The 288358-nt window shown below is 36.0% G+C and overlaps 8 protein-coding genes, 1 long non-coding RNA gene and 1 pseudogene across 10 annotated transcripts; 6 read left to right on the top strand and 4 right to left on the bottom strand.

Moving 5' to 3' along the window:
- The first annotated feature begins 10556 nt into the window (after positions 1-10556).
- On the top strand, positions 10557-141811 carry LOC106142675 (guanylate cyclase 32E). Its single transcript, XM_060946919.1, has 23 exons — positions 10557-11030; positions 34300-34445; positions 41251-41362; positions 48901-49092; positions 50022-50139; positions 65353-65499; positions 66782-66872; positions 73518-73602; positions 86471-86623; positions 91152-91289; positions 98517-98777; positions 104551-104688; positions 108599-108776; positions 110031-110150; positions 115227-115418; positions 117206-117383; positions 118859-118999; positions 124776-124899; positions 133483-133551; positions 136299-136458; positions 137480-137682; positions 141182-141257; positions 141594-141811. The coding sequence occupies exons 1-23, from the start codon at positions 10557-10559 to the stop codon at positions 141809-141811; spliced, it is 3714 nt and encodes a 1237-aa protein (XP_060802902.1).
- LOC132902357 (uncharacterized) lies at positions 130334-131771 on the bottom strand. Its single transcript, XM_060947055.1, has one exon. The coding sequence runs from the start codon at positions 131728-131730 to the stop codon at positions 130555-130557; it is 1176 nt and encodes a 391-aa protein (XP_060803038.1). The 5' UTR covers positions 131731-131771; the 3' UTR covers positions 130334-130554.
- Positions 141812-145542: 3731 nt separating the features above from the next.
- LOC106142535 (oxidoreductase-like domain-containing protein 1) lies at positions 145543-147032 on the bottom strand. The gene is made up of 3 exons (XM_013344328.2): positions 146878-147032; positions 146674-146796; positions 145543-146314 (listed from the first exon to the last, which is right to left on the bottom strand). Exons 1-3 carry the CDS (start codon positions 146881-146883, stop codon positions 146114-146116), a joined length of 330 nt encoding a protein of 109 aa, XP_013199782.1. The 5' UTR covers positions 146884-147032; the 3' UTR covers positions 145543-146113.
- An 891-nt stretch (positions 147033-147923) lies between these two features.
- On the top strand, positions 147924-164916 carry LOC106142534 (rho GDP-dissociation inhibitor 1). The gene is made up of 5 exons (XM_013344326.2): positions 147924-148080; positions 149223-149420; positions 151755-151864; positions 156277-156391; positions 159535-164916. Exons 2-5 carry the CDS (start codon positions 149231-149233, stop codon positions 159732-159734), a joined length of 615 nt encoding a protein of 204 aa, XP_013199780.1. The 5' UTR covers positions 147924-148080; positions 149223-149230; the 3' UTR covers positions 159735-164916.
- A 1808-nt stretch (positions 164917-166724) lies between these two features.
- On the bottom strand, positions 166725-174783 carry LOC106141800 (uncharacterized). Its single transcript, XM_013343440.2, has 7 exons — positions 174682-174783; positions 174073-174184; positions 173215-173336; positions 171965-172144; positions 171429-171540; positions 170549-170622; positions 166725-167041 (listed from the first exon to the last, which is right to left on the bottom strand). Exons 2-7 carry the CDS (start codon positions 174150-174152, stop codon positions 166839-166841), a joined length of 771 nt encoding a protein of 256 aa, XP_013198894.2. The 5' UTR covers positions 174153-174184; positions 174682-174783; the 3' UTR covers positions 166725-166838.
- Positions 174784-176306: 1523 nt separating this feature from the next.
- Positions 176307-180356, top strand: LOC106142040 (lipase 1). The gene is made up of 5 exons (XM_013343672.2): positions 176307-176510; positions 176623-176827; positions 177471-177844; positions 179312-179458; positions 179907-180356. The coding sequence occupies exons 1-5, from the start codon at positions 176364-176366 to the stop codon at positions 180285-180287; spliced, it is 1254 nt and encodes a 417-aa protein (XP_013199126.1). The 5' UTR covers positions 176307-176363; the 3' UTR covers positions 180288-180356.
- Positions 180357-181109: 753 nt separating this feature from the next.
- On the top strand, positions 181110-183719 carry LOC106142686 (lipase 3). The gene is made up of 5 exons (XM_013344554.2): positions 181110-181299; positions 181741-181945; positions 182334-182704; positions 182892-183041; positions 183275-183719. Exons 1-5 carry the CDS (start codon positions 181153-181155, stop codon positions 183662-183664), a joined length of 1263 nt encoding a protein of 420 aa, XP_013200008.1. The 5' UTR covers positions 181110-181152; the 3' UTR covers positions 183665-183719.
- A 411-nt stretch (positions 183720-184130) lies between these two features.
- LOC106142577 (uncharacterized) lies at positions 184131-271367 on the bottom strand. Of its 2 annotated transcripts, XM_013344383.2 has the most exons (11): positions 271242-271367; positions 200975-201038; positions 194493-194647; positions 193581-193685; positions 190093-190242; positions 188898-189030; positions 188060-188326; positions 187432-187596; positions 186702-186867; positions 185960-186580; positions 184131-185848 (listed from the first exon to the last, which is right to left on the bottom strand). In XM_013344383.2, the coding sequence occupies exons 2-11, from the start codon at positions 201014-201016 to the stop codon at positions 185070-185072; spliced, it is 2583 nt and encodes an 860-aa protein (XP_013199837.1). In that variant the 5' UTR covers positions 201017-201038; positions 271242-271367; the 3' UTR covers positions 184131-185069. The 2 variants fall into 2 exon arrangements, with proteins under 2 accessions (XP_013199837.1, XP_013199836.1); XM_013344382.2 differs by having other exon boundaries at positions 184131-186580.
- On the top strand, positions 205044-206496 carry LOC132902349 (uncharacterized). Its single transcript, XR_009657096.1, has 2 exons — positions 205044-205094; positions 205552-206496. It is a non-coding gene; the product is annotated as an uncharacterized LOC132902349 (long non-coding RNA).
- LOC132902360 (uncharacterized) lies at positions 265006-266098 on the top strand (annotated as a pseudogene).
- Positions 271368-288358: the final 16991 nt, after the last annotated feature.

Raw genomic sequence — 288358 nt, forward strand, 5'->3', positions numbered from 1 at the left:
AAAAGAACCAAGCCGAATCTTATATTCTACAGGGCCAAGCGGCCCACCTTAGTAACGTTATTGCATAGTATCTTTGCGTTTCGGCCAGTAAATTGCGTTTGAAGTGAAGCTCTCCGATGGCACACCGGTGACCACCAAAGCCTGAACGGAACAACACCCTTTGGCTCACCGGTAACCCCCGTGGCCTAAACGGAACAACATGCTTTTTCCTTCGGCGTTCAACGTGTTAAACGATAATAAGATAAGTACTGAGTGCCACCTATCAATATGTAAATCTATTTACCAGACACCCTGTATATAATGAAATTAAGTACATCTAAACCTTTACTACAGAGAGCGACAAACTAATGACAAACTCCTTTACAAGTTGCTCAACTTAAGTCAAATGTTTTGCTCCAAGTGCAACATAATGTTTGCAATACGAAGTCATTGCATGCACATTTGCAAATCAGCGATTCAATTTGCATTCCCTGTTCCTGCAACACGAATTGCATTCCCTATTACTGCACTTCAAATGCTATTCTGAAAGGGCCTTGCCCCAAATACCTTAGTTTCCGCGTTACGTGGACAAAGGGTATGTTCAAATGAGTCCATTAAGGATAAAGTGTGGCTACAAATGAATGACTATTTCTGTCCACTATTTCGTCCTAGATTCAGATCTGCGGTAGTTAGTTGATTTGTACATACATACATACATATAATCACGTCTATATAGAAGGGATATCCCTTGCGGGGTAGACAGAGCCAACAGTCTTTTCAAAACTGAATGGCCACGTTCAGCTATTTGGCTTAATGATACAATTGAGATTCAAATAGTGACAGGTTGCTAACCCATTGCCTAAAAAAGAATCCCAAGTTTGTAAGCCTATCCCTTTGTCGGCTTTTACGACATCCATGGGAAAGAGATGGAGTGGTCCTATTCTTTTTTGTATTGGTGCCGGGAACCACACGGCACAAACATTGCAATAAAATACAAATTATCTTTGGAGAGCCAGAGCTTCGGTGGTCGAATAAATATATAAAAAAAATATATACCGGACAAATTACACTGATTGAGTTAGCCTCGAAGTAAATTCGAGACTTGTGTTACGAGATACTAACTCAACGATACTATATTTTATAATAAAATCTTATATAAATAAACATCCAAGACCCAGGCCAATCAAAAAAAGTTCTTTTCTCAGCAGGGCATAAGCCCTGGCCGGGATTCGAACCTGGGACCTCCGGTGTCAAAGTCAAGCGTACTACCGCTGCGCCATAGACGCCTCAAATCGGTAAGGTGCCCGGTTAAAATGCGTGTGGTGCAAAAAGGTACAGGTTCGAATCCCACCTCGGCCATGTACCAATCACTATTTTTACGGTGAGGGAAAACATGGTAAGGAATTCTGTACATTCAGGCAACTGGATTTGTAACCATGGATCCAATGCGGGTTAGGTTTACCAGCAAAGGTTGCGGAGGTCAGATGGGAGTCGCTTCGTGTAAAAACCTGAATCACATCTAGGATCCATGATCAAAGGGGGAATTGAAGAGAGGTGAGGCTGCGACCGGGACTTAAGCCAGGAGGAGGGAGGTGTTTTTACCCAAATAACTAAGCTTCCTTATCAAATAAACTAAGGGTTTGGTCAACTAAAAACCTTAATTAAGCCTTCAGTTTTTTCAGTCTTTGGAAACCTTAAAACTTTTTATTTCAAAGCTCATTTTTTAGAAGATATTATTTATTATTCATGAAAACTCATCATCTCGTTTAGATATTAGTTATACAGACTTTATGTACCTTGAAACTCTAACTAACCGCTATTCAGCGGAACACTTTCAAGGTTAGATGAATCCTGTGTCGGAGAAATGGGAAGTTTATCAGTTAATAAATCTTGTTCATATAATGAACTAGCTTATACCGGCAGCTTCTCCCGCGTGAGTTTAGCGCCACTTACAAATTAAACGTACGTCTACAACTAATGAATGATATAAGCACTACCTACAAAAAGTGACGAAGGGAACTATAGTTTTTACCGTGATAAAAGGGTCTACCTATGTCTTTCTCGACATCGGATTTTCCAAAAAAATAATACTGAAAAGCTAAAAGATTTGTGATCATATGATTTGTGAAAATAATTGAATTAAATACACTTAAATTTCCTACTCCAATTGCGCCATAAAATGTTGACCTTAAATATATAGATTGTTATAATCTGAATATTTATACATACATATAATCACGTATCGCATCGTATATATATCCTTTGCGGGGCAGACAGAGACAACAGTCTTGAAAAGACTGATAGGCCACGTTTAGCTGTTTGGCTAAATGATAGAATTGAGATTCAAACAGTGACAGGTTGCTAGCCCATCGCCTATAAGAAGAATCCCAAGTTTAAAAGCCCTTAATCGCCTTAGTAATCTGAATATATAAGGGGAGTATACTGGAAAACAAATGAGAATTCAATTTTTTTTTTAAAGACAAATGTGCGCGACTGTACAGCCTATTATTGTCACAATGTATGAGTCCCGTTGAATGACGGGATCAATAAATTTTGGAGGGTAAAAGAAATCTTGAACGGAATTACATTCAGGATCGTATTTCGAAATCGAGGTTATGGGTATTCAGGAAAACAATGAAGAAAACCCTGTTATATTTATAGGAAGCATAGTTATAAAGTTATTAATTCCTACAGAAGATAGAAGGAGAAAAGATGAGAAAATAATCAGTTAAAATTACTATATTAATGAACAAAAAAAAAAAATAAGTTAGCAAGCAAAGGTTGCGGAGGTCAGTCGTCAAAGGCGTAACTCGGGCTCCTCTCCAGAGTGCTGAGATTGCCACCAGGACTAAAGCCAGGAGGAAGAAGATTCATCTAGTAAATAACATACATACATACATACGTCACGTCTATATCCCTTGCGGGGTAGACAGAGCCAACAGTCTTGAAAAGACTGATAGGCCACGTTCAACTTTTTGGCTTGATGATAGAATTGAGATTCGAATAGTGACAGGTTGCTAGCCCATTGCCTAAAAATGAATCTCAAGTTTGTAAGCCTATCCCTAAGTCCATCCATGAGAAAGAGATGGAGTGGTCCTATTCTTTTTTGTATTGGTGCCGGGAACCACACGGCACTAACTTTACTGTTTTCTGTTACTCTTAAGAGTATTGCCTTAACTCTTATATTTACTACTTATTTATATTTGTACTTTAAAATAACAGCATAACGTGGCCTGTCGGTCTTTCGAGACTGCTGGCTTTGTCTACCCCGCAAGCGACATAGACGTCATTATATGAATAAATGAATGAACTAGTAAAAATACAAGCATATAATACAACCGAAGAAACCAAATTTTTAGAAGTCCACGAAATACTCGTCTAACCGTACTTGAGAAAACATTATTACATTTCTAAACAAATGGTTGCCAATATTTTTGCCAGCAAATTGTTATACAGTTTGGCGATGAAATGAAATGTATAAATAATAAGTTTAAAAAAGCTGTCTTGTAAAAGGTGAGAGAGATTTTTTTGGCACGAGTTAATTGATTTTAACAATTGGATGAGAAAGAGATGGAGTGGTCCTATTCTTTCTTGTCTTGGTGCCGGGAACCACACGGCATCTCTTTCCCATGGATGTCGTAAAAGGCGACTAAGGGATAGGCTTACAAACTTGGGATTCTTTTTTAGGCGATGGGCTAGCAACCTGTCACTATTTGAATCTCAATTCTATCATTAAGCCAAATAACTGAACATGGCCATTCAGTCTTTTCAAGACTGTTGGCTCTGTCTACCCCGCAAGGGATATAGACGTGACCATATGTATGTGTATGTATGTACAATTGGATTACAAACTTGGGATTCTTTTTTTTGGCGATGGGCTAGCGACCTGTCACTATTTGAATCTCAATTTTATCATTAAGCCAAATAGCTGAACGTGGCCATTCAGTCTTCAAGACTGTTGGCTCTGTCTACCCCGCAAGGGATATAGACGTGACCATACGTATGTATGTAGGTACTTTGTGTGGAAAAAATCAGTGTTGCAATAAATTTTCGTCTAGGTAAGCTTAGGGGCATGGGCGTCACACCTGCGGCCTACCCGCTACCCATGCAATTTCTTTTCGTAAATGTTTTGTTCATTAAATTTAATGAAAACCATTTCCTACAATAATTTAGGCCGAATCGGAAAGGTGTAAGGGCACAGGTTCAAATCCCAACTCGGCCATGCAATGACTATTTTCGAAGTTAAGTAAATTAGTTTGAATGCTATACGACGCTCTTACTGTCAGGGAAAACATCGCGAGGAAACCTGCACATTCAGGCAACTGGATGTGTTACCATGATCTTTCTCTGTTTCGCAGGGAATCGCGACAATTGTGTAGGTAAGATGGAAGTCGTTTCGTGTAAAAACCTGACTCACCCAAGCCAGGATCCATGTTCAAAAGGTATAACCTGGTTTCTTACCAGAGTGGCTAAAGGTAGGAAGACGATAGAAATTTACCAATAATCTTACTTCAATCACTACCTACATAAATAAAATCTCCCTATTTTCTCTGTGTGTTCTCGCTAATCTCGGAAAGTTGTGGACGGATTTAGTTCCTGTTTGAAATGTAAGAAAGAAGGGTCTCTGAGGAAGGTTTATTATCTACTAGCTGTGCCCGCGACTTCGTCCGCGTGGAATAGTTATTTTCGGCATCATTGAAGCCCTCAAGGATGAATAATTTTCCCCGTTTTTTTACATTTTCTTTGCTCCTTATAGTTGCAGCGTGATGTTATATAGCCTTAAATCTTCCTTGATAAATGGTCTATTTAACGCACTTTTTTATTTATTTATTTTAATTCGAACCAGTAGTTTCTGAGATTAGCGCGTTCAAACAAACACTACAGCTTTATAATATTAGCATAGAAGAGCTGTTGCCCGCGACTTCGTCCGCGTAAAGTTCGAGTTGAATCTTAATCATACAGTCAGATACAGACAGATAGACAAAAAATGTAAAAAAAAAATATCTATCCGTTTCAGTCAAAATATTAAATGTACAGACAAAATATTTTTACTGTTTTATTCTATGTAGCATTTTGATTTTCAGTTTTTTTAAATAAAATACTCAAACAGCCCAAAAAAATATATTTTTAATAAAAAATAATGAGTACCTTGTTTTTGTTGGCACTCGAACTTGGATCGCCCACTTCACAGTCTCACGCGCTAACCACTGGACCATCGAGGCCATTGCGGTGGTGTCGAAATTAAAGTAGACTATATACATATGGTCACGTCTATATCCCTTGCGGGGTAGACAGAGCCAGCAGACTTAAAAAGACTGAATGGCCACGTTCAGCTTTTTGGCTTAATGATAGAATTGAGATACAAATAGTAATAGGTTGCTCGCCCATCGCCTAAAAAGCATCTCAAGTTTGTAAGCCTATCCCTTAGTCACCTTTCACTTATTTTTATATGTTATAGGTATAATGCTGTCGTATAATGATAAATGACTTTGGATTTTAAATTTTAGTAACTTATTTGCAGGCAAACTCATACCTTGAGTTCATTCAAATGTCGATAACGTTTTTTTAGTGAACCGATTTTGATGAAACATACTTTAAATGTTTTTCTGAGTTAAAACAAAGCAACTGGTGAAAGTTTCAAGTAAATCGGTTCAGTACTTTCGGAGATAATCGTGATCATACATACAGAGAGACAAGAGATTCCAAAAAAATATTTTTGCTTTCTATAATTCATTCTAAGTGTCCCTCTATCCATTTCAGTCAAAAATACTAAATGTACAGACAAAATATTTAACATACATACATACATACATAAAATCACGCCTCTTTCCCGGAGGGGTAGGCAGAGACTACCTCTTTCCACTTGCCACGATCTCTGCATACTTCTTTCGCTTCGTCCACATTCATAACTCTCTTCATACAAGCTCGGCGGTTTCGGGTACTTTTGACCTGACCCTTTACCAGGACGTCCTTAATTTGATCAAGATACGTTCGTCTAGGTCTTCCCACTCCGACCTTTCCCTCCACACTCTCCTTGTATATCTGCTTAGTCAACCTGCTTTCATTCATCCTCTCCACATGACCGAACCATCTTAACATACCCTTTTCTATTCCTGTAACTACATCTTCTTTCACATCACAACATTCCCTTATCACGCTGTTCCTTATCCTGTCACTCAATTTCACACCCATCATACTCCTTAACGCTCTCATTTCCACTGCATTTATTCTGCTTTCATGCTTCTTTTGCCATACCCAACTTTCACTCCCATACATTAATGTCGGGACCAACACGCCCCTGTGCACAGCCAGTCGAGCCTTTTTGGATAGTTTCTGACTGCTCATAAAGGCATGCAAAGCTCCATTCACCATGTTCCCCGCGTTCACTCTCCTTTCAATATCACTATCATACTTGCCATCTGATGTAAACTTTGATCCTAGATATACAAACTCTTTCACTTGCTCCACTTTTTCTCCTCCAATCAAAATATTACATGCTGTCATTTCTTTCTCCATTTCAAAAACCAGTGTTTTAGTTTTACTTACGTTCACTTTCATTCCTTTCTCTTTTAAAGCTTCATGCATACAGTTTACCATCTCCTGTAACTCCTCCGCTGATGACGCCAGTATAACCTGATCGTCGGCATAGAGCAGACATTTGACGAGTAACTCATTCATCCTTAATCCACTTTTAGACTCTTTCAAATCTGTCAAACAGCTATCCGTAAATAGGTTGAACAGCCACGGTGACGCAACACATCCTTGCCTAACGCCTTTCTCAATCTTAAACCACTCAGTGTGCGCTCCGTTTATCCTGACACAAGCACTCGAATCCTCATATAAGGATTTCAGTGCTCGTATTAAGAGACTGCTCACCCCATGCATAGAAAGTGCTGACCACAATTCATTCCTCTCAACTCTGTCATAGGCCTTTTCCAGATCTACGAATGTGCAATAGACTTTTTGACTCTTGGCCAAAAACTTTTCGGCTATGCACCGCAAGGAAAAGACCTGATCAGTACATCCCATTCCCTTTCGAAATCCCGCTTGAGCATCCCATATTTTGTCATCAGTTTCATTCCTGACTCTATTAATCAATACCTTAGCATACAATTTGCCGACGACGCTAAGCAGGCTTATACCACGATAATTTTTGCAGTCCAGCTGTGACCCTTTTCCTTTGTAAAGTGGCACGATAACAGCCTTACACCAATCTTTTGGTACTCGGCCGCTTCTCCAACACAAATTGAAAAGGCAGTACAACTGACTAGCTACTACGCCTTTTCCTGCTTTAAGCATCTCGACCGACACTCTATCACACCCAGCAGCCTTTCCCGCTTTCATACTCTTAAGTGCTTCCACAATTTCGAACATTTCAATTTCGCCTTCCATCTCATTCTCTTTTTCTTCGCTATAGCAGAAATCTTTCTTATTTCCTTCCTTTTTTTCAAATAAACTTTCAAAATAGTCCTTCCATATCTTTAGTACACATTCTTCTCCTTTCACAACGCTACCATCCTGGCATCTGATCCTAGTCAGCTCTCTGGTTATAGTATTTCCTCGGGCTGACCTTACGGATTTCCAGAATACTTTCAGATTTGACTGAAAGTCTTCTGATAGCCTTTTATCAAAATCCTCTTTATACTCTTCTTTCTTTCTAATCACAGCTTTCTTAACCAAATCTTTCATTTTCTTATATTCCTTACGTGCTTCATTCACATCTTCATCTATAACCTCTTGCATTCTTAAGTTAGCTTTTGCTGCTAACAAATCCAGCCATGCTTTCTTCTTTAATCGCACAAGTTCTTGCACATCTTTACTCATCCACGCATTTTTGTGATTTTTTCCTTTCCTTCTTCTACTTACACCACACACTTCAACAGCTACTTTCACAATTCTTTCTTTAAATTCCTTCCATCCATCTTCAATATCGCTCATTTCCTCTAAATCTTCAAATTTATTATATTTATTTAACTATTTTATTATATAGTATAGTATAGATATAGATATAGAATAGATAAATGCTACCCTACTGCGTTACTATGTCGATAGTGTAAATAAAAAAAATACAAGTTATTTTGGATGATACTAAGACTGATTACAAATACACCCACGCCTAGTTTATGAGATTCCACGTAAGATAACACGATTAAGTGATCTTTTCGTAGAAAGCTCTAGTTTCGAATCCCGTCACGAAAAACCGTTTACCCAGGATCACCATATTTGACAAATAAGCCGTCACGACATACATATATTACGGTCGTAATGTGATGAATTTGAACGATTTTTAATGGAGGAAAATACACACGTGTATATCTTAAGAGTCTCTGCAGTGACGAAAGATTGAGAAAGGTATATTCTTTGAGATTTTGGTAATGACAAGTTGCTAGAAGACCATCGTCTAAAAGAAGACTGTATTTATTTAAAAAATATATAAAAATAAATTAATGTTGGAAAATTGAGTAAATTATAAGATTATTTTATATACTAGCTTTCGACCACGGGCTTTACTCGTATACATGAATGCATGAATAAAGTTATTGGCTACAAGCTGTTGCCCGCGACTTCGTCCGCGTAAATTTCGAGTTGAATCTTGATCATACAGTCAGATACAGAAAGACAGACAATAAATTAAAAAAAAAATCTCTATCCTTTTCAGTCAAAATACTAAATGTACAAACAAAATATTTTTACCGTTTTATTATATGTAGTATTTTGATTTTCAGTTTTATTTTTAATAAAATACTCAAAGAACACAAAAAAAAATATTTTTAGTAAAAAAAAAATCTTGTTTTTGTTGGGGCTCGAACTTGGACCGCCAACTTCACAGTCTCACGCGTCAACCACTGGACCATCGAGGCCGTTGCGGTGGTGTCGAAATTAAAGTAGACTACATACATAAATATGGTCACGTCTATATCCTTTGCAGGGTAGACAGAGCCACGTTCAGCTATTTGGCTTAATGATAGGATTGAGATTCAAATATTGATAGGTTGCTCGCCCATCGCCTAAAAAAGAATTCCAAGTTTGTAAGTCTATCCCTTAGTCGCCTTTTACGACATCCATGGGAAAGAGATGGAGTGGTCCTATTCTTTTTTGTATTGGTGCCGGGAACCACACGGTACTAAAGCAGACTAACAAACCAAAAATCTTTTTACGTGAGAATTACGCATGTTATGTGCGGTAAAACCAGAAGTTATCTAACTGATTTTCACTTATATTTATATGTTATAGTATGTTGTCGTACAATGTAAAATGACTTTGTATTTTAAATTTCGTAACTTATTTGCAGGCAAACTCATGCCTTGATTGAGTTCATTCAAATGTCGATAACTTTTTTTTTTAGTGAACCGATTTTATGAAACAAACTTTAAATGTTATTCTGAGTTAAAACGAAGCAATTGGTGAAAGTTTTAACTAGTAGTAAATCGGTTCAGTACTTTTGGAGATAATCGTGATCATACTTACAGACAGATAGAAAAGAAATAAAAAAAAATGTTTGCTTTCTATTTATTATTCATTTTAAGTGTCCCTCTATCCATTTCAGTCAAAAATACTTAATGTTCAGACAAAATATTTTTACTGTTTTATTATATGTATAGATTTAGCGCATACATAAACAAACCTTATGAGTGAATTATTTTTTTATAAAATAAGTTATTAAGTTGTTAAGGCAATGAAAAAGAAGAGTTAAGGCACCTGAGTATTTTAGCCCGGTGACTTAAGTAGAATAATTCTTTTTTACTAGTACTTTATATGAAAACAAAGCCCCGCGCTATAGCTTGTTTGTTTATAAAAGAAAGTGTCTAATTACCAATGTCTGGACCATATCAAAGCATTTTAAATTAAAGGATTTTTGATTCAAAATTTGTACGAATTTGACGTACACATTAGTTAAAATTTTGGTAAAATAATATCATTATGAATACTTTCAGAATTATAATTGAATAATATTGCTCCAAATCTGTTTGATAAAATCACAAGCAAAAGAACATGAATTTAGTAACCCTATTTATATTAAATTGGGTATTATTAATGCTGAATTACGAATGCTGAAGTGTGGTTACCGGCACAAATACAAAAAAGAATAGGACCCGTTATCTCTTTCCCATGAATGTCGTAAAAGGCGACTAAGGGATAGACTTACAAACTTGGGATTCTTTTTTAGGCGATGGGCTAGCAACCTGTCACTATTTGAATCTCAATTCTATCATTAAGCCAAATAGCTGAACGTGGCCATTCAGTCTTTTCAAGACTGTTGGCTCTGTTTACCCCGCAACGTATATAGACGTGATCATATGTATGTACGAATGCTGAATTGCATCTATAAATGGAATTTTCGAATGTTATGTAAATGGATTAAATAAAGCGACTGCTGAAATCATTTCCCTATATTTATTTTGTAAAGTTGTTTAGTACTGAATTCGCTCTTAAAATATGCTTAATTAGAACAGACCTTGAACAAATAGAAATAAATATAGGTAACATTTAGAGCGATCAAAATAACTTAATTATGTTTGTTTACAGTTCAACTTCGGAGTCCTATCTTCACACCGAGCAAGCATGAATTGATCAAGATGGCTCTTCTAATTGCGAGCATCATGATATTATTTATGAGTAACGTAGGCGTCGGAGCTAAATCGACTCACAACGATTCCTACGTAGAAAAACATGACAATAATAATAATGAAACAATCGATTTACAATCGAATGAAATTGAAATCGATAATCCATATGAAGCTAAAGACAAAGAAAACAAAACTGCAACAGTTCATAAAAAATCATGCGATGTAACTAATACAACAGAAGATAATGCTGTTACAAGTAACATACTTGGATCTATATATCTTAATAATATCCATTCAAGAGTTACGACTAATCTTGTTGATGAAAAGGTTTCTGTAGACAAAATTGAGTCGAACGGTGTGGATTTATATGATATAGTGGGAAGTGACTGTGGCAGTGCAAAAGTGTGTCCTAGTGTGACGGTCAATTGGACAGATGATAAAACTATTACTATTGGATTTTTGGGCGCTTATGGAGGAAGCCAGGTAAGGTTATAGTTTCTTTTATTTTAACAATAAAGGACTAGATAATTAAGGTAAAAACCTTAATTATTTAGTTCCTTTATTGTTTACCGTTTGACTATAAGAGATCTCTTCATGGGATAAGTCCACCATTGCAAGTGATTTATTGTTTTATAACTATGTACTACTCCTTGTAATTGTAATTTTCTGTGCAATAAAGATATTTCTAACATACAAACAAACAAACGAAGTAAATGACCTTACTCCTAAATGCGAAAGCCGATGAAGTCGCGAGCTGTAACTAGTAGGCAGTCTTATCAATTGAAATAATATAGTTCTGATCTCATTGATATAATAACTCAAGTTTTAATTTGTTCTGCAATTAAAGAACAACTAGCTTTAACAAAAAGCGACATAACGATCAATACCTACAAGAAGCAAAGAATTAAACGCCACATACAAAAGACACGAACTTAGCGCCACTTACCCAAGAATACAGTTCAGCATAAACTTACTTTCGAATTCGTAATATTAGCTGGGACATTTGTATGGAGCCGTATAGTTCCCGGTACCAAATAAAAAAAAGAATAGGACCACTCCATCACTCTCCCATGGATGTCGTAAAAGGCGACTAAGAGGTAGGCTTATAAATTTGAAATTCTCCTTTTAGGCGATGGGCTTGCTAGCCCGGGTTGCTACCCGTCACTATTAAAATCTCAATTCTATCTTAAAGCCAAATAGCTGAACGTGGCCATTCAGTCTTTACAAGACTGTTAGCTCTGTCTACCCCGCAAGGGATATAGACGTGATTATATGTATGTATGTATGTACATTTATACAGACGCCATCTCTAGTTGACGTTTATAATATTTCCAGGAAGGCAGTTGAATCAAATTCAATTTAATGATTACAGTGTAATCAATTTAGCAAGTCTTCAAATAATCCTTCATCAGGCAAGAATTGTGTATTTAGGATTTGTTTAAATCCAATTAATCTAGAATTGAATTTAGCGATTGGTACAATTGTAATTATAAAATAACTAGATTTTACCTGTAGCTTCCTACGCGAAAATTTAGTGCTATCTACACGCGCGAATTTAGATGATTTATGAGCGCCACCTTCATTATTCATTTATAATTAAGTAAATACTGCAATACCTACACTCGTGAATTTAGCGCCACCTACAAAAGATTTTCCGCAATTCCCATAACTTTATAGTTTTTTCCGGGATGAATAGTATTCCTATGTTCTGCAAAAAAACTATATTTTTTTTGTAGGTGGTGCTAAATTCGTGTCTTTTAGTAGCCTGCGTTAAATTCGTTGCTTCTTTTAGACGGTGCTGATTCGGTTGCTTTTTTTATAAATGGCGTTTAATTTGTCGCTTTTTGTAGTTGGCGGTAAATTCACGGAGAAGCCGCGGGCAAAGGTTAGTAGAAGATAGGGTCAAAAACCTCTATCTGATCACTTTATTTATATTCATGATTAACTTAGATAATTTTTCACTAGGAAGATAACAAATAAATAATTTATTCCGGTTTCCAGGCCAATGCTTTCACGCCAACAATTTTTTTTTTCGACCAGACGTATTTGCGAGCCGCGATCACAATGCTCGATCAAAATTAATGCAAATGGAGCGAGCTGTCTTAACAAATTCGGCAGAATAATATTGAAGGCCAAAGTTAGGTATCAGATTACAAGGTATCCGCTTTTGATCCGTCTTCTATTCATGATTATATATCAATCCATCCAAAAGAATTGTACGAATGTGTTTATGTATACGAATGTATAGAGATATTTATTTAATTATTTTAAACTTTAATGCAAAAAAAAATTTACAAAGGGCGGACTTAATGCCGTTTGGTATTCTCTACCAGTCTACCAGCTGACCAAACAGAAAAACTTTAAGTCGGTGGTGCGATAAAGTGTTTGCTGCAAAATACATACGTTACAAAAAAATTTATAAATACATAATAGATATATAACAATCAAGATATGCGTCTTGTTATATACTTATGTCCCCTAAAAAAATACATGGTTTTTTTTAATCCCATGGGAAGTATACTCTTTAGACTCGAATTATATATACGTAAAATTTCAAGAACATTGGTTCAGTAGATAATGCGTGAAGGGGCAACAAGTAAATGTACTTACTTTAAATATTTTACTGTCTGTAACTAACTGTTGTAACTATCTGTCAAAAAGTAATCTATACCAATATTATAAAGCTGAAGAGTTTGTTTGTTTAAACGCGCTAATCTCAGAAACTACTGGTTCGAATTGAATAATTCATTTTGCGTTGAAAAGACCATTTATCGAGGAAGGCTTTGGGCTATATATCATCACGCTGCAACTATAAGGAGCGAAAAAATAATGGAAAATGTAAAAAATAAAACGGGGAAAATTATTTCATCCTTCAGGGCTTAAGATGCCCAAAATAACTATTCCACGCGGACGAAGTCGGGGGCACAGCTAGTAATAAAAAAGTATCTAGACTCTATACACATAAATTATAATTTTCAATGGAGAAATTTAATTAAAATAAATATGTGCGACATAAAAACGAAACTACGTTTTAAATGAAAATGCGGCCATTCAAGCGAGTCTTAACATTTCGTAACGATAATGGCTGTACCGAACTTGAAGAAACTTTGCTCATTAATAACAGCAAAACAATGTAAAGATGGCGTAATAGTAGAGCGTTCACCGTTTAATGACTTGTTAATTTAAGCTGTTAATGTAATTTTGTACTTACTTAGGTACCCGTTTATGTGTAGGTATACATATATTGTTTTTTTTTATGTGTGCAGTGTGCAGTGATCGTGGCATGTGGAAAGATGTAGTCTCTGCCTACCCCTCAAGGAAAGAGGCATGATTTTTTTATATATATAAAAATCGTGTGATTTTATTGTAGCGTATAGATGTTGCAACAACCTCAAAACAAATAATTTTTATCATTTGATAAATCTATTTCTATAGAAAAGTTCATACGGTCTTTGCTTTATTGACGGGCAGACATCGTACAGTCGAAACTAGGTACTTGGCGTAAAATATTAAAAATGAAATTTGTTTTGTGCGAAGTTATGTTAACTTATAACTCCTCTTTTATTTAACGTTCAATATTGTCTCATTATTCAGGTTTCTTCAGTCAGTGTATTTTACGACTTTAATTTGGACAAATTCACATCTAAGTGACTATTCTGGAAGCAATTTGATCAAGCCATCTCGTAAACAAACAATACGTAACAACAGTCTTTGTAAATTACATACATACATACACATACATACATAAATTTCACCTCTTTTTAAATTACACCTCTTTTATCAATTGGCTACGTATAAAAGTTACTATATTTGCGCGCGAATGTGTCTATTTATCAAACTTATCACCTATTTAGAATGCGCAATGTCTTGGAGTACATCCTTTTAATATTATAAATACGAAAGTTTGTGAGTATGTCAGTATGGATGTTTGTCACTCTATCACGCAAAAACTACTGAACCGATTACGATGAAATTTGGTATGGAGGTAGCTGAAAACCCAGAATAACATATATAGGCTACTTTTTATCCCAAAGTTCCCGCGGGATTGGTTGTTAAGTTATGATAGGGTTTCCACGCGGACGAAGTCGCGGGCGGTCCCTAGTATTCATTAAAATTAATTTTTTTTTCCAACTTACTGAAGGTACTTACATCTTCTTCTTCATGGCTTTAGCCCCGGTTGCATCCTCGCCAGTCTGAAGAGGAGCTCAGGGTATGCCTTTGACCATGGATCCTGGATTGGGTGAGTCAGGTTTCTACACGAAGCGACTCCCGTCTGACCTCCGCAACCGTTGCGGGGGGAACCCAACCGTGTTGGATCTATTATGGTAACAAATCCAGTTGCCTGAATGTGCAAGTTTCCTCACGATGTTCTCTCAAGAGCATCGGTTAGTATTCAAACTAAAGTAAATAACATCGAAAATAGTAATTGATACATGGCCGGGGTGGGTAAGTGTAGGTAGGTCTTAAAATTAGGAATGGGACTTATAAATCCTTCTAATATATTATACATAAATGCGAAAGTTTGCGAGTATGTCAGTATGGATGATTGTTACTCTTTCACACAAAAACTACTGAATCGATTACGATGAAATTTGGTATGTAGGTAGCTGAAGATACTTTTTATCTCGGAGTTTCCGCGGGATTGATTCCACGCGAAAGAAGTTGCGGGCGGCCTCTAGTTAGCAATATTTTATAGTTTATACCGGGATGAAAGTAACATCCTTCTCTTATAAACTCTTATAAACGAGTATACGTGGTGTTTCAAGAAGATTAATTCGTAACTCATGAAGAGGGTAACAAATAAACTCACTTTCGCAGTTACACAATTTTAATTTGGATGCATACAACTGGACTTTTGTGGCTCTGTGGCGCAGCGGCAGTACGCTTGTCTGCGACACCGGAGGTCCCGGGTTCGAATCCCGGAGAAAAGAACTTTTTCTGAATGGCCTGGGTCTTGGATATTTATCTATATAAGTATTATTATAAAATATAGTATTGTTGAGTTAGTATCACGTAACACAAGTCTTGAACTTACTTCGAGGCTAACTCAATCTGTGTAGTTGTCCCATTTATATTTATTTATTTATTTTATCCGTGTGCCGTGTGGTTCCCGGCACCAATACAAAAAAGAATAGGACCACTCCATCTCTTTCCCATGGATGTCGTAAAAGGCGACTAAGGGGTAGGCTTATAAACTTGGGATTCTTCTTTTAGGCGATGGGCTAGCAACCTGTCACTATTTGAATCTCAATCCTATCTTAAAGCCAAATAGCTGAACGTGGCCTATCAGTCTTTACAAGACTGTAGGCTCTGTCTACCCCGAAAGGGATATAGATGTGATTATATGTATGTATGAATGTATGTTATTTTAACCCGTGTCAACTGGAGTAGCATAAAAGTTATATTTATTACTTTGCGTAGGCATCTCAATCTACTTCAGAGACGCAGTAAGGTGGGAAATAACAACATTCTGGTTTTAATGCCGTGGGGATTTTAAACACGTTAAACAAGATGTCAAGAAGATGTTACAGTGTTATTATTGGGTTCGATATCTGACCTAAATCAAGTACTACGTAGATAATGTAAACTGATCGATATTAAATGGTTTATAACTCCGTGTTGAATTAAAAGTTTCATACGATAAGGGGATTTAATATACGGGAATTTTTAAAAACATATATACATACATATGGTCACGTCTATATCCCTTGTGGGGTAGACAAAGCCACCCTTGTGTCTTGTAAAAATTAATAGGCTATGTTCAGCTGTTTGCTAGGTCTAGCGCCTAAAAGAATAATCCCAAGTTTAGAAGCCTATCCCTTAGTCGTCTTTTACGATTTCCATGGGGAAGAGATGGATTGGTCCTATTCATTTTTGTATTGTGGCCGGAAACCACACGGCAAAAACCTCTTTATGTTTTATTTGTTTTGGCAAACAATAAAGGAACTAAGATAATAAAGTAAAAAAGCGGCAAGTCGCTGTAGATTTATTTACATTTGAGCCGTCCTTTCTCGGATCTCTTTGCGTAGAGTCTCATCAGTCGAACTATCCCAACTCTCTTTGGAATCTAAGTACCGCCGAAGGCGCGAAGCAGACTTCACTCGTGATCTCTTAATTCCCCATCGCCTTTTACGACATCCATGGGATAGAAATGGAGCGATCCTATTCTTTTTTCTATTGGTGCCGGGACCCACACGGCACCCAAATGTATGTAATAATGTACCACGAAAAGGGTTTACCGATATGGCTGTAAGTAGTTCCTCTATAACTTGTTCAACAAACAAGCACCCCCCCAAAATAGCGAACTAACTTTAACCATTCACTTGACCTTGATTCGCCGACCCAAACAAACATTATGTAATGGTGTTTTGAGGTAACAGACGAGGTGTGAAACTGGGTGAAAACTTCTATGTACCTACATCTATACTAATATTATAAAGCTGAAGAGTTTGTTTGTTTGAACGCGCTAATCTCAGGAACTACTGGTTCGAATTTAAAAATTATTTTTGCGTCGAATAGACCATTTATCGAGGAAGGTTTTAGGCTATATAACATCGCGCTGCAACTATAAGGAGCGAAGAAATAAAAGAGAATGTGAAAAAATCGGGGAAAATTATTCATCCTTGAGGGTTTCAATGATGCCCAAAATAACAATTCCACGCGGACGATGTCGCTGGCACAGCTAGTGTTATTAAATCACGTTTTCATTATGACGGAAGTTCTACGCTGGGATGTACCTACATATTATTAGGTATTTCACGTTTTTATTACGACGGGGTAGACAGAGTCAAGTTTATAGCTAGCTTTTGCGTAAAGGAGTATCCATCAATGTTTTTAAGCCTTTCCCTTGATAGATTTTTACTGTACTTTTGAATGATAGGCTTATATTTGTTAAGCTATCTGTAACCATCTCTGACTTATAATTCTGTCAAGTGAAATGTGGAAATTTTTTGCAAAAAATGATTGGAACTGCTTATATTGCGCAACCCTTTTCGTTAAACATACATATAAAAACGTCTATATCCCTTGTGGGGTAGACAGAGCCAGCAGTCTTGAAAAGACTGAAAGGCCACGTTCAGTTGTTTGGCTTAATGATAAAAGTGGAATTCAAATAATGACAGGTTACTAGCCCATCGCCTAAAAGAAGAATCCCAAGTTTAGAAGCCTATCCCTCAGTCGCTTTTACTGTCATCCATGGGAAAGAGATGGAGTGGTCCTATTGTTTTTTTTTCTTTTGACGTTCAGTGTATGTCTTTATGATAGAATTGAGAGAATGTTATTAGGCGTCAAATCCACATTTTGTACTAAAATTCTGCAATGAAGTTGTTAACAATATCACGTGTCGCAAGAATGTCAGAGCTTCACACAGTGCAACCTATTGTAAATAATAAATATGTATATACGGGACAAATTATACAGATTGAGTTAGCCTCGAAGTAAGTTCGAGACTTGTGTTACGAGATACTAACTCAACGGTACTATATTTTATAATTAATACTTATATAGACGAACATCCAAGACCCACCCCAATCAGAAAAAGTTATTTTCTCATCACGCCCTGACCGGGATTCGAATCCGGGACCTCCTGTGTCACAGACAAGCGCACTACCGCTGCGCCACAGAGGCCGTCAAATTGTGTGTTGATACTAGTAAAGAGTTTGTAATCTATATTACAGTTTAAATATAAAACTCGTTCTAGTATGTCACTGAGTGTTTTGTCACATCAATATCCTACTACTATTATAAAGGCGAAAGTTTGTATGGATGTATGGATGTTTGTTACTATTTCACGCAAAAACTACTGAACCGATTACCATGAACTTTGGTATGCAGGTAGCTGAAGACCCAGAATAACACATAGGCTACATTTTATCCCAGAGTTCCCGCGGGATTGATAGGGTTTCCATGCGGACGAAGTCGCGGGCGGCCTCTAGTCTTGAATAAAAAGATGTACACTGCATAAATATGTGTTTATATTAAGGGTAAATAATAGGGAAGAAGTTATTTCAGTTAGAAAAGGGTATGTTGAGATGGTTCGGTCATGTGGAGAGGATGAATGAAAGCAGGTTGACTAAGCAGATATACAAGGAGAGTGTGGAGGGAAAGGTCGGAAGACCTAGACGGACGTATCTTGATCAAATTAAGGACGTCCTGGTTAAGGGTCAGGTCAAAAGTACCCGAAACCGCCGAGCTTGCATGAAGAGAGTTATGAATGTGGATGAAGCGAAGAAAGTATGCAGAGATAGTGGCAAGTGGAAAGAGGTAGTCTCTGCCTACCCCTCCGGGAAAGAGGTGTGATTTTATGTATGTATGTATGTATGTATGTATGAAGTTATTTCAACCAACAAACTTCACAACCCACTATTATTGTGTGGGTGTAAGTTATTTCTTCCTGAATATTTGGAGCGTTGGTGGCTTATTAGGTAAAGCCTTTGTAAATTCATTCATTCATTCATTCATATAATCACGTCTATTGTATCCCTTGCGGGGTAGACCGCGGGCTACACTAGTTTTTTATATAAACATACAAATTACATATAGTCACGTATATATCCCTTGCGGGGTAGACAGAGCCAGCAGTCATTAAAAGATTGATAGGCCACGTTCAGCTGTTAGGCTCAATGATAGAATTGAAATTCAAATAGTGACAGGTTGCTAGCCCGTCGCCTAAAAGAAGAATCCCAAGTTTGTAAGCCTATCCATTAGTTGCCTTTTACGACATCCATGGGAAAGAAATGGAGTGGTCCTATTCATTTTTGTATTGGTGCCGGGAACCACACTGCACATTTTTATATACACATGCAAATTACATACATATAGTCACGTCTAAATCCCTCGCGGGGTAGACAGAGGTAGCACTCTTGAAAGGCCACGTTCAGCTGTTAGGCTTAATGATAAATATTGACTAGTTTCATAGTGTCAACCCACTCTCATCGCGTAGGTTTAAGTTAATTTTTCCGAATATTCGGAGCGTTGGTGGCTTGTTATTTAAAGCCTTCGGATGTGTAACATAATCAAATTGATTAAAATAATACTAATAGTGACTTTAATTAGTATATTTCAGGCTGTTCGGTTTGGAAAAACATTGCAAGGAAACTCGCCCGATTTTTGCAAGTTAATTGATAGAAATGAGATTGAAATAGACAGGTATTGGATGTCGTAAAAGGCGACTAAGGGATATGCTTGCTAACTTGGGCTTTTTGTTAGGCGATGGGCTAGCAACCTGTCACTGTTTGAATCTCAATTCTATCTAAAAGCCAAATAGCTGAAAGTGGCCATTCAGTCTTTTTAAGACTGTTGGCTCTGTCTACCCGGCAAAGGGATATAGACGTGACTATATGTATGTCTGTAAAGACAAGTTGGTTGCTAGCCCATCGCTTAAAAGGAGAATCCCAGATTTATTGGCCTTTCCCTCGATACACTTTTACAATCTACAAGGTAAAATAAGTAGCTGCTACACAATAAATATATCGCACGAATAACTATCGCTGTCCCGTTTTATGTCATAACTAGCTGTGCCCGCGACTTCGTCCGCGTGGAATAATTATATATATCTTCCATTATTTCTTTGCTCCTTATAGTTGCAGCGTGATGTTATATACATATATAGCCTAAAGCCTTCCTCGATAAATTCATTCAACACAAAAATAATTTTTCACTTCGAACCAGTAGTTCATGAGATTAGCGCGTTCAAACAAACAAACTCTTCAGCTTTATTATATTAGGTAGCATAGAAAAAAAGCGAAACAGCAATATTTTTTCGCGCGGTAGAAACGGCGTCGCCCGAGTTACGAGGCTGGTATTTTATATCTCTTTATAGTGTAGTCCCAATTAAAACTCTGCTAACAAAACCAATATAGACACCACAAAACACCCATATGTTTCAAATTTTCAGAGACCGCTTTATTATATGTGCCGTGTGGTTTCCGGCACCAACAGAAAAAAGAATAGGACCACTCCATCACTTTTCCATGGTTGTCGTAAAAGGCGACTAAGGGATAAGCTTATAAACTTGGGATTCTTCTTTTAGGCGACAGGCAACCTGTGACTATTTGAATCTCAATTCTAAGATTAAGCCGAATAGGTGAACGTGGCCAATCAGTCTTTTTAAGACTGTTGGCTCTGTCTACCTCGCAATGGATATAGACGTGGTTATATGTATGTATGTACTGTTTTATTAAATACTATATTTAATTATATTTCAAGTTCCACAAAACGAGGCGGAACAATCCTTCACTAACTAACGCTTAATAGAATTAGCTGAAACTATTGACAAGGGTTGAAATACGCTGTTTTGAAGATGATTTAGTTTGAAATATTCATCTCTTGAGTATAATAGTTAGAAATGAATATTTCTACTACTCTTTGGAATACCTACTCTATTATTCAATAATTTTATTCAAAAATTATTCAATAATACGAGTATTCTAAAGGGTAGTAGAAATATTAATTTCTAACTATTATACTCAAGAGATCACGCAGACGAAGTCAAGGGCACAGCTAGTATTATATATAGCAACATACATACATACGTATGGTCACGTCTATATCCCTAGCGGGGTAGACAGAGCCAACAGTCTTAAAAGACTGAATGGCCACGTTCAGCTATTTGGCTTAATGATAGAATTGAGATTCAAATAGTGACAGGTTGCAAACTCATCGCCTAAAAGAGGAATCCCAAGTTTATAAGCCTATCCCTTAGTCGCCTTTTACGACATCCATGGGAAAGAGATGGAGTGGTCCTATTCTTTTTTGTAATGGTGCCGGGAACCACGCGGCAACTATAAATAAATATAGTATAACTAGAGGCCGCCCGCGACTTCGTCCGCATGGAAACCCTATCAATCCCGCGGGAACTCTGGGATAAAAAGTAGCCTATGTGTTATTCTGGGTCTTCAGCTACCTACATACCAAATTTCATGGTAATCGGTTCAGTAGTTTTTGCGTGAAAGAGTAACAAACATCCATACATCCTTACAAACTTTCGCCTTTATAATAGTAGTAGGATAAAATATAGCAATGTTGCCACTATAATGTTAGGAATACTAACAGTCAGTTGGTGTCTTTTGCGAAAACAAAATTTGCTAACTTTCAACCAAGTTATGTAAGGTTCAATAAAAGTTACAATATGTGTTATTCAACTTTATATAACAAAAGCTCATTAATTAATAAGAAAAGTTCTTACCATATACTTTTAGCAGCAACATCAGTTCGTCTAGTCATAGGGGATTCGTTTTAGAGTAACTACATGAATATAGAGCGCTCATAATATTTATTTTTGAGAAACGTTTTAGGAAAGCGTATTTGTATATTGGCAAAAACAAAAATAAAAGAAAATAATGTAAAGGATCTCTCCATATCTTTTTCAATGGATGTCGTAAAAGCGACTTAGGGAAAGGCTATAATAAATCTGCTTAGTCAACCTGCTTTCATTCATCCTCTCCACATGACCGTACCATCTTAACATACCCTTTTCTATTCCCGTAACTACATCTTTCACATCACAACATTCCCTTATCACGCTGTTCCTTATCCGTTCACTCATAGTTCTACTACATAGCTATACTATAGTATTGTAGGATCTGTGAATGGTCGCAAAAACAGGCGGAGTGATTTGGTCGGAACTTTTCTTGTTTTTGGCAGCTGCGGCGCAAGATTGCTTCGTGAGTTATACCTACTGTTTACTGCGTTATAAGGTCGAGATTCGCATGAGAGATGAGAAAATGATTTATTCATTAATGTACTATATAATGGATTATCTCTCGCAAAGTTTATTTGTTTGCCATTTAGCTTAGAGCGGTGGAAAACAAAAATAATTTTGTTAGAACGTATTTTATGGGAATGAAAAACACGTTAAAACAACTCCTGACAGTAGTTATAATTTTAACTAGCTGTGCCTGCGACTTTGTCCGCGTGGAATAGTTGAAACCCTCAAGGACGAATAATTAACCCCGTTTTTTTAACATTTTCCATTATTTCTTCGCTCCTAATAGTTGCAGCGTGATGTTATAGGTATAGCCTAAAGCCTTCCTCGATAAATGCTCTATTTAACACGAATTTTTCAATGCGAACCAGTAGTTCCTGAGATAAGCGCGTTCAAACAAACAAACTCTTCAGCTTTATAATAGTATTTATATATATGTAATATATATATATATATCTTCGTAGAGTTGAACTTAGAGCCCGGGGTGCGGCTTTGACTTTGCATCAGCCTCCGTACTATGGTTCATGCGACGCCGGTTATATCGCGCGAAAAACTATTGCCGTCCCGTTTCACGTCATAATAAAAAGCGAAACAGTAATAGTTTTACGGAGCTGGTAGAGATATGCTGTGGTAAGAAGTCGCTACCCTATATTATCCTACAGAGTTGAGAATGTTATCGGGTTAACGCCAGGTCTAAATACTGAACTCCACACCATTATGATCAACATTGTGTGTTGATGTTAAAAACAGAAATGAAAGACCTACATTTTGAATTTCCCATGGATGTCGTAAAAGGCGACTAAGGGATATGCTTACAAACTTGGGATTCTCTTTTTAGGCGATGGGCTAGCAACCTGTCACTATTTGATTCTCAATTCTATCATTAAGCCAAATAGCTGAGCGTGGCTTATCAGTCTTTTCAAGACTGTTAGCTCTGTCTACCCCATAAGGGATATAGACGTGATCATATGTATGTATGTAGATTTTGAATAATGGATCCATCTGTGATGTATTGAAGAAAAACAATGATATCGACTTTGTTTCGGACAATTAATTTCGCGTCGTCAGGAACAATTAACGAATAACGACCAGAGGGATGAGTGGGTGTATGTTTACATTCTTTATACTTTGTTTATATGTTTATGTCTGTTTATTTTGATTAAGGTGGCTTTTTGATATCAAGAATGGTAATATTAGCCATTGGACTGTAAAATTTGTATTCGGATAAGGTGTAGAAAGAAATTTTAGGAAGAAGAAAGATACCTAATTGATTTTTCTATTCCCTTCTTCTTAGGAAAATGGTTCCCAGTACTTAAGATTAGGACCACTATATATCTAACAAGAGGCCGCCCGCGACTTCGTCCGCGTGGAATCAATCCCGCGGGAACTCCGGGATAAAAAGTAGCCTATATGTTATTCTGGTCATCAGCTACCTACATACCAAATTTCATCGTAATCAGGTTCAGTAGTTTTTGCGTGAAAGAGTAACAAACATCCATACTGACATCCTGACATACTCGCAAACTTTCGCATTTATAATATTAGTAGGATAATGAGATTACCGACATCTAACACCAATTTTTACTCCCACTCTTTCGCAGTACAAGCTGTCCGTTTATGGAATGATCTTCCTGTCGATATCGGGAAAGCTCAGAATATTAAGACTATATATATTCAACGCCAATCTCCTGTTTGGTTTCCTTCCACCCAAAGGTTGACTGGAAGAGATTGCATTAGCGGTAAGTCTGCCTTTGTACCATTTCTGTCTCTTTTAAACTGTGTTGTGTGTTTTACTTTTGTGGTGCAATAAAAAGTTTATCTGTCTATCTATCTTTACCATAAGTCGTAAGAGGCCACTATGGCATAGGCTTCTTGTAGACAATGGGCAAGCAACCTGTCGTTTAATTATTTGAATCTCAATTCCATCATTAAGCTATTAAGCTAAACATACATACTCACGTCTATATATGTACCTTGCGGGTAGACAGAGCAAACAGTCTTTAAAGACTGATAGGCCACATTCAGCTATTTAGCTTTAAGAAAGAATTGAGATTCAAATAGTGACAGGTTGCTAGCCCATCGCCTAAAAGAAGAATCCCAAGTGTATAAGCGTATCCCTTAGTCGCCTTTTACGACGTCCATGGGAAAGAGATGGAGTGGTCCTATTCTTTTTTTCTGTTGGAGCCGGGAACCACACGGCATTACGCTAAACGTGGCCTTTAATTCTTTTCAAGACTGTTAGCAGTGCAGGTACATATATAGACATAGGTTTAGAATAACTTTATTCTCATAAGATTTACATAAAATAAATCACTTACTGAGAAAACAATATTTATATAAAGTATGGGCATGCATTTTATACAAAATAAATATTAATATAAAAACCAATAGCCTCGACACAGAGGGTATAGAATAATAAATATGAAAAAAAAAAAATAGTAGGGTAGATCTACGGAGCTACGGAGTGACGTCGTCTTCGTCATCGACTGCATGCGATCGCGCCCGGCAACACAAGGATTACTTTATTCTAGATGTGTCAGCAATGAATTTAGTTTTTTTTTTTTTTTTGTAATATTATATTTGTTTGTTTTCCGCAAGGTGATGTAAGTTTGTTAATTATAAAAATCGTGTATATATGTTTTTAGTTTTCTTTTAAAAATAGCTATTGATTTTACTCCTTTCATCTCTTTTGGTAGGTTATTATACATTTTCGCTCCTTCATATTGTATGTTAAATCTTCCATAGTTTGTTCTTGGAGTGCGTAGTATTAAATGGTTTGCGCTGCGTAGTTTGATTTTTTGTATTTCACTTTTTCTACGGAAAGATATTAGTGTGTGGACATGGTTATTTATAATTTTATATATTAACAGGCATGTGTAGTATAAGTATGTTTGCCTTATTGTCATTATTTTTGTATTTTTGTATATATTAACAGTAGGTGTTTTGAAGTCATAATTAAAAAGACATTTTATAAGTTTATTTTGAGCTACTTGTATTGTTTTTAAATTAGTTTGGTTTGCTGTACCCCAGATCTCAATCAAATAGTCTATATGCGGTTTTACTAGGGAGTTATAAATTAGATGTTTTATTTTATGTGGAAGGCAATTTGTTACTCCACGCAAAGTACCGGTTAATGAGGTTAGTTTAGCTTTGATTAAATTTATATGTTTATTCCAGTTAAGGTAGTGATCCAAATTGAGTCCAAGATATTTTTCACTAGTTTTTTGTTTAAGTTCTATGTCATTTATCTTAAGTTGTATTGGTTCACTTAATTTCTTGTTTTTTGCAGTGAATACGACATAATTTGTTTTATCGGCATTTACTGTAAGTAAATTTGACAAGAACCATTTATTTAATTTATTCAAGTCTTTTTGGGCTTTTGATATCATATTGGTAATTGAATTACCGTAATAGAATAAACTTGTGTCGTCTGCGTAGAGAGAGATATCTGCATTTAGGCCTATGTGTTGGATGTTATTGACATATATGAGGAACAGAAGTGGACCCAATATTGAACCTTGTGGGATACCGAAATCAATTTGACTGGTAGAACTTTGATGTATACCTATTTTGACTATTTGTCTACGATTTTCAAAATATGATCTGAACATATCGTGTGCCTTTCCAGATATACCAATGTCAGACAGTTTTTTGAGTAGTAATTTGTGGCTGATGGTATCAAACGCCTTTTTTAAGTCGATGAATATACCGATAACTATTTGTTTTTCATCAATTTTGTTTTTGATTTTGGTTACGAGGTCCACGGTCGCCGAGAGCGTATTCGATTTGGGTCTAAAACCATATTGTTTTTTGTACAGAAAGTCTATCGAGGTCAGATATTTTTCTAGGCGAAAATAAATTATTCTTTCAAATATTTTAGAAATAACAGGCAGAACCGAAATTGGGCGATAGTTACATGGGTCAGATTTACTACCGGACTTGTAGATAGGCGTAACTTTGGCAAGTTTTAGGGAATCCGGGAAAACTCCTCGTTCCAGACAATAATTTATACAGTCCGTGAGGGGAATGAGGATTACGTTCTTCAGACACTTAATTGTTTTTGGGCTGATTCCGTCAATACCGGAACTCGTATTGGGGTCCAGATCATCAATTATCTGACTGATTTCGTCTGCGGTTGCAGGTGCGAAGTTCGTGAGTTCAGTAGATCTCGTTGCAGATGCACGTGAAGTACGAGTGCCGGCTAATCGATTTTTCGGGATTTGGGAAGCAAGAGTTGAGCCAATGGTGGAAAAGAAGCGATTGAAACATTCGCAAATTTCTTGTTCATCCGTTACTGTCGCTGAGTCCATGACAAGTTTGTTCAGCTTCACAGGATCTCTTCCTTTGTTGTTAGCCAATTCTTGAATAGCCCTCCACATCTTCTTCGGTTTGCTTGTGTGTTCTTTGAAGTACTTAAAGTAATACGATTTTTTAGTTTTCTGTATGTTGTTGAATGCTTTAGATCTAGCAACTTTAAATTCTTTTTCCAAAAATATATTTTGTGGGTTCGTTTTGTAATTTTGCCATATTTCATTTCTGTTATTTATGTCTTTCATTATGTCTTTATTAATCCAGTCCTGTCGCGGGGGATTAAGTAATTTTGATTTAGTAGTTTTACATTCAGAGAGGCAATTCAGCATTTTTTGTTCCAGTATATCGTATTCATAGATTTTATCACTTGCCCTTAGATCGTTTTCCATAGTTTCACATAGTTTATCATAGTTAACAGCAGCGTATTTCGTTTTTTGTAATGGTGTTGGTTTGCAGTTTTCAATTTCTAGATAAATCTGCCTGTGGTCAGACATTGATGATTCCAACAAATAAAAGCTAAAGTTGTTTGTTTTCAGATTAGTGCAAACGTGATCAATAATAGTGTTGGTGGTAGGTGTCACACGAGTGCAGTACTTTCTATTTATTTTGTTCAAAACTCTGTAATCATTTTCCTTTAAGGCATCCTTGTATTTACGAGTTTCTTTATCTGGGACTAATAAATCAAGATTGAAGTCGCCAAAGATAATGGCCCTCTTGCTACGTTTTAGTTGTTGTGGAAATGAGTCAAAAAAATCATCAGATTTTTTCCCATTAGGGTTGTATATTGCAGCAATATCCAAGGATTGTTTTTCTAGATGAACCCAAAGGTAATGGCTGTCATTTGCTATACAGTGCTCTTCGAGCAAACTGTGCTGTAGGTCATTTTGAACATAGATTGAAACACCTCCTCCTTTCCTGTCCTTTCGAAAGTTATTGTAGTGGGTGTAGCTCGCAATCTGGAGTTTCTGGACATCACTTTCGTTTTTTATCCAGGTTTCTGTTACTATTATAATATGAGGCTGAGTGTAAGCAACTATACACTTTAATTCATCGAATTTTCCCCGTTTAACGAGACTGCGTGAATTAATGTAGAAACATTTTAAGGTCTTTTTAGTGCATTTTATCTCGGAGTAGTTTTTGGCAAGTTTGTGAGACACCTTACCTGTCGAACTACTTAGTTTTTTGAAGGTAATGTCTTTTCACCTTGTTTTCCTGCTGTGGTGCATACAATTTTTGGAGTTCCCTTAAAAAACTTTATGGTCAAATTTTTCTCTCCTGCAACACTACGTCTTTCTAATTCTTCTTTTAGTTTCTGCATTTGCTTTGTTTGGAATGGTGTTCGGTCAGAGAAAATTTTTATTTTATCAAACTGTGCTTTATTTTTATTTCGTAGTAAGTTCATTACAGTTTCTTCAGAATTGAAGCAGATCTTGACAGGGCGAGTATGTTCAGGTTTGTATTTACCAAGTCGGATAATTTTAAATGGTTCTGGGCAGTCGTTCGAGATAGTTTTTATTATTTTAGACACTTCCATTTGGTTGTAGGTCTGACGTTCCATAGTAGTCCCCGCAGTAGTTGGCTCAGGGATACCAACAATCACAATATTCTTGGATCTTATATTTCGCTCATAGACTTCATTAATAATTTCTTCATAGTTTATTGCAGGTGATGGAATCGTAGCTTGTGTTGAGGAACTATCAGTTATCGTGCTCATGTCAGATTCTAAGGTTTCTATTTTTTTCTCTATGTTTTCTGTTAATGTTTCTCAATTACTTAATCTTAATTTTGTATTGTTTTGGTCTAAGATAATATTATCAATAGTTTCGCCAATGCTATTTACCTGGGTTTTTATAGTTGCGACGTCTTCACGGATTTTGTTAATGCTTTCTGCTTGAGAAACGGTGCTGGTCTTAAGCACTGACATCATTTCTGACATTTGTTTTTTTAAGTCCGAGAGCTCTGATCTTATCCACGCTTCATCGTCCAATTGTTTTCGTTTAACTCGGTGGGTTATATGACTTGAAGTAGGGTCATGACCAGGATTCATATCTGAGAGATTCGGTTGCGAACCACCGAGTCTTTCATTTTTGCCACTTCCAGTAGGTGATCGTTGTACACTCATTTTATATCCGTGTTGTAGGTTGATCACGATCGTTGCGCGCGCGTAGTTCTGTGTAAGCAGTACAGATAATAATAGGTCCGTCTTCTTTACCCGAAGTGGAGAGGGGCGTCACTGCACAGTCACTTACATAGAAGTCATTAGTATTAACTTGCGCAAAAAAAGCTTCCCAAAAGGATATCGTAATGTGCTAATAAAAGAGTTCAGAATTGAATGTAAGCTATTAGTTGATAAATAAAATAAATCTGCGACACGTCTGTCTTGCACGCCCGTCGGTAGGGTACCGTGACCGTGACATGATTAAATGTACATATAAGCTAGCTTCGAAGTTAGTTCGAGACTTCTGTAATGGGATACTCATTCTACGAAATAACTGGTAGGGATTTAAGGTCTAATGAAAACAAATCCAGACCTCATTTGTTAAAATAGACGTCACAACATACACACACAACTGAGTACATATTATTATTAGAGGCACCAACAAAAACAAATCCATTAGTTTGAATAGTCACAAGGGTCAAAGATTTTTATAGGCCGTGTGTCATGGAACTCTACTTACTTATGTAAAATGGTAGTTTTGAAGTTCTTTATCTTTTATTTTTTAAATGCTTTATATATTACTTTGTGTTATTTATTAGATAATTTCAAATTGTATCAACAGTGTGGGAAGTCTGAAGTCTGTAGCACAGTTTTAAGTAACACAGACTTCAGAGTTCATGTTATCTGTACGTGTAATTTTATCAAATAAAGATTTATTTATTATTATTATTATTATCTACCAAAGATAGTTAAGGGATTTAAGGGTTAACAGACTGCTATGCCGTGTGGTTCCCACGCACATAAGAATATGGGAAAGTATGGAAATGGGAATATGGAAAGGTATGGATTGGTATTAACCAATCCATATCTTTCCATGCATGTCGTAAAAGGCGAGCAAGAGAAAGTCTAATAAACTTAGGGTTATTCTTGTAGCCGATGGGTTAGCGTTTAGTAGGATATTCAAATAGTGACAGGTTGTCATACATCTGTACGTGTACGGCTCTGTCTACCCCGCAAGGGATATAGACGTCTTGATCCCGTACAGGGTAGGCAGAGATTTTTTTTAGTGAACCGATTTTGAAGAAACACACTTTAAATGTTCTTCTCAGTTAAAACAAAGCAATTGGTGAAAGTTTCAAGTAAATCGGTTCAGTACTTTCGGAGATAATCGTGATCATACATACAGACAGACAGACAAAAAATTAAAAAAAATATATTTTTGCTTTCTATTATTAATTTTAAGTGTCCCTCTATTCATTTCAGTCAAAAATACTAAATGTACAGACAAAATATTTTTACTGTTTTATTATTATGTTTAGATAGATAAATGATGGTACTGAAATTAAAATAGTGACGGGTTGCCAGCCCATACCCGCCTTACGTAATAATGACGCATACTTTTCGAGCCAGAGGGCGCCAAAGGTGACTAGATGTCTCAGCAAAAACGACGGAGTACCAAATTAAACTGCTTTCTTGTATATTTTTATTTATTTATTTATTTGTTTATTTATTTATTTACTAATTTATGTACACAGAAAACATCGAGACTGATAAACACAAGAAACAAAATTACAAAGGTTTTATAATCTGTTTCGAAATTAACTTAAATCACTCTGTTGCGTTTAGGTAAAACGTCGTAGGTAGGAGAGAGGGAGATGATTTGGAGATCCATAAAATAACTACAACCTTTTTTAGTGGACTAGTTGAAAAATATTCGCCTATAAGAAGAATCCCAAGTTTATAAGCCTATCCCTTGATCGCCTTTTACGATATTAATGGGAAAGAGATGGAGAAAGAAAGAACATACATACATACATATGGTAACGTCTATATCCCTTGCGGGGTAGACAGAGCCAACAGTCTGGAAAAGACTGAATGGCCACGTTCAGCTATTTGGCTTAATGATAGAACTGAGATTCAAATAGTGACAGGTTGCTAGCCCATCGCCTAAAAGAGGAATCCTAAGTTTATAAACCTATCCCTTAGTCGCCTTTTACGACATCCATGGGAAAGAGATGGAGTGGTCCTATTCTTTTTGTAATGGTGCCGGGAACCACACGGCACAAAGAAAGGTGAAAGTGGTAAAAGGTGAAAGAAAGAAACAAAAACATTTTTTATTTGTAACAAAATACAAATTAATTATATGACAATTCACATCCAAAAGCGTGACCCGCGACGCTGATCTTCCACTGACAAAAAGTGAGTGGTCCTATTCTTATTTTTTTATTGGCGCCAGGAACCGCACGGCACATATACCTACATCTAATATCCATTTTATTTACACTTCAACGCGTGCCTCTAACTAACTACTTAGGTTGCTTTGAAGGGCGATACTTTGAAGGCTCGTTAGTATTTTTAACCCAGTCACATGCCACGGTCAGAAAGCCAATTTGTTTCTTTTATTGATGGCCGCATCCTCGCCCTGGTCCAAGCATCAGGTTCCTCGTAATTGGCAATAGAGAAAGCTATTTTGATCATGGTCAACTTTTATGTCACACACCTTGTTGTATGTTTTTTTTTAATGTAGACATACATACATACACATACATATAATCACGTCTATATCCCTTGCGGGGTAGACAGAGCCAACAGTCTTGTAAAGACTGATAGGACACGTTCAGCTATTTGGCTTTAAAATAGAATTGAGATTTAAATAGTGACAGGTTGCTAGCCCATCGCCTAAAGAAGAATCTCAAGTATGTAAGCCTATCCCTTAGTCGCCTTTTACGACATCCATGGGAAAGAGATGGAGTGGTCCCATTCTTTTTTGTATTGGTGCCGGGAACCACACGGCACAATTATATATATTAATGTAGACAATGTGAATTTAACCACGATTTTGATTTAGGAGATCTTCTATAATATTTGTTGATTGACGTTCGTTGAAAATGCTACAGTGTAGTTTGTTCCATCGCTTCTTCTACACTTGCGTTTTGGGAGCGGTAGTAGTTATATCTGAATCTTTTAGCTATACCAATTAATGTTATAAACATACATTTATTCACGTCTATATCCCATGCGGGGTAGACAGAGCCAACAATCATCAAAATACTTATTGGCCATATTCACCTGTTGGGCTTAATGATTGAATTTAGATTCAAATAGTGACAGGTTGCTAGCCCATCACCCACAAATCCGAAGTTTATAGACCTATCCCTTAGTCGCACTTTACGACATGGAGTGGTCCTATTCTTTTTTCACCGGGAACCACACGGCACTAATAGAAAGAACGGCACGTTTAATGTTTAAATTAATGAAAATAACACATATTACTGTAACATATCTTGGAATCAGACCATGGTCCTAGTGGATATAAATAAACCATGTGATGCTAAGCGGGCGCCAAGCTTCGGCAATTCATTGGTATGCGTTTCGCGCATCAAATAATACGAAAAATGGCGGCGGGTTTACGCTTGTTGAATATGTGAACTAGATCTTGGGAATTCATACTGATATGCTTCGACTTCCTCGTGTCTTCAGTCCCGGTTGCATCCTTACCACTCTGGAGAGGAGCCCGGGGTATGCCTTTGACCATGGATCCTGGATTGAGCGAGTCAGGTTTTTACCCGAAGCGACTCCCATCTGAGCTTCGCAACCTTTGCAGGTAAACCTAACCTATTGTATCGATCATGGTTAAAACTGAACTGCCACGTTCAGCTTTACGGCTTCATGATGGAATTGAGATACAGACAGTGACAGATTGCTAGCCCATCACTTACAAGAGGTAACGAAAGTTCCTTAGTCGTCTCTTACGACATCTATCGAAAAGATATGGAATGGTTCTATTCAAAATGGGCGGATACCACACGGCATGTAATAAGTCAATTACTAGTATCAATATGATTTAATTTCGAATACTTACTTGTAGTTATTTGGGTTTTAGTTATAAGTTCAAGTAATTATAACTGTTAATTGAAGGTCTAATCACTGTCTGAATAGTTCTCAAATTTGACTAGCTTTGTGATCTGGTTTCTGTTATGTTAACTATATATAGTGCTTAAATCAAGCGATAAAATTTGTGTAAATTATCAATATGTGTGATATTTTCACAAGTACATCTATATCCACTGCGGGGTAGACAGAGCTAGCAGTCTGGAAAAGTCTGAAAGGTCACATTCAGCTGCATGGCTTCATGATGGAATTGAGATTGAAATGGTGACTGTTTGCCAGCCTATAAAAAGAATCCCAAGTTTATAAACCTATTTCTTAGTCACCTATTACGACATCCACGCGGAAAGAGATGGAGTGGTCCTATTCTTTTTTCTATTGGTGCCGGGAACCACACGGCATAAAATTGAACGATTTTTTTTTCATAAACTTGTTATATAAAAGGAATCCCAAGTTTAAAACCAAATTCTTTAGCCACCTTTTACGAAATCTGTGGGTAAGATACGGAGTGGTTCTATTGTAAATTGCCTAAAACCACACGGCACTATTTTCATTAGAAACTTTATGAAACTCGACTTCATCAGATTTCTACCCGACTACCTTTAGCATCCACGTGTAAAATGTTGCAAAGTTTCTGCATTTAATGAACACCTTGTTGTTCTAATTATGTTAGTGAGTTTGTATAATATGAATCTACTAGCTGTGCCTGCGACTTCGTCCGCGTGAAATAGCTATTATAAATATACGTGGAAGAGTTTGTATAACATTTCAAACTTCTTTGAACATACATATATATCAATAGTGCCTACAATTAAAAAGCAGTTTAGCAAATACAATTTCTCTAGACATAAGTAGTGCCTTTGTACTAAATTTCTCTTTAGTTTAAGTTATTTTCTTATTTTAAATGTATTTATGTAATAAATATTTTTTTTTTATGTGCCGTACCCAATAACTTTTACTTTTAAAGGTTAGTTAGGTTAGTTTATGGTCATAAGGGAATTAACGCCAGTAATTAAAATATGTATGTGTAGGTAGGTATATAATGAATAACAAACATTAAAATAAAACGTTTCTCGACGTTAAGATGAATATACTTAAATTATTCCTTCCTTTAATTCACATGTGACCATTAAATTAGTGTGTAAACAAGACTCTTTAACCCACTGCGTCGATTGTGATGATATTTGCTACAGACACAGATAAAATCTTTAAGAGTAATACAGACTAAGTGCTTAGACCACTTTTTTCTAGAAATTTGATTCGTGGCAAATAGAAAGATATGTGATTTTATTTATGATCATATCATACATATATATAACATCTATAGGGAGCTAAAATGCCCGAGAGACGACGTCAATCAAGAAGATTTAAAATTAAACATGCATACATACTAATAATCACGTGTATATCCCCTGCGGGGTAGACAGAGCCAACAGTCTTAAAAAGACTGAAAGGCCACGTTCAGCTGTTTGGCTTAATGATAGAATTGAGATTCAAATAGTAACATTTTGCTAGCCCGCCGCTTAAAAGAAAAATCCCAAGTTTATAAGCATATCCCTTAGTCGCCATTTACGATATCCACGGGGAAAGAGATGTAGTGGCCCTATCCTTTTCTCTATTGGTGCCGGAACCACATTGCATAAAATAAAAATAAAAAATTATATTCCTAAAATTGTATTCTTTTTTTGCAGACGGTACTTGGCGCCATGCCCTTGGCAGTGGCGGCTGTGAACAGGGAACCCAGCCTGCTCCCGGGGCTGAAACTTCGATTTGTGGCCGCCAACATTGGACATTCCCGGGTTTACATGCCCAAGGATAAAGACAGCCTTACGTTGAGGTAGGATTTCATACCTAAATTATAAATAAACCAGCTGTGCCCGCGACTTCGTCCCCGTGGAATAGTATATAGTCAATAATATTTTGGGCATCATTGAAGCCCTCAAGGATGAATAATTTTCCTCCTTTTGTTTCACATTTTCCATTATTTCTTTGCTCCTTATAGTAGCAGCGTGTTATATAGCCTCAAGACTTCCTCGATAAATGGTCTATTCAACGCAAAAATAATTTTTCAATTCGAACCAGTAGTTCCTGAGATTAGTTTGTTCAAACAAACAAACAAACTCCATTCAACTCCACGTATAACTTTTTGAGTTCATACTTAATTGAATTTAAAATGTATGTAGGATCTGACAATAATCCTTTTTTATTTTGGTCATAGAGGTCATAATCGGGTTAAATTTTTTTGAGATATTAATAAATTTCAAAAACTTTAAAGTTAGTTGTATTAGGTATAATTTACAATCATAAAGTGTTTTTTAATATTTAACTTTTAACTTAAGGCAAAAGGTGAAAAGTTCTCGGCCGGACAGAAAATTTAAAATAATGAATTCTTTTGAGAAAAATTTCATTATTTTAAAATTTCTTTTGGATTCCTTCTTTATTGCCTTCGGGGAATTATTCCCAGAGGTGAAACAACTAATAAAAAGTATTTAAATTCATATAAAAGTCGAAGAGATATCCTTGAGAATGAGTACTCTTAGAATCTTAACAAAGGTGTTGATTAAACATTTGAAATTAATTGAATTTGCACGAATTAGAGCTGAGTTCCCTTCTTATCAGGGTTCCGTAGTCTTTTACGACATCCATGGGGTTTTATTCTTTTTTATTAGTGCCAGTAACCACACGGTAAGGTTATTCATTTTCATAATTAAACCTTTGGGTTAGTCTATGTAATCACCATTCTACATATATATATATATAGTCACGGCCATATTCCTTGCGGAGTAGACAGAGCCAACAGTCTTGGAAAGTCTGAAAGACTACGTTCAGCTGTATGGATTTATGATGGAATGAGATTCAAATAAAGTGATAAGGTGCTAGCCTACAAGAGGAATCTCAAGTTTATAAGCCTTTCCTTAAATCACCTTTTACGACATTCTCTTTCATCTTAAATTAACAAATTAAGTATATTCATGAAAGACATATTCTTGGGAGCTTATTAATTTAAAGTGAAAACATAACAAAAATTTCGCTTAGCTAATGAAGATAATATACCAGGGAGGAATATTAAGTTGGTTCTTAAGGAAAAATTACCTCTGAATTAAGTAAACGGTAATTCTTAAAGGGAAAATCGAAAAAGAAAGAATAATGTTATATATTCTCGTTTCTTTCCCAATGAAAATTATTAGAAAATGTTCTCCTGTGTTTTTGTTAGTCGACTAGTTTCGCCTTGTGGTTTTCGGCTCTTTAGAATAGAACCACTCCATCTCTTTTACATGGATATCGTAAAAAGCGGCTAAGGATTAGGCTAATTTCCTTGCCATAGGCATTGTTTGAGCTTCCGTGCGTCACCTTAGGCCTTATCTTCCTTACCCCCAGGCAGATTGAGGTAAAATGCACTGAAATTAAAAAAAAAAATTATTTATGACGAGTGAGCATGAATAGTGATGTGCTGATAAGTTAAATGAAAAACTAATAAACGCTTAACCATAGTCCATTAGTGTTCCATACATATAGTCACGTCTATATCCCTTGCGGGATAGACAGAGCCAGCAGTCTTGGAAAGACTGAATGGCCACGTTCAGCTATTTGGCTAAATAATAGAATGGAGATTCAAAAAGTGACAGGTTGCTAGCCCATCGCCTAAAAAAGAATCCCAAGTTTTAAGCCTATCCCTTAGTCGCCTTTTACGACATCCATGGGAAAGATATGGAGTGGTCCTATTCTTTTTTGTATTGGTGCCGTGAACCACACGGCCGTTAGTGTTCCTCTGTCGTTATTATCGACGAATAGATAAAAGCATTTAATGATCCCTTAAAATTTTTCAGGAAGGGATAATGTCGTGACCGTAAAAATTCCCAACCTGCCAAATTGTCTCATTCAATATATTTCGTTCGTTCGTTCAGCTGGTAGACTGGTCGATTTATTTACACGATACATTGCTTTAGAAGATTTAATCTAAATCCTACTACTATTATAAAGGCGAAAGTTTGTATGGATGTTTGTTACTCTTTCACGCAAAAACTACTGAACCGATTACCATGAAATTTGGTATGTAGGTAGCTGAAGACCCAGAATAACACATAGGCTACTTTTTATTCCAGAGTTCCCGCGGGATTGATAGGGTTTCCATGCGGACGAAGTCGCGGGCCTCCTCTAGTTATATTATATACCTAATAGATATTATTATGTGCCGTGTGGTTCCAGGCACCAATAGAAAAAGGAATACGACCATTCCATATCTTTTCCATTAATGTCGTAAAAGGCGACTAAAGAATAGGTTTATATAATTGGGATTCCTCTTTTAGGCGATGGGCTAGCAACCTGTCAACCCAAACAGCTGAACGTGGCCTTTCAGTCTTTTGATGACTGTTGGCTCTGTCTACCCCGCAAGGGATATACACGAGATTGCCGTAAAAACTACATTCAAGCTTTTAAGTAAGATTGTTTCCATGTTGGCAGACTAACATATTATTATTGAAATAGTTTTTGTCTGGACTAGATTATATTATTGTCTGAATAGCTTCTGTCTAGGGTTTCGATCCTACAAAAATGTATAATCCTTCCTTTAGGGATAGGTTGTTTTAGTTCTACAGCGGTAGGTTTGTATTCGTTGCCGTTATTTGTCGTCTTTGTGGTGAAGATGTATTGTTACAAAAATACTTTTTGGATTAAAAAATTTTGATCTAATTAGATATAAAAATATTTATCGATCGTATTTATAAAGTTCAAGTTTTTGCCTGCCAAATATCTGTAGGATTACCAAAAAGTAGTTTATGTTTTTTTTTTCCAAGGTCTGACAGTTTGTACCTCTTTTTGTTGTTTCGTTTTGTCGTAATCATTATTGTTGTGACGGCCTCAGTGGCGCAACGGTAGTACGCTTGTCTGTGACACTGGAGGTCCCGGGTTCGAATCCCGGCCAGGGCATGATGAGAAACGAACTTTTTCTGATTGGCCTGGGTCTTGGATGTTTATCTATATAAGTATTTATTATAAAATATAGAATCGTTGAGTTAGTATCTCGTAACACAAGACTCGTACTTACTTCGAGGCTTTCTCAATCTGTGTAATTTGTCCCGTATATATTTATTTTATTTATTCTATTGTGGAGAGGTAACATAAACAAACAAAGTTACTTTCGCAAATAATATAAAATTTTATGATATCTCATTACAACCAGTAATGAGATACAAAAAACACATTACATATGGTCACGTCCTTATCCTGAAGGGTAGACAGAGCTAACAGTCTTGAAAAGACTGAATGGCCACGTTCAGCTATTTGGCTTAATGATAGAATTGAGATTCAAAAAGTGACAGGTTGCTAGCCCATCCCCTAGAAAAGAATACCAAGTTTGTAAGTCTGTCCCTTAGTCGCCTTTTACGATATCCATGGGAAAGATAAGGAGTAGTCCTATTCTTTTTTGTATTGGTGCAGGGAACCACACGGCACTCACAAAAACACATTACAATACAATACAAATTATCTTTATTGCCCGTAAAAAATTACATATGTAGTAGAAACATACATTAAGAATATGTTGAGCAAAGGCGGAGTTATCCATTTTTACATTATGTGGGTACAATTTTTATACAAAAGGTCGAAGAATGCTTTTAATTTAATTTATAGACTGCATGTTGTATGTATATGTATTTATAATATATTTTGTATGTATTTTATGTATCTTGTATGTATTTATGTAGGTATTTTGTTTTTAATGTTTGTATTTTGCAATATGCATGTGAACTTCATCGCACCACCAACTTAAAGTTTTTCTGTTTGGTCAGCTGGTTGACTGGTAGAGAATGCCAAATGGCATTAAGTCCGCCCTTTGTACATTTTTTCTGTGCAATAAAGTTTAAAATAAAAAAATAGTAGTATGATAGGAAAAGAGTTACATACGCTGGACATTAAACAGTGGAACTGCGTCCTGCAACCGATTAAATAACTATAACGAATAACACAACACCCTCTATAAAATTGACTAAAAATCGATTGTCTGTAAAGTCGATTTACTGACGATAGTTGAACGTGTCAACGTCTTAAGAAAATACTGATGGAATGGTAGCATTTTCCAAATAAAATTTTAATTTCATATGTTTAATAGATTTGTAACACATATAGAGAAGGAGGTAATTGGAAATCATAATGAAAGTATGTATGTAAATGTACTATAGTACTTATAGCAGCTGTCCACGCAGACGCATCGCTCACTCAAGTAGGAGAGAGACGGATGTCGAACGCTGCCGAACGCGAAGGCCGATTGTGCCTCTTTGTCGCTCGTTCCGCGCTCTCGCTTGCACTTCAAGCCTTACATGGAACGGCTCAGAGCGAGGTAACGCCGCATGAGTCATGTTTTTTCGTGCGTGCAGCCGGCTCAATCGAATTATAAGACGTTGTCACGTCAAAAAGAAAATAAGCCTTCTTACCCTTTCCAGGTCATTTTCCCGCAAACTTTTGGCAACTTCCTCTGTTCTCGCGATCTCCCCAATTACATGCTGCGCCCTTTTCAACACCAATTCATCACATTTCATCTGTCTTAATCCTGAAAGCAATTATTAGAATTCAGCCACATAGTAATCTTTGTTAATTCTTTTACTGAGTGTGTGTAAAAATACCCTACCTACTTTAAATTTAGGTCAAACGTCACAATTCAAGCAAATCACTTCTATTGTTGTAGTGTCGCGTTGTTGCAGAGTTATGCACAGAACAATTTTATGAAACGCATTTTAAAATAGACAAAGACACTTTAATGAGTTCCTGAGAACTTGCAATAAATACTGATTTAACGTTGTATTAGTTATTTTTTTATTGAAAATGTTACTGTGGCTATGACCTTATAAAGTAACTATGTCAGATAGATAGATAGATAAAACTATTGCACCATAAGAGTAAAATATACAAAACAGTTGAAAACTGACAGAGATGGTACAAAGGCGGACTTATCGCTAATGCAATGTCTTCCAGTCAACCTATGGATTGTAATCATTGGGAAACCACTTTTTTATATTAATAATGAAATTCAAATTTTCGAAAATATCGCTATCAGATATTTATTTAAGTCTACATATGTCTCCCTGTGTCCGTTAGAAGGTTAAAATCAATTGGTTTATTTAGTATTTCATCTTTTGCTACTCGTATTGTTGTTGATTTTGTAAATGCCAAAATTATAACAGGTTATCTACTGAATTAATTTTCTTGGAATATCAAATATATGATCAAGAGTTTGAAGAAACACATAGGGTACCTTTCATCCCGATAAAAACTATAGGTCACGTGGCATTAAAAAAACCTCTATTCTTTAGTAGGTGGCGCTAAATTTGTGTTGCTTTTTGTACGTATATACCTACATGCATATAATCACGTCTAATTCATTTGCGGGGTAGATAGAGCTAACAGTCTTGAAAAGATTGAATATCACGTTCAGCTGTTAGGCTTTCATGTAGATGGCATTAAATTCTCGTCGCCTTTTGCAGATGGCGTTTAATTCGCGCGAGCGAAGCTGCTTGCTGAAGCTAGTTGTTCTATAGAACAATATAGTCTTGCGAGGTGTCAAATGTCTGTTAACCTCAGTGTAGATATCGAAATAACAATGGCGACCCAATTCTATTGATTAGTCAAGGGATTTCAGCATTGGGATTATTAATTTTGGGAGACGTTCAACAAAGGACTCCATTTTGGAATTGATGATGTTATAACGGAACAGGTCAAAAGACAAACATAGTCTGGGTACTTAATTAAATATTTTTTTTGTACATACATATAGTCACGTCTTTATCCGTTACGGGGTAGACAGAGCCCACAATCACGAAAAGACTGGAACGGCCGCGATCAGCTGTATAGCTTATATATGAGTAGAGGCCGCCCGCGACTTCGTCCGCGTGGAATCATTACTGCGGTGACTCCGGGATAAAAAGTAGCCTATATGTTATTCTGGGTCTTTAGCTACCTACATACCAAATTTCATCGTAATCGGTTCAGTAGTTTTTGCTTGAAAGAGTAACAAACATCCATACTGACATCCTGACATACTCACAAACTTTGGCATTTATAATATTAGTAGGATTTTGTTCCTATTTGAATATTGGTGCAAGGGTTTCCTGAGGAAGTGTGAAGCCGGGAGAGGTTGCTAGTGTTTATATAAAACTAGCTGTCCCGGCAAACTTTGTTTTTCCATATTAATAATTTTTAAGTAATTTCTATTTAAAAAAAATGTTAAGTATGGACAACCCTTATCACTAAGGGGTATGAAAAATACATGTTGGCCGATTCTAAGACCTACACAATCTGCTCGCAAAATTTCATGAGAATCGGTCAAGCCGTTTCGGGGGAGTACGGGAACGAACATTGTGACATGAGAATTTGATATACATACATATAGGTATGAAGAAGTGGAAATTAAAATTTTTGTGTACATGAATCCTACCAATATTATAAATGCGAAAGTTCGTTAGTATGTCAGGATGTCAGTATGGATGTTTGTTACCCTTTCACGCAAAAACTAGTGAACCGATAACGATGAAATTTGGTATGTAGGTAGCTGAAGGCCCAGAATTACACACAGGCTAACTATTTTTTTGTCCTGCAGTTCCCTATATATTAATATATGATATTAAGAAGTGAGATGGTTATTTTATTTGCAGGGTGATGACACAAATGCGCGACCTGGGTGTGGTCGCGTTTTTCGGCCCTGACAGCACCTGTCACACGGAAGCGAAGTTGGCGGCAGCCTGGAATCTCCCTCTTTTATCTCATGTAAGTAACTGTTTTACATAAACATACATACATACATGTAATCACGTCTATATTCCTTGCGGGGTGGACAGAGCCAACAGTCTTAATAATACTGATAGGCCACGTTCAGCTGTTTGGCTTAATGATAGAATTGAGATTCAAATAGTGACAGGTTGCTAGCCTGTCGCCTAAAAAAAGAATCCCAAGTTTATAAGCCTATCCCTAAGTCGCCTTTTACAACATCCATGGGAAAGAGATGGAGTGGTCCTATTGTTTTTCTATTAGTGCCGGGAACAGCTAAATCCGCTTTACTTAAATCCCATTAATAAACCTTAGAGTCACTTGGACCAAAGCAAAAAGATGTTTGTGGTGGGGTAATAATTTAATTACGTGCAACAAAATTATCATTTACTAGCTGTGCCCGCGACTTCGTTCGCGTGGAATAGTTATTTTGGGCATCATTGAAGCCCTCAGAATGAATCATTTTCCCCGTGTTTATTTTTCACATTTTCCATTATTCCTTTGCTCCTTATAGTTGCAGCGTGATGTTATATAGCCCTAAGCCTTCCTCGATAAATGGTCTATTCAACGCAAAAAGAATTTTTCAATGCAAACTAGTAGTTCCTGAGATTAGCGCGTTCAAACAAACAAACAAACAAACAAACTCTTCAGCTTTATAATATTAGTATAGATATAGATTGACGCATAAAAAAAGGGGAACCTATGAAGTATTGTCATGACTGTTTGTCTGTATGTTCGTATCTCACAGCAAATTTATTTGGAGTTAACGTATTTAGTTAATGTTGAAAGTTATAAGTGTATTTCATTAACCGTTTAAATGCTTTTATTTACAAACACTGATTTACTACGCAATTCTATCATCAAGCCAAAAAGCTGAACGTGGCCTATTAGTATTTTCAAGACTGTTGGCTCTGTCTACCCGACAAGGGATATAGACGTGACTATATGTATGTATGTACATGTATGATTTACTACATTCAAAACGATGAGAAAATAACTTTTTCTGATTGGCTTGGATTTAGATTTAGATAAGTGTCGAACTTACGCCGAGGCATACTTAATCTGTGTAATTTGTACCGTATTTATTTATTTTTATTGATGAAAAAATGAAAACACGTGTAACATATCATTTGAATATGCTAAAAAGACCCTTATTTCGAAAGCAAAACTCATGCGAATAGAATTATTTTAACGTACAAAGAATGTTTTTAAATTTTTGCGAGTTCTTTGTCACAACTGCGGAAATCTAAATTAAACAACAATTTTGAATGCCTTTGTAGAATGCTCGCTGTATGATTTTTCGCCAAAATCTAGCGTCATTTTTTGATTTTAAGTTAAGCATATAGATATAAACTACTTGCAACTCAAGAAATGAGAAATACATATCAATGTAGTTTATCTTAATATATTTTAATGACTTGAATACAAACATAAATCTTTAATATAAAATTCTCGTGTCACAATGTTTGTTTCCGTACTCGTTCGAAACGGTTTTACCGATTTTAACCAAATTTTGCATGCATATTCAGTAGGTCTGAGAATCGGCTAACATCTATTTTTCATACCCCTAAGTGACAAGGGCTGTCCACACTTCACATTTTTTTTTAACTAGAAATTATTTAAAAAATATTTATATGGCAAAACAACGTTTGCCAGGACAGCTAGTATAGTATATATCCCTTGCGGGGTAGACAGAGCTAAAAGTCTTTTGAAAAGACAGAAAGGCCACGTTCAGCTGTATGGCTTTTTGATGGAGTTGAGGTTCAAATCGTGACAGGTAGCCTAGGTAGGTAGCTAGCCTACAATAGAAATCTCATGCCTATCCCTTAGTTACTTTTAACGACATCCATGGAAAAGTTATGCAGTAGTTCCATTCTAAAGTGCCGAAAACCACACGGTACTATGACTTAAACTTAGATAGTATCTCTTATTCTTTAAGCCAGATATGACCAAATTTCAACAAAATACGTTTCACATACATTAGTTTCTGTGCTGCGCGAAAAAAGGCAATAAATAATTTATACTTAGTTATAATATTATTTTTTGGTAATATTTCTTCAGAACTTGACAGCCATTAAAAATGTCAATCTCATTTTTCCCTTTCATAAAATAAAACTAGCAACTTGTCACTATTTGAATCTCAATTCTATCATTAAGCCAAACAGCTGAACGTGGCCTATCAGTCTTTTCCGGTCTGTTGGCTCTGTCTACCCCGCAAGGGATGTAGACGTGATTGTATGTATGTATGTATAAAATAAGGCTAGTATCATTTTTAACATAATCACGTACACATCGTGTTAACATTCAAAGACGCTAGGATTTAGATAAGGAAATCTCTAAGCAATCCGAGATTCATCGCCTACCCCACATGATACGTCGGTGATTTATTTATATATACATATTATGTATTTATATACATAAATAAAAAATAATACATATTATATATTATGATTATATGGTGACTTATATATTATGTATTAAGGTATATATCTAAATATAAAATAAAACATACATAAGTACTATTTAGTGCCGTGTGGTTCCCGGCACCAATTTAAAAAAGAATTAGACCACTTTAACTCTTTCCCATGGATGTCGTAAAAGGCGATTAAGGGATAGACATATAAACCTGGGATTTTTTAGGCGATGGGCTAGCAAGCCAAATAGCTGAACGTGGCCTATCAGTCTTTTCAAGACTGTTGACTCTGTCTACCCCACAAGGGATATAGACGTGACCATATGTATGTATGTATTTAATAATTCTACAACGGCTATTAACCACATTATCCTTTGATATAATCAAATCACAAATTATAATGAAACTCTATTGTATAAAATAAATAAAATGTCTGCATTGACATACATTTCAATAACAAGTGAAAATTCTAAACTACGAGTTTACTCACTTAAGCCGCCCATTAGACAGGCCATATAATTTGTTTGCCTCAGTGACAACCAAAATGAAAATAAAACTTGTACCCAGACAGGCCTGATAACAAAATTGTTATTTACTATTTATTATTCTGAGCACGAAACGTTGAAAAGGCTTCGCAGACGAAACCACTTCATAGACTATAATATACAGGTATTTCTTTATTATATACTAGCTGTGCCCGCGACTTCGGCCGCGTGACATGGTTGCTTTGGGCATCATTGAAGCCCTCAAGGATGAATAATTTTCCCCGTTTTTTTCACATATTCCATTGCTTCTTTGCTCTTTATAGTTGTAGCGTGATGTTATATAGTCTAAAGCCTCCTCGATAAATGGTCTATTCAACGCAAAAATAATTTTTCAATTCGAACCAGTAGTACTTGAGATTAGCGCTTTCAAACAAACAAACTCTTCAGATTTTTAATATTAAGTGTATTACTCGTATATATATTGTGAAGAATGTGATTATTGAATTTGAAAGGAAAAGGTGATTGACATTTCTATACAGGCTCATTTGGAAACAGTTGAAAATACTTTTTGGTATACATACTCGTAATAGGTTTTATTCTAAATTTCTGAGAACCACACGGCAAACATATGAAAACATGTATAAGTAGAAGATATAAGTAAACTTGACGTACAAAATAAACTTTTAACAATTGAGTTCTGTTAAACGAAATTTGATGTAAAAGGGGTTGTAATTCAATTTGGTTGTGACAATGAAACCCTTAAACAATCGCCCCAGTGGGTCAGCAATGTGAAATGCCGAAAGAGGATTATTATGTTCGTACATAATGCTGATAATTTTATTTTTATAATTTTTTTTGTAACTTTTATTTCCTTTTTTTCCGTATGTAAATAATCACGTTATATATTTTTACTAAAGCAACTTTCACTTTAGTCATAGGACCGGTGCTCGGTTATTTTTAACTACTGAACCGATTACAATGAAATTTAGTATGTAGGTAGCTGAATACTTTGTATCTCGGGGTTCCCGCGGGATTCATATCGAGCGGCCTCTAGTATAATATGAAAATGTCGGTATAAGAAGTCGTCGTAGCAAAAGTGAGAGAAATTAATATTATGTATGTTTCAAGAGTAAAAGAAAACTTTTTGGTTCACTGTGTCATAATAGTGACACTATTATTGCAGTCTACGAAGCTACGAACCGCTACGAGTTCGTAGAACGCTGCTACGGTAGTGCTACGACTGCTAAAATTTAGATGTTGATTTTTGATTGAGCGATTTTTTTATCATTCACAAGCTCCAGCCTGCGGCTTTGCTTATTAAAGTACATAAAATGACGCCTCTTTCCCGGAGGCGTAGGTGGAGACTACGTATTTCCGCTTACCACGATCCCTGCATCCTTTTTTTACTTCATCCACATTTATTTACTCTATTCATGTAAGCCCGCCTTTTAAGACTTGTTCGCAATATTGTTAATCGATAAGAGAACAAATCTTATTTTTTGTTGTATCCTTCGTCTTTATGGTATTGATAACTCTTTCAATAAGCCAATTAGATGTAAGTGGCCTATTAGTCTTTTCAAGACCGATTTTAGTAGTTAGTTTTTTCTTTATAATTTAAGCTCACACGTCGTTGGAATTTTTTTTTTCTTTTTTGGTTTTTTATTCAAAACCTTATTGGGCATTGAATGTACAATAGGTGAACTAAATGCTAATTGCATTCTCTGCCAGTCGACCATTAGAAAAAAACAATTAGATAAATAATGAGGTGTACATTCGGGAGGAAAACTAATAAAACTATCTGCGTAATTTAAAAATCATGTTATTTCGGTTCCCGCGGGAATAGGGAAATCTTGCTTTAGAACATACAGAGAAAGTACATGCCAAATTTTTAATCATTAGATCCAGGGATTTGAGCTTTCTGTTAACACGTCTGTCAGTCAATACATCAAAGATTTATATGATTAAATGATTCTACTTCTATGTGCCGTGTGGTTCCCGGCACCAAATTAGAAAAAAGAATAGGACCATTCCATCTCTTTCCCATGCATGACGTAAAGAGCAACTCAGGGATAGGCTTATAAACTTGGGATTCTTCTTTTAGGTGAAAGGCTTGTAACCTGTCACCATTTGAATCTCAATTCTATGAATAAGCCAAACAGCTGAACGTGGCCTATCAGTCATTTTAAGATTGTTGACTCTGTCTGCCCCGCACAGGATATAGATGTGACTATATGTATGCATGTATGTATGTATTCTACTTCTTAGTATTGACTACCTACCATCAGATTTGTAGGTATAAATAAAAAAAATGTGTCTGAACATAACGAAATCTTATTATTTCCTTAATCTTTATTGTACAAAAACAAAGTTTAATAATATAAGTAATGGGCGGGCTTAGCACTAAAAATATAAGCTAACAGTTAATCTTTGAGTTAAGCCGAAAAAGTAAGTGGGTGTGGAATAACATCAATATTTTGTACATACTATTTTTCTTTCTACTCATAACATACATACGTACATACAAATGGTCACGTCTATATCCCTTGCGGACTAGACAGAGCCAATAGTCTTGAAAAGACTGTATGGCTACGTTCAGCTATAAATGGCTTAATGATAGAATTGAGATTCAAATAGTGACAAGTTGCTGGCCCATCGCCTAAAAAAGAATCCCAAGTTTGTAAGCCTATCCCTTAGTCGCCTTTAAAGACATCCATGGGAAAGAGATGGAGTGGTCCTATTCTTTTTTGTATTGGTGCCGGGAACCACACGGCACATTCTACTCATAACATATACATATAACCAACATTACCTACCTATAGTTGGAGCGACGGTGGTCTAATCGCTAAGGTAAAGTTAAAATCTGTTATGCATAAAAAAGCGCAGGTTCGAATCCCGCCTCGGCCATGTACCAATGACTATTTTCGAAGTTATGTACATTAGTTTAAATACAAACCGATGCTCTTACAGTGAGGAAAAACATCGTGAGGAAACCTGCACATTCAGGTAACTGGATGTGTAATCATGATCGATCCAATACGGGTTAGGTTCCCCTGCAAAGGGGGATGTCAGATGGGAGTCGCTTCGTGTAATAACCTGACTCGCCCAATCCAGGATCCATGGTCAAAGGCATACACCGGGCTCCTCTCTAGTGATGAGGATGCAACCGGGACTCAGGAGGAAGAAGATAAGGATAGAAGTTTCATACTTCCTCTTCCTCAAATCATATCAAATCTGTACTAATATAATAAAGCTGAAAAATTTGTTTGTTTGTTTAAACACGCTAATCTCAGGAATTACTGGTTCGAATTGAAAAATTCTTTTTGCGTTGAATAGACCATTTATCGAGGAAGGCTTTAGGCTAAATAACATCACGCTGCAACTATAAGGAGCAAAGAAATAATGGAATATGTGAAAAAAACGGGGAAAATTATTCATCCTTGAGGGCTTCAATGATGCCCAAAATAACTATACCACGCGGACGAATTCGCGGGCACAGCTAGTCGAATATATTTATTGTGCAACGCAGGTTAAAGGCTGATGTTAGTTTATGTAACATCTGGTTACTATGGCCTGGATTAGGTGGCTCAGGTTTTTACACGATACGACTCCTAACTAACCCAACTCACATGGGAACAGGGTACAAGGTGCACTAAATGAATGTACCTACTCCCTTAGTCGCCTTTAACGAAGTTACCAACATAAATACATACAGAGTTGAAGTGTTGAGTGCGACGGGTCCAATTCCGGAATGTTGGAATTCACATGACCCAATTTTTCTTCTAAGACAAATATATAAAATTTCCGTTTACACGTAGAAAAATAAAAAATTCGCCTCCCTTTAATCGGACGAAACATGTAAGTCCAAAGAAAATTGTTTTTCACACAATTTATTTTGATGGTCTTTCCCAGAAAATGTACGGCGGTTTATTAATGTTACGAGTTAAAAAGCGAACCTTTTAATATACCTTGATATTTTCTATTTCAACGAATTAATATTCATTTTATTTCCTAGAACATGTTTACTGTACAAAACGCTCTTACAACGTATGAGATATAATTTATAGGACTTAAAATATACTCGTATGTAAGGCTCTTTCTACCCCACAAGGAATATACATACATATGGTCACGTTTATATCCCTTGTGGGGTATACAGAGCCAACAGTCGTGAAAAGACTGATAGGCCACGCTCAGCTATTTGGCTTACTGATAGAATTGAGATTCAAATAGTGACAGGTTGCTAGCCCATCGCCTAAAAAAAGCATCACAAGGAATATAAACGTGATTATATGTATGTATGTAAGTTAATGGCGAACGAATAGTTCATTCATTTAATTAATTACATACATACATATCATCACGTCTATATCCCTTACGGGTAGACAGAGCCAACAGTCTTGAAAAGACTGAAAGGCCACGTTCAGCTATTTGGCTTACTGATAGAATTGAGATTCAAATAGTGACAGGTTGCTAGCCTGTCGCCTAAAAAAGAATCCGCCGTTTATAAGCCTATCCCTTAGTCGCCTTTTACGACATCCATGGGAAAGAGATGGAGTGGTCCTATTCTTCTTTTAATTGGTGTCGGGAACCACACGGCACTTAATTAATTAAATAAAAAAATGCGTTTTTTTTCCTCGTAGAAATGCACGGGCGCACGCGGCTCTCACGAGTCGGGCAGCGGTCTCGGCACGACGTTTGCGCGCACGCTGCCGCCCGCGTACAAAGTCAGCAAGTCTGTTGTCTCCTTACTAAAGGCATTCGGTTGGAGCAAGTTCGCTATAGTCGTTGGGGACGCTGTGACTGCGGCTGCGCAACAGATGGATGCTATAAAGGTGAGAAAAGATATTGAGAACCTCTTCTACCTTCATTGGAGTCGGTTGAAAAATATTATTATATTCATACTGGTACCTACATACTTTGCAAAAGTCTGTCTCTTATGTACATACATACTTATAATCACGTCTATATCCCTTGCGGGGTAGACAGAGCCAACAGCCTTGACAAGACTGATAGGCCACATTCTGCTGTTCGGATTGAGATTGAGATTCAAATATTGACAGGTTGCTAGCCTATCGCTTAAAAGAAGAATCTCAAGTTTATAAGCCGATCCCTTAGTCGCCTTTAACGACATCCATAGGAAAGAGATTGAGTGGCCCTATTCTTTTTTCTATTGGTGCCGGGAACTACACGGCACGTGTCTTATGTTTCACCGCTAAACCGCTAGACCGATTTCATGAACTCTCTTCCTCCTGGCGCTACTCCCGGTTTTGGATAGGAGTACGGGGTGGTTGACATAACCCTGGATTGGGAAAGCCAGTTTTTACACGAAGCGACCGTCTGACCTTCGTAAAGTTTGCAGGGTAACCTAACCCATGATGGTAACAGCTGCAAGACCAATGTGCTCTTAGAGCGGTCCAGGACTCCAGAGAGGTCAGGATTAACGCCAAATAAAGGAGAAAAAAAAAACCATATTTATTCAGTAATTACAGATCTTTACATAGGTTTGTTGTTGGAGCCTACTTTTAAGCATATGAATGCCTGTGCCAGCAGGCTCTGCTCTTTTATGTCGCTAGGTCATGAATGTACTGAAAATTTGTGCGAAATTTGTAAGAAAGCAGTACTATATTATCATCACGCCTCTTTCTCGGAGGGATAGGCGAAAACTACATCCTTTCACTTGCCACGATCCCTTCTTTTGATTCTTCTACATTCACACTTTAGACAGAAGCAGGACATGATAATTTTGTCTGAACATGCGCAGGAGTTGGCCCGTGCTAACGGGATGACGGTGACGGCTGAGCACAGCTTCCCGGATTACATCCCCAAGCACATCTGCGAGATGGAGAAGATTGTGGACCAGACACACGACAAGACAAGAAGTAAGTTCTTTATTTATATGTTGTTGGTTGGAACTACCCCTAAACGATAGAACACGTTATTGTCGTGTGGTTCCCGCCGATCTATCTTATTCCTATGTATATATACTAATATTTTAAAGCTGAAGGGTTTGTTTGTTTGTTTGAACGCGCTAATCTCAGGAAATACAGGTTCCAATCAAAGAAATATTTTTGTGTTGAATAGACCATTTATCGAGGAAGGCTTTAGGCTTTACTCGTATAACATCACGCTGCAACTATAAGGAGTGAAAAAATAATAGAAAATGTGAAAAAAAGACGGGGAAAATTATTCATCCTTGAGGGCCTCAATGATGCCCAAAATAACTATTCCACGCGGACGAAGTCGTGGGCACAGCTAGTGAAATATAAAAGTGACTTTTCAAAGTTATGTTCATTAGTTTAAATACTAACCGATGCTCTTACGGTGAGGGAAAACAGCGTTAAGAAACCTGCATATTTAAGCAACTGGATGTGTAACCATGGATCCAATACGGTTAGGTTTACCTGCAAAGGTTGCGGAGGTCAGATGGGAGTCGCTTCGTGTAAAAGCCTGACTCACTCAATCCAGGATCTATGGTCAAAAGCATACCCCCAGCTCCTCTCCAGAGAGGTGAGAATGCAACCGGGACTAAATCAAGAAAGAAGAAGAAGTAAAAAGTGACTAAAGGAATAGTCACATTCATCTAGCAGCTTTTGCCATGATCCAATATGGGTTAGGTGCCCTGCAAAGGTTGTTGAGGCCAGATGAGATAAGATGAGGTGTTCATGATCAATACACGTACCCCGAGCTCCTCTCCAGATAATTAGAGAGAGAGTGGAGAGTGTAATCATTCTTAATGGAGAGTGTAACTAATCATTCTTGCATATCTTTAAACAAGCTGACCAGCCCTCGAATGCCATTTTAATCGAGCGAAAAACTATCACTGTTTACATACATACATACACAAAATCACGCCTCTTTCCCGGAGGGGTAGGCAGAGACTACCTCTTTCCACTTGCTACGATCTCTGCATATTTCCTTCGCTTCATCCACATTCATAACTCTCTTCATACATACATACATACATATAATCACGTCTATATCCTTTGCGGGGTAGACAGAGCCAAGTCTTAAAAAGACTGATAGGTCACGTTCAGCTGTTTGGCTTAATGATAGAATTGAGATTCACAAAGTGACAGGTTTCTAACCTGTCGCCTAAGGGAAGAATCCCAAGCCTATCCCTTAGTCGCCTTTTACGACATCCATGGTAAAGAGATGGAGTGGTCCTTTTCGTTTTTCTAATGGTGCCGGGAACCACACGGCACACTGTTACACTTTTTATTATGACGTAAAACGGGACAGCGATAGTTAGTTTAAAAATACTTTGCATTGAAATGTTTGAAAAAACCCTGATTCCAAACATATATAAAACAGTGACGCAATTAGTATTATACATACATAAAATCCCGCCTCTTTCCCGGAGGGGTAGACAGAGACTACCTCTTTCCACTTGCCACGATCTCTGCATACTTCCTTCGCTTCATCTACATTCATAACTGTCTTCATGCATGCAAGCGGTTTCGGGTACTTTTGACCTACAGTGACGCAATTAGTATTATAATTAAGTGGTAATATTAATTTATTATTAAGTCTGCGTCACATGACAAAATAATTATACAGTCTCATGGTAACATATGTACTGTACATGTTTCGCACGTTTCTAGGTCAAATAGGTGATCTTTGGCGTCTGATTACCTATAACTCCAGGCGTGATGTGGAATAAAGGTTGTTTATTATATAATCATAAACTTCTTAGGATATACCTTGAAATCTGTGCTAAGCGAGTGCTCTGGTACTTGTATAATGAATGATTGAATTTCGTTGATAAGATTATATAATAGAAAAGTCGTAAAAGGCGTTTAATAGAAAATTGAGTCGTGTGGTTCCCGGAACTAATAGAAAAAAGAATTGGGGCACTATGGGGCTAACACTTTCCTGTGGATGTCGTAAAAGGCGACTAAGGGATAGGCTTATTAACTTGGGATTCCTCTTTTAGGCGGTGCGCTAGCAATCTGTCACTATTTGATTCTCAATTTTATCACTAAGCCGAACAGCTGAACGTGGCCTGTCAGTCTTTTCAAGACTGCTGGCTCTATCTACCCCGGAAGAGATATAGACGTGATTATATTTATGTATGTTTTTCACTCACTCCATTAACGAATCGGGAATTTGTGGTAAATTCCAATGGAGTCAGCCAAATATAAATTGCTATTGTTTTATCAATTCAATAATTTTTTAAATATCACAATTGGCCACCAATGTGTACGGAAAATTCCAGTGGATTCGCTAAGTTCACTAATTTCTGAGCTATGATGTTTCTTTTTCATATTGTTGGCAAAAAAAACTTTACTTCATTATTTTTAAATTATAATTAATTTAAATCTACACTAATAATAAAGAGGAAAGATTTGTATTTTTTGTTATGTTTGTGTGGAATAAACTCAAAAACTACTGGTCCGATTTTGATAAAATTTGACACAGATATAGAATAGACCTTCAAAAGTGACATAGGCATAAATTTGTTTTGAAATAAATTTATTTCAAAATATAAAACACAAAAATATGTCCACCCGTGCGAAGCCGGGGCGGGCCGCTAGTATAAAATACTTTCGTTACTGTCTGATTGACTGAATATTACACTCTCACGCGTTTGTTTGTTTTAACGTGCTTATCTCAGGAACTACTGGTTTGAATTGAAAAATTATTTTTGTGTTGAATAGACGAGGAAAGTTTTAAGCTATATAACACCACGCTGCTAGTGGAAAGAGGTAGTCTCTGCCTACCCCTCCGGGAAAGAGGCGTGAGTTTATGTATGTATGCAACTATTAGGAACCAAGAAATAATGCAAAATGTGAAAAAAAAAAACTGTAAAAATTATTAATTCTTGAGGGCTTCAATGATGCCCAAAATAACTATTCTATAATAGCACAGCTAAACATATAAGGAAACTTTTTGATTATACATACATACATATATCTAGACGATGGGCTAGTAAGCAATCTTTCTGAATCTTAAAAAAGTTAACTTAGTCAATGGTATAATTTCTCTTTGTCAATACCAATCTATTTTTAATTGTATAAACCTTATTAATTAAAACCCCAAAAAAATTATTACTTATGTCAATGGAAAAAACACAACCAGAGAATAAAAGTTTTCGTCGGATTGAAAAAGCTGTTCAAAGGCTAAACTACAAAAGGATAAAATTTGTTTCCTGCTTTTCAGAGATTATGATGGTGTTTTTTGCCTTGAATTAAATTAAAAATTCTTAGTTCATAATACACATAACACACAGTCAGAAACACATGAACCATGAAAATGGGAATTTGATCCCAGATTTTGTACAGGAACTTACTTTGATTTTTTTTACGTTGGCGTACCAAAGTAATAAAATTCATATACAATTGTATTTGCGTTTGACTCGTCTTTGTACAAGGAAAACGAGATTTCATTAAAAAAAAATATATATATATAATATCAAAGACTTATATTGCGTAGGTACCTATATTCTTATTCTCAATTCTGGTTTTAGTCCCGGTTGTATCCTTGCTAATCTGAAGAGGAACCCGGGGAATACCTTTGTCCAGTCAGTTCTACATTCATTCATGTTTTTTTAATGTAGACAATGTGCATTCGTCCACGACTTAGATTTAAGAGATCTATATTTGTAAATTGACGTCCGATGAAAATGCTGCAGTGTAGTTTGTTCCGCCGCTTCTTCTACACATGCGCTTTGGAAGCGGTAGTAGTTATAATTAGATTTAAGTTATGTGACGTCAATAAGTGATACCTTGTATCTATCCAATTTTGAAAATAAATCTATTCTATTCTATTCTATTCCATGTTTCCTGGACAGGGTAGGTCAGATTTTTACACGAACCGACACCCATCTGGCCTCCGCAACCTTTGCAGGAGACCCAACCCGAATTGGATTCGTGGTTACACATCCAGTCGCCCGAATGTGCAGGTTTCCTCATGATGTTTTCCCTCTCTGTAAGGGCAATGGTTGATATTCAAACTAATGTACATAACTTCGAAAATAGTCATTGGTACATTGGTATTGGTACAATGCCGTGTGGTTCACGGCACCAATAGAAAAAAGAATAGGACCACTCCATCTCTCTCCCATGTATGTCGTAAAAGGCGACAAAGGGATAGGCTTATAAACTTGGGATTCTTCTTTTAGGCGATGGGCTAGCAACCTGTCATTATTGGAATCTCAATTCTATCTTCAAGCCAAAAAGCTGAGCGTGGCCCATCAGTCTTTTTAAGACTGTTGGCTCTGTCTACCCCGCAAGGGATATAGACGTGACTATATGTATGTATGGTACATGGCTGAGGTGGAATTCGAACCTGAGCTTTTCTGTGCATCAACCAGTCAACCTAATTCTCTACCTTTAGACATAATCTCTAGAACCCAGTTCCACTTAGTTATCTTGTGATAACGTCACAAAGATAATTAAAACTTTCTTGCTCGTTTTAGTATTTTTAGAACACTCTATCACGGAAATAGCAGTCGCATCGATCAAAATGTTCACACGAGAAGTGTAACCAAAGAAACATACAACAACTCCACATATCTGTTCGATTTTATATTGCTTTAATGCAGTGAATTTCGTATATTTATTTTGTAATAAGAGACAGCTACGAAATATGTATTAAGTATAACAAAAAACTAGTGCCTAACTTATAGGTATTTTATAGTGGCAACTGATTGTTTAGAATGTATTTGTAAAACCTGGAAATAACGTGGTTAGTTACGAAATAGCGTTCATGATTCTATTTATATATATACATACAGTCACGTCCCCACCCCTCGCGGAGCAGACAGAGCCAACAATCCCGAAAAGACTGACAGGCCACGTTCAGCTGTTTGGCTTATGATAGAGATTCAAATAGTGACAGGTTGCTAACCCATCGCCTCAAAAAGGAATCCCAAGTATATAAGCATATCCCTTAGTCGCCTTTCACGACATCCATGGGAATGAGACGGAGTGGTCTTAATATGCACTTTTATACGTACGAGCTTATATTGAGTAGGTACAATATGAACCCATTGCAAATTAAAAATAATAAGAACAAGGGTTATTTGTTTTTAAGTTTGATTAAGCCAATAATATCTGACAAAACCGCATTTAAAAAGAAGCAATAGTTTTCGCGTGATGCAAGTACGAATAGACACACAAACAGTAATTTTTAAAATATTTCCTATTATAATATAATCGTAATATATATTTTGCAAAATATTTTAATTACGTTCCTGGTCTTTATGGTCTCTGCCTACCCCTCTGTGAAAGAGGTGTGATTTATGTTTGTTTAATTTAAGCATGTACTTATACAAAAGAGAAGTCCGTGGTACGCTAAATAGCATGATCCTGGATTGAGTAAGTCAGGTCTTACACGAAGCGACTCCCGTCTGACCTCCGCCACCTTTGCAGGGGAAACTTATAAATAAATATATACGGGACCAATTACACTGATTGAGTTAGCCTCGAAGTAAGTTCGAGACTTGTGTTACGAGATACTAACTCAATGATACTATATTTTATAATAAATACTTATATAGATAAACATCCAAGATCCGTGCGGTGTGGTTCCTGGCATCAATACAAAAAAGTATAGGACCACTCCATCTCTTTCCCATGGATATCGTAAAAGGCGACTAAGGGATATGTTTACAAAGTTGGGATTCTTTTTTAGGCGATGGGCTAGCAACCTGTCACTATTTGAATCCCAATTCTATCATTAAGCCAAATAGCTGAACGTGGCCATTCAGTCTTTTCAAGACTATTGGCTCTGTCTACCCCGCAAGGGATATAGACGTGACCGTATGTATGTATCCAAGAACCAGGCCAATCAGAAAAAGTTCCTTTCTCATCATGCTCTGGCCTGGATTCGAACCCGGGACCTCCGGTGTCACAGACAAGCGTACTACCGCTGAGCCACAGAGGCCGCCGATTATGGGTACACATATACATGCATGTAGGTCAACGTAAATGTCATCTTTGGGATAGGGGATGAGAAGTTAGACTATTATCATATATTTTGACAATAGTGCGGCTTTCCATCTTCATAACAGAAAGATTATTTATCTATGTAGAAGTGCTTTATAACATAATCTTTTTCTAACCGTGAAATAACAAAATTAGGACACGCCTACATATAGCTTAAGAGGTATATTTATAGTAATAGTATTATTTTATCTTTTGCACGTCCGTGGGTGTGACTTAATATTTAGTTTAGTAGACATTCTTACAAAAGCAATAACGATAGACCTTTTATTTTTTTTAGTTTGAAATAACTTCTTATGGTAAAATTGAAGTACAGTCACACACAATCAGGACTTTAGAATTAAATCGAATTAAAGAGAAATCGATCAAAGAATTGATAATTGAATTTCTAAGTCAGTGAATTGAAAAATCTGATTTTAAGATGCAAGCCACTCACAATTTACCGAGAATATTCTTTAATATGATTTAATAAATTATTGAGTTCATAAATCCAAGTCGTACAGCTGAACGTGACTTTTAAAATTTTATTATTTAAATTTTATACATACAAACATACGGTCGAGTCTATATCCCTTGCGGGGTAGACAGAGCCAACAGTTTTGAAAAGACTGAATGGCCACGTTCAGCTCTTTGGCTTAATGATAGAATTGAGATTCAAATAGTGATAGGTTGCTAACCCATCGCCTCAAAAGAATTCTAAGTTAAGCCTATCCCTTGGTCGCCTTTTACAATATCCATGGTAAATAGATAAAGTAAATAATAAATAAATAATAAATATATACGGGACAAATTACACTGATTGAGTTAGCCTCGAAGTAAGTTCGAAACTTGTGTTACGAGATACTAACTCAACGATACTATATTTTATAATAAATACTTATATAGATAAACATCCAAGACCCAGGTCAATCAGAAAAAGTTCTTTTCTCATCATGCCCTGGCCGGGATTCGAACTCGGGACCTCCGGTCTCACAGACAAGCGTACTGCCGCTGCGCCACAGAGGCCGTCAAATAAAGTGGTCCTTTACATTTTTTTTTACTGGTGCCGGAACCACATGGCCGTCTGATTCATTTGTATTTACGAGTATTTATAGTACACGTCTTCAAATAATATTTCAATCTGGGTCATTCACCCGTATATATTTGTCTGTCATCCCTAGATTTTTGCGATGCAGTTTACATGCATAAGCCATCCAATTAAAGTACAGCTTTTGGACCTGTCGTACACGCTGCCTGTAATCCTGACCTGGATTTGACCTAGTTGACCTGACCTAGTTGAATTTAATCTTTTAAAAGCGAAACACGTTCACCTATCCATTTGGATATGTTCACATGAAAATAAATTGGGAAATAGTGTAAAACATTACAATAATAACGAATCCAAAATGAAATTATTTTCGTCAAACTTAATCCCGCGATTTCTGCCGCGTGAAATTAAAATTCACGTGCCTTTGTAAGACTCGGGTCAATTGAAATTGCAAAAAAAAAAAGTTGAGTGAATGTCTTATTAGTATTACAATTTACTTTATTGTAAAATATATTTGAGTGATGCTTATAAACTTTTATTCATTCATTTATTCGTTCAAAAGACAGATAGATAAAGACTTAAGATTTTGTGTTAACAATATTGTTAAAATTTAGAAGTAACTTATAAAATGTTCAATATATTTCCAATTATGAATTGTATGTGGCGAGGCGTGAATACAAAATCAAATTTAAGTTGTTCAATGAATGAATGAAATTCCCTTTATTGCATATAAGGGCTACAGTGGATGTAAATTAGTAAAGTTAAATTAGTTATTTCGCAAAAGGCGGCTTTATCGGCATGCCTTGCAATATTTTGAAGATAGCTTTAGAGAAGATAGAAGGAGATAAAATATTGGTTTTGTATGGTTGTACATATAACCACATCTATATCTCATATTATATTTACGGCCTCTGTGGCGCAGCGGAAGTACGCTTGTCTGTGACACCGGAGGTCCCGGGTTCGAATTTTTCTGTTTGGCCTGGGTCTTGATGGGTCGGGATGTTTATCTATATAAGTATTTCTTATAAAATATAGTATCGTTGAGTTAGTATCTCGTAACACAACTCTCGAATTTACTTCGAGGCTAAATCAATCTATGTAATTTATTACGGGGTAGGCAGACCCAACAGTCTTGAAAAGACTGAAAGGCCACTTTTAGATGTATGGTTTACTAAAGTAAATATAATTAATGTTAGATAGTAATAAATGTCAGTTAAAGTTGATTTTGAATTTTAAATAAAAACAGGTGATTAAAAATTTTTACAGGATTTTAATATCTAGGGAAAGAAAAGTCTTTTTCAAAATTAATTATTTATAATTTTTTAGTACCGTGTGGTTCCCAGCACCAATAGAAAAAAAGAATACGACACACTCCATCTCTCTCCCATGGATGTTGTAAAAGGCGACTAAGTGGTAGGCTTATAAACTTGGGATTCTTCTTTTAAGCGCATTCCACACAACACCACGCCAGTCAAGAATCATTATTTTATACATAATAATAAAATCATGACCGTGAAATTGGTAACAAGAGTACCAAAACATTTTTACGTAAAACAGCCTTATCCTAACCTTATTTTTATATCGGTATAACGTGTGTAACCCTTATTTGAACCGCTCGACTTTACCCGGGACGTTTTTGTCCCAACTGTTATCTTTATACGTCAAACACCATTGATAGCTCCTAAACTAAGATAAACTTCCACACTAACTTTATAGAGAGAAAAGATTTGTATTTTTTATGTTTAACGATTCATAATAATCACGTCTCTATCCTTTGCGAGGAAGACAGATCTTACAGTTTTGAAAAAAGTGAAAAGCCACGTTCAGCTTTATAGCTCAATGATAGAATTGAAATTTAAATAGCGACAGGTCGCTAGCCCATCGCCTAAAAGAAGAATCCCATGTTTATTAACCCACCCATTAGTCGCCTTTTACGACCTCTATGGAAAAGAGATGGAGTTGTCCTATTCTTAAGTACCGAGCACCACCCAGCAGTTTATAGTAAACCCTGGTATATGCAATCAGAAAGATTTTACGAATGAAATAATTTTTGAAATAGCAGGTAAGTGATAATGTTGTATTAGCAAAATATCATTACTCAATTACACGATTCAAATAGACAGATTTCTACACACAAAATTTTTTAGCCTTACCCTTGGTAGGCTTTTATAATCTACGGGAATTCCATTACATCATTAAGCCAAACATCACGTGGTCTTACAGTATTTTCAAAACTGTGAGCGTCATCTGCAATAAGAGATGAAGATTTGATTAATCAATGCCATCAAAAACATCCTGTAAAAAAAACCTGTCTCGCAGCTAAGCCTTTCTGCTGTAAAAAGTTGTGAGATCCATGTAATACCAAGTCGGTTAATCTATTAAGTCTCTACTTAAAGGACCTTCTGTCTTAAGTTATAAGTTAATATCATGCCAATATTAAAAATATTTTACGTTTTTAACAAATAGATCGACTTGGACATCGCATGAAAACACAATGAATATCGCGCCTCGTGCGATTGAAACTCTCGTCTCCAAAACAAGCTATAAATTTCATTCATTTAATAAATTTTAAACAAGCTGAAAATTCAGGCTTCTTGTTTTATCCACAACGAAATTATAGCGGGGTCGAAGATAGCCTGAATTGCTTCGAGAAAAGGATGGTACGGTCGTGCTGATTTTTTTTGCTCGACTTGGCGGGGCACTGCCGTGCCCCCAGATACAAAAATGTTTCCTTTTTTCCAAGTGAGTTAATGTAACAGCTTGTTGCATTTCCACATAAGTATTTTATCTGACTGTTGCGAGCTTTATTACAAAGTTTCAGTTATATTGCAGTTTTAACGCGTGAGGGGGTCACCTAGAAAGGAAATGGGGTCAAGCAAGAATACGTAAGGAAGTGAAGAAAATAGAGTAACAATTAATGAATAGACAGAAAATGCCTTCACATAGAAATACAAACGTCTATATCGCTTGCGGGGTAGGCAGAGCCAACAGGCTTGAAAAGACTGGAAGGCCACGTACAGCTGTAGGACTTAATGATGGTATTTAGATTCAAATAATGACAGGTTGCCGTTGCAGTGACCCTTCGGCTAAATGAGGAATCCAAAAAGTCAATCTCTCGATTGACTATTATAACCTGTGTGGGTGGAGAAGCAGCAAGCATGTTTTTCGCCGCTGGTAGACCTGCATGGAGTCTTATACAAACTTTCATACAAATATCTATTTCTGTTTATATTGTGAGGATACACACTGCGCTATACTCGTACCTACGCATAATATTTTAAAAACTTAGGTTTATTTTCAAATCAAACCGAAATGGGATATGAAAACATTAAGCTTATACAAAAAACTTACACCTTGTTTCTACATACATACATACATAATGGTCACGTCTATATCCCTTGTGGGGTAGGCAGAGCCAACAGTCTTGAAATGGCCACGTTCAGCTATGTATTTGGCTTAATGATAGAATTTAAAGTGACAGATTGCTAGCTAAAAAAATCTAAGGCTTAGCCCATCGGCTAAAAAAAAGAATCACAAGTTTGTAAGCCTATCCCTTAGTCGCCTTTTACGATGTCCATGGAATATTATTTTTAGTATTTTCAAATCAAACCGAAATGGGATATGTAAACATTTAGTTTACAGAAAAACACATACCTACCTTGGTACCAACGTTATTTTAAGCCATCAGACTGAGTTACTTTAATATTCTTTCAGGCTAGAATGTAAAGTATAAATTAATGCATAAACGTCTGATGTTCAACTATTTTCTTTGAACGAGTGAAAATATTATTTTGAATAGTGTAATTTTAATCTAAAAAAAAGAATAGAACAACTTCATCTTTTTCCTATAGATGTCGTAAAATTCGACTAAGGGATAGGCTTATAAACTTGGGATTCTTCTTTTAGGCGACAGGCTAGCAACTTGTCACTAAATGAATCTCAATTCTATCATTAAGCCAAATAGCCGCACGTGGCCTATCAGTATTTTCAAGACTGTTAGCTCTGTCTACCCTGCAAAGGATATAGACGTGATCAATTGATCATATGTAGGTATGTATGTAATAATCTACATTATTGAAATTTATCATGTAGGTTCCTATCCTATCCTTCTAATACCACATATTTTGGAGTGAGAAAAAGAAAGGTATATATATATGAGTATACCTAAATATAACATAGCTTCAGTAATATTTTCCAAGTTAACCTCTGAGAAACTTATCAGGAAGATTAACAAAAGCCGACCTTTCCGATATATGTGGGTTTTAAACATTAAAAACTGACCTAAATTTACATTCAGACTACTTTGGCAACGCAATCAATCATTATTTGAAAGGCTTTACAGAATTTTAGCGCGTAATTCCTTGCTTTTAAACTATGAATGAGACCGTAAATAGATTTGTCGACATATTAGAGGCAGTGCGCGTAAGCCGCCCTAATTTGAGACCCCGAAAATGCACTGGTGTAATTTTAGAATCAAACTCTCAGTGAATCATACTACATATATACTGCAGTGTAGTTTGCTCCGCCGCTTCTTCTACACATGCGCTTTGGAAGCGGTAGCAGTTATACCTAATTAAATTCAATATTCTATATATTCCCCTATATATATTTAATAATTCGCATGTAATGCCGTGCCGTATGGTTCCCGGCACCAATACAAAAAAGAATAGAACCACTCCATTTCTTTCCCATGGATGTCGTAAAAGGCGACTAAGGGATAGGCTCACAAACTTGGGATTCTTTCTTAGGTAAATAAAGCCAAATAGCTGAACGTGGCCATTCAGTCTTTTCCAGGCTGTTGGCTCTGTTTACCCCGCAAGGGATATAGACGTGACCATATGTATGTATGTATGTATTCGCATGTAACTCAGACAAATTAGAACTTTCTTTTTGAGTTGGGATTGAACCAGGAACATTAAATCCAAAGGCAAGCATTACCACCTCACCGCAGAGGCCCACATCATATCCTGCGATGGATGATAAAGATATTTTCATTCCTTTGATCATTTCTGTCTGGTACAAGTGCTTTTTTGTTTGATGTCTTAAATGCTTTACAAAAGGTATCTACGATTAGTTGAATAACCTTTGAAACAAAACCAAGAAATGGTAGTAAATTAAGAAAATTAATTATGAAAGCAGCAGGAAATTTGTCTGCCTATAATTCGTATTAAATATATGAAGGAAGGCACTTAGTAATTGGTTTTTGTCTCAATAGAGTTTACATACCTACTTATTATCACGTCTACATCCCTTGCGGGGTAGACAGAGCCAACAGTCTTAAAAAGACTGAAAGGTCACGTTCAGCTGTCCAAATTGAGTTTACATACTTACATTTTATCACGTCAACATCACTTGCGGGGTAGACAGAGCCAATTGTCTTGAAAAGACTGAAAGGCCACGTTCAGCTGTATGGCTTTTATAATGGAATTGTAACACGCTCGCTCTTTTGCGTGAATCGAAAAAAAAAAAACTTTCCGTGGGAATTGTATGAAAATCCTCTTAGTGAACGCCTCACTTAGATCTCACCTCAATTAGATATTTCATAGCTCTAGGTCAAGGAGTTTGGGCTGTGCGTATCAGTCAGTCAGTCAGTGTCCTCTTGTAAAAGATGTAGGTAAGGAGATTATAGTTTCTATTGTAATAAAGGCTTTACAGAATTTTAGCGCGTAGGTAATTCCTTGCTTTTAAACGATGAATGAATAGATGGGGCGTAAATAGATTTGTCGACATATTAGAGGGCAGTGCGCGTAAGCTGCCCTAATTTGAGACCCCGAAAATGCACTGGTGTAATTTAAGAATCAAACTCTCAGTGAATCATATTACATATATGCTGCAGTGTAGTTTGTTCCGCCGCTTCTTCTACATATGCGCTGTGCCGTGTGGTTCCCGGCACCAATACAAAAAGAATAGGACCACTCCATCTCTTTCCCATGGATGTCGTAAAAGGCGACTAAGGGATAGGCTTACAAACTTGGAATTCTTTTTAGGCGTTAGGTTAGCAACCTGTCACTGTTTGAATCTCAATTCTATCATTAAGCCAAATAGCAGAATGTGACTATTCAGTCTTTTCAAGACTGTTGGCTCTGTCTACCCCGCAAGGGATATAGACGTGACCATATGTATGTATTATAATAAATGACGTCGATAACATCGGTGTTGTTATGTTCACCTGGATGCACAATGCTCCTTGTGAATTTGAATGTTCTTTTTATTGCGCATAAGCAGTAAAACTGCATTTAAATCCAACGACTAAAGCTAATAAAATTTAAGTAGAGAGAGAATCAAATTCACCTTAAAAATAGATAATGTCGGTAGATACGATCATCTATCTGTCCCATATTCGTAGCAATACATATAATCACATCTATATCCCTTGTAGGGTAGACAGAGCCGTACAGAGCATTGTTTAAGACTGATAGGCCACGATCAGCTGTTTGGCTTAATGATAGATTTGAGATTCAAATAATGACAGGTTGCTAGCCCATCGTCTAAATAAGAATCAGAAGTTTATAAACATATCTCTCAGTCGCCTTTTACAACATCCATGGGAAAGAGATGGATTGGTCCGCTTCTTTTATTTCCAACTAGCTTCCCCCGCGACTCCGTCCGCGCGGATGTCGGTCTTTGCGTGGATGTTTTATTTCTCCATTTTGAGTAACTCTGACAGCGACATTTTATAAATATCTGTTGGACCCAATTACGGTTAGGCCTATAATAATTAAGGAGATCCCTCTATTGAGCTACTGCTGTTGATCTCGCGTTCTGTAGTATGTATTTTTTTCATAGTAATTAGTAATAGCCCGCGTGACCGCGTGTGCCGCAAACGGTTCAAGCCAAATCCGACTTTCGGCGCTAAATTTACGGCTACAATTTACGGCGCTGAATCCACTGAGGGTAACGTAACGTGAGTTCGCGGTTCTACAGAACAACGTCTATGGAAAACTAAACTGAAAAATTAAGTTTTTTTTTTATTATTATATTTCGTATTTTTCCAGGATAAAAAGTATCCTATTTTATGCCCAGGATAATAAGGTATAATTATACCAAGTTTTTCGAAATCGAACCGTTAGTTTTCACGTGATGCCTGAACATACAGACAGACAGACAAAAATTTTTTTATTCACATATTTGGGTTTGGTATCGATCCAGTAACATATATTTTTTCAATATTTTCAATGTACAGAATTGACCATTCTACAGGTTTATTATATGTATATAGTATAGATGATGCCGGGAACCACACCTAAACATTACAAGTGTTCCAGAATTTACAGAAATAAAAGTAGCTTACTTATCTTTTTATTGTATCACAGACCGTTAAATTTTCTTATGCATACATACATACATACATATGATCACGTCTATATCCCTTGCGGGGTAGACAGAGCCAACAGTCTTGAAAAGACTGAATGGCCACGTTCAGCTATTTGGCTTAATGATAGAACCGAGATTCAAATAGTGACAGGTTGCTAGCCCATCGCCTAAAAGAGGAATCCTAAGTTAATAAGCCTATCCCTTAGTCGCCTTTTACGACATCCATGGGAAAGAGATGGAGTGGTCCTATTCTTTTTTGTAATAGTGCCGGGAACCACACGGCACAAATTTTCTTATGTTACATACAAAACTAAGTTTATAAATATATCTAAACAGTAAGTTACAATAAAACAGCGATTTTGTTTTATGATTGATACGTGATAACTCCTTGTGTGACTTATGATTTTTAATGGATTTTGATGATTACTTTTATCTTTGAAAAGGTTATAGAACTACAATGGTGGTGTTGTTGAGCCGAAAACCCTTTTAAAAATCATATTAAGGTCCAAGGCATATTTGTCTACAAATATGCCTTGTATTTGTCTATAAATATAGATATCTCCTAGATTTTTATATTTATACTTACTTGGAGTGGGAAGTCCTAGAGCAAAAGGTATAGTCAAGAGTACCCGAAACCGACGAGCTTGCATGAAGAGATTTATGAATGTTAATGAAGCGAAAGACGTGTGCAGGGATTGTGGCAAATGGAAAGATGTGGTCTCTGCCTTACCCACCGGGAAAGAGGCGTGATTTATGTATGTTAGTATGTTTGTATGTAGTACTAACTTGAATATCTTTCTTCGCAGTATACGTATTCCTCGGGGAGCACATAGCTCTCGTGGACTTTGTCAACGTTCTGCAGCGGCGGGAGCTGCTGAAGAAGGGGGAGTACGCTGTGGTGGCTGTGGATGACGAGATCTTCGACCCCAGCACCGCTGAAATGACGCAAGCTGGTAAGATTTATTAGTGTAACTCAGCAAACTATTATCTATACTAATATTATAAATGTGAAGAGTTTGTTTGCTTGTTTGGACGCGCTAATCTCAGGAACTACCGGTTCGAATTGAAAAATTCTTTTTGCGTTGAATAGACCATTTATCGAGGAAGGCTTAAGGCTATGTAACATCACGCTGCGACTATTAGGAGCGAAGAAATAATGGAAAATGTGAAAAATACCGGGAAAATTATTCATTCTGGAGGGCACGAAATTGCGATACATTTTCGCGCGATGAAAACGGCATCGCGCGTGCGTAGCAACGGGGCCTGACTACACAAGATAACAAACCTATGTGTTCGCTAAAGTAGACATCACTTTATGAAGGGCAATTTCCTTAGTCAATGTCTGCAGCGACCGTACTGAAGAAGCAAAGTCTTAATAAGGTTGCCTGTAATTATGTACAAGTATCTAGAATGAGTATTCGTTATTACAGGCTTTCTATAATAACTAGTTATTATCCTTGTAGAGTTATAACCAACATTTTCTGGTAGAGAATGCCGAACGGCTTTTCCGCCCTTTGTATATTTTTTTTCTGCAATAACATTTTAAATAAGTAAATAAATAAATTAATTTTGTGAGATGGCCTCGTGGTATTTTACATTGTTATAGCCACAATGTTTTCAACAAAAGTAAACAATAAAATAAAAGTAATAAAGAATAACTGATAATAAAAAAGAAAATATAAAAAATTTCGCGTAATAAATTAAACATGAACAAAGTTTCTTTCGGGAGTAGAAAAAAATATGTTTGGAAACAAAAAAGTCAAGTCGGATAAAAATATTGACGAAAACAAATTTTCTTGATCATCGTAACTTCTAAGTTTTAAGTTTTTTTTTTTAAGACAGGTACTCACGATCATGGTGTATAAATTAGTGGATAATGAACAGTGGTTGGGAACTGTTGTGAACAAAAATAAGTAAAAGATAAATAAAAGATATTGGTAAAGGAATAGAAAAATGTAAATTGATGTCCGGCGAAAATGCTGCAGTGTAGTTTGTTCCGCCGCTTCTTCTACACGTGCGCTTTGGAAGCGGTGGTAGTTATAGTTAGATTTAAGTGATGTGACGTCAATAAGTGATACCTTGTATCCTGTTTTAACCAAATCTTTCTATTCTACTTATTATAAAAAAGGGAATGCTTAGATGTCCTAGACATGTTGAAGGGATGAATGAACTTATATGTATATAAATAATACCCGACTGTGTATTTCTGTCAATGATATATTATTATTTTTTCAGATCACCTTGGGCAAAACAACAGTAATGACATATTGGCGTTTCGAGCAGTTCTCAAGCTTACTCCGTCCTTTCCCACCAACCCACATTACGCGTAAGTACCTATCCCTTAAATTATATATATATATAATATATACTTTTATAAATTAATATATATTATAAACTTATATGATACAGCTCAAGAGTTTGTTTGTTTGAACGCGCTAATCTCAGGAACTACGATTTTTTTTTTTTTGTGTTGAATAGACCATTTATCGAGGAAGGCTTTAGGCTATATAACATTACGCTGCAATGGAAAATGTGATAAAAAATCTGGTAAATTATTAATCCTTGAGGGCTTCAATGATGCCCAAAATAACTATTCCACGCGGACGAAGTCGCGGGCACAGCTAGTATAATATATTATTTAATAATACTCTTTCGTTAGTCCCGGTTAGTTAGTTAAAGAGGAGGTCAGTGCGCCTTTTTCAACGATGAGTCCTTCATCTGATCTCAGCAATCTAAGGTAAGCTAGCTTAGAACGGGTCATGGTTACAACCAGTTGTCTACATGAGCAGGTTTCCTCACGACGTTTCCCATCAGCGTAAGTCCTTCAAGAGCACTTATGTACATAACTCAGTGAAGAGTTATTGGTACATGGTCGAGGTAGAATTTAAACCTGTGCCTTCATGGTCATTCCGACACTCAACACGTCACATATTACATCCCTTACGGAGTAGACAGAGTCGAAGAGACTCCTAATTCACATTCAGCGGGACTGGATGCTATTAAGAATCAGATACTATTAATAAGAGAACATATTCTTAAGGAATAAACTCAATATCTTGTTCAATATTAGTGAAATTTGATGTACAAAGGCACTCTTTGAGCTAGTAGAACCTTCAACATTACTCCATCGGACTACGAGACGCAGACGGGAATTTCGTCCTTTTGTTGTTGAAATATCAAAAAAGAAATTAAACGCTTCGATAGTTCCTTTTTGATTCGACTAGCCAAGGTGTGAAAGGACTGCCTGTGTATACATTTCCAGACAAGTACTGTCCGCGAACATTCAAAAATAGAATAAATTGGTATCTTTTGGATAGACATGTAACATTTTGGTCTTCATCATCACTTAGCATCTGGTGAGATGGAAGAGAAATACCTAATCTAATCTATATTTAATATTATGATGCTGAAGAGTTTGTTTGTTTGTGTGTTTGTTTGTTTGAAAGCGCTAATCTCAGGAACTACTAGTTCGAATTGAAAAATTATTTTTGTGTTGAATAGAACATTTATCGAGGAAGGCTGTAGGCTTTATAACATCACGCTGCAACTTTTAGGAGGGAAGAAATAATGGAAAATGTGAAAAAAAACGGGGAAAATTATTCATCCTTGAAGGCTTCAATGATGCCCAACATAACTATTCCACGCGGACAAAGTCGCGGGCACAGCTAGTAAAGGATCAAAAAAACAAGACTTATACCATCAAAAATAACATCCGTTACTTTGATTTCGGCTAATTCCCCCTGAAGCCTCAGGAACAGGAAATAAAGAAAGAAATATTTATTTTCAGTAACTTGGTACACAATGAATTAAGTTCGTGTAAAACTTGTGTAAATACATACTTATATATAATCTTTCCATTTATAACAATTCAGTACGGTAAAGTGAAAGGAAAGAACGTACCTAAGACTTCAAAAATAAATATTCTCGTTTATTTATTCAGATGTTATTACTATCTAAACACGTAACAAAAGTATGATCGTAAAATATATAAACGTAGGAAAATTTTGTTCTCTTTCTATAAACGTAATAAAAACATCGTAACAAATTCCAGTAGGAACCATTTTGTGTCATAATATTTTTAGAATGTGGTCACACTTGCAGGTCTTCATGTCATTCATGACAGAATAGGACTACTCCATATCATTCCCGTAGGTGTCGTAAAAGGCGACTAAGGGATAGGCTTATAATCTTAGGATTCTCCTTTTACCCGATGGGCTAGCAACCTGTCACTATTTGAATCTCAATTCTATCATTAAGCCAAACATCTGAACGTGGCCTAACAGTCTTTTCTAGACAGTCGGCTCTGTCTATCCCGCAAGCCGATATTATTAGTATGTGTGTGTTTTAGTAACAAGAGTATAAGACCGTAACGAAGTCTTACTGCTATTTGTGTACATTATGTATCCCTATCCTTTGTCTGAAAATTGAAACAAGATAAAACGAGGAAAATATATTTCCAACTAGAGGCCGCCCGCGACTTCGTCCGCGTGAAATCAATCCCGCGAGAACTCCGGAATAAAAATATAGCCCATATGTTATTCTGGGTCTTAAGCTACGTACATAGCAAATTTTATCGTAATCGGTTCAGTATTTTTTGCGTGAAAGAGTAACAAACATCCATACTGACATCCTGACATACTCACAAACTTTCGCATTTATAATATTAGTAGGATAACATGGTAACAACGCTTACAATTTCTATTTTCCCGTAAAACAATCACCTCGTAAAGATTGTTGCTAATGGCAACTAACTATGATATTTACACGTATCCGTTTTCAGTAATAAGCTCATTTAATATTGTCATAGGGTTCTCTGATATAATTCGGAGAGTGCGCATTGTATTCATCTGGCTATTAATTTTTATTACATGAAAAACATCACACCCTTTAATTAATTTCTCAGTCTCTGTATACATACATTACCCTTCCTACTGGAAGAGATATCTATTGATATAAGTAGCACCTTTGTACTACAATTACTGTATTAAATGCTCCTCCATATAATTTTGTGTACATAAATAAATAAAATCCGGTAATCCCGCGCAACAGCCAGTCGCTACATAGTAACAAAGTCGTTTCACGCCGTTTGTCACTATGTATGCTTAAATCTCTAAAACTATTCAACGTATTTCATTGCGGGTTCTTTTAGTACATACATACATAAAATCACGCCTCTTTCCCGGAGGGGTAGGCAGAGACCACCTCTTTCCACTTGCCACCGCTTCATCCACATTCATAACTCTTTTCATGCAAGCTCGGCGGTTTCGGGTACTCCTGACCTGACCCTTTACCAGGACGTCCTTGATATGATCAAGATACGTTCGTCTAGGTCTTCCCACTCCGACCTTTCCCTCCACACTCTCCTTGTATATCTGCTTAGTCAATCTGCTTTCATTCATCCTCTCCACATGACCAAACCATCTTAACATACCCTTTTCTAGTGGGTTCTTTCAGTGAGTAGAGTAATTCAAAAGAGAGGTTTAAATGGTCGTGCAAAGCCAAGGCGAGGCGCTAGTATACATACATACATAAAATCACGCCCCTTTCCCGGAGGGGCAGGCGGAGACTACCTCAGAGTCGCTAGTATGCAAGTAATAAAAAGAAATCGCAGGCGTCTGTCGGGCTGGGCTTGCTCTTAGTAATCGTATTTGCTATAATCTTCATTCATGACATCATACTCGTATGCATGTAAAAAATCTATTTGGCAGTCTTCCAAAGGAATCAATACTTATCTGTCATAAATCTATGAAGGATGAAATAGGCGATGGAAAAAATGCCAAGCAAGTTGATATGTTCACATTTGACTGTCGCTTCATAAATGTTATAATCACGTCTATATTCCTTGCGGGCTAGGCGGAGCTAACGGTCTTAATAAGACTGATAGGCAACGTTCAACTGTTTGGCTTATTAATAGAATTGAGATTAAAATAGTGACAGGTTACTAGCTCATCGCCTAAAAAGAAGAACCCCAAGTTTATAAGGGATATGCCCTTTGTCGCCTTTTACGACATCTATTGGAAAGAGATGGAGTGGTCCTATCCTTTTTTTCTATTGATGCCAGGAACCGCACATAACAAATAATGTAACAATTTATCTCATCATGGTACTCAAAGAAGATCCAAGTGCAATCAATACATAACTCTCTTCATGCAAGCTCAGCGGTTTCGGGTACTCTTGATCTGACCCTTTGCCAGGACGTCATTAATTTGATCAAGATACGTTCGTCTAGGACTTCCCACTCCGACCATTCCCTCCATACTCTCCTTGTACATACATATATCTGCTTAGTCAACCTTCTTTCAACATGACCAAACCATCTTAACATACCCTTTTCTATTCCTGTAACTACATCTTCTTTCACATCACAACATTCCCTTATCCATCATACTCCTTAACGCTCTCAATCAATTCAAGCAAAAATCTACTGAACGGATTGAGGTGAAACTTTTTCTGGCGGTAAGCCTTATTAACACACGACACGCTAAAACAAATCGAGTGCGGGCGCTAGTTTTTTATTCATAAAATAGTTTAGATTATAAAAAAAGTATAAATTACCTTGGTCCGCTTCGGGAGGTCATAAGTACCCGAAACCGAAGTTATGAAAGTGGATGAAGCGAAGGAAGTATGGCAGGGATCGTGGCAAGTGGAAAGAGGTAGTCTCTGCCTACCCCTCCGGGAAAGAGGCGTGATCTTATGTATGTATGTCCGCTTCGGCGTCCTTAATAAACTTAACAACTCACCTAATTTACGCGCCCAATGTGACTTCTGTCCAAAATGAATAAACAGTTCATCTGAATTGATGGAGGTATTGTCACTGCTCGTCATTTTTAGGGTACCGTACCTGAAAGGCAAAAACGGAACTCTACAGGGTGATATTTAAAACAACTACATCCTTTTAAACATAGACTATACCCATGCTTCTGAGCCGTTTGAGCCTATTTTTATTTAAATTAAACGTCATCATTTTCACATTTAAAAAACCCTCAAAAACTACGTCACCCGTTTTATTAAAAACCAATACTACAAAAAGAAATTAAAACTAAACAAGTAAATAAATGTCTGAAAAAAATATATTTTTTTATTAAGACTGTCTGCCTGTCGGTCTATCTGTTCGTCTCTATGCTTATAAATCTTGATAGAACTGAATGATTTTCACCAAATACTAAAAAAAACATACATAAATACAAATAATCACGTCTATATCCCTTACGGGGTAGGACAGAGCCAACAATCTTGAAAAGACTGATAGGCCACGTTCAGATATTTTAGTTACTAAAAAAATATATGTATATATATTAAGGCAAGTCTCCATGCAAGTCTTGTTAATTTTTTGTATTTTTTTTTACTCAATGTTAATTACCACAACAGGTCAATAGATTTTCACAGAATATTAAGCTATTTTTTACCTTTAAAATAATTAATTTTATAAAAATAAAGTAATTATTAAAGGGGGCCTAATAATTGACTGGTCTAGTAGAACCCTTCCGACTCGCACTTAGCCGGTTTTTGGTACTTGGTGATTGAAACTTTTGGGGTTTTATTTATTGAAATATATTTTTCGTGTGTGTGCCGTGTGGTTCCCGGCACCAATACAAAAAAGAATAGGACCACTCCATCTCTTTCTTAATAGGATAGGCTTAAAAACTTGGGTCTCTTATTTTAGGCGATGGGCTAGCAACCTGTCACTATTTGACTCTCAATTCTATCATTAAGCCAAATAGCTGAACTTGGCCATTCAGTCTTTCAAGACTATAAAGAAATATAGCTTTAACTGTCGGAGTAGACAGAGCCAAGATTCACAATAGGTAAATTAAGAGATACTGTTACTCAAAAAAGAAATAAGCAAATCCACACAGCAAAACACAAAATAGAAATTTGTAGGTATATTTTTTTATATATAGGTAAATACTTAGTAAAAAATGTATCCCTTAATTGATACTGACGAAATTCTTAAAATATCCTTATTTTTTATCCCTAATAGTGACAGCTCTCAGTTTTATCCCAAATTTCTTCTTGGATTCCAAGAAAAGCCTATTTTAGACGACGAAAAATAAAATAAAGTTAAGCATATTTTTTTTTAAATACGTGAATGTCTGTTAGCGACCTACTCTGAGAAGAGTTTTTGTCCATTAGTTGCCTCCTACGACATCTAAAAGAAGAAATGGGGTGGTAAAAAATTCAATCGAATGATTTGTTTGTAGTCGCCTTGTAATAATTACTGCTTGATAACTGTAGAATAACTAACCATTTCTCAGTAAATATGGCTTTATTCAATAAAATTATACAGTATGACTTTGAAATGTGACAGAACTGAAATGTTCGTTTTATGATAAAAGGTGTCAAAGCTAATGTGGAGATTGCAAATCACCACAATAACCTTATAAATGTTTACGTATTTAAACCGTGCCATGCCTTGTGGTTCCCGGCACCATTATTAAAAAAGAATAGGATCACTCCATTTCGTTCCCATGGATATCGTAAAAGGCGACTAAGGGATAGACTTGTAAACTTGGGACACTTCTTTAAGGCGATGGGCTAGCAACCTGTTACTATTTGAATCTCAATTCTATCATCAAGCCAAAATGCTGAACGTGGCCTATCAGTCTTTTCACGCTGTTGGCTCTGTCTACCCCGCAAGGGATATAGACGTGACTATATGTGAGTACGTATTTAAACCTTAGTTTCAAAAGCTACGTTACAAGTAGTAGCTCGCGTGTGTGCGTGCTATTGTGTGTGTGTGGTGGTCCTATAGTGGTCCTATTCTTTTTTTGTATTGGTGCCGGGAACCACACAGGCTAAATATGTTTCTTTCTTCTAAATATGTTTCTTTCTTCTAAATATGTTTCTTTCTTCTAAATATGTTTATTTCTTCTAAATATGTTTCTTTCTTCTAAATATGTTTATTTCTTCTAAATATGTTTCTTTCTTCTAAATATGTTTCTTTCTTCTAAATATGTTCCTTTCATTCCAGGTTATTATGTCAAATGATCAGAGAACTCTCCGCCGCTTCCCCATTTTGCGTGCCGAACTACCACAAACTGTTTGAAGATACTTCGGTGAGTTTTCACTACATTCTTCTTCTTCTTCTTCTCTTTGGATTTAAGTCCCGGTTGCATCCTCACCGTGTGGTTCCCGGCACCAATACAAAATATAATAGGACCACTCCATCTCTTTCCCATGGATGTCGTAAAAGGCAGTCGCCAACAGTCTTAAAAAGACTGAATGGCCACTTTCAGCTTTTTGGCTTAATGATAGAATTGAGAATCAAATAGTGACAGGTTGCTAGCCCATCGCCTAAAAAAAAAGGAATCCCATGTTTATTAGCCTATCCTTTAGTCGCATTTACGACATCCATGGGAAACAGATGGAGTATTCCTATTCTTTTTTGTACTAGTGACGGGAACCACACGGCACCGGTTGACATTAAAACTAATGTATGTAACTTTAGAAAATATTCATTTGGTACATGGCCGAGGTGGTACATAAATTTTCACACTACATTATTATAAAGTCTCTTTTTGTAATTTTAATGACAGATAGATAATTCATTTATTTGATTTGCTACACATAATTTTCAATTTCATATGAAATACAAATTAATTAGGGTGTGAGTTGCAGCAATACAAAAAGGTCACAACTCGACGAATTTATTGCTATAGAGCAATACGCTGATTTTCAGTTATGACCTAGGTGCTAGTGCAGGTCAATCTGCGCACGTAATAAAAAAATAAACATAAACAAACAAAGACTCGTGTCGTGACTTAAAAGTTTCATTTTTAGAAGTGTGAGGGTATACTAACCTAACCTTACCTAACTCTATATATCTGATGCCAGTAATATGACCCTTGAGACCTTGAGTGTTTTTATTCCTCAGTCTGGCCTCGTTACATTTCCAGAGAAAATTAAGTTTTATGTAATTACTAGCTGTGCCCGCAACTTCGTCCGCGTGGAATAGTAATTTTAGGCATTATTGAAGCCTTCAAGGATGAAGAATTTCCCCCGTTTTTTTTCCTTGCTTCTTATTATTGCAGCGTGATGTTATATAGCCTAAAGCCTTTCTCGATAAATGGTCTATTTAACGCAAAAATATTTTTTTTATTCGTACCAGTAGTTGCTGAGATTAGCGCGTTCAAACAAACAAACTCTTCAGCTTTATAATATTAGTATAGATTAAATTTCTCTACTAGTTCAATCGAAGGAAATTTCTGTACCTACATAAATTTCCATTTACTATTTAGAAATTGTATATTAGGTTATAAGGAAGACAAACTGTCTATTGTCTATGTCTATTTTATAAGGCAATTAATTACTAGAAGCATGTTTTCTTGTCATTACGAAAGCAAACACGAGAGAAACGCAACCCTTTCCATGATTCAATTCGCCGTTTCATACATAGGTACATACATACATACGTACGTACATACTCACGTCTATATCCCTTGCGGGGTAGACAGAGCGAACAATCTCGAAAAGACTGAAATCCACGTTTTCCAGATTTTAGAAATCATTATTTGTAAATTGACGTCCAGTGAAAATGCTGCAGTGTAGTTTGTTCCGCCGCTTCTTCTACACATGCGCTTTGGAAGCGGTAGTAGTTATAATTAGATTTAAGTGAGGTGACGCCAATAAGTGATACCTTGTGTCAAATTTTGAAAATAAATCTACATACATACATTTGGTCATGTCTTTATCCCTTGTGGGGTAGATAGAGCCAACAGCCTTGAAAAGACTGATAGGCCACGTTCAGCTATTTGGCTTAATGATAGAATTAAGATTCAAATAGTGACAGGTTACTAGCCCATCGCCTAAAAAAAGAATCCCAAGTTTGCAAGCGTGTACCTTAGTCGCCTTTTACGACATCCATGGGAAAGAGATGGAGTGGTCCAATTCTTTTTTGTATTAGTGCCGGGAACACACACCAGCATCACTACATAGTATAAATCAAAGTCGCTATTTTAGTCTGTTTGTCTGTATGCTTAAATCTTTAAAATTACGCAACGGATTTTGATGCGGTTTTTTGTAACAGGTAGAGTGATTCAAGAGGAAGGTTTTTATGTATAATTTTTCCCGAATTTTGCATCCGTGCGAAGCCGGGGCGGGTCGCTAGTTATACATATATTATTTTTATGACAAAACAACTTTTGTCGTATCAGCTAGTAATTGAATAAAAATATATCTCCTGAGCTGTGTGTACCTACCACTTTGACGTCATCTTAAACAAACGTTCATCAATGAATCGACAAACGTGGAAACTTTTGTTTCCTAAAAGCCTAACAACGCCTTCTAAATCTGTACAAGGTCTAACCCGCCGATTTTGGATAACGTCCCACGAGATTTGATTCCCGACCCGAACTTCCAAACGACCTACAATCACTTAGACCGCTATCGGAAACAATCACCTAAAAATGCGTCCGCTCACCGTATAATAAGGAACAGTCAAGGTCGATTAAGGGATTAAGGTGAACCGGGGCTCTTCCCCAGGGAGAAGGAAACTGGAACAAACACAAGGAGGATGATAATGTTACATAATAGAAATTACACCTTAAGATCCATTCATCATCACGTCAATATCCCTTGCGGGGAAGACAGATCAAACAGTCTTGAAAATATTAATAGACTGGGATAATAAGTGCAACTAAGTGCCGTGTGGTTCCCGCCACCAATAAAAAAAGAATAGGACCACTCCATCTCGTTCCCATGGATGTCGTAAAAGGCGACTAAGGGATAGGCTTATAAACTAGGAAGTCTTCTTTTTAGCCGATGGGCTAGCAACCTGTCACTATTTGAATCTCAATTCTATCAATAAGCCAAATAGCTGAACGTGGCCATTCCGTCTACCCCGCAAGGGATATAGACGTGACCATATGTATGTATGTATTTATATAAATAGTTTATTTGTGGGCATACCAAGAAAAGATTTCCCAAAATTCCCGCGGGAATGAAAAATAAGGGGAATTTTTTACAATTACTTTACACTTACAAAATTTACGTACGTACGACTCCGTTACCTCTACTCTGTTATTTCTACATACATGTAATCAGCCCGATTGTAGGTTTCATAACATTTTCTCGCAAATTGGCAGAATGCCAACGTTAGATACCTACTAGTTCAGTGAATGTCTTTCTTCGACCTTCAGGATTGTGGTGAATCGCAAGGGAATGTTTTTGTTTTTCAAACTCTCTTAGCAATGTCGCATACTTTTGCAATTTCTATACACGCAATATTTCCGACAATACCATAATTTGAAAACCACATGTATTCGAATAAAAGTAGAGGGCCCGAGAGTTCAAGTTCATGTATTTTTTACGACGAACTGTGTCTTATTTATTTTGGCTACAGTACAAAATACCTATTTAATGCCACAAACAGTGGACTGTCAATACCTATACCTCCAATAAGTGGTTACAAACAATATTTACTTTCATTTTTACACTTAAAACATGTAAATCCGAATAAATGTCTAATTGTATTGTAACTATAGGAATTATGGATGTGGTTCCCGGCACCAATACTAAAAAGAATAGGACCACTCCATCTCTTTCCCATGGATGTCGTAAAAGGCGACTAAGGGATAGGCTTACAAACTTGGGATTCTCTTTTAGGCGATGGGCTAGCAATCTGTCACTATTTTAATCTCAATTCTATCATAAAGCTGAACGTGGCCATTCAGTCTTTTCAAGACTGTTGGCTCTGTCTACCCCGCAAGGCATATAGACGTGACCATATGTATGTATGTACTATAGAAATTATATGAGTCGCAAGCAGTCTGCGTAAGTTGTAAAGCTGTCAAATAAGATTACAACGATATGTATGGTTTGAGAATGAGACGACGCGTTCATTAGAAAAGTGACACGGTCTTTACAATATAAATTGACATAATAGAATCTACATAATCAAATGTTATCTATACATATAATAAAATAGTAAAAATATTTTGTCTGTACATTTAATATTTTGACTGAAACGGATAGAGATTTTTTTTTACATTTTTTGTCTGTCTGCCTTTATCTGACTGTATGATTAAGATTAAACTCGAAATTTACGCGGACGAAGTCGCGGGCAACAGCTAGTGTTTTTTATATTTATACGTCTCTTGTCTGGGAGAGGGGAGATAAAGGCGGGGGAGGGGAGAAACATGATCACTACCACTAGTAACAAATTATCGTTGGTAAACCCGGTTGTTAAGTTAATAATTTTATTATAGAAAACATTTTAGAAATTATTCATCTGTAGGTAATTCATTGATATTTATCAAATTAGGAACAGTAAACGTAATTTACGAAAAAGCCTATAAAAAGCGCTTATTGGTGTTCTGGTCGTCATAAATCTGATGTTCTGGCTTTTTTCATTTCTCAAGGCTTCGTAATTGTGCGTAGGTAATTTTCTTTAATTAAATGTTCATAACTCTGTTTCGTTTATATCAAAAATTCTGCCCAGTTATCTTTTTGAATTCCATTCCATTAGGAAAACGATTCGCTAAGTGTTTTTTTTTTTCAGCAATGCCAATTTATTCTGTACTTGTCCTGTATTTTCAGTTAATTATTTAACGAACATTTTAATTGAGCTTAATTGCAAATTTTGCGAAAATCTAAGCGTTATTTTCTCAAGTTTTCTAAAACGTACTGTGCGTTTTAGAAAACTCCAACACTGCCCTCTGTAACAAGGCACGCGCGATGCCGTTTCCTTCGCGCGAAAATCTATCGCTATTTCGCTTTTCATCATAACGTGAAATGAGACAGCGATAGTAGATAGTCGAAAGTAGAATAACACTAATATTGCCACAACCTTTGCAATTAAGGTGAATTGAAATTAAAATGTGCCGTGTGGTTCCCGGCAGCAATACAAAAAAGAACAGGACCACTCCATCTCTTTCCCATGAATGTCATAAAAGGCGACTAAGGGATAGGCTTACAAACTTGGGATTCTTTTTTAGGCTACCTGTCACTATTTGAATCTCAATTCTATCATTAAGCCAAATAGCTGAACGTGGCCATTCAGTCTTTTCAAGACTGTTGGCTCTGTCTACCCCGCAAGGGATATAGACGTGACCATATGTATGTATGTATGTAAAATGTTTGTGAAAAAAAACACGGCTTCGCGCATGCCATGTTATAGAGGTGAGACTCCAAGTTATCAAAGTTCACTATTATGTCCAAATTTTATTAGTAACTGATTTTACCACTAGGACAGAGAGCGAACTGAACGTGTTTAAGTGTTTTCAAGACTGTCGGCTCTGACTACCCCGCACGGGATGAAGACGTGATTATATGTCTGTACAGATAGAGAGTGATCTCTAAGTACTAAAAGTGTATCGTTTTAATTTCTTGAAAACTATAAACGTGAAAGTTTCAGATGATAGATGAATCTGTTTACTCTAAGCGTAAAAATTGCTCAACGTATTTTGATATAGTATCTATCATAACAATTTATCTTCCCTATCATTTATCATCATTATAAGATAAAGGACAATATATTTTATTATCATACAAATAACATATAGTATGCATGTTCAATATTGACAAAAGTAACTGACTTCGTTATAACATACAAACTTGTTTATGCCCAAGTTGATTTTAGTAAGTAGTAAAATTAGAATTAGCAACGACTCACTATCCGAATCTTAATTCCATTAAAGATGGCTTCAAACGTAGCTCGAGACTATTGGCTGTGTCTACCCCGTAAGGTATACAGACGTGATTGTACGTATGTTTGTATATGGGAACAAAGTACTACCTATCTTCTTACCAATTTGATACATTCTTCTTTTAGGGATATGCTATCAAGCTGTCACTATGTCAATCTTAATTCTATCTTAAAGCCAAATAGCTGAACGTGGCCTATCAATCTTTTCAAGACTGTTGGCTCTGTCAACCCCGCAGGGGATATAGACGTGAAAACGTGTATGTGTTATTGATACAAATTAAAAATGTTTGATTTATTGCTATGGTACATCTCGAACATCACTTTATAATTATAAATGTCTTTGTTTCATAATTTACTTATTGAAAATTAGCAAAAGCCGCTTCCAAAGCGTCACTGCATAATTTTTTTCAATAACGTCGAACGCGCTTATCTCAGAAACTACGGGTTCGAATTGAAAAATTCTTTTTGTGTTGTATAGACCATTTATCGAGGAAGGCTTTAGGCTATGTAACATCACGCTGAAACTATAAGGAGCGTAGAAATAATGGAAAATATGAAAAAAAAACTGGGTAAATTATTCATCCTTGAGTTGAAGCCCTCAAGGATGTATAATTTTCCCCGTTTTTTTGATGATTTTTGATGCCCAAAATAACTATTCCACGCGAACGAAGTCGCGGGCACAGCTAGTCGAATATACACAGTAAATATTATCTTTTGATACTTCAATGTTTTTGGTATTCAAATCCCACGAGAAAATGGGATTATACATACGAACTGAATACTAATATAAATGGGAAAACGACGTGTTTGCTTGTTTGTTTTGAAAGACAAGATGTATCGTTTAATCCCCAGTGAGATAATTTATCACAAAATGTTGTTAAGTATATAACGGACACGTATGTTTTTTGAGGTTAAACATTAATATTATTACATACATACATACATATAGTCACGTTTATATGCAGTAAACAGATTGCGGGGTAGACAGAGCGAACGGTCTTGAAAAGACTGAAAGGCCACGTCTATGGCTTTATGTTGGAATTGGGATTCAAATAGTGACAGGTTACAAGGCCATCAAGATGCAGGCCTACAAGAGGTGAAAAAAAAAAGTTACATACATACATACATACATAAAATCACGCCTCTTTCCCGGAGGGGTAGGCAGAGACTACCTCTTTCCACTTGCCACGATCTCTGCATACTTCTTTCGCTTCGTCCACATTCATAACTCTCTTCATACAAGCTCGGCGGTTTCGGGTACTTTTGACCTGACCCTTTACCAGGACGTCCTTAATTAAATGAATATTAATTAATGCAATGATTATTTATAAAAAAAAGTTTTTTATAAATAATCATTGCATACGTATTTATAAACGATCTGGAGGAAAAACAATTATTAATATTATAAACTGAATAAATGTGAACAGTAAAATTTGGTATTGCGTAATATATCAATTTTTGTGAATGCGATGTTAGATGTTTTCCTCGTACGAGTAACATTTTTCAAATAATAACCTAACCTCAAAGGTAGTCTCAGAATTCGTGTCATCCCATCAGTTTTATCGAGTCAAAGCTATCAGGATCAGAAACATATTTTCCTGTACGAATTCTATTATACCTACTGTGAATATTTTTATATATGATGTGTTTCGTTAACAGTTTAAAAGTAGGTTGGGCTGTGTGTTCTATATTATAAATTAACTACGCTATAGCGGTCACAATATAAATAATTGTAAAATATAAATACTATTGTTGTTTCGCTTTTTATTATGACGTGAAACGCGAAAAGTTCGCGCGATGAAAACGGCGTCGCGCGTGCTATGATAAGGGGTTAATTGCATTCACGTATAGTGAAAAAATCCCGGTAATATCCATTATTTTTTTTCAAAATTCAAAATTTTTATTCATTATTATAGGATACTATTATATCGCTTAATAATTGTCGTATGGTTTAACAACATTGGTTGACGTCAAATAAATTACTTAAAAACTAAGTTTTTAAGTAATTTATTTTCGCTTCCAAGGCGTCAGTGCAGAAGAAGCGGTAACAAACTGCACTGCAGCATTTTCTTCAACAACGTCAACTTCACAATATTAAATTATACTTAGAATACTTAGAATAGAATGTGGACGAGAGAATACATTGTTTAATTTTATATATTTACTAGCTGTGCCTGCGACTTCGTCCGCGTGGAATAGTTATTTTGGGCATCATTGAAGCCCTCAAAAATGCTCCTTCCCCGATTTTTTTCACATTTTCCATTATTTCTTCGCTCCTAATAGTTGCAGCTAGACGTTATCCAATCCAAACATATAATAAAACTGTAACTGAACTTTGTCTGTACATTGAAGATATTTAAGAAAAAAAAAATATAAGGGGTCTTTTTAGGGTCAATAGAAGCAAAAACAATTTTTTTTAGAATTTTTGTCTGTCTGTCCGTCTGTCTGTCTGTATGTTTGTACGCGCATCACGCAAAATCTACCGAACGGATCTGAACGAAATTTGGCACAGATATAGTTAGTAACCTGGATTAGAATATAGGCTACTTTTTATCCTGAAATTCTATCCCAAGGGGATGAAATAGGGGGTGCAAGTTTGTATGGAACTTCGTTATTTTTAAATCGATACAAAAAGCTATTAATAATTATAATACATAGACTGATAGACAAAACTGTAGTCAAAATCTATACTAATATTATAAAGCTGAAGAGTTTGTTTGTTTGAACGCGCTAATCTCAGGAAGTGCTGGTTCGAATTGAAATAATCTTTTTGTGTTGAATAGACCAATTATCGAGGAAGGCTTTAGGCTATATAACGTATCACGCTGCAACTGTAAGGAGCGAAGAAATAATGGAAAATGTGAAAAAAACACGGCGAAAATTATTCACCCTTGAGGGCCGGAATGATGCCCAAAATAACTATTCCACGCGGACGGAGTCGCGGGCACAGCTAGTATAGCCTAAAGCCTTCCTCGATAAATGGTCTATTCAACACAAAAATAATCTTTCAAATCGAACCAGTAGTTCTTGAGATTAGCACATGCAAACAAACAAACAAACTCTTCTGTTTTATAATATTAGTATAGATAAATCTTAGTGCCTATTTAAATTAAAAAATATATTGTAATAGAATTATAACCAGAAATATGTACCTACAACTTACAAAAGAAAAAGAAATGAAAATAAAGTTGAAACGCCTGTGCAATACTATCTTGCCGTCGTCGGGTCTTCCCATACTTCCTTAGGGGAAGTCGGAGCAGATTGGTCAGGGCTTTTGGCCCTCTTCAATGGCATCATCGCTGCCTACGACTGTAGGCAGGTCGATGGGGCGGCCGTGACGGCCTGGGTCTTCACGACTTCATTCACTGGGAGTTCCCATCGGCGGCGGCGTTGTCACTGGTCGACGACGTCTGCCGCAAGGCAGCGTGGGGAGAGTTCCACCCGACGGCCCGGAGGGCGGGCGTGGAGCGGCGAGATGCTGCGCAGGTGGCTGTGTGATGACGCGTCCGCCCTCTCGAATATCTAGGTTCTCCCACTTCAGGTCCCTGAGGATCGTCGAGTTCCTCACGTAGCGCGGGGCTCCGACGACTGCTCCAAAACTTTGGTTTTCTTGGGCTCTGAGTCTTCTCCTGTTGGTCTCAGAGCAGAATGCGTACCACGCCGGGGCCGCGTACGCGAGGCGGGATCTGACGTACGTTTGGTAGATCCCGAGCTTCGTCCTCAGGGGGAGGCTGGAAGAGAGAACTGCGTGAAGTCTCCCCCTGGCTGCCTTGGTCATGAAGCTTGCGCTCGCCTCCCGCCCCTTTTCTTCCCTGCCGCCGCTAGCCGCGTCGAGCGCGGTAACCGTTACGCAAAAATAATACTTATAGCATGATTCAGTATTTACGCGCGATGGCTTGCTAGCGTATTTCATTTCATGTATAAGTTTGGTGTTTCTATACCGATTTCGATGATTCTTTTTTTATTGAGTAAGTACTTATATTAACTTTTAAGAATTACGAATGAGTGTGAGTGTTATTGGTATTATAAACATCAGAGTAAAGAAATATAATCAGAAATATCCGAACTGCTAAGCTATTAGGAATTACACGTGTTATTGTGAGTCAACCATAAAAGATAGACTTATGCTGTCTTGGGATATTTTTTTAATAATTTTATGTAGAATATTTCCGTTATACACGGTTTCGCTGTATCTTTAACCATTAAGGCTGCACACGCGACGGAAGCTTAAAAAATCAAGTAACTTCTCCCGTTTTCCCAACATTTCCTTTCACTGCTCTGCTCCTAGAGATTGTAGCGTAATGAAAAGTATACTATAACCTGCTCAGGAGTATGAAGAATAACTGTACCAAGTTTCGTTAAAATCCGTCAAGTAGTTTTTGTTTCTATAAAGAACATACAGACAGACAGACAGACAGACAGACAGACAGACAAAAATTTTACTGATTGCATTTTTGGCATCAGTATCGATCACTAATCACCCCCTGATAGTTATTTTGAAAATATATTCCATGTACAGAATTGACCTCTCTACAGATTTATTATAAGTATAGATAGATGAGATTTAATATTGAAAAAAGAAATATATATACATATATATATATTTCATGGATTGCCAATTTTAAAAAGATTTATGTACAGAGTGTACTGAAATTTTGATTTAAGTTCAAATTAAACTACAAATAATTACGAGGTTCACGTACGAGGTTCATTCACGCGGAATTTCAGAAAATATTAAAGCATACAAGGACCCTAAATGACCTTTTGACTTTCCCATAAAGGACCATAATTTCAAATCCATTGAGATTTAAAATTTGACCCAGCGTTTGATATGCCAGTCAATCAGTTAAAATTCAAAACTTTTATTCATTATTATGACATTTCAATATCACTTAATAATTGTCATGGCTTTTGGTTAACAACATTGGTTAACGTCAAATATATAACCTACTTAAAACTAAGTTTACAGCCGCTTCCAAAGCGTCATTGCCGAAAAAGCGGTAACAAACTGCACTGCGGCATTTTCTTCGGTGATTAGTCGGTTAGATTATGCCCGCAATCACAATAATATAAAAATCTATACAATATCAGATTATCTATACATATAATAAAATTGTAGAAAAGTGCTGTCTGTACATTGAAAATAAAAATTAAAAAAATAGCAGGGGTTATTGTTATGTCGATGTCGAACCCAAAAATGTAATTAACTTTTTTTTTGTCTGTTTGTCGGTTTGTCTGTTTGTCGGTTTGTCTGTTTGTCTGTTCACGCTAATCTCAGAAACGGCTGAACCGAGTTGGATGCGGTTTTCACGAATATATTGTGGTATGCTTCAGTTATGCTTTAGTGTTTGTTTCATGTCAATCGGTTCATAAATAAAAAAGTTATTTCAAATTAAAGAATCACGTCGAACACTATTCTATGCTTATACATAGGCACCATTAATCTCCGCAACTATTTGACGGATTTGGTTGAAATTTTGTACCGATATATTTTAGAGCCTGGCGCAACATAAAGACTACTTTTTACCGCGGGAAAACATCCGTTTCCCGTGGGAATCGGTAGTATATTGTTTTTTTTAACGCCTGTTCCGGTCAGCGAACGACGTCGATCATTGTTACTAGATAGGTAAATTACAATCATTAATAGAATATGTTATAGGTACTTATTACCTTGGAATTGACTGGATTACTATGGGAAAAAATTAAAAGGGCTCATCTAAATTCTTTCTACTTAAGTTAGTTTAGGCTGATATCATAAACTATAAAATAATTTTCCGAGGGAAATCATAGTACTCCCATGGGAATTAAAAAACATTGTTCTTTTACGGCTGAAGGTAGTTTGTAAGCTGTTGAATTTTAAGAATAATGTCGAACAGATTCCTTTCAGTTTCCCGTGGGTCTGAGATGTTATCCCGCGGTAAAAAGTAACATAAGTGTTGTTATTTCCAAGCCTAAACTAACTGTTTGCCAAATTTCATCCATATCTGTTCAGTAGTATTTGCGAGAAAGACTAACAAATATGCGTCTATACAAAGTTTCGCGTTTATATTATTAGTAAGAGTTAATTCTATTATGAATAACTACTTTTTTTCTCTGTTAGTAGAATTTACTGAAAATAATTTTTATTTTATAATAAATATCTTTATAGAGAAGTTAAATAAAAATTATCGGTTTAGGAATCGCGGTTCAGCTTAGGATGGACGTTTGTCGGTTGCATACGACGACTGCGCGCGCGGGTAGGTATATAAAGCGCGCCGAGAACCGCGCCGCGCCATTAAAGTAGGTTTTTTAGCTACCCAAAATGACTGTGATTATGATCCAAAATAAAAATAAGTATATATTTTAAAAAAAACGCTGCTCATAGTCACTATTCCACGCGAACGAAGTCGCGGGCACAGCTAGTCGAACATAAAATCCGCTCTGTTTTCATATTATTATCTAACTTATTAGTATTAATAAAGATAAGTTTTACATACATACATACATATGGTCACGTCTATATCCCATGCGGGGTAGACAGAGCCAACAGTTTTGGAAACACTAAATGGCCACGTTCAGCTATTTGGCTTAATGATTGAATTGAGATTCAAATAGTGACAGGTTGCTAGCCCATCGCCTAAAAGAAGAATCCCAAGTTTATAAGCTTATCCCTTAGTCGCCTTTTACGACATCCATGGGAAAGAGATGGAGTGGTCCTATTCTTTTTTGTATTGGTGCCGGGAACCACACGGCACGGCAAAGATAAGTTTTTCTTTTTCTTTTTGTACATTGAATATTGGGAGAGACCTGGTGACCCGTAACACAGGATCCTCAGGAGCCTAGCATGGGCACCAGTTCTCCACAATTATTTGTTTACTATCTACTGGACTTGTGTACTGTATATTTTGTCAACTGTATTTTGTAAGCCTATCCCTTAGTCCCCTTTTACGACATCCATGGGAAAGAGTTGGAGTAGTCCTATTCTTTTTTGTATTGATGCCGGGAACCACATGGCACCTGCCGGGAACCACACGGCACCAGGGATAGGCTTACAAACTTGGGATTCCTTTCTAGGCGATGGGCTAGCAACCTGTCACTATTTGAATCTCAATTCTATCATTGAGCCAAATAGCTGAACGTGGCCATTCAGTCTTTTCAAGACTGTTGGCTCTGTCTACCCCGCAAGGGATATAGACGTGACCATATGTATGTATGTACATATTTTGTATAGATTATTGTGGATTAAATAAATAAACTATTATTAAACTTATTGCCTATCTTAACGCTACTCCTTCCTGCAGGTGCCCATAGAGGCGGCTCATCTCTACGACGCTGTCACTCTTTGGGCTAGAGCAGCTACCGCCGTGATGAGGACCGGCCTACCAGCCACCGATGGAGCCACCCTGATGAAGCTACTAAGACCTACAACTTACAGATCTGTTCAGGGGTTTGACGTGAGTTGATTATGTCAATTTATATTAATCTTCTTCGTCGTTACTTTTATCCCACTTTCTACGCGGGGTCGGCACGGTATGTTAGTTTTTTCCAATCACTTCTGTCAATTGCCATCTCACTGGTCACTCGCTTTCTCCTCATACTATCCCTAACGCCGTCCATCCATCTCTTTTTCGGTCTTCCCCTATTTCTTAAACCTTTCACTTGTCAATTTATATTAATACTAGCTGTGCCCGCGACTTTGTCCGCGTGGAATAGTTAGTAGTTATTTTGGGCATCATTGAAGCCCTCAAGGATGAATAATTTTCCCCGTTTTTTTCACATATTCCATTATTTCTTTGCTCCTTATAGTTGCAGCGTAAACTTTTATAGCCTAAAACCTTTCTCGATAAATGGTCTATTCAACGCAAAAAGAATTTTTCAATTCGAACCAGTAGTTCCTGAGATTAGCGATTAACGTTCAATCAAAACAAACAAACAATCTCTTCAGCTATATAATATTAGTATAGATAGAAAACTTAATTTAAATGAACTCAAATTAAAACTAAAGCTAAAACTATGTACTTATAAGAAGAAAGAAAAAAAGATATGTAGTTACAAATTAAAATTTAATTTACAAATTGTACAGTCCCTGCATCGCATCAACATTTATATAATTATGTATATTTACTGTTACGTAGTTTCGAATCACTTCATCTATTTTCCATGGATGTCGTAAAAGATGACTAAGGAAATAGGTGTAGATTCGGATCTAGAGCCTGCTTCTAAAACTGTAGTGACGTAAAAGTTTAACAGGGCCGACCTCGACGAACTTTCAAAGACCAAATTGCGGATGTTTTAAAAAAAAGAGTGATGTTAAGAGTACCTGTTATCATCGAGAATGTATAAAAAGTAATGAATGTGGAGGTAACAGGAGAGGTTTGTAAGAATCGTAACAAATGGAAATACATAGTTTCTGCCTACCCCTGTGGGACACAGGCATGATAGTATGTATGTATGATGGTATGTATGTATGATGATATGTATGTATGACGGTATGTATGTATGATGATATGTATGTATAATCTGAAATTTCCACGCCCTTAGGCGTCCATGTTTAATTTATATTAATGTTTGTCTTATAAATGAGTTGTTTAGCATACGACTTATTCAACCTTTTCCCCGACCTTGAAGATTCTATAACACTGATAGATATTATTCAGTAGGCATATAAATTTATATCGAAGTGGAAAACATTGCTCCGTAGTGTAAATTGTTAACATGTCCCTAAGAATTCTTACGCGTTCGGTGTTAGAAATACATATATTTTCATTTGTGTTATGTGTCCATCCATACATATAATAAAACTGTAACTAAACTTTGTCTGTACATTGAAGATATTTAAGAAAAAAAATATAAGGGGTCTTTTTAGGGTCAATAGAAGTCAAAACAATTTTTTTTAGAATTTTTGTCTGTCTGTCCGTCTGTCTGTCTGTATGTTTGTACGCGCATCACGCATAATATACCGAACGGATCTGAACGAAATTCGGCACAGATATAGTTAGTAACCTGGATAAGAATATATGCTACTTTTTATCCTAAAATTCTATCCCAAAGGGATGAAATAGGGGGTGCAAGTTTGTATGGAACTTCGTCATTTTTGAATCGATATAATGGAATATGTGAAAAAAACGGGGAAAATTATTCATCGTTGAGGGCTCAAATGATGCCCAAATTAACTATTCCACGCGGACGAAGTCGCGGGCACAGATATGCAAAGATAACATTGGGTTACAGACTGCTCCCATTTAGTTTACATTTTGAAGAGTAACTTAGTAATTTTCCATGGCACTAGTACTCAATTTCTAAGTCAGTGAATCGAAAAATCTAACTTAAAGATGCTAGAGACTTGAACTATTAATACCAAGACTAGTATCATAAATAGAATTCTATAAAAGTAAACATTTGTGATTTGCAAGGTTTATCATTTTATTTATTTATTTAAATATTTATTAGTACAAAATACAAAATGTATAGCACAATTTGCGGACTTAATGCTCGAAGCATTATCTATCAGTCAACCATATAGACAATAGATACTTAATAGATTTAACTCACTCTTTTTTTAATTCAAAGCGAAGGATATTTTACGGAAGTCTTTTTTCATGGTATTATTTCATTTCATTCATCATCGATAAGTATATATATTTTTTATTTATAATAGAGCTACCTGCGACTATTTCAATCTCACGTCTTATCGATATCGTTGGCTCTGTCTACCCCGCAAGGAATAAAAAACGTCATAGGAATAAGGGATGGGCTTACAAACTTGCCGTTCTTCTTTTAGGCGATGTGCTAGCAATCTGGCAATACTTGAATCTCAATGCTATCATATGGCCAAACAGCAGAACTCAGTCTCTTCAAGACTGTTGGCTCTGTCTACCCCGCAAGGGATATTGATACGGCAATATTTATACTAATATTATAAAGCTGAAGAGTTTGTTTGTTTGTTTGAACGCGCTAATCTCAGGAACTACTGGTTCGAATTGAAAAAATCTTTTTGTGTTGAATTGACCATTTATCGAGGAAGGCTTTAGGCTTTATAACATCATGTTGCAACTATAAGGAGCGCAAAAATAATGGAAAATGTGAAAAAAGAACGGGGAAAATTATTCATCCTTGAGGGCTTCAATGATGTCAAAAATAACTATTCCACGCGGACGAAGTCGCGGGCACAGCTAGTGTATGTATAAAAAGGCAATAGCAGAGCAGTTATTGTAATCTGTATTGCGTGTAACCATAGTTGTACATTCGTATCTAATGATTTCCGAGAAAATTGGGGAATTCTATTTCCAGAGACGGGACGAGGGAATTGTTATAATAATAATTGAACAGGCCGAGGCACAGTGGGAACTTAGACTACTTTTCCTCTCATAAATCCATAATTTTTTTATTAATGATTATATCAAAATGATTTTTTTTCCTGATAATGTTCGATATATGTATGTAAAATTAAATAACATACACTTTATAATTGAAAGTTTATTAATAGTAGTAATAAATAATGTAGAACAAAAATAAGTACAGAATTTGTAGACTTACAACTATGTTACAAGAAATATGAATAGAAATAAAATAAAATAACTTCGTCAAATATCAAGACAATATAAAAATATAGCTTAACAGTCACTCAAGAGCTCTGTAGCTTCATCAAAAACTTCCAAATATTTTTTATTGCAAGGTTTTCTCAAACATGAAGTATATGGATCAGAGATTTACGGATGTTCAAGGCGTCGTGTCTTGTCATCGTTTTCGTCAAAATTCATACATACATATGGTCACGTCAATATCCCTTATGCGGTAGACAAAGCCAACAGTCTTGAAAAGACTGATAGGCCACGCTCAGCTATTTGGCTTAATGATAGAATTGTGATTCAAATAGTGACAGGTTGCTAGCCCATCGCCTAAAAAAAGAATCCCAAGTTTGTAAGCCTATCCTTTAGTCGCCTTTTACGACATCCATAGGATAGAGATGGAGTGGTCCTATTCTTTTTTGTACTGGTGCCGGGAACCACACGGCACTTCGTCGTCAAAAATTCGATTGTCTTTTTTTTTCTCAATATGTCAATCATTTTTGTTCATCTAAAATGTCGCTACAATAATATATGTAACAATAATGAGATTGTGTATGTATCCTAATGAAGCCGATATTTTTAGCTCATTTCGCATAAATATATTTCCGTTATTTATGGAAATGTATCATTTATGTACATATTATAAATGTATTATTTTTGGAAATGTATCATTTCGGAGTTTCTGGAAATCTCTGGACTTAGGGAAAACCGTACGTGTCAAATATCTAGATTTTGGGCTATACCTTGATATTTCTTATTAAAATGAAGATATAAATTTATTAATATTTTTGTACATAAAATGCTTGTAGTAAAAAGTTGCCAACTAATTTTATAGTCGTTACAAAAAGGGTCAAAATCTTGAAGGTTCCTCGAATGACCGTTAGAATCACGGGCAATATGTCTTTTTATCTCAAGTTTTTGTGTAATCTGACCTTAAGGTCAAGATCACGAAAAAATTGCTTCTAGACCCTTTTCGGTATAATTTGGGTGGGTTTTTTAAATATAGATTCTTATGTCATACTTCTGAAAAATTATTATTATTTTGATTTAGGACAAAAAAGAATAGAACCACTCCATCTCTTTCCCATGGATGTCGTAAAAGGCGACTAAGGGATAGGCTTACGAACTTGGGATTCTATTTTAGGCGATGGGCTAGCAACCTGTCACTAGTTGAATCTCAATTCTATCGTTAAGCCAGATAGCTGAACGTGGTCATTCAAGACTGTTGGCTCTGTCTACCCCGCAAGGGATATAGACGTGACCATATGTATGTATGTATGTATTTAGGACAAATGTACTTTTAACCGACTTTTAAAGGAGGTTCTCAATTCGGCTTAAGTATGTTAATTTCAGCAATATCTGTCGAATCAGTGAGTCAGTGTCATCTTTTATATATTTATATCACGTTTCGCAGGTGAATATGGACAGCGCTGGTGATGCTGAAGGCAACTTCACAGTGATAGGGCTGGTAGCTGATCCATCATCACCCAGCGGTTGGAGCGCTCAGCCCGTAGCCACCTTCCGGTATACCAACTCCTCGGATCTTCTGCCGGTAAGATTTTGTACTTGGCATACATACGTATAATCTCGTCTATGTCCCTTGCGGGGTAGAAAGAGTCAACAAACAGTCTTACATACATACATATTATCACGTCTATAACCCTTGCGGGGTAGACAGAGCCAACAGTCTTGCAAAGACTGATAGGCCACGTTCAGCTGTTTGACTTAATGATAGAATTGAGATTCAAATAGCGACAGGTTGCCAGCCCATCGCCCAAAAGGAGAATCCCAAGTTTATAAGCCTAGCCCTTAGTCGCCTTTTACCACATCCATGGGAAAGAGATGGAGTGGTCCTATTCTTTTTTTCTATTGGTGCCGGGAACCACACGGCACTGCCGGGTCTTAAAGTCTTAAAGATTGTAAATGTACTTATACTTAACAACAAATGCAATATCAGATCTAAGTGGAAACGTTTCTAAGCATCAAAACAGTAATTACTGGTACTAAGGAATTGATTAAATGAATATTCTGACCTCGTAGCCTGGCTTGACCCTTTTTTACCGCGCGAAGAAATCGCATGGTTTTCGGCATCATTACAAAAAGCATAGGACCACTCGATCTCTTTCGCATGGATGTCGTAAAAAAAAAGACTAAGGAATAGACTTATGGGATTCATCTTTTAGGTGACAGGCTTACAACCTGTCACTATTTGAATCTCAATTCTATCATTAAGCCGAACAGCTGAACGTCAGTTTTTACAAGACTATTGGCTCTGTCTAACCCGCAAGGGATACAGACGTGATTGTATGTATTCAATAATTACTTCGTCTATTCTTCATTAATTAAGTTATTAATGACCCGCCACCGCTTTGCACTGATAACATTTATAGATATGTATAAAACTTCTTCAGAAAATCCTATTTCCAATATTATTTCAAACAGGATCAAAATTCGTCCGCAACTTTTCGAGATTTACCCAAACATACAGACACAGAAAATATGAGAACTTTACTTTGTAATAAATAGTAACGATTATCTAATGTAGTCTAACTTTTATTGAGATAAAGTATTCAAGAAAAGTAACTGTTTTTCTCATTACGTAACAAAATGTTTTTTTTTTGGTCGGGTTGTCACTTAAGCAACATTGTATTTCTTAGCTCCGTCAATAAAAATAGATATCAAGAAATTAAGTGTTCGACAACTGCTGATTTTATTGTTTTTCGGAGATAAACATTGCTGAGACATACTGAACATATAATTCTGTGAATTCGTGGTGCTTTATGTGTGGAACAGTGAATCGAAAATCTCAATTAACATTCTCAATTAAGATTATTGTGAACTTTTGTTCGATCTACCCTCATGAAATTTAACATTTTGTGCCGTCACTTGCTGTCAATTGACAACCGGAAGTGTAGTTAAAGACAACCAGTGTTGCCCTTATTAGAAAAAAAAAAAAAACTACATCGACCAAGGGGGCGGCACCTACATCCCGCGTGCTATTGGCTGCATCGTGACGTCGTCGAGTCCTGCCCCCAACTTAACACGAGAAGAAGCCGAGGGCGGTGATACTTGACCGGAGTGGTGGTTGAGTGAACGCTTTAGCTCTTTGTATGTTCTAATAGCCTGGTACATTGGCTCGCTCAATCCAGCAATTTGTGTTGCATTTTCTCGATATTTTATTTAATATAATGCTTTGCCACGGCTGTAATTCAACGCTAAGGGACAATAATTATTTGAAATGTAATGGCTGCAAATCCGAATATTGCTTCGCTTGCCTTAATTTAACTTATGATGCAAGCCAGTTACTTACCCCAGAACAAACAAATTCATTGAGTTGCCCCTACTGTCGGAATGTAACGCGGCGTATGAACAGTGACGATACGCCCTGCCGCCCGAGATGCCAAAAAGGACAGGCGCAATTGATAAATGAATCAATGAATGTTTCTTTTGCCGACCTGAGTCATGACATTACTGCCGACACTAGTGTTGGTATCTCCACGGATACTGCCCTTGCAAAGTGCCCCGTTACGATGGAAAGTATTAGCAAACTTTTTGACTTAAAGATGGCGCCGGACTCCACAATTATGAAGAATTTGAGATCTGCTCTTAATAAAGACATCGAAAAAATGGTGGCTGTGCATGTCAACCGAGCAATTGAAAATTTGAAGACTGATTTCTCTTCTACCACGGACTATTTGGCTGCTGAGCAGGCTGATTTGAGATCTGAGATTAGAGAAAAGGACAATCTAGTTAAACAGTTACAATCTGACTTATCAATATGTCAAAACTCACTTGCTAAATTTCAGACACGAATTCAAACTATTGAGAAAATCTCACGCGACATGAATCTTGAGATACACGAGGTGCCTGAGAGCAAAAACGAAAACTTACCTGGCATATTGAAAAAACTTTGCGAGTGTTTACAGGTTGATATTCCTGAAATCGATGTAAAAGCATGTCGCCGAGTTTCAAAAATGAATACTTCATCTGGGCGACCACGCAATATTCTTGTCACCCTTTCATCTCAGAGACAACGTGACTTGGTCTTGTCGTCAGTCACTCGTTTCAATAAAGCTCATCCTAGAGATAAACTCGCCTCTACTCACATTGGCTTTGCGGGAGAAACCCGCAGGATTTATGTGGCTGAACACCTTTCTCCAGAAACAAAAGAAGTGCACAGTGTAGCGAGGAAATTTTGCAGAGACAATAACTTTAAGTTTGTGTGGGTTCGTTTCGGCCAAGTGTATATACGTAAAGATGAACAAAGTCCAGCTCGGCACATCAAAACCATTGACTGTCTCAACAAACTATTGTAAAAATTATTAGGTACTTTTTCTTTCTATGTAAGTAAATATTATTTTTATAATCTAGTTCCTAAAACCTTTCATTATGATAAGTATGTATTATCAAAATATTAATGGAATGCGAACTAAGTTAAAACAATTTTATGAAAATCTACTGAATTCTAACTATGACGTCATATGCCTGACGGAAACTAACTTAAATAAAAATATTTTTGATGGAGAGTTTGTTGACTCTCGCTATAACATCTTTAGAAGAGACCGCGATGATAATAATTCTTTAAAAGAGGACGGCGGTGGCGTCCTCATTGCAGTAAAAAAATCATTCCAGGTGCTCCGACAGGCATATTGGGACAGCAATCTAGAAGATCTTTGGATAACAATCATACCAAATAATTGTAATGCCTCTAAAATCAATATATGTGTTTGTTACCTTCCTCCTGAATTAAATTGTTCTAAGAGGGATGAATTTTACTCGAATTGTCAAAAGATATTGCTGAATCACTGCATAGATGACAGAAACTTAATCATTGGAGATTTTAATACACCTGAATATTCTATTGCTCTTGACACTGACGGGCCATCATGCACCTCACAAAGTAAAAAATTACTACTCTTACAGGAATTCATCTCAATTTGCAACCTTTATCAAAGTAACAACATTCCTAATGACAATGGTCGGTATCTAGACCTAGTACTATCATCAGTCAATTCATTGACAGTTACCGAAGCTGATACGCTAAGTTTAAAGGATAAGCATCATCCTGCTTTGGAATTTGAATTTCCCTCCCTATGTAATACTCCAAAAAATTTAAAACATAATAACAATAAACGCTTGAACTTCGCAAGGTGTGATTATGACAGCGTAAAGCATGAGTTGGAGTTATTGGACTGGCATAATCTTTTATTGAGCTCTGACGTAGATGAATGTGTAAATATTTTTTATGAAAAACTTTTTGAAATTATTAATAAATATACACCATTAACAACTATGAAGTCCAATAATTATCCAGTCTGGTATAGTAAGTCCTTAATAAAATGTTTCGAAGAAAAGAATAAATTCCATAAACTTTTTAAGAAATTTAATAACCCACGAGATTATGATGTGTTTACTTTATTACGCGCTAGAGCCAAAAAAATGATAGATTATTGTTATAAAAATTATGTGGCCTCAATTGAAGAAACAATGACTGATAATATAAAATCGTTTTGGTCTTTTGTAAATAATAGAAAGGGCAAAGTCTCGATTCCTAATGTCATGCGGTTTGGCAACTCTTTTTCTTCGACCGGTCAGGGAGTATGTGAGCTTTTTTCAAACTATTTTGCCTCGGTGTTTGAATCGGATCAGCAATGTAACTCCTCTGCTACGAGCAACAACAATCTCAAGACACCTGAGTGTAGACCTGTTGACTATATGTCTCATATTTATATATCTGACAAAGACATAATGGCGAAAATCAAGCTTCTTGACTCAAGTAGAGGAGCTGGTCCGGACCAAATACCCCCTTCATTCGTTAAAAGTTGTGGTATAGAGCTATGCACACCTTTAAGCATCATATTTAATAAATCCTTAACAAATGGAATTTTTCCCAAACGTTGGAAAGTAGCTCATATCGTTCCAATTTTCAAAAACGGAGACAAGTCGAGGTGCGAAAATTACAGACCCATAAGTATTTTGTCATGTTTCGCAAAACTTTTCGAATCCCTAGTATACACTCAATTATACAGACATTTCAAGCCTCTGATTTCCGAAAAACAACATGGATTCATTAAAGGTAGATCCACCATTACTAATCTTCTGGTATATAAAAACTACTTGTGCAAAAGTTTTGCCGCAGGGGGTCAGGTTGACTCTATTTACACTGACTTCTCGAAGGCCTTTGACAAAGTGAATCATAGACTACTTTGTAACAAGCTTTCCTCCTATGGTATTCATGGTAGTCTCCTTCGCTGGTTGGCCTCCTATTTGAATAAAAGAAGTCAGTTGGTGGCTTTGAGAGGTTACACCTCATCTCCCGCTGACATAGCATCAGGTGTGCCTCAGGGGTCTCATCTGGGACCGCTATTATTTGTTGTATTCATTAACGACCTCATAAAGGATATATCATGTGAATGTCTTTTATACGCTGATGACTTGAAAATATTTAAAACAATAAACTCTTTAGATGACTGCAATCTTTTACAGAAAGACCTAACGGCTGTTTCTAATTGGTGCAGAATTAATCAAATGTACCTTAATATTGACAAGTGTTTCGTCATTACGTTCACTAACAAGCGTCATGGGATCGTTAATGATTACAACATTGACGGCCAGTCCCTAAAGAGGACACATGTTGTTAAAGATCTCGGGATTCTTTTTGACAACAAACTAACATTTCGCGAACATTACCACCACATAGTGCAAAAAGCAAATCAACTTCTTGGGTTTATTTTTAGATCTACCAAAGACTTCAAAGGCACTCGTTCTTTTCTTTATCTTTTTTATACGTTGGTCAGAAGTGTTTTAGAATACGGTAGCCCAATATGGTCTCCGCACTATAAGGTTCATATTGATAATATAGAGAGAGTGCAGCGTAAGTGCCTGCGGATTTTATGCTACCGCCAACAGTCAAAGCGAAACACCCCTGATTATGAAGCTCGTCTCATTAAATTTAATGTACAGAAATTAGATACACGTCGAAAATATTTTGATTTCGTTTATTTTTATAAAATAATTCACTCCTTATTAGACGTCCCTAACTTGCTGGCTGAATTATCATTTAATACGAGATTTAGTGCTCGTAGAGCTAATCAAATAGGACTTTTTGTTCTACAAGTGTATCGCAATAATACCTCATTTTACAATCCCCTGGTTAGGATGGCTCGTCAATGCAATGAAATCGCCAAAGGCAACCAGACCTTTGACGTTTTTCTACCTAAATTGGCTTTGTATAGTAATACAATCAAAAATATTTTATACCACAAGACGACAGTCTAATCCCTGTCGCGTGGAACATTGGTCTCCTCCTATTATTGTTTAGTATACTCATTCTTTTATTTTTATTTATATTATTTTAGACATAGTTTAAGTTAACTCTTCTTTTAGCTTTTATAAAAACACATTTTTTGGAATACAACCTAGATTATAAGTTTTGTTTTATATAATTTGTTTAGATATAGTTGTAATCTGTTTTGTGTAATTAAAAATAAAAAAAAAAAAAAAAAAAAAAAAAAATGTTCCACTCCTTGTAAAAGTTTTTCGCGAATTTAACCCTAAGCAAGATTTATATGTCTCTCCAGATTTGGGATCGGGAGAGATAAGCAAGGGTTTTCATTCAAACCCTTGTATACATAATGCATGTGAAGCTAACATTTCAGAGCACAAGATTCATTGGTTTGATAACGGTTTGAAATTAAAAAATTTAGTACACATTTAATATGCAGGTGTTTTTGTGACATTTTCCCTCATCTAAGCATTATGTAGGTACGTGACTTGGAAAAAGGTTATTAGTAAATTGTATAAGTAGCTTGGTGACTACGGATCATCATTACATGATTCGAAACATCCAAGATAAAATAAAGGTACGTTACGTGCGCGTTTAATACCCGTTATATTTATTATAGTAAAATGCAACGAAAAATATTTAAAAACAGTTATTAGGATACATTAGCAACTTACATATATGAATCTCAATTCTATTATTAAGTCATACAGCTGAACGTGGCCTATTAGTCCTGTCAAAACTATTGGCTCTGTCTACCCCGCAAGGGATATAGTAGTGCTTATATATATTTTATGTCAAGCCTTAAGCTTTGGGTGGCACAAGTTTAACATCTAACACAAATTTTATTCGTAATCTACACATTATTTTGATTACGAATATCTACCCGTAGGTTCTCTTACGATGAGGGAAAACATCGTGAAGCGCTGTCAGGCAGTCAGTCACATATATAGACAGGATAGACATTATATGTATGTATGTATGTATGTATGTTTGTGGCAGTGTACAGTCGCAGTGGTATTACAAACTGAGTTCCTCTCGCTGACTGCTCACCTACACTTTGTAACGAACAAATTTACTAATAAAACTTAGTACAATTTCGATTGATTTTTTATTGTAATACGTAAAAACACAATTTCACAAGAATTAGAGGGAGACATTATTAGATAGTTTTGTTTACAATGAAAAACAATTAAGTATTAGTGGCAAGTGGAAAGATGTGGTCTCTGCCTACCCATCCGGGAAAGAGGCGTGAGTTTAAAAGGTCAGATTTGTAGCCATTAAAAACATTCACCCAAAAATTGTATTAACCAAAATATTGAAGTGACTAATCGTAATACCTCATTCTATATTTATTTACTTTCTTACATCTACCATTACAGAGTTAATCTAATGCGATAGTGTATAATCAATTATAACATATTATCCTCAATGCTGCCCTTGTAAAATCACTCAAACAGCAATTGAACAAATCATTCTCATGTCATAATTCCACAGGAACTGGTGGGGGGCAGTGACATCTCCTGGATCGGGCGGAAGCCGCCGGTCGCGGAGCCGCCTTGCGGGTTCAACGGCGCCAAGTGCTCCATACCTCGTGACCCTGGGGTGCTGTCAGCGGCCGCGGCGGTGGCTGCTGCGGCCATCCTAGCCGCCACCTTACTCGTCAGGCATTATAGATACGAACAGAAACTCGCTTCCGTGCTGTGGAAGATCGAGGCTAAGGATCTCACTTTTATATCAGCTTGTACTAATGATAAGGTGAGTATTTAATTATTACATACATATATAGATATGGTCACGTCACGGGGTAGACAGGGCCAACAGTCTCGCAAAGACTGAATGGCCACGTTCAGCTATTTGGTTTAATGATAGAATTGAGATTCAAATAGTGACAGGTTGCTAACCCATCGCCTAAAAAAGAATCCCTAGTTTGTAAGCCTGTCCCTTAGTCGCCTTTTACGACATCCATGGGAAAGAGATAGAGTGGTTCTATTCTTTTTTTCGAATGGTGCCGTAAACCACACGACACTTGTACATACCCTTGTACTTTAATTATTTAACATCATTATAGTACAAGGGTCAGGTCAAGAGTATTGGAAACCGCCGAGCTTGCATGAAGAGAGTTATAAATGTGGATGAAGCGAAGGAAGTATGCAGAGATCGTGGCAAGTGGAAAGATGTAGTCTCTGCCTACCCCTCCGGGAAAGAAGCATTATTTATGTATGCATGTATTAAAAAAAATCAATTTCAAAAAAGTCAGATTTGTGACCAATAAGAATATTCACTCAAAAATTGTATTGACCAAAAAAATTAAGTGACTAATCGTAATCCCTCATGTCATAACTTTGTGACGAAGAATTTATTTGCGTCGCAGGATGAAATGACTGAACTGAGTTTACAAGAAAAATATATCTCGAGGGAAATTAAAATGGTTTTAAGTTGATACAAATGACTTGATCAGTCAAAATGATATATATATATATTTAAATATTCAATATTTCTACTAATGCGACTGAACACAATTTGACCCGTTGATTAAGTCACTGAATAGCTCTGAATAAATTAATTTTAGTATATTTATTCAGAGAATTAGTGAATTAAAGAATCGATCCGCCGAGAATAATGCTAGACTATTATAATGTCAAATTCGGTTTATCATTGAAATGAGATTGATACGCCAAGAAAAATAAATATTTATTTTCTTTACTCGAGCAAGCCTTGGCTATACGAAAGGCTCGGTTGGATAAATAGTAATCCAACCATAGTTCAATAAATAACGTTTCTCAAATAAGTTCTTCGAAAAAGCGTAAAAGTCAGTGAACCAAGAGTGACGCTATCCGGAACTATGATACGTTACATCCGTCATTTCATCAGTATTTTCGTATTAAAACTTATCAAAAATAATGTGTAAAATTACATTTTAAATGACGTCTTTCTCTTGAGGGGAAAGCAAAAAAAGTCGTGAAAGGTGTAGACTTATGAACTTGGGATTCTTCGTTTAGGCAATGGGCTAGCAACTTGTCACTATTTGTTTTTTATTTTATTTTTTATTTTATTTTATTAAAGAAACCAACAGCGTATACATTAAATAATTATACAGTATTAATCTTATGCTATTATAAGGCCAATGACAGGTTTCTCTTACTATTACTGTAATAAAGTCAATAGTTACTGATGAATAAAGTACTTATCGCTTAATCAAGACGCAAGTATGTTTTAAGTCTCTAATTTTAGGTGTGAATAAAAAAGTTAAATTTAACCGAATTAGAATGGCAATGGCAATCTGTGGAATGAGTGGTTTGAAGTGCTTAGATTAACAAATACTCATAAAAATTTAATGGAGTGGAATCGAGTAGATAATCCATATATACTTATATTATAAAGAGATATTAAAAATAAAAAAAATAAAAATACAGGTATACATATATGTATGCTATATGTTATACATATATGTACACACACATAATTTTAACATATTTATAATGATACTGTCACTTAATTGCCTCCAATATTTGTTTTTTAAATTTAGCTCTGGTACCTGCAAAGGGGTCGATATCATGAAATGTAGAATTATATGTTCTCACAATTCGCGCTGTAATCACAATTTTTTGCGTATTTAGTTTTAAACGCCGGAGAATGGAAAAGGGTGGTCAATGGGGTTCGGTAAAAAATGTTGGCAATCAAATCAGGACAATCCAGTCGACCGTTTACTATGTCATATAAAATACACATATCGGCAATAGTACGTCGTTGGGCTAGGGTAAGCAAACCATGCGCGCGGCAACTGTCTTCGTATGATTCGTAGGGTCTGCGGGCACGATAATTAAGATGATTAACAAATTTGTTTTTTGGATACGTTCTAATTGATTAATGTAAATATTATAGAAGGGAGACCAAATAGGACATGCATATTCAAGTATGCTTCTGACATACGCAAAATAAATAACTTTTATGGCAGATAATTGAGAGAACGAATTACAAATGCGCAAAACAAAACCGAGATTTCTAAAAGCTTTGTTCTTAATATGATTTATATGATCGCAGAGAATCATTTTATTATCAAAAATTACTCCCAAATCTCGAGCAAGTTTAGTTTTGTCTATAACTACTCCGTTGAAGCTATAATTGAATATGAAAGGTTTACTTTTACGGGTAAAGCTGATGCATTGACATTTCTTTACATTGACAGTAAGTTTATTGTCCATATAATACTTTAGAAGATTGTCAAGATCTCTCTGCATCGATTGACAATCCAAAATATTGGTTACTTTACAATAAATTTTCGTATCGTCTGCGTACATCAGATATTTTGAATGTTTAAAGCATTCCCCAATGTCGTACAAATAGGCGTTGTACAGTAATGGACCTAAATGTGAGCCCTGAGGGACACCTGAAACTACTGTAATGAAATCTGAACGGTATCCTCCGATCACTACTGCCTGCGAGCGGTTTGCCAAATAAGATTCCACCCATCTTAGTAGACTACCATGGATACCCAGGCGTTGTAACTTTTCCAACAAGATGACATGATCCACACGGTCAAAGGCTTTTTCCATGTCCGTGTAGATAACGTCAACCTGCCCTCCGCCGTCCATGTTAGTCAACATAAAATTAGTAAAGCAAGCCAAGTTGGTGACCGTCGATCTTTTTTTTAAAAATCCATGCTGATTATTTGGCAACGATTGTGAAATAGTATTGTATAAAGAATTATAGACGATGCGCTCGAGCATCTTCGCCAGTGGATTGAGAATAGATATTCCTCTATAATTTTCTATTTTAGACTTAGAGCCTTTTTTATATTTGAATCACAATTTTATCATTAAGCTGAACGTGGCCTATCAGCGTTTCATGACTAGTGGCTCTGATTACCCCGCAAGGGAAATAGATGTGATTTTATGAATGAATGGGAATGCAAAAAGACTACACGATTCCTGCATGCCTTCTTCATCCACATTCATTACCCCCTTCTTGCAAACTCGTCGGTTTCGGGTAGGTACTCTTGACTTGACTTTTTGCAAAGGGGATTCTATTTGTTCAAGTAAAAGTTGTTTTATTTTAAGTCATATCAACCTATTTCTATATCAATATCTTTTTATTTAGAGGTTTTAACAAAAAAATTAAACTTTAAGTAACTCTGGCTTTATCCAACTCTATCAATATATTTTCTTTCAGCACATCCAAATGATACTTATCATTTCCAAATTTGGTCATTACATACTAGCATATATTCGACCCTTAATACAAGACTAAATCTGTTTCCGATATCCGATAAAAATGAGTTGTAAATCGTTACCAATAAAACGATATCCTCTTAAATTGTTATAGTTATGGGTTTGTAAAGTGACCAACAGTCCTACGAAATATTTAAGGGTAGGTCACACTGCCAACGAGCGAGCGAGACCGACGAACATAAGCTTACCTCTTTTTCATATTATTTGCTTTACACAGCCGACTAAAAGGTACTTCAGCCATGAGTCAACGTCGTCTACCAGGATCCCCCAAGGGAATTTGTGTGCTTGAGTACTGTTTAGTAACTTTTATTATACCTAATAATCAAGTAACATAGCAATAATAACTAAATAATGATACGTCGGCCTTGAACTCTGTAGAGATAACACCAAATATAAAGCAGAGGATATCAGCTGATCGTGGTGTTTAACAAAAATATCTCTTTTCGCAACAAAAACTATCTACTTTAAAATCGGTGTAAAAATAAGTCATCAATATAAACTCAGTCTCTGAAAATATACTTTGAATAAACATTTATAACTAATTCGCTCATGAGCTACTATCCATGCTGAGGTCAAAGATATAACCCACTCGTTTAGGTACTAGTTCTCTCGCTTCGCTCACTCGCTCCCTTCGATAGCTCTTTTGCGGTGTGATCGCTTCGCTCATGTATAACTTACTCGCTCACTCGCTGGAAATGTGGCTTGCCCTTAACTACGAGTTACATCTGACCCTAATAAAAAAAATCGTATATTACTTACAATATAATCAAAACCTTAGGGATAGTAGTAAAAAGGACGATTTTATATTTACTGTGAAAACTCTATGGTCATATGGTATTTATAGAGTTCGTTACTAGGAATAAGGAAATATACTTTTTGGGACACCCTTTTATTTTACTCCAGGGCTTTAATACGAATCTACATTTTTCTTTTTCATTACATTTACCACTCCATCGTATGGTTGTCGTAAAAGGCGACTTAGGAGTAGACTTATATACTTGGAATTCCTCTTTTAGACGATGGGCTAGCAACCTGTCACTATTTGAATCTCAATTATATCATTAAGCCAAACAGCAGAGCGTGGCCTTTTAGTCTTTTGATGACTGTTGGCTCTGTCTACCCCGCAAGAGATAAGAAGTGATAAAATGTTATGTTACATTTTCCTTTTCTTGTTGCGTCCGTCGTAACTATGCTCGATTCATTACGGGAAGGTTCCCCTGCAAAGATTGCGGAAGTCAGATGGGTCGCTTCGTGTAAAAACCTGACTCACCCAATCCTGATTCCATAATCAAGGGCATACCCCGTGCTCCTCTTCAGAGTCGTCAGGATGCAACCGGGACTTAAAGCCAAGAGCAAGAAGAAGAATCAAGGCGTCATTATCACTGTCCTTCCACGAAAACTAATTTTTCCCAGAAACAAATAAGACACGTTGATAACAATTTATTTTCTCTCCGACGTTTTTCTTTGTCAATGCAAAGACGAAGTAATTACAAAACATTTAGCGTTTAAACGCAATATCACGTATATGAGGCCCTGGGGCTTCCACGTACAGATTGTGAACTTGAAGTACCGAGCAAATTGCACTCTCAATGTCAAGAAAATATTCATTTGTTACAATTAATTTAGTGTCAGAGGAAGGTTTAGTAATGATCTCTAACAACAAATTAAATCTTCAAACTTGTTACTAGTTTTCATTAAAAAAAAAAAGTTAATTTAAAAAATGGGCGATAAATTGGCCAAATTAATGTAATTTTAGTTATTAATTACTATTTTATGTAACGCCTAGGCGAACATACTTTGATCGGACCAGGGTCGTCTTGTTGAAAGGTCAGGTCAAGAGTGCGACAACATATTTTTACCCGTCTGGAAAGAAAAAAAAACACAATTTCAGAACGGATTTTAAATACACATATTGCCGTGTTCTTAACACTTGAAAATAATGACCTGCCCCGTACCCCGTGCCCCCGAAAAACTATCGCTGTTTCGCTTTTTATTGTAACATGAAACGGGATAGCGATAGTATTTCGCACGACAATCCGGCGTCATGCTACGTAGGCAGCGTCTTACTCGCGGATGTCGTAAAGACGACAAAGAGAAATAAGCAATTTCAGCTGAGTTTCTAAAGGTACTTACATCCAACAACATCATACAAAATCATACGACATCATATAACGTCATACAACATCATAAAACATCATACAACATTATACATCATCATACAACATCATACAACATCATGTATGATGTTGTAACATCATACAACGTTATACAACATCTCCCTTAAATTTTATATGTTGCAGAATTCAATCCCCCAGGACGTGGAGCCCCGTCGAGCTCACACCACCATAGCCTTGTACCGGGGCAACATCGTGGCCATCAAACGGCTGAGGAAGAAGAGCATTGATGTTACCAGAGCTATCAAGAAGGAACTGAAACAGGTGAGCCTGTCTATATTCAAATTAAATCCCGCATATATATAGGGGGTTTTGTTATTTGGAACTTGCTATTACCCGCGACTTCGTTCGTTGTAAAACATACATACATATATATAATCGCGTCTATATCCTTTGCGGGGTAGACAGAGCTAACAGTCTTGAAAAGACTGATAGGCCACGTTCAGCTGTTTGCTTAAAACCCGCACGGCCAAGTAAAATTCTCTTTTCAGTTTCTTATGTGGTCTAGGCGTTTATTTGGTTAAATCCAGGTGTGTGGGCTATGCATACTATTTGAAGTTATTTGATTTATTTAATCAGTCAGCAATTTTTATAGATTATATATATTTTAATTGTGAACAAAGCTTACATTATATTTATATTGATTGAAAGATGAGTCAGTCAGACACCTTTTATCGCAAGTTTTCTTTACAAATAAATCACTTACTCACCATAAAAGCGTCTTTCTAAAAGAAAAAGTAGAAAGAGATGGTAGAAGGACCGAAAGCTTTGTACATACATACATACAATCACGCCTTTTTACCGGAAGGGTAGGCAAAGACTACATCTTTCTACTTGTCACGATCTCTGCATACATCTTTCGCGTCATCGACATTCGTAACTCACTTCAAAAATAATAAATTATAATTTCTCTTATTCGTTCTGTGACAACTTTAAAAGTAAATAAAAGTAATAAATGGAGTACTTAGGTATATGTAATATGCTACGTTTGTTATACTTATAAAAAAATTCCACTTCAATAAACGTGCTCAATTTAATTTTCCGTACTATTAAATTTTTAGTCCCGCTGCATATTTCTTCAAATGGAAAGGAATCGAGATCTTGGAGTTTTCAATGTCACTGAAAAAAAAAGTATTAACTCGGTCTTGAACTCTTGACTCCTTGAAAAACTAGTTGAAAACTAATTCTAGAGAAAAATATCAACTTTGACTTTGAAATTCAACTGGGGTCAGAGTTCAAAGTAAAGAGTGAAGTGGGCATCGCATTCTAACAGTCTTTATTGGTCTTAGTTCTTTTAAAATAGTTATAAAAGATTTCATTGCATAAACGATTTGTTAGTTGATTCTACTAATTAAGTACATACATATGTAAGTCACATTTAAAATATTTTCAAATATTTAATGAACTAATACTAAATTGGGTTGGAACTTAGAAATAATTAAAAAAAAATAAAAATGTACTGTAAAATAATGATGCGAAGAAAAAACTGTATTATTGCACTGTCTTTTACAACATTTGGTAAAGACAAAAGAAATTAATTGTAATAATCTTAAACTAAGCAATCATTGAACAATAGCGAAAAACATAAATGATCTTTTTCCACAAACATTCCTTTATAAAAAAAAATATCTTTTTATAACTGGCCAGCAACACACTAAAGCAGTGAACAAAGAGGTTGAAATTCATAGAAGATTCCTTGGAGTGTCTTTGAGAATACCTATGTTGTTAAATTACTACATATATCACTTTCCCATATGAGTAGGCAGAGAATATGGTTTTCTCATGGTACAGTCTCTACGTGGTTCTACAGATCTTGTCTTCTGCTTCCTTACATTCAATATTTATAATTATTTTCATATACGCGACGATTAATAAGACATCCGCCATTTGGTCCTTAAAAGTTAGAATTTGAGGTCAGCACTGTGCTTAAAAGTAGGTTTAACATTCAATTCTGCCTTTAAATATTGACTATAAGAAAATAACAGTAACAGATGAATAATAAATTATTGTTGAATATTCTTCCTTTCTTTTGTTCGATACAAGTCAGAGTACCTTTACAATCATGATCTACTCAGTTTTTGCAATTATATGCTCTCGAACTGCGTATTTTACACACTGTTTCAAAGCAATTTGCATTTATACAAAGTAAATACACACTCACGAAGTGGCAGCGTCGCGTGTAAACTGATAACAAAGTTTTATTGCCTGACCCAGACCGTGGATTTACGGATGACCGCAACTGGATTTTCATTTTAACGCGCAATAGATGTTATGTTGAAATATTAAGGGTGAATTGCACCATATGTTATACTAGAAGCATCCCGCGACTTCGCCCGCATGAAAACCCTATCAAACCCGCGGGAAATCTGGGATAAAAAGCGTATGTGTTATTCTGGGTCTCCAGCTACCCCATACCAAATTTCATCTTAATCGGTTCAGTATTTTTGCGTGAAAGAGTAACATACATCCATACTGACAAACAAACTTTCGCATTTATAATATTAGTAAGATGTCTGGCCCGAGCTTGACGTAATGGCCGTTTGTATGCTTGTGCATTTTGACGGCTTCTGTGGTGCAGCGGTAGTACGCTTGTCTGTGAGACCGGAGGTCCCGAGTTCGAATCCGGGCTAGGGCATGATGTAGACCGAACTTTCTCTGATTGGTCTGGGTCTTGGATGTTTATCTATATAAGTATTTATTATAAAATATTGTATCGTTGAGTTAGTATCTCGTAACACAAGTGTAGTGTTGATATAATTTATACAGTATGTAGGTATTTTATTTTGTCTTTATTTATTTGACAAAATATTCGTACGGAAATAATGAGATTTACAGTCATTCATGTTTTTTAATGTAGACAATGTGCATTCGTCCACGATTTAGATTTAAGAGATCTATATTTGTAAATTGACGTTCGGTGAAAATAGAGCAGTGTAGTTTGTTCCGCCGCTTCACATGTGCGCATTGGAAGCAATAGTAGTTATAATTAGATTTAAATGATGTGACGTCAAAAAGTGATACCTTGTATCCAATTTTGAAAATAAATTTATACTATTCTATTCCATTTTGGAGCGTCGTGCGTCGTCGTCGGCGCAACGTGTAAAAGCGTCTGTGGACGGCCTGATAAAGTGTCCGAACGAAAAAGCGTGCCGTGTGGTTCCCGGCACCAATGAAAAAAGAATAGGACCACTCCATCTCTTTCCCATGGATGTCGTAAAAGGCGACTAAGGGATAGGCTTACAAAATTGGGATTCTTTTTTTAGGCGATGGGCTAGCAACCTGTCACTATTTGAATCTCAATTCTATCATAAAGCCAAATAGCTGAACGTGGCCATTCAGTCTTTTCAAGACTGTTGGCTCTGTCTACCCCGCAAGGGATATAGACGTGACAATATGTATGTATTATGTATTTCAAGCTTTAAGCATAGGATGGCACAAGTTTCAAATCTAACATAAATCTAATTCGTAATCTACACATTATTTTGATTACGAATAGGTTCTCTTATGGTGAGGGAAAACATCGCGAGGTAACCTGCATGTGCCGTGTGGTTCCCGGCACCAAAACAAAAATGAATAGCACCACTCCATTTCTTTCCCATGGATGTCGTAAAAGGCGACTAAGGGATAGGCTCACAAACTTGGGATTCTTTTTTAGGCGATAGGCTAGCAACCTGTCGCTATTCGAATCTCAATTCTATCATTAAGTCAAATAGCTGAACGTGGCCATTCAGTCTTTTCCAGACTGTTGGCTCTGTCCACCCCGCAAGGGATATAGATGAGACCATATGTATGTATGTATGAAAGAAACTTATACGTTTCTAGACACAGCGGTTATTACTACGCGTTGTCAATCAGTCAGTCAATCAACTAGTAGAGTTTTAAACATAGAGAATAATATATACGGGACAAATATATACGGGACAAATTAGGTACACTGATTGAGTTAGCCTCGAAGTAAGTTCGAAACTTGTGTTACGAGATACTAACTCAACAATACTATATTTTATAATAAATACTTATATAGATGAACATCCAAGACCCAGGCCAATCAGAAAAAGTTCTTTTCTCATCATGCCCTGACCGGGATTCGAACCCGGGACCTCCGGTGTCACAGACAAGCGTACTACCGCTGAGCCACAGAGGACGTCAATACTTGAATACCTCCTTTCTACAGATTCGTGAGCTCCGTCATGAAAACTTGACAGCGTTCGTGGGAGTGTGTATAGAGAGCGGGTCAACTTGTATCGTGTCCGCTTACTGTTCCCGAGGGTCCCTGGCGAGGGTCCTAGCGGACAGGGACCTCCACCTGGACGACATGTTTGTAGCTAGCCTTGTAGCTGACCTGTTGAGAGGTAAGTTACTTGTCGGAGTGGGAAGACCTAGACGAACGTATCTTGATCAAATTAAGGACGTCCTGGTAAAGTGTCTGGTCAAAAGTACCCGAAACCGCCGAGCTTGCATGAAGGGAGTTATGAATGTGGATGAAGTATGCAGAGATCGCGGCAAGTGGAAAGAGCTAGTCTCTGCCTACCCCTCCGGGAAAGAGGCGTGATTTTATGTATGTATGTAAGTTACTCTTAAAAAAACCTGATAAAAGTGGGTCAACTTGTATCGTGTCTTCCCCGTGGAGAATGGGCAGGTCATGGATTCCTGAAGAGGGAAAGAAACTGACGATCTTGCATAAAGAGAGTTTTTAATGTGCATCTTTTCCTTCCTGGCTTTAGCCCTGGTTGCTTGCTCGCCGCTCTGGAGAGGAGCCCGGGGTGTGCCTTTGACCTTGGATCCTGGATAGGGTGAGTCAGGTATTTACACGAAGCGACTCCCATCTCCTCCTCAGAGTTGTGTATGTGCATGAAGCGAAAGAAGTATGCAAGGACAGTGGTAAAAATAGTCTCTGTCTGCAATGTAAAATGTGTCTAAAGCTGGTCCACATGTATAATGTCCGCTTACGGTTCCCGTGGGTCATATCAAATGTGCTAACTATGCTACCTGGATGACATGTTCGGTTCGTGGCGAGTCTGATAGCAGACTTGTTGACAGGTAAGTAATCTTGTTCCTCCTGGCGTTAGTTCAGGTTACAACTTCACTTCTCTGGAGAGGAACTTGGAATGTGCCTTACGAGTCAGATCCTGGATAGGGTGAGTCAGGTTTTTACACTAAGCGACTCCCATCTGTCAATGTTTGCCCTCGCCGTAGGAGCATCGGTTAGCACTCAAACTAATGTATATAATTCAAATAAAATGTAATGGTACCCGCGTCGTTAGTGTCGGCCACTTTAACCGCTCGACCACCAACGCTCTCGAGTGATGAGTAATCGAACATAACAGTCTTTACTTCATCTTTCCTATTTTTCTAAGTATATCTGTTGTGTCGACATCACTAACGTCACACACTATCTGTCAATCACAGCGTAGAACGTGACGCGCTCAGCCAATTGCAGAAAAGAATCTAAATCGCGCAAGCAAAGATTTCACGGATTGGAGCATACATATAACAACCGATTCAACATCGTCTGTCACGCGGGTCCTGAGGCATCACACCTAGCCTGGCGGAAGATATTCCCTTAAGCCATAATCATCGCCCGATTATTCCCATTTTGTTCCCAGGTCTCACATACCTTCACGAGTCAGCCCTCATCTCCCACGGGAACCTGACATCCAGCAACTGCCTGGTCGACAGTCGCTGGGTGCTCCAAATAACTGATTATGGACTCCACTACCTGAAGAGTAAGTGTTATAATAATTTAAAAACTAACAGCAAAAGATACATACATATAATCACGTCTATATCCCTTGCGGGGTAAGCAGAGCCAACAGTCTTGAAAATACTTAAAGGCCGCTAGCGACAGGTTGCTTGCCTATCGCCTACAAGAAGAATTGCAAGTTTAATTAGCCTATCCATTCGTCGCATTTTACGACAAACAATAGAGAGATAAGGACTATTATTTTTTAGTAACGGGAACCACTCGGCAAAATCACTTGTTAATTTTAACAAGAAAGTTAAGTACAGTGTCAAATTAGCATTGTGGCGAAATCTATACGCCATAAGTCACAAAAATAAAAAATAGAATCACGCGACGCTATCAGTCATAAACAGCGAAAAACCTAAATCGCGCAAGCAAAGATTTCACAGATTGGAGCTATATATACAACCTCCGATACAACATCGTCGAAGCCGCGGTTCCCCAGGCATAACACCTAGCCTAGCGGAAGATCTTTCCTTTAGTGCCGAATCATTGCTCCCGCTACAGTATAATAAATATGGAACAATTCATATCAAAAGCTACGTAATGAAATACGCATGACAATAGGTACACAATATGTACAATTAGTCAACTGTGCCCTTCATGGGAACAACCAGATTAGTGTCGAATGAAACGTAGCTTTTAGATCTATTTCCGTATTTATAAATGTTGAAACAAATGTAGGTAACAGTCACTATAGTATGGCTATATAGGAAAATATCAGTTACTAGCTGTCCCGGTAAACGTTGTTTTGCCATTTTTAAGTAATTTCTAATTTAAAAAAAGTGTTAAGGGTGGACAACCCTTATCACTAAGGGGTATGAAAAATAGATGTTGACCGATTCTCCGACCTATTCAATATGCTCACAAAATTTCATGAGAATCGGGCAAGCCGTTTCGGAGGAGTACGAGAACGAACATTGTGACACGAGAATTTCATTATATAAGATGATGATACGTTTAAGGGATAAAGTCTGACTTTTCGCTGTTTTTAACCAATTCAATTTAATAAATTGTATTTTAAATAACGTCAACATACAGTTTACTTAACTAATACAAAGTAGAGAGAATAATGTCGTGTGGAACCAATAGAAAAAAGAATAGGACCACTCCATCTCTATATAATACTAGATATAGGCCACGTTCAGCTGTTTGGCTTAATGATAAAATTGGGATTCGAATAGTGTGAGGTTGCTCTGTCTACCCCTACAAGATAAAGACGTTACTATATGTATCCATATACCTATGAAAACAGATGATATGAAAAGACAGAGAGCTTATAAAATTGCGAACCTTTTTTTGGGCGATGGGCTAGCGACCTGTCACTATTTGGATCTCGATTCCATCATTGGGCCGAGCGGCTCAACGTGGCCATTCTTTTCGGGACTATTAGCTCTGTCTACCCCGTAAGGGATATAGACGTGACTATATGTATGTATGAAAACAGAAAATATATGCCGATGAACCCTGATCCCCGAGTTATTCGACCTGATATTATTTTAACATACAACATCGCATTACAATACAAAAACATGTCAATCACTTCTCGCATTATTGGATTTTTTCAATGGCGCGAACGTTATTTCCTAGACACCTTGGCTTTCAATTTCTCACTTCCGCATCCGCCGGCCTATTTCATGAAATAACATTCCTTCTAGGACTCTGACCCCGACATATATACATATATAATGTACGCCTCTTTCCTGGACGGATCAAGAGTACCCGAAACCGCCGAACTTGCATGAAGAGAGAATGTAGATGAAGCGACGGAAGTTTGCAGAGATCGTGGCAAGTGGAGAGGTGTAGTCTCTGTCTACACCTTCGTGAAAAAGGCGTGATTTTATGTATGTATGTATATTTTTGGACGGGTAGGCAGAGACCACATCTGTCCACTTTTCACGATCCCTGCATACTACTTTCGCTTCATCCACATTCGTAACTCTCTCCATGCAAGGGCGTCGTATTAAGATTCTCTTGACCTGACCTTTTGCCAGAACGTCTACGATTTGATCAAGGTACGTTCATTTAGGCCTTCTCACTCCAACAGTCCCATTTTAACATATGAAATGGCTTGAAAAAATTATTTTAATATGTACTTTTGATAACAGGTCACGGCAAAAAAGGCTAATAAACTTGAGATTCTTCTTGTAAGCGATGGGCTAGCAACCTGTCACTATTTGAATCACAATTACATCGTTAAACCATACAGCTGCACGTGGCCTTTCAGTATTTTCAAGACTCTGTCTTCCCCGCAAGGGATAAAGACGTGACTATATGTTTATAATATGTGTGTCTCGTAAAAGCTGTTACACGTCAGAATACCTTACCTAATTCCGGAAATATATGTAGAACCGATGATTTATGTCACTTGGGAAATGCTGAGTTACAATAAGCATATAAATCACTGTCTAGACGATTATGGATTTAGTATTGCTAATAACGTGATTTACGATACTGCGCATTTGACAAATATAAAATTATTGGAAATGTTATAAATGATGCTGTGTGGTTCCCGGCACCATTTCAAAAAAAAGAATAGGATCACTCCATCTCTTTCCCATGGATGTCGTAAAAGGCGAATAAAGGATAGGCTCACAAACTTGGGATTCTTTTTTAGGCGATGGATTAGCAACCTGTCACTATTTGAATCTCAATTCTATCATTAAGCCAAATAGCTGAACGTGGCCATTCAGTCTTTTCAAGACTGTTGGCTCTGTCTACCCCGCAAGGGATATAGACGTGACCATATGTATGTATGTTTGTTATAAATGATGTGGCAGTGCCGTGTGGTTTCCGACACTAATAATATATATACAGCAGTTGGCCACGTTCAGCTGGCATTGTGTTATTTTTTTAATTTAACAATTGTTTATTGTTTTAGTATTGTATGCATAGTGTAAGATCACCTCATCTGTTCCTTTGTGTATCAGAGGAGGCGACTAAAGGAAGGCAATTTATTAGGCACAAAAACTGAGCTTTAATTAAGTAAACTATAATTAAAAATAGAGGACGCTCCACTTAACTTTACAGACAAGAGTTAGTTCTTAATGAAATCTTTATTTGCGTATGAAAAGGTAAAGTACATATTAAGGTAATACAGATTACATACATACCATCACGCCTGTTTCCCATTGGGGTAGGCAGAAACTATGGAATTCCACTTGCTACGATCCTACAATACAGATTACAGATCGTCGATAAAGAAAAATAAATATTTAATGAAAAAATAAATAAAAATAAACCGGTTTTGTTTATTTGTGTAACGATTCTCGATGTAAATAATAAATCTAAGAAGTGCAAAATAAAACTCGTCGATGTAAATAAGTAACGATAAGAGAATAAAATGTAGCATATCCGCCGTTTCACTCTCGTATAAATCCGGCATAAATCTTTCTTCAGAAATCATATACAGATATACTATACATGAAGGGCGTTAGTCGAGCGAAATACATAATCTCTTGTATAAACCAAAAAGAGGGTTTTGTTATTCGGAACTTGCTATTACTCGCGTTTTCGTTCGTTGTAAAACATATATACATACATATGGTCACGTCTGTGTCCCATGTGGGTTAGACAGAGCCAACAGTCTTGAAAAGACAGATCGGCCACGTTCAGCTATTTGGCTTAATGATACGAGTAGAATTGAGAGTCAAATAGTGACAAGTTGCTAGCCTTAATAAAGAATCCAAAGTTTGTCAGCCTATCCCTTAGTCGCCTTTTACGACATTCATGGGAAAGAGATGGATTGCTCCTATTTTTCTTTGTATTCGTGCCGGGAACCACACGGCAATCGTTCGTTCATTGTAAAAGTTCGCTGGAAACTGACCCCTTGCAATACCTCAGAGAGATAGGGGTAAAATTTTTTCGTATTTTTTAAGTTAGACCGAGCCTTACACCTCTACGGAAATTGCATTTTCTGGCTTCTATTGGTTTATATAGATCCCCATATCGATTTTTTGCCAATATTTTTCATGTACAGACATCAGTCAGTCCCTATTTTATTATATGTATAGATCCTGTGGTAATATCATTAATGCACGCTCGCAAAACGTGCATAAAAATTTCGTGCTTTACGGAGAATTCTTATGGTAACTTTTTAGAATATATGTCGCAGTCATCTGGTTGAATCTGCTATTTGGTTAAATTACTAGCTCGTTCATTCAATGCTAGTATTCAGTTGTGTGATTAAAAAGAAATACTCGTCAAGTTCTTGAATGTAACGTACAACATCTTGACTGAACGTCATTTAGCGCCGCAGTGGAAAAAAAATGAACTAAATTTGAATAACTGTTTAATGGGCTATTCTTTAATCCGCGAACTAGTTATATATTGAGAGACGCTTGTTCAACCAACGTTTATCCTAGACATACAAAACTCACGTCTCTTTCCTAGAGGGGTGGGTAGAGACTACATCTTTCTACTTGTCCCGATCCTTGCATACTTATTTCGCTTCATCCACATTCATAATTCTATTCATGCAGGCTTGTCGGTTTTGTGCACTCTTGGCCTGACATTTGGCCAGAACGTCCTTATTAATTAAATAACGTTATTCACGTCTTATACTAGACATCAATTGAATACCGTCATTCAATGAACGAGTTAGTCATTCAATCAAATAGCAGATTTAACTAGATGACTGCGACACATGTGGAAATTAAATTTTCTTCGCAACGTTCTCACGGTTGAAGGCTTTCGGGATGATGGATCAGCTAGGGTGTGTCTTTCGAAGCGAGATCTTATATACATTCATATGTATAATCCCGTCTTTATCCCTTACAGAGTTGACAGAGCTCACGATCTTAAAAAGATAAGACCACGTTAAGTTTGAAATTCAGATAGTGAACGGTTACTAGTCCGTCGCTTTAAAGAAGAATCCCAAGTGTACAAGTCTTTCCCTTAGTCGCTTTAAACGACATCCATGATAAAGATATGGTATATCTACACCGCAAGGGATATAGACGTAATTATATGTATGTCTAGCCACTCTTAAGTTGATCACAAAGTAACTCATCTCTTTAGTTTTAAACATTAATTTATAGTTTTTTTTTCTATTTGACAGGTGGTTGTATGGACTCAGACGACGCTCTTCGTATGGAAAGGCGCATGCTGTGGCGAGCCCCGGAATTCCTTCGTGACTCCAATGCCCCGGCCAGGGGGTCACAGAAAGGGGACGTGTACTCCTTTGGCATTTTGCTGTACGAGATCCTGGGGAGGAACGGCCCCTGGGGTGACACTAACTTGACTTATGCGGGTGAGTTAGGTTAAAAAAAAAAAGAAATAAATAACGTTTCCGTTTATTTTTATAAAACAGGGCTCAATACAATTTTACATGGGCTATACAATTTACTAATTACTTCCCATCAAAAAATTTTGTTTTCAAACAAACTTTGACCCCCTTTTTGACCTCATTAGGGGGTTAAATATTGAAAAATTCTTTTTTCAAAATTCAAAATTCAAAATTTTTTATTCATTATTATAGGATACTATTATATCGCTTAATAATTGTCGTATGGTTTAACAACTTGGTTGACGTCAAATAAATTACTTAAAAACTAAGTTTACTGCCGCTTCCAAGGCGTCAGTGCAGAAGAAGCGGTAACAAACTGCACTGCAGCATTTTCTTCAACAACGTCAACTTCACAATATTAATATTATTATATTCTTATCTGAACACTATGTGGTGGGAAGCTGGTGTCCAAATTTCAAGTTTGTAGCGTCTATGGTTTAGGCTGGGCGTTGATGAGTCATTCACCCTTGTTCCTTTATATTATAGATGATCAGTTATTTTTTTCTTTTCATTAATAACTATAATATGTAATGTATACCTAATCGCTGCAAAAATATAATAAGAAAATAAATAAGTACATATATTTAACTAGATCTTTTTCCATGGATGTCGTAAGAGGCGACTAAGGGAAAGGCTTACAAACTTGGGATTCTTTTTTAGGCGATGGGTTAGCAACCTGTCACTATTTGAATTGTATTTCTATCATTAAGAACGTGGCCATTCAGTATTTTCAAGACTGTTGGCTCTGTCTACCCCGCAAGGGATATAGACGTGACCATATGTATGTATGCATGTATGAATATATATCCCTACGAATCTACGAATGCACCAAGAGAGATTTCCGCTCGACGCTGTTGGAGTCGCGGCGCAACACTAGTTTCATACATTAGTATGGGAAGCATTAATTTGTGGTGAACAAAGATTTCAAAGGCCCACAATTATGTCGGATATAGCTAATTAATCAAATGTATGGAGCTACGGTTTAACTTAATCAAAACAATATGGAGTTTAATAGAAGACATTAAGCCGTGATTAATTGTTTTAACTGAGTTTACTTAACTAACTTCGTTTGCGTCATTCACTTCTGTCAGTTTACACGTGTCGCGTAGTTCCGCAGTACTTCGGAATACGACCACTCGAATATATATTTACTAGCTGTGCCCGCGACTTCGTCCGTGTGGAATAGTTATTTTGGGTGTCATTAAAGTCCTCAAGGATGAATAATTTTCCCCGTTTTTTTTTCACACTTTCCATAATTTCTTCGCTCGTAATAGTCGCAGCTTGATGTTATACAGCCTAAAGCCTTCCTCGATAAATGGTCTATTCAACACAAAAATAATTTTTCAATTCGAACCGGTAGTTCCTGAGATTAGCGCGTTCAAACAAACAAACAAACTCTTATTTGTTCGTTATTTGTTCCTTATATACATATTTATTATATTTACTAACCTAATAAAACCTAAACTAGTGCCGTGTGGTTCCCGGCACCAATACAAAAAAGAATAGGACCACTCCATCTCTTTCCCATGGATGTCGTATAAGGCGACTAAGGGATAGGTTTACAAACTTGGGATTCTTTATTTTAGGCTATAGGCTAGCAACCTGTCACTATTTGAATCTCAATTCCATCATAAAGCCAAACAGCTGAACGTGGCCTATCAGTCTTTTCAAGACTGTTGGCTCTGTCTGCCCCGCAAGGGATATAGACGTGCTTATATGTATGTATGTATACGTTGAATGAATTTCTTTAGAGATCATCGGCCGAGTACGTCAGCCTATTGGCGGTGTGCTGTTCCGCCCCCCTTTAGGTGGTCTGGTGGCGAGACCCTCAGTTCTGGCGGTCCTGAACGCCTGCTGGAGTGAACGACCTGAGGCGAGGCCGGATTTGAGACTAGTCAGGCTAAGACTGAAGGATATGCACGCGGGAATGTAAGTTGGAAGTTAATTTCAGTTGTATTTTGTATTGCATATGTGCCGTGTGGTTCCCGGCGTTAATAGGAAAAGAATAGGACTACACCATCTCTTTCCCGTGGATGTCGTAAAAGGCGATTAAGGGATAGGCTTATGAATTTGGGGGTTCTTTTTAGGCTACAGGCTAGCTACCTGTCACTATTAGAATCACAATTCTATCATTAAGCCAAACAGGTGAACGTGGCCTATAGTATTTTTAATATATAGTCTATTAAAGACTGTTGGCTCTGTCTACCCCGCAAGAGATATAGACGTGATTATATGTGTGTATGTAAAAAAATACGTTCGAATTATGAACCTCCTTTTTGTGTCGGATAAAGAGGAAATAGAATCTTCTTCCTTCTAGTTATAGTCCCGGTTGCATCTTCAACGCTCTGGAGAGAAGCCCGGGGTATGCCTTTGACCATGGATCCTGGATTGGGTGAGTCAGGTTTTTACACGAAGCGACTCCCGTCTGACCTCTGCAATTATTGCAACCTAACCTGTATTGAATCGAGAACGGTTGCATAGCCAGTTGCCTGAATGTGCAGGCTTCCTCACGACAATAAGTTCATAGGCAAAATATCCTTACTTTTATATTACTCTGTACGTCAAAAACGTTTTAACATTTATGAAATTTTATGTTATTTTTAAAATGCAAAGTTCAGAATTCCTTCTTGAGCAAACATCCAAGGTATTCTAATAATAAAAAGAGTGCTCTCTTTTTATTATTAGAATACCTTAATTAATTTAAATCTATTTTTAATGTCGTTTGTTTTGTAAGTTCATTTAAATATGATTACATACATACATACATACATACATACATACATAAAATCACGCCTTTTTCTCGGAGTGGTAGGCAGAGACTACATCATTCTACTTGCCACGATCTCTGCATACTTCCTTCGCTTCATCCACATTCATAAATCTCTTCATGCAAACACGGCGATTTCGGGAACTCTTGACCTGACCCTTAATTTATTTGTTTGTCTTCACAAATTGTTTATATTTTGTGCAATAAAGATAAAATAAAATTACACAAAAAGTTTTTCTTTTATGAAAAAGGATATAAATCGAAAGAAGTATGCAGGTATCTCGATAAGGCCTGAAGATGTAGTCGCTGCCTTTCCCTAAGGGAAAGAAGTGTAATTTTATTTATGTAAATTATTAATATTGTTATTTTTTATATATTCTATTTGTGAAAACAAGTGTCAGGAACCACACGGACTCCATCTCTTTCCCACGGATGTCGTAATAGGCGACTAAGGGATAGGCTTGTAAACTTGGGATTCTTCTTTTAGACGATGATCTAGCACCTGTCACTATTTGAATCTCAATTTTACCATTTAGCCAAATAGTTGAACGTGGCCCATCAGTCTTTCCAAGACTGTTGGCTCTGTCTGATATTACAAGATTATATGTTGGTATGTATGTACGTATTTTGTATATAGGAAGACGAACATATTCGACAACATGCTCGCCATGATGGAGAAGTATGCTTCGAACCTGGAAGCCCTGGTGACCGCCAGGACCGAGCAGCTGATGCAGGAGAAGAAGAGGACGGACAACCTTCTAAACCGAATGTTACCGAGGTATGTTACATCATAGAATTATTGTTATTAAGGTCTGATCGAACCAAACGTATCCAATCTTCTTTAGGTATTTATTATTACTATTTTGTCCGAGGCCGTGTGGTTCCCGGCACCAATACAAAAAAGAATAGGATCACTCCATCTCTTTCCCCGTGGATGTCGTAAAAGGCGATTAATCTAATAAAAAAAAGCCACTTCGTCTCGTTTCCATGGATATCGTAAAAGGCGACTAAGGGATAGGCTTACAAACTTGGGATTCTTCTTTTAGGCCATGGGCTAGCAACCTGACACTATTTAAATCTCAATTCTCACCATCAAGCCAGAAATCTGATCTGTGGCCTATCAGGTTTTTAAGACTGTTGATTCTGTCTTCCCCACAAGGGATATAGACGTGACCATATGTATGTATGTATGTATGAATTATTATTACGGTCTGATCAAACCAAACGTATCCAATCTTCATTAGGTATTTAGTTATTACTATTTTGTCCGAGGCCGTGTGGTTCCCGGCACCAATAACAAAAAAAGACTAGGAACACTCTATCTCGTTCCCATGGATGTCGTAAAAGGCGACTAAGGTATACCGATGCCGAATAGCTGAACGTGGCCTATCAGTCATTTTAAGACTGTTGGCTCTGTTTACCCCGCAAGGGATATAGATGTGACTATATGTATGTATGTTTGTAGAAAATAATTAAAATAAAACGGATCCACTAGGATATCAGATTTTGGGGATCAGATCGGAATAATTCGATTTCACTTAGAATAATTAACTACTATATTCAAACAATTTTATTCAAAATCGGTCCAGTATCTAAGCTGTAACGTTACAGACATACTTTCGCATTTTTGTCTACGACTAACTATTGCCCGCGACTTCTTCCATCTTAAATCTTTTATTAATATTGATTTATTTATTATATTATTCCAATGTCTAATCTATATTACTGCAAAGTTTAAAAAAAATGCATTCAGTACCTAGTTTTTGCAGGCAAGAGTAACAAACATACATCCAAAATCCTTACAAACTTTTGCATTTTTACTATTAGAAGGATAAAAAAGAATAAGAGTAGTGTATATAATATGCCTTCGTTGTGTAAAAGGGGTAATGACAAAATATTGAAGCTTTTCACTGTTTGATAAAGATTAATTTCTGAAAACATGCTAAAATCTTAATATCATTATTATTTGAAGCTAGAATTTAATTTTACTAGCAGGTATTAAATCTCTTGAATAAATAAAGTCTCACTAATATTATTATTAGTCGCAGTTATTTATCGAGAATTAAAATTTACTGAATATTAAGTTATATTAATTTGTGCCGTGTGGTTCCCGGCACGTTAATAGGTTCCATGTGGTTCCCGGCACGTTAATAGAATAGGACCACTCCATCTCTTTCCCATGGATGTCGTAAAAGATGACTAAGGGATAGGCTTACAAACTTGGGACTATTTTTTTGACCGTTGGGCTAGCAACTTGTAACTACTTGAATCTCAATTCTATCATTAAGTCAAATAGCTAAACGTGGCCGATCAGTCTTTTCAAGGCTGTTGGCTCTGTCTACCCCACAAGGGATAGGTATAGACGTGACCATATGTATTAATTTTCGTTTTGTAAGAAAACACAAACCTTCGCATTGGTCTGTTTCTAAGCTTTATTTTATTAAACCACTCAACGGATTTTGATGCAATTTATACTATCATTTAAACATGATAACCAAATTTTTGCACTAAATTAATTTATCAATCCTGCAATAGTATTATATCGACGAGCTTGTATGAAGTGAGTTATGCATGTGAATGAAGGGAAAGAAGTGTGGACGAATTGTAGCAAGTGTAAAAAAATGTAGTCTCTGTTTAAAAAAGGCGTGATTTATGTATGTATGTATCTATGTTACACGTTAATATAGATACATAACTCAGCAAAATTAAGTATCCTCCATAAAATTTCACTGCCAACCCGTCGAATTAAGAGAGACCTTTCTTATTCACACAATGTGCTCGTTTGGTCAAGAAGTCCCATTATTTGGCAGTCAATGACTTCATTTCCTGCTAGCCCCTAATTTACTATTGTGGAAAAAGCGACGCAGAATGTTACACAAACAAAGGGAAGGTTGTTAAGGCTTTTAATGTCTTATAAGGGATAAATATTAATTAAGAAAAAAAATAAGAAATGCTCGCACTAACAATTTGAAGAGAAAATAAACAAAAAAAACGTATAATCACGGACGTCTATATCCCTTGTGGGGTAGACAGAGCCAATAGTCTTTAAAAGACTGAAATGCCACGTTTACGTGTTTATCTTTAAAGAGAAAATAATTTAAGTAAGACATACCTCAAAATAATTTTATTAAGGTTTCTAAGGTTTTCCCTTTACTGAATTGTACACAACATTTGATGTTTTCCCACACCGTAAGAACATCGGTTGGTATTCAAACTAATGTAGGGTAAACCAGAGAGTGATTGCCCACAGGCAGTGATTGCCCGTTTTTAGAAAAAAAATCTGAATCAAAGGTTGTGTTCTCACTTGTTTCGAATATAATTTACTAGGTTACTCTATGATCAATTTATAGTAGATTTTAAAATTGATAAGTGTTAACACTGAAGAAAAAAACACATTAATGGTATATTTTGTCAAGACGGGTGAACGTGTAACTCAAACAGGTAAGCTTTTTAGCAATTTTCTTAAGGAATTACTTGCTTAGAGGTTCATTTTTTTTTAATTTCATTTGATATTTCATTATTGGTGTATGGTTATGACGAAATCATAAGTGTTATGTTATGTTTTTAATGAAAATATTTGAAATCAGATTAGATTCAACGGTTTTTTAACGGTAGGCAATCGCTGTACGTATTTCGGCATATTTTTAGTTATTGCCCACCATAATTTTAGTGATTGCCATGGTTAATTTCTATAGTTATTGCCCAGGGCAATCATTACCTATCGGCAATTTTTTGATTAAGTCAGTAATGTTGCCGTCACATTTATTAGCTTAATGGCTTGCATACGCGCAATAATATTGTGACAATAATATTGTCAATATTTTTTTCACTATGTAATATTGTCAATATTTTTGCCAAACATACGCAAAAATATTGACAATGTAGCAAATATTGTTAACATTATTTCGTGGGTGCGGGTAGCCAATCGCTATGCACAACATCTTATTGGCTGTTATTGTTTTATTTACAGTATGCCAAAGACACCAAAAGTGCAATATAGCAAAGAAAATTTACAGAAAGCTATCGAGGCTCTTCAAGTAGCCTTGTAGACAAATTGTTAGAAGCATCTTGATGCTTCTAACAATTTGTCTACAAGGCAAATTGCTGAAAAATACTATATTCCGAGGTCTAGTCTCCGCTACTATATTAAAAATCTGGGACATAAAACCAGTTTAGGACTGTAGGGATCACATTTAAATAGTTGTAAATACTATAAATAAATAAAATTATATGTTAGTAACAAACGGACAACCGTATGTATAAAAACTCATACGCGGATCTCCTTCGTCCCGCCATAAATTCGGTGAACAAGTAAATTTAAAAATGTCTGTTTGACAAGAGTCAAGTTTATTGTATTTTTTGGCCCGTTTGTTCCTATATACTTAAAAAGTAATTTAAATCTTTCATTTTATCTTATATCCTTTCCCCTCTTCTCTTACTCTGATTGCGCTTCAACTTCAATTAGGTAAGCTTTAAATCTATTGCTACAGGACCATCTATACTAATATTAGAAAGCTGAAGAGTTTGTTTGTTTGTTTGAACGCGCTAATCTCAGGAACTACTGGTTCGAATTGAAAAATTCTTTTTGCGTTGAATAGACCATTAATCGAGGAAGACTTTAGGCTATATAATATCACACTGTAACTATAAGGAGCAAAGAAATAATAGAAAATGTGAAAAAACGGAGAATGTTATTTATTCTTGAGGGCTTCAATAATGCCCAAAATAATTATTTCACGTGGACGAAGTTGCGGGCACAGCTAGTCACCTATACCTATTAATGTCTGAAGAAAGTCGTTTGGAGGATTGGATAAAAATATCGGCTAGAAAAGGATTTCATCGAAATAGACATTTTAGACTCCGTGCAAAAGTTTTTGGAAGAAAACCCGCGCCCTAATTCGTTTTTTTAAAATAGGCCAGGTGATGGTTGGTGGGAGGCATTTTTGAAGAACATCAGAAGGAGTGACAAAAGTTCAAAGTCTAATTTATCATTTAAGGGTACTGGGCAATTACTGTGCTGTGATGTGGGCAATTAGTGTAAGCAATGGGCAATAACTGTACATTTTGGGATAATTTTAAATTTGTTTATTTATTTTCTAAACCATGTAAGTTTTGACTAAAAACCGTTAATACTTTGATGGAGATCTTATTTAGACATAAGAAAAAAAATATAAATGGTTGAAACTTGTAATACTTTTTTTATTGTTTGAAGCCAAAGTGTTTGAAGTCCTTAAGTGGGCAATAGCTATACGGTTTACCCTACATAACTTGGATGTCGTAAAAGGCGACTAAGGGATAGGCTTACAAACTTGAGGGCTAGCAACCTGTCATTATTTGAATCTCAATTCTATCATTAAGCCAAATAGCAAGGGATATAGACGTGACCATATGTATGTATGTATGGTACAACGCCGAGCTGGAATTGAACCTGTGCCTTTTTAACTCATTACGCATTCTAACTGGACACGTTATCGATTCGACCGACGACGCTCTCACAAGTTTGTATAGGACATTTTAGGGTTACATACATACATACATTCATACATAAAATCACGCCACTTTCCCGGAGAGGAGGCAGAGACTACCTCTTTCCACTTGCCACGATCTCTGCATACTTCCTTCGCTTCATCCACATTCATAACTCTCTTCATGCAAGCTCGGCGGTTATTTACTCTTATTTTAGGGTTATTTACTTATAATTAGTGCTTTAGGTTCATCGACCCGTCGCTTGTTCCGGCTGAACCCTCTCTGGGGAAGACCCTGGGGTCGTTAACCTTGAACCCATAATATCATTATTATTTCTTTAACTTGTAATTTTTCTTTGCGTCTAGGTGAAACGAAATTAATTAATTTATATGTATGTGACCATATTAATATGTATAGTGAGAATGTGATGATGTTTTCATTTTTCAGTGAAATTCAGTGCTTACAAACGAAACATTTTTGGCGTGAGCGAACGAGGAAAATACAGTTAGCTATAAATGTCTAATGAGATTATTTTAACTAAAATTTAAATAGAAATAGTATTGAAATTGTGCCGTGTGGTTTCTGGTGCCAATAGAAAAAAGAATAGCACCATTTCATTCCTATAGATATCGTAAAAGGCGATTACAAATAGGCTTATAAACTATATTTTATAATATTTTTGTTGGGCTAGCAACCTGTCATTATTTGAATCTCAATTCCATCCATTAAGCCAATCAGCTGAACGTGGTCTATCAATCTTTTTAAGACTATTTTTTGGCTTTTTATCAATTTTATAAGTAGTACTGAAATGAAGCTCAATTTTGTAAATCACGATTTGGTTTCGCTTCTTAAGTACGTTCGTAGACGCGCTACGAAGTCGTAGCCATGCTACGAAATCGTAGCTATTGGTCGTCGGCGAATTGGTGTTCTTAATTTCATTTTTGAACCGACTAAAAAAGGAGGACGTTCGTCAGAATGTTTACTTTTTATTTCTGGCTCATTGATGTTGACTGACGTTTTTTTTTTAAATAATACCACATCGGATACAACCTTTTTTTACTAACTCAAACTATTTTTTTTTCAAGCAGAACCGTGGCAGAAGCTTTGAAGCGAGGAGAACGCGTGAAAGCGGAGAGCTATGAATGTGTCACTGTATACTTCAGCGATATCGTCGGTTTTACGGAATTAGCCGCCACTAATTCACCTATGGAAGTAAGTTAATAGAGTTAACATATAAAGTTATAAGGAAATGTGTGGTTCCCGGTACCAATACAAAAAAGAATAGGACCACTCCATTTCTTTCCCATGGATATCGTAAATGGCGACTAAGGGATAGGCTTGTAAACTTAGGATTGTTTCATTAAGACGATTGGCTAGCAACCCGTCACTATTTCAATCTTAATTCTATCATAAAACAAAATAACTGAACGTGGCCTATCAGTCTTTTCAAGACTGTTAGCTCTGTCTACCCCGCAAGGTATATAGACGTTACTATATGTATGTATGTAAAAAAATATTCTCTCTCATCTCTCATCCCTGCGTGTTCCCGGTTGCACCCTCCACAGAAGTGTTCCGGGGCCCGGGGTCCGCCTTCCGACTCTTCTCTCTCCACTTGGTCCGGTTTTTGGCGTCCTCGGATTTCAGTCTATTGGCTCGCATATACATAATATTCACGGACATATCGCGTTAGTCCAAAAGTGAGAATTAGGCTTCCTCCTGGCTTCCTCCTGGCTTTAATCACGGTTGCATCCTCATCACTCTGGAGAGGAACCTGGGTTATGCATTTGACCGTGGATTGGGTGTGTCAGGTTTTTAAACTTTGCAGGTAAACCTCACCCGTAATGGATCAATCATAGTTACATATCCAGTTGCCTGAATGCTAAGGTTTTCTTGCAATGTTTTCCCTCACCGTAAGAGCATCTGTTAGTATTCATACTAATGTACATAACTATAAAAATAGGTATTTTCGAAAATAGTCATCGGTCCATTTCCTTACCAAAAATCACTTTATTTAGCCAAAAAGAAAAAATACAAAATAAAATTGTACTCTTTTTATTTACAATTTGGGGAGTTGTGCTTATTAAATATTAATTTAAAGAATGTGGAGTTACCATCCTGGTAAGGTCGGAGTGGAAAGGCCTAGACCAACGTAGTTTGATCAAATCAGGGACATGGTCAAGAGTACCCGAAACGGCCGAGCTTGCATGAATGCAGAGTTATTAATGTGGATGAAGCGAAAGAAATAGTCTCTGCCTATCCCCTCCGGGAAATATACGTGATTTTATGTATGAATGAATATTATTTTAATGGAGATTTTATAAAGTTTTATTACGCTGTTGATTCCATTCAAATTTACATATCAAAAGGTGTGAGTAATACCCAGATATAAGTACTAGATACTGTCATAAAGATTGGGGAAGCGTGAACAACTATATCTCTGAAACTAGTCTTAGCTTATTGCCATTCAGCAGAACTTTTACAGCCCCTAAAATATGTGCCTCACGGGCCTACCTTCAGAATAAACTTTAGGATCTTTTGATCTATTTTAGCGTCCCAAAAAACGAGATAATATTAAATTCAGCGAAGATGGCATTTCCACTGAATACCTATTCAGATTTTACGTAAATTGTTCACATTTTGTTGTACAGCGTTTCGATGAAATTTGTTTTTAGGTGAACCTTATTTTTGATGATTATTTAGGATATCTAAAAAAGTTAAATTAGAAGCTGCATTGGTGGCTTATCATGGTTTAGTCACCCCTCATTTAAACTATGGTGTAATATTTTGGGGTAATGCGGTAGAAGTTAACAAAGTCTTCAAGGCCCAAAAAAGATGTATCAGATCGATGTGTGGACTGAAATCTAGAGACAGCTGTGTGCCTATGTTTAAAGCACATAAAATGTTAACATTACCCAGTATTTATATATTAGAAGTTTGTCTTTTTGTAAAATCTAATCCCCACTTGTTTAGATAGATTAGATAGATAGATAGATAAAAACGTTTATTCAGTTGCTACAGACACAAAATACAGAGTTAAACAAAACATTATAATAACACAGTTGAGATGCATTTGCGTGCTGCAGCAAGTAGAAAAGGTCATAACTCAGCGGAATTTTTGCACTAACTGAAGTGCAAAACGCTGATTTTCAGTTATCACCATTGAAGTGGGTGCGGGCGCTAAAGTGAAAGAAAGAAACAATAAAATAATAAATTTATGTGCAAAAGATTATGGGAATGTGTATGTATATAGATAGATAAACAGGAAAATACGAAAAATGTTAGTAAATTGTTATTAGTTGTAGATAATAATATAAAAAGTATACAGTATAAATATATGTATAGGTATATATACAAGTAAAAATAAAAATGAGTTCACCACATAAAACCAGCCAGGCAACGAAACTCACGAGAAGAATCCCAACCGCAAGCGTTTCGGTATACCGAGTGCTTGTTTTTCCCGTAGAAAGGATTTAAGGTTCTTTTTAAAAGAATAAATAGAACTAAGCAGGCGTATAGGCGGTGGTATATCATTCCAGCACCTCGTTGCCTGGTGGCGGAAACTTCCCTCGAAGGCTACGGTTTTATGTGGCTGTACTGACAGTATCGGGCGAGTGGACCTACATGGCCCAGATCTACCACGAAATCGAAAAAATATCAGCTTAGAGAAAAGATAGTTAGGCTTATGGAACTTCATAACTCCGAACATAAGGCTGGCTAAATGTAATTGTCTCCGCGTTTCCATATTCAACATTGTAGCTCTGATTAAATATGGTGAGATATGACTGCGGGGTGGAATATTGAAACAAAAACGAGCGCAGGCGTTTTGGATACGCTGAATGAGGCGCTGTGTTTTACAAAGTAGCCGAGGACCATAGACAATGTCACCGAAGTTAAGCCTCGAAAGGATCAACGTCTCGCAGAGTCGAATACGAACTTCTTCTGTTAACAAATTTCGAATTTTGTATATTACTTTAAGGCGATAGAAACAACTTTTAACCAAACTTGCGACGTGACTTTCAAAGCGTAACTGCGGATCTACTATCAACCCCAGGTTTCTAACTTCCATTGCCCTGCTTATAACATCGTTACCAATTTTTACCCCCAGATCTTCATTTATGATACTAGCCAGTTGAAATCTAGAGCCAAGTACTATATAGTTCGATTTTTTGGGGTTAAGGGTCAGTGAGTTTCTCAGAGACCACTCAGCAATCCTCCCTAAGTCTTCATTCAATTTAATAACTGCTTGAGAAATGTTATTTGGAACGTCAGAAATATACAGTTGTACGTCGTCGGCATAGAGGTGGTACTTGCAATGTTTTATCACCCGGGTAATGTCAGCACTAAATATAATAAACAGTAGAGGCCCAAGAATTGAGCCCTGAGGAACTCCATGTTTTACGGGCAAAGATTGCGAAAAAAGGCACAACCCATTTTCCCTAGCCAATTTGACAGACTGAGATCGACCGCCCAAAAATGACCTGAACCAAGCGACCGAAAAAGGGTCCAAACCATAATACGCCAACTTAGACAGAAGTAATTCAATATTCAAGCTATCGAACGCACGAGAAAAGTCTAATAACGTCAATATTGTACACTGTCCCCTGTCTTGTGCAGCAAGGATGTTGTCAGTGACGTCCAAGAGTGCTGTAGTAGTCCCATGGTTGCGTCGGAATCCAGACTGTAGTACGGGCAGCACATTATTCGCTTCCAAAAACTTGACCAACTGAGTTTGTACGGACTTCTCCAAAATTTTTGATAGATAAGGCAATATACTAATGGGTCTAAGATCACTGTAACTAGAAGGTTTAGATGTTTTGGGTATTGGTGTAACCAAGGCTCTTTTCCAGAAACAGGGAACAGTACCAGTAACAATAGAGGTATTAATAATATGGGTTATAGCATCTAAAGAATTTGGAAGTGTTAGTAATACCATATCTCTGCTTATACCATCCGGGCCAATCGCATTAGATTTAATGGAAAATATAAAATTTGCTACATCACATTCAGTTACAGTTTCTAGATTAAATTTAGAGGAATCATTAAATTTATGATTGTTATAAAAAAAGAGATCTTCTTTACTGATATCTGCGCAAGGGACATTCAAAAAGTGATTGTTAATATCATTTGCATTATCAAAAGAGTCCGGTAATATATCACTTCTGGAGGGATCAACCAAGATATTCCGTTTAAGATTCTGCCAAAAGACTTTTCCATTTCTTAACTGTTTGTTAATAAGTTGATCGAAATATGCACGTTTTTCACAAGCTAAACTAGTCTGAACCAAAACCTTTAATTCCTTATAATATTTTCTATCCTCATCAGATCCTGAATACTTAGATTTTTTATGTGCTTCGTTACGTTCGTCCATCATTAACCTACATGTGCCAGTAACCCAGGGTAGCGAATGATTAGGCTTAGCCTTTCTCAATTTGAGCGGTGCGTGCTTGTCAAAAAGTGCCAACAACTTGTGATTGAACTTTTCAACCATTAAATCAACACTAGGCTGGTTTTTTACTGACTCCCAATCGATATCGTTAAGATCACGGTCAAACGCATTGACGTCAATGCTCTTTATGGCTCTGGATACGATAAATCGCGGAGGATCTTTAGGTTTTTTTAATAATAACTCAGTACAAATAAAATAGTGTCCTAACGATGCTGTTATGTTTGTAACTGAAACATGATGAATCGGTACATTCGTGCAGATGAGATCAATAAGGGTTTCTTTCAAAGTTTTATTCGGCAAGCGAGAGAGATGTGTTGGCTCAGTGATAATCTGTTTAAGTTCCAGATATTCTATAAACTCCACAACCCGCGGCCTATTTGTATTAGAGTTATCGGACATGTCAATATTAAAATCTCCCAATAGAGCAACATAGTCAAAATTAGAAAAATACATGATTGATTCTGTCAAAGCGTCCAAGAAAGGGTCAACACCTATCCAGTCGGGTCTATAGGCTGTACCTACCAATACTTCGGCGCCGTTTATTCGAGTAGAAAGCCACATTTGCTCGATGTTTGCAATGGGGTGTTTTAGGATACGAACTCGCACATTACGTTTCACATAGAAAGCTACTCCACCCCCCTTGCCACCCTTCATATGGATAGGACGTGAGACGTGGTACAGTCGATAGCCAGGCGCAGCTGGGGCACAAAGCTCCTGACCCTCTTTTAGCCAAGATTCATTAATTGCAACTATGTCCGGCTTGAATTTGTCAATAGCCATGAGAAAATCATCCTGCTTGGTGTTAAGTGACCCTGCATTATAGAGAGCTAACTTGAATTTTTTGGGCTCAAACACTGTGATGATAAACAACAACAAGTCCACGTGAGATTAGGTATGATATAATATAATATTGTAAGATATATACATATGCACAATTAAATAAAGTAATTAATAAAATGTAACATGTTATGAATAGGATCGCAAATATGTATTTAATTTTGTTTTGCTGCAGCACACCAATGAAAAATAATACAATGATAAAATGAATTCCAAAAACAAAGGCATACTTATGAAATTTAATTACAGTAAATTTGAGGGTAAATAGCTCTGACGCTGGAATTGACGAAAAGTATAATATGCAATTTAACATAAGAAAAATTAAAAGCAATAAGCCAGGCCATGCTTTTTCAACATAAGCAAAAAGAAGTTCACCTTTGGTCAAGAAGCAAACTACATACAAACAACATACTACAATAAATACAACTCTATATGAATCTAAGTCAATAGACATTGCATTGGAACTGTGAAAACCCGGTAATTTAAAGTAAAGCATTTTTAGATATACAAAATAAAAACCAAAATCTAAAGTAAATAATAGAGAATAACAGAAATTCACTGAATAAGACCCAACAAACAAATTTTTATTGACCAGTAGAACAAACGACGCCCAGTCCAAAAACACCATTAAGATCCTGATCATTGCGAATACGGATGCGAGGCGAGTCCGGTGCCTGGTGTTGCCGAACGTAGATACGGCCTTCTCTTGTCCAGGCAAAACGCCACTTGTATTGCGTGGCAAGTTCACGAGCTCGACGAAATAGGTGACGGTTGACTTTTGTCAGCCGTTCATTGATGAAGAATCGGCGGGCAGGCCCAGGGAGTCCAGTGCCCTCAGTCGTAGCGCCGCGGCGCACGCGCGCCGCCCGAATGAGCTCGTCGCGAAGCGCCCGGCGGGCCAGCCGCACGACGACCGGCCGCGGACCCTGCCCGCCCGCAGGCACCGCCGCCGCCGCACCAGACCGCGCGACCAGTGGCCCTACACGGGACACGCTCACCAGATCCTCGCTCTTCAGCTTCACACCCAGCTTATCTGCCAGCGTTATCGCGATATGTTGTAGACTCTCCCCTGGCTGTTCCACTATGCATGTCATCTCCACATCATTGAGCAGGAGGTCCTGATCTCGCTCGTTGAGCTCAGCCTTCAGGTTAGCAATCGACTCTTTGAGAGACTGCTCGACATCGGTCGCTACAAAAGGCCGTGCTTCAGTCTGCAACTTCATCTGCTGTTCGAGACTATCCACCCGCGCTTGAAGCTGTTCATACCTTTTGTCACTTTCATCCAGCCTCAGGTTAACTTTGGTCAAAGATTCGGTGAGGATTTCGCTAAGCCTTCTATCAGCGGCCCTATCCTCTCTATACTCGTCTCTGAACTGGCGCAGCTCGTAAAGCAGCGCCTGGACGTCGGTTATCTCCATTGTCTCATTTAGAGCTGTGGTGTTCAGCTCGGACACAGGTAACGATATGGAGACATCCCCTGCGTGGTCGGACGGACTCAGCGCCGCGGCGCCCCGGCGCAGTGTGACACCCTCAGTCGCACCGCGGACTGGAGTGTTGCTGTTGTCCGCGCGGGGCTGCCTGCAGACGCATAATGGGCATTTCCACGCTGTTCTGTGTTCAGCTGTCAGAGTATTAAAGAACCGCTGTTCCGAGACGTTCGCGCAAGTGAGATCATAGTCCTGTTTGCAAATACTACAAGTAAGAAATTGTCGGCTATCAATGTTTTTTAAGCATCCGGCACACCTTCTGCTTAGCTCCATCTTACAAAACGTATAGAAAAAAAATATATGAATATAATTGGAAAACACAAAAAAAGTGTAATAAAAAAAAAAAGTTTTTTATAAAAATGGAAAACACAACAAAATGTGTGATTTAGAGAAAAAAAAAAAAACAAAAATTATATTATATGCCGCACCGAGATTTGAACACGGGCACTGCGAATCGACCCTGCGAGGTTTCCCACTGAGCCAAAGTTGGTCTACGCAGTTTGACGAAATTAAAATATATAATGACAGTTGTTTATTGTCACCAAGATTAGTGAGTCATGAACTCGATGACTATTTATTTTTGTAAACGACTGACCCGCACATAAAAGTAGTTTGCTATGTTCACTAGGTAATTTATTATTCACCGTAAATATTTAGTTATTGTATATTATTTAAATTCAATGTCACTAATCGCTCGCCCGATCACTGAGCTTCAAAACAATACAACTTTTGCACGTAAAAACACTGTATTTATACAAGATAATGATTTTAAACGGCGGGAGCTTCTTTAACACAACCGGTTCGAATAAGTTCGCACGCGCGCCCCCAAAAACACACAATTTACAAAAATAGCGGACATAAGAATGAGGCCAGATCGTGTGAGACCTCAATACCAGCAAAAGTTGGTTATTGGAGGACATCATAAATCTTTGATAAGTAATAATGTGATCGGGATGGCTCCTAAGATTTTTAATAAATTGCCAGATAGTTATAAGACCGAAGATTTAGTGACATTTAAAAAGACAATTAAACAGCTTTTAATAGAAAGATGTTATTACAGTGTTAAAGATTTTCTACAAGACAGTTTGACATAATAATTCGATTTAATTTATATAATTCTTATTTTTGATGTGTGTACTGACATTTTCAATTTTATTTAAATTTTTATGTTGACTTTATTTTATATAAATGTATGTAATTAATTATTGTACGTCTGTAAAGACAGGACTCAGTGGTACTCTATACAATTATATTATCTTTTTACCTGTGCTCCACAATAAATAGATTTGATTTGATTTGATTTGATGATAATTTGAATGAAATACCTGTTTTTTCCAATGAACGTAATTTTCGACTAATTAACTTCCCGATGAATGAATTTGTATGTACCAACGTAAATATTTTAGAGCATTGTAGGTAGAATTTATTTATTTACTCAAACTTTATTGTACAAAATACAAATGTGTAACACAATTGACTATAAACTTTATTCTACTTTAATATTTTGTTTGAGAAAACTCCTTCTTGTTTTCAAGTCTTTATTGAAAGATATGGCAAAATGGACTCTCTGCGTCTCCAAGTTACACCCTCTGCCACAAAGCTTCGAGGCCTGGGTCTGCCTTCTGATACTTCTCTGGCGATTTCTCTCATAGTTATATGAAAATCAACCCTTAAAGTTAGACCTTTTTTGTTAGACCGACGACCTCAATAACGATGTTAAAAAAAGGTTATTTTGGGTAAATGTAAATATTTTCTCTTTGAAACACCGGTCAAATTTTTTATTAATAAAATGTTGAGTTCCTTAATGCCTAGCCAAACTTTCAGACAATAATATGTTTATCTGTTTAACTTATTATGACTAATTAGAATGCCAAACACTTAACTAAACATGCCAAATTTTAATTCTTTAAACCTAGCAGTTTGTTATGTGTGCTGATATGATAGTCAGTCAGTTTCCTCTTTTATATACCTATATATCTTACATATATTTAAATAATGTGTTAATTTAATGATTTAATCTTACAGATAGTGGAAATCCTTAATGAACTGTACACCTGCTGCGATTCAATCATAACATTTTATAATGTTTATAAGGTAAGTGTATTGTTTTATATGTGAACTATAAAAAAAAATATCGTTTTTTTTAATCTTTCTTAAAAATTATTGACAGGAGTCATTCTTGTCAATAATCTTTACTAACCATAAAATTAAAAGAATTTTGTTCGATATTTAAAGCTTAGCTGACTGTTGTCAATTATTTTTTTTTGATTAAAATTTTAAGATAATAGAAAAAATAAAAGAATAATAGCTGTTTCTTTATTATTAAAGGTTTACCAATAACTTGCCAATATCGAGTAGGTACACTAATTCTGTTTTTGTTAAAACAACACAAATTATACTAAACTGCACTTATTGAGCCGCAATACAATCTTCTTCCACCTGGGTTTAGTCCCGGTTGCATCCTTACCACTCTGGAGTGTAGCCCGCAATTTACAATTATGGTCAAATTTGAAATGAGCCCTTTCTCAATTTTTGGACGTGATAAAGCGGTGACTAATAAACAATTGTTGACATGCGTTCAAGCACGAATTATGTATACTATCACGGACGCTTAAAATGTTCGCGTAAATAAAAGAATTATAAGTAATGTGTATCAAAAAATAAGCTGATTATTTGTAATTTTTAACAACGTACTCATATAGACTGTTATCGAAGTTTTCTGACGTATAAGTTTGTACAACTTGTAAACATTACGAAATTTGTGAAACTTTGTTTTGTGTATAACAATGAGCACATAAAACTTTTTCATTTTATTATTTAGGTAATTATCTGTTTTTTTTTTTTTTTGACGAAGCAGAAGATACTCTGTATTAATTTGACGAAGCAAATTGCGAATAACTGGCTGTGTATGTTCTTTATCTAAAAAATAAATAAATTATGAAATTAATCTTTATTACGTTGTATAAGAAAGAAATTCAAATTCGTTTATTTCCTCTTTACAAAGATCATTGCTTAAGCTAACTTAACTTATAGCTAAATGGTTATTAATGATCTTTGCGGGGAGGCTAGTTCCTGAATAAGATTCTGTCGAACCTGATCTACAGGTAACTAGGCCACCCCTCTCGGATTTTAATACCCTGGCTAACAAAACTACATACATACATACATATAATCACGTCTATATCTCTTGCGGGGTAGACAGAGCCAACCCAACAGTCTTGAAAAGACTGGTAGGCCACGTTCAGCTATTTTGTTTAAGATAGAATTGAGATTCAAATAGTGACAGGTTGCTAGCCCATCGCCAAAAAGAAGAATCCCAAGTATATAAGCCTACCCCTTAGTCACCTTTTACGACATCCATGGGAGAGAGATGGAGTGGTCCTATTCTTTTTTCTATTAGTGCCGGGAACCACACGGCACTGCCGGGAACCAAACGGCACCTAACAGAACTAACAGCTAAAATTAAAATAAAAGAGAGAGAAAGTCGCCTGCAGGAAGGTTTTATGGGTATATGTTTTCTTTATTTTTCCATTACTCGTGTGTGATTACCATGATAAGCTAGATTTAACCTCATCTTATTTTATTTGCTTACATACGAATCATATGTTAGCCGCTCCTATGACCGTATTAAGGTTGTAGAAAGAGTTTTCACTTTTATCAGTAAAATAGAAATATAATAAAATAGAAGTAAAATAGTGATGGCAAGTATATTTATTTTCAAAGAACAAATATTGTGAGCACTCAAACTGGAGAGAAATGGTCACCATCTGTGAATTTCAATGCCAGCCAGAGATGGCTTTCTAGACTTTTGACTTTGTGATATTCAGGTCTGTAAATAGTAGTATATAAATAAACTATAAGTTGTTTAGGACGTAGAGGATCCCAAACTATTGAAATCTTCAGGATTCTTAACTTACCCTGTCGTTGGCAAATATAACTTTTGTAGCGTGAAAGATATAATACTATATTTTATTTTTCGACTAAGTAGACAGTTTACCCGCAGCTTCGTCTGCGTGAATGTAGCGTTTTTTTACAAAAAGCAACGTAATTAGCACCACTTACAAAAAGCAACGAATTAAACGCCACTTTCTAAAGACATACAGGTTTTTGGCAAATCCCACAGGAACTATTTTTTTACCGGGAAAAAAGGTAACCCTATGTCCTTCTCCAGACTCCAGAATAATATATACGTGTTATATCAAAAATATTAATTCAGTAGATAACCCGTGAAAAGGTTACAAACAAATAAACTTACTTTCGCACTTGTAAATTGAGATTAAGGACAATATGACAATGACATGTTCATTGAATGAAATGATGACTATATGACAATACCGTGTGGTTCCTGGCACCAGTACAAAAAAAGAATAGGACCATCCCATCTCGTTCCCATGGATGTTGTAAAAGGCGACTAAGGGATAGACTTATAAACTTGGGATTCTTCTTTTAGGCGACGGGCTAGCAACCTGTCACTATTTTAGTCTCAATTCTATCATTAAGTCAAATAGCTCAATGTGGCCTATCAGTCTTTTCAAGACTGTTGGCTCTATCTACCCCGCAAGGCATATAGACGTGATTATATGTATGTATGTATGACTATTAAATTATGTTCAAAGATCTTTATTTCTCATGAGTTACTTTATTTCTCAATTATGAGTTTTTATTGACATACATGCATTGTATAAAATCACATCTCTTTCCCGATCGAGCAAGCAGACTACTTCTTTCCACTTGCCACGATCTGCATACATCTCACGCTTCATCCACATTCATAACTCTCTTGCGAGTTTGTCGGTTACATATACTCTTGACCTGACCTTTTGATTTTTTTTTATCAACAGGTAGAAACAATAGGCGATGCTTATATGGTAGTTGGCGGTCTTCCTGAGAGGTGTTCACGGCACGCTGCCGAAGTCGCGTCACTGGCATTGCATGTCATAGATGAAGTCCCCAAGATCAGAATGAACTATATACCTGCTCAAAGACTGAAAATTAGGATAGGTAAGCAACTTGATCAAATCAGGGACGTCCTGGCGAAGGGTCAGTTCAAGAGTACCCTTAATACATATATACATATGGTCACGTCTATATCCCTTGCGGGGTAGACAGAGCCAACAGTCTTAAAATGACTGAATGGCCACGTTCAGCTATTTGGCTTAATGATAGAATTGAGATTCAAATAGTGACAGGTTGCTAGCCCATCGCCTAAAAAGAATCCCAAGTTTGTAAGCCTATCCGTTAGTCGCCTTTTACGACATCCATTGGAAAGAGATGGAGTGGTCCTATTCTTTTTTGTATTGGTGCCGGGAACCACGCGGCACCCTTAACTGTCTAATAAATACCCTACTTCTCGTTCCTCGATATCTACTCGTACCAACTAAGGGATTTTCAAGGAAAGACTCTTATTCCTCCTGGCTTTTTAGACCCGGTTGCATCCTCGCCACTCTGGAGAGGAGCCCGGGATATGCCTTTTACCATGGATCCTGGATTGGGTGAGTCAGGTTTTTACACGAAGCGACTCCCTCCGCAACTTTAACAGGGCAACCTAACGTGCATTAAATCGATCATGGTTACACATCCAGTTGCCTGAATGTGCAGGGTTCCCTCACCGTCAGAGCATCAGTTAGTATTCAAACTAATGTACTTACATACATACATACATATGGTCACGTCTATATCCCTTGCGGGGTAGACAGAGCCAACAGTCTTGAAAAGACTGAATGGCCACGTTCAGCAATTTGGCTTAATGATATAATTGAGATTCAAATAGTGACAGGTTGCTAGCCCATCGCCTAAAAAAGAATCCCAAGTTTGTAAGCCTTTCCCTTAGTCGCCTTTTACGACATCCATTAGAAAGAGATGGAGTGGTCCTATTCTTTTTTCTATTGGTGCCGGGAACCACACGGCACTGTATATGTATGTACTTTGAAATAGTCATTGGTACTTGAACACCGAGGGTGTTAGCCTGAATTCTTAAGGCGATGCGAAGTGGAGGCGAGGTAAAATTATTGTATCCCAACAGGTATACACAGCGGGCAGTGCGCTGCCGGCGTGGTGGGGGTGAAGATGCCGCGGTACTGTCTCTTCGGTGACACTGTCAACACCGCAGCGCGAATGGAATCGAGTGGGGAGCCGAACATGATACATGTTAGTCACGACACATACCTCCTGCTGCGACAACATGGCGGCTATGAATTAAAAGAGAGAGGCTTCACCAGTATCAAAGTAAGTTTTACCACCTTTAACTTATTCTGGTAAAGGGTTGGAAGGTTACAGTCTTTTCAATAGGTTTATCTCGTAAGGGACAAATAGTGATTTATGTTTGTATGTAAGTTTTTGACGAAGCGTGTTGCTGATGAGTTTCTGTTGGCATTTCAGGAAGCATGTTGCTGTTAATACCTATTATCTCTTATTTGACGAAGCGTGCTGCTGATGCGTTCATGTTGGCATTTGAAGAAGCAAGTTGCTGTTAATACCAACTCCCTCCTTTTTGACGAATAGTGTTCCTAATGAGTTCCTCTTAGTATTTGACCAATCATGTTGCTGGTTATACCTACTGTACAATCAACGGGTTAGGTTCCCCTGCAAATGTTGCGGAAATCAGACAGGAGTCATCACAACCTGACTCACCCAATCCAGGATCCATGGTCATAGGCATATCCCGGACTTCTCGCCAGAGTGGTGAGGATGCAACCGGGACTAAAGCTAAAGGTAGCGAAAGCGGTGATTCCAGCTCGACAGTCACAAAGGGAAGATCTTCCGCCATATTAGGCGCCATGCCTGGGGTACCGTGCGACTGACGATGTTGAGTTGGGAGGTACAAATAAATGCACGCACTACAAATATATATGCATTTTAAAGTTACGCGCGATATAAAGGCATTGGCGTAAACAGGCAGTCTTTTTCTATGGTGAAACTCCGTGCCGTGTGGTTCACGACACTTTAGAATAGGAACACTTCGTCTCTTTCCCGTGGGCGTTGTAAAAGGCGACTAAGGGATAATTTTAAATTTCTCAGTAGAGTTAACATCATTAAAACATTTATTTAAGCACCTTTATTTTATACCTACTAGCTGTGCCCGCGACTTCGTCCGCGTGGAATAGTTATTTTGGGCATCATATTTATTTTTGCAAACATCCTCCTCGGCTTTATCAATTAAAGCTGCTAATTGTTATGCGACTAGGCCACGACTTGGCCCACATCATTACCCGCGACGGAACGGAGACCGTATAGTGAGATGAGAGGCCTTTGCCCAGCAGTGGAATCTTACAGGCTGATACTTTACTTTACTTTAAAATAGTAATATCTTCTAAGATTTTCATTGAAATTAAGTGATATCAAAGACAGTTGTGTTTACAATTAAATACTCATAATCAACAACAATCTTAAAAGATAGACATAATCAGTTTAAAAGTAGGTAAGAGGTAAAAACAGACAAACATACAAAGGAAGTATTATAAGTAGAATGATACCTATCTATATGTAGGAAGTAGGATAGAGAGAGAGATGCGGGGTGAGGGGGGTCGGCGGTCAGGCGGCCACGCGTATTAGAAAGAACGCTGGTTCGCCGTATTAAATGTTTCGCTGCAAATTGCTTATAACGACTATATCTCAAAACCTATTCGTCTGATTTATATACCTACTGTAAATGGCAATTTTAGTCTACAGGAAAAGCCGAAAGTAATAAACATATTTATTTGGATAAGGATTCATACTGAATTAAAGAAAATTGGTTTCAAAAAATAATATTAAAAATGAACATAAAAGTGGTTATTGTAAGTAAACCTTAAGAGATAGATATATGTTCTCGCGGACTTTTTTGTGGCAAAAAATGAGTACTTCACATCTTTAGTACATTGTTTTACTATATCTTTGTTGGTTTGCGCAGCGTTCGCGTGGAAAGCTCGCAGATGGCCGACTTATTCAACTTTCACCTGCATTGTTGACGTTTCCCGTAGGAAATCCGGGATAAAATGTAGCCTATAGCCTTCCTCGATAAATAGACTATCTAACAGTGAAAGAATTATTCAAATCGGTTCAGTAGTTTCTGAGATTAGCGCGTTTAAACAAACAAACAAACAAACAAAACAAACTCTACAGCTTTATAATATTAGTAAGTATAGATAAAATCTTCTTCCTAAAGTACTTCAGATCTTAAATATACAAAAGAAAGTTTAATTTCAAATTATCAAAAAAATACCGTTTTCTTTAGCTTAGTTAACTAATTAATTAATTACGCAAAGTTGAAGTATACATTCTTTAATCCGAGTTGAAAAAATGGCTTAACATTTAAATCCTTTTCGACAGTGACAAACTATCTTATTTATAACTTTTTTTTTAATTTGAAAAGAAGTTTTTTTCTTTATTATAAGAAGTGTTGGTTTTTCTTTGTAGTCGAGGTTAAAATTAAACCACTGACGATACCCGTGTGGTTGCTAGCACTTTAGAAAAGGACCACTCCATCTCTGGCCCATGGATGTCGTAAAAGGCAACTAAGGGAACAACTAAAAAAACTTGATATTCTAGTTTTAGGCGATGGGCTCGTCACTATTTGAATCTCAACGTTTCAGTCTTTGTGAGAATTATTTACTAATTTATGTAGGTACACAGAAAAAATTGAGAATGATAAACCCGAGAAAGAAAGTTACATAATTGTTCTGCTTATTACAATAGAAATCCATTCCAGCAGACCCGAGATAAGATATATCCGAGATGAGCTGTGGATAAAAGCTACATACATATAATCACGTCTATATCCTTTTGGGGGGTAGACAGAGCCAACAGTCTCAAAAAGACCAATAGGCCACGTTCAGCTGTTTGGCGTTATAATAGAATTGAGATTAAACGATTCAGTTCACCGAAAATAAATTAAAATTGATTTTTCCAATAAATGTGACGCACCTCTTTTTTTATGTAAATAAAAGACTATTGATTGACTATATTTAAACCGAATATAACTGAAAATATAAAAATGAGTTCTGCGTAAAACGACGACAAAATTTGAATACCAATATTATTCTTGTTTACGTAAATAGGTACAAGTACCTATTATTTGCGTAAATTATGGGGAAAAAATGACGAGTGAACAAATTGAACGAGATTCTATCTATAGTTTCCCATGAGTACGCTTGTTTACGAATTTTTTTACTTTTTTTAACTTACGATCTAATATGAATTATGAAGTTCGAAAGCCTATTAATGGAATGGCTAATAAATGGATTGTTCTCGTAGGCGATAGACTAGCAACTTGTGACTATTTGAATCCCAATTACATCATTAAGCCATACAACTGAACGTGGCCCATCAGTCTTTTTTAGACTGTAGGCTCTTTTTATCGTATGGGATAATAGACGTGATAAGGTAGATATATGTATGTATGTACATTTATTATATATGCGGTTTTATATCGAAACTAAAAATTACATACATATGGTCACGTCTATAACCCTTGCGAGGTAGACAGAGCCAACAGTCTTGAAAAGAAAGAATGGCCACGTTCAGCTATTTGTCTTAATGATAGAATTGAGATTCAAATAGTAACAGGTTGCTAGCCCATCGCCTAAAAAAGAATCGTAAGTTTGTAAACCTATCCCTTAGTCCCCTTTTACGACATCCATGGGAAAGAGATGGAGTGGTTCTATTATTTTTGTATTAACCGTGTGGTTCCCGGCACCAATACAAAAAAACTAAAAATTACTTAACTAATTATTGACATTTCCAACAGGGCAAAGGAGAAATGAGAACATGGTGGTTGACTGGCGAGAAGCACGAGCGAAGAACCAAGCCCACATGTCGGATACGTGAGTAATTAGTTCTTTGACGGTTTATTCACACTTGTTACTACACTATACTTTACTAAACTACACTATACTACACTACATTACACTACACTATACTATACTACACTACACTATACTACACTATACTACACTACACTAGACTACACTTTACTAAACTACACTTTACTACACTACACTTTACTGCACTACTCTATGCTACACTACTCTATACTACACTACACTATATACTACATGCGTGTATTTATACAGTCAACGGCAAAAAATCTCGATATATGTTGTCTGTTTTCAAAATCGTTTGCTATGATTTCAGAAACATTAACATCGATCGTTTTACAGAACCGACTCAAATTCCAGGCTTCCAAGAAGACAGCCCCGAAGAGCCTTGGTGGAGCCCCCAGCGGTCAATCGTCGACATCCGCGACAGGGCCAGGTTGTCCTGCGGAGCCTTGGGCCCGGGTTCTGCCTTGTCATCCCCTGGGCCCCCCGCTTGCGCGTGTTTCGTCCCACCGAGGGACCACCACTCGGCCCCAGTCGTATCATTCTGTGAAGACTGACGCTAACCTGAAGACAGAGTATTCTTCTGGGTCAGCGGGGCAGAAGACAAGAAAGAGAGCGAGAGATTGAATAAGTATAGAATCAAGCCGAAATATGACTTAAAGTATTATTTGGAGGACGGTGCGAAGTCCTACAAGATGATTTACGAATGCTGGGCTGATGATGTTAAGGATGATGCGGCCGCAAGGGCGAGGAATTTGGCGGCGTTGCGGAGGCTCTATTCTGTAGGTCAAGGCTCTTTTTGAAGGCTTTTGTTTTATTTTAAATCTATTCTCGATTTTATTACTTAGGTTTATTCTATTGATCATAATTTTTCGATGTCAAATATTTTTTATGTATTTTTTCCGCGCTTAGCTTTAGTATGCGTTTGGCGTAAGCTCTATTTTACTTGGTCCTTCGAAAGACTTTTCAGTATTTGTTTTTGCTAGAGGTTCATCGTGTTCTTTAAATTATCAGGATTCAATGTCTATCCTCTCACCTGTTTTCAATTATATCTTAAGCCATATTTTTTCTGGTAGTTCGCATAACTACTTTATTTTATTCTCTTGCATTTTAATTTTTCTATTTCCTTTAATTGCAAAAATTAAATGGTTTTTATACTACTATTTCTAACTAAAATCAATAAAACTGCAGAGTTATGATACTACTTATATTATAATACATTTTATTTTATATTAAAATTCATATTATCTATAAAACTGAGAATAATTTTTAAGGGTCAGTATTAAATTTATTGTTTAAATATAGATATATTTAGATTCGTATCACTTTGCCATTTAGGTGTGGACTGATTTTGAAAATTATTTTTAGTACATAATTAGATAATAGATATTAAATCGTGGTCATGTAGTATTACAGTAAATTAAGTTTGTGTATATTTAGATGTTAGATACTTACTTATTTCACTTTGAAGTTGGTGGAAGTTTTTAATATCTCATGATAAAGTAGTAGATTTGCACTGTAGGTACCTATATCCATACTAAAAATTCTTTCCTATCTTTTAGGATAGACCAAATTACAGATTCAAATAATAGTTACAGAGTTAATGAATTTAACTAAATTATGTATTTAAAATTGTAGATTAATGATATTATTACTGGGTAAGTACCTATATTTTTTAAATTAATTTAGCTGCATTCAACCCTGTTGATATTTACTTAGGTAAAATATAAAGTCGAAAGTTTAACTCAAACAAAACAAAATAGGTACCTAAGTACTTACTATTTTTATAGCAACACAAGTACTTAATACCTAATATTATTCTGCAGTCGTCCTTTTTCGCACTCTATAAACGTCCATAAATAATATGAATAAGGTGCTGTGGTGCCCATTGAAATCCGTTCACAAAAGATATGATGTAGTTACGAGGTTAACGTTGGATCAACCTCAAAAAAGTAATATCTATAAGTATTTTTATTTATACTGACTTTAGGACCTAAATATATTTTTGGAGAATCGAGATGCCCACTAGAAACTTGCACCAAAAAGTTTGGAAAAGACGTCTTTACGTATTGGAATAAAAGAGTTGGTACTTTGTGAAAAAGAAATCGCTTCGAATAAAACCCGGCTTAACCGGACCCGGGCTCTTTCCCCACTGACACTTAAAAGAAGACACGTACGGCCAATCAGCAAAATCTTTTCTTACTGCAGTCACTTTTCGCCATAAATCCGCCATAATTTTACAAGGAGGCTTTTATTTCTACATCATCTTAACGGGCGTTAACGACATCTCGGTAATAAAGTTGTTTTACGGTAGCTAGCTACGCACGAAGGTACCTACTTGTTTCATATTTTGACCGTAAAATTTTGTTTGTTCAAAATTATGTACCCACTTAATTAGTTACATAGTAACCTCGATAGTATAATCTTGTTTTAGGTGCCAATTGCCAATGTTAATTTTTCTCTTAATAAGTTCCATTTTCCAAAAAAAAAAAATATTTTATCGACATTTGTGTTAGTATTGGTTTAGAAAGTCGTGTTTTTCAATTAAGAATCATCTTCGCTTTGTACCTACTTGGGATATTTATAGCATACTAGAGGCCACCCGCGAATTCGTCCGCGTGGAATCAATACTGCGGGAACTCCGGGATAAAAAGTAGCCTATATGATATTCTGGGTCTTGAGCTACATACTACATACTAAATTTCATCGTAATCGGTTCAGTAGTTTTTGCGTGAAAGAGTAACAAACATCCATACTGACATCCTGATAGGTATACTCACAAACTTTCGCATTTATAATATTAGCAGGATTCTTTCCATTCTACACTTAGGCACAAGCAATCGTACCTACGTCAGCGACCTTTTTGGGAAGGTTTACCGAGCCAATTATATAGTGCAAACATTTTATCCCGCGGAAGGTAAAATGGCTTTCATAATAATTATTTAATAAATCATTTACATTTTGCTTTCAAGAAATATTTAAAAAAAAATCACAAGAATCGTTTCATTCAAACAAAAGCGTTTCGTGTGATTCGTGATTGGCGATTTTCACGAATATTTTCTTTTTTAATTTAATGTCCTTTTATAATATTATATACGTTTGTAGCTGTATATAAATAGAAACCTAGTCGATAAAAATGTCTACATAACAGTATTTTTATACATGTGGCGTAGCGGCTTAAAATGAATCTTGGTAGCATATAATTAAACAGGTTTTTTACCAAACTTTAATATATAAGACTGATGTGCTAGTCAAAAAATTTATTGATTAAAGTGTGGTGCGAAAATTTGGTAAAGTTTTAAGACGATATATCAAGTACTTATAGTAAGGGGTGAATATTCAATTCAAACGCATTTATAGGTACTTATATAAATTTAACTTAAGAGTGCGTTCCATTTTTAGTGTAGGTATTCCTCAATTATATATGTACCTAACCACCAAAAAAAAATATTCAATAGATATAAAAGGCTAATACAAAATATAGATAATGAGTATTGTAAGGATTCTGATCAAAGAACAGATACTTATTAATATTGGTGTAACAATTGTGCTGTTAGTCGTAGATAAGATTAAAAATATTGTATATCATAGTTACAGAATGTCAGGAAACAAAAATGTTTTCATAATTTAAAAAAAAAATCTTATTTATAAAAATAGAAAAATAGAATTTCTTAGGTATAAAATTCAAAGGATAACATGTCTATAATAATGTTTTTAATTAAAGTTTAAATATATTGATTTGTACTATGCTAAAGTCTTGTTTAAATTGTCAATTAAAATAACCAATTACACTGAGATAAATACACTAAATATAACCTATGCATTACTCAAGTAAAAATATATATATTTATATGTCCATTTTTAAAATAATATAAATCAAGATCTTGTTATTATAAAGAAACTATTTATACAAAATCATTAAAGTATATAGCTATCTGGCTGCTGCTTTAGTATCAGATAATTAATAAATATTTAAATAAAATAAAAGAAAAAATTTCAACGAAATTGTAAGCTTCATAAAAACTTTAAAATAAAAAGTTTTATACTATAGATTATTATCAGATTTATATATGTATTATACAATTTGAAAATTATGGTACTTGCATAAGTGCTTACTTAAGAATATATTTTGATCTATAAATTAATTGTACCAATTAGACTAAGCTAAGATGACAATAGTTATAAGAAATCTATTTATAATTGCTGTTGGTTGTTACAAGTTAAATTTTATATGTAAAATGTATGCATTTTTTGTGCAAGGATCTTGAATGAAAATAAAAGAGACTCATGGAAAATATTTTATTTATTTAAATTTATCTATCAATGAATATCCTTACAACAATGAGATATCTACATTATATACAGGTATTTACAGTGTCAAAAAAATCTTCGATTTTTTTATTGATCGCAGGTTTCTGTATACATTTTCGACTTGAATCTAGTTCTATAAATTACAAGAATTTACAAACATGCCACTACTGAGATGAACAATTCAAATTTTCTAATTGGAGATCAGTCAGGCCTTTTTGAAACTAGGGGAGGAAAAATATAGTATTGTAACCAGAAGCTATACTCATTTATGCAATAAACAGAAACAAATGTTACTTCATCTTTCAACTGGTTTTATTAATTAACCTAAATTAGCATAACTTTTTAAGTCTCTGCCCTCCTGAAAGAGGAATGATTTTATGTAGGTGTGTATGAAATTTTAAGTACAAATTCTTTTTTCTTTCCATCTAAAATTACTGAAAAGGATTAATTAGAAAGAGAATTTATTAAATTATTTTAATTAGTATTACTTTGTTACAGTATAGCTCTCAATCATAAAAGGTTACAATACTTTATTTCGAAGATCTGAACTATTTATTTAAACCTCTCAGCCTGAGCTCCATTTCCAAATATGCTTTCATGGATGGATCTTCGACCATTTTCAAGATCTTTTCGGCAATTTCTGGTCCAGCGTTATCCATCTTCTTTGTGAGGGCTTCCGCCCAGACTATGAAGACGCAGTTAGCACAGCCTGACTGGCAACATGCTGTTGGTGGTTCATCTATGGAGGCCTATAAAAAATACTTTTTGAAACATTCACAAGTTTAATTGTCCAATATATCTAAAATTTATTATAAAAATAATCTAAATAAATCCATCCTTAAGTTCTAGTAACTACTTTGTTGTCACTTCATAGGTAAATATGCTGAACTGATCTTTATTTTCTATACATATAGTGGTGTACGGAGAAAGACTTTACACATGCATAACCGGGGGCCTAATATTGATTACTAACTCAACAATTTATTACTTTCCTAACAACAACAATGGATTAACTCAACAAATTTCACTCCCTTATAGTATCTATTTGCGATAGTGTGCCTAGAAGGCTGGCTTACTAAGGAACTTTAATGTAATTAGGTATAAATACCTCTCTAGCGATTTTTTCTAACTCCCTCTCTTTCTCGTCATCTGTCGCTGGTGGCTGACTGGCATTTGAACACAATCTAATTGGCGATTTCTGCTTGTGCAACAACAGCAATAACTTTGATCGCTGTAATGAAAAATATTATTTTAGAAACCTAGGTTAGTATTTCGCATCTGAAGGCTGTTTGATTATAAAACTTATAGTTACTAGCATGAAGAACGCCTAAAAATATTAAGGCTAGGTAGTTTAACACATTTTTTGATTTGCGTTTTACATAATTTTATTTCTAATGTATTTTTCGTTGCATATTTTTTTTTTCATTGCTTTGCTTTTAATTAGAATGAATTCATAGATATTTGGTCATTGTCATTGACAATTTTGACAGAAGCCGATACGGGACAGGCCAGCCAGGACAGGACAAGCTTTGACAGTCAATGTGTCACTAAAATCATTACCAACCAACGTAAAACGTGAATTCTTAGAGCGAAATTAAAAACGTCAAGATTATTTTTTTTGTATTTCCAGACATTATTAGGATCCCTCTGTTATAGTAATAGATGGTTTGTTATTGTCGATTAATTCATAGGCATTTATTTACAAAACTTCTCCAAAGTAATCCCTTTATATTTATAAACCTGCATATTTTGGTTGAAGCAGGATTTTTGGGAAATCGTTTCTTAGGTTACCAAGCCAACATTATAAATTGTAACGTGCTTGGCAAATTTCGGTTGTGCGTTAATAGTTCAGTATTTTAATAAAATAGTGTACCTTCCCCTACGGCTCCGCCCGGGTGAAATGTGCCCATGATCAAAATGTCTGATCTTCATGCATTTATGGAGTAATGAAGAATCATTACACTACGTTTGCAACATTTCATGTTCAGTTCAGGGGTTATGATGTAAAAGATGGGCAAAAAAACTTTCACATTTATTATATACCTACATTTGCAAATATTGGAGGAAAAGGTCGGAGCGGGAAGGCCTAGATGGACGTACCTTGATCAAATTTTAGACGTCCTGGCAAGCTATGAACGTGGATGAGGCGAAGGAAGTAAGCAGACATCGTGGCAAGTAGAAAGATGTAGTCTCTGCCTACCCCTCTGGGAAAAAGGCGTGATTTTATGTATGTATGAAATATTCGGGGGTATTGGTTATGAGATGAGAGGCAACACGTAGATCGAGATCGAATGAAATGAATAGAAAAAATAATGAATGAATGAAATGAACTGAAGCATTTGATTGATTTGATTTGAGCAATCATTCATTTTTTCTATAGACTTTTTTGATTTCCAATCCAAAACCTATTTTTTGGATTGATTCATAATTTTATAAATTGCGGTGGAAAATACTATTTAGTGTGTTTATAAATATTGGATTGTCCTTTAAATTGCACTTATAGACTATTCATAAGGTAAGCCATATATTTTTCTCTCAACCGCGCTACATTTATCAAGCTTGCTATGACGAAGCCGCTTATCCTGTTAATGTGCATACATCGAAGCGAGGGGTCGTTGTCACGGGTCTCTGTTGGTTAAAAATATCCTAAAGTCTCATTGATTAGCGTTATGATTCAGATCTGATTCTTATCTTAGCATATCTATGCATGTAAGGGCGGTTCCAGGCGTTGGTAGCGTGACTTGAATTTGTTTTCTAATAAAATGTCAACCAAAAATCTTCCAGTACATTTATGTACCTTGTCGAAATTATTGCGTGTTAGCCTTATACCCATAAATTGAGTGTGGAAGTATGTTATTAAATTATTTTGAAAGAGAGAAGAGGTTAGGAATTATTCTAGAATTGGTTCTAACAAGGGCCAGGAAAATTATAAATTAATTGATTATTTATAGAGACAGAACAAATTAATTGAGTATATATAGTATAACCTGTTCTGGTATAAAATAATGTCATGGTATGCCATACATAGCTCTACATGTACCATCCATTCAATTCTAATTGGCACCTGATAATTATGCCTTCTTCTCTGATTGGAATTATTCATTCATTCAATTAGTTACATATTGGTCAGTTGCATATCTATAGTATTCTGTTCATTTGTTTTTAAAACAATGAGGCAAAACCTACTTTGAGGTAATCTTGGTATGACAGCCAATCATTACACCAAATCTTATTTTTTTACAGTCAGAACCACCTTAATTTCATTAGAAACTCCCCAAGCAGCTAACCATAAACACATAGAATATTACCTATTATCCTTTACTATTTAAAGAATGTTTGTAACATCTGAAAGGGTAAATATGTAAATCTGGTATATAAATTTAAAACCTTGTTGTATTCATGTTATGCAAATAAAAAATTTAATTTGATATTGACTTACATTAATCCATAGTTATACATGCAAATGTGTCTTTATCTCTTCAGCTTATAAACATAAACAAACCAAAATAATTAATTTTTTAAACCTGCAATAAGATAGGTAAATAATAAGTAGCTTATCACAGTTTCAGCTAAAAATGTTCATAAGACGTTTGTTTTACTCATGTCTTAAAGACAATTTAATGCAAGAGAGATTGTTCACAAAAAAAATTGTTTTAGCTCCTAAAATGTCCGGCGAACCCGAAGTGACCCACACTCCCACTGAGGATGATGCGGAAGAAGAAATCAAGTCTACGTACAAACCTCCCCCGGAGAAGACGATAGAGGAGATCCTTGCAGCTGATCAAGAGGATGAGTCGTTACGGAAATACAAGGAGGCCCTTCTTGGGCAGGCCCAAGCTGGAGCTGTCATTGTTGGCAAGTATAGATTAGCTTTTACTTCATATTAATCACTTCTCTCACGGGGCAGACAGAGCCAACAGTCTTGAAAAGTCTGTAAGGCTACGTTCAAGACTTACATATGTACATACACCTCATATTACAACTCAGAGCAGTAAGCGAAGAGATTACATCTTTTCACTTGCCATGACCCTTAACCTAACTTTATTAGCTTAAATTATATCCCAGGAAGAGTAGGAGCCCAGGGTCCTATGAACATGATTGAGTTATGACAGGAATGGGTAAGTCAGATAATTATATAGGTAAAGTGATTTCCTCTGACCATGACCTTGTTACAAAGAACCGAATTGTTCAAGTAAAATCAAGTAAGCTCAATATTAATAAAGAAAATTAATAACAATGTAGGTTGATAGCTAAAGTAAACAAAATTAGGTGGGAATTATCAATACTGTTATCTGTTTGGTACATAGGTATCACCACTTCATATAATCCAATATCTGTTTGATAAACGTCAGTTTTATCAGTTATCATTGAATAGTTACTGAATTTGGCTGAAAGTTTATGCACTTTATAGCTTTTTCTCTCTATGAACTCTTTCCACCTTTTTTTTTCGCGATAAATAGTTGCCAATGTTCTTTCTCAGGGTCAATACTATCTCTGTACCAGATTTCTACAAAAGCGGTTAAGAGGTTTTGGTGTGTAAGCGTTATAGACAGACAGACTAGAGTTACTTCCGCACCCTCAGCGGACCCTGGACTCTTCTTCATAGAGGGAAAGACCCGACCAGGACTAATAAATCTCACCAAATTATTTTTCTGTATGTTTAGGAACCGTTTCTACATAGTTCATATAATTAGTCGTGAGAATTTACCTAAGTACCTACCAAGTTAATTGTTATTGATATTAAAGTATTACGTATTGACAGCCTCTGTGGCCGCAGCGGTAGTACGCTTGTCTGTGAAAACGGAGGTCCCTTGTTCGAGTCCCGGCCTTGGCTGGCACATTAAATGCTAGGAGTCCCACACTCTCCCGGGTGAATATCCGGGAGGCAGTCCGTAAAATGGACTTCCCTTTCGAAAACAAAGAAACGGGCATGATGAAAAACGAACTTTATCTGATTGGCCTGGGTTTTGGATGTTTAGATATATAAGTATCTATTTTTTTTTTATAGTATCGTTGTGTTAGTATCTCGTAACACAAGTTTCGGACTTACTTTGAGGCTAACTCAATCGTGTAATTTGTCCCATATATATTTACTAGCTGTGCCCGTCACTTCGTCCGCGTGAAATAGTTATTTTGGGCATCATTGAAGCCCTCAAGGATGAATAATTTTTCCTGTTTTTTTTTACATTTTCCATTATTTCTTCGCTGCTAATAGTTGCAGCGTGATATTATACAGCCTTAGGCCTTCCTCGATAAATGGTATGGTATATTCAACGCAAAAAGAATTTTTCAATTAGAACCAGTAGTTCTTGGGATTAGCGCGTTTAAACAAACAAAACAACTTTTCAGCATTATAATATTAGTATAGATTTATTGTACGAACTTCTGTGTTCAAAAATAGAATCAAATTTAAAAAGTAGATCTGTCAATTTTCCTCCCAGCTATTTAAAGAACTCCAATTTTGGTCATAGCGCGGAGTAGCATAGCGCCAACATTCACAGGTCGAGTGAAAAGTCAATATTTACGCTCTCTGATTGAGTCCAATCGATTGGCGCTTGATAGCAGTGGTTTCTGCGTCATTTGCGTTAATAAATTACCTGTTCACCTTCTGTTAATTATACCGATGTTAAAATTGACCAAATGGTGGAATCGGAAAAAGTATCCGAATAAAGTGTGTAAGAATTACTCGTGGAGGACCCAGGTTCAAATTCTATCTCGGCCACTATGTTCTAAGTTTGAGTAAATTTTAAGTGTTAACCGATGGTCTTATAGTACGGCGAACATCATGAGGAAACCTGCACATTCAGGCAACTGTATTTATGTAGCTATGACAATGGATTCTGGATTGGGTGAGTCAGATTTTTACACGAAGCGACTCCCATCTGACCGCCGCAACCTTTGCTGGTAAAACCTTAGGTACCTGTGTTGAATCGATCATGGCTACAAATCCGGTTGCCTGAATGTGCCAGATTTCCTCACGATGTTTTCCCCCGCCGTAAGAGCATCAGTTAGTATTGAAACTAATATATATAACTTCGAAAATAGTCATTGGTACATGGCCGAGGTGGGATTTGAACCTGTGCCCCTCTCTGCAATCCGCATTTTAAACGGGCACCTTACCAATTTGACCACTGCTGCTCTGAAACTTACTACGAAATTAACTTATATATAAGTAAAATCCGTTGACAGATCACAACGATCCTCGCAAGGTTATAGTGAAGAAGTTGGCGCTGTGCGTCGCTGGACGTGACGACGTGGAGCTCGACCTCAGCGGTGACCTCACTGACCTCAAGAAGCAGGTATGTTATTCGACTTATTTGCGTTTTACCTCCGTTTATCCACCTCACCAGCCTTGTAGCGTAGCACGCGCGACGCCGTTTATATCGCGCGATATACTATCGCTGTTCCGTTTCACGTCGTGATAAAAAGCGAAACAGCGATAGTAGGTAGCGAGAACGAAGCCGCTGGCAAAGCGGTCCAAATTAATAATTTGGTGACTTAAGCACTCGTTATAATCGATTAAGGGATATGCTAATAAACTTGGGATTCTTCTTGTTGGGCTAGCATCATGTCACTATTCAAATTTTAATGCTTTCAATAAGCCTAACAGCTGAACGTGGCCTTTTAGTTATTTCAAGGTTGTTGGCTCTGTCTACCCCGCAAGGAAATACTCGTAGGAAGTTTTCATCTAAATGTCGACTATCTTCGATATATTGTCATTGAAATTCGACACGCATGACAGAGTTATCGTTATCTTATAGTACATGAGGATGTATGACTCATCAATGTAGGTAATTAGTATTGCATAGGAACTTTTTGTGTAATAGGAGTGTTGTTCCGAATTTGTCCCAATAAAAATGAAGATAAAAAAATACAAGGTGTAATGTGTCAAACTTTCCATAAAGCTATGGGATAAAAAGTTACATTTTCATTAGAAAGATAGATAAAATCTGTTAAACATTTGCCATAATGACTTGCCCCGGGATCGAACCCAGTACTTCAGAGTCACTGGCAAGAATGTTGCCATTGCGACAAAGATCAATGTAAAATAAAGTAAGTAAGTAGTTTATCCACACCCCGTGTCTCGAGTAATTTCCAATCTTTTGAACTTTTCAATGATTCCGTTTGTATAAGTCATTATAGTCTTCTGTGTGGTCTATTCACACCTATTAGTCAGTTTTGTCTTTTCTGTCTGATCTTTTCACGACTATTAATATCCTATAGTTTTTGACAATTACGCATTCGCTGCAAAATCATTTGTTTTGGAACAGAGAAAAAATTGAATGCAAAATTAAATCATATGCGTAAAGAAAATAAATATCCACGACCTAGCTATCAGAAAACGATAATTTTCCATTAAAACTCGACTCGGTATCTAACCCAGACCTTCAAATTAAGTCTCAATAACATTTCCACTCGCCCAAAGAGACCGACGTACAATAAAGCAGTTTATTCACACCCCATGTCTCATAAAGTGATTTCCAACTCGTTGCACTTGTCAACGACTCAGTTTGTCTGAGTCATTAGTATTTGCTGTGTGGTCTATTCACACCTATTTGTAACCTTTAGTCATTTGACAGACTAAATTAGCGCGTACATTGGTTTCGGATAATATGTTAATAGTTTCAGTATTGCACTAAAAGATAGCATATTGAAATTAAAATTAGTGTTTTTTTTATCGCCTTGTAAAATTCCTATAGACGACACATTTTCCATTTACAATGTTATTTGTCAATTTAAACCCATTAAGCAATTCTTATTGTTCAACATTTTATTAGCATCGATCGATTATATAATAAATGATCAAAAAAATACATATTTGGGTATTGAAATTGATGATTGACAGCCTAAAAAAATAATATTGTATCCTTTTCATATAAAAAACTTTTTTTGTATTTCTTATTAGTTGTCGCCTATTCGTCTATGTCAGTATTCTGTACTGTCTGTGTCAAACATAATTTGTCCAGCCGCCGGTTCTAGCCTCGGTTTGATTCCTCTGGTCATTTGTCACATTTCTGATACATTTACTGCTTAATACTTGGTTCATGACGTTCACGAACTCGACAGGTGTTCCCCGAATTACACACTGGAAACTGCTGGCTAGCTAGTGATGTCCGGCTGTCGATGTTTCTTTTATCGATACTTGAAATCGATTATAATTATCAAAGCGTTCATGAACGCATTGTATTATCACCTAAGTAATTGGTCATCATCGTTTTTTTTTTTAAGCTCAATATGATCTCGTTTGGTCAGCTGGTAAACTGGTAGAGAATTCCAAACGGTATTAAAAGTCCGCCTTTTTTACATTTTATTTGTGCAGTAAAGTTTTAAATAAATGAATAAGTTTTACTTAGTTCTACGCTAGACTATCGATATAATTATCGACATTGTTCTATCCAGCACGTCACTGCTGGCAACTTGCCAACTCTAGTGCGGATGTCTGAATGGCCGCCCTGTTTCTTTGAACGTGTGTTTATTGATTTTTTTTATGGTGATCGAATTAGTGGCCAGGTGAATCGTTTCGTTTTTTTTATTATCGAACACTGGCCTGATTTGCTAGAGTTGACCTAATAAGCCGGTTTTGGAGTAGGTAAAATGACTTTTTTTTAAAATGACTGCAATAATCGAAATTGTATAGAGGCCGTTATATGCGATAAACTATTTGACAGGTTGTTGGTTTTCACACAGATAATAAATATTTATGTAAACTGCATGTTGTTATCTTGTTAGATCTATGTCTATGAATAGTTCAGTGCACTGCTCTAAATATTTTGAATGGTGCGTTATATCGCTCTTGTTTATTTGTGTTTTTGACGTTTCTACTTTTATCTATGACCAGTTGGAAGAACGTTTCATGGGGATGTCTTTATTTTGATTATGTAATATGTAATGTATGTACACAGTTTATTTATTATTTATTTAAAACTTTATCGAGCCTCAAAGGTAGACCTACAATAAGTGGACTTAATGTTAATAGCATTCTCTAGCAGTCAACCTTTACAAAATGGTTCATTTATAAATAATCCAATGTCAATGTAGGAGTTAGAAAAAAATAATAATACACAAATGTTCTCACTCTAATGCTTGTTGAATAAAATGCTTTTTTATGTCCCAAAATTATTATATTTTTTCGCTCTCTTCGTCACTCAAACCAATATTAGCTTAAGTTGGATTTTCTTAAGTCTTTTATTGTCACTGCTTATTGAATTCCTTTTACTTTAGCATTATTTTAGTCTAAACTTTCAGTCGCAGTTGGCATGCAAAAATATACATACATACATACATAAAATCACGCCTCTTTCCCGGAGGGGTAGGCAGAGACTACATCTTTCCACTTGCCACGATCTCTGCATACTTCCTTCGCTTCATCCACATAATATGCAAAAATATAGTCTTATAAATTAACATTATCAAATAAATTAATCAATACAATAAATTATTTCTACTACACTTGATTGCTACTTACGCTTACTTCTATCGTCATCCCTGTTCAATTAAACACGAGTAATGTATTTTATATGACATTTGGTCTTCAGTTGAAATTAATTTATTTTCCACGAGATAAAAATCGTCATAAATTTTTCCATTTGTCACAATAGTGGAAAAGTAATAAAATTTTCATTAAGCCACAGTAAATAAATCCTTCAATCTTTTTTGTATTTGATTAATTATATTTATTGACTTGACATTTTCACTGACCTTTTGCATTCGCGAAAATGGCCGTGAAAAGTGGCAGTTAATTATTTCGAATATATAAATAAGAGAATTTCCTTGATTACATTTGGACACTTCATACAATTGTAGTATGATTAATTAATTTAATTTAAATGAATTTTTCCTTCTATGCTATTGATTCGATGTAGGAAAACATAGTGAGGGAAATGGGATGCGTTACTGTGATACCTTAATGATTAGGTTTAGCGTTACCGAATTATCGATAGTTTTATTATCGATAATTTGGTAATATCCAACACCCTAATGTCCGACACTTTTTAAAGTAGTAACTAGCATAGTAAGAGGTGCGTCGGTGGTCGAATGGGTAAGGTGCCCGGTTAATATGCGTGTGGCATAAAAAGGGACAAGTTCGAATCCCAACTCAGACATGTACCAATGACTATTTTCGAAGTTATGTACATTAGTTTGAATACTAACCGATGCTCTTACGGTGATGGAAAACGTCGTGAGGAAACCTGCACATTCAGGCAAATGGATGTGTAACCCAAGATCGATTCAACACGGTTTAGGTTCTCGTGCAAAGGTTGCTAGGGTCAGACGGTAGTCGCTTGTTGTAAAAACCTGACTCACCCAATCCATGGTCCGTGGTCAAAGTCATACCCCGGACTCGTCTCCAGAGCGGTGAGGATGCAACCGGGACTAAAGCCAGGAGGTAGAAGAGCATAGTTGAATGCCAATTGATGGTTCCGTATCCGTGTGGTTCCCGGCACCAATACAAAAAAGAATAGGACCACTCCACCTCTTTACCATGGATGTTGTAAAAGGCGACTAAGCGACAGGCTTATAAAATTGCGATCCTTTTTTTTAGACGATGGGCTAGCAATCTGTCACTATTTGGATCTCAATTCCATCATTGAGCCGAGCAGCTGAACGTGGCCATTCAGTCTTTTCGGGACTATTGGCTCTGTCTACCCCGTAAGGGATATAGACGTGACTACATGTTTATGTATGTTTGTATGGTTCCGTTTCATTTCAGGTGTTCGTGATAAAAGAGGGCGTGCAATACAGGATAAGGATCGATTTTATCGTGCAGAGGGAAATTGTGCACGGGCTCAAATATGTGCAGAAGACCTACCGGTTGGGCGTTCCAGGTGATTGAAACATATTATTTTACATACATACATAAATACATACACACATACATACATACAAAAAAAAAATATTTGGCCAAACCCTTTTTTTCACGAACGATGACAAAGAGACTTGACCTCTATGGTTTGCACCGTCATAGTAACTGACTAATTTCTGTATTTGAAAAATATTGGCCGAGCTTGCATGAATAGAGTTATGAATGTGGATGAAGCGAAGGAAGTATGCAGAGATCGTGGCAAGTGGAAAGAGGTAGGTCTGCCTACCCCTCCGGGAAAGAGGCGTGATTTTATGTATGTATGTATGTATGTTTTGGCAAAAAATCCATATGAAGGATCTATGTATGCAAAGCCAGCAGAAGACAAAAATGTGTTTTTTTTTTAAATTTCTGTATGTATGTTTGTACTCGTAAAACGGGAAAACTTCTGTTCCGATTTGAATGCGGTTTTCTCAGATGTTTTGGGCTTAGACCAACTTAGCAACTGGTATATAAAAAAATATCTCTCCACCCCTCTAAAGGGCAATACCGTGAACTTTTAAGGCGAACGAAGTTGCCATAGTTAGTTTTAGAATATGACCACTCCATCTCTTACCAATTGATGTTGTAAAAGGCGAATAAGGGTATAGGCATTCTTGTAGTCCAGCTTTTACCATAAATCCAATATGAGTTAGGTTAGGACTCATATTGGACTAACTCATATTGGATTTATGGTAAAAGCTGGACCCACCCATACCCATACCCTAGTATGGGTGGGTAACGTGGTAAAGGAACTGCAAGGTCGCGGAGGTCAGACGTGCGTTGTTTAGTGCTTTACCATTTTTCGTGGTCATGGCCGGACAAAATAAAAAAAAGCAGGAGACCGGACCTGTTTTTTTTTATGCTGAGTGTGCAATTGATATACGTAATTAGATATATTGATATTACGGAAATTATCTTTGGCCTTCCGCTCTGGGGTAATTTTTCGAAAGAATAGCTAAAGGTCTGACTGAGTATAATCTATATCTCAGTGTTTCATTTTAGATCATCATTTTATCTCAGAATTAGGGTAATTATCATAAATCTCAATGCCAAATTTTATTAAATTCAGGGTTATTTTTAGAAGATACCAAATTTTTATCTATTTTGATAAATATACATAGGATTTTGATAAAATTTTGCACTAAAAATAATTATGTACCTTAGGTTAGGTAATATTAGGTACAAACTCTGTCTATGGTAAATAATTATGTACCTTAGGTTAGGTAATATTAGGTACAAACTCTCTATGGTAAATATTATAATTATGTACCTTAGTTTAGGTAATATTAGGTACAAACTCTCTATCTCTCTCAATATCAAAATCTCTATAATATCTTCTTCCTCCTGGCTTTTTAGTTCCGGTTGTATCCTCACTCGCTCTGGAGAGGAGCCCGAGGTATATGCCGTTGACCATGGATCCTGGATTGGGTGAGTCAGGTTTTTACACGAAGCGACTCCTGTTTTTCTTCTATATAATATAATTAGTAATACATACATACATATGATCACGTCTTTATCCCTTACGGGGTAGACAGAACCAGCAGTCTTGAAAAGACTGATAGGCCACGTTCAGCTGTTTGGCTATTAAGCCAGCAACCCGTCACTATTTGAATCTCAATTCTATCATTAGATAGAATTAAGATTCAACTAGTGACTTGTTGCTAGTCCATCGCCTAAAAAAAGAATCCCAAGTTTATAAGCCTATCCCTTAGTCGCCTTTTACGACATCCATGGGAAAGAGATGGAGTGGTCCTATTCTTTTTTGTATTGGTGTCGGGAACCACACGGCACGGCACGGCATATATAATATAATTAGTAAACAAATCAATTTTCCTTATAATTAATATATTGTATATAATTTATTTTACGCTGCGTCGGCCAGTGCCCGGTATGTATTCCTATGCGAGTCGCGTACGTACATAATATATGTATATGTGACGGATTGTCGCACGATTGTTGCACTATATATATATATATATATATGTTACGTTGTATTGTAATTAATGTGCTGTTTGCATGTTGATGTATGTTTTGACAAGGCTGGAGGCTAAGGTAGAGCCTTGGCCGTGTTTTTGTAGTGAATAAAGGTCGCAAAATGATTGAACATAACATAACATGTAATAACGTCTTTATCCCCCTGCGGGGCAGACGGAGTCAACAATCATCAAAAGACTGAAATGCCACGTTCGACTGCTTGGCCTAATGATAGAATTGGGATTCAAATAGTGACCGGTTGCTAGCTTATCGCCTGAGAGATGAATCCCAAGTGTGTAAGCTTATCCCTAAGTCGCCTTTTACGACATCCATGGGAAGACGATGGAGTGGTTCTATTCTTTTTTCTATTGGCTTTATTTTAACCACACGGCACACAAAATGATTTTAAGGGTAGTTTCAGGTAGGTATAAATAGGTGCAGAATTTCTAAGTTATATGTAGCACAGAGTAATTACTATTGTATAAATTATAACGATGTATGTGCCTAATCAAGACGTAAAATTTTTGTATGGCGCGAAAATATTTGAGCCAATCAGAGCGCGCAATTTGAACCCGCGAATTGAATCGTCCGTTATGAGCGAGATAGCAGGAGACATTATGTTTTTGGATTTTAAGTTTAATGTACTCGCAATATAAGGTCGTTATTTTATTTAGTTTTTATTCGGTTTGATTCGGCATTAGGTTGCGTAATTCTGTACATATAAACAAACCGTAAAAGTTTTTGCACGGAAATTTGTATTATTTTTGCAATATTTGTACATACATATAATCACGTCTATATCCCTTGCGGGGTAGACAGAGCCAACTGTCTCGGAAAGACCAAGAGACCACGTTCAGCTGTTTATCTGAATGATGAATCGAGATTAATATAGTGACAGGTTGCTAGCCCGTCGCTTAAATGAAGAATCCCAAATTTATTATCATATCCCTTAGTCGGCTTTTACGACATCCAAAGGAAAGAGATGGAGTGGTCCTATTCTTTTATCTATTTATGGAACCACACGGCACTACTTATGCAATATTTGCGATTAGATCTACCCTTAAAGTAGGTACAAGTGTCATAGAAATATGTATGTCAATATTACAATATTCATCAGTTATTTTAACTAAGACATTTTCACATAAATTCCAGTTGATAAGATGACACACATGGTTGGCTCCTACCCCCCCAAAACGGAGATCCAGTCGTACACCACACCCCCTGAAGACGCACCTTCAGGAATCGTCGCAAGAGGTTCGTACACCGTCAACAGCCTCTTCACAGATGACGATAAGAACGTCCACCTCCAATGGGAATGGTGCTTCGAAATCAAGAAAGACTGGAAGGATTAAAGAGTGCTGGATATCATACGGCTGGATTGGATGTTCGGGTGAAATTCCTTCGCCTGTGCCATTGACAAGATGCGGTGCGTTTTTGTTTTCTACATTTGAACTTGTTTTTTTTTTTTAAATACAGACTTGTTCTGTTTGATATTCGAATTTTAATTGTTCGAATCACTTGATTGAGCTTGTTTGATTGAAACAGACTTGTTCCAGAAGTCTTACAATGCGGTGCATTTTTAATTTTCTAAATTTGAAATTGTTTTTAACACTGGCTTGTTCTATTTGATATTGGAATTTTAACAGTTCAAATTGAGCTTGTTCTAAATAGGCTTGTTCCATTATAATTTTTTTTTAATTATAACACTTTGTTACTTGGTTTAAAATTTCCATTCTATATTTGAACCAACCATAGAATTAATAAATTGATAGACATCCATTTTGCGAATGATAATAACATAAATTTAACTTTATATTCTAGTGGAATAAGTCTCCAAATAGTGATACCTTAGTACATCTGCCTTATCCAAGTTCAAATTATATTCAAAGCAATAATATTAATGTAATATAGATGTTTTGCAAATATTTAGCTTATAAACTGATTATGAACTTTTATAAACCTATTATGCGATAATTTCTCCAATAAGGATTTTGATGTATTTAATATCATAATCACTTAAAACAAATTATGTGAAAACATAGATGTAATAAAAAAACGAAGTGGCATATATAATAAATATATTTGTTATGCTATATAATATGAAATCAAAAGCATATTTCTTAAATATAATTTCATTGAATGTCCAGTCCAGTTAGTGTCGGAAATGGTGGCTGACTGATTGGATTGATTCGTTGTTCTATCGACAACATAGGATTAAGGTCTTCAAATACTGACAGTATCTGCGCAATACTGACTCGATAAGAATTTGGATAATTCTTATATATATAAAATCGTCTTTTTTATTGCAGAAATCGATTATAAATCTACTTTATTATATAATATCCTTTTACTTCCGTACAACTTCATCGTGACACAATGTAGAAAAAGTGAAATGAATCCCAACTTGGTCGTTTTTTGTAGGTGGCGTTTATTTAGTTGCTTTGATGAATTAAGATGAACGCGAAATTATCATCACTAGGAGGTTCATCTTTACACTTTTACTTTCTTTTATTTATTCACAATACATTATTACTATTTTTGCTCTTATACATAAAGTTGTTATTCCAATGAATACGTCGAGTCAGAGTTGCGGAGATGTCACATAACAGACCAATAGACATAAGTGTAGGCTTACCATTTTAATATACTCGAGTCTTCGCGATCGTATCCGTAATGTATGATATTAAAGGATCAAAATTTAGTGTAAAAATATTGAATTTACATATACATGTGTATTTTAAATACATTTTATAATAATATACCTACTTATCTTCAGTCTATTTAGCATTATTATATTAGTTCTAACACTAGATTTGGGTATTGGATACTTAAAAAATAAAACGTTTTTAACAATGAGGTTGTTGCTCTAAAAGAGGTCTGTCAAATGGTCATTTTAAAGCCTTATATTTTGCAAATTCTGTGTTCTTTGACCGTTGGCGATGAAGATACATTTATACATACGAACACGTCTTCACCCCTTTCGGGTTAGACGATTGGACGTATGATTGGCTAGCGACCTGTCACTATTTGAATCCCAATTCTATCATGATGGCTGCAGAAGAATTATCTGATAATTTCTGCTAACAGATTGTGCCCACTTAGACTTGACCTCTTTAGTCGTGCATTTAATACCCAAATCTACTGTGGTTAGGTGTCCTATAAGATATTATAAGTACCTATCTAAGTATTGGCGTGTGAATATGAGAATATTTATGTGTTAATGTCACAAATTAGCTGTACATTTTGGATGAATAAGTTGGTTTTTTATCTATTAAACCGTCTCTTTCCAACACTCCCTTTATAACGACGTTCCTTAATAGTTTATTAAGCCGTCGGCTAAAGACCTATTAAATTCACCCGTCTCTTCCTAACACCCCCTTTACATTGTCCATAGTTTATTAAGCCGTCGGCTAAAATACCTACATATATATGTTTTCATCATCAAAAACCTATTTTCACACTCACACGCCTATATAGTCATTATGCTATAGTCTGGCCACTATTTTGTAGTACCGACACGATGCTTAGACCAGCATTCCTAGAGCATTTCAACCGATCTTTACTCGATTAGAATTGTAAGCCTTGAGGAATGAATTGCTTTGAAAATAACCTTAAGTGTCTAACTCGAGGAATTATTTATGTTTTGATAATTATCGCCAAGGGGCTGATTTTGTGGTCATCGGTTGGCGCCACTGTCGGTTAGTGTCAGATTTGTTTTCAAAGTTTGTTGTTTTCGTTTGCGAAAATCCATATATCTATAACTATACTTCAAGACGTACCATTGAAATATCGAGAATGTTGAATATAGTTTATGTATTCTTTATTTTGCAAATAAAAAGTGCAGTCAAGTTACGAACAGAAAACTTTTATTGATTTTATGAAATGAAATGTTATCCAAATTTTTTTATAGTACAAATATATGATGCAATGTTAAAAATATATTTAAAATTTGACACAGCAACGGCCCTTTTTGGTAGCTTTTATTACGGAATCGGGTCTTGTAACGATAATTATCAAAACCATTGTCAGTTTATACTCGGTGATAAGGCTAAAAAAAGCAATTATTTGTCGGCTTCGTAAGAGTTATATAGTGACATAGTTGTAGGAATATAGATGGTTGGATGTGAAATTTTTGGGAGAAAAGAAAATGATACAATTTTTTTTTTATATCTATATTTAAAGTTTCACATTTGACGCTTCTATATATCAACAATTCTACGAGTAAGCAAGACAAAATATAATGCGATGTTTTCTATACAAAATCGATGTATGTACCAAAACTTAGTATAAGAATATTGGAAAGTATTGGTGCACCAAATAAAAAGATGTCTATTTTTTAATATTTCACCTGCTTAATATCAGTGGCTTTAGAAGTCTGAATGTACTTCCAACATGATCTTGACCATTCTAGAATGAAAAATTTAAATGCAGATTTGCGCGCGAAACTTAACGACAATACTTTTGGTACTGTCGTGTCGCGAGTCGTTTATCTTATGGAGTTGCTTTTGTATACTTCATAAAAACGGCCGCATAGCGTCGTTTCGTGTCGCGTCGCGTCGCGTCGTGTCGCAAATACGTTCAGACCTTAACCGTGGCAATAATGTCGTAAAAGTATTATTTTATTGAGCTGTTTTCTTGAATAGCTTTATTAGAATTAAGCGATTAAGTACACAGAGCCATCTTAAGTGTCGTGACTAAATTTTAGAGTTTACGATATGTGACTATATATTTCGTCGAAAATTTCTAAAACAACGTAGTTAGTCACTTACTATTTGTTGTTTCATTCGTATATGTTTTCATAAAAGCCATAAAAGTCTTTTGAAGAATAGTACAAGGATTTTGTAATAAGACGTCGAATTAAATAATTGATGTGTTATCAAGTGATAGTTACGATAAGAAAAATCTTTATTTGGCGCAAAAGGTGACATTACATAGTTTATAATAATAAAAAAAAATTACATGACGATTACCAAAAGGGTTTCCACTCAGCATATGCATGTGCATGATAAGGTTATACAACGCGCTGTATAATTGTAAAGCTAAATCGTTGTATAATACTCGTATTAACCTGTTTCTAACAAATAGTGATGAGGTAAATACTGTGTAGTGATGGGTAGACGCAACGAGACAACGAGGTCGATGGGTGAACTAGTTGAAAAACGGTATTAATTTTTAACTAGTTTACGGCATTATCTTAAATCTTAGCATGACCCGTCGACGAGTTTACCCGTTCACGGCGATATAAATAGTAAAAATTAACGATTCATTCATTCAATGCTCACCTCTAAAATATTATGTATTATCGCCACCTGCAATATCATTTGTGCCTAGGAATTGTCTATTTAAAGAAATTAATAAAATGAAAACTATAATTACTGTAAAATTCTATTGTCACGACACTGGCTTCTTAGAAATCTTAACGGTCCGCCAAAATCAAGTTAGCAATGTTAAATTAATTGTTTATCGAACGATCGTTATAGTAATGTCGTGCAACCCACCATTATTCTGTATTTAAAAAAAAGACATGAAATCAAAGTTGATTAATCTTTAATGCCTTATAATTTTTTTCTCTTTTTATTCAATTACCAGAAATCTATTGTATGGTTTGCTCTGATGTCTTTTCTATAGCATGGTTGCTATGAATTCTCACAAATGAGCTGAATACTGAGGTAGATAGATACAAAAAGGTCACACGCTTACGAAGTTATACACTGATCTGCAGTTGAGACTAAAAAATAAACGATTAATATTGCTCACTATGTATTTCTAAATTTGATTTTGTCGTGCAGCGAGACCCAAACGGCATTTAATAATCGCTTAAGCGCAAAGGTGCTCAGTGGTCAATCATTGGTTCTCTTCTACTCGTAATATAAGGCTTCCCTTTTATAAATTATAAAATTATAATAATAAATACATTTTTCCGTACCGGTCTTCGATTGGACCCAATTTTGAAGCTCGATTCGCCCTGTAAATAAAACTGATTTGATTTGTTAGGACCTCTGAAATTTGTACACGAAAAGTAGCTTAAATTATGAATAAATCTATATTGGGAAAGTAATATGACGATCAAATATAAAATGATTTAATACCGATATTAACTTTGTAATTTTCTGGTATAAAAATATATTGCTATTAGAATCAATGCCTTAATAAACTTGTACGTAGAATAATAAGTCCTTGCTATAGTTAAGCACGGTGTGGCATGAGATATAGTAACAAAAATGTACTCCCAATATTCTACCTCGTAGTTCCAAACATTAATCCATTGTTATCGCTAAATTTAACACTTATCCAAATGTAGTGTCGCTATTTTTGATACCTATTGTATACTAGAAACAATACTAGCGATTAAAAAAAATACTTAATCGTGAACTAAGGTAGTAATAACGTTTTTAATAGCTCCGCTTCAAAATTGGGCCGGCATTTAGTTGGTGTTACTGTAATTAATCGGTTGAATTCATGAATTATTTCAATAGATGTGTAAAGTTTTATGCATTGTAATAGTTTGGCCAAAAATAAAGCTTATTTATTCAATATAGTTTTTTATTCATTTACACCTAAGCTGATTTATATGAGTCACAGATATCTTACTTTTTTTAAATCTGTGGTGTAAGTGGTCTAACCATTATTTCACCACGTGGTTTGTAACAATAGGCTATTTGACTGTATTAAAAATATACATTTCTTTTATGTCATCAGTCTTAATATTATTTTTTTGGAGCGATTTGTAATAACGCGAGATAAAAATATTGCATTATTTAAACAAAATCCGTCTCAGAAAATTAGGGTTTTATATGCAGCTGTCACGTGACTAAAAACGAACGTGATTGGCTATTTCTATTATGACGTCAATTATCCATAAACAGACTGTGGATCGTACCGTTCCTTAGTGTTCGCTATTATTTTTAAGATTTATAAGTGTTTGATCGCTCAGGATTACTCAGATAACATAGGTATTTAATAATGGAAACCAATTCCGCGAAAGCTGACAGTCGAAACCTACAAAAAGTGGACGCAATACTTAATGGTTGGAAGAAGAAATCTGGATTGTCTTTGAAGAAGACAATCCAGATTTCTATGCTGCCGAACTGAGGAATGTGAAAACATCAATGTAAGTATATCTTGGTAACCACTGATCTTAGATCATGATCTGAAACCACTTCTTGCGAATATTCAAATCCATCGGCATAGAAAAAAACAGTTTCGTAGGAGATTTTATTGTTGTATTAGTGCATTGACGCACTGCACAACATTTATAGGAACTCTTTTTAATAATTTTCACACATATGACGTGGCACAAGTTAAATAAAACAAGAGACAATCAAAACTTTTCGAAACACCAACAAGCTTTGTATGATATTTACACGAAATTTACGTCACTGCATGCCATGGCCGCCATATTGCTAAAAGTCGCGTTTTGGCGGCATATTTCATTTTCTTTTTCGATTTTTTAATAAAATAGCTGTAATAAAGGCAGAAAAGTATTTTTGTAGGGCTCCTTATAAACAAATAAATACCCTAAGATAGTTTTTAGATCTTTGTCAAATAGCCTATTAAGGAACTTTTTTATTTGGCAGCATTATCCACTTTCTACCATAACTTCAAATTCAAATTTTTTATTCATTATTATAGCTTCATATCGCTTTATAATTGTCAAAACGTTTGCTTTCACAACTTTGGTTGACGTCAAATGAATTGACGCCTTGGAAGCGGCATTAAACTTAGTTTTAAGTTTAATGCTGCTTCCAAGGCGTCAGTGCAGAAGAAACGGTAACAAACTGCACTGCAGCATTTTCTTCAGTGCACTGGCCTCGACTGCAGCTCACTCTACCGGCCACGTTTTTGATGTTATTTGCATTACTGCAAGTTTGGAAATACTCATTTCCAGCGCGAAAAATTGATTTCCCGCGGCTGATGCGGGAGTATATCGGTACGCGGGTTCAGCAGCTCAGAGTTTAAAATCAATAACAGCTGAGTGAATTGTTTTTACGGATTATCTCTCGATATACAATATTTCCTTTATGTACAAAGCCAGAGCATAATAAGCCTTATTTTATCTATCACTTCGGCTATCCAAATGCAACAAGAGAGTAGAAAATAAATGTCTTATCGTACATACATACATATAATCACGTCTATATCCCTTGCGGGGTAGACTGAGCCAACAGTCTTGAAAAGACTGATTGGCCACGTTCAACTATTTGGCTTTAAGATAGAATTGAGATTCAAATAGTGACAGGTTGCTAGCCCATCGCCTATAAGAAGAATCCCAAGTTTATAATCCTGTCCCTTAGTCGCCATTTAGGATATCCATGGGTAAAAGATGGAGTGGTCCTATTCTTTTTTCTATTGGTGCTAGGAACCACACGGCACTTATCGTATTTCATATATTCGTGAATAGCCCCGCATTTCACACAGTTAAGGCGAAAATGCAATACCACGATATTATCAACAACTTAAGCTTTGCTATTGACGGCCATGAGGTCATCCAGTTTGACCTCATGGTCCCTGCTTATCATCTCCGTCATGTCGGTCTTCCTCAGGCCCATGACGACCTTTTGGTCTGTCTGTCTGGTCGGACAGAACGCGACCAGGCGGGTCGGCACGTGTACAGACTGCAGCATCTTCAGAGGTAACGCTAGGGCCATGCAGCCTTGTTCTGAAACATAGGTACTTTAAATAAATAAATATATAAAGGCAAATTACACTGAGTTAGCCTCGAAGTGAGTTCGAGACTTGTGTCACGAGATACTAACTCGACGATGCTATAATTTATAATGAATACTTATATAGATAAATATCCAAGATTCAGGCCAATCAGAAATGTTCTCATCATGCCCTGGCCGGGATTCGAACCCAGGACCTCCGGTGTCACAGATAAGCGTACTACCGCTGTGCCAGAGGCCGTCAATACTTTGTGTACATACATACATATAGTCACGTTATATTCCTTGCGGTGTAGATAGAGCCAACAGTATTGAAGTGAGTGAAAGTCCACATTCAGCTGTAAGGATAAATTAAGAAATTGAAATTCAAATCGAGACAGGTTGCTAGCCTATCGGCTTAAAGAATAATCCTAAGTTTATTAGTCTTTCCCTTAGTCGCCTGTTACAAAATCCATGGGAAAGTTATGAGTGGTTCTATTCTATAGTACCTGGAACCACACGGCTAACTACTACGATAAAATTAGTCCCTTCTATCGATCAACACTGTTTTTTTAAACCCTAACCAATTTTTCTGGACAATCATAAGTGTATCACGTCTTTATATTTAGGTTTAATATATTTTAGGTTTAACTTCCAACACGTACACTTATGTTAGTGAAATAAATGGTGCTAGGAGGTGGCTCGATCACTGTTTGGTGACGAAAGCAGCATTAAACTCTGTACAAAATGTATATGTTGTTCACGATGTTTTCTGGTCTGATCACTATCCTCTAGTAGTGGAATGTAATTTAAATGTTGTTGTGCCTGTAAAATGTTCACGCATCTTATATAATGATGAAGTTGTGTGGGGCGAACGGACACCTGCACAAATTGATTTATATCGAGAAGAATGTCACAAAAGGTTAAAGTCCATTGATATTCCATCCGAACTGCATGAGTGTTGCGATAGCATGTGCAATATTTCTAGTCATAGGAGTATAATAGACGGATTGTACAATAGCATAGTGCAAGTTCTTAAAGACTCCTCTATAATGTCATGTAAAAGGAAACAACCCACAAAAAAGGTAGTTGCTGGCTGGAACAAACATGTCGCGGCGGCTTACGGGCTGGCCAGGCTCAAGTTGCAGTTATGGCTCCTGCAGGGTAAACCTAAAGAAGGTCATATATATAAAGAAATGTGTGATACTAGAAAGATATTTAGATCGCGTTTAAAATGGTGCCAAGACCATGAAACTCAAATAAAGATGGATATAATAGCCTCCCATCATAACAAAAAGAACTTTCGTTCATTTTGGAAGCACACCAACCGCCTGCAATGTAGGCCGAATCAGCCCGTGAGCGTTGGCGGCGTGAGTGATCCCGCGGGCATTGCTGATCTGTTTGTGGATCATTTTAAAGTTGAATCGCCACTCGGGCACTCATTGTCTAGGCTGAATATTGAGCCCGGTGTGAAAAGGGAATTATCGTTTTCAGTTAAGGACATAGCAATGCTTGTGAAATCGATGTCCAGAGGTAAATCACCTGGACACGACGGGCTCAGTATCGAGCATCTCAAATTTGCAGGCCCTCATTTGCCAAGAGTTCTGTTTTTATTGTTTAATTTTTGTTTAGGTCATAGTTATATGCCAAAGGATATGATGCGCACGATAGTAGTGCCCATAGTTAAAAATAGAACTGGCGACCTTGGTGACAAAAAGAATTATAGGCCTATCTCGCTTGCCACTGTTATATCAAAAGTATTTGATGGCGTGTTGAATACACAACTAAACAAGCATATAAATCTGCACGATAATCAATATGGATTTAAACCGAATCTATCCACTGAAAGTGCAGTACTGTGTTTTAAGCACGCTGTCTCTTACTACACAGAGCGCAAAACCCCAGTTTTTTGCTGTTTCCTCGACCTTTCGACCGCTTTTGACCTGGTTTCCTACGACATCTTATGGAAAAAACTCAAAAATGCCAACCTACCTGTTGAATTTATAAATATTTTCAAATATTGGTACTCAAACCAGGAAAATGGTGTGCGATGGGACGGGGTTCTGTCTCGATCGTATAGATTGGAGTGCGGGGTGCGGCAGGGGGGCTTAACCTCACCCACGCTCTTTAATCTGTATATAAACGAGATGATAGACATGCTCAGCAGTGCAAGTGTCGGTTGTCACATAGATGACGTATGCGTCAATAACATCAGTTACGCGGACGACGTGGCGCTGCTGAGTGCGTCTGTCTGTGGGCTGCGAAAGTTGGTCGCAACTTGCGAAGCGTATGCCCTCTCACATGGCTTGATATACAATGTTAAAAAGAGTCAAGTCATGGTCTTTGGGGACGGGAGGAAACAATATGATAACATTCCACCAGTACTTCTCAATAGCACTGAACTACAGAGAGTTTATAAATTCAAATATCTAGGTCATATGTTGACTCCCGACCTCAGGGATGATGAAGACATTCAGAGGGAGCGGAGGGCGTTGTCAGTTAGAGCGAACATGCTTGCCCGCAGATTTGCGCGCTGCACGAGGGAAGTCAAAGTCACCCTGTTTAAAGCTTACTGCTCTTCTTTTTATACGTGTGCACTGTGGGCAAGATATACTCAAAAATCTTACAACGCCCTTCGTGTTCAATACAACAATGCGTTCAGGATGCTGATGGGGCTGCCTCGCTTCTGTAGCGCATCAGGGATGTTCGCAGATGCACGTCTAGACTGCTTTTACGCAATTATGAGGAAGAGATGTGCGTCCTTGGTGCGCAGGGTGCGGGAGAGCAACAACAGCATCCTGCGCATGGTGGCGAGCAGGCTGGATGGCCCATTTGTCAACCATTGCTGCACTATTGCCGGGGGGATGGTGCAGAAATGGGCTGAACAATAAAATTATATTAATGACTTTTATGAACTTTATTAATATAATTTTATGAATTTTATTATTGTAATTTTATAAATTTAATTAATTACTATTAGTACTAACATAGCTTTAAGTTTACTAACATATTATGAGTCCTGGTTACTTAAATAAATACTATTTCATTCATTTCATTTCATTTATCCATTACGTTGTAGATTGAGCCAACAGTCTCGAAAAAATTTAAAGTAAGCAAAGTTCTAAAATTCTGGGTAAGCTTGGTTCATGAATGTGACCAACTTTTCAAAGGTTTTTTTTCCATATTTCTACTCAAGATAAGAAAAGAAAATTAAAGATATAATCTATACTAATATTATAAAGCTGAAGAGTTTGTTTGAACGCGCTAATCTGAGGAGGTATTGGTTCGAAGTAAAAATTCTTTTTGCGTTGAATAGACCAGACCATTCATCGAGGCAGGCTTTAGGCTATATAACATCACGCTTCTACTTTAAGGAGCAAAGAAATAATGGAATACATTATATGAAAAAAATACGGGGAAAATTATTCATCCTTGAAGGCTTCAAGGATGCCAAAAATAACTTTTCCACGCGGACGAAGTCGCGGGCACAGCTAGTACAAGATAAGAAAATTAAACTCTACCTGGAACTTTTTTATGTACACGTACATTCTCGATCATATACACACCGGCTCTCCCCAGCACATTGGCGTTGGTTCTTGAAAAATAAGAAAAAAAATAGTGATAAATTAAAAAAAAATCTAAAATAAATGTATACGAGACAAATTACACTGATTGAGTTAGCCTCGAAGTAAGTTCGAGACTTGTATTACGAGATACTAACTCAACGATACTATATTTTATAATAAATACTTATATAGATAAACATCCAAGACCCAGGCCAATCAGAAATGGTTCTTTTCTCATGATGCCCTGACCGGGATTCGAACCCGGGATCTCCGATGTCACAGACAAGCGTAGGTACTACCGCTGCGCCTCAGAGGCCGTCAAAAGTTCGTTTGTAGTTACAAAGTTCAGTTACAAAGTTTTGAAGACAACAGATTACATGCCACAAGTTCAAACATTTCTATCACTTAACTTTACAAATGGGAGCTTTTTTCTACTGTAACAATCTCTGCCCCTCATCGCTCTCCTCGCACGAAAAACTATCACTGTCCCGTTTCATGTCACAATAAGAAGCGAAACAGGGATTGTTTTTCGCGCGATAAAAACGGCGTCGCGCGTTCTTATCGCTTCGCCACATACGTAACTCATTCATAAGGTACATAGTAAAGGTGTGGTTCCTGGTACTAAGGAAAAGGACCACTCCAATCTTTCCCAAGGATGTTGTAAAAGGCGACTAAAGGTTATGTTAATTTGGATTCTTCTTGTAAGCGTAAGGCTGGCAACCTGTCACTATTTGAGTTTTAATTCCATTATACAGCTGAAGGTTTCGGTCTTTGCCAAACTGTTGGCTCTGTCTACCCCGCAAGGATATTGGCGTGATAAAATGGAATTCTTTACCTGGTAGTGAATTCCCTGGTTTCATGGCTCTCAACGGTGGGGGTGTCGGTAGCTACACCAACCACGTGACTCAGGTTACCAGCTATCCATTTTGCCAGCTCGAAGCTTATGCCTGAAATGAAAATAAGAAATGACGAAGGCTTGTGTCATGGTAACGAGTTTACGACGAACGCTGAACGAAAGGAACGCTAAACTCAAACTTAATTTATTTCCTTACCTATTTAATCTATACTAATATTATAAAGCTGAAGAGTTTGTTTGAACACGCTAATCTCAGGAACTACTGGTTCGATTTGAAAAATTTGTGTTGAATAGACCATTCATCGAGGAAGGCTTTAGGCTATATAACATCACGCTGCAACTATAAGGAGCAAAGAAATAATGGAATATGTGAAAAAAAAACGTTGATAATAATTAAGTGATGCTCATAATAATTATTCCACGCGGACGAAGTCGCGGGCACAGCTAGTGATTAATATAAACATAAAAAAATGGAGTTCTCTTATCTCATGGGAGACTAGTAAGTAACAACTTACCAGGCATATTACATACGCAGCCCCTCTTAATATTGGGGGGTTCCACCCATCCGAACTTGAAGAGAAGGAGCGTGGGTTCCTGGGAGTCCCTCTTGATGGCGGGCCATTGCATCGCTATGCTCAGAGATAAAACGAAATCTGGGTTGCGTTTGGCTTGTTTGCTGACGTCGATGATTTTCACTGAAATCAAGTAGGTACAGCCAACCGTATATCAAATCACCTTTTATGGAAATCTATCGCAGTAATCGAGTCAAATTTGCAGTGAATATGTTTAAGTTGCAGTGAATATGCTGCTGACTGAATCTAATCATACTCGCATAGTATATTATGAATTACGATAAACGCGCTCAACGTATGGCTGGTTCCGTAAGTGGCGATAAAAAATATAAAAATTTAAGAATAACCTGTATACTTAAGTTTTCTCAGAAGATTTTATACAAAGGAAAGGTAAAATACCGTGTGGTTCCCGGCATCAATAGAAAAAAGAATAGGACCACTCTATCTCTCTCCCATGGATGTCGTAAAAGGCGTCTAAGCTTATAAACTTGGGCTTCTTCTTTTAGGCGATGGACTAGCCACCTGTCACTATTTGAATCTCAATTCTATCTTAAAGCCAAATAGCTGAACGTGGCCTATAAGTCTTTTCAAGACTGCTGGCTCTGTCTACCCCGCAAGAGATATAGACGTGATTATATGTATGAAATGTATGTATGAAAGGTAAAAAAAATTGGGTATCTCTTATGCGACGCGCTGGCAACCTGTCTGCTGGCTCTGTTTATCCCGTAAGGCGAATATTATGTATGTATGTATAATCCCTGTAACTCAATGACCTAGGTATATATGTATATAGAATCGTTGAGTTAGTATCTCGTAACACAAGTCTCGAACTTAATTCGAGGCTAACTCAATCATTGTAATTTGTCCCGTATATATTTATTTATTAATTTTATTTAGGTCTCGGCCACGTACCAATGACTATTTTCGAAGTTATGTACATTAGTTTGAATACTAACCTATGCTCTTAGGGTGAAAGAAAACATCGTGAGGAAACCTGCACATTCAGGCAACTGTATTTGTAAACATGATCGATCCAATACGAATAAGGTTCCCCTGCGGAGGTCAGACGTGAGCCGCTTCGTGTTAAACCTGACTCACCCAATCCAGGATCCATGGTCAAAGGCATACCCCGGAATCCTCTCCAGAGTGGTGAGGATGTAACCAGGACTAAAGCCAGGAGGGAGAAGACTTACGCCTAGTGAGCAGATACTCTGGCGGTATGACAGCTGGATAAGTTCCACCTCCAGCTGATCCGAAGTTGTCCAGGTGCATGCTGGTGCCGAGACCTGGAATGCCGCAGTTAACGCATATTTTCCTGCAAATTGTAAAACAGATCATAATGCTGCAGTGTAGTTTGTTCCGCCGCTTCTTCTACACAATATGCGCTTTGGAAGCGGTAGAAGTTATAATTAGATTTAAGTGATGTGACGTCGATAAGTGATACCTTGTGTCCAATTTTGAAAATAAATCTATTCTACATACATACATACATATAATCACGTCTATATCCCTAGCGGGGTCGACAGAACCGACAGTCTTAAAAAGACTAATAGGCCACGTTCGGCTGCTTGGCTTAATGATAGAATTTAGATTAAAATAGTGACAGGTTGCTAGCCTGTCGCCTAAAGGAAGAATCCCAATTTTATATCCTATCCCTTAGTCGCCTTTCACGACAACCATGGGAAAGAGATGAAGTGGTCCTATTCTTTTTCCTATTGGTGCCGGGAACCACGCGGCTTAACGCTAAATTGATATTCAAATAGTGACAGGTTGCTAGCTAATCGTCTAAAAGAAGAATCCCAAGTTAATAAGCCTATTCCTTAGTCGCATTTTACGTCATCCATGGGAAAGATAGGGACTGGTCCTATTCGTTTTTCTATGGGTGCTGAGAATCACACGCCACATAAACTATAACATGACATGTATAACCACAGACAGGAAAGCATAACTTAGCCATCCACACAAACTATAACATGACATTTACTTAGGCATCGCTAATATTGAAAGACCCTAGATCTAAAAAGAGTTATAGAATAAAAAAGTTCTTATACCAATGCTTTTGCACTGCCAAAAAGTACTCCGACATCTCTGTCCAGGTAGTAGGTGTGGTCAGATCAAGTACAGCAATCATAGTCTGGTCCTTCGAAGCCCTTTTCTCTAAGCCTCCAGAACACAGTTCAATTAAAACAAGAATAATAACTACACTGTACATTTTGGTAAGAAGGCTAACACTGATATGATGAGTTAAGCAGATGTTTCATTTGTTGTCGCCTATATTGTATTGATTAAAAGTAGTTCAGAGATGCATTTAGTGGTGTATACTTTTATTTGCCAATAGAAAAAAAGAATAGGACCACTCAATCTCTTCCCCTTGTCGTAAATCGTAAAAGGCGACTAAGGGATAGGCTTATAAACTTGGGATTCCTCTTTTAGGCGACGGGCTAGCAACCTGTCACTTTATATGAATCTCAATTCTATCTGTAAGCCAAACAGCTGAACGTGGCCTATCAGTGTTTTCAAGACTGTTGGCTCTGCCTTACCCGCAAGGGATATAGACGTGATTATATGTATGTATGTATGTATGCACTTTTATTTGACTGACATAAATATAATCTAATATGGGTTAGGTTCCCCTGTAGAGGTCAGGTGGGAGAACTTACTCAATCCAGGGTCATGGCAAAAGTCGCGCTCGAACTTGCTCTCTATTGAGGTGGAGATGTAACCATTATCCACGCCAGGGGGTCTGACCAATGTGCCGGGTAATGGCAGGTTGCTAGCATATCACTTAAAAAGAAGAATACATACATATGGTCACGTCTATATCCCTTGCGGAATAGACAGTGCCAACAGCCTTGAAGACTGAATGACCACGTTCAGCTATTAGGCTTAATGATAGAATTGAGATTCAAATAGTGACAGGTTGCTAGCCCATCGCCTAAAAGAAGAATCCCAAGTTAATAAGCCTATCCCTTAGTCGCCTTTTACGACATCCATGGGAAAGAGATGGAGTGGTCCTTTTTTTGTATTGGTGCCGGGAACCACACGGCATTAAAAAGAAGAATCCCAAATTAAAAAGTTCTGTATGAACCTAAATACATGTCTGTTAATTAATAGTACACAATAACCAATTGTTCTACAATTATGTTTTGAATCAGAACACAATGTAGAAATATATTCCAAAACAAAATTATTTTTCTCAGGCAAACTTATTTTGTGTACTATTTTTATTAACTAACTCTTCACGCTAAGTTTGGGACCCACTGAAATCTTTAAATGTTTGCTGATTTAAAAACACGTTAACTAGACTAGGGTTTAAAGTAAAAGTAATGGCTATAAATAAATTTTGGAAAGAGGTAGTCTCTGCCTACCCCTCCGGTAAAGAGGCGTGAGTTTATGTATGTATGTATGTATAAATAAATTTACAAATGTACATTTCAATAAAAAATAAAGTATCACGATTAAATCTTTACCATAATACCATCTTCTGAACCATAAAAAATGAACTATAGTCCTTATTATGCACTGAACCTAAAGTACATACCTTAGTTTAATTTGTAAAACTTACTACCTTTTGTAATTAAAAGAACATCTTAAGGAAATCTCTCCTGTTAACGTGATTATGAAGTTTGTTGCAATTAAGTACTTTATATGCCGTGTGGTTCCCGGCACCAATACAAAAAAGAATAGGACCACTCCATCTCTTTCCCATGGATGTCGTAAAAGGCGACTAAGGGATAGGCTTACAAACTTGAGATTCTTTTTTAGGCGATGGGCTAGCAACCTATCACTATTTGAATCTCAATTCTATCATTAAGCCAAATAGCAGAGCATGGCCATTCAGTATTTTCAAGACTGTTGGCTCAGTCTACCCCGCAAGGAATACAGATGTGACCATATGTATCTAGGTATGTATGTAAGTACTTAATGTATCCAGTTATTGATTATCCTTTGTAGGCGGCTACCAGATAATCTATAGAAAAGGCGCAGGTACAAAAGTACACGATGTTAATAGAAAGCTAATAAATTTCAGCGCAGATCCTTAAATACTGAACCAATTTATCAGAAAAATGCTAGACGAATAGAAAATAATACCTTAGAAAGGAAATTCCCACAAGCAAAATCCACAGAAAATGCTTTATCATTTATGAAATTATAATTTTAGTACACCTATCAGATATAGATAGATATACCACACGCGGTAATGAAATCAAAACAATACTCACCAGGGGATTTAAAACTATCTAAACGATAAAAAAGATTGTCATTACGTAGACGATTAATCGTTATTAACATAACGTTGTGTTCGTCGAAAACACATTCAGTGTGGGTCAGATTCTTCAGGATGTTGCGTCTTGTTCTCATTGGAGTCCTGGTGGCATTGGCTTCAGCTAGGAGGTCCCCTCATGCAGATTATGTAGAGGAATATGTAAAAGCTGAAGGCGCTGGAAGGTATTCGGATAATATCATCGAAGATGCGCTCTTGGATGTTGTAAGTGTAGATTTTTATTTTAATATCGTTCAGGGATCATCTGATTAAACGGATTATTCCGTATTTATAAAATAATTAAATGGATTTTTATCATTTTCAATTGTTTCGACAGCCTGATCTAGTAAAAAAATATGGATATCCCTTCGAAGCACACACATTGACGACTCCTGATGGCTATATCCTAGAAGTCCATCGGATTCCGCATGGAAGGGACCAGAACAACACTCCTGACTCCAACAAACCCGTGGTCTTCTTGATGCACGGCCTGTATTCTTCATCAGCTGATTATATCGTTCTTGGACCGGGAAATGCTATAGGTAAACACACGTTTCCTATCTTAATACAATTTAGGAACTTTATTTGGAAAATATTCAAAATTGTCTAACTTATTTAAAATTGTAGCTATTGTTTCATTTGACGTAATATAGGTACTTATCTAAAATTTCAAAAAAATACATAAATAAATTTAATGGCTGTTAAAGAATAGGACCACTCCATCTCTGTCCAATCTATGTCGTAAAAGGCGACTTAGATAGGCTTATTGATGCCATTCAGATGAACTTGTTCTTTCAGGCTTTTTGAGATAGATACCCTTGTTTACCTCGTAAAGAAAACATTATAATAATAATAAATATATACGGGACAAATTACACTGATTGAGTTAGCCTCGAAGTAAGTTCGAGACTAGTGTTACGAGATACTAACTCAACGATACTATATTTTATAATAAATACTTATATAGATAAACATCCCAGATCAATTAGAAAAAGTTTTTTTCTCATCATGCCCTGGCCGGGATTCGAACCCGGGGCCTCTTATGTCACAAACAAGCGTACAACCGCTGCGCCAGAGAGGCCGTCATGACAATGATAACTATATGTATTTTTCTAAAGCTCAATTAAATTTTTAGGAATCAATGCACCATCAGGCATGGTTTTAAATAGTTTGTCCAATTTACAGCTTACGTTCTCGCCGAAGCCGGTTTCGACGTCTGGCTAGGCAACGCCCGAGGCAACTACTACTCCAGGCGCCACGTCACCCTTAACCCTAATGGGGGGAGAGGGAACCTCGACTTCTGGCAGTTCAGTTGGGACGAAATCGGCAATATGGACCTGCCAACCGTCATCGACCATATTATTGAGACCACAGGCCAGCCGAAGTTGCATTATATTGGTCATTCCCAGGGGTGCACCACATTTTTAGTCCTGAATTCTTTAAGGCCTGAGTACAATGAGAAATTCGTCAGCTTCCAAGCTTTGGCTCCTGCCGCTTTCTTTGTGTACAATGAAGATTTGTCCTACAGATTGGCAGCTCCTCTTGAAGCAGTTTTTGAGGTAAGTGTACCTTTATTTTAAAATCAGGATTGTCTTGACGTTTATTAAAACTCGGTGCCGTGTGGTTCACGGCACCAATACAAAAAAGAATAGGGCCATTCCATCTCTTTCCCATGGATGTCGTAAAAAACGACTAAGGGATAAGCTTACAAACTTGGGATTCTTTTTTAGGCGATGGGCTAGCAACGTGTCACTAATTGAATCTCAATTCTATCATTAAGCCAAATAGCTGAACGTGGCCATTCAGTCTTTTCAAGACTATTAGCTCTGTCTACCCCGCAAGGTCTATAGACGTGACCATATGTATGTATGTAATAAAACTGACACCAGGTGGTTATGGGATTCGTTGCAACATAAACTCAAGGTTCTAAATAAGCGCCTTACGAGTATGGATTAAGCGTAAAGAAGCAAAAAAAAAAAAAACTTAAATACATTTTCGTATTTATAATTAGTATTGGAATTGTATTTATACCTTTGACCAAGTTGTATATCTTTTAACTACTTTTGTATAAATTTATCAAATAATCCGTTATTTCCTGATAACCTCCAATCTATGTATGTTATTGAAAATTGCCTGGTTTAAAAATTAAATCATTTATAAGAATCGTTAAAGACAGATGTGGATCACTTAAATCATTATTAAGTAATTTTTTTTCTTTTCTGAATGATTACGGACTAATGAGGTTACGTTATTTTATGTAACTCGAGAAAATCGACTATAAAGGTGCGGCCCCTAACGAAAAATTCCAACAATATACCGTTTTCATACATATATGTATATATAAATCACGCTTCATTCCCAGAGTTCTCTTCTTCAGAGAGATACATACATATGGCCACGTACCTATACATTAAAGACTGATAGGCCGCGTTCAGGCTAAATGATGAATTGAGATTCATATAGTGACAGGTTGCTAGCCCTTCGTCTAAAAAAGGATCCCAAGTTTATAAGCCTATCCCTTAGTCGCCTTTTACAACATCCATGGGATAGGGATGGAGTGGTCTTATTCTTTTTTGTATTGGTGCCGGGAACCACACGGCACAAAGAGCGGCACACTTTCAAATTGCCGCGAACCCGTTTACGTAGACATTTTTATTTTAAGTTGGACAAAGATAAAATTTGCCGTGCGGTTCCTGGTACCAATAAAAAAAAGAATAGGACCACTCCGTCTCATTCCCATGGATGTCGTAAAAGGCGACTAAGGTACATGCTTGTGGTTCTTCTTTTAGGCGATGGGCTAGCAACCTGTCACTATTTGAATGTCAATTCTATCATTAAGCCAAACAGCTGAACGTGGCCTGTCAGTCTTTTCAAGACTTGGATCTGTCTACCCCGCAAGGGATATAGACGTGACCATATGTATGTATGTGTTAAAACTGACACCAGGTGGTTTGTTGGCTCTGTCTACCCCGCGAGGGATAAAGACGTGACCATATTATATATATGTTGGACAAATATAATTGCAGGAAATCCTGAACGCCGTTGGATATCTGGAGATCTTAGGTAACAGAGAGTTCTTCACATTCTTCGCCACAAATTTCTGCGTGGATGGTCTGATCGCTGAAGCCTGTCATGCTATTCTGAATAACGCTAACCCGGAGTACTACAATACTGTGAGTATACATTTACGCCTGTATCCCTTAGTAGACAGAGTCAGTAGTCAAAAGACTCAAAGGCTGCTTAATGATACTAGCGCATGTTTTAAGAAGGGAAAGCTCGGAGTTGGAAAGCCTAGACGAACGTATCTTGATCAAATTAAGGACGTCCTGGCAAAGGGTCAGGTCAAGAGTACCCGAAACCTGCATCAGCTTGCATGAAGAGAGTTATGAATGTGGATGATGCGAAGGAAGTATGCAGAGATCGTGGCAAGTGATGTAGTCTCTGCCTACCATTCTGGAAAAAAGGCGTGATTTTATGTATGTACTCGCGCATTGCGTAGAATAAAAGTCCCAATTTATTCGGGATTCGAATCCGTGACCTCCGGTGACACAGACAAGCGTGCTACCGCTGCGGCACAGAGGCCGTCAGATTAATTATTCAACTTGATATTCTTTATTTCAGACCATGACACCTCTGTTCCTCGGTCACGCCCCTGCCGGCGCTTCAGTCCTGCAAATGACTCACTATGGACAGAGTATCAACACTAAGAAGTTCAGGCGATACAACCACCTCCCTATAAAAAACATCGAAGTCTACGGCCGTCCTACACCCCCAGAATATGATCTTAGCAAAGTCACTGTCCCTACTTATCTACATTTCGGCTACGCTGATGTCCAAGCTGATTATAGAGATATCAATTATTTGGGTGATCAACTACCTAATCTGGTTGCTAGAATGCCTGTAGATAGGGTTTCTTTCAATCATTTAGATTTTGTCTGGGGTATTGACGCTAAAGAGCAGCTATATTTGAAGCTGGTTGATATAATGCTTAGTTACCATTGATCGGGTCTTAGGATAAACGGTGGATGATGATTTTGTATTTATTAAAATAATAAAATAAAAGAAATTGAAGTTTTTGGTTTTATTTTGTAGCTTGATTGCTAACTGCTGCTCTTGCTCTCAATGATGGAATGGAATAGTGCACTTTCAGACAACTGGTTATCATGTCATGATCTGATATGGGTTAGACTCGCTAGTAATGGTTGCGGAGAGTTTCAAATAAAAATCTGACTGACCCAATCCGGTGATAATTAGCAGACTTTGACTTACCCTCTGGACGCGGCCAGAAAATTGAGGGAGAATCTTGAATAACGTCATGAAGATAATGATGATTTGCAAAATCACAAAATAACATCGTAAAATAAATTGTACAATATTGTTGTGCAATGAAATTGACTCCAGATACCCACCAAAAGTTTCGAAAATATTGAAAGAGCCACGTACAACAGGTTCAATGATGACATTGGGATTGTACCTATGTTTTTAGTGGTACATAAATCATCTTATGTGAAGACAATTAATGAGCCCGAGATAGAGAGAGAGATCTCAGAAACCAAATAAGTTATTATCGCTTAATAAGATCACACACATAATGGTATTGTCAGTAATTGACTTAAGTCCTAGGTTAGTACTTAAGTTATAGGTTGTAATATTCTTGACTTAATAAAACATTACACACCTGGGCCTCATGATATTCCTAATTACGCATTATCAGATAACAATTCACGCATTGAACAAAATCAAAACACTATTTTTAATTTATCTATACGATTAAAATCTGATTTCCTTTGATATGACGTTTTACTGATAGAAAACAATTAACAAATAAGGTGATGTGTTACATTAGTCTTCGTGAGTAACTCTCACGATGTTGCGTTTCCTACTCATAAGCGCCTTGGCAGTACTGGCTTCAGCTAGAAGGTCACCCAATGCTGATTATGTTGAGAAGATTTTGGAAGCTGAATTCGCTGGAAGGTATTCAAATAACATAATTGAAGATGCCCTTTTGGATGTTGTGAGTATAAATTTAATATTAATACGACTATGGAAATATGAGAAAAGTAAGCAAGCATAAGGTACCGAATTATCCGAATTCGAGATTCCAAATCCTATTGCCAACTGTCATTGATACAGAATAAAAAAATACTGAAAGAATGCATCACCTTTTTAACGATTTAGCAGAGTAAAATAGTTTCCCTTATATAATTTCTACATACATAATGTCACGTCTTTATCCCTTGCGGGGTAGACAGAGCCAAAAGTCTTCAAAAGACTGATAGACCACGTTCAGCTTTTTGGCTTGATGATAGAATTGAGATTCAAAAAGTGACAGGTTGCTAGCCCATCACCTAAAAAAAGAATCCCAACTTTAAAAGCCTATCCTTAACTCGCCTTTTACGAATGAATATTCTTTTTTTTATATAAAATTATAATTTTTATTTTAATGATTTCTTAGCCTGGTCTCGTGACGAAATATAGATACCCGCTGGAAGTCCATACGTTGACCACCTCTGATGGGTATATATTAGAAGTCCATCGCATCCCACACGGTAGAGACGAGAACAATACTCCTGACTCTAATAAACCTGTAGTATTGTTGATGCACGGTTTATGGTCATCTTCAGCTGATTATGTACTTTTGGGACCTGGAAATGGTTTAGGTAATTGTATTTTGAATCTTGCACATAAGTTCGGCTTCTGGGCAATGTCATTTCTTAATGTAACAATTATGAAGTAATGACAAAAAAGCGGACATTAATTTCTTTTTGAATATCGTTGAACTTATCTTGTTGACAGCCTTAGTATCTATATTAGCAGTAAATTTGTAAAATTATCTAAACATAGTTTTTGTTTGCGTCTTTTAATTGATGATCAACACTCCATTTGAAAAGTGAGAATAGTTGTGTAAATCTGCTAAGATCTCAGAGAAAATGCGCGAAGGATAAGTTTCTACCAAGTTTTCAATACAAACTTAGTTAAGAATTGGCAACACATCTAGTATTGTTATTAATTATTACAACTGTATCTTCATGTCTATATTTTTCACAGCCTATATTCTTGCTGAAGCCGGTTTTGACGTTTGGATGGGCAACGCCCGTGGCAACTACTACTCCAAACGTCACCTTACCCTCAACTCTAATGGTGGCAGGGGAAATATTGATTACTGGAAGTTCAGCTGGGATGAAATCGGCAATTTGGACCTCCCTGTCATCATCGATCATATCATTGCTACCACTGGCCAGCCCAAATTGCACTATATTGGACATTCCCAGGGTAGCACAACTTTCTTGGTTTTGAACTCATTAAGACCTGAGTACAATGACAAATTTATCAGTTTCCACGCCATGGCGCCTGCTGCTTTCTTCATTCACTCTCAATTTGGGTTGTGGTCGGTGGCACCTCTTGAAGCCTTTTTGGAGGTAAGCGTTTTACTACTTTTTTGTTAACTACTTTCCTGGTAGTTTCTTTTACGTGTTGTACCAAAAATGCTAATAGTGATCTCTTACTTTTGCCTTTCAGTGTACTTTGTGATGATAATACACTAATTTTGACTTGATTTTCAATAACACACATTGGATAATTTATACTGTTTGTTATAATTTGCAGGAGACTTTGCATGCTATCGGAGTTGCTGAAATCTTAGGCAACAGGGACTTCTTTACCTGGTTCGCTGTCAACTACTGCTTCGAGGGCACTACCATCGGGAACATATGCGACTCCATTTTGAATGGAAACAACCCGGAATATTACAACAGCGTGAGTTTCTTTTCCTACTTAAAAATTATTGTAGTTTATAAATTTAATTTGTCCTTTTTCTTTATTTATATTCAAAAGGATGTCAGAAAAAGCATCAAAGTTTATTTATTTCCTTGAAAAATCTATTAGACATGAATAATCTATTAAAATGATGGAAAAATAATGTTTTTTCTACATATTACATTTGTGGTGGAAAGATTAAGATTAACTATATTATTATATTTTTCTTTCAGACCTTAACACCCCTTTTTTTCGGTCACACCCCAGCTGGGTGTTCTCTCCGCCAGATGTCACACTACGGTCAGAGTATCAACACTAAGAAGTTTAGACGATACAACGACATTCCCATCAGAAACATTGAAGCTTACGGCCGCCCTACACCCCCTGAATACGACCTTAACAAAGTGACAGTTCCCACTTACTTCCATTATAGTTATGGTGATGTACAAGCCGACTACAGAGACGTTGAGTATTTAGCTGACAGGCTGCCGAATGTAGTAGGAAGACTGCTGGTAGAAAGAGATAGTTTCAATCATTTCGACTTTATTTGGGGGGTTGACGCCAAAGACCAACTCTATGATAGACTTGCTGAGCTTATGCTTGGTTACCATAAAGATGAATAACGGGTAGAATTTTTCATGTAAATAAATAAAGATAATTAAAGCATATATTTCATGAGAGGTTTTTTTATTGCCTAGCAAATATAATTTTCTTAAACAAAAGAGCGTTTTTTGATATCGACGAATTAATCGGTTTGGTGGTAAAAGTTTATTGACATATAGTACTATCATACATACATATGGTCACGTCTAAATCCCTTGCGCAGTAGACAGAGCCAACAGTCTTGAAAATGTGAAGGGCCACGTTCAGCTCAGCTGTATCGCTGAAGAACAATATACATATGTGTACAAAATGAACTAATAAATTAATTACACATCAATCAATACACATAAAGAACCTTAAATCATCTGTCACTGAGTGACTGAATGACAGTGCACAGCCTAATACGTGATATTAAGTATTATTGTCGTGATAGGAGATAAATAAAAAGCATTAATTTAAAATTGATCAAGTTTTATCCAAAAATACTTTAACACTATTGAGTTATGCAAGAGTTTAAACTAAGAGAATACGTGCTATATTTACAGAGAAAAAAAAATATTACCAAAATATATTGCATCAGATTGCTTTTTTATAATTTTTTTTATATTTTTTATAACCTAATAATGATAAAAAATAGAAGGGAAAAAGAAAGTGCCTTTTCGCAAACATTTTGTTGGATCGATAAAAGTGGAACTTTGGTACGTATTTTTTGTGACAATGTAAAAGACTTAAGATGAACGCTATAATTAAACCAGATCCTAAAGGGACAAGAATAAATAAAGGGATCAGTAATCTATAAAACAAACACATAGATGACAATTTGTCGTTAAAATGTCCTGGCGAACATGGTGCAGTCGTAAGATAATTTATGGATAAAATATAATTGTTTTTATTTAGTTTTTAAATTTATTTTAGCGATATTTGCCATAGTAATTTAGATGCAAAACTTGCTTTTAGAAGTGATAATAAACCAGAATAAATAAACAGAAATAATAATGATATAGTTTATAAAGTAACTAGTTAATAAGTTATGGACAAAAATATAGAAAAAGAAAAATAAAGGCAAATAAAGATGTTACAAAAGAAACAAAATCTGGCAGCAATCAAAACTTAATCGTGATCTTAAGCCAATTTTGCTTACAAACAAAATTACCAAGATACATAATCAACAATTTATAAGACCTTAAATCAATTTAATTAAAAATTTCCTACACCAGTTTACAAAAAGTTTAATAAATTTCTTAAATCTATCCAAAATATGTGTACAGATCTATTTGAAAGACTTTTTCATAAACTGGATATAGTAGAAAATGACACTAATTTTCTAATAAGAGATAAGTAATATTGCACTAGTCGAAGTAATAAGGTACAAAAAACCTTAAAATTAGTCGTTGGTTTTGATTATATAAAATTCAAGCAAAATCATTAATATAAACCAGACGGCATATCAGTGACTTTGTGGAGCCCAAAATTGCTAGAAGTACTTATAGGAGAGAGAGTTCTTTTCAGATCTGCGTGGCTGTGGGTACCGTTCATGACGAGACTCGTCATACTTGCGGGAGCGTCGCGTAACATGTGAGTTCCAGAGTAAAAACCAGCATTACTATGACCACGTTTGACAATAAAAGACGAGTTAGTATAAGAGGAAGCATGGTTATCGTAAGATCCAGTGCTTAGTTTTGGATGAGGCAAGTAAAATTTCTGTTGAGTTGGACTGTCTGTTTTATTATCTTCCTTCCCTTTCGACCTAAAGTCAAATTTCTGTGTGAAATTGTTTAGCTTGCTATTTGATCTAGTAATAGGCACTAAAGGAGATTCTTTTCCAGCATCACTATTTGCTCTCGAACAAGACCTTTGTCTTCTCTCGTAAGGCCACATTGATTTCTTAGGTTCAGCCAACATGACAATGTCCACCATTGAATTCAGTCCTTCATCGATTCTATCCAAACTTTTGGTTAACTTCTTGGATTCAATCAAATTGACTATTTCATCAACGCGACTGCACTTTGAATTAGATCTTTGCAAATTTGATCCACCATTAGATGTAGGAGATTCGTTGTAAAACATACTATCAATGTATTCGCGCTGTCGGCATTCCTTTTCCGAAGTCTGGAACGATTCACTCCTTTTTATAGAAGTTCTTCTAGATTCTTCCCGAGATCTTGTCCTGGAACGCTTCAATCTATTGTCATCCTTTTCTTTTTCTGCAAGAGAATTAAACAACTTTCTACATTCTTGAAAATCAAAACTAGAGCTTGATTTTTTCTTATTACCATCATTGTCACAGCGAGAAGCGCTCAATAAAGAATCCGAACCTTCATCACTCGAGTAAAAGTTGTCATCATATAAATCAGGCCGTTTGTAAACTAATCCTTGATCGGTCGGTGGGACGAACAAATGAATTAGGCTTTTGGCTTTTCTTGGTGGATGTGGTAAGATTTTGGTTGGTATAATTTTACTTTCTTCTTCATCATCAAGATCATGGTCGAGATATTCATTGCTGCTATTTGTAATTTGTATGCTGTGTCTGGTGCTTGTGATGGAATCATCTTTATCTTCCTCTCTATGCTTCTGACATTCCAAAGTTTTAACTGAAACATTAATTTCTGAGGTTTGGTTGCATCTCGATGATCGGCCATCATAAGTATCGCCTTTTTTGTATTGTTCTGTTTCAGCATTATTGACTATATTTCTAAGTTCTTGGATGACTTCATCTATTGTAGTTTCCTCTTCTTCATCTGACGACTTTTTAAGGTCTGACTTTTTTGTGGATTCAAGTTTTTTATGCATGTTACGTTTGTTTCTCAATAAATCAAAAGTTTCATTTTTCACATTGAAAACTTCATAAACCATTGATTCCCGTTGTAGGTCGCCATCGGGACTAAGTGATCTTTCTGAAGAACTGATACCCTCGTCTTCGGGTGGGGAAGATTCATCTGTAAAATTTGAAACATGTGAGTTTGTACTTCTCCTTGGTAACATGAGATGGAAAACCACTAACGCTTAAGAATATAAATATAATGGTCATTTATTGACGGCTAAAGAGAATTATTTTACCTCTGTTTCTACGTGTGGAGTTTTTTTTCTTGATAACAAATGTTTTCTTCCTATTTGAATTTCCGTGTTCGGATCGAAGCGAAGACACTTCCTCTTGCAGTTCGCAGCATTTCTCTTTTAAGCATTTTTCTAGTGACAGTAATATTCCCTTCTCCTCTTGCAGTATCTGTAAATAAAACATGATTTCAAACAAAAAGCTGTGTGGTTCCTGACGCTTTAGAATAGGACCACTCCATTTCTTTTCCATGGATATCGCAAAAGGTTACTCTAAGGGATAGGCTACTAAACTTGGCATTCTTCTTTAAGGCGATGTGCTGTCTGTCAACTGTGACTATTTGAATTCCAGTTCTATCATTAAGTCGTACTGCTAAACGTTGCCTTTCAGTCTTTTTAAGATTGTTTGCTCGATCTACCTCGTAAGGGATAAAGAGGTGATAATTTGTATGTTCAATAAGTACGAATGTTGTCCTACTTATTTTTTGGAAATAAAACTATGGTTAGGAAAAAAAATCCGTCATTTAAGAGCTTCATGAAAATTTGACGATCTTTGTGTTTGTGTTAGTTTTCAAAATAAGAATACTTCTAACAGTATTAATTTTAAATATGACATCTTAAATTGTAAGTTCGAAATAGGAAACGAATACAAAAAAGCAAAGTAAAGTAAAGTAAAAGTAAAGTGTAAGTTAATACGCTTATATTATACGATAATACGCTTTTTATTTTCAATTACCTTTACTCTTTTCTCCAATAAATCCAATTTGTGACGAAGATCGTCCTTTTCCTTCAGAGCCTCGTTTGCTTTCTCACTCAGCGTATCTATATCAATCAGTTGTTTCTCATAACTCTCAATTTCCTTTGTAACTTGGTCATTGCCGTTTGGTATTTTAACGATCATCTGAAAAATAAATTACTTATATTATTTGTTTTTTTCTAAATTCTATAAATTACCAAAATTTTCGAAATTTTACTACTATAAACTACAACGGTGGACTCATCACTAGAAATTTCTTTTCCAGTCAACCAGGCATCTGAAAGAATCCTATCTAGGTAAGGTATTCTTAATTCACATTAATCATTATCCTGTGCCGTCCTCGGTCCTCGGTCGGTTCCCCGCACCAATAACAAAAAATAGGACCACTCAATCTCTTTCCCATGAATGTCGTAAAAGGCAACTAAGGATAGGCTTATAAACGTGGGATGGGCTAGCAACATGTCACTATTTGAATCTCAATTCCATCCTAAAGCCAATAAAGCTGAACGTGGCCTCTCAGTCTTTTTAAGACTGTTGGCTCCGTTTACCCCGCAAGGGATATAGACGTGACTCTATGAGTCTATATATGCATGTAAAAAATTAAAACCTTCTTCAGAGTTATGAGGTCAAACCCGGCCTGTTCCAATTCCGCCTGTATATACAGCTTCCTTTGTGGAGTAGGGGCGCTGATGAGCAAAGCGTTTATGAACGCCATCCCAGCGGACTGAAGGTCACCCGAGCCACCAGAACTTTGCAGCATCCCCACGAGGAATCTGAAGCGGACCGGCTCGCCGTAGCGGAGACGGAGCGTGGAGAGTGCTTCGGAGATCATGCCGTGCCCATTTGCTGGTGGATAACAGGCTTTCGTGAGGAGCTGGAATAGAGAGAGATAATAAATCCCTTTTGAGCTCACTAGTTTCCAGTATGAAAAGACACTGGAAGTGGTGTTGTAGCTAATACAAGTCAGACACTACGTGGTAGTACCGGTTCTGCCGGAAGGTTTCACCATCTACTCAAGAGAACAAGAAGAAAAGATTAAATATGTCCATGTTATTATAAAGGCAAAATACTATCTATCCGTATAGTTATGAATGTGGATGAAGCAAAGGAAGTATGCAGGGATCGTGGCAAGTGGAAAGAGGTAGTCTCTGCCTACCCCTCCAGGAAAGAGGCGTGATTTTATGTATGTATGTACTATCTATCTGTATGTTACTCTTTTACGGCTAAACTGGTAGATGATGACATTTGTATGCAGACTTTTGATAAAGATCGAAGATTAGACCATCAAATAAAAAGAAATAAGTACTTGAGTATACACAGTAATAATCACTTCTTTTATGATGATAACTCTAGATTAAGACATAGTGCAGAAAGTTAAACTCAGTCGTTTCAATATTATCTAAGCAGCTAGTGAACCAAATGACGGTAAAACGAAGGTTATTCACCTGCAAAGCCAAAACCCTGGACTTGTTGACGGTAGACATGATGCAGACAGTCAGGGTGTAGACTCCGTTGGAACCGGCCACGAGTCTTCTCACGCAGTCAGGGTAGCGGCTGCAGCAGCTCCACAAACACTGCCTGTAATGGGGGATAAATAAATATACATCTCTTCAAAGTTTCTCAAAGACTCATCAGAATCACTTTTTTTTGTAAAACTTTGTTACAAAATCATAAAGGTTCTTAAATAATAAAACATGACTGGAATTACAGTGTGGTTCCCGGCACTAATAGAAAAAAGATTAGGACCACTCCATCTCTTTCCCATGAATGTCGTAAAAGGCGACTAAGGGATAGGCTTATAAACTTGGGATTCTTCTTTTACGCGATGGGGTAGAAACCTATCACTATTTGAGTCTCAATTCTATCTTAAAGCCAAATAGCGTGGCCTATCAGTCTTTTCAAGACTGTTGGCTCTGTCTACCCCACATGGGATATAGACTGTGTGATTATATGTATCTATGTATGACTAAAATTACCCAGTTCTGAATAGTAGTGGACGAATAAGTTTAGTTCACTTAAAGATGGCACTCATTGACTGACATTTCTACGCATAGCCCACACCGCTAGGTATGAAGTTAGAGTTTTGGTATTTTGGCCTTATATGGTCAAAGCCTACATAAAGAGGATTTCCCAAAATTAGTAGGATTTTTTATTTTACTAAGCTAAGTCATGAAATAAAAACTCTAACTTGCCGTTAAAAGTGATATCAACTCATCGATTAATTTTATGGGATTTTTGTGTAGTAAATAAGCCGTGTGCCGTGTGGTTCCCGGCCCCAATACAAATAAGAATAGGACCACTCCATCTCTTTCCCATGGATGTCGTAAAAGGCGAGTAAGGGATACAAACTTGGGATTCTTTTTTAGGCGATGGGCTGGCAACCTGTCATTAGTTGAATCTCAATTCTATCGTTAAGCCAAAAAGCTGAACGTGGCCATTCAGTATTTTCAAGACTGCTACCCCGACAGGCTCTGTCTACCCCGCAAGGGATATAGACGTGACCATATGTATGTATGGAAATAAGCATGTTGTTCGTCACTGTCCAGGTGTTCTGGTTATGTCCTTCTAGATCCAAGGACAGCCAATTACAATTTGTTCGCTAAGTTCTGTTAAAATTCTGATAATTCATACAATACTCACAGACAAGCCAGCTCATCCAGTAAAGGTCTCCTCCTCACAGCTGGCGGGCCCTTCGCGCCCTCACCTGATTGGCTGAGCTGGACATTCCTCAGTAGTTCCAGAAGCAGAGTTACGCCATCTAGCGGCTCGCATGCGAACTCTTGAACGAAACTGGAAAGCAAGATTCAATTAATATGTAGTTACCAGTCATTCTCATTTTAAACGTTAAAGTCTGTCTGATTGCACTTTCATAGCTTAATTGCTGGATCGATTTTGATTTAATTTCGTGACTACAATTATCGTAATATCCGAGGAACATAGGCCACTTTTCGTAATAATTATAGTCACAGGAAAAACAAGAATTAGTATTAGTTAATCTAGGCAGACCTGTAGGCAGATGGTGAACAGTATTGGCAATTATGAAGTCAGGTCTAACATTAGGGTCTTACTACTAAATCTTAATGATTTGATGAGATTATTAATTCAGATTAATTTGGATATAAAGTCGACGAGTAATTATTGCCAAATCGCAAAATCGAGTACCCTCGAGACTCCCAACTCAAAAAACACGAGGGAAAGAGTTGATTAGCGCGTCTGTGATGAAGCTGTAAGTTAAATTTAGGGTAATAGTGGAAGTGAGAGACTGGTTTGAGTCCTACCAGGTCTATGACTATTGACTGCGGCTATAATATTTTTTTCTTTTTTTGATGATGTTTAGAACTCATAATGTAAAATATCTCAAAAACGGTTAATGGCTTTGAGATACTGCAGTTTAACGTAAGGTAATTATAATAACAAGAAACCTTTGACTTTTTTATTTCCAGTAAGTAATTATAAAAGGCAATTTCAGTAGACTATTGACTGCGGCTATAATATTTTTTTCTTTTTTTGATGATGTTTAGAACTCATAATGCAAAATAGCTCAAAAAACGGTTAATGGCCTTGAGATTCTGCAGTTTAACGTAAGGTAACGTAATTATAATAACCTTTGACTTTTTTATTTCCAGTAATTATAATAGGCAGCTTCAGTAGATTGAAAAATAATAATGACTTTTTAATTGCCTTTTGTATAACCATAAAAATGTTTCGGAATAATGAACCTACTAAGAAAACTGCAAGTTATGGCCCGATTTGCAGAAGTAATCATCCTTTTGCAGTCGGTTAAAAGCATTGATGGGCACTATCATTTCAGCAGAAAAATATTCCATTTGGCGGGAATGTGGGCTACCGTATAATTTGTGTGCATTAAGTGAAATTACTGAGAGAAATAAAAAAAAAAACAAAGAAAAATCTGTTACGATGCCTCTGGGTTCTGCAGAAGACTGGATTGTATGTAATTGAGGGAAAAAATTGGACGCGGCTCATTTCACAGGCGATAGCGGTTCCGCCAAAATTGTATAATACGTTTTAGTTTAGTTTGCGTGCAGTCTTATATTAGTGGATCGTCTTTTTTCTATATATTTTAAAAAAAATAATTAATTGTAAAATTACAAGCGTCGATTCACGTACCTACTTACTTTGTTCTTTGTTAAATTTATGAGGATACTGACTTATGATTGACTGACTTATCAACGTACAGCGGTGATTTAAAAATTTTCATGTTATATGAACAGTGCATACACTTACATATACACTCCTCGTGTGGTTACCGGCACTAATAGAAAAAAAGAATAGGACCACTCCATCTCTTGCCACAAATGTCGTAAACTGCGACTGGATAGCTTTATACACTTTATAAACTTAACTTTTTCTTTTAGGCGATAAGCTAGTAACCTGTTACTATTAGAATCTTAATTCTATCATTAAAGCAAACAGCTGAACGTGGTCTATCAGTCTTTTCAAGACTGTTAGCCCTGTCTACCCCGCAAGGGATACAGACGTATTCATATGTATGTTTGAATATATGTATGCATACATTTGCTTGAGTTGGTATTTTACGTACGTCGCGGTGCTTCCGATTTTAGTACGTACATAGTCATTAATCATCGCGTGCGGTCATATCATTAAATTATTATAATCAATAAACTTATCAATCTAATCAAATCGTATCAATCAACTTCTATCAACCCAAGGTGTATAGTTTAGACATAGACTACTTTTACATTATAGGTTTATTTTTTGTTTTACGAAAACGGAGCCGCGCATCCTATGAAACATAGATATTCTGTGGATAGCTTTTTTATTATCCTCTCGTCAGTCGGCGGCCATTTTGATTTTTTTGTTCACATATGTCAGTTGAGGTGTCAAATTTCACCCGGTTATATCCGGGTACTTTAAAATTAAGTACGCTCATTTAATTTTAATATAATTACGATCATTAAAATTTATATCCATTTTTTTCATTATAAAGCAGACTATCCAACAGCTGAACCTTTACACTTATTATATTAGAAAATGCTGCAGTGCAGTTTGTTACCGCTTCTTTTGCACTGACGCCTTGGAAGCGGCGGTAAACTTAGGTTTAACTAATTTATTTGACGTCAACCAATATTGTGAAACCAAAAGATTTGACTATTATTAAGCGATAATGTACAAGAAGAAAACAGGTTACAAAAGTTTGTAATCGCTCTCGCTTCCTCTTGTAACTTAGATATAACCACAGCCGTGCCCCAACATAATAAGACGATAATACCTCACTCAGTAATTGATTCTTCCATGTTATTTAGCAAATAATACGCGAAACATTAAAATATGATTTTACTTTAGTCATAAAATTGTTAAGACTATTTATGTATGTGTAGTTAATATTTATAATGGTTTTGAGAATTCATTACGTTAATTTACTCAGTCCCAGTTAAAAATTTTATTACTGTTGCAACTTACTTTAAAAATAGCATGGATTAAGCTTCTTGTGTAGCATTTTGAGCTTATCAATTTCTTTAGGAATTTTCGGTTATCGCTTTAGTCGCTTCCGACAAACTCCAAATGAAAAGATATAGTGTTCACGTGCTTTTATTAACTAATATTTTTTTATCCATGGTCTAGCATACATACATACATATAATCCGCCAATATCCCTTGCGGGGTAGACAGAGCCAACAATCTTTAAAAGACTGATTCACGGCACGTTCATCTGTTTGGCTTAATGATAGAACTAAGATTCAAATAGTGACAGGTTGTTAGTCGCCTAAAAGAAGAATCTTAAGTTTATAAGCCTATCCGTTAGTCGCTTTTTACAACATCTATGGGAAAGAGATGAAGTGGGCCTATTCTTTTTTCTAATGGTGCCGGGAACCACACGGCATGGGCTAGCAACCTGTCATTATCTATTAAACATGGCTATTCAGTCTTTTTGAGACTGTTGGCTCTGTCTATTCCGTAACTGATAAAGTCTTAATCATATAAGAAAGACTATATATTATGATAGTAAATATATTAAATAGCTTTTTTCTTTCATTATTTACAAGTTCAAGATTTAAACTTTATCTATTTTTTTTCGTTTAATGTTTATACCTATTTGTGTGGCTGTAACATCCTAGTGAGTTAACATAAAACAAAATGTGAATTACCTTGGAAAGGACAATCTTAGATCTGCCCTGAGTTTTGTCAGCAGTTCACTCGGCGATCCGAACTGGCGTAATGTCATCTCTTCTCCCAAACCGAGGCATGGGTTTCTGGAATAAAATAAGACATCATGGGAAAGAGGCGTGATTTTATGTATGTATGTATGTATGGTCAAAATGGATGTGGGCGAAGCGAAAGAAGTATGCAGAGATCGTGGCAAATGGAAGGATGTAGTCTCTGCGTAGGGGTAGCCTCCGGGAAAGAGGCGTGATTTTATGTATGTATGTGTGTCATGGTGAAAATGAACATCGTCATTCTTTTGGTGTTAATGGGTTTGGGTACGGTTTCAGTTTTTTAATGATGAATGAGATGCAGATTTTTCTGTTACGACGTCATGTAACAAAACTAGACGGTAAGTCATTGTCGTGACTACTTATAAAATAAAATATATATATACCTAAATGAAAATCAAATATTCCTCAGTCTATATTACAGTTTTATGTTTTCATGATGTACATAATAAAAAAATAAATGACTGGCTGTTTTATATTTCATTCTATAAATAAATTTATTTAATTTATAATATATAAATAAAATAAATAAATTAATCTAGGTATATATTTATAATATCGTATCGTATATATAAAATTCTCGTGTCACAATGTTTGTCTCCGTACTCCTACTTAACGGCTTTACCGATTTTAACCAAATTTTGCATGCATATTCAGTAGGTGTGAGAATCGGCTAACATCTATTTTTCGTACCCCTAAGTGTTAAGGGTTGTCCACCCTTAACATTTTTTTTAAACTAGAAATTACTAAAAAATATAAATATGTATATGACAAAACAACGTTTGCCGGGACAGCTAGTATTATATATAGATTTAAAAATATGACAGCATTGAAAAAAAATTTTACCTAAAATCTTTACTGCCATTAGTGGGCAGAGTCCTCGTCTTGTTGGCCTCTTGGTTGTCCAAATCGTAGAGACTAGCCCCGCTGCTCTTCTTCCCCCATTTCTTGAGGGAGGTCGCGTAGTCTTCCGGATTGTATATTGGAGGACGCTGTTTTTCCTGAATAAAGCAAGCATACATTAGATTTTGATACATATATACGGTCTCGTCTATATCCCTTGCGGGGTAGACAGAGCCACAGCCCTGAAAAGATCAAATGGCCACGTTCAGCTATTTGGCTTAATGATAGAATTGAGATTCAAATAGTGACAGGCGCTGCTTTTCCTGAATAAAGCAAGCATACATTAGATTTTGATACATATATACGGTCTCGTCTATATCCCTTGCGGGGTAGACAGAGCCACAGCCCTGAAAAGATCAAATGGCCACGTTCAGCTATTTGGCTTAATGATAGAATTGAGATTCAAATAGTGACAGGTTGCTAGCCTAAATCGTCAAAAGAAGAATCCCAAGTTTGTAGGCCTATCCCTTAGTCGCCTTTTACGACATCCATGGGAAAGAGATGGAGTGGTCTTATTCTTCTTTTCATTGGTGTCGGGAACCACACTGCACAGATATTGATGATGCAAGAATAAATATAAAGTAAATAAGGAACAAACAATATAACTACAAATGTGGACAAAATCCCGAGTCCGGGGTCCCTTTATAAGCGCGTGCGCCCCGGATCTTTTCCTTTAGTCTACATCAACGTTCACCAAGTTAAGTAGCTCGTTATCCTCATGCGGTTATTGCTGGATTTCATGTCCATAGCTAAACCCACGCTCTCTTAAAAATTGTTAATCTAGTCCAATAAATATTGACATTCGTATGAATTTTTAAATTATTTCTAAACTGTCATCACATTTACCTGCTATGTTTACCTATACCTACTCCACACCCTGTAAAGGGTTGCGAAGGTCTAATGGGATCAGCTCCGTATTAAAGCTTGAGTAACCCAATCCAGGGTTGGTCATAGGTGGACCTAGGGATCCTTTTCCAGAGGGTTGAAAATGCAATTAGGAATAACGACAGGAGGATGATATAAATGACACCCCTCTTTTTCCGTCGGGGTTAAAAAGAGACAGAGTGACGCATCTTATTAGCTCAGTCTTTCTAGCTGATCATTAGTAAAGTGTTTTATAAAAGAAATTCTGTAAGTTCATCTAACAGCTAGTCTAACAATAGCAATTATGACAGGCGAAAGCAGTTCTCAAAAGTAATTGAAGACTTATTCAATGTGTGCAAGATAAGTTATATATTTTTTTCTTTAGTAATCAATGAGTATAGTGAGCTATAAAATCATGAGGAAACCTGCATAATAAAAGTAGGTTTAGGCACTTCCTACTAATATTATAAATGCGAAAGTTTGTGAGTATGTCAGGATGGATGTATGTATGTCACCCTTTCACGCAAAAACAACTGAACCGATTACGATGAAATTTGGTATGTGGGTAGCTGAAGATCCAGAATAAGACACTACTACTTTTTATCCCAGAGTTCCCGCGAGAATAGAATAGATTTATTTGCAAAATTGGATACAATCACTTATTGACGTCACATGACTTAAATCGAATTATTACTACTACCGCTTCCAAAGCGCATGTGTAGAAGAAGCGGCGGAACAAACTACACTGCAGCATTTTCATCGTACGTCAATTTACAAATATAGATCTCTTGTTTTATTGATTGATAGGGTTTTCATGCGGACGAAGTCGCGGGCGGCCTCTAGTTAATTATAATACGGAAGGATACCCCAGTTAAAACTCGGTATTTGTGTCAATTAGTATCCAAAATAACACAGTGTATTATCACTTTTATGTAATGTTATTTTCGATGCCGTTAGATTAGTGTAGTCTTTGATTTATGGTATATATTACGTGTGCATACATACATTTAAAAAAATCACGTCTCTTTCCCGGAGGGGTAGGCAGGGACTACATTCTTCCATTTGCCATAATCCCTGCATGATTCCCTCGTTTAATTCCCATTTATACTCGTAACAAACTCTCTTTATGCAAGCTCGTCAGTTTCGGGTACTCTTGACCTGACCCATTTCGCAATGGGTCGTCTCCGATTTGGTCAAGATACGTTCGTCTAGACCTTCTCATTCTAAAGTTCCCATCCACACACTCCTTGTATATTTGCTTATTCAACTTGCTTTTGTAATTGACTAGCTGTGCCCGCGACTGCGCCCACGTGGAATAGTAATTTTGGGCATCATTGAAGCCCCCAGGGTGAATAATTTTCCCCGATTTTTTCACATTTTCCATTATTACATTCCTCCTTATAGTTGCAGCGTGACGTTATATAGCCTAAAGCCTTCCTCGATATATGGTTTATTCAACACAAAAATAATTTTTCAATTCGAACTCAAACAAACAAATAAACAAACTCTTCTGATTTATAATAATATAGATTTTGCGCAGTAAACTAAGTTTTAAGTAATTTATTTGACGTCAACCAATGTTGTGAAACCAAAAGATATGACAATTATTAAGTGATGTTAAAATGTCTCATTAATTAATAAAAAAAAATATATAATTGTATAAAAATGCATATAAGTACATTTCAAAACGCGTTGAAAACGTATACGTTACATAAAAGTGCAAAAAAATTGTGAGCGACTGCTGTTAAGGTAGGTAATAAAGCGTCAATTATGGAATTAATTATCGTATGAGATAGAAAGCGGACGCCATAGTTTTCCGAGTTGAACGCACGAAGCGGCATTCGGATCATGACGCCGGTGTGAAATTCGCTTTAGTTTTTAAGGTATGAGCGGAAGCGTTTGTGAAAGTAACACAAATATAAATAAATACTGGACACATCTCAATTCTATCATTAAACCGAGCAGCTGAACGTGGCCTATCAGTATTTTCAAGGCTCTGTCTAACCCGCAAGGGATATAGACGTGATTATATGTATGTATGTATGTACGGGACACATTGCATAGACGTTAAAGTATAAGCGTGTATTAACACTTTGCGACGCGGAAGTTCGACCTAATAATTTCATTAAATGACGCCAAAAATTTCATACAAATTTCATCACGGACATAACCGTACTGTTATAATAGTACAAAATATATTGTACTTTACCTCGAAAAACTACGGCTATAACCGCGGAGCGGTTATGACGTGTATGACATTCCGGTGTTTGCGTTTAGGTATGTTTTGAGTTTTTTTTTTAATACTTAATTTTGACGGTAGCGAAAGTTGAGTAGATCACAGATTGCCAGTAAATCTTGGCCTATACGATGATTCCATAGTCATGGCTCGGTTATCACCGTAGCTCCGTTTATACCATCTTTTTTAGAGACAGCATATGCCGTACTGTCAATTTTCGAATTTTAGCGAGTACCTACTGCTATAACAGTTCCGCGCCGTAAAGTGTTAATATTTCATTTCTATAAATCCTTATCCTTATTGAAGCCAGGTGGTTTATAATAATAGCAAGTGGAATATTTATATGATTTGTATGAGTGGTCATGGATTATAAAACATAGTTTTGATTTTAAAGATAAACTTTCAAAAAAGGCTTATAAACTTGGGATTCTTCTTTTAGGTGACAACCTGTCACTATTTGAATATCAATTCTATCATTAAGCCAAACAGCTGAGCGTGGCCTATCAGTCTTTTCAAGATTGCCTCTGTCAAACCCCGCAAGGGATATAGACGTGATTATATGTATGTATGTATGTCACTTTCAAAAACTACTTCTCATGCCACCAGTAATAAAATCAGCTACGAACCGCTACCTCTCCTAACTTACACTTCAACAAACTTTTAATTCTTCAATAAAGTAAAGTAACGTCTTCTGTATTATTTTTTTTAAGATTTTTATCAAGTTTGAACTTGATGTAACACACACAATTTTGGAGTATGCCCGCCATTTTGTAATTATACCGCCAGTAATAACAGTTCAAGCCAAGTGAAAGGAGATAGTTATCGCTTTGTTTAGATTATAATTTGTCGTTATTTAATTGTTGTATGATTAATGTGGCTGCAAGTGTTATTTCATACTGTTATTAATTTAATTGCACCCGTAAGATATTATTGCGAATTCATCGCTGTTAGATAATATTATGTAATCTGATGCTAAAAAATATATATTTTTCTCTACACACGCACACGCCGTGCCGTGTGGTTCCCAGCAGCAATAAAAAGGAATCCATCTTGTTCCCATGTATGTCGTAAAAGGCGACTAAGGGATAGGATTACAAACTTGGGATTCTTCTTTAAGGCGACGGGCTAGCAACCTGTCACTATTTGAATCTCAATTCTATCATTAAGCCAAATAGCTCAATGTGGCCTATCAGTCTTTTCAAGACTGTTGGCTCTGTCTACCCTGCAAGGGACATAGACGTGATTATATGTATGTATGTACACATACACACACACGCAGCGATAGTTTAAAGCGCGATAAACTATCGCCGTTTCGCTTTTTACTATGACATGAAACGGGACAGCAATAGTTTATCGCGCGATAAACTATAAATAAACAAACTACAAACAAACAACAACAAAAACTAGAAATTATATGGCAAAACATCGTTTGCCGGGACAGCTAGTATTTTTATAAAAGCTACCGTGCAAAGTCGGGGCGGGTCACTATATAGTTACTATATAAAAAAAACATGTTAAACTGTTCATTTACAAAAATATTACAATTTAAATAGCCCTCTTAATATTGTGTAGTAACTTGAAACTATGGCTCATAAAAACCTCTTTCTCACATTAAAACAAATCTAATCATTATTATTTACGGTTTTAGATCTAAATCTGCCGTTTATGTTTGCGAAATTATTCGTCTTTTTATTGTAAACCTTAGTTAGAAGTACATAAGCACTAATTTTAGAAGGCAAAAGATGAAAAACAAAAGAGTGTGAAGCGACAACGTGGAATGAAATGAACTACTGAGTAATATAGTCAGCTTTAGAAAGAGAGTTATAATTAGATTTAAGTGATGTCACGTCAATAATTAGTGATACCTTGTATCCATCTATTCTATTCTAGTTACGAGAAGCGAAAGAAGTATGCAATGATCGTGGCAAGTGGAAAGATGTAGTCTCAGCTTGCCTGTAGTGTATGTGCAAATGTATAAGAGTAAAAGAGAAGGAAGTATTATAACGTCTCTGCTGAACGTGGCCTGTCGGTGTTTTCAAGACTGTTGGCCCTGTCTACCCCGCAAGGGATATAGACGTGATATGCATATGTATATATCAAAGTATATTAAAGTTAAGAAGTTAGAAATTAACACACAAGTAATAATATATACCGCTATTGGTCCGTTAACTCTCGCGCAGTTACTGTGATCCAAATAAATTATAAGATACTAGATTAAGCTCCCAGCTTTACTTGTGCCGGTTTAGTTTAAGTGTTAACTGATTTGCTAAAACTTCGGTCCTATGGCTATTTCCAATTTCTTTTCTTTGCACGCGCTTAATAGCAAATTACACGTCTTTTACCTTAACGAGGCAGAAAAAGACTAAAGAGAAATGGACCAAAGCCGGTTGCAGGAAAGTTGCAAATTTTATCGTTATCCATTCAAATAGTTCAAGATATAACAGCGTACACCTATCAAAAAATAACACAATTAACAGAAATAACATCTCCAATCTAATAGAACAATGATAGTGTGAAGTGAACTTAGTTAAAGTAAATAAGAGTACCCGTAACCGCCGAGCTTGAAGAGAGTTATGAATGTGGATGAAGCAAATTAAAAAGCACTTTTTAATTTGCTCATTCATTTTTAAAAATTTAAAATCTGTTTATTATCTTAACAAATAATTTCAAATAAATGATTTAAAATCAAAAATTAATCGATATAATTACGCAAACCTCACAATCATGGCGTTACATGAAACATAACACGCCTATTATGCATACATTCGCACGCTCTCATTTTTGAATCGTTTTTACCCGATTTCGACACGCAAAATCAAACTGTCTAATAAAATAAATGGTTGTGAATGGTGCTCTGTTCATTGTGCTGCAGTTTTTGTTGTGATGTCATAATTGTTAGTGATTTATTGCTGCCAACAACTTGGTATTTCGCGATCGATATGCGTACAAGGTTCGATACTATAGAACTTCATAGAAAAGGTTCATATATACATATAGTCACGTCTATATCCCTTTCGGGGTAGACAGAGCCAACAATCTTGAAGAGACTGATTGGCCACGTTCTGCTGTTTGGCTTTATGATAGAATTGAGGTTCAAATAGTGGCAGGTTGCAAGTCCATCGCCTAAAATAAGAATTCCAAGATTATAAGCATGTCCCTTAGTCGCCTCTTACGACATCCATGGGAAATGAGATGGAGTGGTTCTATTCTTTTTTATATTGGTGCCGGGAACCACACTTCACTTCAAGATGTTAATTGGAAAAATAGTTAGTAAATAAAAAAAAACGGTGGGAAACACTAGAAAGTAAATAAAAAAAATGGTTACCTTGGAGACTGGCTCTTCGCTCCATCCACTACAGTTCGCCATGCCTTCTAGAAGGGTCAATTCACTGTAACAATAAAAAGGAAACGGGTCAGACTTGTGTGTTTGTCACGAACAAGTATCTGTCATATTTTTTTTCAGTTTGAAGTTTAAGTACTTCACTTTATTTTAGGTATTTAGGTTATTTTATTATTAGTAAAGTTTAATTATAAAAAATAATAAAATAAAATATATAGAGGTATATATTGTATGTATGTAAAGTCGCCATTAAAATTTAAACTGCAATGTTTTCAAAACGTTCTACTTATTGAACCGTAAAGATAATCATAATCTTGTCAACTGAACAATCATGTTTAGACGCCATAGTTTGCAATTGTAAATCTGTCATGGTGGTTAGTTATTTCTTATAATTTTAGCGAAAGTCGACATTTTCTAAGTCGGTCAATGCTAAGAATTGGGTTGGGTAATTGTATCTTGTTTTGGTCGTTTATATGTTTGTAAAAAAACGTTGGAAAGTTTTTGTTGAACGTGAAAGCAGTAATGTTCCTGATCCAATAGTATTCAGGTACTCCTGCAAAGGATGCTGTTGCGTTAGTGAGAGTTTTATTCGATCGAACGCGTCGATAAAGTAAATGCGAATTTGTATGTGATTAAATCAGCGCGATGGCACGATAATAACAAAAAATAATAGGACCACTCCATCTGTTTCCCATGGATGTAGTTAAAGGCGACTAAGGGATAGGCTTAAAAAATTCTTGAAAAATTCATAATTTTTATTCATTATTATAGGATACTTCATATCGCTTAATAATTGTCAAATCGTTTGGTTTCACAACATTGGTTGACGTCAAATAAATTACTTAAACCTAAATTTACTGCCGCTTCCAAGGCGTCAGTGCAGAAGAAGCGGTAACAAACTGCACTGCAGCATTTTCTTCAACAACGTCAACTTCACAACTATCCAAACTTAGAATAAAAATGTGGACAAGAGAATTACATTGTTCAGATTAATTTATGTGAGATTCTTCTTTTAGGCGCTGGGTTTGCAACCTGTCATTATTTGAATCTCAACTCCATCATTAAGTTTTAAACAGCTGAACCTGGCCTATCAGTCATTTCAAGACTGTTGGCTGTGTTTACCTCGCAAGGAATATAGACGTGATTTAGGCGACGGGCTTGCAACCTGTCAATTTATAGGAATCTCGATTCTATCAGTAAGCCAAACAGCTTTATCCTATCAGTATTTTCAAGACTGTTGGTGTTGTCCATACCATAGATTAGTTTAGGCGCTCACCATAATAATTTGAATTGTATGAAAAGCAAATACCTACCATATTTTACTGTTAATAGAGTAGCAACATTACGATGATTTAGCTTGTAACATCGTTATTTTTTTACAAAAGTATAAAACGATCGATTCTAATCGATTAACCTAATCTTATAGGGCTTGGAAAGCCTCAAATCGATTTCATGCATATTTACGAATACGGATGTTATTCAACGTTAGTTTCATAGTAGGAATTATATAATCGATTTATCATATCACACGCGATGTAACGAAGCATAGTTTACGTACAAACATATAAGCACGTCTATATCCCCTGCGGGGTAGACTGAGCCAACAGTTATCAAAAGACTGAAAGGCCACGCTCAACTGTTCGGCTTAATCATAGAATTCAGATTCAAATAGTGACAGGTTGCTAGTCCATCGCCTAATAGAGGAATCCCAACCTATCCCTCAGTTGCCTTTAACGACATCTATGGGAAAGAGATGGAGTGGTCCTGTTCTTTTTTCTATTGGCTCCGGGAACCATACGGCTTTAGTCACTTAACCCAGAAAATTTCCAGTTTCCTAGAAAAAAAAACAGTATTAATTAAACTCCTATTAAAACTAATAAATTCAATTCTTTTCATGGCGCAGTAAAAACACCAATTCACTTTCGCCTTATCTTTACTAATATTATAAAGCTGAAGAGGTTGTTTGTTTGAACGCGCTAATCTGAGGACCTACTGGTTCGAATTGAAAATTTCTTTTCGCGTTGATTAGACCATTTATCGAGAAATACTTGAGGCTATATAACATCACGCTTCAACTATAAGGAGCAAAGAAATAATGGATAATGTGAAAAAAAAAAACGGGGAAAATTATTCATCCTTAAGAGCTTCAATGATGCCCAAAATAACTATTTCACGTGAACGAAGTCGCGGGCACAGCTAGTAGATAATAACTGGACAAAACTTCCTCGTATATATAATATGTTAACTTACTTTCATAACACTATCATTAAGGTGACAAGTGGTAATAAACAAAGAAAGTGACAAAAACTCACTTTCATTTGCAACATTACTTCATGATCGTTAAATTAATTTTCTCTACTTAAGTATATAAAATAGGTAGTTTGTCGGCCTCTGTGGCGTAGTAGTACGCTTGTCTGTGAGACAAAAGGTCCCCGGGTTTGAATCCCGGTCAGGGCACGATCAGAAAAAAAAGGCTGGTTTGACCCTTGCATGTTTGTACATTATAAGTATTTATTCATTATCATACGATACTTCATATCGCTTAATAATTGTCAAAACGTTTGCTATCACAACATTGGTTGACGTCAAATAAATTACTTAAAACTAAGTTTACTGCCGCTTCCAAGGCGTCAGAAGTGGTAACAATTTGCACTGCAGCATTCTTCTCTTCAACTTCACATACTTATGTATGAGAATACAGTTAGCACCCTCCACGTAGCCCTGGGCTCTCATCTGATAACTAAATAACAGAGCAGTGACGTGCCAACTGATTGTAGGTGCGGTAGCTGACGCGCCTTGGGGCCACCACGGTACTTACAATTTTACAGTAGTAGTAGTAGGTAGTCTCTGCCTACCCCTCCGGGAAAGAGTTTTATGTTTGTATGTATGTATATACCCCTATATAAAACATACGTCTATTTCCCGACGGGGTAGACAGCATCCCTTGTCGGCTTTTGCGACATCCATAGGAAAGAGATGGAGCGGCCATCTCTTTCCTATGGATGTCGCAAAAGGCGACAAAGGGATAGGCTTATAAACTTGTGATTCTTATTTTGAGCGATGGGCTGGCATCCTGTCACTATTTGAATCTCAAATCTGTCATCAAGCCAAATAGCTGAACGTGGCCTATCAGTCTTTTCAAGACCATTAGGGATAGAGCCAACAGGCTCTATCTACCCCGCAAGGGATATAGACGTGACTATATGTATGTATGTATGTATGTCGCAGGTAAGGGTGTTGTGAGACAATTCAAATATTCATAGGATAATACCATAATTTATTACACTAAACTCAAAACTCAAACTCAAATTTTGCCGTGTGCCGTGTGGTTCCCACCACCAATACAAAATAAATTATATCTGTCTCACTCTAAAGTCAGACGGAGATAGAGAACAAGAAACATACAGACAGACATTCAGGTAAATAAATAGCTAATTGAGCCGGAGGCGGCCAGCGGTGCCGCTAGCCCATCGACCGGCGGTCCCGCAAACCTGATTACGTTTGCTGTTATAGGCTTACATACAGGGTGTTCATGATTGAATACATACATACATATAGTCACGTCTATATCCCTTACGGGGTAGACAGAGCTAATAGTCTGAATGGAAGGACTGAATGGACAACTTCAGCTGCTCGGCTTAATGATGGAATTGAGATCCAAATAGTGACAGGTTGCTAGCCCATCGCCTAAAAAATAATACTAAATATTCGTATTACATCATTAGTTTTACATTCGTTCACGTTTTTTTTTAATGTAGACAATGTGCATTCGTCCACGATTAAGATTTAAGAGTAGTTTGTAAATGCTGCAGTGTAGTTTGTTCCGCCGCTTCTTCTACATATTTCGCTCATTTGGTGGAACATTGACGGAATTGCACTTTTTTTCAAAATTGAGTTAAGTATGACAAACGGCTCGTAAGTGGTAAATACGTTTGCAGAAACAAAGACAGAAATCAGTTTCCGACTATTTTTCGCGAGATGGCGTGATCGTCAATGTTCTTTAGTGAACTTTCGTAAAGATTTCGCGGCATCATCGCCGTAACGGTGAGTTGCGCGGGGGGCTCCGTGAAGTGATGACGTGTTTTGGTGCTACATCGACGGAAAGGTAATTATGACATCTTTTTTTCTTTCCTCTGGGTCAACAATGACGGTATTGATGTAAGTACGTCGATGTTGTCCCAAATTTTGTGTGTGTTTGCGGAAATAAAGACGAAATTTTATAATTTTTGGCAGTAAAGTCGTTATTGCTCCAAAAAATATTTTAATCGAATTACGTAAGTACCTAATGAGTTATTTTAATTGAAAAACATTACTATCTATGTAACTGAGAAAGAAATATTATGATCAACTGAGATTGGATCCTGCGTGTACAAATTCTTACAAAATATATCCGAAAATTATCCTAATTCTGACGTTGTATTTTATACTGACAATTGTGGAGGACAACAAAAAAACAGGTTGGTTAAATACTTTCTACTATTTGTATTATTTATTACTACCTATTCAGAGGTTCAACAATTAAATACCTAATTTTAAACTGAATTTCACTTTTACTTTTCCAGATTCATTTTTTCGATGTATTTATATGCTGTCAAGAGTTTACGAATTAACACAATTACTCATAAATTCTTAATTCGAGGACATACCCAAAATGAGGGAGATACTGCTCACTCAATCATCGAAAAGGCTATTAAAAGGGCAAAGAAGTCTGGACCAATCTATGTGCCCGAACAATACCTTCAGATTATTAGGTCTGCAAAGAAAATAGGAAATCCGTTTAAAGTGAAAGAAATGAATTACGATGATTTCTACGATCTTAAAAACTTGACTGAAGAAATTGGACTGAATACTACAAAAGACATTCAAGGAAATACAATTAAAACGAATGATATAAAATTAATTCAATTTCAAAAGGATGGCGAAATTTACAAATACAAAAATGGATATGATGAAGACTGGATAGAAGTGGAAACAAAAATTGTGAGAGCGAGATCCAAGAGTCCAACAAAAGAAATTCAAAATATAAGTTTAAAACCCGCTTACCGTAGTAAGATACCTATTGCTATAAAAAAAAAACGATTTACGAGAATTGATTCAAAAAAATATTATACCTGGATACTATTCTTCTTTTTATGAGAGTATTTTCAATGCATAAGTTACCTAGTAGGTATTATAAAAGTGATAAAAATGTTTAACATTACAAGTTATAATAAGCTACTGAGCTGTGATTTAACTACCATTTCTTATTGTTTAGTAAGTACATAAGATTTAATGATTCTCAAAGTTTAATTAGTAAGTAAGTAAAAGCTCAAGTTTAAACTACCTACTACAAAAAGACTGATTAGTGTTTTCTTCTTAAATAAATAAGTTTTCTTCAAGATTTTGATAAAGCGTTGTTTTATTTTGTCATAAATGCATAACAATATTCATGGCCACGCTGCAGAATTTACTAAGCCTTAGGGATACAATGACGGAATTGTAGGTATCTTATGTTATAGTTGACTATATAGACCCTAAAATTATGTTTTTTTGACGAAAAAAATACGGAATATATAAGTATATCAACCTAACTACAGTTTAAGAATAAAATACTTGGCTAAACTTGTATAATCAAGGTGATATGGCTCCACAAACTTTAAACTTGCTTTCCTGTAAAATTTAATAAAATGCAATAATAATAATAATAATAATAATTTATTTATTTCATAAAAACATACATATTTGGACTTACGTCTAATTAGGTACAGTAATAATGTATTTAGGTAATCGTAATCACATAATTATTGGTTGAGTCCATCACACTAGTGTTTAACTAGGCCGAGCCTGTATTATAAACACTAGGTCCCTTCACAAAATAACATTTTAGGAATATTTATTTACATTTAGAAAGAACATTTATTATTTTCTCAAGTTAAGTACAAAATTATAATATATTACGAACATAAAGGTGTCTAACTAATTAAACAATTCAAACTACCCACATAATTACCACGGAGGTACAAAATATCCCAAGATTGGTGTAAACAAGCATGACTCATGCGCCGTGCGACTGTGAGCATTCAATTCATTTTAGTTAGACTACGAAGAATATGGAGTGTGGCAAATAAGTTAACGCTTTTATTTATATAAATTCAGGTTGTTAGTATTTTAGTTTAGTACAAAGTTTATTAACATATTAAGTTTGATTTTGAAAGGTATTTTATTAGTTTTATATTATGTGGTAAAGTATAATATATGTATATATAGTAAGTTATGTAATTAGGATATATATGATATTTAAAAATGTATTTTTAATATTTAAGTATTATCATTATGATTTATATATTAATATAGATTACAACTTTATTATGACAAGATTGATAGAAGATTTTCCGTGTCATCGTAATTTAAGGTTTTAAGCCATCTTTGTAGTTTTTTCTTCATTAGATATTTATTAAGGTTGTGTATTTCAGTTATTCCGTTTACTTTATTGTAAAGTTTAGGTCCTGTAAAACATTGAAATTTTGTAATAAAATAGGTTTTACGACTAAATGTTGGGTAGACTTTATCTTTTCTACGCATCAAATTATATTGATCAAGTTTAAGGGGTGTTGTTTTATGCTGAAACTTAACGATGTTTGCTACATAAAGCTGTCGCACACTCAAAACATCGCTTTCTGTGTATAGTGCTTGGGTCGGATACTTGAATGGCCTGAAATGGAGTACCTTCAATAGACTACGCTGTGCTCTTTCCAGAATCAAAAGAGTTGTCTTTCTGGTACCACCCCATGCTCTTATACAGTATGTTAAAATGGATTGTCCTAGCGCAAAGTAGACGGATCTTAGAAGCTTAATATCAGCGACGTGCCTCAGTTTCCTAAAGATTGGTATTAGACGCCTAATCCTCGCGGTAAGTGCATTTATTTGGGGTTGCCATGAAAGCGTTTCGTCAAGAAGTACTCCTAGGTATTTAATGTTACTAGATCTTTCCAAAGAGCTACAGGCACATCCTGAATGAGCATTGAGGTTACAGTTGTGGGCTTTAATTTGGAATTTTGAGGAGGATGGCAATTGGTTACGGTTTATACCTAATGTAATAAAGTTAGTTTTCTTAACATTTAGTGTAAGGGTATTAGCAATGCGGGCAATTCCGTCAATGTTCTACCAAATGAGCGATTTGCTTTGGAAGCGGTAGTAGTTATAATTAGATTTAAGTGATGTGACGTCCATAAGTGATATCTTGTAACCAATTTTGAAAATAAATCTTTTCTTTTCTATTCTAATGGGTAAGAACTGCGACATGTCAAAAAAAGTACCAATTTATTTTAAGATATTTAGGCAGGCATATTATAAACTAGCTGTGCCCGCGACTTCGTCCGCGTGGAATAGTTATTTTAGGCATCATTGAAGCCCTCAAGGATGAATAATTGTCCCCGTTTTTTACACATTTTGCCATTATTTCTTCGCTCCTAATAGTTGCAGCCTGATGTTATAAAGCCTAAAGCCTTCCTCGATAAATTGTCTATATAACACACAAAAGAATTTTTCAATTCGAACCAGTAGCTCTTGAGATTAGCGCGTTCAAACAAACAAACTCTTCAGCTTTATAATATTAGTATAGATTTGAAAGATAAGTTATACACATACATATGCATACATATGATCACGTCTATATCCCTTGCGGGGTAGACAGAGCCAACAGTCTTAAAAAGACTGAATGGCCACGTTCAGCTATTTGGCTTAATGATAGAACCGAGATTCAAATAGTGACAGGTTGCTAGCCCATCGCCTAAAAGAGGAATCCTAAGTTTATAAGCCTATCCCTTAGTCGCCTTTTACGACATCCATGGGAAAGAGATGGAGTGGTCCTATTCTTTTTTGTAATAGTGCCGGGAACTACACGGCACACGTTATACACGTTCATGCTGTTTCGTTGAACGAAAGAAGAAGAAAAAGAAGTAAAATACATAATATGTATTATAATTCTGCCTCTTATGATATTATCATTTCATTCAAAAGTCACATAGAAGAGATCGCTTCTAATGATAAAATCGCCCTTTGTAATATTAGTTGTGTTTAAAAAAATTATTCGTAGCATTGTCACAACACCCTGTATGTAGACTGCAAAATGTCTGCTGTTCCTATAGAATTTTCTATCTCGAGTAATAAAATATACCGCAAAATGATTATGGGATTCACTTTGAGCTTACAAAAGTTTCCGATGGCGAGCTTATCCAGTTGTTTTGTTTGTTTTTTTTTTTTTTTAATATTACACTGATTGAGTTAGCCTCGAAGTAAGTTCGAGACTTGTGCTACGAGATACTAAGTCAACGATACTATATTTTATAATAAATACTTATACAGATAAACATTCAAGACGCAGGCCAATTAGGAAAAAAATCTTGCCTCATAATGCCCTGACCGGGATTCGAACCCGAGACCTCCGGTGTCCTAGACAACTACCCCTGCGCCACAGAGGCCGTCAAAGTTACGCTATGAGCTAGCAACCTGTCGCTATTTGAATATCAATTCTATCATTAAGCCAAAACGAACGTGGCCTATCAGTCTTTTCAAGATTGTTGGCTCTGTCTAACCCGCGAGGGGTAAAGACGTGACTATATGTATGTTTGTATGGGAGAGATCTTGAGTGGTCCTGTTTTAAAATGCCAGGAACCATACGGCACATTCGTCAGTCATCTACGTAACTCAGAAAAGATTCAGTGGTACATGATCCTTGCCTGCGCAAACGCATTTACCGTATAATATTTTATGGTGATGATGAGTGTACCTCAATTAATACATGCCGGGAACATAAATCAAACAGCATATAAACACCGTGAGGTTTCCAATTATCGATGCCGGCGCAGGCGCAATTTGCTACCGTATCATATTTTATAGATGGCACTAATTCCTGAATCCAACCTTCTATTTAATGAAAACAAGATTCCGAGACTCGCATAAATGATACTAGCTTTTGCCTGGGGTTTACTTGCATGCTTTGTAATGGAAGTAGTATTATTTTCCGGGATGAAAAGTATTAGTTTTTTTTATCTGTATGGATTTTTTTGGAAATTTGATAGGTACATGCAAAAGATGATCTAAAATTTAAAAAATGTTTTAAGACAGCAGTGAAGAAGTGTAGATTAAAATCAGCTTTGAAAATATTTAGGGTTTCATTTCTGGATATAAACGGACAAATACGTAGACCACCTTACATAATATAATGTGTAAAAGTTAACAAAAAGATAGATTATTCATAAATAATAAATAAATTATTGGTCACTTAAACTTAATGGATGCGAAAGTATACGTGGAAGTCTGCTTAGAAAATCTTCAATATAAGAGATATTGAAAATCCTAACTCTCAGAAACGTGATACCTCGGCAAGGACAAACTATGCGGCGTGCGCAGACTAAACAAAAAGTAAAGACGCCGGGACGTGAAACGGGAAAATATTAAATATGTAGCGGGAGCGATGATTCGGCTCGACCGCCACCAAAGAGAAGATCTTCCGCCAGGCTAGGTGTGATGCCTGGGGAACCGCGGCTCCGACGATATTGAGTCGAAGGTTGTATATATGCTGCAATCCATGAAATCTTTGTTTGCGCGATTCAGATTCTTCGCTGCTATTGATTGAGCGCGTAAATTTTTCTGATGTGACGTGCAGCGTAGAGATGTCCCCACAAACACTAGACGTTGCGAGAGACGTGTTCTGGAGTGACACAAACAAAAACTTACATACATAAAATCACGCCTTTTTCCCGGAGGGGTAAGCGGAGATTACATCTTTCCATTTGCCACGATCTCTGCATACTTCATTCGCTTTATCCACATTCATAGCTCTCTTCATTGCAGGACAAGCTCCTGCAAAAACCTGCGTGTCACGAATATTATTATGCTGCTTTGGATGTGTGGAGTTTCACGGAAGGACCACTAGAAGAACTCCAATATTCGCGGCAGCCTTCAGAATAGAATAGAGTATCTTTATTTTCATAATCGGATGATACAAGGTATCTCTTATTGATATATACATCATTTATAACTACTAATCTAATTATAACTACTACCGCTTCCAAAGCGCATGGGTAGAAGAAGCGGCGGAACAAACTACACTGCAGCATATTCACCGGACGTCATTTTACAAACATACCAGACAAAATGCAGAAGAGACTGCTTTTTGTCAGCTATGTCACGGACATAAAGGAGATCAAAAGCTAATTAATAAAGTTAAGGAAAAAATTAACAGTGGTAAATATAAATTTATGATAACATTTGTAGCGCTCAGTCTCAACTTTATTATTTCTGAGCGTGCAATAAATCGGCGCGTCGTGCATGCGCGGTAGGTCGTCACCCGCGCGGCAATGAATTTTGAGCACTCGCATTTGGAATTGTGCCGTGTGAAATGGATTTTTCTCTTCAAATCGTTAAAATTCTATACATGAAATAGGCGAGTAATAATGAGGAGGTTTTAATAATTATAATTGTGAAAATTTCAAATTTATTCGCTCCGCCAATCAAAACTTAAAGTGCTTCAATAAAAACGTTTAGTAGATGACATAGACGTGTACGATAACTCCATTTCTTTCCCATGGATGTCGTAAAAAGCGACTAAGGTAAAGGCTCACAAACTTGGGATTAGTTTTTAGGCGATGGGCTAGCAAGCTGTCACTATTTAAATCTCAATTCTATCATCAAGCCAAAACGCTGAACGTGGCCTATCAGTCTCTTCGAAACTGTTAGCTCTATCTAGCCCGTAAGGGATATAGACGTGACTATATGTATGTATTATAGTGGGAGGTTTTAATTTGATTATTGTTGAGGAGTTTATCGACACGCCAAGAAGAAGACGAAGACAGATGCAATGTACTCAGCTCAATGCTTATCTAAATATTAGCCAGCTTCGTGAGTCAGTTATATTGTTCTTCTCATATACATACATATGATCACGTCCATATCCCTTGCGGGATAGACAGAGCCAACAGTCTTGAAAGACTGAATGGCCACGTTCAGCTATTTGGCTTAATGATAGAATTGAGATTCAAATAGTGACAGGTTGCTAGCCCATCGCCTAAAAGAAGAATCCCAAGTTAATAACTCCTATATTGTTGTGTATTTATGCGTATTTGTAAGTACTAATATGTATTATATATAGATATATATTCTGTGTGCAGTTTGTAAGCCTATCCTTCTTCTCATATGTGAGATGTCAATCGTAGTTGAAACAATGGTTACCCTAAAAACCCACGGTGGGTTCATGAAAGTTTGTGTTGGGTACACGACGTTAAATTTTATCGACTTGCGGTATATTACCGTAATGTGACTGTCAAACACCTATTGTTGATTTATCCGCTTTGGTTTTGCTATGGTATATATATATACATATATATATATTTACATTTCCCTTTAAAATTTTTACTAATTTTAAATATGATGTGATCCAAACTCGACTATTAAATCTTGTTGTTTTTTTTTATGAAAGCAAATTTATATTCATATAAACATATAGTCACGTCTATATCCCTTGCGGGGCCGACAGAGCCAACAGTCTTGAAAATACTGAAATGCCACGTTCAGCTGTTTGGCTTGATGATATAATTGAGATTCAAATCATTAAAACTTACTCGTAAAATGTGGTGTAAATGTGCACCTGTCACTATTTGAATCTCAAATCAATCACAAGCCATACAGTTTAATTTGGCCTTTCAGTCTTTTCGCGACTATTGGCTCTGTCTTCCTCGCAAGGGATATAGACGTATTATAATACAAAAAATTTATTCAGTATTATGGGATACTTCGTATCTGTACTTATATTATAAAGCTAAAGAGTTTGTTTGTTTGAACGCGCTAATCTCAGGAACTACTGGTTTTAATTGAAAAATTGTTTTTGCGTTGAACAGACCATTTATCGAGGAAGGCTTAAGGCTTTATAACATTACGTTGCAACTATTAAGAGCAAAGAAATAATGGAATATGCGAAAAAAACGGGAAAAATTATGCATCCTTGAGGGCTTCCACGATGCCCAAAATAACTATTCCACACGTACGAAGTCGCGGGCACAGCTAGTCACTTAATAATTATCATATCTTTTGGCTTCACAACATTGGTTGACGTCAAAGAACTACTTAAAACTAATAAATTGCTCTCTCTCTCTCTCTCTCTCATCTCTGCGTGTTCCCGGTTGCACCCTCCACAAAAGTGTTTGTGTGGCCCGGGGTCCTAAAACATACGTCTGAACCCGAAAGTCTAAACCAATGTGGAATTATTATTAAAAATTCTTAGGATAACTGTGAACAAGAATCAGGAAAAATATTTGCACTTAGTATACTAAACACTATGTTGACACGCGAGTTTGCTCGCATAAAAATTATAACAGTGAAGTGGAGTCGGCACGCACACCGCAAAAAGTGTGTGTGGAAGAATTTTGACGTATGGTCCAAGTCATAAGATATTGCCAACTGAAGATTTAAGATTGAGAATGGGAAAATAAATTTAAATTTTTTGCTTGTAATAAACTGTTCTAATAAAATATAGGTTGCTCTTTACAATAATACCAAAATAAATCCACACTGATAATAAAGAGAAAAAAATTTTATATTTGTGATGACAGAACTCAAAAACAACTAGACAGATTTTCATGAACTTTGGCACAGATATAGAAAAGACTTTCAGGAGTGACATAGGCTATTTTTTATATAATTTCTCACGGGAGCGAGTTTGCAATTATGTTTAAAATTACAATATGCGAAGTAAACTGTAAAGTGCTTCAATTTAATTTTTATTTCAAAATGTAACATCTAAATGAATAGCCTAATTTTAAACACTGAATTTTAATACAACTCATACATACATATAATCACGTCTATATCCCTGGTGGGATAGACAGAGTTAACAGTCTTGAAAAGACTGATATCCGGGAATAATGATCCCGGATTCATGGTCAAAGGTACACCCCGGGCTGGAGAGAGAAGAGGCTGCAACCGGGACTAAAGCAGCCAGAGGGAAGAAGTTATATAGGCTTAAATTCTATCTCAAAAAATGCTATCTCTTATAACTTGTACCACACATACCACGTGGAAATTACACGTTGGTAGTTTGTCGTATTTCAATGAATTTTCACTGTCACGGAAACGGTTTAAGATACTGTTGCGATTATGTCTCTTATTCCGTTTATCTCGAAATGTAATACAGGCATTTGCAAATTGGAGTCTGCAAACTGTATAGTTAAGTAGGCGTAATTTTCCCCGTTTTTTTTCTTCACATTTTCCATTATTTCTTCGCTCCTAATAGTTGCAGCATGATGTTATTTTTTCACATTTTCCATTATTTCATCGCTCCTAATAGTTGCAGCGTAATGTTATGTAGCCTAAAGCCCTCCTCGATAAATGGTCCATTCAACACAAAAAATAATTTTTCGATTCGAAACAGTAGTCACAGTAGTCGAATCTTTAGATAAGCGCGTTCAAACAAACATACAAACAAACTCTTCAGCTTTATAATATTAGTATAGATATAAAATAAATATAAAAGATTTGTCATTGGATTAAGATGAATATGTGCAATGGCGGACTTATCCCAATCGGGGTTTTTTTTCAGGCAACCAAAATAAAAAGGAAAATCCATAATCAAAGAGGCAGGGCACATAAAAAGCATTTACGACTCATTACAATAATCAATTAATCATTGAGAAATAATATTAATATGTACATATTGATAATATGAATAGGTTTAGATATGACATTAAATTTCATCCAAAGAGACGTAATTGCTCATAAAAATATGAACCCACGACCCCTCAGGTCAAAAGCTAAACGCTACAATAAAGCGCTTATTAACGGCATGAAATGCTTATTCCCTGCTTAATTAAGCTGATCCGATCTTTCACAGCAAATATTTTCTCAGTGTTACGTCTGCGATTGTACTAGTTTTTACTTTGTCTCATAAAAGTGCCACTGTGATACGCAGTTGAACTTTCATGTGATTTCCTGCCGACAAACAAGGTAATAGCACATACATACATACATATGGTCACGTCAATATCCCTTGCGGGGTAGACAGAGCCAACCAATGAAGAAGTCTATCTATTTGTCTGTTTTGCTTTCACGGCTAAACCGCCTGACCGATTTCGATAAAATTTTGTATGAATATAACTAACTGCGCCACGCGCCAATTAAAAGTATGTATTTTATATGTCATTCAAAGGTTTATTCTACTCATGTACTAAATTGCATCAAAATTAAACTTTTAAAATGTGCGTGAAAGAGTAAAGACACGTACTTACTAACTTTCGCTTTTATAAGTAGGAAAGCATAGGATTAGAAGAATTATTTAAGTTCAAACATGTGAATTAATTATATGACGGCCTCTGTGGCGCAGCAGTAGTACGTTTGTCTGTGACACCGGAGGTCCCGGGTTCGAATCCCGGCCAGGGCATGATGAGAAAAGAACTTTTCTGATTGGCCTGAGTTTTGGATGTTTATCTATTAAAATATAGTATCGTTCAGTTAGTATCTCGTAACACAAGTCTCGAACTTACTTCGTGGCTAACTCAATCTGTGTAATTTGTCCCGTACCTACGATATTTATATATTTATTTATTTATAAACAAACGTGTTTTTTTAATGTGAATATTTCTTCGGGGACGCATAAGGGGTAAAACTTATATTCCATAAGTTTAACGCGGACGTTAAACTTAAGAATTATAAGTTGCGGTCAAAGCCATAAAGCTACTGATATGTAAAAAAGAAAACATATAAATGCATTTTAACCGCATAAAGTTTTACGTGAATATTTTAATGACACATAGGTCCTTGACATTTCGATTTTATTTTAGTGGTGGGCTGTTATGATATCGATAAATTACAAATAATTACAGGAAACGATTAATGTGATCATTTGTTATAATGAAAAGTAACATGTTTATCAGTTAGCTTTGCTAATAAACTGGTTCTACTGTCGAAATTTTGACACCAAGATTTTAAGAAGGATTAAATATTACATTCCAAACGAAGCGTTTTATTTTTATATAATAAATAAAAGAAATAATTTGTTCTTTCCTTCATACCTACTTTAAGTCTTGTTTGTTTTGCAAGAAAGAAAACGGATATTTGAATTTGAATGAATCTATTATAAAATAGTAGTTAACAAGTAATTTTTAAATTTCAGTTTGAACAGTGTCCGCCGAATAACCAAACACTTAAATACTAGATTACTATTGAATATGTTAGTTTTTCAATAAAAATAAATCAAAGTAGAAATAAATAAATAATTGTTATAAATTTAAAAGCCTAACATTAAAAAAAATATTGTCTTTTAACCAATTAACTACTATACTAATATTATAAAGCTGAAGAGTTTGTTTGTTTGAACGCGCTAATCTCAGGAACTACTGATTCGAATTGAAAAATTATTTTTGTGTTGAATAGACCATTTATTGAGGAAGGCTTTAGGCTATATAACATCACGCTGCAACTATTAGGAGTAAAGAAATAATGGAAAATGTGAATAACACGGGAAAAATTATTCATCCTTAAGGGGTTTAATGATACCAACAATAACTTTTTCAGGCGGACGAAGTCGCAGGCACAGCTAGTTTATAATAAGCACCAAATCCAATATATTTTGATATAGCGCAATAAAAGTTATAAATTAAGCAACAAAACAAATTGCCGTTGCAGTTACTGCTATCGTAATTAAAGCTAATAAAATCGAATGAACTTGTAAGAGACATTCGATGTTATCGCCCCGTCAATTAAAGGCAGGGAAGATCGATATCGATGTAATGGAACATCTCTATTAAGGTCAGCAAAACAATGCTAGATACTCCGTTGAAATTCACATGGTGGATCCCGAATGCCACCAACGAATTTTCTCGTACATTGTACGTTTACTATAGTTTATATGAATAAATTTATATGTAAATTTCGTACGCGAGTGGAATATGCGTGTGTGTGTTTTTTTTTGTCAACTGTACTTTTAGGTGGTCATTTTTTATTGTATTGTTTGGTGACATAGTTTCATGTGACTCATGTTGGTTGAACTTATTGAAAATTAGAGGCCGCCCGCGACTTCGTCCGCATGGAAACCCTATCAATCCCGCGGTAATTCTGGGATAAAAAGCAGCCTATATGTTATTCTGGGTCTTCAACTACCTACATGCCAAATTTCAGTCAGTAGTTTTTACGTAAAAGAGTAACAAACATCCATACTGACATCCTGACAAATACCTACTCACAAACTTTCGCATTTATAATATTAGTAGGATTTTTTTTTACAAATAATTATAACGAGTAACAATTTATATTATCTGGTTATAAAAGAAACAAATATTTATTAATATACTTTTTTATTCATATACTATAACTCCAACGACGCCGAGTTTTGTACCAGGTAAAACAGGTATTATAAATAAAATTTAACTCGATAAAAAGCTAATGTACCACCATTAAGCTTCTTTTCCTCATGTTTTCTTTTCAATCGCATCGTTAAAACCTAAGCATTTTCAATATAACGCTCGTAAAATTAAGTGGCCGCTAACTGGTGAGGCTATCATCATGAACTGCTTATATTTTTTACGGTTTTAAATTTACTCTTAAGCAGATCAGCGCCATTATTAAAGAGAGTAACATAGCAATTGTTCTCAAACAGTAAGTAAAGTTTTAATATTTTTTTGCTGACAAAATATTATTGGAATATTGAGAAGGATTGATCTTCTGGAAAATATATGTTTCTGAACAAAAGTAATAAAGAAAAAATCTCAATTTATATTATAAATGCGATATGCGTATATTTTATGTTCGTTTGTTACCTCTTCACGGGTTATTTACTGAATTAATCTTCTTGGAATATCACGTATATTTATTATGAGTCTAGAGAAGGACTTTTATTCTACTTGTTTTTCGCAAATCCCACGGGAAATATAGTTTTACTATATTTCCCGTGGGATTTGCGAAAAACCTATATTCTTTTGTAGGCGTTGCTAATTTGCGGGCGAAGCTGCGGGTAAATCTAGCAAGAAATAAAGAAAAAAATACAAATATAATCGTAATTAAAGCTAAAAAAATCTTGCTAGCTAAAAGCTAGTAATACGTTACTCTGAAAGTCAAGTTTATTTCTGTCTCAAATTAAATCAAAAAAGGTACCTCTAGTAGTTTCTATATTTATATTAAAAACATATTCAAAAAAATATTCGTTCTCTACCTAATAGGTACCTATGGAATAAAAAAAAAGACTTGTAGAAAAAATGAATACTTTGAGAAACAACGGCGAACCGGTCCAAGTCACATTGTATGCCAATACCTTCAGTTAAGTGTTAATATCGCATTAAAATTGCTACCTAGCCCCGGGTCTATTAGTGTCCGATAGCAAGTGTTGTCAAAATATCGATACTTTATTATCGATCGCTTTCATTCATAAAATGTTTCGATTGGCAGTTAAAATCGATGATATGCTTTAAAATAAGTGCAAGATTATCGACAGTATTTCTGACCTATAACTTTATTTATATCATGTCTCGATATTACCAAGGAGGACAAAATTTTTTTAAAATCATTTACCACACTTCTTAAGTATGGTATATGATTTTTTAAACATTTATTTTAATATCCTTATTGTAAATGTCCTATACAGGTTGTCTGGTAAACTGCGTTTTATATTTAAGGATAAAGTAAACCATGAACACTCTTAAATCAATGAAATATAAAATCAACAAAATATTCACGAAATTAAAAGATAAAAATAGATTAAAAGATGCACAAAGACTCAGAATATTCGGACACTGCGCACGCGCTACACGCATCCAGCAAGACGGCTCGCTGGCTATACCGCCGATCTATCAAATAGTCGTTTGGATTCGAACCGCCCGCGTGGATGACCACACTTCTACTTTTTGTTGGATAATAAGGTGAAATTTTGACCGCCTACTGTTCTTATCATTAATCGAAAATATGTATACACCTACATACATGTGATCATGTCAATATCCCTTGCGAGGTAGACAGAGCCCACAACCTTGAGATGACTGATAGGCCACGTTTGGATAGCTGTTTGGCTTAATGATAGAATATGTATACTTACTGTTGAAAATATCGATACTATCGATAGTCCAATCGACGTCTACTATGGAGAGGCAACACTATCCGATCGACCAAAGTGGGTTCCACTGACACTTAGTCAATGACGATAAAATCTTACAAAACATCCCATAGCACTCCCGACCAAAACATGATTATAATAGAGTCCAGGATTGTATAGAAGCATTTGTAGTGAAATATAGTGAACTGTTCTGAAAATGTAAGATATGATCTTGAGATTAAAGGGACTTTGTAATTAGATGCAGTGTAATGTTGGTTAAAATATATAAGGTACAGAAGTGTTACTCATTAAATAACTAGAGGCCGCCCGCGACTTTGTCCGCGTGGTAACCCTATCATAACTTATCAATCAAGCCCGCGGGAACTCCGGGATAAACGGTAGCCCATATGTTATTCTGGGTCTTGACGATGAAATTTAGTATGTAGATAGCTGAAGAGCTATCTACATACTAAATTTCATCGTAATCGGTTCAGTAGTTTTTGCGTGAAAGAGTAACAAACATCCATACTGACATCCTGACATACTCACAATCGCATTTATACTTACTACATATGCATTGATAATTATTTTAGTGATTTAGTTAAAATGTTTTGACATTTATTACCAGGTCCGACAACATATTGATATCAAAAAAACCTCGACATAATTTTGGCATTGTGTATAGTACTCTAGTATGTACTGCCTATCTATGTTTGATAATAATGGTTAAAAATAGAACTTAGGAGCTAAAAAAATTGTATCAAAGAGCCACTAACTTATTATTAAAATAATTTATTTAGGACCTAACTTTTTATCTTTTTTCCTTCTAAAAGTATAATGTTATGTGCTTCTTATGTGCTTCTAGGTAAAATTCTATACAAAAAGGCGAAATTTACTTCTATGAAATTTTTATTTTGTAACGGTATCCTGTGCAAAAATAGGTTGACAGTGTAATTTATAGCTCCGCTGATGGTGAATCAGTAAAATAAAAATCTGCATTTTTACCCTGGGAATGGGAGAACGAGAAATAATGGAAATTTTAATGAAGTTTTAAAATATAGGTGAATGAGTTAATATGTATTTTTAGAGTTCCGTACTCAAATGATACTTGTAAGTTTTTCCATTTAAGTTTTTGTATAAATTGTAATTTAAGGGATAGGCTTATAAACTTGGGATTCTTCTTTCTTTTTCTGTCACTTTATATGAACCTCAATTCTATCAGTATGCCGAACAGCTGATCGTGGCCTATCACTATTTTCAAGATTGTTGGCTCTGTCTGCCTCGTAAGGGATGCAGATGTGATGATATGTATCTAGTTATTAAACAATGTGTTTTTTAATTAAATAAAAATAAATAAATATATATATAAGGAACAAATAAAACTGAATAGGTTTCACTCAGTTTCACACAATGGATGTATAATATTTTATGATATGACATTACTGTACGAGTATTATCAATTATGTACAGGTTCACAGAAAAATGTCAAGTTTTTTTCATTAAAAAAACGTTCGCATTACAATTTGTAGTCTTCCTGTGCGCATACGCATGTACTTCTGACTCATTCCTGTATGCCTTTCTTGGAAACCCTGTCTCGACTGTCGACGAATATTTGCACTAGCTTTTGCTAAGGGCGTGGCTTTCGTGGGAAAATACAAAAAAAAAAATTACTAAGAATTATTAAAATATATTTTCTTTACCGAACTCTTTGGCTAACTCTCGAATTATTTATTTATTTAAACAACATTGCACAAAATACAAATGTATAGCACAACTGGCGGACTTAATGCTAGAAGCATTATCTCATATTACCAGTCAACCATGATATTTTGTAATGCAAACGGGAATCAACACGAACACTTAATACAAAGTTTAAAAGTACAATATAAATTGTCAAATGTGCCGTGTGGTTCCCGGCACCAATAAAAAAAAGAATAGGACCACTCCATCTCGTTCCCATGGATGTCGTAAAAGGCGACTAAGGGATAGGCTTATAAACTTGGGATTCTTGTTTTAGGCGATGGGCTAGCAACCCGTCACTATCTGAATTTCAATTCTATTATTAAGCCAAATAGCTGTACGTGGCCTATCAGTCTTTTCAAAACTGGTGGCTCTGTCTACCCCGTAAGGGATAAAGACGTGATCATATGTATGTATGTATGTAAAATGTCAAATAACCTTTTTCGTCCAAAGATTCACAACGATATCCTACTTTGAAAGAGCACAGATAAAATATAGTGCCAATAATTATGCAGAGATCGTGCAAGTGGAAAGAGGTAGTCTCTGCCTACCCTTTCGGGAAAGAGGCGTGATTTTATGTATATGTATGTATAAGGGACTCTACAAGGAGCGTATAACAAGAACAACTGGCTTAGCGAGGTGGTAGCTACCTCCAATTGACGAGTTAATTTATTGCACGTTCAGAATTTACATGCACAATGCACTGTGAATCTAACTTCTTATACTACTAATACCAACTCATATTAGAAATGCGAAATTGAGTTAATTTGTTACGTCTACACGGGTTTTCTACTGAATTTATATTCTTGAAATATCTACATAATTAATATCAGTCTGGAGTTACGTTTCATCTAGGTAAAAACTATAGTTTCCGTGGGATTTGCGAAAAAAATTGATTTTTTTTTTCTTTACTGAATTTACATTTTTGAAATATCACGTTAAGAACAGTCTGGAGTTACCTTTAATCTAGGTAAAAACTATAGTTCCCGTGGTATTTGCGAAAAAATTTGTATTCTTTTGTATATACATACATACATACATAAAATCACGCCTTATGCCCGGAGGGCTAGGCAGAGACTACATCTTTCTATTTGCCACGATCTCTGTATTCTTCTTTCGCTTCATACACATTCATAACTCTCTTCATGCGAGCTCGGTGGTTTTGGGTACTCTTGACCTGACCCTTTGCCAGGACGTCCTTAATTTGATCAAGATACGTTCGTCTAGGCCTTCTTTTGTAGGTGGCGTTAAATTTATCGCTATTGAAACTACTGAAATTAAGTACACGGGTAGAATATAACATGGAAAAAAATATAGACTTTTTATACCGAAATTTCCACAAAAGCACAACTCGTGTACATACATATCATACATACATACATAAAATCACGCCTCTTTCCCGGAGGGGTAGGCAGAGACTACCTCTTTCCACTCGTGTATAAATAATTTTCAAATAGATGCAGCTCCTATTTAATTGCCTGCTATTGCAGTTACCTTAGTTTATTAGTCAATTACTTAGTCACCTTTTACGACATCCATGGAAAAAACTACCTAATATTATTTTTATTAAATGTACTATGTTGTATTCTGTTATGTGTGATAATAAATAAATAAATGAAAGAGATGGAGTGGTCCTTATCAAAAGTACCGGGAACCACACGGCACCGGTTAAAGGGATATCTGATTAATAAATTGTGTATCTATTCAGAAGCTGAATTGTATGCATTATACTGTTTCACATAAATGTGAAGGGATAGCTTTAAATTGATGTTGTACAGTTAACCGCATATCAGGTTAACTTGCATAGAACTCTATGATGAGGTAAAGGTAATACGAATTTGCAGTGAATTTGTGTAGGTTGATATGCTGTTGACTGTACGAGGATGTGAATCTATGGGTTAGGGAGATATTGAGAATTTATGTTGCGTCTTTGTGTATTAAATGCGAGGGAAAATTGTATATCATATAATAATTTCTCGTGTCACAATGTTCGTTCGCGTACTCCTCCGAAACGGCTTGACCGATTCTCATGAAATTTTGTGAGCATATTGAGTAGGTCTGAGAATCGGCCAACATCTATTTTTCATACCCCTTAGTGATAAGGGTTGTCAACCCTTAACATTTCTTTTTAACTAGAAATAACTTAGAAATTATTTATATGGCAAAACAAAGTTTGCCGGGACAGCTAGTGGTTTTATTAACAAGTAGCTATGATGCGAGTGTGGTATGCCGTGTGGTTCCCGGCACAAATGGAAAAAAAGGATAAGACCCATCTCTTTCCTACGGATGTCGTAAAAGGCGAATAAGGCTTATATACTTTGGAATACCTCTTTTAGGCGATCGGCTAGCAACCTGTCACTATTTGAATCTCAATTCTAACATTAAACCAAACAGCTGAACGTGGCCTTTCAGTCTTTTGGTGACTTTGTGTGCTCCGATGGGGATATAGACGTAATAATATGTCTGTTATGTAATTCCAATGAGAGCCAAGCCCCGTGGTGCAACTACGAATAATAAAGTCGGAAACACATAAATAAATAAATGAATAATAAATATATACGGGACAAATTACACAGATTGAGTAAGTCTCGAAGTAAGTTCGAAACTTGTGTTAAGAGATACTAACTCAACGATACTATATTTTATAATAAATACTTAGATAGATAAACATCCAAGACCCAGACCAATCAGAGAAAGTTCATTTCTGACCTGACCGGGATTCGAACCCGGGACCTCCGGCGCCACAGACAAGCGTATTACCGCTGCGCCACAGAGGCCGTCAACACATATGTACCTACTTGAACATCAAATGTACTTAAATTTGTCACAGACAACTCAAGTAACGGGATTAGTCAATCGTGATGTAGTATTTCCGACCATTTGCATAAAAAACAGTGGAACCAAATGCAATGGTCCTTTAACAAGGTGGCTGAGATGTAACGATAGGAAATACATCTATTTTGTAGACGGGTTATGTTAGCTATATATATATATTTCAAATACATACATGTGGTTATGTGCTGCCGTGTGGTTTCCGGCACAAATATAAAAAAAGGAATAGGATCACTCCATCTCTTTCTCGTGGATGACGTGATAGACGAATAAGGGATAGGCTTATAAACTTGGGATTCTTCATTTAGGCGATGGGCTAGCAACCTGCCACTATTTAAATCTCAATTCTTTCACTTTGCCAAATAGCTGAACGTGGCCTATCAGTTTTTCAAGACTGTTGGCTCTGTCTACCCCGCAAGGTACGTAGTTGTATGTGTAAATCCAATAAAAGATCCAAAACTAAAATTACTAACGCATAAATAAATCATTACATTACAATAATGTAATTTAATTCAATAGATTTATTTCTGTGCTACCGGGCACCGTTAAGTAAGGCCTACGATGTAGTGCAGCGCAGGCGCAGGGTTAGGGCTCGCTTGGACGCCATTTATTACGAAAGACGCGTGCAGAGTTTAAATAGATTTCCGACCAAGAAACTTGTAACCGAGTATAGGAGTTGGAGCTCGCAACTGCAATTAGCTATATATGTATGTATGTTTTTATTCTGCTCAAATTAAAAGCTATTATCAGTTTTGTCCATAATCATCGATCATTTCGTGCAACCTTGTAACTTTTGTATTACTTTTTCAAAAGAATTTCACCATTAATTAGGGTGTTGGATTTCGGACTTTTAAAAGTTAACTTGCAAGGAACTACACGGCACTTACAGTAATATGGATATGATCTCTGTGTGTGTGTGTGTATTTTTTTCTGCTGATGGTGTCAAAAATTAATTTATTAATAAATAATAAAAAGATTTTATATGTACATGACACATACACTATGTAGTTTAAGTATTTTGAATGTAGATTTTTTTGTTTCATATAGGTACCTACCTAATTTATTCAAGTAGGTATATCTCACATTCTTTTTTTACTTACTGAGATAAATATTAAGTTCTGTATGATCGATCAGCGGCGTACCTGAAAAAATAAACAAATTAAATTAAATTTTTAAATTGTTATTAAGTACTGTCTCAAAAGTAAAACATATGGGTATATCTTGGAAAGGCATATAACATCTTTATCTTTATCGAACCGTTGGATCTAGAGATTTTAAATTTGGTACGTAAATTCTTAATACTAGGGAACTAAGGGAAGATTCCCCGACATTCCCGCGGGAATGCGAATTGACTAGGTTGCATCATCATCAGAAAGGATTTTTTCTGATTGACCTGCGTCTTGGATGTTTATGTTATATAGGTTATTATAAAATAAAGTATCGTTGAGTTAGTATCTCGTAACACAAGTCTCGAACTTACTTCGAGGCTAACTCAATCTGTGTAATTTGTCCCGTATATATTTATTTATTATTTATTTATTTATCACATACACTACACCACAGTAATGTATTCCATATCACCGACATACTAGTGCTGAGTTTTTGTCATGCCATAATGTCGACTATCGTTAACATATTTATCGACAAGCGGCCCGCCCTACATACTAAGCGTTTAGGGTCGGCGCCGGCGCAATGCCACTTGCATAGATTGTACTGTTATTTGATATTTATATTGTATTATGTCGTCTAATATATACGATGACATACCTATGTATATAAATTGCGTGAACAATGCAATTCGGGACACAGGTTCAAATCCTACCTCGGTTTTCTGAATTGTGCAGGTACATTAGTTTGAGTACTAACCGATGTTCAGCTGAAACCTGCACATTTAGGTAACTGGAACTGGAATGATATGGATATAACCGTGGGAAGGATATGGAATGATCCTATCTATACTGTAATTATTACTTCTCGTAGTTTATACAAACCTAAGTAATCATAAAATATTAGACTGATATTTTTAATGCGAAAATTTAGTATATATCTATTCTAAATGTTTGTTATTCTTTCACACGAAATTTACTGACCGAAAGTGCCGTGTGGTTCCTGGCACCAAAAAAAAAGAATACGACCATACCGTTTCATTCCCATGGATGTCGTAAAAGGCGACTTAGGGATAGGGTTATAAACTTGGTATTCTTCTTGTAGGCGATGGGCTAGCAACCTGTCACTATTTTAATCTTAATTCTATCATTAAGCCAAACAGCTGAACTTGACCTGGCCGTGGCGTAGACGTTTCATTTTTTTTCCACTGTCTTTCAAATACATCGTACAACAATACATAATTAGACATCGGTCAGTTATCTACTATTTCATTTAATGTATGGATAATTATGTGCACATGCAAAGGTCATCTAATGGTATTTACTATCACGCTCCACCTGCGGCTTAAAAAAAATTAAAAATGACTAAAACCGGCCGGCACAACTAGAGGTATTTTGCAGCTGCATGTCGTTTGTCGCATTAGAATCCACCCGGGGCATCGATTGCGTGAGAATTTTTACTTATGGGATATTCTGATGTATAAACAAATATTACTGTTGAGTTTTATGCATATACATAGATATAATCACGTCTATATCCCTTGCGGATTATAGAGCCAACAGTCTTAAAGACTGATAGCCCACGTTCAGCTGTTTGGCTTAATGATAGAATTGAGATTCAAATAGTGACAGGTTGCTAGCCTGTCGCCTTAAAGAAGAATCCCAAGTTTATAAGCCTATCCCTTAGTCGACTATGATCTTACCAATATACTGAATATGATCTTAACTTAGGCCGTTTTAAAAATAAGTTATCGCTTCTGTAAAAGACATGATGACACAATAAGCACGCAATTTATAAACGTATTCATTAAATTAAATTACTCGAGTTACACATACAATTAGAAATGTCTTAGAAAGTGTTAACGTAACATTTTGGGTTCATTATAAAATGATTTGAATCATGACATGGTTATATCTCTGTTTGGACGTCAGTGGTCAAAATTATTAATGTGTCCGATCAAAATATGTGCGTATGCGCATGGAGACACAGGTTCGAATCCTACTTCGGTCGTGTACCTACCAATGACGCTTTTCTGAGTTATGTTTGAGTTAGTATCTCGTAGCACAAGTATCGAACTTACTCAATCTGTGTTATTTGTCCCGTATACATATATTAATTTATGTATATACGGAACAAATTAGACAGATGACTCTCGAAGTAAGTTCGAAACTTGTTATCTCTTCTTGCCCTGGCTGGCCGGGACTTGAACCCGGGGCCTCCTGTGTCACAGTCAAGCCTAAACCCTTGCGTCACAGGGGCCTTCAATTATTTAATTTATTTGTTTTCATATTGGTAGCGAGTTGTGCATGTATAAATAGTCACACCTGCTTCTCTTCCCTGCAAGAGATTTTAATTTACGATTCTTCTGAATCTCAATTCCATTGCTACATATAAGACAAAAAACATATAACTTTACCACAAAAATTTTCATACAGTTTCCATACATGTGTAAAGCAATGATTGAAATAAAAAAATTCACGAAAATTACTTTTGTTAAACAATACGAACGTACCTATTGTAAATCTTAAAAAATTTACATCATAAATTAATTATGCTAGCTGTGTTTTATTCCATCTCTTTCTAACTCGTTATGATATTGTATAGCTATCTTTTTTTTTATCTGATGATTTCTCGGACAGCGCATCTAAGAGCTAGTTCACACTGTGCGAAGTGATATTCGAGTTGGGAAAAATGCATTGTTTGTATGTTCGTGGCGCGATAACTCACCATCTTATGATTGTGATGAATGTTTGTAGGTAACATTAACAAAATTTCAAGTTTGCTGGAGCATCAGAATAGGTTCAATAGTTTTGAAGATATTATAATGCTTAATTGTAACAAAACATATGATAAATTGTTAAACAGAAATGTGTTATTTGTCACTATTTGAACCTCAATCAGAACATTTGGCCATACAGCTGAACGTGGCCTTCAGTTTTTCGAGACTAAACTCTGTCTACTCCATAAGAGATGGAAACGTGATTTTATATTTGTATGTAAACGTGTTACTGTGTGGTGTTGAAATAATAGCAAGGTGATTCGCAAGAAATGATGTCTTTCAAATAAATTTACTATATTTTACTAGATACATACATACATATAGATACATACATACAATGTATAGCCAATAGTATTATGTATGTATGTCATACATACATAATACTATTGGCTCTGTCTACCCCACAGTGTATGTTTGTATCACAGACATTGCGGGGTAGACAGAGCCAAAAGTCTTGAATAGACTAAAAAGTAACGATCAGTTGTATGCTTTTACGAATTTGGAATTGAGATTCAAATAGAGACGGGCTGCTAGTCCACAAGTAAAATATTTTTAAACAACCGTCAATTTTTTTTATTAGGCCTTTCCTTAACATAAATAAAATTAATAGAAGGATTAAACTCATGCTACTATGATAGTGTAAACTTGCCTTAATTTCTCATGACGCGTCATTGTACGTCACGGCCGGTGCCCACGGTAAGAGTAAAATATTGTAACTCGTTCTTAAGGCATTTTAAAAAGGGCATAGAGCTTCATAAGTTGATTCTCCCATAAATATAAAGAAATAAAAATGCGTTATGTTGGAAACGTTGAAAAATATTATGTATCCAGTAACAGAACCAAATCGATGAGTGGCAAGTGAAAAGATTTAGTCTCTGCCTACGCCTATGGAAGGCATGATTTTAATCTGTATTTGTGACGACGTTCTGTAGACTGTATCTTTTTTCTGGGACTGGTGTATCTTAGCTTGGCCAAAAAGAAATGGAGTGAGTTCAACCCCGAAGTAAAAGGCAATGACATCATAATAAAAAATAAACCTATAAATTAATAAATTTAGTAACATTGGTGTTGCTAGTTGTAACAGTATTTATGTTAAAACACAGTAAACGTGGATGGAATTGAGATTTCAATTGTTTAAAATTGTATAGCGTACTGGCCGCTAAGAAAAAATTTAACATTTAATAAAAAAAAAAAGGGATTGTCAATTGTTAATTCTTACAACAATGATTTAAGACGAATTGAAGTTAGAATTATTAAAGATTTTTATTGAAGTTTTTTTTTTATTTTTACCAACACACAGTATTTTATTTTACATCCCGGCTAATTATCTAAACGCTAATTGCGATAGATTGCTAGCCCTTCGCCTAATAGAAGAATCCAAAGTTTATAAACCTCTCCCTTAATTTTCTTTTACAATTTGCACGATAGCAGCCGGCACACACTATATTTTTTCATCGCTATCACACCAGCATGGTAATGGTATACTAATCGTATTTGAATCGTACCCCGAGCTCCTCTCCAGAGCGGTGAGGATGCAACCGGGACTAAAGTCAGGTGATAAAAGTAAAACTCAAATGTATCATACAAATTGACAGTATTCAGGGTTGAATGGCCTTATTCTGTAAGAGAATCCATCATATATTCGAGGAATCATTGACAATGCCCGCGACATCATAGCGTTAAGAACAATAGGAAATTCGAAGAACCAAACAATACACTTCCTTGTACTGACCACAATGCTTCATTGGAAAACGAGCGACATGTACATTTTGAGAATCGGACTGTTGTAGTTCAATCGATTTGATCTGGAACATACATACATATGGTCACGTCTATATCCCTTGCGGGGTAGACAGAGCCAACAGTCTTGAAATGACTGAATTGCCACGTTCAGCTATTTGGCTTAATGATAGAATTTGATCTGGAACCCTATACTCTTATGCTCTTACGGTGAGGGAAAACATCGTGAGCGATACCTGAATGTTCATCAAAGAAATGGACGTGTTACTGTATGTTAGGTTCCCCTACAAAAGTGGCAATGGTCAGGCGGAAAACTCTGCGTGTAAAAATCTGACTACGACTTCTGAATTTAAAAAAAAAGTAACAAATTACAGACTTCAAACGTTAATATGTACAAAAAAAAGTTACAAATTATAGATTCTTCAAAACTTAATACAAGTACGTAAAAAGTAACAAATAACAGATTCTTTAAAATTTTATAAATAAAAAGTAACAAATTACAGATTCTTCAAACGTTAATATATAAAAAGTAACAAATTACAGATTCTTAATACCTTAATACATAAAAAGTAACAAATAACTGATTCTTCAAACCATAATTATAAAAAGTAACAAATTACAGATTTCGATTGACATTTTTTATGATATTATTTTTTTTTTAATTATAAAAACTTACTTGATATTCAACACCCATGCCAACCAGAAAATATTGTTTTTGATGATTTTAGAGCAAGAAAATAAAAACTGGATGTTATAGATATGTAAATTACTTTATTACAATTAATTAGCGCACAAAAAACAGTGTTCACGGATATTGACGTATGTTACCAGAGAGCGAGAGCAAAAAGGGCGGGAAGCTACCACAGACTATATAATTTGATTGCGTTCACAAATCTCTAACACTCCCTACAGAACGCAATCCCATTTTAGTTATACAATACAAATGTTTCTCAAAAGTGGTTCCTTTAGTTAAGTTATCAGCTACCATATTACAACTGTTAACAAACAAAAATTTTATTTTACATTTAACAATATTCTCTCTTATAAAATGCCACCGAATGTCTATGTGCTTAGTTCTTGGTTTGTAACAGTCCGTTGAAGCCAGCTTGATAGCACTTTGATTGTCGCAGTATATGAGAAGCGCACCATCGTCGCCTTGGCCAAGCTCTGCTTGTAACTGCTGTAGCCACAAAGCTTCCTGGGTAGCCGACGCCATTGCCATATACTCAGCCTCGGCAGTAGAAAGTGCTACTGTCTGTTGTTTACATGAATTCCATGATATAGATGCATTCTGAAACAGAAAAGTATAACCCGTGCAGGATCTTCTATCTAGTGAGTCGCTAGCCCAGTCAGCATCGCAGTATCCTGTTATGCTATGAGACTCTTCCCTTTTATAGCACATCTTTAGGTCCTTTGTGCCCTGGAGATATCGCATAACTCGCTTCACTCCAAGCCAGTGTTGATGTCCTGGATTGTTGCAGAATTGACTCAGTTTACTCACAGCAAAGGTAATATCAGGCCTGGAAACATGTGCAAGGTATATAAGACATCCTACCGCCTCTCTGTATGGAATATCAATATCCCTGTCTTCAGAATTCTTTTCGAATTTTTCATTTACTTCAATAGGAGTACGGACTGGTTTGCATTCAGACATGCCAAAACGTTTCAACATCATGTTAATGTACTTCTCTTGATCTAACAATATCACACCTGTTTTTCGATTCCTGCTTATACTTATACCGATACACTGCTTCAAGTCTCCCAAGTCTTTCATACTAAATTCTGCTTTCAATTTTTCTTCAATTTCTTTTCTAGTTATAGTAGAACTGGTGAATATTAAGAAATCATCTACCCAGACTGCAATGAATATCATTGTTGAATGATTCACCAAATGATACAGACAAGGATCAATCTTTGATCTAGTCAATCCAATATTAAGTAGTGCAGAATTCAATTTAATATTCCATTGTCTGCTAGCCTGCTTAAGTCCGTAAATTGATTTATGAAGGAAGCATACCTGGTTATTTTTCCTGTAGTTTTCGGGTTGTGACATATAAATCTCAGTGTCTATGTCACCCTGTAGAAATGCACTTACAGCATCCATCTGTGACATTTCCAGATCATACTTTGCAGCTAGGGCTATCAAGTACCGTATAGATGTATATCTTACCACTGGTGCATATATCTCTTCATAATCACTACCCTTCTTCTGAGCATACCCCTTGATGACCAATCTTGCCTTAAAGCGTATGACCTCTCCTTTCTCATTAGTTTTGGTTTTAAATACCCATTTGCAGGGCAATGCCCTTTTATCTGATGGTAAGTCAACCAACGACCAGGTTTTATTTTGGAGTAAAGAATCATATTCTTCCTGCATGGCCTTCTTCCACTGATCAGCATGGGAAGATGAAAGAGCCTCTTCTAATGTCTTTGGATCATTTAGATTAAATATAGGACAAAAATAACTCACATCAGGCTCGTCTTCTTCTCTGTATTCGACATTTCGCCGTGGGCGTAGATTTATATTACGTATCGGTGTCTCCAACTCAATCGATTCTTCTGGTAAATAGGTTGAATCATCATTGTCGCCAGACTGGTACTCATCATCAGAAGACTCAGGTAGGTTTTCTTCTATCTCCTCTTTGCAGGTCTCCTCAGGCAGCTGTACTGCTGTTGGACTACTGTTAGACACACAAGGTAAGTAAATGTTATTATTATTTCCTTCAGTACTTTCTAGGAACACCACATCTCTACTTTTAATTATTTTATTTGTGCTAGGATCAAGTACTCGGTATCCTTTCGTGGATTCGCAATATCCAACAAATATTAATTTTCTTGACTTAGCATCCCATTTTTGACGTCGTTCTTTAGGTATTTGTACCATAACTTCAGAGCCAAAAATTCTCAAATTAGACAAGTTTGGTTTCCTGCCACTCCATAATTCTATTGGGGTTTTACCACCAAGTGACTTTGTTGGAGATCGGTTAATCACATAGGCTGCTGTTGCTATCGCCTCAGCCCAATATTGTTTTGACAAATTGGCATCAAACAACATACACTTTGCTCTTTCCACTAGTGAGCGGTTCATACGCTCAGCTAGTCCATTTTGCTGCGGAGTATACGGAGTGCTAGTCTGATGTTCGATACCATGTTTGCGCAAGAAACCTTCAAAATCAGTACTGACATATTCTTTACCATTGTCTGAACGAATAGATTTAATCTTTCTGTCAAGTTCATTCTCTACCTTGCTCTTAAAATCTTTAAAAACATCAAGCACACTCGATTTGTTTTTCAATAAATATACATACACTTTTCTAGTGTAATCATCTATGAAAGTAGCAAAATATTTCATACCTCCGAGTGATACTTGTTCCATGGGTCCACAGAGATCGCTGTGAACAAGCTGTAGGGGCTCTGATGCTCTCGTACCTTTATTGTTGAAGGGCAGTCTGGATTGTTTTCCTGTGATACAGGTGATGCAGGTGATCGAGCTTCTACTTTTGTCAGGGAAAGGATTGACACCCTCTGCACACTCTGGCAACTTGTTAACATCTGTAAAATTCAGGTGGCCCATCCTTCTGTGCCACAAAACAACATCATTTAGGTTATTAGAACATGTAAGGTTGCAATATACTTCTCGGTGTGTGTCTAATTGGTATAAATTATTCACTAATGTTGCTGAACACAAGAGTTTATTATTATGATCATAGATATCACAGCCTTTGTCTCTAAAAATTACTTTACAACCATTTTTCACCATGGCACTGACAGACAACAAATTAGCTGCAAGTTTAGGTATGTATAGCACTTGCCTTACCTGAATTTTACTCCCTTCATCACCTTGCATCAATAAATTTACCTTTCCCATACTTTTAACAGGTAACGGTGTCTTACTGGCAACTGTTATTGATGGTATCGGTGGACTTGTGACATCATACATAGATTGACAATTATTTGTCATGTGCATCGAAGCACCTGAGTCCACATACCATAAATCAGGATGCATAGACTGTGAAGAAGCTGAAAATGCTGCAATGAAACCTATTTCCTTGCTTTCTTCTTTATTTTTACTTTCCAAATTCTTCTTATTCACATTGCTATAGCAATTCTTTGCAATATGGCCATGTTTATTGCACTTATAACATCTGGGCCCTTTGTTGAACTTCGATATATTGTTAACATGGCTCACACCCTTTTTCCTTGTGAAGAACGCTGAGCTCTCTGAGCATTGTACTTCCTGCAGGAGTTTTGTTTTAATGGCGTCTGCGCTGATCTTGATTCCGGAGCTCTCCAATCCCATAATCATAGGCTTATACGTCTCAGGTAAGCCTGCCAACATCAGCGTTCCGAGCCATTCATCATCAATATTGAACTTAATATTTCTAAGCTTGTGTGCACTCGACATTATCTTGTTAACGTAATCATCAACATTTCTTGAAGAATCCAAAGTAGTTGTTATGAGGTCTCTCAGCAAAGCTACCCTCCTGTACAACCCACTATCGTCAAAAGCTTTCTCCAAATTTTCCCAGACATCTTTACATGTAATTGCGTTCTGTACATGCACATAGTTGATTGGATCTAATAACAAGATTAGCTTTGACTTAGCTTTTGTTTCCTTCTTTGTATCTGAGTTTGTTCCAGTGACGCAGCACCACAATTCTTCCAGCTCGAAATATGCCTGTACAGCGAATTTCCAACTAGCATAATTGTCTCTTCCGACAAGTCTATCGATGTGGAAAGGATTGTGTCCGGCATTCGACATTTTTGCAGTGTACTCTCAACAAAAGATTGCTGTAGGCGGTATTTTTCACGCGGCAAACTTCTAGCCTCAAAATGGCTGACAGCACAAAATACTTTCACGGAACAAACTAATGACTTTATTTTCTTGCTTAGTAACTACGCTCTGCTACCATGATGATTTTAGAGCAAGAAAATAAAAACTGGATGTTATAGATATGTAAATTACTTTATTACAATTAATTAGCGCACAAAAAACAGTGTTCACGGATATTGACGTATGTTACCAGAGAGCGAGAGCAAAAAGGGCGGGAAGCTACCACAGACTATATAATTTGATTGCGTTCACAAATCTCTAACAGTTTTCCATAATGACTTGACCGTGGATCGAACCTAAGACATGTAGTTCAGAAGCTGTCTGGATGTGGAAGTAATCCTATGACTAACGGAAACTACATGCCGTCACAAAATAACTTTAAGCATGTCGATCATACCAGGAAGATCATCGACCCACTTGTTCCCACATTATAAGTATAACAGGACTGTCCAAAAGCGCCGTTAGTGATAAAATTCAAATCACTTTGAGGCGTGTTTTGTAGATTACGATTTTATCAGATCGGAAGTCGTTAATTTTGTGGATGAGATGTTTTTTTTTCTTAAACTTGAAATATAAATTGAGAATACTAATAAAACTATGTTTGTAATAAGGTAAATGCTGCACGGTAAATATGCCTTTTACCTTAGTCACCTTTTACGACATATTTTGGATAGGGACGGACTGATCCTATTACGATTATTGAACCACGATAAATGCTGCATAAGATAATTATTCCTATTACTAGAGTAGTCCTATTCTATAAAAGTGCCAAGAACCACACTTTACGGCATAATATGAAAGATAATAAAAATATAGAACGACTAGAGGCCGCCCGCGACTTCGTCCGCGTGCCATCAATCCCGCGGGAACTCCGGGATAAAAAGTAGCCTATATGTTATTCTGGGTCTTCAGCTACCTCATACCAAATTTCATCGTAATCGGTTCAGTAGTTTTTGCGTGAAAGAGTAACAAACATCCATACTGACATACTCACAAACTTTCGCATTTATAATATTAGTAGGATGTATTTTTTTATTGCCTTTCTCTCTAACTGCATCGTTCACTTCTAAAATAAAATCAATTAAAATCAAACAGGCAGAATGAAATTGTGCACAATTGTAAGGCAATGACTCGAATTATCCGAACAAATCGATAAGTTAACTTTTTTAAGGCCTCATAATAATTTTACTGTATACAGATTAACGTGGTCTTTCAGTGTTTTTCGTGCCTGTCAGCTCTGTCTACGCCGTAAGGAATACGGACGTGTTTATGTCAAAGTATGTATAATTTTATATATCATCCATTCAAATCTTACCCATGACTTTACTAGAATAAATATTTACAGGATAAATTACACAGATTCGATATGAGTTCGATATTGATGTTACGAGATACTAACTCTATGATACTATTTACTTAATTCAAACTTTATTTTGCCTCAAAGAATTTATAAACAAGACGAAGAAGAACAATTTGTATTACTCTAAATAAACTTAATTTCTCATGTAATATTTGTTTTATTGATAAACCAGCTGTGCCCGCGACTTCGTCCGCGTGGAATAGTTATTTTGGGCATCATTGAAGCCCTCAAGGAGGAATAATTTTCCCCGATTTTTTTCACATTCTCCATTATTTCTTCGCTCCTAATAATTGCAGCGTGATGTTATATAGCCTAAAGCCTTCCTCGATAAGTGGTCTATACAACACAATTTTTTTAAATTCGAACCAGTAGTTCATGAGATTAGCGCGTTCAAACAAACAGCTTTATAATATTAGTATAGATGAAACTCCTACATCGAAAGGGAACAAAAAATTGTGCTTATTTATCAAAGAATGTGTAAAAATAACCGACTACACGAAAACGAGGAGATCATGCGAGATCCATTCATTATAATTCACCCGGAGGGTGATTCGGGCTTCCAAGAATTTAAAAAACGTGAACTTCGCTCGACTTATTTTAAAATCATCATATTACGAGTAACGCCCAAAAATTATTATGAATTTACTATAATATCTCTCTTGATAAATGTTATTTCAATTCAATCGCCTAAATTATTAAAAAATAAGTGTTAAGAAAATTTGTAGAATAATAAATGATCATTTATGGGGGGAAATGTAATTGTTCAGCCATTCTATTCGTGCTAGGGGTACATCTTTCCACTTGCCACGATCTCTGCATATTTCCTTCGCTTCATCCACATTCATAACTCTTTTCATGCAAGCTTGGCGGTTTTGGGTACTCTTATATAATGGTACAAAATATTTTGATTGGAAAAATGCAATGACAAAATTAACTGCCATTACTACAGTAAGAATGAGTATAAACGGAAATTGAATTCTTATAAGTTCATTGAATGCTCATTAATTCATATATGTGAATTGAATTTTTAAAATGAATCGTTCTGCCGCTATCTTTGATATGGTAATTTTTATATTTTGTCATCATAATAATGTCGCATGAAGGTATCATGAAAAAACGTTTCGTTACTCATAAACTGGTCCCATGTTTTGAATAAGAAACATTTTGTGAAACAAAGTAACACGACCGCCGTTTATGTTCGCGGCATACATTATTTAAAGGTGCCGCCGTGTGGTCTTCGGCACTGTAAAATAGTATCACTAAATCTCTTTCCTATGGTTGTCGTAAAAGACAAAGGGAATAATAGGTACATACATCTAGTGCCATGTGGTTCCCGGCACCAATACAAAAAAGAATAGGACCACTCCATCACTTTCCCATGGATGTCGTAAAAGGCGACTAAGGGATAGGTTTATAAACTTGGGTTTCTTTTTAGGCGATGGGCTAGCAACCTGTCACTATTAGAATCTCAATTCTATCATTAAGCCAAATAGATGAACGTGGCCATTCAGTCTATTCGAGACTGTTGGCTCTGTCTACCCCGCAAGGGATATAGACGTGACCATATGTATGTATGTACATCTAGTGTAGCTTTCACAATGTTCCCAAAAAGGTGCTCATGATAAGTCTGTAAAGGGTAAACGGTAGTCGCTTTGTATTTTTTTTTTAATAATAGATTTGAATGCGTTTGCCCTTAATATGCCTGGCGGTAAGAAAGATAAGGCCTAGCTCAAATAGTGCTTACCTATTCAATCTAGCCTTAAAAATCCCCAAGTTAATGACTTACCCAATGCAGGTCTAAAGGCGCATCCCTGGTTAGAGAACTGAGAAGTGTAGACCTGGATTCACGCCAGAAGGAAGAAGAAGACTAACTAGTTCGATATTTAAAAGAAAAATAATGGAATTTTCACAAATAGATTTTTATTAAATTTTTCCGATATCTTCAATCGGAATCGAAAAAAATATTTTTAATTTAAAAATTTTCATTACGCAATCTTTATCTCTGCTTTATTCATGTATTACGATAGATATACCTTTTCTTAACATACAATTAGTCTATTAGATAATTTCCTCATAAGTATTTTTCGTGTACAATTTCTTATAGAAATTACATTAAAACTTTTGCATGTCAAACTAAACATATCAAATGAAAAAAAAAACACACATAATTCTCATTTTTATTAAAATTGCCACCGGAAGTTAGTAATAGGTTCATTGCTACGGTCGGGTTCTCAACCTTATACAAATATACCAAATAGCAAAACAAACTGTCCTAGTCGTCTGTGTGTGAACTGATAAAATTAAACCAGTTTAATTCTCAAGATGCGATGATAACTAACTATGACGGTCGTATTTTTAACCGACTTCAAAGTTGAGGGGTGGTCAATTCGTTACGATTTTTTTATTGTTCTTTACATACTTTTACCTTCTACTACATATGTATTTTTTATGGGCAATAAAGATACTTTGTATTTGTACTTTGTGTTGCCTTATTATAGGACCACTCTATCTCTTTCACATAGACGACGATTTTTCTTTAAGGCGATGGACTAGCAACCTGTCACTATTTCTATATCGAATCTATCAATGACTCTAACAGCTGAACGTGGCCTGTCAGTCTTTCAAGACTGCCGACTCTGTCTATCCCGTAAGGTATATAGACGTGATTATATGAATGAATGAGAGAGAGTGAAAAAACATTCAAGGTCCTTATATACTTTTGCATAAAGGTCTTGTCACAATGTTGTGTTAATTAAGGTACAATACAAAGGTCAGAGGGAGACCAACTATGTAGTCAGTCAATTGTTTTCTGACAGATTTTCACACACCACAGATTATATGTGGAATGTTACGGACATGAAACAGTTATTTTTTTAATGTTATCTTAAGTGGTACATTGTTTTTTGTACTGGTATATTTTTTAACATATAAACATACAATATAACGCCTCTTTCCCATAGGGTTAGGTACATACATACATATAATCACATCGATATCCATAGCGGGGTAGACAGAGCCGGCAGTTCTGAAAGACTGACAGGCCACGTTCAGATATTAGCATAAATGATTGAAATTAGATCGATGAACTTTTGAACAATTGAATGACTGAAATGAGATTGATATATGAGATTAGATTCATATATTAGATCACACATCCATTTGCCTCAATACAACATACCTACTACTACATGTGCCTTATCTTGTACTCGTAAATAGACCTCCAGTCAGTTCAAAATGGTTTCCATCGTCACTTCATTGTCTCACGAGTCGACTAAAGGAATGTATCTCATTGTCTTATCTGACAATTTAACCGTATAACTGTTCGTTTCTATTTGAATCGCAGCCAGATTTTTTCTCACAAATCAATGATAGATTTCCTTCTTCCTTGTTATAGGTATATGGAAAAACTTGTAGTTTCGAAGGTTTTGTTTTTGTTTGTAAGGCTTTACAACGCCAAAGTAAGACGGTACCTGTGGCGCAGCGGTAGTGCGCTTGTCTGTGACACCGGAGGTCCCGGGTTCGAATCCCGGCCAGGCTATGATGAAAAACGCAGTTTTTCTGATTGGTCTGCGTCTAGGATGTTTATCTAAATAAGTATTTATTATAAAATATAGTATCGTTAAGTTAATATCTCGTAACACTTACTTCGAGGCGAACTTAATCTATGTACCTAAACATAAATAAGTATATATATATACGTTTTTGTCCCGTATATATTTATTTATTTTATTTATAAACAGAGTGTTATTAAGTTATATAATAGAATAGATTCATTTTCAAAATTGGATACAAGGTATCACTTATTGACGTCACATCACTTAAATCACGAAATGATATCACGCCTTTGCCTAAAAAAAGTGCAGTTCTTTATTCAAAAGTTATAATGTTTTAGACTTGAAAAGTGCTCACAACTCGCTGTAATAACTTAATAGTCTGGCTTTTTGCTCGAAAAGATATAACATTTCTTTCAACTACTAGATTTAAGATAAAACGTGTATGAGAAACTTAACTGTGTATATTTATTCTAAGAATACCCATTTTATGATATCCTAGAAACGAGTATCCTATCTTCTAATCTAGATTCATATATAAAAATATGAAGACATGGAAATTTTCAGAAAGACAAATAAATCCAAGAAACTAGCTTTCTTATATACAAATGAAGAGATAAAGTATTTTTACATAAAGCACACATATGAAAGCATATGCCGTGTGGTTCCCGGCACCAATTTAAAAAGACGACGACTTTTTTCCATGGATGTCGTAAAGGCGACTAAGGGATAGGCTTATAAAATTGCGATTCTTCTTTAAGGCGATGAGCTAGTTATTTGATTCTAAATTCTATTAGTAAAGCCTAACAGCTGAAAGTGGCCTATCAGTCTTTCAAGACTGCTGGCTTTGTCCACCCCGTAAGGGATAAAGATGTAATTATATGAACGAGTGAATGAACATGCAAGCATAAAATAGTTTAATTCAGGAATTTTACTAGGTACATAAATTCATGCAAGTCACGTCTATATCATTTAAGGGGTAGACAGAGCCAACAATCTTGAAAAGACAAAATGGCCAGGTCTGTTTTATAAAAATAGCAAGTTATATTCATTTTCATTATTCATAAAAATATTCATTTATTCAAATGTATACACGACTATTATTTTATAGTTTTCAATATTAACGAACGAACAGTTTATTATACCTATTATTAATAATACACACATGTTGTTTGCTCATGCGCATCCAGAAATAGCAATTAATGCCCCGCCGAGCAGGTTGGTTGACCATGAAAACGGTGGTAGTATGCATTTTATATCAATCCATACGCAAATGACTTCTTAGTTATCAATTTAATGGGAAAATACTTATTTGCATAGGTACCAAATGGTAAATGTTTAAAAGCACAATTGTGTGGTTAAAAGGATAGAAAGATAGATTAAACTCTTTATTGCACCATAAAAGTAAAACATACAAAACAGTAAAAAACAGATAGAGATGGTACAAAGGCGGACTTATCGCTAATGCAATCTCTTCCAGTCTATCTTTGGGTGGAAGGAAACCAAACAGGAGATTGGCGTTGGCGCAGATAAATAAATGTTTAAACATAATAAAATGCACACAGAATATATATCTATATATAATACATATAAGTACATATAAGTACATACAAATACGCATAAATACACAAAAATAGAGGAGTATTATTAAACTTGGGATTCTTCTTTTAGGCAATGGGCCACTATTTGAATCTCAATTCTATCGTTAAGCCAAACAGCTGAACGTGGCCGCTCAGTCTTTTCAAGACTGTTGGCTCTATCTACCCCGCAAGGGATATAGACGTGATTATATGTATGTATTAAAAATAAGAACAGAATTTCCTCTTGGTAATATGTTTTGAAAACACATTACTGTTTGTTGTGATATAACATCATCTGGTAATTGGTAGTATTTTATCAAAATATCTAGGAGACAGAAATAGCAAACTTGAGCGAGATATCTACCACAGAAGAGCGACGGTGGTCGAGTGGTTAAGTAAGATGCCCTTGAATGAGAGTTAAGATGGCTTAAATGCGCAAGTACTTAATGCGTGTGCCCCCACACGCTCAAAGCATAGGCGCAGGTTCAAATCCTTTCTTAGTTATCCTACTAATATCCTACATCCATTGGAGAGTGATGGAGTGGTTCTATTCTATTTTCTATTTGGTGCCGGGAACCACACGGCACTTTTACAAACAATGTTGATACAATGGGCGAAATTAATTGTAATTGGCTTAAGCAGAGAAATTAAAAATACATTGTGCAAGAAAGAGAAAGAGTATTTTGTTCTGTACATAACATCACGCCTTTTTCCCGGAGGTGTAGGCAGACACTACATCTTTCCATTTGCCACGATCGCTGCATACTTCTTCCGCTTCATCCACATTCATAATTCTCCTTATGCCAGCTCGGCGGTTTCGATTTCTCTGTACATACATACATACATAATTGGTCACGTCTATATCCCTTGCGGGGTAGACAGAGCCATAGTCTTGAAAAGACTAGGCCACGTTTAGCTATTTACCTTACTAATAGAATTGATATTAAAATAGTGACAGGTTGCTAACCCATTGCCTAAAAAGAATCCCAAGTTTGTAAGCCTATCCCTTAGTCGCCTTTTACGACATCCATGGGAAAGAGATGGAGTGGTCCTATTCTTTTTTGTATTGGTGCCGGGAACCACATTACGGCGTTCCTTCTGTATTCTACTGTAATTTGTGATGTAAGTAGGTGAATTCGTTAGAAAGTACTAACACATTATTTGGAGCAGCTACTTATCTTCGGATTGGATTATAGAAATGTTGATGCGGTATGTAAGTATGGGTAATTTGTCATGTTTGTGCACGATAACAGTTATTATATGAAATGGGTCGAAGAAATGCAGAGATGTAGATACATAATTTCGAATTGAAAACGGAAGTTGAAATTGATGATAAACTGATTTTTTGTTAAGAGGTCTGCACGTTTTTTTTTTAGAATCTTGTCAACAATTTTTTTATATAGGTACCTATAAGAATACAGCATTTTCACAATTACCCATTGATGTCGTAAGAGGCGACTAAGGGCCCATCCCTTATTCGCCTCTTACGGCATCAATACTTGTACTTGTAAACTTGATTCTTATTTTAGGCGATGGGCTACCAACCTGTCACTATTTGAATCTCAATTCTATCGTTAAGCCAAACAGCTGAACGTGGCCTATCGCTCTCTTCAAGACTGTTGGCTCTGTCTACCCCGCAAGGGATATAAGCGTGACAATATGAATGAATGAATGATTATATGGTCAATATCATGACGACATAAAGCCATCGACACTACTTTTTTATGTAAACAACTACAGCCGTTACCGGCCGCTCACGAACTTAAAGGTGGTTGACCGTTAGGTTTACTTTGTCAATGAAATATAGACCTTATCGCTTCAGTTTTAAAGAACTGAAGTAACAGTGGACATTCTTAAGCACGCGCTGTTGACACGGTAGGAAAAAACATGAACGTGAAGCCTTACTCGTATATTGATTGAGTCATAGTTATAGTTAAATAAATATATACTCGAAATAAGTTCGAGACTTTGTTACGAGATACTAACTCAACGATACTATATTTTATAATAAACACTTATATAGATAAACATCCAATGCCCTGGCCGGGATTCGAACCCGGGACTTCCGGTGTCACAGACAAACGTACCAACGCTGCGCCACAGAAGCCGTCAAGTTCTTGGAGACTAGATTTAAATATAACACTATAGATATAAGAACTGAATTTGTATGCCCCTATATGTACGTGCGTAGAGAACATCTACATTCTACATACATATAGTCACGTCTATATCCCTTGCGGGGTAGACAGAGCCAACAGTCTTGAAAATATTGAAAGGCCACGTTCAGATGTATGGCTTAATGATGGAATTGAGATTCAAATAGTGACAGGTTGCTAGCCCATCGCCTAAAAGAGGCAACCACATTCTACATGTATAAAATCTGGATCACCCAACCCAGGATCCAGAATGGTGATGATGCAACCGGGATAAAAACTAGGAGGAGGAAGACATAAAGTCACGCCTGTTTCCCGAAGGGGTAGGCAGAGGCTACATGTTTCATTTGTCAAGATCTAGTATGCTGTTAACGATGGATGGTCAGGCCAGGTAAAAAACACGCGTCACGTTAATATCACTTTATTATGCACAGATAATAAAAAAAAAATAACGCAAAGAAAAATTTAGGCGCGCTACGTTCTCTGCGCGCGAACCAAGACAAGTTCCAATTTCAAAATTGGCGCGAGATTGCGTCACCGTAATCAAATAGTTTAATTTTTAAAATTTCAACTATTACGCGCCACGCTCTTAAAAAGTAATAAATATTTTATTCAACCCAACAATAAATATGTACAACTTAAAATTTGAAAAGTTAACCGTTCAATCACTGGAACTGTTAATGATCAGTGAAGTGACGTGGGATTATTTAAGAATTATTTTAAGATACTACTCTACATCTATTTAATACAGTCAGAAAATAGTCAACATTTTATTTCTTTTTGTCTCAAATTGGTAGGGGAGACTGGGGACACTTGATCCCCATTTTAGTTTATTGCTCATATCTTAGTCTATAGTAATGGCTTTCAGAAAATTTTTGGTGACTACCTAGAAAAACTATTCATCTAACTTTGTACATTATCAGATTATGGAATTAATTAATAATTAGTACTTTTTTTTTAAATTTACTACGACATTACAAAAGGATCAAGTGTCGTATGCTGGGAGACTTGATCCCTGTGTAGGTTACATTTGATTATAGGGGAACAAGTGTACCTACGTCATTATAAAATAATAATAATGCATTTTACAATATAAAAATTGTTTATTTAATCATATAAACATAACAAAAATCAATACTTACAATGGTTATATTATTTTAGACCTCTATGTGGTTACTTAAAGATAATTTGAGTTTTAATAATCACAATCCTTACTAAATGCGTACCTACTAAAACTTTTTGTCTTAGGTATTTTTATTATCGCAATGATTTACATCATTATAGGGAAATTTAACATCTGGCTGTCGTTGTTGTTTCCTGGCGTATCTTCTTAGTGTCATCAAAGGCACATCATAAAGTTTTGCAGTTCCTTTGATAGTATTTCCTTTCAAAATCTCTTTAACCGCTAATTCAAGTTTTGTTTTGTCTATGGGTATGGTTTCTGAGCGCCCTCTTTATACGTAATATACGTTAATATTTGTCTTCCATCTAAAACAAGTAAAAATACTGAGCTATCTATACCAAACCAAATATAGGGGACACTTGATCCCGGGATCAACTCTCCCCGCGCTCGCAGGGATCAAGTGTACCCGGAAAAGATTTTTTTCAAAAACCAAATTTTTGTTAAAAAAATAAAGCGGTAATTAGATGCAAAACCCATCAATACAAACTTCAATTAACAACTTTTCTAGTCTTTAGAATGTGGTTACTAATTTGTAATTAATAATAACTATAGATAATGATTAAAATACTCACAGAAAAATATTTTCACCTGGCGAAAACAAAATGGCACCACTGCTCTGAAGTTGTCAATTGTGGACCGTCAAATTTACGTTCAGCCATAGACAATGAGTGAAAGCAACAGTATTGCCAGTCTTTAAAATAAAAATACCTTGTGCTTATCGATTTATTGACAAGGGATCAAGTCTCCCTGGGGATCAAGTATCCCCAGTCTCCCTATACGCTTTCCATTCATCAAATTGGAAAGGTTTACATCGAATTATACGAACAATATGAAAAAAAATATATATTATTCATTTTATTTCCATAATATACTTAGTATTTTAAAATAAATAATAAATAAATTTATACGGGACAAATTACACTGATTGAGTTAGCTTCGAAGTAAGTTCGACACTTGTGTTACGAGATACTAACTCAACGATACCATATTTTATTTTATAATAAATATTTGTATAGATAAACATCCAAGACCCAGGCCAATCAGAAAAAGTTCGTTTCTCGTCATGCCCTGGCCGGGATTCGAACCCGGGACCTCCGGTGTCACAGACAAGCGTACAACCGCTGCGCCACAGAGGCCGTCAAATATGAACCATCACGTGAGAAAAATATAACTGAAAGCTTTACTTCTTTTGTTTCAAATATCTCTTTCTTTTTAATAACTACACGTGTTTTTTAAAACTTGCCAGTATTTGAAGATTAATTAGTTAATTACGTTTTGTCAGAAAATGTTTATGTTTAATACGAACTTTATTATGCATTTGTTCTTATGTTATTTTGTTACGATCTTTTCTCAAGATCATTGTTACATATGCCTACGTAAAATAGTAATTATGTAGTTTTTTATTTAATACCTACTATAATAATTGTGCCATATAAATAATTCTTAAGTAATTTTTAGTTAAAAAAATGTTAAGGGTGGACAACCCTTATCACTTAGGGTCTGAAAATAGATGTTGGCCGATTCTCAGACCTACTCAATATGAATCGGTCAAGCCGTTTCGGAGGAGTACGGAAACGAACATTGAATTGACACGAGAATTTTATATATGTACGTATAAGATAATTTAATAAAGTTTACTTACGAATTTATACGTAACATTTCGGGGTGTAATGCCCTCTTAATATGTTGGTTGTGCGTTGTTTGTCTGTACCTACCTAATTAAATACTAATTCTATAATTGATTAAATTAAGATGTGACTTTAAAAGCGGGAGAGAGCCGGCCTCTACAAACTTTTAAGGATCAAATTTCGAATGTCTTGAAAAAGGGAGATGTTTGGAGTAAGCATAATCGTCATATTCAATAACCTTAACCTTCGTATTTCCAATAACACGCAAACGGAGTTTCGGGCGTCAACTAGTCGTCGAATACTCGTATGCATGAAAAGAGTAATGAATGTGGAGGAAGCGGGAGAGGTCTGTAAGGATCGTAGCAAATGGAAATCCATAGTCTCTGCCTACCCCAATGGGAGACAGGCGTGATGGTATGTATGTATCTTAAATTATAGTTTCCAAATTCCGTCTTATTTTAGGCGATGAGTGACCTGTCACCATCTGAATCTCAATTCTGCACTGAACTGAACGTAACTGTTGGCTCTGTCTATACCGCAAGCAAGAGAGACGTGACCCACATGAACGTCGTTCACTGTACTCGTCAAACTATTCAGATATCATCATCAAGCGTTTAATTACGAGTATTATGATACAATGAGCTCTAACAACTTTTATGACTTGTACACGAGCCGAGCCGTAGGAATTCATTCATTCATTCGTTCGGCTTCATATTATATGTATGTATAAGAATTTGATATTATGTTTCATCTAAATTACAACATGAAGTTGTGTTCGTAATGGGATAGGCAGTGCATCGAGTTTTTGGATTCTAGCGATATCTGATTTTTAAACTTGGTTTTTAGTAATTTATTTGACGTCAACCAATTGATATTATTGTGAAACCGAAAGATATGACAATCATTAAGTGATATTGAAATTTCCCATAATATATATGTACTAATATTATAAAGCTGAAGAGTTTGTTTGTTTGTTTGAACGCGCTAATCTCAGGAACTACTGGTTCGAATTGAAAAATATTTTTGCGTTGAATAGACGAGGAAGGCTTTAGGTTATATAACATCATGCTGCCACTATAAGAAGCAAAGAAATTATGGAATATGTGAAAAAACGGGAAAAATTATTCATCCTTGAGGGCTTCAATGATGCCCATAATAACTATTCCACGCGGACGAAGTTGCGGGCACAGCTAGTAATGAATAAAAGTTACGAATTTAAATATTTTTATTGAATTTGAGTAACCATTACTTACCATTTCCATACTCAACATAAAAATAAACATACCTGCAACAAGAAATGTCGTTTATTAGTTTTATAATGAAAATAAGTATAAATTATTTGATCACACAGTTTTTTTTCGACAATGCACGATCACTGGACAACGAGAAAATATATCGACAACATTAAAAAAAACAAAAGATTGTTAAGAAAAACAAAATTTGAATTATTTCTTTTTTTAAATTCGTTCAAAAAGATGATGTCACATAACTGGTGTCAATTAAACGGTTTCCTAATAACTATGACTCATTTCTGATTGATATTTAAAAAACAAAAAATTCTAAGTTCAAAAACTATAAGACGGCTGTCATGTTTTTCAAACACAATTTTTTTTTTTTAATTAATGATTCGTTTAGCAATTCCTTTGAGCTGTCGATCATATTGTAGATCATCAGGGGAGTAGGCAAAAAATTGATTAGCTCATGTGTGCTATTCGTGTGAACTAATTCTTCAAGATATAACAACTAGAACCGGCATGCGTCTCCGCCCGTGTTAAAGTAAATACATATAATCACGTCTGTATCGCTGGCGGGGTAGACAGAGTCAATGGTCTCAAAAAGACCAATAAGCCACGTTCAGCTGTTTGTCTCAATCATAGAATTGAGATTCAAATAGTGACAGGTTGCTAGCCAAGAAAAGAAGAGTCGCAAGTTTATTTAAGCCTATCCCTTAGTCGCCTTTTACGACATTCATGGGAAAGAGATCGTCTTATTTTTTTTTTTTTATTATAGCCTGGAACCACACGGCTTTATAAATAAACTACAGCTACTTGGCACTGGTAGAATGTGACAGAATACTTTTACTTTTGAGAACTGGTATAATAAATGCAAATAGGTAATGTAAAGTTGTCGTGCACGACCAATCGTTTTCGGGGAAAAAGAAAACAAACGCACAAACAGTTCGCCGGTTTCACACCGTTGAACTTGACATTGTTTTTTTTTTTAATATTATTTTTAGACAACTGTCAAATGATAGGCAAGTAAGTACTTAACATTTCAGTGCGTTCTTCAAACATCATTCGGGTGAAGTAACTGAGTTTTGTTTTCAAAATTATATTACTAAAGGCTCTCTATTTTCTCTGCATGTATGTATGTATGAGCTAATCTCCGAAAATTCTGAACGGATTTTGCCACTGTTTGAAAAGTTGTAAAGATGGTTTTCTGATAAACGATTTTATCGTTATATTATCAAAATACCGTTGTATTATCTTTAGTGCCGTGTGGTTCCCAGCATCAATAAAATAAATAATAGGACCACTCCGTCTCATTCCCATGGATGTCTTAAAAGGCGACTTGACATTCTTCTTTTAGGCGATGGGCTAACTACCGCACTATTTGAATCTCAATTCTATCATTAAGCCAAACAGCTGAACGTGGCCTATCAGTCTTTTCGGGACTGTCGGCTCTGTCAACCCCGCAATGTATATATAGACGTGATTATATGAATGAATGAATGAAGTAACTATTGCAATATTTTTCTATGGCATCAAACCAGTACTGTAGACAAAGCTATCTTTATTAAATTATCTCATTTGTCTGTTAAACCTACATACATGTAACAATTAATCTAATGACAGATCATCAAGGTTAAATAAATTAAAAAAACACGCAATGAACGGTCACTAGTTAAGATGTTTATCTTTTTATTTAAAAATCTTAGACAATGAGCGATGGTGGACATTAGTTCACACGTGATGTTGAAATTATAAGGTTGGCAACGGTCCAAGGCAAAACAAGTTATAGGTCGTAAAAGTTATATTAATTCCTATTGAGTTAATAGATATATACTACGTATATTTCCGTTGCGGGGTAGACAGAGCCAACAATGTTTAAAAGACTGATAGGCCACGTTCAGCTATTTGGCTTTAAGATAGAATTGAGACTCAAATAGTGACAGGTTGCTAGCCCATACACACAAAACTACATCTATTTTAGTTGCGGGGTAGACAGAGCCAACAGTTTTGAAAAGAAAAATGGGTCATGTTCAGCTGTTAGGCTTGATGATAGAATTGAGACTCAAATAGTGACAGGTTGCTAGCCAATCGCCTTAAAGAAGAATATCAAGTTTATTCTTTATTTTATTTTTTACTTTTTATTCGCGTCTTGCGATTTAATGATTGTCTGCCCCGTAAAGTATATAGACGTGATATAAGTCTGGTAGATAAGGTAAGCAGGTGTGGTCACAAGTGTGAAACAGTTTTGTCATACTTATCCGAGTTGATCGAAATATCCACTCATGCGCATCGAGACATATCTTGATCGGGATATCAATCCATCCATGCTTCCAATACTAATATTATTATAGCGAAACCCTGGCCGTTTTTTATTTAATTTTTAAATTGAAACCGCTTATTAATTTTTATTACATTAATTTACTTTCAATTTATTGTACATTAGTCGTTAACCGCTAAGTTTGACCGCACATAATGTTTAATTTTTATAAAATTGAGAATATTTTAAAAACTACTTGACCGATTTCGTTAAAGAAAACAATAGGGAATAGGCACATAATTCTAGGACTAACAGCTACAACTATGATACAAGTACATTATTACGTAAATGATTTATTTATCTTGACATTCATATCAATAGGCAATTTTTTTTAAATATGGGTATGAGTATTTATTATTCATAGGTATCGTGTTGATGGCATGATAGTACTTATATGAATGTTTCATTAATTCTGAATAACTTTCGCTTTTTCAAATGATAAAATGGAAGTATGCAGAGATCGTGTCAAGTGGAAAGAGGTAGTCTCTGCCTACCCCTCCGGGAAAGAGGCGTGATTTTATGTATGTATGTATAAAATGACCATCGTCTTTTGATGTTTCACCCGCTTAAGTACTGTGGAAGTCCAACGGACCTGGATTCGAAGAGTTACCGTAACATGAACGGCGTTATGACGGCCTCTGTGGCGCAGCGGTAGTACGCTTATCTGTGACACCGGAGGTCCCGGGTTCGAATCCCGGCCAGGGCATGATGGGAAACAAACTTTCTCTGATTGGCCTGGGTCTTGGATGTTTATCTATATAAGTATTTATTATAAAATATAGTATCGTTGAGTTAGTATCTCGTAACACAAGTTTCGAACTTACTTCAAGGCTAACTCAATCTGTGTAATATTCCCGTAAAAAAAAATTACAACTCTTCGAATTTTGAAGGCAAAAGTGAATCTTGCTCCTCATCTCGCTTACTACCAGGTACATGGAAGTCAAACGCACACAAATCTATTTTAAAAAAAAACATGATGACTGCAAGGTTATACATACATATGGTCACGTCTATATCCCTTGCGGGGTAGACAGAGTCAACAGTCTTGAAAAGACTGAATGTCCACGTTCAGCTATTTGGCTTAATGATAGAATTGAGATTCAAATAGTGACAGGTTGCTAGCCCATCGCCTAAAAAAAGAATCCCAAGTTTGTAAGCCTATCCCTTAGTCGCCTTTTACGACATCCCTGGGAAAGGGATGGAGTGGTTCTATTCTTTTTTGTATTGGTGCCGGGAACCACACGGCACCACGGTTATATATATGTATGTATGTACATAGTGCATATAATCACGACTATATATAACTAGCGGGTTAGGCCCCTCGGGATTTCGATTTTAGACCAAAAATTCATAGAAATAGCACACGCTCATAATACCTACAATAACTTTGACATACATACATACATACATAAAATCACGCCTCTTTCCCGGAGGGGTAGGCAGAGACCACCTCTTTCCACTTGCCACGATCTCCACTTGCTACGATCTAGTCTAGTCTAATAACTTTGACAATTTTCATAAATAAGCTTTTCCTTTTTGCTTTCCATCATAACTGTGTAATTTTCGATGGATGTTAATTAAAACTTTTTACATGACATAATGACAGTGACTTTAATTATTACTATGTCAAAAAGTGATATTGATTCAGTCACAAATAACAAGTGAGAATCTCGCACTGCGTAACAAATCGTTACGTTGAATCTTTGCACCACAGTGCCGTGTGGTTCCCGGCAGTTAAGAATAGGATTAATCCATATATGTATCCCATGGATGTCGTTAAAGGCTACTAAGGGAAAGGCTAATAAAATAAGGACTCTTAATTCTTATAGGCGATGGGCTAGCAACCTGTCACTATTTGAATCTCAATTCCATCATTAAGCTGAACTTGGCCTATCAGTTGAAGAAAACGCTGCAGTGCAGTTTGTGACCGCTTCTTCTGCACTGACGCCTTGGAAGCGGCAGTGAACTTAGTTTTTTTCTTTTGGGCGATGGCCTAAAATAAGAATCCCATGTTTATTTAAGCCTAACCTATGGGTTATAAAAAATGCATACATATAATCACGTCTATATCCCTTGCGGGGTAGACAGAGCCAACAGTCTTGAAAAGACTGATAGGCCTCGTTGACCTATTTTGCTTTAAGATAGAATTGAGATTCAAATAGTGACAGGTTGCTAGCCCATCGCCTAAAAGAAGAATCCCAAGTATATAAGCCTACCCCTTAGTCGCCTTTTACGACATCCATGGGAGAGAGATGGAGTGGTCCTGTTCTTTTTTCTATTATACACACGGCACTAATAAAATATAAAAAAATAATATTAAGAAAACTGCTGTTATAAATCACCTTCAAGCAACTTAACAATAAAATATTGCTTAAAGACTTGCGTGTTTATCTATATCATTATAAACGATCATAAAGCACCGTCCGTCAGTCTGTTTGTAATGAAGAAATTATAGAAAATTACAGCTTTTGTACGTGTGTGGTTAAATAATGGACGAGAACATTAGAACAAATGGTTTCTGTTCTGATTGAGATATTTATTATTGTAAAAGTAAGCCATATTTGTTTTAGAATCAGTGTATATTTTTAGCGGCAATATGTTTATGAAAAAATAAAAGCGTTATTCTAACTTCCAACAAATATAATATGTTTATGCGAAAATAAGTTTATTTCTTTGTTTAAATACATATAATCACGTCTATATCCCTTCCGGGGTAGACAGAGCCGACAGTCTTGAAAAGACTGACAGGTATCAGCTATTTGGCTTGATAAAAGAATTGAGATTCAAATAGTGACAGGTTGCTAGCACATCGCCTAAATGAAGAATCCCAAGTTTATAAGTTTATTTCTTAGTTTGTTTGTAACCTCTTCACGCATTATCCGCTGAACTAATCTTGTTGAAATTTTGCGTATGTATAATCAAGAGTCTAGAGAAGAATATACCTAAGGTACCTATAATCCTGGTGAAAAACTAAAGCTTCCATGAGATTTGCAAAAAACCTGTCTTCTATAGTGACGTAGCGAAGATGCGGGTAAGGTAAAACCTAGTATATTATATGTATGGTACTATGGCATCATTGTGCTATACTGCTGAATGTGGCCAGTCTTTTCGAGACTGTTGAGTCTGTCCACCCCGTAAGGGATAAAGACGTGATTATTATATGTATGAATATGCTGTTATTGCACTACAAGTCCTAATAGCCTTATTATTCAACATTTCTAGTCTAATTTTAGAAGTTTCTGTTATTTTGACCACAGCCGTTTTTCGAGTGACTAGTCACCCCCTATTTTGTCTTTCCTTCGTTAAACACAGTCAATTTCCGTTTAATTTGATACGCTTTTCGATTTGTCTATATACTTGAACAATATTTTATTTATACTAGAAGATGTCCGCGGATCCGCCCGTCAAAAACTAATAATCTCGATAATTTCTATTCCCGCGGGAATTTCTCAAACAGTGCACCTCTGTACTACATAAGAAACCTCTATACCAAATTTCAAGTATCTAACGGTTGAGCTGTGGAAGCAAATGTGAATGGTGGTGAAAGTCTGATTTTCATTTAAACTTTCACCTCCATTTGTCTATTTTGGGGGTTGATTTTTGAAAAATAATTATAATCTTTGTTAGAACGCGGATTTTTTAAATACACATGTAATACCAAATTGCTATTTCGGCTGGATTAAATTTATTATCTCCGTTTGTTTAAAAGTGTATCGTTTAATTTACACACTGGCCGCTAACAATAAAGAAATAATTTTAAGAGATGAAAAAGTACGATCGTCTTTTGTTAATTTTTCACAACAATGATTTACACGCAATAAGTTAGATATTTTTTTTTGTTTTAAATTGTACATATTATAGTTTTCTTTATTTTCACCAATATAGTATTTTATTTTACATACCGGCCTAATTATCTATACAGCGTTAGTATCCTATTGTAATTAATAAATAAACATAAAGTATATCTGGTCAGTAGTACGAGTATCAATTAGGTGATATAACACTCTTTTTTTGAGAGCAAAAAAAGGTTCGTCAAATATAAATTGGTCTAATTAATTCTGAACCAATTTGGACGGCGATTAACGATTATAAAATAGCGTTTCAAATAAAAGAAGGTTATAAAGTATTATAAAAAACCACTAAGGCTATAAATCGTAACCTGTTTTTAATAACTACACAAAAATAAGAAAAAAAAATTAAGTACAATTTAATGCGACGTACAGAATTAATATTATATGCGTACAAATCATATGATCATGCCATTTTTCTAGGAGGGGTAGAGGGATAGGCAGAATACATTTTCTTTTTGCCACGATCCCTGTAAACTTCTTACTTAGTACAACTTGTATACAATTAGTACCTACTTTTGTAGGGTTTGTGGCAAGTGAAAGATGTAGTCTCTGCCTACCACTCCGGGAAATAGGCATGCGTGATACATCCACTTATGTCGTTTATAGCATGAAAAAATTCAAAACATCCAAATGACTTGAATATGAAAATTATTAACCGGAAATTGTCTTACATAACATACTCGTAGAATGCATTAATTTTTATGCAAAACAGTAATTTCATTAACATAAGATTTCATATTATAGAGTTTTTTTTGATTGATTTATAATAGCATTTCTAACGAGTATATGTTTAGGTAACAGATAAGATAGTGTGTCGCAATATTTGGTTGGCTTTTTAAGTTATAAGTAGTTCGTCTACATTTGTAAAACTCATGAATCATCATCAATTTGAATCCTGTTTGTTTATATAAAATTTAAGAGACACAAGTGTCTTGAAAAAATCGAAAGGTCAGCATGGTTGTATATTACCCATTGATGTCATAAAAGGCGACTAAGGGATAGGCTTATTATGTCGGAATTCGTTTTTTAAGCGATCTATTTGAATCTCAATTCAATCATTAAACCAAACAGCTGAATGTTGCCTATCAGTCTTTTCAAGACTGTTGGCTCTGTCAACACCGCAAGGGATGCAGTTGTGATTATATGTATGTATGTTTGGATATATGTATGTAAGCTATATATAAGCGTTGCCGATACGACAGTCATAGTATATGAGATAGTGTGGTCCGCTTCTAAAGTGCCCTGAACCGCACGGCACAGAATCATATAAAATGGCGACATAACACCAGTGTGAAAACCGAATCGTAGCACACATTTGATTTTACCAAAGTCGCGAATACTTTCTCCCGCAAGTATGCAAGTCATTTCACAAGAATATTGACGATTCATCGCGACTACAACAAAAGAGACGAACGTATTCGAAATGAACGCGTAAGAAAGGGAGGAAAGAGTAATTTTCGATTTCTAAGGTTAATAGGTTTTGGTTCCTTTGTTCAAAATTTGAGTATGGTTATGTTGGAAAGTGATTGCGGTGTAGCATTTAAGGTTACGTTAATCGTTTTTGTGATGAATAAGGTGCAAATCCGTTACTCATACATACATATGGTCACGTCTATATCCCTTGTGAGGTAGACAGAGCCAACAGTCTTGAAAAGACTGATAAGCCACGATCAGCTTTTTGGCTTAATAATAGAATTGAGATTCAAATAGTGACAGGTTGCTAGCCCATCGCCTAAAAAAGAAACCCAAGTTTGTAAGCCTATCCCTTAGTCGCCTTTTACGATGTCCATGGGAAAGAGATGAAGTGGTTCTATTCTTTTTTGTATTGGTTCCGGGAACCACACGGCACATTACTCATTACAGACTTTAATGGTGCATTTTAATGGTCATAATGTTGCTGGGCTTACACAGATGACACCTTTAGAGGCGTGAAGGGTCGCCTCTAAATGCGTCATCTCGCGCCCCTTTTATCATCAGACTCGTGTGGTTTATTCGAGCTGCGTCAAAGTTGGTTTAGTCAGGTTTTTACCCGATTCCGCAAGGGCAGTTCATGCTCCTAGCAACAAAGCGGTAGGCGATGGCACCGTGTGGCGAGGCGACGGTCTTTCCACACGTTAAAAATAGGTTTTTACCTGAAGCGACTCCTGTTAGACCTTCGCAGAGAAAACTTGGTGTATGATTACAAATCTAGTTGCCTGACTGTGCAGGTTTCCTCACGAAGTTTTCGATCACAGTATGAGCATAAGTCAACAATCACACTAATGTACATAACATAGAACCTACTGAATGCCTTTTCATTCCTAAGTATTTAAACAACTGCTTAAAAATATCGAATTCGCATGAAAAGACATTTGAGTGTGGAATCGGGAGTGGTCACTTAGGATCGTTGCAAGTGGAAATCCATAGTCTCTGCCTACCCCAGTGGGAGACAGACGTGATGGTATTTATGTTAAACAACTGCATTTCACTTAATTCCACCCAATGCCCATGTTTAATTAAAATAAAATGTGCCCACCCCAAAAGTGGTCTGAAAAAATACTGCAAATACGCCCGTGCGAACAGGTAAATCTATTTCATCCAAACGGTTTGAAATAATTGTCATTTGTACGTCAATTCGCATTACCGTTCATTATAACTGTACTTTATACATGCGTAGACGTCGTATAGTGCCTAAGTATTCAACACTGCCCCAAGCGGCCTTTAGCGAATGCGAAAGATTTTAAATGTTTGCTTTTATTTTTTTACTGTGTGCGAAATTGGAACTAAAGCCGCATTTATATGCGATATTTTAACTTATAAAATTTATAATATAACATATAATCACGTCTCCCCCGTAAGGGATATAGACGTGATTATATGTTATATTATAAACTAGAGGCCGCCCGCGACTTCGTCCGCATGGAAACCCTATCAATCCCGCGGGAACTCTGGGATAAAAAGTAGCCTATGTGTTATTCTGGGTCTTCAGCTACCTACATACCAAATTTCATGGTAATCGGTTCAGTAGTTTTTGCGTGAAAGAGTAACAAACATCCATACAAACTTTCGTCTTTATAATAGTAGTAGGATTTTATAAGTTTAAATATCGTCTATATCCCTTGCGGGGTAGACGGAGCCAACGGGCATCAAAAGAAGAATTGACAACCTTCGCAATAACGAATTTGTGAGGTAAAAGAAGGAAAAGGTTTGTGAAGAGAAATAAACTAAGAAAAATAATCCTGCTTATATAATAAATGCGAAAGTTTGTAAGTCAGGATGTCAGTATGGACGTTTGTTACTCTTTCATGCAAAAAATACTGAACCGATTACGATGAAATTTGGTATGTAGGTAACTGAAGACCCAGAATTACACATAGGCTACTTTTTATCCCGGAGTTCCCGCGGGATTATACGTGGACGAAGTCGTGGGCGGCGACGGCGGCGGTTGACGATATCACTTTAAAGTCTACCTCTGTACCAAATTTTCCAAAGAATATAGACTCTTAAATTTACGAGTTGATTCAATATAAACAAATACACATCTCTTTAAGATATTTGTGAAGATAAACGAGTTATGCATTCCAAAAAAAGATAAAGAATAATCTAGAAAGGTAATTAATTATAACAGAAGAGAGTATATTTAAAGAGAATTAGAAAGCTCTACCCACATACGTAATTTAATTGCGTATTCGTGATTTACTTACTACATTATTTTTATTACGTTCATCAATGGCCATAGATATTTTCGTAATGTGGATTAAGTATAGATAGATAAATAGATAGATAGACTCTTTGTTGCACCATAAGAAGAAGAGTATAAAAGTATAGCCAAAGATAATAACAGAATTGTATCAGATATTTCGTAATTGGCGCCGGCGGTCCATGATTAAAAAAAGCATTATCCATAGGTTCAAATCCTACTATTTTCTGAGTTATATACTAACATTAGTTTTATAGCAAACCGTTGCTTTCACGGTGAGGGAATACCTGCACTTTGAGGCAACTGGATGTGTAACATACATACATACATATGGTCACGTCTATATCCCTTGCGGGGTAGACAAAGCCAACAGTCTTGAAAAGACTGAATGGCCACGTTCAGCTATTTGGCTTAATGATAGAATTGAGATTCAAATAGTGACAGGTTGCTAGCCCATCGCCTAAAGAAGAATCCCAAGTTTGTAAGCCTATCCATTAGAGTCGCCTTTTACGACATCCATGGGAAAAAGATGGAGTGGTTCTATTCTTTTTTGTCATTGGTGCCGGGAACCACACGGCACGTTAAATGTATTTTCTTTTTCCTTTATTCATTCAAAATCAAGTCCTGTTACTGTTTCCGCTCGCACGAACAGGAAACGGCTCTAGCTTGTGTCATCGTTACAAACAGGATATGTTCATCTACCATAATATTACCTACATTCTATTACGGTCTTCAAGATTTACTTCAAATAAATAACGGTAACAATCTTCATTTGAATGTTTTCATACATACATACAATCACGTCTATATCCCTTGCGGGGTAGACAGAGCCTACACTCTTGTAAAGACTGATAGGCCACGTTCAGCTATTCCCGGCATCAATACAAAAAAGAATAGGACCACTCCATCGCTTTCCCATGGATGTCGTAAAAGGCGACTAAGGGATAGGCTTACAAACTTGGGATTCTTTTTTAGGCGATGGGCTAGCAACCTGTCACTAATTGAATCTCAATTCTATCATTACGCCAAATAGCTGAACGTGGCCATTCAGTCTTTTCAAGACTGTTGGCTCTGTCTACCCCGCAAGGGATATAGACGTGACCATATGTATGTATGTATGTATGTAAAATCGAGGTCATCATTCTTTGAAGTCGGTTGAAATGCATGGACCCTATATTTTGCATATATACGACAGAAATGCAACATACACCGTCTCATTGTCCCTTGCAATTATTTCCTTAACAGACAGCAGATGTAGCCATTTAAGGCGTCACTCCATTGCTGCGCGGTGCGCACGCGTCGCATTTTAATTAGTTTTGCTTGGTATAAATAAATACTTGTTAGAAATGTAATTACATAAAATATAGGCCTCTTTGTATAACTAAATTTGTTCACAAATCGAATTTGTGAGGCAAAGGTTGCGGAGGTCAGATGGGAGTCGCTTCGTGTAAAAAACTGACTCACCCAATCCAGGATCCGTGACCAAAGGCATACCCCGGCCTCATACACTCATTAGACGTGCACCTAACGTGCACTTACCTTTATTTTTGTCAAAATTTTCGAATCACATTACAATGATCCTCGGTCACAGAGTGACTGAATATTTATAAAATAGTTCCTTTTTTCTCTCTCAAGAGATAGGCTTATAAACATGAGACCTTTTTTAAGAGGTTAACTAGTAACCGGTCATTATATCTTTCAATTTCTATTTCATTATGTATTAAGTCTTGTGACTTTTGGGTCTGTCTCCCACTTAAAGGATGTCCAACTGATAATGTATCTATATGAAACTTAACGTAAACTTAAAACTCGACTCAAATGGCCTTTCAGTTTTTTTGAAGACTGTGGGCTCTGTCTACCTCATAAGATTTGATTATAATGTATATATTCCATACATATAATCACGTCTATATCCCTTGCGGGGTAGACAGAGCCAACAGTCTTGAAAAGACTGATAGACTACTTTCAGCTGTTTTGCTTACCGATAGAATTGAGATGAAATACAACAACCTAAAAGAAGAATCTCAAGTTTAAAGCCTATTCCTTAGTCGCCTTTTACGACATCCATGGGAACGAGATGGAGTTGTCCTATGTTCTTTTTGTTGCGCATAACATATCACCTGACCTATGGAATACAAGCCTTATAAAATAGACTTTAGCATATAAATTGGCCGCCATTTTGCTGTGAGTCGCCATTTTGAGATTCTATTATATTCAAATTAGAAAATGGCGGATCCTTGTCATATCAGGGTTTAATTGTAAGCGAGGGATATTGCTAAGCCTTTTATGGAGTATTTTCATTATGTCAGCCTTGTATTAAGTACTTTGAATACCATTTAGTATACAGTTTTAGTCATTTATGGTTAATAAATTAATATTAACGGCTGCTAACGTTTAATTACTTTGACAGAGAACATGTTTAGATCTTTTCACTGTTAAATTAAATCAATCAATCAAGAAAGTGAACTAAATTCTCAACTTTATAACACTTTGTCCTGACTCTATATAATTATTTTAGTCCATACATTCGTTCATACATATTATCAATTCTTTATCCATTACGGGGTAGACAGAACCAACAGTCTTGCAAAGACTGAAAGGGCACGTTCAGCTGAACGGCTTAATGATGGGATTGAGATTCAAATAGAGACAGGTTGCTAGCCCATCGCCTAAGAGAAAAATCCTAAATTTGTAAGCCTTTCCCTTAGTCGCTTTTGACGATATTCATGGGAACATATTGAGCGGTCCTTATATAATGTGCCGGGAACCACACGGCACAATAGTGTATAATTAAATTGACTTCAAATTGAGCCCATCGCCTAAAAGAGGAAACCTAAGTTTATAAGCATTTACCTTAGTCGTCTTTTACGACAATGAAAAGAAAATTTACACCACAAGCGAAGCCGCGGACGGACGCTAGTATAAAACATGGCAAGCTTTTTCTGCTAGCATTGAACGGAACTACACATACTCCGGAATTCTTATTGCCAGTTTTATGTTCTTACGGTATATCTTGAAATGTAACAGACAAACAGACAGTCGGTTGCGCGACGTTATTTATAAGTAATCGTCTCGGCTCGGACGGTAACTGATGTTGCTTTATGCGAATTGATTCTAATGATTTTTTTTTTGCAAGTCTTGGAATACAGTTTCATCGAATAAAATATTTTTCTTTCTTTCTTCTTTCTTATTTGGTGGTGTGGTGTCCATGAAAAAATATGTCTCAATGGAATAATTTATTAAATTCAGACAGCAATCTGCCACTTGTTAGGTATCGTTAAAAGCGACTAAGGAAAAGGCAAACAAACTTGAGATTTTTCTTTAAGGCGATGTTCTACCAACCTGTCACTATTAATCACGTCTATATCCCTTCTGGGGTAGACAGAGTCAACGGTCTTCAAAACACTGATAGGCCACATTCAGTTGTTTGGCTTAATGATAGAATTGACATTCAAATAGTGACAGATTGCTAGCCCGTCGCCTTAATGAAGAATCCCAAGTTTATAAGCCTTTCCCTTAGTCGCCTTAGTGATCCTTTTTTTTATTGGTGCCGGGAACACGGCTCGTATGTTTCGCATTCATAATATAAGCATGGACGCATCAAAACATAATTTCAAAAGCGATCAAAGCCGGTAGCGGTCGCTAGTCAAACATAAATCGCAATCAACAGTTGCCAAGACAGTATAATCTCGATCTGGACCCGGCACCGAACGCTGGACTCCACAGTGGCTTACCGTTTTAACAACCACGCCAACGACACCCGTCGCCAATTAGTGAACGTGCGATGTGTTCAGGAATTGAAGATATTCAGTTTGTTTATTTAGAACTAGCCTAGCCCGCGGGAATGGCTACAATGTGTATTCGTCCACGATTTAAATTTAATAGATCTATATTGGTAAATTTATGTTCGGCGAAAATGCTGCAGTGTAGTTTGTTCCGCCGCTTCTTCTACACATGCGCTTCGGAAGCTGTAGTAGACATAATTAGATGAAAGTTATGTGACGTTAATTACTGATACATTGTATCCAGTAAAAAAATATATATTCAATTCTAAATATTGATAGGTTGCTAGCCCAACGCCTTCAAGAATAATCCAATGTTTATTAGCCCTTTCCTTAGTCGCCTTTGACGACATACGTAAGGAGAGATATTTTAGTGGTGAAATTTTGAGTGTATGGTTGACCATTAGGTTAAAAATTGTTTTTTCCCCTCTTGGAATTGGAATTAAAATTAGAAAAACTGTTCACTATCATATCATATCATATATCACTATCATAGGCCATCCGTAGAAAGAATTTCCTCTTACATACATACATACGGCACGTCTATATCCCTTGCGGGGTAGACAGAGGCAACAGTCTCGAAATAACTGATAGGCCACGTTCAGCAGTTTGGCTTATTGATAGAATTGAGATTCAAATAGTGACAGGTTGCTAGCCTATCGCCTTAAAAAAGAATAACTACCAAGTTTATAAGCCTTCATTAGTACATATCGGTGTCAGGATCCAAACTGCACTTCGCAACATTCGACCTACGTTTTTATACATTTTTTTTATATACGAAACCCTTAAATGTAACTAATTGTATCTTTGTTTAGATAAATAGGCGGGATAAATATAGAATGCCTACTATGAGTTGGAAAAATATAAAGAAAACTATAATATAAAATTTAAAACTTAAAAAGAACTCTAATTTTGATTGCGTCCTAATCATCATCGTGTGAAAATTAACAAAGGACGATCGTACTTGTTCGTCTCTTAAAATAATTACTTTTCTGTAAGCGGCCAGTGTGCAAATTAAACAATACATTTTTAAACATTCTCATTTCGAACTGAACACGCAAGGGAAAGGAACGTTGCGTGTGGAATTCTTTTTTTTTCTTTTCAAAAACTCGATATTGCAAGTCTGGGGATACAGCTTTCATGAGAAAAAGTGAAATAAGTAATAAGGTATAGTTAAACCATATGATATGATGTTTGAGTGAAAGGATGTTGTCTCTGCCTACCTCTCCGGGAAAAAGGAGTGATTTTTATGTATGTTTGTATGTATGATGATCAAATTGATTCATTAACTCCTTCATATAATAACGTCTATATCCCTTGTGGGGTAGACGGAGCCAGCAGTCTTGAAAGACTGAAATGCCACGTTCAGCTGTGTGGTTTAATGATAGAACCGAGATTCATATAATGACAGGTTACTAGCCCGTCGCCTAAAAGAAGAATCCCAAGTTTATAAGCCTATCCTTAAGTCACCTATTACGACGAGAAAGATACGATAAAGAGATGGAGTGGTTGTATTATTTTTCTATTGGTGCTGGTAACTACACGGCAAACGGCCATAGGTAACAAACAAATAAACTTACTTTCGCATTTATACCGCCTCTGTGGCGCAGCGGTAATACGCTTGTCTGTGACACCGGAGGTCCCGGGTTCGAATCCCGGTCGGGCCATTGCCCGGGCCAATCAGTAAAAGTTCGTTTCTCATCATTATGAGAAACGAACTTTTACTGATTGGCCCGGGGGTCTTGGATGTTTATCTATATAAGTATTTATTATAAAATATAGTATCGTTGAGTTAGTATCTCGTAACACAAGTCTCGAACTTACTTCGAGGCTAACTCAATCAATGTAATATGTCCTGTATATGTATTTATAGTTAGTACTACTTCAAATACATAGATAAATAGATTTTTTCTATAAATCTCGTTGTACACATTCCACTACACTCCACTGTACATAAAATAAAGGAAAAAAAAAACACGCAACAAGAACTACGAATATAGTTATTGGCCAGGTGGGATCTATTAGTGGCTTGTGGTTTATATTTTTTATATATTTTTTGCATTAGGAGAATGCCCCTACATTCCTTAGTTCTCAGGACAGTGTAACTGGCCAGTTGGTTTGAGGTAAACGACTTTTGTTGTTAGAAAAAAAGGTTAATTTTAAAAATTAGAATAAGTATGGTATATAAGTAATTATTCTTTATTATAAGAGCCTATGTTGATGTGATGGTAAAGAAAAAACTGGCTAAATGCGAGTCGGCCTCGCGCATGAAGGGTTCCGTACCGTTATGTATAAAAAATTGCATTAGATGTATGAGAATTACTTTATTTTTATTTTATTTTTGTTACACTTTTATACTATGGAAACCCTCATTAACATTTGATTTTACAAAATTTTGTATTAATAGTTATAGCGGCAACGGAAAAGTACTATATGTAAAAATTTCAGATTTCGCGGTTTGTGAGAAACAGCCGGGTGACAAACGAACGGACATACAGAAGATTATGCCGTTTATGCGCGGAACTCTAAAAATATAGTGCAGCTACAGCTACGCTATAAAAGTCAGTCAAGGCTAAAGCTATATAAATCTTTGGCGATATTGAGACTATTGGTCCTGTTTCGAGATAAACAGGTAATGTAAATTTCTTAATGTTTTATTGCACATAACTCATACTGTATATCACAACTGACTTACTTAAAACTAAAAGTCGGACAGCAGACAGAAGAGTTGCTGACGTCACAAAGCGTATTGCGAAATTTTAGTGGCAGAAGGGGGATCATTTTGTACGCAAACAAGGTTCATGGTGCAAATTGGTGATGGAGCGGAGACTGTGGGGTGAGAACGCCCACATGGAATACTCCAGATGCGTTAGTAAAACAGTTGGCATGAAGTGGATGGAAAATGCTCAGGACTGAAAGAGATGAAAGACTCTGAAGAAGGCATACAACCTAGCGGACGAAAATGGCTAGAGAGGAAGAACAAGAAGAAGAAAAATAAAAGTGTTATATACCTGTATGTATGTATTTGTGTTTAAAATTAATTAACAATTATGCACAAAATTGGACATAATTCCCACACATATGGACTTGAGAATATTATATATATATATACCTATATATATATAATTTAAGCTAAAAGAATATTATCAGAAATTCTCACGGAAATGTATCAGGTACTAGTATACTACTAATTGCTAGTCTGAATTGCTTATCATATGGAGTAATTAAAAATCGATTAGCTGATTTCATAAGCCGGTGGCTATTTTTTTTGGCATGTAATAATTGTCTTAGACACTTGATTGGTGAATTATTTTATGAGTGTCTACCAGATCTAAAAGCAACTGTAGTTTTCAAACAACTTTTTTTTCATTGGTGGCGAATTTTTACATACATACATACATAAAATCACGCCTCTTTTCCGGAGGGGTAGGCAGAGACTACCTCTTTCCACTTGCCACGATCTCTGCATAGGTTTCGGGTACTTTTGACCTGCAGGCTTACTCTCGAACTCAATCTCAATCTCAATTCTGTCGCAATCCAATTCCAATCGCAATTTAGTTTGGTACTCTTGAAATCATTAATCTTGAGATTGAGTTGGTATTGCGATTGTGTCATTATTGTGTTTTCCTTGGCGATTCCACTATACGTCAATATGACAGTGACATACATCACCATGTCTACGACAGAAATAGAACGAATTAATGAATGAAAACTTTGATAAACAATATTAAATTTAAGTAATTTTCAAGTAAATAATTAATTTTAAATGATATTTTTATTAACAATGCTTATTTCTTACTAATAAATAACTTTAAGGCAAAAAATAATCAAATTAAATGTTTCAAACGGCGTATTTGGCTGTATGAGTACCTATTTTCCTGTGCCTATATGTAAAGTTCACAATAAACAAAACACATTTTAAAACCAGTGTTGCCAACTTAGTGGAATTTCCACTAAATCTGGTGGTTTTGACTTGTCTTTTAGCGGACATATGAGTTTTAGTGGCTAGTGGATTTATCTAGTGGAATTTAAGAATTTTGTTTTTTTTGTTTAAATTATTGGAATAACGCCTATAAAATCCAGTCGTATCGTTGTTGGAGTTCAATTTCTAGACTTATCAATCAATAATTTGCCAACCTTCAATTTAGTAGTGAGTACAACGCTCAGGAGGACCGGCATCCAGGCCAGAAACCACAACATTTCATTTCATACTTTATGTCTCGTGAGAGTTCGACAACAAATGGGCTTTGTTACTTTTTATTGTCAACCACTTACTATAATTTATGATCGTAACGAATTGTTTTAAAAATTTATTTTAAACATCATTTATTTTTATTTAATTGTAACTAAACTTATAACAATTTATTTATTCTGATTAATTTGAATATCTAATATTTGCCGCTTAATCCGCCAACAGCGACATCATTCATGCTAATTTCGACACAACAGAAATAAAGTTAATGGAAAATTTAGTGTTTTTTTTTGATGGTCCGACTTTTTTTAGTGGATTTCTAGTGGTTTTAGAGGTCGATTTTAGTGGGGAGCTTGATACGTCGTTGGCAACACTGTTTAAAACTGTGGTTTAAAAGTTTTAGTTTGGCGCTCATAAGGTAAGTAATTTTTTCACTTATTAAAGTTTTTGATACTTTTATTTATTATAAAACGATTGTCACTAGTACACAAGTGATCTTCAAGCAAAAAAATGTTAGTAATGCTGTATCATACTATTACAGAAATGGCAAACAGACCCACACAATACCAAATGGCAGCGTTAGTGGAGTTCCTGGAGAAAATCCAGGAATTGCTCGAGGCCTTCTGCCAACGCAGCAGGCCAAACAGGAAACTCGAAAAAAGTGGCAGGAGTTCGCTGAGTCCACTAACGCCTTGGGTGGGATTATCAAAGATGGGCAGGCTTGGGCTAAGGTAAGCTAGCATTAAAACAGATTTATTATATTAGTTACATGCATATATATTAAATCATAATGATTTCCTTTTCATGCATTTCAGTATTGGACTGAAATAAAATCATCCCTTAAAAAGGTCTGCCAACAAAGGGCTCAGTCCATGAGGCGCACCGGAGGTGGCATAGATGTGGTGCCAGAGCTGTCGTTGCTGGAACAGCGCCTAGTGGCAGTCATGGGTGGGGACTCATTTGCCACGGGCACAAGGGGAATAGCAGTAGACCCCTCTCCCCAAAGTAATGTAAGTAAAATAATATGAAAAGTTAAATAAAATTTGTTTATTCAGAAACCAAGAATTGACATCAGTAATTTACTTAAAACTAAGTTTACTACCGCCTCCAAAGCGCAAGTGAAGAAGAAGCGGCACAACAAACTTCAATGCTGCATTTCTACAACAACGTCAATTAACTTACAAACATTATATTAAGCATTCACTATAGATTATTTTAACACGCTTAATAAAATAATAGTGTACAGTTAAAATTACATGAATTAAGTCTATGATCAGTAAAATAACATTAACAAAATTAAACTCTGAACTAAAAAATAAAAATGACATTCATCAATACAATTCAGTTAAGTGATTTTATAATAATTTTATTTATTTTTCCTGTTACAGTCTAGCCCCTCCATCTTGCCATCCACGTCTGATGCAGTTTTACCCATGATAGACCTGCCAACATCTAGATTATCTATGGTAGAGCTGCCTTCCACCTCTGCCGCTGTTGTACCCGAAGCATTGGACAGATAAAACTATCTACTATATGTGATGCACCTCCAAATGCTGCATCTACACTTAATATATTTAAGTCCGCGTCACAGATCTGTAACAAAAATAAATTAAAAATAAATAAATATAGTATTTTTATTTTATATTAATTTATCTACACTAATATTATAAAGAGGAAAACTTTGTTTGTTTGTAATGAATAGGCTCAAAAACTACTGGACCAATTTTAAAAATTCTTTCACCATTCGAAAGCTACATTATCCACGAGTAACATAGACTATATTTTATTTTGGAAAAAAATAGGGTTCCGTAATGATATATAAAAATAATTGGCAAAACAGCGTTTGCCGGGTAAGCTAGTATTTTATATTACCATTACCACTACATATAGTAGTGGTAATATAAAATAAGCTTATTATGAATTTATGTAATAAACATATAAAAGGGATACATACCTACTATTAATACATTTGTTGAATGGTAATGTTTTCTGTTAAAATATCTTTCTTCATTTTCAGCAGGACGTACTATTGCCACATGGGTTCCATCCTATTACTCCAGGAATGCGAAATTATTCATAAAACCTACAACAAACACAGATATTAACACACATTTCTGCCATCTGCCAAATAAAATAAATTGTCATGTCTTAAACACAATTTACATACCTTCTTTTAATAAATTGCGTTCTGGAACAGTTTGAGGAAATTTTATGTATTTATGCAGGATTGTCGGGTCATTCAATGCTGCTGTCAATCCCTCAATGCCCGAGATACTGATTGCTGCGACATGGGAGTACCTAGTGAACATCCTACTAGGCGTTGGTAGCTGCCAGTTGCATAGAATGAAAGTGCTACTAGTATCTGTAGACCAAAACCAATTATTTAAGCAATTAGGTACCTTTGCAAACTTGTTTGTATCACAAACTAACACAAAGTACTCACATAATTTAAAACAAAATTACCTTGTATTTTGTACTGATATCACTTCTTCTTTTAGGAGCTTGCATCAAGGGTTTTAGCTCTTGATATAAATAATGGAACAATGCCTTGGTGACACGATAATTTCGCTTAAATTCGTCATCACTCATAGCAAGTGCTTTATCGGCGTACCGAGCAATCCTACGCAAATTACGCGTTTCTCGCAAATCCTTTCTACAGGCATCACTGAAAATTACATTTTGCAACACCAAACGAGCCATTGTATGCACTTTTTTACAAGTAAAATGTATATGCAATTTTCACAAAGTTACTATTTCCTTATTGTGATTATCACAATAAATATCCAAGAATAACACAAGTTCAACGCAATGTCGAGCTGTCAAAATGGCTTCAAGAGTACCGAATTCTCAAGTTCCAGAACAAAATCTCAATATTAATTAGTTCACTCAATATCCGCCCGATTTCGCCCCAATGTGGCGCTAGTGTGAAATTCAAGAGTGCCAAATGACGTTTCTTGCATTGAGATTGGCATTGGATATTGGCATTGCGAGTCGAGAGTAAGCCTGCTGACCCTTGACCAGGACGTCCAAAGTGCATGTGTAGAAGAAGCGGCGGAACATACTACACTGCAGCTAGGTACATTAGTCCCAAAATACTCTAAGACCACTAACAAATATGAGTAAGTGATGAAGTTTAGACTCAGACATCGACAGGTCGCTAGCCCAAAAGAGTCGCAAGTTTATAAGCTTTTGCCTTGATAAATTTTAACAATCCAATTTGAAGAAAAGAAAGCAGCGTTCCTTTGAATAAATAACCCATTATTTGACAAAGGTTTCACCCTCCACATTACATAATAAACCCAATTAATGTCCGCATAAAGTTAAGGTGAAATTTGGTTACGAGTTTTTAATGTGACTAAGACGAAAATGTTAATTTATGTATCAAGCGTTGAATGCTGTTATATGAGGCGTTAAATATTATGTATGCTTTGACATGTGTAATAAATCTTGCATTTTATTGCCGGTGTTTAAAGAAGATATAGAGGATAAGGTAGCTAAGAATTGTAGATAACTAACTGAGTCCCGGGGTTTCGCTCCCGTGCGAATTTCGATAAAGCAATTAAAAAAATTGATATTTTTATGTCGAAATTCTATGTCCAATAGAAATAAAGAGGATACGACCACCCCATCTCTTCCCTAAGAATGTCGTTAAAGGTGACCAAGGGATAGGCTTGGGATTCTTTATTTACGTGGCCTTTAAGTATTTTCAAGACTACTCTGCCTCTGTCTTCCCCCCAAGGGATATAGACTTGATTATATGTATGTACCACGTTCAGCATTGTTTGAAATTGGAATTCAATGCATAACCCTAAAAGAATACCTCGAGAAACAAATGCATTAAGCTTTTGCAAATTAAAAGAAATTTTATATCTATTTCATGTTGACCAACAATAAAATTAACTTTCATTGTTATATTGCGACAATCAATTCACTTTTTAAAATAATAAATAAGCATGAAGGTTTGCGTGATACGGTTTTATTTAAAGCGTTATGTAACAATGTGGTCGAATTGACCACAATCGAGTAATGGCCACTCAATTGTTTATTTTTATAGTTTAATGTCACGGTGTAGTGAAATTAATTTAACTACAAGTTTACTGTCTTATTGTGAACCGAATAAAAAATATTTTCTATATAGGTATTATAACCGCCGTGCCGTGTAGTTACCGGCACCAATAAAAAAGAAAAAATAGGACTACTCCATCTCTTTCTAACGACTAAGGGATAGGCTTATTAACTTGGGATTCTTCTTTTAGGCGACAAACTAACAACGTATCACTATTTGAATCTCAATTCTATCATTAAGCCAAACAGCTAAACATGGCCTATCAGTCTTTTTAAGATTGTTGGCCCGGTCTACCCCGCAAGGGATATGGACGTGATTATATGTATGTATGTATGTATTATTACGTACCTATATAAGAATACAGGTTTTTTGCAAATGCCGCGGGAACCATAATTTTGACCGGGATAAAAGGTGCTCTACGTCCTTCTTCAGACTCATTATCTATACTAATATTTTAAAGCTGAAGAGTTTGTTTGTTTGTTTGAACGCGCTAATATCAAGAACTACTGGTTTGAATAAAAAAAAATTTTTTGCGTTGAATAGTCCATTTATCGAGGAAGGTTTTAGGCTATATAACATCAAAGCCAGGAGGAAGAAGAAGACAACGCAAGGGCTTCCATCCTTGTCTTCCAAAGGAATTATTACAAAACTACTTACAATTACCACAAAACGATCAAAATCGTAATTTCACGGCGACATCATTTGCAATTTACTTTATCGGAACGATTTCATGTTGTAATCATTAATGTAGCTGCTTATTTCGATTTTCTACTGTCGTGTGGTTCCTGGCATTTTGGAATAGGAACGATCAGTGAATGTGGATGAAGCGAAAGACGTATGCCAATATCGTGGCACGTAGAATGATAGAACGAGAATGCCTCCTTCTCCTGATTTAATGTAGGTATGCGTTTATGTTTGTATTCCATTTAGTAATTGGTAATTTGTAAGCTTTATTAACCCCCGACGGAAAAAGTGAAGTGTTATAAGTTTAGCGTGTCTGTCTGTCTTTGGCATCATAGCTCACAAACGGATGAAGCGAATTCAATTTAGTTTTTTTTTTTAAATATATAAGGTTATTTACGTGTGAGTGTTCTAAAACATGTTCGATTAAAATCGGTTGAGCCGTTCAAAAGTTGTGGGAGCTGAAGTGACGAAGGAAGACTGAATGACGGCAAATATAATCGAGTGAAATCGCACTAACAAGAGAATAATGATGAATTAGTCGAGGGTTTTCTTAGCTAAACATACATACATACATATAATCACGTCTATATCCCTTGCGGGGTAGACAGAGTCAACAGTCTTGAAAACACTGATAGGCCACGTTCAGCTGTTTGACTTACTGATAGAATTGAGATTCATTTAAACACAGCGACAGGTTGCTGGCCCGTCGCCTAAAAGAAGAATCTCAAGTTTATAAGCCTATCCCTAAGTCTCCTTTTACGACATCCATGGGAAGGGTTGGGGTTGTCCTATTCTTTTTTCTATTGGTGCCGGGAACCACACGGCACTTAGATTAACCCCGGTCCAAAAAAGCGATGTGTAAAAATACTCTAAGGCCACGTTAGGCTATACGGCATAATAATTGAATTAAGATTCACATAGTGACAGGTTGCTAGCCCGTCGCCTAAAAGAATCCAAAGTTTAAAAGCCTATCCCCTTTACGACACCTTACTCGCCTTTTACGACATACATGGGAAAGAGATAGAGTGATCCTATTCTTTTTTTTTTAATATGTGTGTCGGGAACCACACGGCAACCAAGAACGTTATCGTTACTAAAAAAATATGACAACTACGAAAGAAAAAACAGTATAGTATATACATAAAGAGCGGGCGGTTATTCTGAAGAAAGTCATGCGACACGCGTTGCTTTCTCGCCGAAGAAATTGTTATAAATTCTCCTTATTAATTGGCAATCGACTACTTTGAGAATCGGCGCCAATGTTGTTACGAATCGTAACAATTTGCATTTTAATTGTATATGTACTTTCTGTTATTAGCTACGCGAACTGGTACTTTAATGTAATCGTTTGAGTGTAAACTTGTTGTCTTATTTTTATTTTACTTTCAGTAAATATCAGATAGGTTAATATAGTTTTGAATAAATATTGAATTAAAATTACTTTTTATCAAAAAAAATTATATTACATTTTGTAAAAAGTCATTTTTAATTAAACGAAATATTTTTATTCAGACATAATATATGATCCTGTCTATATCCCTTGCAGGGCAGACAGAGCCAACAATCATCAAAAGACTGAAAGGCCACGTTCAGCTGTTTGACTTTATGATACAAATGAGATTCAAATAGCGATAGATTGCTAGCCTTAAAGAGGCATCCAAAGTATATAAGCCTATCCCTTAGTCGCCTTTTACGACATACATGGGAAAGAGATTCCTTTTTCTATTGGTGCCAGGGACCACACGGCATTTATTTAAAATTTAATTATTCAACTTAATTTAAAATAAATAAAAAAAAAACAACAAGCCGTGTAGCGGTTTGTCCGCATTCAGTTGCTGGCACTACAATTTTACAATTATTTATAAAAAAAGAAAAACAAAAATTCTAACTTAAAAATTAAAAAAAAAACCTACCTTAATTCTCAATAATCACTTTACCCTAAGTGCTCCATTAGTTCAATAACATTATCACAAAATTCACATACACACTTTTGACGCGCGATCCCAACTGGATATACGTGCGCGCGCAACAAACACGATGTCTCAACTGGTGGTGGAGTCCCCATGAACTTGACAGATTCAAGTTTACGGTGTTATTCTGGTAGATTGCTAACAATACTACTTATATCGTTATTTATTTATGGGTCAATATTAACTTGAAAAATATTTTACTTCATAAATTATCACTGTATTATTCTTTATTCCAACTAATAAATGTTTATAACTACATACCTATATAATTGTTTTTTATAAAAATTAAGTATTAATTACTTTTGCCATGTTAACCTGCAATGATCATTATAATAACCCTTAGCCCCCTTGTACGACATCCATGAGAAATATACGGAGTGGTCCTAGTGTAGAATGAAGTAAGTAAATAAATTCCTTTCAAATACAAATAAAAACCTTTTTTAATACTATTTGATTAAAGACATGAATGTTTCATTTATTAATGCTTTTACTAAAAACTGATATAAATATGTAAGTCAGTGGTGATGATGCACCGGGCAGAGAAAAAGTCACCTTTTTCTTCATCTGTGTGATCTTAATCCTTAACCCTCCACTAATGCTTTGACGGCTGGGGTTAGGTACTTTTGGGATTTGACCTTACGGTTTTTATAACTTTTATAAAATAACGAGCTTTTTCCCGCTGTAAATGTTTTCTTTCTCCGCGTTTAGATGAACAGCTATAGGATTTAGTTTTCAAAATTCACTCAGCGCATTAAGCGCCATCTACAAAAGAATAAAGTTTTTTCGCAAATCCTACGAGAACTATAGTTTTTACCGGGATGAAAGATACTCTATGTACATATATCTACACACTTAATAAAAATTATATTAGCTTAACTTCGACAAGATTGTGCGTCAATAGGTAAAAAATAAAAAAACAAAAACTTACTTACGGATTTTATAAAATAAGTACTATAATATTACTATGACCAGAATAACACCGCGCGTCCCATTGATTGCGATACGGCCGCTACTGTAGCGTTGCATTCATCGCGCTGTGAACGCTGTTCTCAATCGTAAAAAATAAATATTATCGATTGTAAAAGTCTTACCAATATACATAATATAACTTGCTTTAACCAGCAGTGCCGTGTGGTTCCCGGAACCAATACAAAAAAGAATAGGACCACTCCATCTCATTCCCATGGATGTCCTAAAAGGCGACTTAGGGATAGGCTTACAAACTTGGGATTATTTTTTAGGTGATGGATTAGCATACAACATACATATAATCACGTCTTTATCCCTTGCGGGGTAGACGCAGAGCCAACAGTCTTGAAGAGACAGACAGACCAAGTTCAGCTGTTTGGCTTAATGATAGAATTGTGATTCAAATAGTGACAGGTTGCCCGCCCATCGCCTTAAAGAAGAATCCGAAGTTTATAAGCCTATCCCTTAATCGCCTTTTACTAAATCCATAAGAAAGAAAAAGAGTAAGTAGTCCTATTCTTTTTTCTATTAGTGCCGGGAACCACACGGCACATTTAATAAACTCAGAGATATATTGCAAAACTTATCAGTCATGAATATCGGCTTATTATAAGTACAACATTGTTCAAACGAAGACAACATGACTTAAAACAATCTGAATCATCTTTGATGTGATGACTGTTCTCACTCTGATTCGAAAACAAACCCTATCATTCATATCGTCATGGGAGATCTGTAAACAACAATTGAATTGGCACCCCGCGGTATAGTTGTGGGAATGGTCATAAAATAGTAGCCGTATACTGGACGAAAATTGAAGCATAGAAGTCAAACGAATCTAAGACTATAGAAATGCCACTTATCTATACTAATATTATAAAGCTGAAGACTTTGTTTTTTTGAACGCGCTTATCTCAGGAATTACTGGTTGTAATTGAAAAATTATTTTTGTGTTAAAAACCTGACTTACCCAATTCAGGATAATAGGCAAAAGCGCAACTTGCAAGGACTCCTTTTGGAGAATTGAGAATGCAAACCGGAGTAATACCAAGAGGAAAAAGAATGTTTATATACCTTACGGAGTAGACAGAGCCAACAGTTTTGAAACGACTGAAAGGCCATGTTCTTCTGAATGGTGTGATGATTTACCTAAGATTATAATCGTGACAGGATGCTTGCCCGTCGCCTTAAAGAAAAATACCAAGTTTATAAGCCTACCCTTTATTTGCTTTTTACGACATCCATTTGTAAGATATGGAGTTATCGTATTCTAAAGTTCCAGGAACCACACGGTTGAGATGCAATACGAAAACGTTAAGATGTCACTTGCGACGTTACATTCACCATTACTTATCACTTCTACAGTAACATGGGGTTCCGAACTCTATGGATTGAAGTACTGTTCCATGGTTATGAGATACTTTCAAGGCTAAAACGATTTTTTTAAATACCTATGTACATACTATCTATATCGTATCATAGGGCATTCCAGAACTTTAGTAAAGGACCGTATTACGTTTCTTTCCTATGGATGTCGTAAAGGGCGACGAAGGGATAGGCTAATAAACTTGGGATTATTTTTAAAGCGAAGGGCTTACAACCTGTCACTATTTCAATCTCAATTCCATCATTAAGCCATACAGCTGAACGTGGCCTTCTAGTCTTCAAGACTGTTGGCTCTGTCTACCCCGTAAGGGACAAAACCATGATCATATTAAGTGTATGGATGTATGCATGTAGAAACATATTATACAATACTTATTATTACACCTCTTTTCCGGAGGGACAGGCAGAGCCTCTTTTCTCGGCTGCCTCTTTCTTACTTCGTTTGTCCCTTCTATATTAATCAATATTTTCATGTAAGCCGTGTGGTTCCCGGCACCAAAACAAAAAGAATAGGACCACTCCATCTCTTTCCCATGGATGTCGTAAAAAGCGGCTATGGGATAGGCTTATAAAATTGCGATCTTTTTTTTAGGCGATGGGCTAGCAACCTGTCACTATTTGGATCTCAATTCCATCATCAAGCCGAGCAGCTGAACGTGGTCATTCAGTCTTTTCGGGACTGTTGGCTCTATCTACCCCGTAAGGGATATAGACGTGACTATATGTATGTATGTATTTTCATGTAAGTTGCGTTTCATTTCAGTGAAAGTTCAGTTCAGTGTTTGGTCAGCTGGTTGACTGGTAGAGAATGCCAAACGGCATTAAGTCCGCCTTTTGTACATTTTTGTTTATGTGCAATAAAGTTTTAAATATATAAATAATAAATTAATAGTAGATACTGTTATTTCACACAAATTTTCATCGTTTTGATAAGATAGGTCGGGGTAAGGCTAACCTTATCAATATTTTGTTATAATTTTTTTTAATGAGTATTGCAAGCGACTTCCTTCGCTGGTTATAAGTACAGTAATCCCTTGTAAAAAGTATTTTTTTTTTGGGAACAAAGTTTTATGTTTAATAACACCTAAATAAAAGTCGATGCGTTATCTATACATATAGACAACATAGTACTTGGTTGAGAAGATGAAGTGTCATATCTAACAAAGCAATCAATAACTAAGCAAATAAATAAGTAGGTAAGTACCTAAAAATCTAATTAATTTTGAAAATTGGTATGAGATTATTTGCAAAATTCTATCATTAAGCCAAAAAGCTGAACGTGGCCTATCAGTATTTTTAAGACTGCTGGCTCTGTCTACTCCGCCATTAGGCGTGATTATATGTATTATTTACAAAATTCGTATTCGATTAACAAAAGGATAATTTATATTAAAAAGAAAAAAACATTTTAATCCTAAGTAGCATCCCAAATCTGACACAATTTTAACTAAACAACAAAAAAAAATCTTATTAAAAAAAATCATCACCAGAACGCATAAAAATAACGAAAGCCCCATCTATGTCATAAAGCAGTAACTAAATTTCCAAAGCAAAGCCTCTGTGCTTTACAAACAGGAAAGTTAAAGGCTCATGAAAAGCATTGCTTTTCTCTAACTTGTATTGTTCGTAACTTTAATAGTACGCGATGTTTACACTAGATGGCAATACTTTGATATTACTGATTTGTAGCATTAAGAAATGAATGGGCAGCGTTAATCAACCCAGCGCATTATTAAGTGCGCTGCTTTATAGAAATTGATAGTCTTTCATAAATTGTTATCTTACAATGCATACTCGCCCAGTCAAAAACGTTATTCAAATTTGAATCTCAATTCCATCATTAAACCATACAGCTGTGCGCTACCCTTCTGTCTTTCATGACTGTTGGCTCTGTCTACCCCGCAATGGATTTAGACGTGACTTGTATGTTATAACATATTTAAGTATGCAGAACTGCAAATTCGTCAGATGGTGTATTTATGAGAAGTTTTTCAGTCGCATGCTTTGTTAAAATTTGATAACGAATTATATCATAAACCTTTGTCGAAAATAAAGAAAGAAAGTTTTAAATCTTCACATTGCCATCATCAATTATTTTCCATCCAATCTAGTTTTGACATGCTTGCACTTCCAAAGTTTACGAGATAAGTTTAGCGAGATATACAAACATTGAAGTCTGCGGAACCCATAGAATTTGGAAAAATATGAGACTACAGAAATGCCATATCACACTTAGAAGTTTAAAACTATCGGAATGTGTCGTTGTATTGCAGTTTTCTTCACAGTTGTAAGTTGCTAAAATTTTTTTTAAAATCAAATATATTAAAAAGCTTTTAAAATTAAATATGGCATTCAAAAACGTAGGTGAATGTACTAGTAGGTCACTGCGGAACAATTATAAGTTGTCGATCCCAGCACATCGGCTGGCTAAGGTAGAGAAATCAGTTCTGATTAATTATATAAGATTTAATAATTAATTACCAAAAAGTGTTCTTGAAATGAATGCTATAAAATTCAAAAAGTAGGTACATTAAAGATGAGCTTTGTAGGAAAGCCTATTACAGAACGGAGGATTATATTAATGATAAACAACAACAAGCAGCAGTTGCGACGTCATATTCACCAGTACTTACCACTTCTTTAGTTTCATATTATTCTAAATTCTATGGCGGAATCCTATTTAATTGATTGAATGCAGTTGCACTTACGGATCGTAAAATCGGATTTGAAAATTTGTGAGTTCACTTTTGATTAAAGTGTGATTTTTAAAGATATTTTAGTGTGCATGATTAATTTTATTGTATACACATTCATTCATTAGAAAGACATATTCAATAGTCATAAGCTCCGAAAGGTACATTTAGACAGGCTGTGAGTTTCAGAATTATACAATACTTACATTAGTTTGATGGTAAACCGATGCTAGAGACAGATTGCTAGTCTTTCCCTCAAAAAGAAATCTAAAGTTTACAGATTTTGTCTTGATGGACTTATAATATACATACATATATAATGAATTATCAATATGCCTGTTTATTTAGAAATAAAGACGTAATTGCGTTTCTGTGAACAAAAGATTTATTTATTTACAAAAGTTTTTTAACACTTTGATAATGACATAAGCTTATAAACTAAACATTTACTCACCTGTGAACAAAAGAAACAACATTTAAAGCCCTTATTTCGGGTCTATTTTAATAATTTCACAGGCAAGATTCTTACAATAAAATATCTGTTACACTACCTACACAAAATATTTCTAACCTCAATAATCACACTTGACATCTCCTTGACGTTTAAGCTGCCAGCGACCTCAACTAATTAACGCGGCAAAATTTAAATTGCATACATTACATAAAGAATACCTATAAGTTTTCTTTACATTTCCCCTCCCGGAGAAAAACAATTACAAGTATGTAGTTGTTTGTGTATCAACTGGCAATGGAGTGAGTTTTGTAACATGGAACAAATTTGATTCTTCCTTTTTGTGACCAGCATCTACTTCATAAATTGTATTAGATATTTTTCTCAAAATCTCGTAGGGTCCAATTCGTAATTCATCAGTTTTCTTCCTATTTAAACGATTACCATTCTCCACATAAACTCTATCTCCCTCTTTAAAATCATGTTCCCTCCTAAGCAAGTCATATTTTTTCTTATTATAATCATGAGATTTTATGGTATTTTTATATGCCAATTTTCTATCACTTCTTAGGTCTTCATTTGAACATTTTGTTTTTAATTCTGGTGGTAGAATGTTTACATCTTCTCCTTCTAGTAGGTATTTAGGTGCAAATTTGGTAACAGTATGTTCAGTCTCATTATATTTTTTTACACAATTCTGTGCGATAGTTGTCCATGCAATTTTCTTTCCTCTTTCATTTATTTTGCATCGTATCTTATTAACCAAAGTTTGGTTTAGCCTTTCATTAAGACCATTAGAAAAAGGAGTATCCACAGCAGTAAAAATTATTCTTATATTATTATCTTTCAGAAATTCTTTAAATTCTTTGGAGTTTATGCCGGGATATTGGTCTGATAATATCATATCAATTTTATGACTTTGTGTCACTTCCCGAATAAGTTTAATAAAATTGTTAGAGCTTTGGTTCTTTGACGTTAAAATATAAGCATACCTAGTGAAATGGTCAACTAAAAGATGTAGATACTTTTTTGTCGACCGTGATCCTCCAAAACCGCCAATTGTATCAATTGATACAATTTCAAATGGATATCTTGCTGGTCCTAAATGTGACATTAGACCATATTTTGGCTTTCTCCTTGTTTTGTTTTTTATACATATTTCACATTCTTCGCAAGTTTGTTTTATCTTTGTGATTATATTCTTTGCTGAGTAGAATGGGGTTAATTTATTTATCATTTGTGTGCTTCCTAGGTGGCAATAAGTAATGTGTACATTTTTTATCAGTGTTTTGCTTAGTTCTTCTGATAATATAATTTTGTCTCTTCCTTTATTTTTTTTATAGTATATTTCATCTTTCAGTATTAGTTTGTTTATCCTTTTTTGTATTTCTTCATTTGCGTTTTGATCACTTTTTATCTGTTCTATAGTTATTAAGTTTACCACTTTCAATGCATCATCAGTATTTTCAGTTTCATCTAGAACAGGATTTCTGCTTAAGCAGTCTGCCTCTTGATTTGTTTTTCCAGGATTATATTTAATTTTAAAATTGTATTGAGATAAATAATATGTTAGGTCACCGAGTTCCTCATCAGTTCTTGATCTAATATTCATGTTTTCTAGGGGTTTATGATCGGAATACACCGTGAACTCCTTTCCCATGAGCCAGTGCTGCCAATATTTTACAGCTTCTTTTATTGACAGGCATTCTAGGTATATTGCCTTTTTCTTTTTTTGTGCTTCTGATAATTTTTTTGAGAAATAAGCAACTGGCTTATTGTTTCCATTTTTATCAGTCTGTTTTAACACTGCTCCTATTCCTTTTATACTTGCGTCCGTGTAAATGTTTATTGGTAATCCTGGATCATAAATTTTCAAAATTGGTTCGGAGCATAGTAATGTTTTTATTTCATTAAAAGATTTTTGACATTCTTCGCTCCATATGAATTTCACATCTTTCCTTAATAAGTTATGTAATGGTTCCAGGATGATTGCACTGTGTGGTATAAACTTATGGTGAAAATTTACCTTTCCTAGAAATTGCCGTATATTTTTCCTTGTTTCTGGTATTGGAAAGTCTTTTACTGCTGCTAAATAATCCTTTAGAGGTCTCACTGTATTGTTTTCTATTATATGGCCTAAATACTTGGCATAATTGTTTGCAAATATACACTTGGTAAATTTTAATCTAAGCCCCTCCATTTCTATTGCCTCCAGAAATTTTGTAATATGTGATATATGTTCTTCAAAGGTTTTCGAAAAAATGAGTATATCGTCTATAAAGTTTACTGCAAAATTAGAAAGCTTATTTTTTCTTATTATGTTACTCATTATTCTCTGAAAAATGGCTGGAGCCGTTTTTAATCCAAATGGTAAGCATGTCCACTGGAAATGTCCTTCCTGAGTAACAAAGGCAGTTTTATATCTATCTTGTATTTTCAAAGGAATAGACCAAAATGCTGAATTAATGTCAAATGTTGAGAAATATTTAGAGTTCACTGTTTTTATCATTAAATCCTCAATTAATGGGAATGGCTGTGATTGTGGGACGATTATTTTGTTTAATTCTCTGAAATCTATACATAGTCTTGTTTTACGTTCATCTTCTTTTTTGTAAGCCAGAGTTACTGGGGCGGCAAACGGGCTATATGATTCCTCAATCAAATTTTTTTTTAATAGTTTCGATATTTGTTCTTCTATTTCTCTTCTATCTTCAACTGTGCATCTATATGGTCGTTTGCAGCAGTATTTATCCATTATGAGGTCAATATGTGCTTCATAATCTCGTACGGTGCCAATATCATATTTATCCTTGGCAAATACAGTTTTAAATTTTTCTATGAGCTTGTCAATCTCTAATTGTTGCTGCTTATCTAGATGATTAGCAATCTTTTTAAATTTATCAGTTTCAATGTGTTCATTGAAATTTATTTCTTGTTTCACTTTCTCCGTTTTAGGACTTAATAAACTTGGCTCAGTTTTGTCTCCTAGTGCATCAGGAATGTTGACATTTCTATTGCTTTTTGTATTGACATCTTCTTTTTGATTAGCTTTTTGTATGATCTTTAGGTCTTCATTTTGGATAAGTCTGAATTTTTTAATACAATCTAATCCAATTAAAAAATCATAATTAAAGTTTTCTTTGTCTATGACGAAAATATCCATGTTTTGTTCTATATCATATATTTTAATTTTTAATGTCACAATACCTTTTGTTTTTTTCTCACCATTAATAGTCTTTAAATTTACTATTTGTGTATTCGTTGTAGATTTTTCTTTATTCTTTAAGTTTAACAATTTTGCGTTTATCAACGATACATTTGAACCCGAATCATAAATTCCAGTTATTTCTATGGCATCATTCAATAGCAAATTTATTTTTATTAATGGCGGTACCTCTAGTTTTTTGGATCTTTGTTATTTAAATCTGTTTCTATTTCAGAGTTATTTACTGATTTCACTATTGATTTCCGAGTTCTATCTTTAAACCAACAATTCTCCTCTGGATGATAACGTTTCCCTTTTTTTTCATTGATACAAATTTGGCATGGCTGTTTTTCTTCTATTTTTTTTTGTTTATTGTCGGAATTTGTAAATACTTTTTTTTCATACTTATTTTTTATGACAAGGTGTTCCAATTTTCCTATTTCATTATATAGATCTTCTGTTTCTTGCAAAGCTTCTCTGTCAATTTTATCAGCAACAAAATTTGGCAAGCCGAATGCTATAAGATCAATAAGAATTCCAGTATCTATTTCCTTCCTAACTTCTAATAATAATTTTTCTTTCTTTAGGGCATATTCAAGTAACGAACCTGCTTGATATTTAAAGGCAAGAGCATATCTTATGGGTGACCAACCTTTATTTGTAAATGTCTCACAAAATGATTTCTCCCATTGGTTCCACTCTGATTCCACCGTGTGTTTTATTAACATACAATCATACCAATGTAGACTCGAAGATTCCATAAAATTTTTCAAAATTTCTATTTTTTTTCTGTCTTCGTTAATTTTGAAACGTTCACATTCCTTATTAAAATCTTTAATCCACTGGTAAGCATTTGTGGTTTTAGTTGTGAATTTTTGTATCATAAAATCTTTAGCAACCTTGCCTAGATTTTGAATTTCTGATTTTTTCTCTTTTTCTTCAAGTAATTTTTCTAACAATTTTTCCAAAGTGTAGTTAGAGCTGCTAGAACTAGACATAGTCTCTGGATCACTTTTAGTTTCTATTATTTCTTCTAGATACATATCATTAAATTGCAAATTTTGTTCTTTATCCAAATACACTTCTGAAATCTTATCTGTCAAAGTTATCCAGATTTTCCTTACTTGGTGTCTTCTTTGTAATGTTTTTTTTATTTTGGCATAGTTTGGAGTACTTGTAATTGCTTGATGTTGAGTAATTGATTGATAATCGGATGGTATTCCATAGACCTGCCCGCTAGGCGTGGCAATTGAGGTTAAACATAAAATGTTTGTTTTTCCATCAGATGCTGTCTTCACAGCAAAATCAAATCTTAATTTATCCATAATTCTCTCAAAATATGTGCAAAAATGTTGTTTTATAATGAATTATCAATATGCCTGTTTATTTAGAAATAAAGACGTAATTGCGTTTCTGTGAACAAAAGATTTATTTATTTACAAAAGTTTTTTAACACTTTGATAATGACATAAGCTTATAAACTAAACATTTACTCACCTGTGAACAAAAGAAACAACATTTAAAGCCCTTATTTCGGGTCTATTTTAATAATTTCACAGGCAAGATTCTTACAATAAAATATCTGTTACACTACCTACACAAAATATTTCTAACCTCAATAATCACACTTGACATCTCCTTGACGTTTAAGCTGCCAGCGACCTCAACTAATTAACGCGGCAAAATTTAAATTGCATACATTACATAAAGAATACCTATAAGTTTTCTTTACACATATATAAAATAACACAAATTGAGTTAGCCTAAATTAGAGTTAATAAATACTTATACAGATAAACATACAAGATCCAGGACAGTCAGAGAAAGACCGTTTCTGATAATGCCCTGGCTGGGGTTCGAACCCGGGACCTAACCCGGTGTCGCAGCCAAGCGCGCTACCACTGCGCCACAGAATTTACACATTTTTTTTTATTATACTTTGTAAGCATATGTCATCAAAATTTCAACACCCAGAATTGATAATCATTTCAATGAACACCAAGTACTGATAACACTTCCAAACTTAATTTAAATAAGTACATACATACCTACATATGGTCACGTCTATATCCCTTGCGGGGTAGACAGAGCCAACAGTCTTGAAATGACTGAATGACCACGTTCAGCTATTTGGCTTAATGATAGTATTGATATTCAAATAGTGACTGGTTGCTGACCCATCGCCTAATAAGAATCCCAAGTTTGTAAGCCTATCCCTTAGTCGCCTTTTACGACATCCATGGGAAAGAGATGGAGTGGTAGTGCCGTGTGGTTCCCGGCACCAATACAAAATAATTTAAATTAGAACGAGTTTAATTGCTTTCTTTTTATAGGTACCTACCTACCATCGCTTAAAATTTATCCAAAAAGTTTACGAATCGTGGTTATAACAAGAATAACTTTCTTTTGATCGGATTCCAAGAAGTTCATTTGGTTCTCTGCCAGTTTGAGAACTTAGTGTAATTTTTAATTGTTGTTTTCTTCTAATAAAAGTTAGTATACTATTTTTGTTGATAATGTTTTCGTCCGTGACGTTGCCGGCACTTTCAATTCGTAACCGACGACTAAGGAATTAGGCCGTTTGAACAATGAGGCGTGGTCATGCGGTAATGGAAAATCGACTTCAAAAATTACTTAAAATAATTGGAAATTTTATTAACAATATGTCGTTTGTAGACGAACTGAAAGTAGCTTATTGGTCTTTTCGACACAGTTGGCTCTGTCTACCCCGCTAGGGATATAGACGTGATTAAATGTATGTTTTAATTGTAGTCTTCTACATATATATTTTGTTTATGTTTCTGTCTGTGATGACTGCATGGGAGTTTGTCGCTTACCTAAAGAAGAAAAAGTAATTTTAATAGCCTTAAAAAATATGTTTGTCCCCGATTATTTCGCGTTGCGCAGAACCGATTTTGATGAGGTTTTTAGAAAATTGTTTGTTAAGAGAAGGTTTTAGAAATTAATCGATTTCAAAAAGGAAGGATATCGATTGGAGGCAGATTCCTTTTTAATTTTTTTAAAAAAAACCTCATATTTTAAAATTGCGTAAGGTCAATAGGTACCCGAAACCGCCGAGCTTGCATGAATAGAGTTATGAATGTGGATGAAGCGAAAAAGTATACAGAGATCGTGGCAAGTGGAAAGATGTAGTCTCTGCCTACCCCTCCGGGTAAAAGGTGTGATTTTATGTGTGTATGTATTTTTGTAATTGTATGTATTTTTATAATTGTTCATTTCCCTTTGTCGCTTTTTTCGACATCTATGAAAAAGTGATGGAGTGTCCCTATTCTATTAAAGTACAGGAAACCATACGGCAACCATTTGCTCGATCACCAACGTGCTTGATTATTTTCATATTTTAGGCGAAAATAATTGTATTTTTGTATGTTTGCAACGAACAAACTAAAAAACTACTGAACCAATTTTGGTCAAATTTGGTACTCAGATAGAATGGACCTTTTGGAATCTACTTTACTTAGAAATACCCACGGACCGAAGTCCCGCGCAAAAGATAGTACCTTATGCAATCATGCGCACATTCCCTCAGCCGGCAGTAACTGCAGCTGCATGATGAGTAACTCGACCCGAGTTCTGAGTCCGCCATGCTGACGGAATCGAACCTGTGACCCAGGCCGTCGCCGGAGCTGGGGACAGTGTGGGAGCCGCGCCATCTGAAACAGTTAATGGAAACATTACATATTTAATTACATAATTTAATTACATATTTTAATTACATACATAATTTGACGGCCTCTGTGGCGCAGCGGTAGTGCGCTTGTCTGTGTCACCGGAGGTCCCGGGTTCGAATCCCGGCCAGAGTATGATGAGAAACGATTGGCCTGGGTCTTGGATGTTTATCTATATAAATATATAAATATTTATTATAAAATATAGTATCTAACTCAATCTGTGTAATTTGTCCCGTATATATTTATATTTATTTATATTTACATAGGTACATATAGTCACGTCTATATCCGTTACGGGGTAGACAGAGCCAATAATCCCGAAAAGACTGAATGGCCACGTTCAGCTGCTCGGCTTGATGCTGGTATTGAGATTCAAATAGTGACAGGTTGCTAGCCCATCGCCTAAAAAATAAGGATCGCAATTTTGTAAGCTTATCCCTTAGTCGCTTTTTACGACATCCATGGGTAAGAGGTGGAGTGGTCCTATTCCTTTAAAATTGTCGGAAAAAACACGACATAATCGTTACTTTAAAAAGGTATGAATGCAAAAACATATTAAATTAGTATTCTTCTCTTAGGCAATGGACTAGCAACCGGTCAGTATTTGATTCTTAATCCTATCATAAGGTCATACAGCTGAACGTGGCTTTTCAGTTTTTTTGAAACTGTTGGCTCTGTCTACCCAGGAAGGGAGAAAGATGACGTTTCGATTTTTCAGTACAATAAACATCATAGCGTATTGGCCTTGTACCCTGTCAAACCGGGGACACCCAGATCTAGAGTACCATAAACCGATGAGAGAAATATATACATACTTGCTGCGCCCGTGACCGAATAGTTATTTTGGGCATCATTGAAGCCCTCAAGGATGAATAATTTTCCCCCTTTTTTTTTCTTCAAATTTTCCATCATTTCTGCCCTCCTAAAAGTTGCAGCGTGATGTTATATAGTCTAAAGCCTTCCTCGACAAATGGTCTATTTAACATAAAAATATTTTTTTAATTCGAATCAGTAGTTCCTGAGATTAGCGCGTTCAAACAAACAAACACTTCAGCTTTATAACATTAGTATAGATGTAATTTAAGTATTATCTCACCTGGCACTCTTAGAATCAACGTGTTCCACGACCACATTCCAAGTCCTGTGTATCAGGTACAGGAGGAACAAAACTCTGGAAGATTCGGCGTGAGGCGGGACTTCCCGCCTTTTCTGCCACTTCTTGCTGTTGGCGCTACTGAGCCCGCTACCCATTGTTTGAATTTGGAATTCGAATTTATTCGGCCATTTTGTTTGCAACGTTTGAAGATGCCTGAAATAGAATAAATATTTTTGTTGATAATGAGATCCATAGGAAGGTTTTTAGCTAAGTAACATAAAGTTTTATAACTAAGGCATGTTATCACCAAACAGTGATATAGTAGGCTTATATTGGTAACAATTGGGACTGTTTGTACTATAAACATTTTTAATAGAGCGGTTCTGTTCTATAAGGTAAAATAGCTCTTAAAACGCTTACAGAACCCTCTAAAGATCCCTCGGAAGTAGAAAGAGAAGAATCTTTTTTTTGAGCCCTTTATAGAGAACTAGCTGTGCCCGCGACTTCGTCCGCGTGGAATAGTTATTTTGGGCATCATTAAAGCCCTCAAAGATGAATAATTTTCCCCGTTTTTATTTTCACATTTTCCATTATTTCTTCGCTCCTAATAGTTGCAGCGTGATGTTATATAGCCTAAAGCCTTCCTCGATAAATGGTCTATTCAACACAAAAAATCAATACGAACCAGTAGTTCCTGAGAATAGCGCGTTCAAACAAACAAACTATTCGGCTTTATAATATTAGTATAGATACAAGAACAAGTATTACAATTCCTTTGACAAGAACGTAATGGCCCATCTCTGCCTCTGATGTCAAATCGATCTCGTAGTCGTGCATAGATGAATTCCTGATTTGCACTTGGAAACATATACTAATAACATACATACATACATAAAATCACACCTCTTTCCCGGAGGGGTAGGCAGAGACTACCTCTTTCCACTTGCCACGATCTCTGCATACTTCTTTCGCTTCGTCCACATTCATAACTCTCTTCATGCAAGCTCGGCGGTTTCGGGTACTTTTGACCTAATAATATCTCATAGCAATTCAATACAACATATAATAACGACTTTATCCCTTACAGGGTAGACAGAGTCGACAGTCTCGAAAAGTACACTTTGAGCTGTATGGTTAAATTGAGATTCCGACACTAAAGAATAGGACTACTCCATTTTTTCCCCGCGAATGTCGTAAAAGGCGATTTAAGGAAAAGGCATTCAGATGCAGCTTTCACAATGGTCCAATATGGGTTATGTTTTCCTGCAAAAGTTTCGGAGGAGTCTATTCCAAATTGTAAATAACTTTCCTTATACCTACATATGATTACGTCTATATCCCTCGCGGGGCAGACAGAGCCTACAGTCTTGAGGAGACTGATAGGCCACGATCAGCTGTTTGGCTTAATGATAGAATTGAGACCCAAATAGTGACAGATCACTTGCCCATCGCTTAAGATAAGCATCTCAAGTTTGTAAGCCTATCCCTTAGTCGCCTCTTACGAAATTTACGGGAATTGTGATGGAGTGGTCCTATTCTTTCTTTATATTGGTGCCGGTAACCACACGGCACAAGAATAAACATAATCCTACTACTATTATAAAGGCGAAAGTTTGTATGGATGTATGGATGTTTGTTACTCTTTCACGCAAAAACTACTGAACCGATTACCATGAAATTTGGTATGTAGGTAGCTGAAGACCCAGAATAACACATAGGCTACTTTTTATCCCGGAGTTCCCGCGGGATTGATAGGGTTTCCATGCGGACGAAGTCGCGGGCGGCCTCTAGTGAGTAATATTTCTCTTAATGCCGTGTGGTTCCCGGCACCAATACAAAAAAGAATAGGACCACTCCATCTCATTCCCATGGATGTCGTAAAATGCGACTAAGGGATCAGCTTACAAACTTGGGATTCTTTTTTAGGCGATGGGCTAGCAACCTGTCACTATTTAAATCTCAATTCTATCATTAAGCCAAATAGCTGAACGTGGCCATTCAGTCTTTTCGACTGTTGGCTCTGTCTACCCCGCAAGGGATATAGACGTGACCATATGTATGTATGTATGTATGTATGTATTTCTCTTAATGCCTAAGCAATTATAACAGCTTTCCGCAAAACTAGACTTTCTAACTGGTTTCGTTTCCTAGATCTCAGCTGGATCGCTTTCCTGCTATATTATTTGAATTGCTCAGTTTCTAGTTCACATTGATCAAGTACTAAGCACTAAGTAGCAAGTCACTTGCGCATTAGTTGTGACACAGTCCAAATTATCTACCCTGCGAGAGTTTTGACGTACATACATATTTTGGTCACGTCTTTGTCTCTCGCGGGATAGACAGAGCCTTGAAAAGACTGATAGGCCGCGATCGGATGTTTGTTTTCAAATAGTGACAGGTTGCTGACCCCGGGGAAGGTTAACATATGCAACTTTTTTTTTGCGAAAAAGGGGAGAATGGGTCAAAGGAGGGGATGAAAGAAAAGAAAGGCAAAAGCTAGTGTGATGTACCTATATGTTTCAATTCTTTTTATGTTTTGTCTTATACAAAATATTTTCAGAGCCTATCACCTGTCACCCTTAATCATTTTATCAATAAAAAAATAAATAAAAAAGATGCCTATATTTTTTTTTTTTAATAAAAAGTAGCGAGTAGTCTTACCAATGTGAATTGTGCGTTTTCTATGATTTACTAGCGGTTTCCTGTTACTGTTTTCACAGTAAAAAATAAATAGGCCTATGATTGAACTGTACCAAAGTATGTATTGATGGTTTTTATTGAGAACGTCATTACTCTAAGGTCATTACGATATTTACTAGAGTTTAGCATTAGGAAATAAATAAGTAGTAATATACAATTTCGTGAATTTGTATGTGAATGTCCAAATTCATATCATACTTGAAATTAAAAATCCGAATGTTATCTAGAATTATAAATGGAAATGAAGTCTTAAGAAATAAGCAGAATTTATGAACTAATATTTCTTATCTGTTTGACATTTCTATATGTTTTCGTAAATAATAAAACAATATAAAGTTTATTAATGAAGTGTATGCAAAAATAATAAACAAAGACAATAAGATTCTTCTGAATCTTATTGTTTTCTTTGGATAGGCTCATAAACTTGAGATTCTTTTTATTAGGCGATGGGCTAGCAACCTGTCACTATTTGCCTACCCATCATTAAGCCTAACAGTTGAACGTGGCCTGTCAGTCTTTCAATCAAGACTGCTGGACCTGTCTACACAGCAAGGGTTATAGACGTGATTATACGAATGAATGAATGAATATTTTAACATTATAAAAGTAACACAAAGCCTTCAATTTCAACTAAAGTCAACCCGAACGCATGCGTTAAACAAATTTAGAAATTAATCCACCGAATACCGACTGAAATCGAACCTTGCACCACGATCATTAGCCAAATTACCGACAACACAATAAGGGGTGTAAATCTTGCCTAACAATGGCTAATAAATTTCAGCTAACACATCGGTCTGTCTGTCCCTACAGCTTGGCTAAAACCGCTGGTTTAGCTTCTAAAATCTATTGTTAGAATTAACATTTT

The sequence above is a fragment of the Amyelois transitella genome, chromosome 12 (assembly GCF_032362555.1).
Source record: "Amyelois transitella isolate CPQ chromosome 12, ilAmyTran1.1, whole genome shotgun sequence".
Classification (NCBI taxonomy): Eukaryota; Metazoa; Arthropoda; class Insecta; order Lepidoptera; family Pyralidae; genus Amyelois; species Amyelois transitella.

Excerpts from the sequence above, each read along its gene's own strand:
- LOC106142535 (XM_013344328.2), bottom strand. Across the intron at positions 146,315-146,673 it reads TAGAAAAAATCGCTAGAGAG|GCCTCCATAGATGAACCACC; the intron begins GTATTTATACCT and ends TATTTTTTATAG.
- LOC106142040 (XM_013343672.2), top strand. The coding sequence starts at position 176,364 with ATGTTGCGTCTTGTTCTCATTGGAGTCCTGGTGGCATTGGCTTCAGCT. Across the intron at positions 176,511-176,622 it reads AAGATGCGCTCTTGGATGTT|CCTGATCTAGTAAAAAAATA; the intron begins GTAAGTGTAGAT and ends TTGTTTCGACAG. Across the intron at positions 177,845-179,311 it reads CTCTTGAAGCAGTTTTTGAG|GAAATCCTGAACGCCGTTGG; the intron begins GTAAGTGTACCT and ends ATATAATTGCAG.
- LOC132902357 (XM_060947055.1), bottom strand. The coding sequence starts at position 131,730 with ATGGAGCTAAGCAGAAGGTGTGCCGGATGCTTAAAAAACATTGATAGC.
- LOC106142577 (XM_013344382.2), bottom strand. The coding sequence starts at position 201,016 with ATGGCGAACTGTAGTGGATGGAGCGAAGAGCCAGTCTCCAAG. Across the intron at positions 194,648-200,974 it reads GCGAAGAGCCAGTCTCCAAG|GAAAAACAGCGTCCTCCAAT; the intron begins GTAACCATTTTT and ends TGCTTTATTCAG. Across the intron at positions 187,597-188,059 it reads ACCTCATAACTCTGAAGAAG|ATGATCGTTAAAATACCAAA; the intron begins GTTTTAATTTTT and ends TTTATTTTTCAG.
- LOC106142686 (XM_013344554.2), top strand. The coding sequence starts at position 181,153 with ATGTTGCGTTTCCTACTCATAAGCGCCTTGGCAGTACTGGCTTCAGCT. Across the intron at positions 181,300-181,740 it reads AAGATGCCCTTTTGGATGTT|CCTGGTCTCGTGACGAAATA; the intron begins GTGAGTATAAAT and ends ATGATTTCTTAG. Across the intron at positions 183,042-183,274 it reads ACCCGGAATATTACAACAGC|ACCTTAACACCCCTTTTTTT; the intron begins GTGAGTTTCTTT and ends TTTTTCTTTCAG.
- LOC106142534 (XM_013344326.2), top strand. The coding sequence starts at position 149,231 with ATGTCCGGCGAACCCGAAGTGACCCACACTCCCACTGAGGATGATGCG. Across the intron at positions 149,421-151,754 it reads AGCTGGAGCTGTCATTGTTG|ATCACAACGATCCTCGCAAG; the intron begins GCAAGTATAGAT and ends ATCCGTTGACAG. Across the intron at positions 156,392-159,534 it reads CTACCGGTTGGGCGTTCCAG|TTGATAAGATGACACACATG; the intron begins GTGATTGAAACA and ends CATAAATTCCAG.
- LOC106141800 (XM_013343440.2), bottom strand. The coding sequence starts at position 174,152 with ATGATTGCTGTACTTGATCTGACCACACCTACTACCTGGACAGAGATG. Across the intron at positions 173,337-174,072 it reads TTGGCAGTGCAAAAGCATTG|GAAAATATGCGTTAACTGCG; the intron begins GTATAAGAACTT and ends TACAATTTGCAG. Across the intron at positions 171,541-171,964 it reads CTGCGTATGTAATATGCCTG|GCATAAGCTTCGAGCTGGCA; the intron begins GTAAGTTGTTAC and ends TTTTCATTTCAG.
- LOC106142675 (XM_060946919.1), top strand. The coding sequence starts at position 10,557 with ATGGCTCTTCTAATTGCGAGCATCATGATATTATTTATGAGTAACGTA. Across the intron at positions 66,873-73,517 it reads CCCACCAACCCACATTACGC|GTTATTATGTCAAATGATCA; the intron begins GTAAGTACCTAT and ends CTTTCATTCCAG. Across the intron at positions 136,459-137,479 it reads AAGACTGAAAATTAGGATAG|GTATACACAGCGGGCAGTGC; the intron begins GTAAGCAACTTG and ends GTATCCCAACAG.